Genomic DNA, 250,290 nt, shown 5'->3' on the forward strand with positions numbered 1-250,290 from the left:
TTGCGGACGTTGGCGTGCTTGCTTCTGTAGTTCAATATTTGGTCCATGTGTATTGTTTGCCTGTAGACGCGGGTTTGAAGCTCCCCATTGGCTATTCGCTCTACTGTGACATCTAGGAATGGCAGTTCATTGTTGTTTTCCTCCTCTTTAGTGAATCTTATGCCAGTAAGGGCATCATTGATTGTCTTGAAGATTTCCTCTAATTTGTTTCTTTTAGTGATGACAAAGGTGTCATCCACGTAGCAGACCTAAAGCTTGGGTCGGATGGTTGGCAGAGCTGTTTGTTCGAGTCTCTGCATTACTGTCTCTGATAAGAACCCTGATATTGGAGATCCCATGGGTATTCAGTTGGTTATATTATTGATTTTGCATTGCACCTTCTCCTGTGTGTAAAAGCAAATAGAAAGCTTCAATATTTATATTTTCTTTGTCCTTTCTATCAGAATAATTCACTTTTTTGGTAATGTTATGGGACGCCTTAATCTTGATATACTTTAGGGCCTCAGCATGTCATAACTTTACCCTGGGTATTGCGGTTGTGGAGCATTGTTTTCCAGCCTTCAGCCATAGGGAGGCCACAGCACTGGTCCTCGTGCATTCTGCACATTGCCAACCTGAAAATTCCCCATTTGTCCAAACTCACCTTGTGCATTAACCAATTCTCCATCCATGTCAACTCGATGACCCCTTCCATTATGTAAGATCTTGGGATAGTGATAATGTCACTTGGTTAGTAATCCAGAGACCCCAGGCCAGTACTTGGGACATGTGTTCAGATCCTATAATGTCAGTTTATGGAAACTAAATTCAGTTAAGCAATTTGAAATGTGATCTCAGTAATGATGACCATTACAACTATCATTGATTGTTGTTAAACCCATCTTGTTCAGGCGTTTCCTTCGGAAAGCACAGCTGCAGTCCTTCCCTGGCTTGACTCCATGCCTTCTTGACTCTTAATTGCCCTCTGAAATAGACTAGCAAGGGACTCACATCAAAGACAATTTGGATTGGGCAAGGAATGTTATTCTTGCCAGTGGTGCCCACACTCCATGACAAAATGAAAAAATCCATGGCACTTAATTTCATGTGTTTTAGGAATTCATGTGTAGGCATCTACTGACTCCACTTTATGTACTCCACTAGTTAACTGGTATGATCCTAGCTGATGTTACTACGAGTCTAGTAAGATCCCAGAATGAAGGCTAGCTTGATAGATCATACTTTTTTTTAAACTAAGTGGTATTTGTAAGCATGTTTAACAATAAAACAGAAATGTATTAACAAAATAAATGACAATAAATATGGATCCAAGCTATTTAACATATAACATTAATTTTTAAGACTTCAATCCCATAGCAAAAATAAAATCCCATCTTTTCCAAAACCATTCCCTTTACTGTACTCAAATGCCAGGGAAAGTTCCCTTTTCTATCATATCTATCAGTTTGACTTGACTATTTCTTTTAATTCATGTTCTTAACAGTTTGATGGCGACTTCCTGGATTATTCACATAACTGAGCGTAAACTTTCTTCACTTCAAATAACACCTTCAGGTTTCTAAGTTAAGACTTCTGGTCTGGGTTTGTGAAACTAAATCCACTAAACTCAGGTAACTCATTTCCTAACTCTTCTGAACAAACACTTCTCTCCAGGATAATCTGTTCAGACATATATCTGACTGCAGCCAAGTATTCAGCAAACTGCAACAAAATGTTTCAAGCTATGGGATTTCCTTAAGCAAGAATCAATTCTTGATTCTTCTAAACCAAAGCAAGCTAATGCCTTTCACCATTTGCCTCTTCAATTATAAATCTCTTATAACATAAATAGACTCATATTATCACTGCAAGAGGGCCCCAAACAGCTATGGTCTGGCACATATTGATTTGAAATCATAGTTTAGATTAGATTAGATTACTTACAGTGTGGAAACAGGCCCTTCGGCCCAACAAGTCCACACCGCCCCGCCGAAGCGTAACCCACCCATACCCCTACATCTACATCTACATCTACATCTACCCCTTACCTCACACTACGGACAATTTAGCATGGCCAATTCACCTGACCTGCACATCTTTGGAGTGTGGGAGGAAACCGGAGCACCCGGAGGAAACCCACGCAGACACGGGGAGAACGTGCAAACTCCACACAGTCAGTCGCCTGAGGCGGGAAGTTCTCGAAGTAAACATTTAGCCATCCATTAATTTGACATGTAGCCACCATAAATACTTCACAGATATATGAATAATCTTAAAATTGTTGAATAATATAACACAGAGGGAGGCTATGTGGTCCCTGATGCTTGAACTAATCATTTACAAAAAATGACTCAAATAGTCTCTCTCGCTTTTTCCCAAAAGCCATGCGAATTTTGCTTCTTCCAATTTATTCAGTTCCTTTTCAAACATCATGATTAAATCTGATTCCATCACCCCTTCAGCAGTATATTTTAGATTAGAACAAGCCTGAAAGATTTTTTTCTCTTTTTCCTTGCTGCTTATGATGATATGGTTTGTTTTATTTTACGTAATTTATTGAATAGAGATAATATGGCATTCAAATCTTCCATTATCCCCAAAATAGGGTAAAAGAAGAAATAACAATGGAGTTCATTATAGTTGCTCATAACTAATTTCTAAAGAGACAGAAAATGTAGCAAGAATTGAAAGATTGGACTAAAGGACAAGGCACAACCTTCTGAGAAGCATTTCCTCGTAATTGCATGTGATATATTTGGAACTATTGCACCAGATCTGTTCAGATTCCATGTATGATATCATTATTTAATCATTCTGACAGGCAGTTATCCTGTAAAATATAAAAGGGACATAAAGCAATCATCTCAACACATCTGGCTCAGTGGTTAACTATGACCATGTCATTATCCCTTTACTATTTGTAAAATGCATCCAGGCTATGACATTTAGAAAACCTACTCTTTGCCAGTTAATGCTGGGCTTAGTTATGTCTACATGTTTTCTGGTTGCATCATGCTGCACTCATGCAGTCACACAACCTCTCTCATAATATGGAAAAGCTGTGTGCTCATAGTGTGTGCCCAGAACTTGCAAATGAAGCAGAAATTACAATCAAAATAGTAACTGCACAGATAGTTCTTGAGACAAATATTGGCCCAAAGCCTATGGAAGAGATACATTATTCACATGACATTCAAATTTGTTGCTCTAACCTTGTTATCCAAAGAGTAGGAAGAAAGTGAAGCTCAGTATCACATTCACTGAATGAGGTAATAAGAAAGATATAACCTTCAGACAAGGCTAATTGAGATCTTCGAGGAGAAAGAAATGGAAGGAAATATTGATAAGGTGAGATGAAGTTGGTAGGAAGATGCATCCTAAGAAGCACAAACCACAGACCATTTGAGCAAAAAGGATTACTTCTGTGCTATAACTTGCATATAATTGAAAACTGAAGTGAACATTTTTTACAGACTAAAGTATAAACGTATCATTGATGTTTATTGCATTGAATTGACCACCGAGATGAATGTTCAGCACACTTTCCTTCTGCATTCTTTGATGCACTCTTTAAGTTGAGGTGTTAATGTGTTTTTAATTGGTTTAAGAGGCTACAGGGATGCTCTAAAAGATATCAGTGAAAGATATTCCATACAGGTGATGTCTCTAAACCTATGTGCAGTAAATTAGACTGCAGCTTTTGTTATAGCTGTGTGTGAAATATGTAGTTAATAACAATATAAACGGATTTGTTCAGAGTGTAACTTAGGCCAACAGATTCCCAGTAAATCTCAATTCTACGACACATTTCACAACAAGGACTTGTATTTATTTCACAACTACAGGACAGAAATCCTAAAGTGCTTTACAGCCAGTGAAGAGTCAGTCTTCAAATATGAGAGTGCAATGTAGGGAACATAGTGCAGTCTGGACACAGCAAGCTCCTACAAACAACAAGGTGTTAATGAACAATTAAACTGCATCTATGAAATTGATTATAGATGAGCATTCTTCCTGGGTCTAGGGATTAACTGCTGGCATTGCTGAAATAATACTTTGGGATATTTTGCATCCACCTGATAGAACAGACGGAGGCTGGGTTTAACATCCTGTCAAAAGATTGCACGTGTGACAATGCAGGACTCCCTGAGTACTGCAGGAATATCAGCCTATGTGCAGGTCCTGGAATGGAACTCGAGCCCCACAACCTTCTGATTTATTATAAGCTCACAGATGGATAACATTTAATATATAAAAGCACGTTCTGCCATGTCCATCATGAGTAGCGGGACAGCGAACTTTATAAAGTGAGGTCTGGTCAAAACTACAGGACAGAACGCGAAACGATTCCAGGAAAGTGAAATTGGCAACAATGTTCATATTATGGCATTGGAGACTTCACAATCATAAATTGAGATCATTATAATCAATTGTTTTGCATATATTATACGGTATGAGCACTATAATATTTTGCATATATAGGGAATGTACACTGTGATATTTTGCATATACTACAGGTGATGTATGCTTTAATATGTTGCATATACCATAGGGTGTGTGTATATGTGTGTATGTAGGTCAGTGTAATGAGTGTTTCCCTCTGTCCTACCAATTATAAATTGAACTACTTTCTCATTCCTATTTCAACTGAATGGAAGCTCCAGATGGATTGGGAGTGTTTGGAAAGATTATACATTTCGTCTGCGCCATTTCAAATGTATTTCCGCTCCTGATGAACTTGCAGTAAAGACGCCAGTGGTTTCGGGGTTCTCTTGGCACACAGTGGCTGTAAGGGGCTTGTGCAGGAGAAGGCCGCGCTGTCAGTACTAGCGCACCATTCATCATCTCACTGATATGTCTGAGCAAAATTAACATTGACTGGGCGACAGAGATGGACAGCATCGGGGAGCTTTACGGATGGTGGTGAAACGGTGGTGGTCAGAGCGATGGCTTGTGTTTGTGAACCTTTCCTGTACGGATTTGACGGCAAGTCGAGAAGACCAGTACAATGAAAGCCTCCCCATCGCATCAAGAAGTCTCTGCAAGGAGCAGATCCAGGTGTAATCACCATTCAAGCATCAGTGAGAATTCCGGCCATCTCCAGGAGTATTTGGTTTCCTCCAGAAGAAGGGAGTGATTTAACCACCCTGAGACCAGCAGAGCTTCTCTAGTGTGGACTCTAGAATTGTGGATTCTGGTTTGAGCAATAAACTGTTCGCCGACCCCAGAGCAGGTAGAGGCTATACCTGGATTCCCGGTGGATGACACAAAGAGAATCCAACAGGATGAGGGACTTGCTTCTTATTGGGAACTGGTCACTGGTTCGCTAGGAACCCTGAGCCTTGGGCAAGTTTAATTCAGGCGAGAGCACATTTCACTGTCAGTGCATTCCCGTGCACTCCTGGTCTGACCCGGAACACCCATCTGTTCGGTATGTTTACACTCTGGTAGAAACTCTGTCCATCTGAAAGGCGCTTGAAATGGATGTGAATTGGGAGCAGAACCACACTGGGATGGTAATCGGAAATTCCCCCACCCGAGTGAGAAAGTGATGCCATTTAAACAGACAGGGCGCCCGAGTTAACGCCCATTTGCACATTGTCAAAAACAAACCGAGACAAGCAGTTCCAGCAGCGATTAAATGCAATGATTCCAAAGCACTTTCAGCCCTTTCCAAAGATTGCATAACGTTTACAGAGCAGTTTGACAATATCTGCCACACGCAACTGAAACCCTCCCTTGGGCGCTGTGTAATCTGCTCACTTCCCCCTAGGCACATCCCCATTAACATTGAGTTGAGGTGCGGCCCGAATACACTGCAAATGCCCCCTCAAGCCTGGCCGCTTCCTAAAACGGTCGAAATCAAAGTCGCTGTGGGGCTTATATTTTCCTTTTTTTAAAAAAAAAGCTCTCCCGCGTGCACATGTTAACAATATCATTACTCAGTGTCTGGTTCCACTTAAAATTAACAGTAAGTGAAAGACCAAAAATTAGGCTGGGCTGAATTAATTACTAACAACATATGTCAAACTACAAAGAGCTTCTAACATGCATCTTCCCCCGGCTCCAAGCCTCCGCTCCTCGCTGACAGTCAGCTGGTTATAAACAAAACACGGTTTTGTATGTTTTTAAAATATATATATATACTTCAGGCAGTCACATAAATCGTGGATTAGCCAAATACAGAGGGTGGGTATTTTACTTGTGAAATAATGCCGGTTCTGTTGAGTTTGCCATTTCCATTGCTCGCCCTCAAACTCCAGTTTAAAAAAATTCTATGTTATCTCCAGGGTCAGCGTCATAAAGGAGCGCTCTGGTTTTATTGGGACTGCAATCGACAGATAACATTTACATCCCGTCGCAAACATTTCCATTATCATTGGAGGCTGCCCTCCTACAACCCTATTTCCCACCAACTCTCTTAACGGTGCGTTTCAAACACACAGGTATTCAGCAAGATGCAAGTCTCGCTCAGACATCTATGTGTTTATATCGCACTTGAACTTTGTTTAAGGGCGATAAACAAAATCCAGGAAGAGTTTGATGAGTTTTTGCAGAGATTTACAGTGACCTAATTGTCGCCGATGGCTTTGTCAATTAAACTGGCGACTGACGACAATGTATGTGCAAATTTAGAGGCCTGACCAAATGAAAACTTCATTGGTCTCTCGGATAATTTTCTCTGACTAACCCTGTTACATATTTTCTTGCCTTATATATTTATTTGGTGAGCACAATCTTTATTGTTTGAACCGAGTCAATTACTCTTTTTTTTTATTTACACTTAAAATAGCAGAATTGTCCACCAAATATCGATTTAGTGTAAAATGGGTGAAACTCACGCAGAAATTCGACAGCCGGGACTTGTCCTGTGTCCGAGGCCACTGAAACTGATTGAAATCCACCGAAGGACAATGATCGCGTGTGCTTTTGAAGTTTGATGACTTAATTAATTTGATGAGTTGCCAAATGAATTTCAAGACGGTAGCATTTAGAATCCCATTTGTATGTAATATGTTAGCGACTGAATGCCACGCAACCCGAAACAGGTCTAAAATAAAACAATTGATTTAATCTAGTTTTCACACAACGCTGTTAACTAGAAACAATAACAGAAATTATTCCTAAGGTTTACTGGACCCAAAACGTTAATTCTGCTTTCTCTCTACAGAAGCTACCGGACCTGCCGAGTTCCAGTAATAATTTCAGCTTTACTTTCAGGTTTCCAACGTCTTGAGTTCCCGGGTTAACTTTATAAGTAGTTAAAAGTTTATGGAGAGATGTTAAAAAAAGGAAGCGCTTGTTTGTACTTTTAGCTATCTGTCTTATCTACCTAAAACCCAGACATCAGACCAAGTGCACCTTCTTAAGTATACTGTTTAGTCACATTACTGACAGACACTGGAGAGATTCGGGTTGATCACTGGTAGAATTTTGTTTTTTAAAAAGTGGGGCTTTTGAGAAATCGAGGGAGAATTCGGGTCCAGTTATTTAAGTAAAATTGATAGAGCGACTTATAAATGTTGGCAATGGATGGAGGTTTGCACACTGAGCTGGAAGGAAGCAATCCCTCAACCTGAGCTACAAATCTTCTCAAAACTCGCTGATACTTTGGAAATATGAGGACTTCCATTCCGAAAAGGTTAAAATTCCCCGTTAGTAATATTACGAAGGGGCAACGCGTTTATAGTTTGGGCAGTTTTTAAGGACAATTTGCATTACCGTCCACCATCACCTTCGCCCCCCCCCCCACCCCACCTCAAACAAAAACGTGTGGAGTCAATAGCTATTCAGCAAGTTTAGTCCAACCAGAAACGAACGATGTTAGTCCAGAGAACATCAGAAATGTATTAAAAATCAGGAACATGAAATCTCACGGGAGTGTAATCCGGTTGAAGGTCGGCTCAGCCGCAGTAGCCAGCGGTGAGCTACTAACGGAAAGCTCCAACATAATGAATGTAGATTAACGATGACCAATTACTTAAAATATCAACAGTTTATTATTAACTCCCTTTACAGGATATTCTGACCTTATGTCATTTACTCTTTTGTGTGTGTGTACTCCTTTAAGGCGTGTGTTCCTCAAAGTTGACACATCTGCCTGCTACAGTAAGACACACTTACTTTAGGCTCTGATCTTGCTGACATTCTCCTACCTGAAGCAATCCGCTCTGTCAGCCTTTGACCACATCACTGAACCCGGGCGGATAATAAGAATGCAGCAAAAATTAGCCCCCAGTGCTATGTCCTGTACACACAAACCTTTCGTTCCTCTTCCAAGGAAGCGCGTTTATTTAGTTCGGTTAATGAGTTTGTACGGGGCGTTCGGTTCAATATTAACGGGGCTAGTGTATAAATTCAAAACGAAATGAAGAGCTGTGGGGTTCGTTCGTTCATCACTCCAGTTGGGTAGAAATGTTATAATTGGTAATAAATCCTGCATATGTGATTGTAAGAATAGCAACCTGACATGAACGTGAAATACAAGATACTTTAAAACCACCAATGAGACACACCAGCAAGGGGGGGGGGGGTGCTTTGCTAACCAACGCACTGTGAAATGTTGTTGAAATTAATACACATTTGGCCGTTTTTTGGATAAAGCAGACCTTTCAGGAGCTGCCGTCTTCTCAATATTTGGGCCAGTGCATCTGTGACACATCCTTGACTCCGGCACCCTTCTCCCAGGCCCGCAGTTGGCCTTTCTGTTGTTTTTGCTCAGTCTGTTTAACACAAGTCTGGGCAGAGTGTCCTTCCCAAACTTTATCCGACCAGAGCCCGAAAGGACCGCGGTTTACCTCCAATGTGAGACAAGTTGCTGCTGAAGGCCGTCATTTCACTGGAGAATATGAAGAGAGATACTTCTGAAAGCATTTTTAAAAAAAAATAACAATTGTTTCTTGAACCAGGTTCGGGGTGGTCGAAGTTGGGAAAGTTAATTTCTTTGTGAGGTCGATGGATTTCTAGCGCGGAATGGTTTCTGCGGAAATTTATAGTGTCCAACCTCCCCGCAACCAGTCAGAATCTTATACCCTTCCCAGAAACAGTGGTCTAAATTCTGCCTTAAAAAAAATAATCAGTTATTCCAGCGAGGCCAAAACGAAACAATTGTATCTCAATTTCATTAAGAACATCTTCTTTAATGATAATTTCAAAACATTTTTTTCTTTTACAGAGGTTCTGTCTATTAATGACAAATGCTCTACGTGATAACATTTTGCAAATCTCTGTTCAAAGCGGACCTCTTGTAATCTTTCCTACTATCGGCTCGTGAGAACTTAGATAAAAATGCATTTGATGTATTAGAAAATAGAAATAGATTCTGACATTCCGCCTGTTGACTGCAGGGCGCTTTCCCGTCGCTGAATTTGTATCTTTCCCACTAGTAAAAACAAGAGGCGAATCCGTGTGAATTAGGGAAGTGAATTCGCTGCTGTTTGTACAGTAAACGGTTTCCAACAAACGGCTGATGAGAATTCTCCGGTGAACGGGGACCGCAGTATCAGGGCCGCGCTAATTGATGGTACATAGTCTGGGTTCGACTTTAATTAAGTACAAACCGACCCCCCCCCCCACCCCGCCGCTTTGTGACTGTCAGTCACAATCACCTTTTTAAAAAATTAAATCTGCCGACTCAGCAGAAAAAAACCTCGTCAAATTAAACACAGAAAGTTAGCAGAAAACCCGTTTAGCATTCTAAATATATTCAGTATAGAATGCGATTGATGTCTACATGATCTGTGTTTGTGTTTGTGTGTGTTACAGGAAGTTTTATAAAAACATTCTTAGCGTTGTGAGAATATTCTTAGCAAACATGAAAGTTTTGAGGACAATTGGTTAAGTTGGGTTAACGGGTTGCCTGTTCTCCCTGAGGTAGCTTCTCTCGTTTGATCTTGCCGATGCTGGCGCCTTCCATAACATAACTTGTCTGCCTATTAAATGCCTTGACTTATCTTGAAGAATTGCTCTTGCTTTTAGATGAAGCATGGTTTTGGCTCAGAGGAGGGGGGTCGCTGGCGTTGCAGAGACCAGGGCAGATTGTCCTGATTGAAAGTATGCAGAAAATGTATCCTTGCACCACTCGTATTCAAGAAACTTGGGAGTTAAAGACCAGGCGAACTGGTTGTTTTTTTTTTGTTTGTTCAATTCTCCGAAAGCATGGTTTCAATAAGTAACTCGTAATGAGAATGAGATCTTGCTAAAGGCTGCCCCACTGCTTAATTGCGTTGAAATTGCTCCCTGCGACCGTGTTCCAAGGAGCAAGTCGCCCCTGAGCTATCAATAAACGTGCCCAGCAAGAGATCTCTTGAGTAACTCCTCGTCTCTTTCAGAATGATCGCTGCCTTTTACAACCCAGAAACCAATTGGCTCCACTTTCTGCTCGTCAGCTCCCTGAGCCCGTCATCTCATTGGAGGGCGGCGGCATGACAGCAAACTCCCTCAGAAGTTTAAAGCGGATCTAACTCGGCTCCAAGGGGTAGGCAAGTCAGACTTGAGGAGCTTGACTTTGGGAGCGTCTCTCTCTCTCTCTCTCTCTCTCTATCTCTGGCTCTCCATGTCAAACGGAAAAGCACTGAGGGCTTTACTGCACTGACTGACAAGTGGTTTCTCCCCAAGGTGTATGGCCCCTTCCTACCGGATGATGAGCACTATCCAAGGCATTTACAACCAGGGGACTAAAGAGCACAGGGACACCGAGGCGGCAGCCAAGGGGCGAGACTGCAGCGACGCTTCCCCCATGGACTCGAATGGATGTAACACTCAGATTTCCAGCCTCCCCTTCAGTGTGGAATCCCTGATCTCAAAGCGAAAGCCCTTCAGGAGCCAGGGCTCCACCTCAGAGCCCCCAGTGCCTGCCGTCACCTCCTCCACTTCAAAGGAGGAGAGCTCCTCCTCCTCCAGGACTTACTACCCTGGAGAAGACTTGCAGCATTTACCCGAGAATTCCTCTTCGCACGAACCCGAAAATCTTAGCGACAAGGAACAGTCCACTTGGGTTCAAAACAGTTCTTCTTACTCACCGCCTCCAAGTAAGTGCTCATTCCCCTCACTCACCTCATTCTTCTCACTCATTCGTTTCTCACTCATTCGTTTCTCACTCATTCAGTCATTTATTCCTCTCACTCATCTCTCATCCCTCTTACTCATTTACTCCTCCACTCATCTCTCATTCGCAATCACCTATTCGCTCACTCACACTCCTTCCCTCACACTCCTTCCCTCACACTCATTCACTCCCTCTAACATCTCACTCACTCAGCCATTCCTCTCACTTTCAATCTCTCCTCACCTACCCATCTCATTCCTTCATTCATTCCCCTAACTTGACTATTTCTTCATTCATTTCACTGACTAGCTCTACGCTCGCACTCACTCTTGCTCTTGCACTCACTCCCTCTTGCACTCACCCCCTCTTGTACTCACTCCCTCTTGTACTCACTCCCTCTTGCACTCACTCCCTCTTGCACTCACCCATTCACTCTCCATCATTCCTCTCACCTACTGACTTACTTATTCCCCTCATTCACTCCTATTAGTCATTTATTCCTGTCTCCCATTCACTCTCCCGTGACCCTCCCTCCCTATCTCACTGGGGGGATGGCAGAGCCGTCACACTGAACTGACAGAATCGGGATTTTGTGTCGATTTACTCTAGTTTGTATCCTGTGGAATTAATTTCTTTTTAAAGTTGCCACTCTAATCTTTGTAACCAGTTTAGAAAGTAAATGGCGGGGGTTGGTGGAATTATAGTTAGGTTCCTCGGAAGTTCTTACACCGCAGCTCCTGCAGTTTGATCATAAAAAGTAATAAAATGCACATTTTGGACACTTTGAAAACAACTCATTCTTGATGAGCGGGAGTCACGGGCAGGACCAGCAATTAATTTCCAATTCTCAACTGCCTTCAGACTGAATGGCTTGCTCGACCATTTCAGAAGGCCATTGGGACTCACATGTAGAGCAAGGGTGCAAATACCTTTCCCTGTAGGACGGTAGTGAATAAGGTGTGTCCAGTGCAAGTTCCACTATTATTACCAGCATTTTATTCCAGATTTGTGAATCGAATTTAAAATCAAAAGCTCCCCTCACAAACACACAAATACCAAGCAGCTGCAGTGAGGGTTTGAACTCCTTTCTCCTGAAGACTAATCTAGGCCTCTAGGTTACTCGGCCTGTAACATGACCACTACATCACTATCCCCATTGTGGGGGTTTGGGATTTAGGCTAGATCGTGGGTTATAAGGTGGACTGTGGGTTATATACTGGACTGTCGCTTAAAAACCAGATTTGTAGATTAGACTGTGAGTTATAGACTGAACATTGAATTATAGACAAGATTGTATTATGGACGAGATTGTGGGCTATAACCACTACAGTAAGTTATAGATTGGACTGTGATTTATAGGCTTGATTTTGGCTATAGACGAGGCTGCGGGTTATAAACTGGGCTATAGGTTATAACCTGGGCTGTAGATTATAGACTGGACGGTGGGTTGTAAACTAAACTACAGGTTGTAAAATAAACTGTCGGTTGTAAACTGGGCTGTGGATTATAGAGAGTACAGAGGGACACGGACTGGGCTGTGGGTTATAGAGAGTACAGAGGGACACGGACTGGATTATATTTGTGAGACACAGGATTTTGGTACATACAGAGACATACAGGTTTGTTCTTTCAGTTAGGATTTGATTAGTAACAAGCAGTAACTAATGGCAAGATTTGTGAATTTTAAACGGCTGTTGAGGTGTATCCTCCCGACCGACCTCAGTAACCCGGAACCCTCTCTCTTAGATTGCATTTGATGCTAATTGCAATTCTACAAAATGCGCGTTGCACTCTTCTGAATGAAGACCCATGCTATTTAATAAATGGAAATCCAAATCAAACTTAGGGTTGAAGGGAGCAAAAAATGTATTCACTGGAAATGAGCTGACACTCTGCTGACCCGGGAGTGTCAGTCCTGGTATCGGACCCAAAGCCTTCGTATGGCGGTGTGTAACTCTAGGCAAAAACTATGCAATCTGCCAAGGCCATTGACAGACACTGAATTCTCATTGATACGTTTGTAAGTTGAGATAAAAGTTGTACTCCGGCTGTTAGGACGCTGCTCAACTTCATTCAAATCAAATCGAATAACTCGCCCATATTTCCCAAGGCCCATTCTCTAAGTATTCGGGAATAGCCGCAAACTTCTGAAAGGTTAGAAAGTGGCCCTCATTTACAGGGGACATGTTGGGATGGAAAGGAATCTGTGATCTACTGACAGAGCGCTGCATGCCCCTGGAGTTTGCAGGGAAACTCATTCCTCGCCCTTTTCCCATTCGATACTGAGGCAATAGTCTTTTAGACGTCGTCCTTTCATATTGTCTGTGAAAGACAGGATTTAAATGAAAGTGCCCGGCATACGGGTCGCCTTCTTCATTGAATGCTCACACCATCAAACATGGCAGGGGTTAAGCTTGATATGCACCCATGCTGTACTGTAACAATGTTGCTGTCTGACTGTGCAGCAATATTCCAGTGTGACAGTGTAGCTATATTCCAGACAGTGTAGCTATATTCCAGTGTGACTGTGTAACAATATTCCAGTGTAACAATATTCCAGTGTGACTGTGCAGCAATATTCCAGTGTAACCATGTAACAATATTCCAGTGTAACAATATTTCAGTGTGACCGTGTAACAATATTTCAGTGTGACCTTGTAACAATATTCCAGTGTGACCATGTAGCAATATTCCAGTGTGACCGTGTAACAATATTCCAGTGTGACTGTGCAGCAATATTCTTATGTGACCATGTAACAATATTCCAGTGTGACTGTATAGCAATATTCCAGTGTGACTGTGTAACAATATTCCAGTGTGACAGTGTAACAATATTCCAGTGTGACTGTGCAGCAATATTCCAGTGTGACCGTGTAGCAATATTCCAGCGTGACCGTGTAACAATATTCCAGTGTAACAATATTCCAGTGTAACTGTGCAGCAATATTCCAGTGTGACCGTGTAGCAATATTCCAGTGTGACCGTGTAACAATATTCCAGTGTGACTGTGCAGCAATATTCCAGTGTGACCGTGTAACAATATTCCAGTGTGACTGTGCAGCAATATTCTTATGTGACTGTGCAGCAATATTCCAGTGTGACCATGTAGCAATATTCCAGTGTGACCGTGTAACAATATTCCAGTGTGACTGTGCAGCAATATTCTTATGTGACCATGTAACAATATTCCAGTGTGACTGTATAGCAATATTCCAGTGTGACGGTGTAACAATATTCCAGTGTGACCATGTAGCAATATTCCAGTGTGACCGTGTAACAATATTCCAGTGTGACTGTGCAGCAATATTCTTATGTGACCATGTAACAATATTCCAGTGTGACCGTGCAGCAATATTCCAGTGTGACTGTGTAACAATATTCCAGTGTGACTGTGTAGCAATATTCCAGTGTAACTGTGCAGCAATATTCCAGTGTGACCGTGTAGCAATATTCCAGTGTGACCGTGTAACAATATTCCAGTGTGACTGTGCAGCAATATTCCAGTGTGACCGTGTAACAATATTCCAGTGTGACTGTGCAGCAATATTCTTATGTGACTGTGCAGCAATATTCCAGTGTGACCATGTAGCAATATTCCAGTGTGACCGTGTAACAATATTCCAGTGTGACTGTGCAGCAATATTCTTATGTGACTGTGCAGCAATATTCCAGTGTGACCATGTAGCAATATTCCAGTGTGACGGTGTAACAATATTCCAGTGTGACTGTGTAACAATATTCCAGAGTGACCGTGCAGCAATATTCCAGTGTGACCGTGTAGCAATATTCTTATGTGACTGTGCAGCAATATTCCAGTGTGACCGTGTAACAATATTCCAGTGTGACGGTGTGCAGCAATATTCCAGTGTAACTGTGTAACAATATTCTTATGTGACTGTGCAACAATATTCCAGTGTGACCGTGTAACAATATTCCAGTGTGACCGTGTAGCAATATTCTTATGTGACTGTGTGCAGCAATATTCCAGTTCGGCTATTGCAACAATGTTGCTGTTTCACTGTGTAACAATGTTCCCGTTCTGTGAGCGAATGGTAGTTAAGAAATAAATTCCCCCACACAGAGGCCTGTTCTTGTCACGGGGGCACCTTTGGGAAATTTGTTTCTTGTAGAAACCCTTGCTGTCCCTTTTCCTTGGGGCTGGTGTAATCTCGAGTTACTCCCAGAGCCGCTGAAATGCATTTCTTTTCTCTCTGTGCCTTTGGTTGCAGGACACCCGAGCCCGCCCCCGTGCACCCTGAGGAAACACAAAAACAACAGGAAGCCTCGAACCCCCTTCACAACGTCGCAACTTCTGTCGCTGGAGCGCAAGTTCCGCCAGAAACAGTATCTGTCGATCGCCGAGCGGGCCGAGTTCTCCAGCTCTCTCAACCTGACCGAGACCCAGGTGAAGATTTGGTTTCAGAACCGGCGGGCGAAGGCGAAGAGGCTGCAGGAGGCCGAACTGGAGAAACTGAAATTGGCCGCCAAGCCATTGTTACCTTCCTTCGGCCTGCCGTTCCCCCTGGCATCCCATCTCACCTCTCCCAACCTGTATGGACCATCTAACGCTTTCCAACGCCCTGCTCTTCCCGTGCCGGGATTGTTCACCGCCCCGGTCACATATGGAATGTATTATTTGTCGTAAATTGTAGGAGAGACTAGCCCCTTTCTGTCTCCTAAGACATTGAAGTCAGAGAGGCTACTGGGCAGAACCAGAGTGGGGGGAGAAAAAGGTCATTCAGGGAACTCTGGAATCACTACAACCCTGCTCACATTGACTTCGTAATACCGAAACTGGGTGGTGAACCCACTTAGTCATTCCTTTACTCTGTTAAAAGTGCAATCAAGATTCATCAAAATATACAGAATAATTTATACAGAAATCTCAGATTCTGCCGCCTTTTAAAAGAAACAATCTGAATTCCATAAGAAGTCGGTGGTAAACCCGCCACATAATAAAGCTGCCATTTGATCTAAACTACCATGGCTTTAGTGATTAATGCAGTGGACACTTGAACCTAGCAGCTTGCATTTAGTCCTGATTCTCGCTGTGAATTGGAGAGAAAAAAAGGCGTCGGATTCCCCTACAGCAATCACATTGGAGGTTCGTCCTAGTCCCTGTAATTCACCCCCCTGCTGCGAATCTGTCACTGTACCATTTTGTAAGAGACGTGGGTGCAGGCCTCGACAGAGACAGAGAGAGACGTTTGCTCCCCAAAAGGGAGAGCGCGATGACTTGGCACTGTTGTTTTCAATATAAAAAATGTCAAACGCTAAAGCAACCCTTTTGGAGAAGGAAGGTTGCACTGTACCGCCAACTTTCTGTTCGAGTGAGGAGCTGATCGTCTGTTTTCGATCTTCCTAATGCTATGTATAGATTGGTGTAAATACAGAAATGTACGGACGGGTCTGGGATCGGCTTGAGTTTAGTTTTGCAGCCGCGACATTTCTGAATCAGCCCAGTCCAGCCTGAAGATTGTTTACCAATATTTAAATATATATTAAGTGCATTTAAAATACGTTTTTCTAAAAAAAACTGTTTACATTTTCTTAAATAGTGTACAGTTTATTCTATGTGCAGATGGGTCACGAGGATTTCACGTGTTTTTGTACATTGATGGTTAAATAAACTCTCTAATTGTTCCGTTTTCTAATTCTAAAGTTTTATTTCACGATTGATTGATGGATATTCGTTAAACGTGTTTTATCAGGGCGGGTTTTTTATTAATAACTAAAGAGACAGAGTTACAGACTGAGGAGACTTCATATGTTGAGGTTACAGGCGGTTGTTGTAAATTTCCAAAGTCGCTACATTCCAAGACTCCCCGAGGTGTTCGATACAAAAAAAATGAACATCAAACGAAAGCACTTTACCTCCAGAGGTGATTCCCACACCCAGAGCCAGCCTCCGCCGCCCCTTCCTGCTAGGTCACACTAGAAGTTTGCTCCGAATTTTTGGATGAGATTTGGCCCTTAATAAAGGAAAGTTTTTTTTTCAAGAAAACGTGGTTCTGTTGTGTAGTTTCCAGTCTCACTGCACAAATAATTAATTTTCTGCCATTTAAACGAAATGTAAACCATTCTCTTCGATTAGAAGCGCCAATTATAGTTGATTAATTTACAATGTAAGTCTTCATCAGTAATATTGCAATTATGAACGTTTTGAATTTGGCTGATTAAAATTATTATTCAAAAAAGCTTTATTTTTAAATGTGGCTTGTTTTCCAGCAGGCCACTGATTGATAGTTAACAAGACTGTTGGTACTAGATGGTTGATAATCCTGTGGTTTTATTTTCCAATATGATGTGTTTGTTGGAGGCGGCGAGTTTACTCGTCAAATGCCGTGTCTTTTGTTTGATGCACATCACTCATATATCAAACTCACTATTTCCACCATTCCCCCAGCCCAGAGATTGGGCGTTGGGGGAGGGAGCGGCTCTCTCTTCAGTGGACAGCAATTGACGCCGATTTTTTTCCCCAGAAACTAAGTGATCAAGTTATTGTGATTAATATTAACTTGAAGGAGGAGGTAACTGATTCTCCCTGTCCCGGGCAATACAGAAGACATGGTCAAATGATCGCCCGGCGCTGTGTCCTTTTATTGAGTGTTCGATGTTTGCATTATTTCAAGTTGAAAAGGACCTGAAAAAAAATTGAAACATTAAATACGACTTCACACCAGGCAACATCATGATAGTTCGTGTGTCCGGGATCCTTTCAGATTTAAAATTAGACGACTTTCTATCGATGTAATATGTTCAAAGTTCTTCTAGTTTGCTTTGGGCAGCATTTTAATCTGCTCTAACTCCCCACTATCTGGCCGGTGCTCCAGTTTTGCAAGCATGATGCAACAGTCCCATCTAGCGGCCGCGCGGTGTTTCCACTTGACTGTTTCAGTCACTCAGCATTTTCAAACTTGACTGTATCCAAGCCTTTGCGCATGTCTCTTTAATCTTTCGAATCCCATATATTTGAAAAACGTTGTCGCTATTTGCATTCAGAGCTGCTACGCTTAGCTTAACCACAGAAAAGACTTGCAATAATACTTACGTGCAGAGATTCTCAGGCACGCATTTCATTTTTTTTGCAAATTTTGTGTTATTTTGGCTCATACTTGATCCCTCCCTCCCACCCATCACCCCATGAGAAAAACTGGGCAATCCCAAAATGCGAATATCTGTCACAGATCATAACCACATTGGTCAATGCAATGGGGATTTGGTATCGCGGCATCATTGTAATTGCACTAAGTGGTGTATTGCAAATTTCTACCACCACACGATTAGTCGAAGCTGCATACAGAGTGACTTAAAAATAATCAGAGGGCGTTTCATCACGAATCAGTGTTATGACAAAATGAATGTAAACATTGGGCTAGAGCTAACAAAGAAACACTGATTGATACATGCATTGATTAGAACACTGTTTAATTCTATAATATTCTAACGTTAGCGGTATATTTTATAGGCATCATTGCTCCCAATTTGTTTTGAATGTTTATAATCCTGCGTTTAAAATATTTTTTACAAATTCCTTTACAACATACTGTTTAGCAAATTACCCTCTCTCAATCCCATATGAAGTGATTCTTTTCAAATATCCCACTTGATAATATTGACTGATGTAGATCGATTGGGAAAAGGGCCATTTTTCATGAGGTAAAACCATCTGTGTCTAAAAGCAATTGGACTTTGTATCCCTGATTCCAAACATGACTACTCTTCCCATCAATGTGTGTGCAATTTCCTGAGTGTCTTTGGTTGTCAGACAGGAGTGGGAGCCTTGGCTGACCTTTTTCAGTGTAGCTCAGAATTGCAATGCCTTTGCCAAGAAATGCTGGCCGAACATTAGCTGGATTGAAAATATCTAAAGCAAAATCTCATAAGAGGTATCTTTGGCCTAAGATTTAACAGTTTAAACTGCACAAGCTGGTGGGTAAAAATATCTTTTAAATATTTTCAAGCTATGAAGAAACATAATGTGTAGCTATTATGCGCTATGGATTGTGATGGCAAACTCTGTATATTATGGTGCCATAGATTCTGTGTAAAAATACAATGTTCTTTATTCATCTTTCTCTCCCCATTAAGAATTCATAATTGCAAATGGAAATCCTGGACTAGTGTTACCTTATCATTTAGATTAGCAGCATGCATCCTGGACACTGTATTTCCAGAGAAGGATGAAAACTATAATTCCAATGTTGCTTCTCTCACATTCTGTTCGAAGCCTTGGAAAACCACCAGACACAATGCTCAGGAAGTTTTAAATATGGAGATTACTTAGAAGTATAGTTGGAACCTCAGGCCATAGAAAAGGGCAGGTCAATGTGGGTGAAGCTCCTTTCCAGAATGTCTAACTTGGATAAATGTAATTATTTTGAGACAAATTATTTAATTCTATGTTTCAATGTTAGTGCCTCAATATTATTAAATTTATTTCTGACCTTTATACCCAAGGTGTTCATGACTGCATTCATAACAAGATTTATGTTAAAATAAAGAAATAACTTCACAAGTATACAGCTCAATTTGCAGCTTTTGAATTTATTGTTGCTCCTGTGACACCTTTCCCCTTCTATATTTCATATGGTTAATTCAATTATCATAAATAAAAACAAAGTGCTGGAGAAACCCACTAAGTCTGGTAGCGTCTGTAGCAAGAAAAACGGATTTAACATCTCAGGACCCATGAGACTTCTGAAGAATCATATTTGATTCAAAATGTTAACTCTATTCCTCTCTCCATAGATGCAGCCAAACCTACTCAGTCCCCCCAGCACATTCTGTTTTTATTAAAGGTACCCAGAATCTGCAGCAATTTGCTTTAATTTAATATGACCATAGGAAATAGGAGCAGAAGGAGGCCATTCAGCCCATCAATTCTGCTCCATCATTCAAAGAAATCTGATAAACTTCAACTCTACATTCCCGCCTTTTCATTTGAAATGATTATCTTCTTTATTTCAGTCTATAACTAAAAGTAGGACAAATTCTTTTTGTTACAAATTTGGGCCAGCTGCATATTTTATATATTGTGCAAAATATTTTTAACTATATCCATCTATGTATAACAATATCATTATTGCAGTTAGCCCGTCACTTTGTTACATCTCTTCCTCCTTGGATTTTACTCCGACAAGTACCCATTGGACTAAAAACTCAAAATTAGGACTTACCTAATAAGTAAAGAATATCCAAATAATAAACAGAAATAAATCAAACATATTTTGATTCATTTGGTAAAAACAAATGAGCAAAGCAGCAGAAACATGAGTTGTTGGCATATTCAATTTTTTTGTACCTTTTAGCTATCTGAAAATATAACCAGGAAATTAATATTTAGACTGCAAGATACCAATTAAAATAAAACTTGCACTGATACAGCATCGTTCAGGACCAACAAATAGCTCAAAGCACTTGAGAGCCAATGAATTAGAGTAAACTTTTTTAACAGGCACCTTATCAACCAGCACTCTTGATAAACTGGCAAAAATAATTACCTCAAATAACAACGTGTCCAAACATTTATGCTGTAAACAAAGTATAACAGATATGTTTCCCCCTCCCCTTATATTTCTACTACTTACTGTGGATTTTTACATTGATTTTAGGTGTGATGATGCTTTTACGTAGATTTTTTTTGAGAGATGCTGATGTCTCAAAGATTTGCTTCATCAAGGTTTACTGCGGTTATGTGTACCTCTTGATTATCTGGAACATTTGATCAATTGGCACACTCCTTGTCCCATAGGTATCAGTTAATAAAATTCTTGCTGTACTTTTATAGTGTAGTCACTTTTGTAATGTGGGAACTGCAGCAGCCGATTTGCACAAAGTAAGATTCCACAAACTGCGATGTGATAATGACGTTGATTGAGGGATAAATATTGGTTAGGAGACCAGAGATAGCTCCACTTCTTTTCTCACCAAAGTATTGTGGGCTTTTTTTTAATCCACATGAGGGGGCATACTTGGCCTTGGTTTAACATCTCATTTGGAATCACGTATGATATAATCTAATTTCAACATTTTTATTTGAAATATCCAAAAAATAATGGAAATGGCTTGGAAATGATTAGTTTCTAACAAAAATGGATGGAAATGAAAAGCACTTATTTTGGCAGTAATTAATAAATACATATGTTTTCTGAGAAGTGCAATCTCTTTAAAAGAAAACACCTGTGTCCCCAATGACTAATAATTGCAGACTGCCTCTTAGAGGCTGAGAGTCTTCAAATCCACGAGGAGAACTGTGACAAAATGTTCTTCCAAGTTCATATTTAGAAGTGAAATCTTTGACGGTACAACAGTACAACGTTGAACTCTCCAGCAACAAGTTAATTAGAAATACAGATCACTTCTTTTTCCTTGCGTTCTTAAAGCCGCGCACTGATCCATGGCCAAAACAAATTGTTGTTGGTACCCTAAAAAGAAAACAAAATAGAAAAATGAGCCATTGAGATCAAGAATGATCAGGATTTTTCTCTCAGTCTTTACTAAGTTACCACATCTCAACCAAGGTAGTTGTGGTTGTGTAAACTGGCTTCAGGGCTTACGTTTATGGAGGTGGAATAAAATAAAAGCCCAGCCCAGGTTCCCACTTCTATGTGTGACCTCAATCACACTTGCTGGAATGCAAATGTTTTGATGCCAGGCAAGGACATGGGTTCAGTTCTGACACCTCTCAAAGTAAATATCTTCTAATACTCACTAATTACATGTAAGGAACTGCCATTTGAACGAGGTACTGGAGGACTGATAGCACCTGTGCGACTGAATTTTAGCAGCTTTGAAAGGGATTGGAGGAAACATGCAGTAGGGTAGGTGAGAAACTGCACAGCGGCTGCAAAAATTCTATAACTTCTGGCATTTTATCCCCCCAACATGATTACAAACCAGAGTTAATATTTCAGGTTCAACCAACCTGAAATGTTAATTCTGTTTCTTGCTGCTGATGCTGCCTAAAGTTTGGAGTTTAGCCAGCAATTATTTTGTTTTTATTTCAAATTTCCAATTATTGTTTTTGTTCCAACCTGTATATTTTATATGATGAAGAGAATTTAAAAAAAAATCACACATTGGCTAACATTGAAATGACAATATAAGTTGACCGCAATTTACTCTATTTGTTTTAAATAGAGATAATATGTACTTAATGCTTACAATCCCACTATTTTAGAAAGTAAAAGTTAAGATGATAGAGGAATAGTAACTTGTAAGAGAAGGAAGGCCTTTGCTGCACTTTGGGAATACTGGATTTCTCTTCTGACATTGATGGACTGTCAGCTTCCATTGTTTCTGCAGGAGCATAATCCATTGATTCAGTAGATGTTCTGCAGGAAGTATCATTTGCTTCTTTTTGACAACTGGATGTTTCCATTTCTATGTCATGTGAACTCTGATTCTTTTGATTACTGTTGGCAGGGAAGAAAATAACATGTTTATTTTACTGAACTGTCATGTTGAAGAGCAGCATAACCAAAGTGGGTCTATGACTTCAAATTCATCTTTAGCACTTATTTTTTTAAATGGGAATAGAAACACAGCCTGTCTGAGACTAAGGCATTTAGTGTCACGTGGCTAAGCTGAACTGGGCTGCTTAGAATATATAGGAGCAGCAATACACTACCCTGCTCTTTAAACCCCTCCCATCATTTAGATCGTGGCTAATTGTCTATTACAATGCTAATTTCCTAAACTATCTCCATATTCCTATATGTCATTAGGATCTATAATCAGATTACATCTCATTCCTAGAATGCTCTGTGGCTGTTGCAAGGATTCAGTGCTAATCATATTCGCCATCAGACTAGGGGATTTAATTTCATGCTGTAATTGAGCCAAAAAACTGAAGGTCAAATAACTATACTTGCATGAGGACCCTTCTGGTGTAGTGGCTAGGGTTAGGCTTACAGACTGTAAGATATAGGAGCAGTCGCCTCACTCTACCTGTAGTCCCTAGTCTCGTCCATATAGCTTGCAGGAACCTCAGCAGCTGGACAATTGCAGCGGTTGAAGCTCCTCAATCACCACTCTCTGTGACCCCATACCTGCCTCACCTGAAGTTACACCTTTCTGATCCTGATCACAGAACAAATTTGATTTTGAATGAACTGGTCTGAAAGCTCTGACTGCATCCTGGAGCCAAGTGTTCAACTAATGTTGCCCTTCCCTGATGTGGCTCAACCTCTGCAACTCCTTCATTTGGATCTAAAATTCCTTTAGCTGCAACCGCTTACCGCAGATGCAATCACTAAGGTGATCCAGGGCAAACACATCAACCACCATAATGAGGGACAACTTCAGGTGATACTCAGCCTCACAACCAACAGCAATGAAGGATTACTCTCACAATTCTATGTATATAATGCATGTTTCTGTCTGTGACTCAGTTTCTCAAAATTGAGATGCTAATATATCATGCATGCATATCTTCTAAATAATTATTAGAACTGCTTTTGTGAGATAGAAAATTCAGCCTAGAATGGAATTTGGCTAAGGAGTGACATTGGGTTAATCCAAAGCAAAATTAGTTAGTGCATAGCAAAGCATGAGTTTATAAATAGAAGCAAGCATAGTGGTGTTTTAGACAAGTTGTGATTGACTAACTTGAATTGAGTTCTTTGATGAAGTTGTGGAGTGGGTTGATGAAGATGGTTGTGCTTATAAACTTTTAAAAGGCATTTGTCAAGTGCAAAAATTAAAGCCCATTAAAGGGACAGTAGCAACATTGTTAAGGGGCAGAAAGTAGAGAATAATGGTGATTGGTAGCCTTTCAGGATGAGGGAATTATTCAATGGTGTTACCAAAGGGCTGGTAATAGGACTACTAACGTTTTGATACAAGCACACTGGACTTGTATGTAAAACAATATTTTAAACTTTGTAGTTGTAATTAACAGATAGTATCAGAGTTCTGGAGAGAATATAGATTGATGAAATGGTAGATATGTGGCAAATTAAATTCAATGTTAAGATGAGATTTAAAATATTTTAGGAGAAAGCATGCAGAGGAGCAATAGTAACTGGATCATACAATTTTATTACATTACCAGGGAGATCTGAGGTTTACGCATACAAATCTTAGGCCATGGCAGTAAATAGGGAGTGGGGTCTTTTTTTAAAAAAAAGAAAGAATCCTGACTTTGCTACTTAATTGTTAATTGTACAATTAACCGTACAGAGTAAAAAAAAAGTGAAGTTATACTTTACTTAGACTGGTTAGGCCACAATTGGTGTATACTATTCAGTTCTGGGCACTGTACAAACTTTGGGATTTAAGCAAGGGCCTAATGCAGGATACAGGACTGATTCTATTAGAGGGCACCAAAACTGAGAGACTTCAGTTCTGTGGAGAAACTGGCATTGGCCTTCTTAGAACAGGGAAGTTTAAGGAAAAGTTTGAGGGAGATGTTCAAAATAGTGAATGATTTGATAGATCAAAGGAAGAGAAATTGTTTCCAGTGACAAGAAACTCACCAACAATGAGAATGCAAAAATAACCAGATGTGACAATTTTTTTTTTAAACAAAATGGGCACTTGCGATCAGGAATACACATACTGGAAAGTGAGTGGCTGTAGATTCAATATTAACATTCAAAACGAGAATTGTATAAATATCTGAATAGCAAAGTACCAGACTTGGGGGAAAGAGAATGTGATTAATTCAATAATGTTGCCAAAATGCCAGTGCAAGCAAGATGGATCAAATGGTCTCTTTCTGTGCTGTGTTATTCTATGATTTTATTGGATTTGCTTAAGCAGCATTAACTGAAACTTCTTTACCTCAAGTTTATCAAGAAATGTCCAGTAATAAAAAATGGCAAAGAAATATCAACTGATTGTTTAGCAGCTAGAATACATTCTAAGATAATAAGCCATTGAAGTTCAATTGTAAAGGAATATATTTGAGAACGATAGGTGTCTTACTGAGATGCTACACTTATTTAGTTTATTAATTTATCCCCACAAGTGTAGTGCAAACCCCACAAGGAAAAATGTCCTTACCATTTAGGTTTCTTTGGTTTGTCAAATCTAAAGTCAGATGGATAACCATGAACTTTGATCATATGCTTTTTCCGGTCACTGAAAGCCTTGAATTTTTCTGTACAACTCTCTACCAAACACAGATACTGGAAAATCAAAGAAAGCACTTCAATTACAAACATACTGATCTTTCGAGAGACACACTATCAGGAGGTAAGATGGCATGAATTTGGAGATAAATTTCATATTGCTCTGTGGACTGTGGCATATAAATCCCAACTTGGGGACAATGAGGGGTCATGACTTTGAATCTTCCCACACTATCATAGGAAATCTGCTCAGCATGCCCTTGAAAATTCTCAAAAGGTTCTCCAAGAAAGGAAATCAATCTAATAGACATCAATGACATTAGTGGACATTTCATTTGCATTCTTAAAGACAGAAGATAACAGCCAACTTGGCAACACTAATATATTAAACATTCTATAATCTAAATACATTCATGGTCATGAAGCACGCTGTCCATTTCTTTCCTGCTGCAATTGGGCACAGGGTCAGTGATTTAATCAATTAACACTTGTGCAGCATCTATCTTTTACCTGTATCAGTCACTCACTTTAACAAACCAAGTAGTTTTATTTCCTTATTTATTACATGTCTAATCACCATGAAAATACTGATTACATTAACTATAGATTTGGCACAAACGATCAGAAGGTCATATGTTTAATAGAGACTTGAGCATACAATCTAGATTGACACTTCAGTACATCACTGAAGGACTGCTGGATCCATATCGGCTGCGATACTATTTAAATAATTTAGGATGTGGGCATTGCAGGTTAAAGTAGTAGTTACTGCTCATCCCTAATTGCCCGGAGGACAGTTACAAGTCAAACACATTGCTGTGGGTCTGGAGTGAAACCTAGGCCAGACCAGGAAAGATGGCAGATTTTGTTCTCTAAGAAGAACATTAGTGAAGCAAATCAGTTTTTACAATAACCAACAATAGTCTCATAAGTTTCTATGAGGACAGCTTCTTTTATTCTGGAATTTTATTGAATTCAAATCACATCATCCACCATAGTGGAGTTTGAATTCATGTCCATAGAACATTAGCCTAGGGTTCTGGATTAGTAGTCCAGTGACATTACCACTGTATCATTGCTTCCCCTAAAGGGCAACAAGCTCACAATTGAAAATCACCAAAAAGACAATGCTAAAATACTGCAAAATAAAGGAGAATTCATCAGGCAATAGGTGACAGCCTCCATGGGAAACATTCGAATCAAGTTACAGGACAAAAAAAGAAAAAATCACAAGCTCATTAGTTAGAAAAAAACAAGTGTCATGTGAGAAAAGGTTTTCTGTGCCATAGATTGGACAGTCCTTAAATCATGGTAATTAAGCAAAGTGCTCTCTCTTGTCAGTAAAGACTAGGGTTTGCTGATGTTGTTGACTGACTAAAGTTGTTTTCACAATGTTTTTTCAAGTTAAAAATTATGTTTGCTTGCATCGCACAAAGTATGGATCAAAGGCTGGTGTTCCAAGTTTGAAAAATCAAGAGTTGTGACTTAATAGAGTTCTCTTTCAGTAAATGGAAGGTAGCTAGATAACTTGCTGCATGTCTTTATAGACCGAGACTTACAGTCCACGTTCAGCAGTTTTTTGTAATTTGGTCATAATTTGTGTTGTTGGCCTGGATACCAAGGTTTTAATAAATTATATTGAATTAGTTAAAACTACCACCACCACCGTAAGACCACTACTCTGCATAGTGGAGGTATGAAAAGCATTGAGTACTACCAAGCCTTATTCCTCCTCCTCTTGAAGAATTTCAGTTTTGCTAAGTATCAAGTGGGTTTGTGACTGCAGCTGACTGTTGAATATCCAGAGATTTCACAAATATAAATCTCCCCAAATCCTCTTCAGTGGATCAAGGTAGTAGTCAGGGCCAGGGGTTCTTTGATAGAATATGAACCAATAAGGATGTGAATAACACCGTGGGAATATTAATGTCCAACTTTCCTTCATTTAACCTCACATGGAAACTCACCTCTCATATTGTTAATGGAATTTCCTTATGGAATTGCTACAACCTTCGATTCTAGTAGCAATTACAAACGCAATCTCTGATGTTAGGGAAGAATAAAAAGACTCCTAAATAGCCCTCACTTTGAATGCGCGATTCTTACACAGTTCTTTTCCCATAATCTTATCTTGACTAATCTGTATTACGATATATCTTTTCAAAGTATTTGCTCTCATTTTTTCCCTCAACGGTCACAATATACCCTAAGCTGGCAGTATCTAAACTATACATCATCACTGTATTGCATCAATAGAAATTATTGAGATTCCCCTGCCTGGATCATCCTGTCTCTGTTCACAGATAAGTGCACGTGGATCTGCATGGCATTCAGCCAATTCAATACATTGTACGCAAATACTGACAGATCTAACAGACACCAGTGAACAACTCAGGATTTAGAGTTTCACGATCACTTACCATGTTCTGTTTAGCTGCCAGAATTTGGAAAAACGAGTCATGCCATTCCAGGATATGAATATCTAGCAGATGACTGGAAGGGAAAGAGCGCTTGCAGGAGGAACAGACGTTGCGATGGAATGTATTATAATGATGTTCGTAGTTTTCTAAGGCATCAAACAGTTGACTGCAACCAGCTATTTGGCAACAGAATTCAGAAACCCTAGATTTTTTAAACACACATACACAAATATACATAAGTTAATTCTTTATGAAAGGAATAAGGGAAAATTAACATAGCTTTGGTACAATACAGTTAATAAAGCAGGAATCCTCAAAAGCAAACAGCTTTGCTTACTTGGGTCTTTCCACTTCTCCCACACTTGTTATAGAATTTTGCAGATATAAATGTCTATGGACATCGCCATCCTAAAACAAAATTAAAGGTTAAATTATTTTATGTAAATCATTGGTTTGAGGAGTGCCAATTTTAGTAGTTAAAAGTTAGTCAGTTACTTACAAACTTTAATTCTTATTAGTGTAAAGGTTGCTTACCTTCCACTACCTTCTTGTAGCAGAAGGTAAGCAACAATAAGCTATTGGCTAATTTTATCAACACTGATCAAACACAGTAATGTGCTGGTACGCCAAGTCAGTGCAACTGTTGGATGAGACAGTGAACCCCAACTGGAGATAATGCAATCAGACGACACAAAGCTATCAACTGTGCTACCTTAATAGCTTCCATCGAAACTTATCACAACACCTGACTAGCCAAGGACACACTCTCCATGTTTTGACTGCCAGCAAATCATCCAATAAGGCATCCCATAGTAACGTTTTGCCTTTTACTTTATGCTCATATTGTCAGAATATAACTTTTCTTTACAACTAAAAACAATATCTAACAATGTAACTGAATGCTACAATCGGCTAAAGCTGTCCATGAGATTTAATTTATCTTTAGCAAGGCAAATTTCAACTCCATTTATTCTGAAGGTAATTTAGTTCCAAGGATAAGGAAACATATTTGTTGCAGCATGACAATCCTTTCAGTCACTATCTAAGTGCATCTAGGCATCGATGCAAATTGGCTGCATTATCCCATGATCCAAAAAATAATATCTAGCTTGGAGGTTATACAGTTCACATTGCTTTCTAGTAAATTTAACAAAAGTCAAAAATTTGACCCTTAATAGGTTGGCTAACTTGGTTAATGCTGTTATGGATTAGTGGTGCTGGAAGGTACCTTAATGCTGTTATGGACCAGGCCAGACCCTTCAAAACATTTCAAGATAGCCCAGACCCTAACTTTGCTAGTTGTTTTAAGCAGGTGTAAAGTAGATATTCTAGGAGAAATGCTGCTGATCAAACCACTTTGTTTTAAACAAAAGAGAATTTATTTACAAGATTACTGAATAAAACACAAACAACAGAAAACAGAATACTGAATAATGTAACCTCTCCAACAACCCAACAGATCATCCCAACTTAATGATGCTGTTCCAAATACTTGCAACAATCCCCATAAACATCCCTTGGCATAAAAGATAAAATCAGACATAGGGTCTTACAGGACAGAAGTCAGGGAGAGAGAGTACCAGCTTGGACCTGTTCCTTTGGGTCCAGCAGCATTCTTTCCTACACTATTGCGAAAAACCAAACCAAACCAGAGGAAAGCTAGGCTGGGAGAATTGACCACCCCATCCTTCACTGTACAAGTGTTCCTTTTTAAAACCTGAAAGCCTTCTGCCCGAGGCTGTATGTGTTAGCTATTATCAAATTGGCCCTAAAACCCTTTAACCCCAGACTTTTTGGAGTCTGTGTCGTTTATGACCAATCTGAAAAAAAAGGCCAAGGACAGCATAACCTTGTTAAAGAAGCAGCTTCATTACACCTCCCCCCTTAAAAAAAATGAACCATCAATATCCAAAGGTGGCTTCATTTTAAAACCCCTTAAACCTAAATTGTTAGCACTCAAAAACACACATATACATTACATTGACTATAAACGTGCAAACATCAACAACTATGTTACTGTCATCGATTGCTTCAGTTTCTCATTCAAATCTCGGCAATGCATCAGCAATTTCTCAGCCTGCCACATGCAAAATTTTCAAATTGAGTGGTTATAACAACAGCTCTATCTAAACAGTCTGGTATTTTTGTCCTTAAATTTATCCATAAATTTCAATGGGTTATGATCAGTGCATATGATTGTTTCAGAAACCGGTAACATAAACACTGAAATGTAATAATGCCAAAACCAAAGTCTCCTTCTCAAACAAACATTGAATATTTCTGCTGATGAATGCTCAACTTCTTGGAGAAATACCTTTTCGCTGTCATCTTGCAAGAGCACAGCACTGACACCCACATCATTTGCATCAATAGCCACCTTGAATGGCTTTGCGTAATTAGGTGTGCCCAATACTAGGGCAGTGGTTAATACAGCTTTCAGGCTGTCAAATGCCTTTTGACAGTTCGCTATCCACTGAATTGCCGTTCTTTAGCAATTCAGTGAGTTGGAGCAGCCACACTGCTAAAATTTGGTACAAATTTTCGAGAAAATCCACTCAATCCCAGAAATGTAGTACTGCTCTTTTTGTCAATGGTATGGGAAACTTTCCAATTACCTTTGTTTTTGATAACATGGCCCAGGAAGGTCTTGGGATTTGGCAAATTCACTTTTAGTCAGGTTTATCACCAAGTCTGCCTTCTGAAGTCAATCGAATAAGTTTGATAAATGTTGTAAATGTTCCTTCCGTGAGTGAAAAAAATCCTGGTCATCGATATATATGACACAGTTGGGTAATGCAGTGACCTTATTGGTTAGACTCCAAAATGTGGCTGGTGCCTTTTTCATGCCAAATGGCATGACTTTAAACTGATACAGTCCATTCAACACTGTGAAAACTAAAACTGCCTTCGCTCTTTCTGACAAAGGTAACTCCCAGTATCATCTGAGCAAGTCCAACTTAGAAATAGAAGCTGTTTGTCCCACCTTCTCAACACAGTCTTCCAAACATGGAATTGGATACGCAGCAGTCTTTGTAACTGCACTGACTTTGCAATAGTCCACACATAACCATTGGGTACCATCTGGTTTCAGAATCAATACTAAGGGTGAGCTCCAGTCACTGTAACTCACTCGATTATGTTGTCTTAGAGCATGCTTTTAATCTCCTTTGAACCTGTGTCAACTTTAAAGGGTTATGCCGAAAAGGGTATTGCTTAATTGTAACAGTATCTCCTAAATCTACATCATGTATATTTAGGTTACTAGTTCACGGCTTATTTTCACTTATCGCCCCACGTGATAGCGATAACTCTTTCAGGTCATTTTGATTTTCCTCTGGAAGGTAACTCAGTAATTTATCCCAATTTTTGACAACTTCCTCATTGTCCAATTCCGAATATTCTGAACTTGGTTCTTCCCTCTGTGTTGTAATCAACAACACACTCTCCTCTTGCTCTCCCTTCCCTGTCAAAATAGCTTTTGATCATATTCACATGACACACTTTGTGGGATTTCTTTCTGTCTGGAGTCCCTATCTAGTTCACCTCACTCAATTTCCTTTTGACCTGATAAGGTCCACTAAACCTTGCTTTTAAAGGTTCACTTATCACTGGAAGTAACACTAATACCTTATCCCCAAAAGCAAAATTTGTGAATTTTTTGATTTCTTGTCTGCTTCTTGTTTCATTGTATGCTGCGATACTTTTAAATGCTGTCTATAATTCTCTTGAATAATTTTGATGTGAAGTTGACCCTTGATCTAATGGTATCTCTGTTCGTAGTCCATAACTAGTAAAAAATTTGAGTAATTCCTCTACAATCCTTTTAGCTGTGATATTGCATAATGGAACAGCTTCTGGAAATTTAGTCCTCACATCCATTTTTGTTAACAAATACTGATTCCCACTTTGTTTGAGGTATGGGACCTACACATTCAATTAAGACTCTTGTGAAAGGTTCCTCAGATGAGGGAATAGGGATTAAAGTTGCAGGTTTTATTACTGCCTGTGGTTTTCCAATTACCTGTGATGACATGTCTGGCAAAATTCAACTACATCCTTGTGCAGCCCAGGCCAGTAAAAATGTTTTTGTATTTTAGCTTGAGTTTTTCTCACTCCTAAATGACCCTTTTGAGGTAGCTTGTGCACTACTCACCTCCTTTCTATAACCACTAGCTATACAATTTGATGAAATTCTGCTATTTCTCATCAAGGATACATTCAGATTCTTTTTCTGTGCATGCCTTTTGATACAATCACTTTAACTTTTCATCTTTCTGCTGTAATTCAATCAATTTACCTGAGCTAAAGATGCCTTCTTTGTCATCTATCTGCTCCTGGCTTGTCTCAATCATCTGATCAAACAGGGTCACTGGATGTAGGTTTGCTCACTGAGCTGGAAGGTTCATTTTCAGACGTTTCATCACTATACTAGGTAACATCATCAATGAGCTTCCGGATGAAGACCTGGTGGTTTGGCCAGTTTTCTATTTACGTGTCTAGGTTTCTTTGGGTTGGTGATGCCATGTCCTGTGGTGACATAATTTCCTGTTCTTTTCCTCAGGAGGTGATAAATGAGGTCCAACTCAATGTGTGTGTTGATAGAGTTCTGGTTGGAATGTCATGTTTCTAGAAATTTCTGTGCAAGTCTCTATTTGACTTGTCCTGGGATGGATGTGTTGTCCTCCCTCATCTGTATGTAAGAATACTAGTGAGAGTTGATCATGTTGTTTTGTGGTCAGTTGATGTTCCTGTATCCTGGTGGCTAGTTTTCTGCCTGTTTGTCCAATGTAGTGTTTGTTACAGTTCTTGCAAGGTATTTTGTAAATAACATTAGTTTTGCTTGTTATCTGTATAGGGTGCTTCAAGTTCATTAGCTGCTGTTTTGGTGTGTTGGTGGGTTTGTGGGCTACCATGATGCCAAGAGGTCTGAGTAGTCTGGCAGTCATTTCCAAGATGTCTTTGATGTAGGGAAGAATGGCTAGGGTTTCTGGACATGTTTTGTCTACTTGTTGGGGTTTGTTGCTGAGAAATCGGCAGACTGTGTTCATTGGGTACACTTTTTTTTAATACACTGTATAGGTGATTTTCCTCTGCACTCCAGTGTGTGGTGGCTCATTGAAATAATGTTCTAATGCAGTTTTGTTTATAGGTGTTGGCATGATTGCTTCTGCAGTTCAGGATTTAGTCAGTATGTGTTGTTTACCTGTAGACACTGGTTTGAAGTTCCCCATTGGCTGTTCACTCTATTGCGACATTGAGGAATGGCAGCTTGATGTTGTTTTCCTCCTCTTTAGTGAATTTTATGCCAGTAAGTGCATTAGTGATGGTCTTGAAGGTTTCCTTTAATTTGTTTCTTTTAGTGATGACAAAGGTGTCATCCACGTAGCAGAACCAAAGTTTGGACTGAATGGTTGTCAGAGCTGTTTATTCAAGTCTCTGCATTACCGCTTCTGCTATAAACCGTGATATCGGAGATCTCATGAGTCTGTAGGTTTTGTTGTTGAAGGTGAAGTGAGTGGTAAGGCATAGGTCCACTAGCTTGATGACATTGTCCTTGCTGATGAAGTTGGTGGTGTTTGGCGTATGTGTCTTTGGTTCTTATAATAGGGTAGACAGTGTTTCCTTGGTCAGGTTGATGTTGATGGATGTTACATCAAAGGAGACCATTATTTTGTCCTCTTCTATCTTGGTGTCTTTGATGGTCTTCAGGAATTCTTGGGTGGAGTGGATGAAGTGGAGCGTGTCTTCCAATAAGTGTTTTGGTCTTTGGTGTAACTCCTTGGCCAATCTGTAAGTTAGTGTTCCAGGTAGTGAGACTATGGGTCTGAGTGGGGTTCCTGGTTTGTGAATTTTGGGTAATCTGTAGAAGCGTGGTGTGTTGGATCAGTCTGGTTTCATATTTTGGAAGTCAGTCTTATTTATTTCTCCAGATCTCTGAAGTTTTTGAGTAGGGCTGTGATTCAGTTCTCTCGCTGTGGGGTTGGGTCTATTGCCACTTGTTGGTAAGTGTTGGTGTTTGCAAGTAGTGAGTTTGCTTTCTCAATGTAGTCTCTTCGATTTAAAATGACTGTCAAGCATCCTTTGTCTGCAAGTAGGATAATATTTTTATCTTTCTTTAGTCTTTCTAGCGCTTCCCTTTCTTGTGTATAGACTGTGTTGCCTTCCTTTTTCCTGCTTAATGTTGGTGCAACTGTCTGTCTGATGGTTTGCAGGGTTTCCTCTGAGAGTTGGTTGTCTTTCAGTGTTGTTTCTAAAGCTAAGATATCTTTCTTGTCCGCATCCTGGAAGTTGTAGCTTAATACTCTTACTAAGGCAGCTTTCTCAGTGTCTGTTAAGGGTCGGTCAGATAGGTTTTTAGAATCCAATCTTCTGTACTGTCTGTATTGTTATTTCGTGTGAGCTTGTCGAGTTTTTTCATTTTCTGTGTTTGTTGCTGTCTAATGCCTATGGCTTGTTGTATTGTGTCTGGCCATTGGTAGTCTATTGCATTAACCTAAACACACAAATAGAAAGCGGGCCATATCACCAGGGCTGCCTCCAGAGACTCACTGATGATGTTACCTCGTATGGTGACGAAGCGTCTGAAAATGAACCTTTTGGCTCAGCGAGCAAACCTACATCCAGAACCTCAACGTAAGCTACAAATCTTCTCAAAACTCGCAAACAGGGTCTCTGCTAATTCCCCTTCAACTTTCTTATCTGTATTCTTTAGTCTCTCATGTTTCAACTGGTGACTTTGATCTCGTTACCACACAGTCAAGAAAAATCCCAGGATATGTGCCCTGCAATAGTTCAGTTGCCTGAATTTCCACCGGCTTTTCAACCACAGTAGACACACTCCTACTGGTGAATCAGCTATATCATTAGCAAGGAAAAACTGTATTCCTGGAGCTGAGAGTTTATCCTGTACTCCTACCACGAATTCCCCACTCTTCACTGGACACTCTAACCTCCATTTACATAGTTGAGCACTTCTTGTCTCACTGTGAATTCCTGTTACTAGTATCTTTTCTGGCAATAGTCCTCCAGAAGTATATATCTCATCTTTCAGCATCACAGATGAGAGGATCCTGTTTCTCTTAATATTGTAACCTCTTTACCTGCTGCTCCTGGACTATGCGAATAAACTATGTACCTGAAAAGGTAAAGTTTAAGAAGATCTGACCCTTCCTCCTTAACCAACCTCCAACCAGCTGATGGGTTTCCAGTAAATTTAAATGCTGAGCTATTGCTGTAATTATCTCTCCTTTCTTCACATAAGGAGGCAGCTCCAGCTTGTCTGTTAATTCCAGCAGCTTGGCCTTAATCACCTTTTGCAAAACCCCCAAGGTCACTTTGTCCACCCTAGAAAACCCTTGGTGACAAAAAGAGCCATTGCTTTCCCAAGCACTGTTTAAATCAACCAAATTCAACACCCAGAACAAAAAATACTAATGTCTACCACTATCTGCCTTCGAGTCCAACAACCCGAATCCCAATTTGGAACTACAGTACAAATTGCGCAAACAGCCCGAAATCTGTTATGGACCAGGCCAGACTCCTCAAAATATTTCAAGAAGGTAGCCCAGATCCTAGGTTTGCTAGTCTTAAGCAGGTGTAAAGTGGATATTCCAGGAGAAATGCCACTGGTCAAACCACTTAGTTTTAAGCACAACAGAATTTATTTACAAGATTGCTAAATAAAACACAAACAACAGAAAAACAGAATACGGATAACGTAACCTCTCTGAAAACCCAACAAATCATCCCAACTTAATGATGCTGTTCAAAATATTTGCAACAAACCCAAAAAACATCCCTTGGCACAAAAGGTAAAATCAAACACGGGTTCTTACAGAAGAGAAGTCAGAGAGAACCAGTCTGGATCTGCTTACTTTGGTTCCCCACACTACTGCTAAAAACCAAACCAAATGAGAGAAAAGCTGAGCTGGGAGAACTGGCCAGTCCCCTTTCACTGTACAAGTTTTCCTTTTTAAAACCTGAAAGCCTTCTGCCTGAGACAGTATCTGTTAGCTATTATCAAATTGACCCTAAAACCCTTCAACCCCAGACTTTTCGGAGTCTGTGTCGTTTACGACCACTTTGGAAAAAAAAGGCAAGGTCAGTACAACCTTGTTAAAGGAGCAGCTTCATCACAATGCTGACTTGGATGCACAAATGTATTAGAAGGCATTGGCTCAGTATAAACTGAACATTATAGATCTATAGTTTTTTTTTTAAAACTACAAACCCCTTCATGTCCATAAATAGTTTTTATACTTAACAGAATGGTGGCTCAGTGGTTAGCACTGCCTCACAATACCAGGGACCTGGTATTGACCTGGTAGTGGTTGATTCCACTCTGGGGCAGATATTTGCAGATACATTCTATATTGCTGAAGAAAACGCAGAACCTGCAGGCAATCAATCCATGCAATATTTTGTAAATTTCATTTTGGAAATAGAACCAGTCTGACTCAAGACTGGGATGCAGACAGATCTAACCTCATATCTTTAATACAATGTCTGAGCTGAGATATCACCTTTTGATATAAAACTTTAAGCAATCCTGAGAATGTGACTTAAAAATAGTTCTGGGATTTACATATTAAAGAAGCAAAAGCAGCAAACCCATTCTAAAAGATGAAAGACTTAATAATCTAGGTTTGTTCAATATATCATTTCAGCTGCATGACACTGTACTCTTTTGCTATTAATTCTGTGTCTTATAGTCCTGCTTCACAACCACCTGATGAAGCAGTGCTTCGAAAGCTGGTGCTTCTAAATAATCCTGTTGGATTATAACCTGACATTATATGGTTTTTAACATTGTCCACTCCAGTCCAACAATGGCTCCTCCAAATCATGGCCACCGTCGGGCGACTGCCTTTGTGCAGTTTGCACATTCTCCTTGTGTCTGTGTGGCTTTCCTCCAGGTGGTCTAGTATCCTCCCACAGTCCAAAGACGTGCAGGGTAGTACGATTGACCATGCCCATATGTTCAAAGTGACCAGGGGTGTTTGGGTTAGGTGGATTAGGCATGGGAAACACAGGGATAGGGTAAGGCTTTCAGAGGGTCAGTGTGGACTTGTTGGGCCGAGTGACCTGTTTCCAGACTGTAGGAATTCTGTGATTCTTCTATTCCATGTAACTGGAGCGTTCGCCTGCATTCTAACTAGTGAACCTCTCCACAACTGCAAGCACTCAACTTTTTGGATCCTTCATCAAACCTGATCTCCAAGAGAAAGCTATCAGAAAGGAAATCCTCAAACGTTTTTGTTCTAATCATAGTGCTGCTTGTGGGATCTCGCTTGCGTTATTCAGCCATTTCAGTGGCTGCATAGCACTTGGGGATGCCCTGAAATTGTGAAAAGCGCTAGAGAGATGCAACGTCTCACTTATAAAGGAAACACCACACCAATTTCCGCACAGCAAGTTCACACAAACAGCAGTGAGGGGGGAATGACCTGACCGGTTTCACTGCTGTTGGACGGACACCAACATTCCCCACCCCCGGGACACAGGGTTTCGGTTTAATTCATGTGCCGCCACCTACTTCGAAGAATTCGTCCTCCTTCTGCAGGAAGATCCTCCTGGATCTGAAAGTAAAAGGTGACGGCCCCAGCTCTGACTCGCGAGCCGCCCCATCCCCTCCGCCCTCAGCGCACGCCACTGCTGGTTCCAGTACCACCAGGCCGGGCCTGACCGGGTCCGGCCTAGACGGAGACACCCCGGTTTCCTCCCACCAGCGGCAGCAGCCCAGGGCGCCTGCTCAGCCGGCCGGCAGCCTCATCGGTACGCATGCTCGTCAACCGCCATTGAGACTGCAGCCTCAAGCGGGGGCACAGCGACCGGCAGCCCAGTGCGCCTGCTCAGCCGGCCGGCCGGCAGCCTCATCGCTACGCATGCTCGTCAACCGCCATTGAGACTGCAGCCTCAAGCGGGGGCACAGCGACCGGCAACCTCATCGGTACGCATGCTCGTCAACCGCCATTGAGACTGCAGCCTCAAGCGGGGGCACAGCGACCGGCAACCTCATCGGTACGCATGCTCGTCAACCGCCATTGAGACTGCAGCCTCAAGCGGGGGCACAGCGACCGGCAACCTCATCGGTACGCATGCTCGTCAACCGCCATTGAGACTGCAGCCTCAAGCGGGGGCACAGCGACCGGCAACCTCATCGGTACGCATGCTCGTCAACCGCCATTGAGACTGCAGCCTCAAGCGGGGGCACAGCGACCGGCAACCTCATCGGTACGCATGCTCATCAAGCGCCAGCGGGCCGGCAGCCTCGTCACTGCGCATGCTCAGCAACTGCCAACGGGACTGCGGGTTCAGTGCGCGTGCCCACCGGCCGTCTCCGTCTGGGTCCAAGTGCCCGACGAAAGCAGCCGCCTCTCCAAGCATTCTCCCCACCCCCTGACTCTCTTCCCTCCTCTTTCTTTATGTGCAAAGGCCGGGTGGAACGGAGCGGCGGCGCCTCGGGTTTTCCAGGGGGAAGCGGCGGAGCGGTTGCACTTGTTTGGTGGCGGGGTGGGGGTGTCTCATTGCTTGGAGCGGAGCGGCTTGAAAGGTGAGGTCTCCCGGCCCGGGGCAGAGAGCGGGATGAACTGTTGTCGGGAGCGGCCTGGGCCTCTGTCCCCGTGGGCGGAGGAGGAGTATATTTGAAACAGAGCGCGATCCCTCCCAGGGTCGGCTGTTTGTTTTGGTAAACAGGCCAGCTCCCTGCTCTAAAATCAAGCTGACCTCACTTGAGCGAGCTAAGGGGCATTGCCAGGCTCTGCCTTGGGGTACAGTTGGAGCAGACAGCTCACCCCTCCACACAGTCAGGGTATTTATATCTGAAGGGATAATCTTCAGGGCCTGGTTTTTATTATCGTGCAGCAATTGCTTCCCAGTGCAGGTTATTGTATTATTACAGCAGGTGCGCACTCACCTCTTTCGGGTTTCCCCCGTTTTTCTGACAAAAAATTGTAACCTTGTTTTTAAAATCGCTTTCCGCTCTTTCAAGCCTTCAGTAATAAGCACGAAATCTTTGTAAGTAAAAGCAAAACGGTAGCTGGAAATAAAATAAAGTCTTTGAGAGTTCACGTGCTGAGTTTCTCCATCATTTGCTGTCATTTAGATTTTTCAGCATCCGTAAAAATTTGCTTTTATTTACCTCAAGTTTTCAAGATCTCTGCACTCTGACAATTCGACTATCTTGCACTTTGTCTGATTTTGACTGCTTTACTGTTCTTGCAGCTACTTTGCCATAGTCTCTGGAATTCTATCCCTAAATTCTGCACCTTTTAAGACACAGCTTAAGATCTGCTGTTCGGATCAAGATTTTCTTTTCCCAACCTGTGAATCATTAAGTTCCTCAATCCTGCCCTGTTATTTGACAAGGTTATGTCCAAGCAAATTTGGCTTCAACTCTACTTTCACGCCAATCCCTGATATACTTTAATGCCCTTGTCAGTCAAGAATCTCTCTAATGTAGCCTTAAAAATATTCAATGGTCCTGGCTTCTCTGCAGTCTGGGAAAGAGAATTCCACGTAGTCATGACCCTTTGAGAGAAAACATTTCTCCTCATGTTCATCTTAAATTGGAGAACCCTTATTTTTAAACTGTGCCCTGATCTAACCTGAATCACCCTCTTTTTTTTTTGTCACCATGTCAAAGAAATTTGTAAAATGTTTTTGTAAAATGTTCAGCAATGTTTTACAGATTGCAGATGATACCAAAGTTGGAGGTGTAGTGGACAGCGAAGGAGGTTACCTTAGAGTACAACAGGATTTTGATCAGATGGGCCAATGGGCCGAGGATTGGCAGATAATTTAGTTTAAAGTTAAGTGCTGCATTTTGGAAAGGCAAATCAGGTCGGGATTTATGCACTTACTGGTAAGCTCCTGGGGAGTGTTGCTGAACAACGAGACCTTGGAGTGTAGGTTCATAGTTCCTTGAAAGTGGAGTCCCAGGTAGATAGGATAGTCAAGAAGGCATTAGGTACGCCTTCATTTATTGTTCTGAGCGTTTGAGTATAGGAATTGGGAGGTCATATGGCGCCTGTACAGGACATTGGTTAGGGCACTTTTGGAATATTGTGTGCAGTTCTGGTCTCTCTTACCGGAAGGATGTTGTGAAACTTGAAAGGGTTCAGAAAAGATTTACAAGGATGTTGCCAGGGTTGGAGGATTTGAGCTATGGGGAGAGGCTGAATAGGCTGGAGCTGTTTTCGCTGGAATATTGGAGGCTGAGGAGTGACCTTAGAGAATCATAGGGTCAATAGACAAGGTATTTTCCCTGAGGTGAGGAGTACAGATTTAGAGGGTCCAGGTTTAAGGTGAGAGGGGCAAGATTTAAAAGGGACCTAAGAGGCAACCTTTTCATGCAGAGGGTGGTGCGTGTATGGAATCAGTTGCCAGAGGAAGTGGTGGAGGCTGGTACAGGTCATTCCTACTATAACACATGTTTCCTTAATGCAGATTCACTACAACATGAATGATGAATTGGGGACACTTTCTAAAATGCAAGCTTTCAAACCGTTGTATTGGTTATAATGCGATTCTAGCCCTATTAGTTTAAATTGTGCTGCCACTACACCATTTTCTAATAACATGGATTGCATGAGAGTGGAACTGCCATGTTGTAGTACTAGGATTGACTGTACAATTACAATATTTAAAAGGCATATGGATGTGTATATGAATAGGAATGGTTTAGAAGGAAATGGGCCAAGTGTTGGCAAATGACACTAGATTAATTTAGGATATCTGGTCAGCATGGATAAGTTGGATCGAAAGGTTTGTTTCTGTGCTGTACATCTTTATGACTCTGACTTGAATAAAAGCTATATGTAAGATTGCTCGCTGAGCTGGTAGATTTGTTCGCAGATGTTTTGTCACCATATTAAATAACATCATCAGTAAGCGTTGGTGTTCTGTCCTGTTTGTTGTTAGTGTGTCTTGGTCTGTTATGGTGGGTCATATCACTTCCGGTTCTATTTTTGAGAGGTTGGTAAATGGAGACCATGTCTGTATGTTTGTTAAAGGAGTTCTGGTTTGAATGCCAGGCCACTAGGAATTCCCGTGCCTGTCTTTGTTTAGGCTGTCCCAGGATGGATGTGCTGTCCCAGTCGAACTGGTGTCCCTCTTCGTCTGTGTGTATGGATACCAATGATGCCATTTAGTGGCTAGTTGGTCCTCATATATCCTGGTGGCTAGTTTCCTGCCAGTTTGTCCAATGTAATTTTTTTTAATTGAATGTCTCTATGGAGTACCAAAGGTACATAAACAAGCCCCCCCCCCCAATACCCATTTCCCGGTACACTGATGTATAGACCAGCAAAGGAACTGCAACGCAAACTGGAACACCTTTTCAAGACTCAATCCACCCCACCCAGGAATTCCTTAACATCATCAAAGAAACCAAGGGAGAGACTGGCAAGGTCATGGTTTCCATTGACATGACGGCACTATTCACAGCAAGGAACATCACCCTAGCCAAAGAAACACTGGCCTTACTGCTAGATGAACCAAGGACGCAAACATCTGATAGCACCAATTCCATCAGCAAAGACAGCGTCCTCAGACTAGTAGACCTGTGCCTCACCACTCATTTTGCCTTCAACAATAAGATCTACAAACAAATCAATGGGATGCCTATGGGATTTCCCCATGTCAGGATTCTTAGCAGAAGCAGTTATGCAGATGTTAGAACAAACAGTCCTTCCCATAGTCCAGCCCAAGCTTTGGTCCACTATGTGAATGACAACTTTGTCATCATAAAACATAACAAATTAGAAGAAACCCACAAACACAAACAACATCCTTCCGATATGAAGTTCATCAAAGAGGAAGAGAACAGCAGGCTCTCCCTAGATGTCACAGTAGAACGAAAAGCCAATGGAGAGCTGCAGAACAGTGTTTACAGGAAAGCCACACACACTGACCAGACTAGATTAGATTCCCTACAGTGTGGAAACAGGCCCTTCGGGCCAACAAGTCCACACCGACCCTCCGAAGAGTACCCACCCAGTCCCATTTCCTAGCACCTAGCACTACGGGCAATTTAGCATAGCCAATTCACCTGGCCTGCACATGTTTGGACTGTGGGAGGAAACCGGAGCACTCGAAGGAAACCCATGCAGACCCAGCCAGAACATGCAAACTCCACACAGACAGTCGTCCGAGGCTGGAATCGAATGTGGGACCCTGGTGCAGTGAGGCAGCAGTGCTAACCACTGACCCACCATGCCTATACTCAACTACAGGAGCAATCATCCCAACACCGACAAACTGAGCTGCATCAGGACATTATTTAAATAAGCCACAACACACTGCAGTGCTCAGGAACGACAAGAAGCTGAGGAAAAACAATGTATTTAGGAACAACGGGTACCTGATAAGCGCGGTCCACTGATTCCTGCACAACAGATTCAGATATTCTAGCCACCGTGCCGTGCGTCAAAGACATCCCGGAGTTGGCGACCAGACTACTACGGCCCCTAGGCATCAGTGTTAACCCACAAACCTACCACCACACCAAAACAGCTCCTGATGAATTTAAAGGACTCCATTCCAGCAACCAGCAGAACAAATGTCATATACAAAATACCCTGCAATGACTGTGACAAACGTTACATCTGACAAACCTAAAGGAAACTAACCACCAAAAGACAAGACCAACTATCAATGGTCGAAGAGGCACACCAGTTCAATCCTGGGAGAGGCTAAACAAAGACACGCCTGGCATTTAAATGTGCTCCATTAACAAACATATAGATTTGAACCCCATTTACCAAGCTCTTAAACAGAACCGGAAGTGATATCACCGACCACAACCGACAAAGGTATAAATAGCAAGCGGGACAGAGCACCAACGATTCATTGGAGGCTTACCAATATTACCTAGTCTGAGACCAGGTCTACCAGCTCAGTGAGCAAACTTGCAACCTGATCCACAATCTGTGCTACAAATCTTCTCAAAAATCGCAGCTGTACATAAGGTCAGGGATCTTGCCTTATTGTAGGCAGTGCAAGTTTAGCGGGGTTCTGCGACTCAAGTAAAATTGGATCTTTTCAGCAAATTGGTATCTAGTCTTGAACTTGTGTAAATGTTGAAACTTTTATCAGAAAAAGATGCAGTAGAGTCATAGAGATGTACAGCATGGAAACAGACCCTTCGGTCCAACTCGTCCATGTCGACCAGATATCCCAACCCAATCTAGTCCTACCTGCCAGCACCTGGCCCATATCCCTCCAACCCTCTGAGTGAAAACGTTGCCCCTTCGGTCTCTTTTATATCTTTCCATCTCACACTAAACCTATGCCCTCTAGTTCTGGACTCCCCCACCCCAGGGAAAAGACTTTGTCTATTTATCCTATTTGTGAATTCATAAATGGATTGTTGTTGAATTGGCTGTCACATGTACCTAGGTATAGTGAAAAACTTTCTTTACGAGCAGTACAGGCAGATCATAGTAAGCGAGGACATATCAATCATAGAGTTAAAGAAAACCTAGACAGAGGCATACAAGTTACATAGCACAAAGCATGTGCTAGGCAAGATCAACATTAACAAGATCAGCATTATTTGTACACATTCAGAATTTATGTTTAAAAGTGTAGAACAGTTATAAGAAATATTAGAGTTAAATCTGCTTAAGGGAGCTTGCAAGGTGTTACAGTGTTGGTGCCACCTTAAGATCAAGGTACCAAAATTGAGACTTTATACCGTGAAGGGCTCTGTTAATACCGCATAAATGATCATTGAAGTTGGGACATTACACAATCCCAGTAACAGAGAGATCAAGAAGGAAAGATGAAACTCGATACAAGAATTGAGTGTCAAAGAGCTTAGAGTGATGGAGAGAGAGAGAAATTAAGAATATAAAGAGAGGAATGGAAATAGAGGATATCAAGGCTGGAAGTTTTTAGACTAGGTATTGAAAGGGAGGGAGATCCCAAATGATTTTCCCAGTGTTTGAGGAAACATCACCCCACTCATTTTTCCCAGTTCTCACCAGTACAAGGTGAGATAAATTTATTACAGATTCTGAATTAGAATGATATATACACTGGCTCACTGTGCATAGCACTAAAGGATCCAGACAGTAGGAATTAATTCTACTCAACTTGTGCAGATTGTGTGTATTTTATTTTCAAGCCTGTTTCATTTGTATATGCTGCACTGCAGTTATTGGATTTTTAAATATGAATTTCTAGATTGGAAGATTTGAAAGTTTTCTTCAGTTGTGACTCAGTTAATGCTGCAGCTTATTTTAATTAACTGATTATAGCATTATAAAGAAGACATTTGTGGACAGAATGTACATTTTAAAATTTAACCATTAGTGATAATTTATGCACAAGTTGATGCTCCTCTATCTGCTAAAATATGGACTGTAGAAGCTGGTGTTCAAATAAGTGATTTGTATTGAAGAACTTTGTGGTTCCAGAATGAACAGTATCTTGCTGAGAGTTGGGAAAAGCTCACTGCTAACAATTTGCTAATGACTTTAGGCTGTTATTTGCATGTGGAGAGTTGCCAGCTATAATTCCTAAGTTTGTAATCAACTGTATACTTATTGAATATTATAGTCAGAATTGTTGATTCTTAATTTCAACTCAGCCTATTTTTTAAAAATCACAGCAGCAAAGTGCTTCCTGTCATACCTGCAAGTAGTTTTATTTCATAATCTTGTAGAAAGTTAGCCATAGAATGCATAAACAATTTGTTGCTCTTTCTATTTCATGCTTGTGTACAGTTTTATCTTGGGTAAATGACTGGAGAGAATTTTAAACCTGTTTAAGTAAAGTCGATTTAGATGTAAGTGAATAGCATGTCATAGATGTAAATCTATGGAATGGCTGTCCTAAGCTTTTACTTTATACTTGTGATTCCTATCCGAAATATTTTGTCTTTTTAGGATCTTTTGTTTCAATACTAGTGTTATTTAATGTATCTCAGCTGCCAGAAATCCAGAGCATTTTTGTTTTTTGAGTTGATAAATAACTCTTAAATAAAGGTTAGAGTTAGAATTAAATTAGAGTTAGAGCATTTCCGAACTGACTGACAGACTCCTGCGACCACTAGGACTCATAACAGCACACAAACCAACAACCACTCTCAGACAACAACTCACCAGAATGAAGGACCCAATACCCAGCATGAGCAAAACCAATGTAGTGTACAAAATCCCATGCAAGGACTGCACAAAACACTACATAGGACAAACAGGAAGACAGCTAACGATCCGTATCCATGAACACCAACTAGCCACGAAACGACACGACCAGCTATCCTTAGTAGCCACACACGCAGATGACAAGCAACATGAATTCAACTGGGACAACACTACTATTATAGGGCAAGCCAAACAGAGAACAGCCAGGGAATTCCTAGAGGCATGGCACTCATCCACAATCTCTATCAACAAACACATTGACCTGGACCCATTATACCGGCCACTACAGCGGACAGCTAGAACTGACAACCGGAAGCGGCAGAGACAGGCCACTATAAATGCCAGAGGAAACATCACAGAAGCGCTTCACAGGAGGCTCCCAAGCACTGAGGATGTCACCTAGACAGGGGACGAAACGTTTGCAGCACAAATTCCCAGCTCAGCGAACAGAACCACAACAACGAGCATCCAAGCTACAAATCTTCTCCCAAACTTTGAAGTTAAATTAAAAATCACACTACACCAGGTTATTGTCCAACAGGTTTATTTTGAAATACAAGTTTTTGGAGCACTGGTCCTTTGTCAGGTAGCTAGTAGAGTAGCATTATAGGACGTAGAATTTAAAGCAAAAGATCATAGTGTCATACACTGATGCAATATATTGAACAAAGCTAGATTATTGTGAAGTATTTCATCTTTTAGATTGGGCTGCAGGTTTTGATTCATTAAATGTAAATCCCAGAACTACTTTTAAGTCACGTTCCTGAGATAACTTAAGGTTTTGTAAAAGATGGTGACATCTCAGTTCAGACAATGCATAAAAGGTGTAAAGTTAGAGTCTGTACGTATTCCAATCTTGAGTCAGACTGGTTCTCTTCCCAAAGCAGGAATTTATATAATGTCACATGGATTATAAAAAATATTGACTGCCTACAGATTATGTGCTTTTTGAACAAAATGTATCTGCAAGTACAATTCTGCAAATTTCAAATGTCATTTTTAAGTATGCTGCACCCATTCTGAGATTCTCAAAGTGCAGATTTGGAACATAGTCATTTGTTTCCATATTTTGTCAGATTTGCCACTTCCCTAGTTTTGGTTTCTTTGTTTTAAATATGTTCCTTGAAGGAATTAAAATTAACCTTCCAAATATTGGGCTGAAAAATATTGTACTGAAATAAATTGTTGTTAGGGTGCAATATTGTATAATGAAATTATTTAACATTTTCAGTGGACTCTTTCAGCAGTTTCTTACAGTTTCTTGTTTTCATAGGAAAGAATCATGAGTGAATTTCGAATCCATCATGATGTAAATGAACTGATCAGTTTGCTTCGAGTTCGTGGTGGTGATGGAGCTGAAGTATACATTGATCTTCTTCAAAAAAATAGAACTCCATATGTCACAACTACTGTGTCCTCCCATAGTGCAAAGGTAGTAGTATGTCCAATGTGGGTCCACAGAGTGTTTGCTTCATTTTTCTAGGAACTTGAATTGCTGTATTTGGAATACTTTTATCGTTATGACCTGGAATGCTTTCCATGAACAGACAATTTTAGTGAAAGCAGTTTCAATGATCATTTTCAAATGAAAGTTGGATATGTACTTGAAAAAAGATTGCAGGTCTATGGGAATGGAGCAGAGTAGTGGGACTAATTGGATAACTTTATCAAAATGCTAGCACAGGGTTGATGCGTTGAATAGTTTCCACCTGTTTTGAGTGAGGTGACAAAGTTGAATTTTGGGTTTGAATGCTTATGTGCTACTAGTACTGTGCTGCAGTAAAGGATTGCTAAAGAAAGGATGCATTGGTGCATAGAAAGAGAAATTGGACATTGGACTTCTGTAGCCAAGGACAAGTCTACAGGGCCGATTGAATGAAAGGGAACAGAGTAAGGTTATGTGAACTGCTTAAAAAAATGCATTTTTAATATTTTTATTTGACAGGTAAAAATAGCTGAGTTTTCAAGAACCCCTGAGGAATTTCTTAGGAAGTATGATGAGCTAAAATCAATAAATATACGGAACGTGGATCCGTTGGTTTACCTGTTATCAAAGCTTACTGAAGATAAAGAGGTAATGAGGTTTTGAGTATACTTTTAGTGTTTCTGTGTCATTTTTATGTGATTTGCAATAAAATTCATGTATTTTATTACTTAGACCAACCTGCTTCCAAGTGTTCTATTGATTGATGTAGTTACTGGAAACATTTGATAAGTATGTCTGATGTGACTCTCAGCTTTGGAATCCAGACATAATATGTACCCTGTTGCATTCATAACTGCAATTGCGGACAGTGTGAATGGAGTGAGCTTTCCATCAGATACCTGCTACTTTCAAAACACGTTGACACTGCACCAGGCCATTCATTGTTCTCTGTGCTGCACAATCTGTTCATTCAAATAATGTTCCAAAAGATGCAAAATTAATTTAAGAAGTGGATTTCTTCTGTTAGCTTTCTCATGATACAAGGCTGCTGAAATTTCCTTTTATCTTAGGATGTGGGCATGACTGACATGGCCAGCATTTTTTGCTCTCACTCTCCTTTCTGAGTAACGTTCCTGATCGCTTGACAAAACATACACCAATCTATTTTGAGGGTGGACAGTACGATGAATTGTGGTAACATGTGATTGGATGTTTCCTTTCCTTCAAACTGACTTTTGATCTGAAGTTGTGTTGAGATGAAGAAGCATTACGTTTGGAACAAATCTCCTCGCAACATAAATTGCATAGTGGTAATGTTACGAATCCATAGGCTCAACATAATGCTCTGTTTCAAATCCTGCCATGAGGGCTAGTATGATTTAAATTCAGTTAATCATTCTAGAATATAAAGCTAGCCTCGTAATGGTGGCCACGAAAACTTTGATCAATCATAATAAAACTCACTTTATCCACTAATGTCCTTTGAGGGAAGAAAATTTGCTGTCCTTACTTTAGCTTAGACTACATGTAACTTCAGACAGACGGCAATGTGGTTGATTCTTAACTTGTCCCTGAATTGACCCAGCTCGATTTGCGAGAATTAGGCCTGGGCAAAAAATGCTAGCCTTGTCAGTGGTGCCCACATCCCAAGAAAAAGTAAATTTTAGCACCCTGTCAGAGAAAATTCAGTTCTTCTTGAATTCATTTAATTGTATGTGGATTTGCTAAAAAAAATCTATGGATTTGCATCTATTTTCTGCACTTGTGGTATTTAGATGGCTCTCTTTGAGGCACCCCGCTTACTTGTATGTCTCAAAGAAAGATATGGTGATTTGCCTTGGTTTGTCTTAATTGTGCTTCTTATCTGCCAACAGTCATGGGTGTTTTTATGCCACTTTACTATGTTTCCACTCTTTTCAGTAAAACAAACTTACAGCTATCCCAGAATTAAAGTAGATCAGGACATCTATAAATCAAAATTACTTTGAATTTTGATGCAAAAAATCCAATATTTTAATTTTCAACTTTTTATTACACTTGTCTCAACTTCATGTTCAAATAACACTATTACTTTTATTACTGTTTGCAAACTCATTCATTGCCATCACAGAATACTGGACTTTCTGCTCCTTGTTGTCTACGCTTCAAAATGTTTGTTTTGTCTGATTTCCCAAATAGGAATCCTTTAGACATTGTGCGATATAGTGATGCAGACAAACACGATGAAATTTAATCTAACCCAATACTCTATTAGAGTATTGTTACATTGTTAATTTGCTGAAGGTAAAATTTTATTTTGGGATGCCTAATTTTGGGTGTCTGTCTATAAATATTATTTTGCGCAGAAGAGATTGTAATCAGAAATTTATAAAACCAAAATATTGGAAAAAGGCAAAATGTATTGAATCTACTTTTATTTCTGGTTTTCAGAAAAAGCTGGAAAGAATCTGCAGGTCATTCAGCATTTCCCCAGAAGAGCTATCTGTGCCTTTGCAACTTTTAAATTTTTGATTCTGTAAAATATTGGTAATTTTTACGCGTATATTATATTTTATTATTTCCAACGTAATTTTCTATATGCTGAACCCTTTCAAGTTTCACAACCTCTTTCCGATAGGAAGGAGACCAGAATTGCACTCGATATTCCAAAAGTAGCCTAACCAATGTCCTGTACAGCTGCAACATGACCTCCCAGCTCCTGTACTCAATATTCTGACCAATAAAGGAAAGCATACCAAATGCCTTCTTCACTACCCTATCTATCTGTGACTCCACTTTCAAGGAGCTATGAACCTGCACTCCAAGGTCTTTTTGTTCAGCAACACTCCCTAGGACCTTAACATTAAGTGGATAAGTCCTGCTAAGATTTGCTTTCCCAAAACACAGCACCTCACATTTATCAAAGTTAAATTCCATCTGCCACTCCTCAGCCTATTGGCCCATCTGATCAAGATCCTCTTGTAATCCGAGGTAACCTTCTTTGCTATCCACTACACCTCCGATTTTAATGTCATCTGCAACTTTCTAACTATACCTCTTCTGCTCACATCCAAATCATTTATATAAATGATGAAAAGTAGTGGACCCAGCATCGATCCTTGTGGCACTCCACTGGTCACAGGCCTCCTGTCTGAAAAACAACCCTCTGTCGTGGCACGGTGGCTCAGTGGTTAGCACTGCTGCTTCACAGCAGCAGGAACCTGGGTTCAATTCCAGCCTCAAGCGACTGTGTAGAGTTTGCACATTCTTCCCGTGTCTGCGTGGGTTTCCTCCCTGTGCTCCGGTTTCCTCCCACAGTCCAAAGATGTGCAGGTTAGGTGAATTGGCTATGCTAAATTGCCCATAGAGTTAGGTGCATTAGTCAAGGGTAAATATGAGGAATGGGTCTGGGTGGGTTACTCTTCGGAGGGTTGGTGTGGACTAGTTGGGCCGAAGAGTCTGTTTCCACACTGTAGGGAATATAATATCTAATATCTCTGTCTTCTACCTTTGAGTCAGTTCTGTATCCAAATGCTCGTTCTCCTTGTATTCCATGAAATCTAACCTTGCTAACCAGTCTCCCATGGGAAATCTTGTCGAAAGCCTTACTGAAGTCCTTATAGATCACATCTACCGTTCTTTGTTACTTCTTCAAAAAACTCAATCAAGTTTGTGAGACATGATTTCCCATGCACAAAACCATGTCAACTCACTAATCAGTCCTTGCCTTTCCGAATACATGTACATCCTGTCCCTCAGGATTCCTTCCAATAACTTGCCCACCACCGAGGTCAGGCTCACCGGTCTCTTAATTCCCTGGCTTGTCCTTACCACCTTTCTTAAATATGACACCATGTTAACCAACCTCCAGTCTTCTGGAACCTCACCTGTGACTATATCAATAATACAAATATCTCCTGGGGATTTAGCAGTTTAATTTATCAGTCCTTCCTTGTTCTTTGCTTTGTCCCTGCCTGTCCTGATTGTTTGACTTACTTCTTTTCTCAACTGTACCAGTCTCAGATTGGTCTCTTTCCTCACTATTTCCTAAGACTTCATGCTGGGCCCTTTTTCCCCCTTGAGAACACTCTGCACCCTCTCTAACACATCCTTGATCCTGGCAGCAGGGAGGCAACACACTATTCTGATTTTGATGCTGCTGGCCACAGAAATGTCTGTCTGTCCCTTGGACTAGAGAGTCCCCTAACACAATCGATCTCTTGGAACCCGATGTACCCTTCATTGCATTAGAGCCAGTCTCAATACCAGAAGCTTGGCTGTTCGTGGTACATTCCCCTGAGAATCCATCACTTGCTACGTTTTCTGAAACAGCATAATTGTTTGAAATGGGGATAGCCACAGAAGACTCCTGTACTACCTGCCTACATCTCTTACATTGCTGGAGGTAACCCATCTATGTGACTATCTGCAACTTTTTTCTTTTCCTATAGCCGCCTTCTCTCACACCCCCTTGCTCTTGCAAATTTTTTATTGCCTCCAACTGTCGCTTCAACCAATCCATTCGATCTGATAGGATTCTCAACCAACGGCATTTAGTGAAGATATAATCCTCAGTAACATGTAAAATCTCCCTGAACTCCCACATTCAACAAGAAGAACGTATCACTCAACTAAGAGCCATTTTTTGCTTCTTCCAATCTGTAGACCCAGATTTATTTTCTGTTTTATTACAGACTCTGCAGTACTTGCAACAGAATGCTAAGGACAGAGCAGAACATTCGACCAATGTTTTAGCTAGCAATAGTGCAACATTCAACATCCCAACGACGACTGCCAAGCTGTCGATTCAGGAGCTTGAAGAACTTCGAAAACAGCTCGGTAGTGTCACTACCACTTCAAGTTCACAGCAGGTAAGTAAATTGAACAGCAGTTTTTTAATTTAAGAAATCTTATATATTCTTGTATGTTCTGGAGATATGAAGTCTTCTAAGTAAAAAAAAAAGAACATTCGGATGTGGTGAATCTGTCTTTATCAAGTTTGTAAGTTTTCCCAGTCCCAATTTGTATTCATTCAGTTTTATTTATTAAAAAGATGCAAACTCATTTTTACTGTGGATTAAAGTGTAATGTAGAACATTTTCATGTCGTAATATTCCAGATCATGTTTTTAAAAATTCATTTAGGGGTTGTGGGTAAATGTACTGCAGTTACATCAAAATGCTGTGAGGCAGGATATTGAGCCAGTGACCCTGAAGGAACAGCGATATATTTCCTAATCAGAATCACAAATGCCTTGACTGAGAACTTGCAGATGATGGTGCTCCCATGTATCTGCATGCCTTGTCCTTCTAGAAGGTAGTGGTTGTGGGTTTGCGAGGTGCAGTCTGTGGAATTGTGGTGAATTTCTGTAACGTATCTTTGTAAATGATACACACTGCTGCGTCAGTGGTGGAGGGAGTGGATGTGGTACTAATCAAGCAGTTAAAAACAATGACTGCAGATGCTGGAAACCAGATTCTGGACTAGTGGTGCTGGAAAAGCACAGCAGTTCAGGCAGCATCCGAGGAGCAGTAAAATCGACGTTTCGGGCAAAAGCCCTTCATCAGGAATACAGGCAGAGTGCCTGAAGGGTGGAGAGATAAATGAGAGGAGTGTGGGGGTGGAGAGAAAGTAGCATAGTGTACAATAGGTCAGTGGGGGAGGGGATGAAAGTGGTAGGTCAGGGACGAGGGTGGAGTGGATAGGTGGAAAAGAAGATAGGCAGGTAGGACAAGTCATGGGGACAGTGCTGAGCTGGAAGTTTGGAATGGGGTAAGGTGGGGGAAGGGGAAATGAGGAAACTGTTGAAGTCCACATTGATGCCCTGGGGTTGAAGTGTTCCGAGGCGGAAGATGAGGTATTCTTCCTCCAGGCGTCTGGTGGTGAGGGAGCGGCGGTGAAGGAGGCCCAGGACCTCCATGTCCTCAGCAGAGTGGGAGGGGGATTTGAAATGTTGGGTCACAGGGTGGTGTGGTTGATTGGTGCGGGTGTCCCAGAGATGTTCCCTAAAGCGCTCTGCTAGGAGGCGTCCAGTCTCCCCAGTGTAGAGGAGACTGCACCGGGAGCAATGGATACAATAAATGATATTGGTGGATGTGGAAGGCTCCTTTAGGGCCTTGGATAGAGGTGAGGGAGGTGGTGTGGGCGCAGGTTTCGCAATTCCTGCGGTGGCAGGGGAAGGTGCCAAAAATGGTGCTGATCATTGTGCAATCATCTGATGCCAGTCTTGGTATCAAAGGGAATCACCCTCCCCTCACCTGGAATTCAGCTCTTTCACCCTTGTTTAAATCAAGACTGTGATGGGATCAGGAGCTGTGTAGCCCGGGTGAGCCCCAAACTGACTATCAGGAGTTACAATATCAAATTTGCAGACTCCCACAATTATCTTAAGTATCATTGATGACACTTACTTTATCTGATTAAACTATACTGTACTTTTGAACCATGGAATAATTTTCATATTTTGAAATTTAAATTTTTAGCCCCTTGAAGTAGTCCGAAAGCTACTTCGTGACAAGCATAACAAGAGGAATCCAGGGCTGATTATTCCACATTTTCCCCCATGGGTGTATGAAAGGCCAGCTCTTCTGGGAGACTTTATAAACAGCTCCAGTCCAATCACTGAGACAGTAGTCTCTATAGGTATGTACTGTATACATTGACTGCACTGAATCTCGTTGGTTATTAAAACTTTGAAAGTAGAGTTGCTATTCTGTCACCAACTGTCTGTTTTGCTGTAAAAGTCGCATTTTGTCAAAGCTGAACTGAAACTACTTTGTATTCTTAATTAATTTATGCTAGCTCCACCAATTGTTAACATTTTACTTTAACAACACTCTAAATGCTATCTTTAAACATGACTCAAATGTGGAAGGGCTTGTACCATTAGATTCAAGATGCGTTAGTACAAAATTTCCACATCTCATAGAATCACTACAGTGTGTAAAGAGGCCATTTGGTCCCATTGAATCTGCACCAGCGTCCCACCTTGCTGCAACCCTCTACCCTACCCCCATAAGCCCAGATTTAACATGGATAAAGCACCTATCTCACACATCCCTTGACACTACAGGCAATCCACTTAACCTGCACACCTTTGGATTGTGGGAGGGATGTGAAGACTCCACTCAGACAGTCACTTGAGGTTGGAATCGAACCTGGGTCCCTGGCGCAGTGAGGGAACGATGCTAGCAACTGAGCCACCATGCCACCTGTGCAACATTGTGTTTCACTGAAGACCTGGACCATATCAGTTCATCAAAATACAAATCCTTTTGTTAGTTTACTGGAACAATATAAATGATGCAGCTGACTGTTCTTTGGATTAGGTGTTATTATCCATTAACAGTTCAATGTTTAGGAAGTCAATGTTTCCCTATTGTATTTGCTCTGTGGAAATGTCAGAGCTACCTGAGTGACTTGAGGATAATAACCCCAGTTTCTGAATCATGTTATGAAGCATTGTATATTTTGCATTGTGATTTATATCATCTGAAATCTTGAGGCACTGCTTTACCAGTCTTACCTATGATTTGGGTGCTGGAGACATTTTGTTTTTGTACATAGGGACTTTCTTTCCTTGCATTGTTTGTACAGATGTTAAACTATTTGTCATGGTATTAAAGTGACTATGGGTTATGTTACATTTGTGCTTTGTTCATTGATACAGCACTACCTAATTTCCCAGGAGTGCCAGCTTCAAATCAAAATATGCTGTACCCAAGCAAAGTTCTAATGTACTGGAACTAATTTCCTATTTATTCTTTCTCTTTGAAATCTCTGATAAAGCATGACATACTGCAAAAAGACAATTTAGGAATGTTATGCTCCATGCATATTGTAAGTGCATTGCTAAGTTTCATGAAATGTTGTTTTAGACGTACATTTCCCTTGTATACAAAATATATTTGGCTGTTTACTTTTGAGATCAAAAGATTTTCAGTGGTTTTAGAAGTATACAGATTAACAGTGATATGATTCAACTTGTAGAAAATTCTGATTCAGAAACTCTTAAGAATAAGCAATTTGTGACCAAGAAAAGTGAGCCGCAATGCATTTGATTAAATATAGAACCTCTCCCCTTTATTAGGAACGTTAGCTCTTCCTGCGCAAGAACAAATGATAGTTGAAGATTTGCTGTACGTTTTAATTGGAATAGATGGAAAATACATCACAGCACAACCATTGGTGGGAAGACAGAGTCGATCCTTTGCTGTTGATCCTACGTTGGACATGTCTGTTAAAGAACTTGTAAATAGGATTCTTCCAATAGCAGCCAGCTACTCCTCTGTCACAAGGTAAGCAAATGTAACAGTTATTTAGTTTTCTGATGCTTACATTGCTTCTCTATCCACAAAACAAATTACACAATCTTTACCGGATGCTACAAACTGTGGTGCTCTCTAAATTGATCGAGAACTGTGACAGGCTCTACCTTAACAAAAATGAGTATGTGAGAATATTTGAGTTTTGTCATAACTCTCTGCTTTGTGTCTGAAATCAGGTTCATTGAAGATAAGTCCTCCTTTGAGCATGGACAAGTAAACCATGCTTTGGCTGCAGCAATGCGGACACTTGTGAAGGAGTACATGATCCTTGTGACGCAACTGGAACACTTACAGCGACAAGGGCTGCTCTCATTACAAAAACTTTGGTTTTATGTCCAGCCAACTATTAGAACAATGGAGATCTTGGCTTCAATAGGTATGCCACTTTTTAAGATTAATTTTGTTTTTTTAAACATGAGTTTCAAAAATCTTGGAAGAAAGATAAAGGCAAATGGCAGTCATGCAAATCATTCTCAATTAAAAGAAATCACAAGCAAAATAGCAACTATAAATAGAAGATTAATTCTATGTGCTAAAATAGTTATAATTGGAAGAAATCCGCAAGTACTGTGAAAAACCTGGTTAGAAAGATGGAAGTCAAAGTAGCCAGCATGATTTTTTATTTCCTGCCAACAAGCAGCAATAAATAGTTTATACAATGAAAAGATATACAAATAAGTAATTAACAACAGGAATCAACAGGACATTATTTCTCTTGTCTGTTTTTGTATCAGCTACTTCTGTGGAGAAAGGAGAATGCATGGGAGGTTCAACACTAAGTGTCCTCCATGATCGAACATTTAACTACACAGGAGACAGTCAGGCACAAGAGCTATGTCTCTACCTGACTAAAGCAGCCAGTGTTCCATACTTCGAAATTTTAGAGAAGTGGATCTACAGGGGAATCATACAAGATCCTTACAGGTACAAGGTTAGCCACTGGAAATCATCATTCCCTTGAGTTTATTTTAAACTTTGGTCTTACTGAATAAATTAAACCCTTTCAATTTTCTTCGCTATCATTCTGCTCAGGCAAAATTCTCCTCATCTTGCCCCCTCCTGGGCTCTGCATTTCATGGAGTAATTCTATCGCAACTTTGTTACTCCAGCCTGTTGATGTTGTTACTGCTTTATGTGACTGGAATTAATGGATCTTAATGGGAAATAATCTTATGGTCCAGAAGTATTAAGCCCTTAACTATTTTGCAGCGAGGTAACAAGTTATGTTGTTGATATATTGCAGGGAATGTGGCTCATTAAAGAGGCCAATAGTGCTAATAGTGCTATGTGTGGAAAATTATACCCATCTGTTCAGGTTAAAATATTTTAGTTACTTTGTAAATAGTAACTTGCATCTTAGGATTGGCAAAGTTATATTCGTGTATAAATAAACAAGCGACTCTGTGTTGTACAGTGAATTCATGGTGGAAGAACATGAATTGCAAAAGGAGAAAATTCAGGAGGATTACAATGACAAGTACTGGGATCAGAGATATACCATCATCCAGCACAGAATCCCTTCGTTCCTGCAGAAGTTAGCTGACAAGATACTGAGTACAGGTCTTTACAATACTTGGTGCACTCTTTCCATGTTATATTTGTCTTGTTGTATTTTGTGGCCAACCTATCTGTTTAACTTAGAGTTAAATTTTTGTTTTTCTCTAGTGTTGAAGAAAACTGATTTGTTTTCATTAAAATACATTACAGCTATGACTATTTAACTATTGTAAGCATTATTTTAATTCTGTATCCACATTTAGGCTTTAAATGTCTTGTTAAAGTACTGTGCAGTCAGGCTTTGTTTGTCTATTGCAAATTGTTTGAGTACTGTTTATACATAACACTATTTCACACAACCTGCACAGATGAGTTCTATCAAAAGAGACTTCCATAAGAGGATTAATTGGGAACTGAAAGTTCAAAAATTATGCAGCAAGGGCGTCCATGTATCTAACAGCTGAGAAAGGTTTCCTCAAAGGCGGCTGTAGCTTTAGTATAATTACTCTTCAATAATGTTACTTCTTTCCTGCTAAGGATTATGGACAGGTCTAGCATGATGACTAGGAAGACAAAATAGCTGCATGTTTTGGCTCCAGGGTCACAGAAAATGAAATCCTTTTGAAAAAAGAAACCTAAGAAGCTGACTATATCTTAGGGCTTAGTTCCACTTAATAAATTTCTATTCAAGAAAGGAGACACAATTTGCTTTATGCCCCTGTATTGTAAAATAAAACTGATAGAATCTCCAAGGAAATTAGATTTTCAAATGTTCTTCTGATGTACTATGCACTCTTTATGAATTTCTACTATAGTTGGGAAAAGAAAGTCTCCTCCTTCCCTTGCGATAAGAAGATCCACAGATTGTTTATTGTATCCGTTATTAATTCAACCCATGTAACTTGCAGGTAATTGTCAGAATTTTCCACAAAGCTTTCCAATTTTTTTGGCACAGTTTCTCAAAATAGTCAAGCTAACCAAAGTGATTGAAGAATTTTGAGTGCATATTATGCTCTCCATAAATTGACTTATGCAGTATTTAGAACTAGATTAAGAAGCATTGGCTTAGAGTTACACAGTATTAGCCATGCTTCAAGATGGAAAGCTATTCAAATGAAATTGGGCTGTTTCTGTTTAGAAGAACAAAAGTGCTCATGGACACTTTTTTAAAATGCTTTCAGAAATAATTTATTTCTAATTTGCTGTCTTTATAAAACAAACTGACTACTACACACCAATGTAACCAGTAAATTTCCTGCTTTTTTAAAAAGTAATTTTCAGTTATTTAACATCAGATTGCTCACAGCTGGTGGTCTTGATGTTCTTCTTGAAATGCTTTTGTTGTGATAGACATTTTCAGTTTTGGCAATCAAACAAGTCCAGAATTTACATATATTGAGGATTTTTTTAAAAAGTTTTTTTCAAAAATTGTGCTAAAAAGCCATCTATTTGCACTAATTCATGGCAGGTTTGAGCAGAAACCCAAGAAGAAGGGACACTTCTCAAAATGAGCACAGTCTGCACCAAACTACCAATTGCACAACGAGTGAAAACTTTATTTAAACAATTTTTCTTCCAAAGGTTCTGTTACTCAAATTATTTTCTTTTAAATTATCTGCCACACTTAATTTTTGGCATATTTGTGAAATTTCAGGTTGGGTACAAGAAGAAACAGTTAACCATTTAAAAAAAAAACTTGCATTTAAATTTTAAAATATGCACAAAGAAAGTCTTTTCACAGAAAGAAAAGTCAGTGGGAATCAGATATTTTCCCTAAGGCACATTGAGAGACACTGTTTACACCCTAGCCTGTAACTTGCATTAGAATTAGCAGACCGAAAAATCACTGGGTAGGGCTGTGCAATTTCCTGGTACTCTGCAGAAGTTTGAAAATGGAAAATCTTCCTTTCTCTCTGCCCCCACCCCCCCCCCCCCCACCTCCTTCCTATTTGAAAGAAAGTATAAACCAGAAATTTTAGTTGTTTGTTTTCTTTTTTGTTTGATCATATTTTAATTAATTATATTTTTCTCAAATAGTCCATTCAAAAATGTGTTCTTTCTCCATCTTTGATTTGATGGCCTAAGGACAAAAGAATGTCCTATGCAGGAGTGAGGGTTTATCTTGGCCAGTCAGTCTTTGGTAAAAATTGTTTCTTCCTCTGTAGGAAAATATCTTAATGTCGTTCGAGAATGCGGTCGTGATGTGACCTGTCCTGATGCCAAGGAAGTGATCTATACTCTGAAGGAAAGAGCATATGTGGAACAAATTGAAAAATCTTATAACTATGCCAGCAAGGTTCTTTTAGACTTTTTAATGAAGGAAAAAGAACTCCTGGCACGCCTCAGGTACAAGGCCTCAAATAATTTATTGAAAAATGAATTTTCTTTTAATGTTGGTTGCCTACAGTATTTGAGTCATTGTAAAATGGCTGTTAATCTCCCAGTTTCGTTTAACTGCACTACTTGTACAAGGCATGTGCAATCTAGTGGATTATACAGCCTGTTCCCATGGGGAAGCTCTGAAATACTAAACTATTTAGTGTGTTGTGTTATTCCCATGGATGGAATTAATTGTGCATTTCATAGTTCCCTGGTGAGGATCTACTTGTATCATTAATATCTATTAATTACATATGTAGAAGGGATGTTTATTTGGAAGTGATATGTCGTCACTGTCTAATGGGAAATAAAATATTTTACTTGACCAGTTACTTCACATAACAAGTTGTGGTTCATTAGAATCAAGGATGCAGGGTTGAAGGTCGAATGACTGTTGTACAGGATTAAAGCTACTGTCACATTTTTTATTACTCATAATAGTTAACCAAATTTGGATTTTTAAATAAATGAATATTTGCTAAAATGAATAAAGTTGCAAATGAAACTCCACCCAAACAGTATAACTTGGGAATCTATTCTGTTTTTCGTTGAGGCAAATGGATGAATGTATTCTCCACTTATTTGATGGGATGACTTATGTTTTCCTTTTCACTGAGAAAGATTTACCAAATCCTTGTGACTTGTATGCAATGTATAGTGGTGGCTCTTGGTAGCATGACATTTATTGAGGTTTCTTTATCAGCATCATGCAGATTTGTATTAAAAATACAGTAAATACCAATGAACTTTGAAACTCTGACTATTAATATGGGTTTTTACAGGAAAAACTCCACAAAATTACTGCTTTTATGTTTGTGATGCAGGTCAATTTTGTAAACTAGCTATATCAGTAGAATCCCTTCATGACTGACTAATTGATGCAACATTCCCTATATTCTTTTGTTCTCTATAGCTGGCAGTTTTATTTGTGTTTCACCAATTTGCAAATGCTCAACTGTATGTAGCAAATGCAAGTTGAAATATTACATTTCTTGATTCTAAAGTATATAAATAATGCACCGGTGTTATTCCTTAAGTTTTAGCATTGGAAAGCTTCCTCCTTTCTATAAAAATCTCATTGTTCTGCTCGGCCAAGTGCAAAAATAGACTTATTGTCAAAAGGTGGTTTGAGTATTGAGTGGATGCTTTTTGTTCATGCATCTGCCAATATGGTGACTGATTAAAGGCACTAACCATCCATTTAAAGCGACACGGCAGGACAGAATCAAGGTCTGAGTGGCCTATTCCTACTCCTAATTTTCATTGATACCCTCTAAGAAGATAAATGTGGTTTGAGAATTTTATACTTGTCCAAAGAAAAGTCTCCATAAGTGAGGCTGTTGCAAGCAGAACAGATTACTGCAGGATTCGTTTTGAGTCCTGTAAAGGGCTGTTATCCCTATGCTCAATATTATAGTTGATTTGCTTTAAAAGGAAAAACCCTTAGGAGGTCAGGCATAATTCGTTTACTGATAGGTAATGAAACAAGTAGATACTGTTAAACTGTGCTACATAGAAGTATTGCAAGTTATAGATTTGTTTCTTGTATTCATTTGAATTTGGGAGAAGAAAATTAATTGATTCTTTATTTTTTCAGTTCCTCTGTGGCTCTTAGTTAACTGAATTTAGCAGTATGATGATTGATTGATATTGGTATCCATTCTGTCTCTGTCCTAATCATGTGTAATCTGTTTGGAAGCCCCTTTAATTGGGGTTTGTTGTTTAGTAGGGAATGAATGATATTGCTCAAGAAGTTTTGAGGCAAATTAATTCTAACACACGAAGTCAGAAGCTGTATTTCATTACGTGTTCTGTGCTAACATAATAGGACTGAGTAAATTGCTTCCAAATGTATTTTGTCGTCCTTAGTCAGGTTTTATGCTTGTTAATTGTCATTATGCTGTACTGCACTATAAAAACAGCATGCATTCATCAATATGTTTCTTCAATAAAATGCTTGCTGTGTTGTTTATTATTTCTCCAGGTCAATAAAACATTATTTCCTGATGGACCAAGGGGATTTCTTTGTCCACTTCATGGATCTTACAGAAGAAGAGCTAAAAAAGTCTGTAGACGACATTATTCCTACCAGACTAGAAGCCCTGCTGGAGCTAGCACTGAGAATGAGCACTGCCAACACTGACCCATTTAAAGATGATTTGAAGGTGTGTTGAAGCATAATTAATGGAATCTTAAAAATAACTCCTGTTAATGTAATGGCTACTACGGAAAAATGTTCAATTGTAACAAATTCAGATTCAGCCTCTTAACAGTGTACTTGGGAATTAATAGGCTAATCTTTTAACAATTTTAGCCTCACGAACAGTGCAGAATAATTTTTGTCGAAAACATTATTGTTATTCACTGTAGACGTTCAGGAATATTGAAACAATTTTGAGTATCTGAGTAAATTCTATATTAGGACAATAACAGAATTCTATTCAATATTAGAAAGCTGAGTGTATTTAGTAATATTAACCCACTTCAACACCATCCGCCCTCAAAAAAAAGCCATGCTTGTCTCTATCTCCTGAGACACCAAGAGAAACTAAAGTGATGAAACCTTCACAATTGTCTTAAGTTATTCTTTCACAGGTTGTGGCCATTGCTGGCTCAGCCAATGTTTATTTATTGCTCATTCCTAATTACTCTCAGAAGGTCATAATGAGCTGCAGGATGTTTTGGGCATAAACCCTTCATCAGGAAAGGTATTATGCAGAAAGGCATAGTCTAACATGATAGGCTGATATGTGACAGATGCAATTTTTAAAAAAAATTACCACTTCAGAGAATGGAAAGTTATCTGAGTTTGTTAAATTTTAAGTGGCAATAGAATTCTTGCTTTTGCACTTAGATACAAAATAAAGAGGATATGATTTTGTGCAAGATACTACACCATAATAGTACTGTTATGTACAGCTTTGATACTTTATTTTAGGCAGGGCATTTAAAAAGAGCAGTGTAAATTATTTGTAATTTTGTGAAGGATGAGAACTTAAGAGTTCTGAATTGAAACTTGAGAAGCTGGATATTTTGCACTAGAGCTGAGAAGATTTAAGGGTGACCTAATAGAGCTTTTTGATATGATGAGGGGTTGTGATGCACTAAGTAGCAAAATAGATTGTTGTCTTCAAACGGTAGAAACCATCTTTACAGACAATTATTTACCACATATCATTGCAGAAACAGAGTCAATAAATTATTTTAAGAAAATGAGGTCATCCTGAAAATTCACCCTTATCCAAACTCTGTCGTCTTTTAGTTAGTCAAGTCTTTATCCATGTTCAAATACTATCCCTAGTACTATGGGCTATTAAGTAGCCTTATGAGTAATAGCTTTATTGCACACATTTCAGAAATCCAATTATACTAAATCTACTACTTCCCCTTTATCCATCCTGCTTGTTACCTCTTCAAAATTAAGTCCAATAAATCTGTCAGGCATGAGGCCATGCTGATTCTGTTTGCATGTATTATGCATTTTAAAATGCTTTGCAATTACATGTTTAATTCATACTTTCCTTTCACAGGTTTATGAATAGGAAGGGTTTGGAGGGATATGGGCCGGGTGTTGGCAGGTGGGACTAGATTGAGTTGGGATGTCTGGTCAGCGTGGACGGGTTGGACCGAGGGGTCTGTTTCCATGCTGTACATCTCTATGACTCTATCTCTATGGACTACACTAAGTCTTTCAACAAAGTTCCTCGTGGTAGACTGGTTAGGAAGGTTAGATCTCATGGAATACAGGAAGAATTAGCCATTTGGATACAGAACTGGCTCAAAGGTAGAAGTCAGAGGGTGGTGGTGGAGGGTTGCTTTTCAGACTGGAGGCCTTTGACTAATGGTGTGCCACAAGGATCGGTGCTGGGCTCACTGCTTTTTGTCATTTATATAAATAATTTGGATGTGAACATAGGAGGTATAGTTAGTAAGTTTGCAGATGATACCAAAATTGGAGGTGTAGTGGACAGGGAAGAAAGTTATCTAAAAGTACAATGGGATCTTGATCAGATGTGTCAATGGGCAAAGGACTGGCAGATAGAGTTTAATATAGATAAATGTGAGATGCTGCATTTTGGATAAGTAAATCAGAGCAAGACTTATATACTTAAGGTCCTACAGAGTGTTGCTAAGCATGGAGACCTTGGAGTGCAGGTTCACAGTTCCTTGAAAGTGGAGTTGCAGGTAGATAGGATAGTGTAGAAGGCGTTTGGTATGCTTTCCTTTATCGGTCAGAGCACTGAGTATAGGAGTTGGGAGGTCATGTTGCGAATGTACAGAACATTGGTTCGGCCACTTTTGGAATATTGCGCACAATTCTGATCTCCTTCCTATCGGAAGGATGTTGTGAAACTTAAAAGTGGCCAGAAAAGATTTAAAAGGATGTTGCCAGGGTTGGAGGATTTGAATAGGTCTGGAGGTGTTTTCCCTGCAACGTCAGAGGCTGAGGGGTGACCTTATAGAGGTTTATAAAATCATGTCCTAGAGGTTTGGAAAACTGCTCATATAACACCTCTTTTTAAAGTGAAGGAGATGAAAAATGGGTAACAATAACCCAGTTATCTTAACATGTGTTTTGGGGAAATGTTGGTCTGTTATCAAAAATGTAATAACTGTGTTTAAAAATACATAATATGATCAAGCAGAGTCGGCGTGGCTTCATGAAGAGGAAATTGTGCCTCACAAATTTACTAGAATTCTTTGAGGAGATAACGAGCAATCAGACAAAGAGGTGGCAGTGGATGTAATATACTTGGATTTGTAGAAAGCTTTTGATAAGGTATCACGTGTTAGACTACTCAGTAAAGTAAAAGCTGGTAGTGTTGGAGTGAATAAATTAGCAAGGATAGAAATTTGGCTCATAGATGAGAGTTTTGAGTGGGGAACATTTCCAGGATGGCAACCTGTTACTAGTGGAATGCCACAGGGATTAGTGCTGGGGCAAGTTTGTGGATGTCACAAGATTAGGTGGAAGGTGTGTGACATGGATAACACAAAGAGTCTGCATAGGGATAGAGACAGAATAATCAAGTAAGCAAAAACTTGTCAGTGAGATGTAATGTGAGAAAAGGTGAGGGTATGAACTTCGACAGGAAGAACAGAAGAGCTCAGTATTACTTAAATGGAGAAAAACTGCAGAAAGCAACAGCTCAGAAGGATTTGGCAGTCCTTTTACATGAATCACAAATGTTAGCAGTCAAATTCAGTAGGTAGGAAAGCCAAATAGAATGTTGGTATTTATTTCAAAGGAAATGGATTTCAAAAGTAGGGAGGTTTTAGTGAGTTTTGAGAAGATTTATAACTCTGGTTGAAGTTCTGGATGTAGGTTTGCTTGCTGAGCTGGAAGGTTCATTTTCAGACGTTTCATCACCATACTAGGCAACATCATCATTGAGCCTCCGGATGAGGCACTGTGGCATGGCCCGCTTTCTATTTGTGTTTGGGTTTCCTTGGGATAGAGACATCATTTTCTGTGGTGATGTCATTTCCTGTTCTTTTTCTCAGTGGGGGGGGGAGATGGTAAATGGGATCTGAGTCAATGTTTTTGTTGATAGAGCTCCGATTGGAATTCCAAGCTTCTAGGAATTCTCATGCATGTCTCTCTTTGGCTTGGCCTAGGATGGATGTGTTGTCCCAGTCGAAGTGGTGTCCTTCCTCATCTGTATGTAAGGATACGCACAAGAATTCCTCAAAGCATGGCATTCCAACTAGAACTCTAACAACAAATACATTGACTTCGATCCCATTTACCACCCCCTGAGAAAAAGAACAGGAAATGATGTCACCATAGGAAATTACATTACCAATCGAAAGAAACTAGACACATAAATAGAAAGCAGGCCATGCCACCAGTGCTTCATCCAGAGGCTCACTGATTATGTTACCTAGTATGGTGATAAACATCTGAAAATGAACGTCCCAGCTCAGCAAGCAAACCTACATCCAGTAGGGGGGTTTTGCTAAAACTGTACAAGGCACTAGTCAACTTACAGCTGGAATACTGTGACCAGTTTTGGGCACATCTTATAAGGAAAGAAATATTGGCATTGGAGGCAGTGTGAAGGTTCACTATGCTGATACTCTATGGAGGGACTGTCTTGTGGGGAGACGTTGAATAGGATGGGCCTGTACTCATTAGAATTTAGAAGATGAGAGACAATCTTATTGAAATATACAAGGTACTTAACGAACTTGACAGTGTAGATGCAGAGAAGTTGTTTCCCCTTGTTTGAGAGTCTGTGACCAGAGACCATCATCTCAGAATGAGGGGTTATTCATTTAAGACAGACATGAGGAATTTCTTCTCTGAGGATAGTGAATCTGTGATTTTTTTTTATATTGCAGAGGGCTGTCAATGCTGTGTTGTTAAGTGAGAGAATCAGTGGTTAAGGGGAGAAAGCAGGAAAATGGAATTGATGGTTATCAGATCTGTCATAATCTCATTGAATGGCAAAACAGACTCAATGGGCTGAATGGCCTATTTCTGCACCTAAACTTTATGGTAGTATGTTCTATGGTCTTAACTATCAAAACTATTACTTCAACTAAATTCCTGTACAGCTACAATAATGAACATTTTAAATTACTGTCACTGTCAGTTGTCTGAGTTTTTGATCCAGTAAATGAAACTGAGTAATATTTCATTCCTCTGCAGATTAATCTAATGCCACATGACCTCATCACTCAACTGCTGCGCGTTCTGGCTATTGAAACCAAACAGGAAAAAGCTATCATCAATGCAGATCCAACAGAGATTGCCCTTAGTGGCCTGGAAGCTTTCTCCTTTGATTATGTTGTGAAATGGCCACTTTCATTGATTATAAATAGGTAATTGATCTTGTTTAGCTGCACTGCAGTGAGCAAATCTATCAAGTGTTCCTCGGTTAATTTATTTGTTTGGTTGGGACTTGAACAATACCTGATCAAGGCAATGTAGCTTTCTGGTGATGTTGGAAACTTAAGTGCTTCTTTAGACTGTAATTTAGTTTCTGGAAATTCACTGCAGCTTTACAAAGGACGTGCTGCTCACCAGTTGAATAGATCGTGTTAATATTAGTTTGACTTGGGTGTAACTTCAAGACTTGTTACAGATTTATGTACAAAATTTAGACTGACAACATAGCGAGAAGGTTGTTGGAGATACCATCTTTTAACAGATGCACTATATTTCTACTCCAATGGAAATAGAATATCCCTTTCATTTATATAACCATGCCAATTGGGATCGACGTCAAGCACATTGACAATCTGCAACTTTATAGCATGGCATATGCTCCCTGTATCATCAGCAGCAAGCCAGGAACTTAACTCTAGTTCAAGAGGCCAAGCCAGGAATGGCATCAAGCATATCTAAAAATGAGGTATCAACCCTCAGCCAATTTGATTTATTTCCTGTGATATCAAGAAACACTTGGAGATACTGGATACTGCAAAGACTATGGGCCCTGACTCCATTCAGCAGCAGTACTAGAGACTAGTGCTCCAGAACATGCTGTGTTTGTAGTCAAGCTATTCCAGTACAAATTCAATAGTGGGATCTATGAAGCCATGTAGTGAATTTGCCAGGTATGTCGTGTACAGAGAAAGCAGAACCAATCCAACCCGGGCACTTAGCACATCACCAGAATACTTTCAGTCATCAATAAAGTGATGAAAACTGTTCTGTCAATCAGCACTAGGTCAGCAACAACCTGCTCACTGACTCCTAGTTTATGTTCCGGCAGGGCCATTCAGCCGCTGACCTCATTGCATCTTTAGTCCAAAAATACAAAAGAACTGTTTTCCAGAGGTGAGGTGAGAATTACTGTCCAGGACACCAAGGCTTATTTGACTGAATGTGGCATTTCAAGGAATCCTGACAAAACTAGAATCAATGACAGTTGAGGGGAAACTCTGTACTGGTTGGAATAAACTGACACAAAGAAATCTGGTTGTGTTGGTTGGGGTTCCATAGTCTCAGCTCCAGAACATCTCTACAAGGTTCCTCAGTCCTCGGCCCAATCTCCTTCAGCTGCTTTGTTAATGACATATCCTCCATTGTAAGGTCAGAAATAGGAATATTCAGCATCATTCGCGACTCTTCAGATACTGAGGTGGTCCATACCAAAATGCAGCAAGACCTAGACATTATCTAGGAGTAATAGAAATGAACATCTCCACTAAGAGAGAGTGTAGCCATGGTTCCTTGACATTTAATGATATCACCACCACTGCATGCCCCATTATAAACATCCTGTGGGTTACCATTCACCAGAAACTGAAGTGGACTGGTCATATAAGTACTGTGGCCCTTAGAGCAGGTCGGAGGCAAGGAATCACACACTAAGTAACTCCCTACCTGACCCCCAAAAGCCTATCCACTATCGAAATGCACAAGTCAGAAGTGTGCAGGAATATCCCCATTTGCCTGGATGGCTGCAGTTCCCATAACTTTCAAGAAGCGTGAAAGCATCCAGGTCAAAGCAGCCCACTGGATTGGCACCACATCAACAAATATTCACTCCCTCCATCCCCTACTGTCAGTAACAGCAGTGTGTGCTATGTACAAGTTTCAGTCCAGAAATTCAGTAAATCTTTTTAGCACTTACTGGCTAGAAGGACAGATGCAGTGAAATATGAAAGTAGCACCAGCTGCAATTTCCAGTCCACATCACTCACCATCCAGATTTCGAAACATACCACCTTTCTTCCAGTGTCGCTGGGTCAAACTCCAGGAACTCCCTCCCTAACGACATTGTGAGTGTACCTATACCAAACTTACTGCAACAGTTCATCACCATCTTCTCAAGGGCATCCAAGAATGGGCTGTAAATACTGGCTCAGCCAATGACGCCCAGATTCATAAATGAATTTTTATTTTAAATTCAAAAGCGATACTGTCTAATGTTCTCCTTTAGCTGACACTACACAAAATTAAATTAATTGTTTAACTCTTCATTTATTGTTAGAAGGATGTAGCTGTGCATATAATGGCTGTGCATTTTCCTACATTACAACTGATTACAGATACAACTGATTAAAAATATTAATCTGAAGTTGATCAAAATAGTTAAGGCAGTTACCTGAATATTACTGGAATTACTTTAACATTGCATTAAATATTAAGTTTACATGAATAGCTTAAAAAGTTAATCAACAGAGTTTTAAGTCAAAGATCCAAACCTTGGGGCTACTTGAAGTAGTATTGTTTGATTCAGTCCTGTCAATTCTTAAATAAACTATTAAATATTAAGATAAAATAGTGAAGAATTCTAATATTTAAGAATGGTATGGGGTTAAGGACTGTACTATCTGTCCTCCTCCAGGATGTTTTGTGTTGCCTGATTATGCAGAATTTTTACATTTGTGGAATTTGATTTTAGATTTCATAATCAATCCACATATTTACATTCCAAAACATGTATTGTTTGCCCTCTTCCATGTAGAGACAATGTATTCCATCCAACAATTAGTCTTGATTACAGTAAATCTCATACTGGAAGTGTAAATTGGATTTCTAATATAATCGTAGTCAAATAATTGAGCATATATTTCCAATCTGATTTGAGCAGGCTAAAATGACCAAGCAAATTTTATAATTTTTAAGTAATTCTCAACAGCAGGATATTAAACATTTATTATATAGGATATAAAAAAGTCAATAATATATGCAATTAATATATTCACTTTAGGAATTGGTTGTTTCTGTGGAATCTTGGAACAAGAAATCCTTGATTTAAATAGCACGCAGGACTAAAAGTCAAGCCTAAATTATTGGCAGCTCTTTAGTTGAGCAATGTTTGGAAGTCTGAATGTACTAAAGAATATAGCAGGATCCACTTGTTCTAATTTTCTGAAATTTCATAGAATCCCTAGAGTGTGGAAGCAGGCCATTCAGCCCATTAAATCCACACCGATCCTCTGAACAGCATCCCCTCAAGACCCATCCCATCCCTGTAACTCCCATGGCTAATCCATTTAGCTTGCACATCTCTGAATGCTGTGGGCAGTTTAGCATAGCCAATCCACCCAACCTGTGCATCTTTGGACTGTAGGAGGAAACTGGAAAACCTGGGGAAAACCCACACAGACATGGGGAGAAGGTGCAAACTCCACACAAACAGTAACCTGAGCGTGGAATCAGGCCTGGGTCCCTGGCGCTGTGAGGCAGCAGTGCTAACCTCTGAGCCACCATGCCACCCATACTAAGCCACAATGCAGCCACTCATAGTACTACCAATCAATTGTGATAAAAGTTATGTTATTTTGATAATTAAATTGTAGATTCTTTCTCAAAAATTAGATTTATATAATATAAGTTTCAGCACTAATGGGAGGTAAACAAACTAGAAAATTAGCTAACAACACTGAAGTGTCTGCAACTAAAATATTGTGAAACCTGCACCCTCAAAACCATGGCCACTATAATAAATTGAGATGCACAACCTCCTCCACATCTGGATACATCAATTATGTGATTGGAAAAGTAGGTGAAGCATATCTGAGCTACCATTTTCCATTTTTAATATATTTTTAATCTATTTTGATGTAAGTCAACTCAGATCTAAAAAGGATACTTCAAAACTTGCTGAATTTTTCATATTGATCACGAAATCTCATTGAAGCTAGTCTGTAACTTCTCATTCCAGTGGTTTTTAGTTTCATTTTATCAGCATATTAATCCTTTTTAGTATAAAACCATGATATCAGTGGAAAAGATTTGCTAACTGTTAACAGGAATTTGTTTTGTTTGACCGCAGCCCATTATGCCGTGACATTTCAGCTTTCTAACTGATTTCCAGGCAGGATCTGTCACCCTGCTGACTGAGAATCATATGCCAGCAATCATCTGTCTGGCAGGAAATTCGGTTAGCAGATACTCGTTGGAATTCAGGGTCATTACAGATACCTGGGAAGTTTGGCAGTAAATGTCTATCTGAAATTTGAATCCCTTATTAAATATGCTTATGTTCAGTGCATTTCACAGATTTATTTTGTAGGATTTTTAATTTTATTTTAATTTTATTAAAAATGGCTTTAATTTAAAATTAAATAAGAGGAAGATCTGCGCTATGCGCAAGGCTCACTAATCCTTTTTACTGGAACAACTAAGGGAGATTTTTTTTTGTTTTCTTGGAGCAAAAACTTCAAATTTAATCGCAAAGCTGCAATAAGGAAATTAGTTTTTTTTAAAAAGTATGACTCTACATCTAGGGGGCAGCATGGTGGCTCAGTAGTTAGCACTGCTTCCTTACAGTGCCAAGGACCCAGGTTCGATTCTAGCCTCTGGTAACTGTCTGTGTGGAGTTTGCACATTCTTCCTGTGTCTGCATGGGTTTCCTCTGGGTGCTCTGGTTTCCTCCCACAGTCCAACAATGTGCAGGTTAGGTGAATTGGCCATGCTAAATTGTCCAAAGTGTTAGGTGCGTTAGTCAAAGGGAAATGGGTCTGGGTGGGTTACTCTTCGGAGAGTCGGTGTGGACTTGTTTGGCCGAAGGGCCTGTTTCCACACTGGGGAATCTAATCTAATCATAAAGCACTTAATATTTGACTACCTTTGATCAAAAAGTTTGACTTAAACTGGAGTCACTGGGAATTGTGGACTCTGAAATCCTACATAACACAAAGGGAGCTGTTATGATTGTAACTCCTCTCAGTCCAAAGATGATATCACAGGAGTTCTTTAAGGTGGTAGTCTAAGCTCAACCACCTTGAGCTGCTTCAAAAATGACCTTTTGTCCATCATTAGATCCAAACTAGAGATGTTTGCTGATGTTTGCACAATATTCAAGACTTTACTATCTCCTCAAGAACTGTGTCCTGGTGCAGCAAGATATGGACCTCATTGCAAACTTGGTCTGATAAGTGGCAAGTGCCAGACAATGATCATCACAGACAATGACAACTGCTGGTCAAATATAGAAAGCTTAATACTATGTGCAAAATAAATACTTTGAATGAATCTGAAATCACTAAGTACAATTGTCTTGATCTGATCACTCAAGCGACCAAGTGCTGTGCTCCAAACTGGGCTCAGTGTTGTTTCCCTGCCTCCATCACTTTATTTTACATGTTGCACATAATTGACTTTGTTGGGTAGAGAACACAGGAATTAAATGTGTTACATTGCATGCAATGAGTAAGTGACTGTCTCTTATTGTTTGATTCCAGTTCAGTCAATGTCTAAGTACTGCCCTTCTTACCTTCAGTTGTTTTCTCAAACACATGCAGCTTGTAGTTACATTTTGTGTTTTCTACTTTTGATTTCTTGTCATTCTTGCCCCCCTCCTATCTCTGATCACAGTGTACTTCAGCACAAGGCCTCTATATACAATGGAGTTGAAGTTAAAATGCCCTGTAACGGCATGAATGAGTTTTCCTGATGTGTGTTAGAGCACTTATTTGATATAGGAAGCTGAACTATATTTAAAGTACGAGAAGGCATACTTCATCTTGAAATATCAAGTACATACAACTGTAAACGTTAACTTTATGATAGTGAATAATAGCTTAATCTTATCTTCAACAGCAAGTCTGATGCTTTCACAACAAATGCTGGAGAGAGCTTTTGTCTTTATACCATGGATGATTTTTCCAATCTTGCATAACATTACTTTGCATATTCAAAGGTAAGGTTGCCATCTCATTAGAGAGAGACAGCTGGTGATGATTTTAACCTATGGGTCACCGTGTCTCAGGCAAGGGGAGTGGTTGAGAAGGTGACACCTTCATGGTAATCTCAGCCAGTACAGGAATTCAACCCATCACTCTGCATCACAAACCAGCTAATCAGCCAACTGAACTATCTAATTCCTAGTATGTGTTAAAAATTCTAGAGAGCATTAGAAATAATAACTTTCTTTTAGTAGAGTACCAAAGTTTAAAATTCTATGCATATGCTTTGAAAACGCAATGCCATAGATGCATTCTAAACATCTGCATAAAGGAGGCTTTATGTAGTTGTTCCAATGACATTGCTAACAAAGATCTTATTTCTATTTTTAGAGTTGCATTTTTGTAAGCTCACTATTCATTTCTTTATCGTCATTAGGAAAGCTTTGACTAGATATCAAATGCTCTTCAGACACATGTTTTACTGCAAACATGTGGAACGGCAGCTGTGCAATGTGTGGATCAGTAATAAAGTTGCAAAACAGTATTCATTACACTCTGCTAAATGGTAAGTATGATGTTTTGGAACAAGATGTACCATGATTCTCAAGATTTACTGCATTGCCATGTTACTACTGGTATAGTTTATTTCCAACAATTCTGAGCCTCCATCTCTGGACATGCTGGATCATAATCCAATTTTGAAATGTTCAGATTCTTCACATTTTGCTGCAGAGCCATTTTATTTTCCTAGTGGAACTTATCGTTGGAAGACATACATTGCTTGAAGGAAAACAGCATCATTTCGTTGTAATTCACAGGCCAAATGGACTTGCAATTTGTGTAAAATGTACAAAATTACATGGGCTCACATTATCAATGATCTTAGTATTAATGCTTGCATTGTGACAAAATTCCTTTAAAATACATCCTTGTTTTATATGGGAGATATAAAACATGTGGTTTAGCCAGTCAAAAGCGCATGAGGTAAGAACGTGGAGAATAACATACGGATCCACTTATTAATATGCTACTTGTTCATTTTTGGCATTTTGTTTAAATATATGAATTAATAGTTATTTATATTGAATCGAGTAAATATACTTTAGCTGATTGAAACCAAGCCTAAAATTGCACTTTTACACGAGAATTCCATTGAGCAGATTTTTTTCTTGTAAATTGAGAAACCTTGTGGCATTTATCCACCCAAAATGTTTAATGAGCTCCATCATAGCCATCTGTGCAGAATACAAGGTGTGGCTCAAACTTTATATACATAAGACACACTAACTGGAAATTTCTGTGGGTTCACATAATCTGTTCCCATAATTTTAGCAGTGGATTGGGTGAAACCACAAGAAAATATCTGATAGAATTCTTTGGAGACATATAATTGGATGAATGTTCAATTTGATCTGTCATGGTGTCGTTTTTTTTGTTTTGAGATGTTGCCTACTTGTTTTTAATACTAACCATATTTGTTCAATTTTTCTTAAATTGAAGTTAGTCAGAATTTAGAAATGTGTATTCATTATGTGAATTACTCCCAGTTAGTCAAACACTGTCGCAAATATTTCAAACCTAATATACAAAATATCAATTCCTCAAAAAGATTTTAACCCTTTAAAAATTCTGGTCTAACACATTGTTTTTGTGAAGGCATGGATTCTGAATTGATATCAACAGAAACTTGTCTGGTCATACTCTTGTTCTCTCTCTCGTCAAATAGCATATGAGACGACCATTCCCATAACCAAGTCCCTTCATAAATGGGTAGGTCATTAGTCAGAGTCAACTCTCTTGACAGGAGAAGTGCCTAGTCACACATTGTGGGTAGTGGGGAGGTTATCACCTCATGTTCCATTAGTCATCAATTTGGAGCGTTGGCCTCTTGATGATGTAATGCAGCTACTTCTTCCTCCTCAGACGTGAGTTTCCTGCTAGATGTCAACCTGGTATACAGAGACCAGAGCTTCTCATCTTTTCTCACTGGTACTCTCTGCATAGCCTTCTGACCTGAGTGAAAATGGTACCACTGAGCCAAGGTTCATGTCTCTGATATATTTTAAATTCGGGTATTTTTTCTTTTACAAGCAAGATTGAATCTGAACTTTTATGAGGAAGAGAACAGGGAAATGTAGCAATTTTAACTTGAGGGAAAACTTGCATGTAAATTGATTAAAAAAAGTGATGGAAAAAATCAATTTTATTCTCACCTTTTTGTTCTGAATATGGAGATTTTATTTATTGTGTTTCGATCGTTCAGGTTTTAGATGTTCACCATAAGTTTTTTGCTTTATCCATTAGGTTTGCTGCAGCTTTCACTTTGAGACAGCGAATGCTGAATTTTGTGCAGAATATTCAGTATTACATGATGTTTGAGGTTATGGAGCCGAATTGGCACATTATGGAAAGTAATCTAAAATCCGTAAGTAATTAAAATCTTCAAAATAGCTGGAGACAAATTTACAGAAGTCTAGTGGTACCTCACTTTCACCTAATACTTTGTTCAAACCATTTTAATGTATAAAATATTGCCAAATTCCCAGACATTTGGTACTGTACTGTATGCTGTGTAGCCTTTAACTTGGTCAATGTGGAAAAGATTAGCTCAGCATTTCTTTTCAGTTATAATCATGAGGTAAATTACATTAAGCAAATGTAAATTACCTGCTGTTAAAAGCATTTAGTTTTAATGAATACTCTGAATATGTTTTGTTTTTCCCTACTTACTAACCTCACGTAAACCTTTTGGCAATATTGGAAAAATTACTGAGGAATCGTAACCTAAATGTGGAAGACATTACTGTAGAGACAGCTAATTAAATCAAAATGTACGCTAACCATACTCTTGTCATGCAGTCTCACGGTACTTATTAAAATGTTCAAGAACAATATTTCATAGTTATTTATGCCCCAGTTAATATTGGCTATAGTGTATATTCTATTAATATTTATAAGTGGAAGTATTTGAAATAGAAATGCATCTTGAATGTTTTCACTTTGAAATTATTGCTTTTGATTGTTGTTTGTTAGAACTCAGTCATTGGCTTATTATGGATACCAGTAAGAATGAAAAGGTTTGTTCTAGATACTTCACATGTACAGTTGGGGGTCATTCAATCTCTGTCAATCTACGTTTCCAGTTTTAAAATATTAGTGTTGCTCACACTTGAGGTAAAATCACATCTGCCCAGATTGTGGCTTAGAACCATAGATGTCTAAATTTATATAACATAGATGTCTAAATTTATATTTGGTGACTTGAGTGCAATTTTTCCTTTGCTCACACAGAGTATGACTTTAATTGGCAGTTGTGTTTGTTTGTACTGTGCCTTGAGAGTGTAATTAATGCCTGAAATTGAAGTAAAGAAATTGGCCTTTGGTGCCCGGAAATATGGGACATTTCCTGTTCTGTTGTTAACCACACTGAAAAAAGATTTTAAAATTTAATTTGTCATAGTCATAGAGATGTACAGGATGGAAACGGATCTTTTGGTCCAACTCATCCATGCCGACCTGGTATCCTAAGCTAATCTAGTCCCATTTGCCAGCACTTGACCCATATCCCCCTCAATTCTTCCTATTCAAGTCCAGTGTTGGACTGGGGTGTACAAACCTAAAAATCATACAACACAAGGCTATAGTCCAACAGATTTATTTGGAAGCACTAGCTTTCGGAGCACTGCCCCTTCATCAGGTGGTTGTGGAGAATAAGATCAGTGGATACAGATAAATTCTGTGTCTTAGGATCTTATTAACCACAACTACCTGATGAAGGAACAACGCTCCGAATGCTAGTGCTTCCAAATAAACATGTTGGACTATGGCCTGTTGTTGTGATTTTTAACTTCCTATTCATATACCCATCCAGATGTCTTTTATATCCACCACTTCCTCTGGCAGCTCGTTCCATACGCACACCACCCTCTGTGTGAAAAAATTGTCCCTTAGGTCCCTTTTTCCCCTTGTCCTAGAAGTATAGAACAAAATCATTGGTTAAAGCACAGCAGGAGGTCATGCAATCTTTTTGAGTTCATGCTATCTCTTTGCAAGAACAAATTGGCTACTCTTACTGTACCACCCTCTCCTCACAGTGCTGACATTTATTTTTCCCTCCTAAGTAAAGAGGTGAATTGACCATGCTAAATTGCCCATAGTGTTATGACCATTAGTAAGAGGGAAATGAGTCTGTGTGGGTTACTCTTCGGAGGGTCAGTGTAGAATTGTTGGGCGAAAGGCCTATTTCCACACTGTAGGGTAACCTAATCTAATCTAGTTCATAAGACATAGGAGCAGAATTAGGCCATTTGATCATGGCTAATATACTCCTATCCCCCATTTTCCTGCGTTCTCCCAATAACCCTTCAACCATTAATAATTAAAAATCTGTCTAAATCCTCCTTTAAATGTCCTCACTGTCCATCATCCACTGCACTTTGGGGTAGTGAAAAGTTTCTCCTCAATGTTATTTTAAATTTGCAACCCATTATCCTAAGACTATGACCTCTCGTCTGAGAATGCCCCACAAGAGGAAGCATCCGCTCCATGTCTGTTTTATCCATACCGGGAAGTTGATTTGCAGACATTTCATACCCTGTCTAGGTGAACCTAGACAGGGGACATAACATCTGCAAATTGACTTCCCAGCTCAGCGAATATACCTGCATCCATGACAGCTGGTACCCGAGCTACAAATCGTTTCACAAACCTTATCCATACCCTTTATCATCTCGATTTGATCTCCCTCGTTCTTCTAAATTCCAGAGAGTATAGGCCTAAACTCTTCAATCTCTGTTCTGAGAGACAACCCCCTCATGTCTGGGATCAATCTAGTGAAGCTCCTCTGGAGTGCCTCCAATGCCACTACATCTTTCTCCTCAAAAAGGGACCAAAACTGCACACAGTTTTCCAGGTGCAGTCTCACCAATGCCTTGTATAGTTATACCAATGTTTCCTTACCTTTAAATTCTAAAAATGGTTTTCCTCTTGTTTTCTTTGGTTCTTTTACCAATCACCTTAAATTGCTTTCCACTGGTCTCACCCTTCTGCCTGTGGGAAAAGGTTATCTCAATCTACTTTATCAAGACCCCTCATTATTTTGAACACTACTATCACATCTCTTCTGAAAGGAAAACAAACCCAACCTTTCCAATCTGTCCATGTAACCGCAGTTCTTCATCCCTGAAACCATTTTCATAAATCTTTTCTGCATAATCTCTCAAATCTTTACATTTTTCTGAAAGTGTGGTGCCTTTTCATTCTATTTATAAATCCCACCATCCTGTAATCCTTTTAAACTATTGTCTCAACCTCACCCTGCCATTTTCAACATTGTATGTACATAAGCCCCCAAGGTCTGTTGGTTGCCCCGAACGTAAAACAAGCTGTTAAGCATATGCATCGGGAGAGTCATGAGCAACTAAAAAGGTGTTCAAATTATAGTACAAATGCCTTTTTGTGTGCAAGTTCCTGGAATTCCAGTCAGCTTCCCGTTGTATCTCAGATGTCTGACTAGCTTAGATCGGTTCAGGATCCAGTGTATCCAGTGGCATTATGCTTTTCTGAAAATGGATTTTGAAACTGTTTAGGTCACTAAAATGAGTGTAGTTGGTCTGAAAATGTTGTTTTCTGCTAGTTAAACGTACTCTACATAGATGCAGCTGCTCATAGATGTATCAGGAAAGAAGAAAACATTGCATTGTCTTTGAATTGAACATATGATTGCTAAGTAGGAAACTAGCTCCCATGCAGTAGTCCAGTATCAGAAATGAATTTAATTCTCTTTCAAGCATTTTAGCTTTTATTTTTTATGAGAGATGAGTTCTGGTTGGGCAAATGGCCTGATGTTGGAAGTTTTGCTCAAAATCTTGGTACATTTGTGGGTGAAATTGAAAAGTTGCCATCCTTGAAGCCCAGAGTGGAATTGCTATTCCCAGGCTTCCTCAATTATGTTTCAGTTCTTTGCATTCTGTGCTATCAGTTCATTAGAATATGTGAATGCCTGAAATTTTTTTAATATTGTCTATTTCTGTCTCAAACTTAATTTCTAATACTAATCCTGATTTTTTTTTTTAAAATTTGCTGCTCCCTCTTGCCTGATTCCATCCGAAGGTGAATGATGTAAAGATCAGGGTACTCTAAAGCAAAATCATGCTTGTTATGGTAACCTGAAAATGATATTCTGTCATCTGAATTATGACCCATGAATTTATATCTTTTTATTAGGACCAGGATGTTTACTTAATTGCTAACTAATTGGTTCTAGATATGAAGATAATTTATCATTAAATTAATTTCCAATAATGTCAAGAAATGGTTGAAGACACTGAATATTGCAAAGGCTATGTGCCCTGAAACATTCCAGTAAGAGTACTGAAGACTTGTGTTCCAGATCTAGCTGCACCACTGGCCAACTGTTCCAGTAAAGCCAACAACCTGACGTCTATTTATCAATATGGATAATTGCCCAGGGATGTCCTGTCCATGAAAAGCAGGAAAATCTAACCTAGCCAGTATTAGATTGCTCTTAATCATCAGCAAAGTGGACATTTTGTAGACAGCACTATCAAGTGGCATTTATTTGACAATAACCTGTTTAGTTTTTTTTCCACCAAACATGGACAAAAATTCTCGACTTGAGGGGAAGTGAGGGTAATCGCCCTCGACAATAAGGCAGCATTTGACTCAAAATGATATCAAGGAACTTTATCAAAACAAGAGACAATGGAACTCAATGGACAGCCTTGATAATGGTTGGAGTCATACCTAGCACAAAGGATGTGGTTGTGGTTTGTTGAAATCCAGTTGTCTCAGCCATATCTAAAGCGAACCTCTCCACAGAAGCATCTCAGAATGGTGTACTCAATCCAACTATTGTCAACTTGCTTCTTCAATTACCTTGTTCTCCCCAACACTGGTCGGTATGTCCACTCAGACGCTGAAGCAGTCCATATCCATGTAGGCATAACATGGACCACATCAAGTCTGACAAGTGACAAGTCACATCCAGGCTACATAAATTTCGAAGAGTCTGGTGCTGGAAAAGCACAGCCAGTCAGGCAGCATCCAAGGAGCAGGGGAGTGGACGTTTCGAGTAGGTGTTCATCAGGAATGAGGGGGGTGGCCCTTTGTAGAGGGAGGAGGAGAACTTCAAGGTAGGCATCCTTGAAAGAGGCTTTGCAGTAAGGTTATAATCCCTTGTAGAGGGATTATACATGGATACATAACTGCCAGGCAATGACCATCTCCAACAAGAGAGAATTTTAACAATCAGTCCTTGAGACTCAATGGCATTGCCATCACTGAATTCCTCACTATCAACATAGTGAGGGCTACCATGGATGAGAGCGTGACTGGGCCAGCCTTTTAAATACTGTGGCTACAAGACCACATCAAAGGCCAGGAATCCTGCAGCAACTCACCTACTGACGACTCAAAGTCTGTGCCATCTAGAAGGCATAAGTCATGACAGTGACGGAATATTATCTACTTGTCTGGATGAGAGCAGTTGCAACAACATTCAAGAAGCTTGACACCACCTAGGACAAAGCAGCCTGTTTAATTGACACCCTATATAACATCTTAAACATCATTCCCTCCACCACTGAAGGACAGTGACAGGAGTATGTACCATCTCTAAGATGCACTGCAACACTTTACCAAAACTCTTTAAACAGCACTTTCCAAATTTGCAGCATCACCCACCTGGAAGGACATGACTAGTAAATGCATGGGAACAACCCAACCTGCACACTCCCCTCCGAGCTCGAGACCATGATGACTTGGACATTCTTTCACTGTCTCTGGGCCAAAATCCTGGAACTTCCTTCCCAATAGCACTATGGCTGTCTCTGCACGTCATAGACTGCAATGGTTCAAAAAGAAAGCTCACTGTGGTCTTCTCAAAGGCAATAAAGAATGGGTAATTATTGGCCCAGCCAGTGATGCCCGAATCTCATGAATGAATTTTTAAATTGACCAGTTACTGGACAACATCAGTTTGGGATATTGATGTTGTGCATTATAGTTTTGCACGCTAAATGGTAATTTGCACTACTTTGAGACAGCTTTATATTAGGAGGTAGAAAGGGGTGCCATTCTGGCTGATCATGACAACCACTGCGTGGCAGCACAGTGGCTCAGTGGTTAGCACTGTTGTCTCACAGTGCCAGGGACCCGGGTTCGATTCCAGCCTCTGGCAACTGTCAGTGGGGAGTTTGCACATTCTCCCTGTGTCTGCGTGAGTTTGCTCTGGCTTCCTCCCATAGTCCAAAGATGAGCAGGTGAGGTCGATTGGTCATGCTATAAAATGCCCATAATGTTCATGGATGTTAGGTTAGGTGCGTTAGTCAGGGTTAAACTTAGGGTAGGGAAATGGGTCTGGGTGGGTTACTCTTCAGAGACTCGTGGACTTGTGGGGCAGAAGGGCCTGTTTCCACACTGTCAGGATTCTATGACAGTAACCCAAAGAAAGTTTATGCATTTACCTATTAAATACTTTCTAGGAACTTATGAAGTTACCTATTCAGTATTTTAACTCTTAAGTGAAGCAACATTTTTTTGCAAATTTACATTATGGATAACATTCATCAGTCCCCTGCCATCTTAATCGTAAAGGTTAATGTGTGAATTATCCTGTGATGAATCAGTACTTTTCATAATTTGTGTTTCATCAGGCATCCAATATTGATGAGGTTTTGAGCTATCATACCAGTTTTCTGGACAATTGTATGAAGGATTGTATGTTAACTAATACAGTGCTGCTGAAGATTTTTTCAAAACTTATGTCCGTGTGTGTCATGTTTACCAACTGTATGCAGGTAAGCCCATTCAATTCCATTGTACATATTAAGATTTTTGTGTTCTTCTGTTTTGTAGTCACATCCTCATTCTTCCTAGTGAAATCAGCTAACTGCCTACCAGTGATGCTTTGCTCTAACTGAAACCAAGAATCATTTGGGGGGGGTTGATTTCCAATAAGAAACTTAGAAATTTGAGTTTCTCTGTTTGCTGTGGGGTTTTTACAGCACAGTGAGCATAGTTTGGCTTGATAGGTTCCCTATTAGAGTGATGCTGATAAATCTTGCCATACCCTCGTAGCTTAAAATTCTTAGGCAGCTGAATAGATTCTAGTTTTATTTTATTTTCCATTTTGGAGAGAAAAAAAATTAAGCTACTGGGGTAATGCTGTACAATTGGTGATACCATCTTTTGAATGAAGCATTAAACTGAGGACCTAGTCATTGCACTACTTCCAAAAAGCATTAGGGAGTTCTGGCCAGCTTCCTGCTGGAAGGTTTAACTAGCAAAACAGACTATCTGCTGGTCATCTCTGTGCTATTCGCTGTGCATCAATTGGTTGCCACATTCCTACATTGCAATAGTCGCTTGCCATTCAAAATTACTTTAGTTAGGATGCCTTGACACACAGAGGCTACTTATATGCAGGATTTTCTATTTATTTTATGGTCTTGTCAAGATAGATATTAGCACAGTCCTGACTGACTGGATCATAGTTTCTGTTCTGCGAGTTTCCTTGAAGTACATGACTTAATAAGTATTTCAAGTTATCCAATGAATGATTATCATGATGGATTTAAACAATTGTCTGCTAAATTTGGAAATAAGTATTGATAACACAAAAACTCTGGAAATTAAAACAAAGGTATCTATCACTTCCACTGAAATATAATGGATTGGGTGAATGGAAGGAGTCATTTCCTGAGTGTGGGGCATTTCAAGACTGGGGGCATGTTATTAAGGTGAGAGGAGAAAGATTTAAAAAAGACAGGGGAGTTTTTTTTATACAGAGTGTGTCCCATGTGTGGAATCAACTTTCGGAGGAAGTGTTGGATGTGAGTACAATTACATTAAAAAGACATTTGGATAAGTACACCAATAAGAAATGTTTGGAGGGATGTGGGCCAAGCGCAGGCAGATGGGGCGAGTTTAGTTTGGGATTGTGGTCGGCATGAACTGGTTGGACCAAGGTGTCCGTTTCCATGCTGTATGACCCTATGACTCCACAACTGATCCTTTCCATATCCATGGATCCAGTTCAGGGCATCACCAAGTCAGTCAATTAAATGTTTGGTATCTCCATTCTAACAACAATATATTAGATCAGATATAAAATATGCATATGTCTCGATCATTGGTTAAAAGTGCAGAATGAGAGATCAAAATCAAACTTCAGCTGTCTTTCATAAATGAGAACATGTTACAGAGGTCCATTTTAGTTCCGTTCCTAGCTAAATTACAAATTATGGCAAGCCCAGGGCCTGTAAACCAGGATTTGTTAATTGTATTTAACTTCCATTCTAAACAAGGCCATACCGTGTATGGTGTTGAGTGTGTAATTATATATTTGGCAGGCTGATTTGTTACTTTAAGAGTTAATCACTAAGTCCCATTTAAGTAACTTGAGAAATTCAAGAATTGTCCATTGAAGCTTCAAAAGGTGTGAAGATTCAAAGGCAGTATTGAACAAGAGACCGGATGGAAACCACAGGGAATTACAGCAGAATTGACTTTGCTTTATGGAACAATTATACATCAGTATTAGCACTGCCGTCATTTTGTTTGTTTAATTGTGATTTTTAAACTGACTGAAAGAACCATTGTACTTGTGAAGATGTCATGAAATGGTGTGAAAACAGCTCTATCACGAGCTGAACTCACTGTGAATGGCATGAGAGATTTGGTTTTTCTGTCTTGACGTTGGGAGCTACAAACAAAGGTTGCTCAGAAAGCTCGTCTGTTCTATTGAAAACTTTTGAAGGCAATTTTCAAATACCAGCAGAACCAGTAAAGAGAAAGGATCTTTACTTTCTCCCCAGAGCTGTCGACAGACTGAGTTTATTCACCAAGCAGCCTCCAACTATTCAATAACCAAAGCCGTCACTGCAAGGAATGTCATTTAGACTATTCATCTCACCAAGCTTGCTGCACCATTCTGTATCCTAGCTGATCATCTACCTCATTTCCATTTTCCTGCACCATTATCCCCTCACTCGATGATGTCACTAATATCTAGAATTATACCGACCTCCATGTTAAACTGACTGAATGACAGAGCTTCCATGGCTGTCAGAAATAGAGAATTCTAATGATTCACTAACCTCTGAAAGAAATTTTTCTGAATCTGTGTTAAATGTCTTGGCCCTTTATTCTAAGACTCTGTCCCCTGACTTGAGACACCAAGTTGGGTGAACACAATCTTTGTGTCTGCTCTGTCTAGCCCTTTAATTTGTAAACTTCAATAAGGTCACCTCTCATTCTTCCTCAATTCTAAGGAAAGTGGGCCTACATTCTCTAATCATAGTAACAATTATTCTTTTAAAGTCCTATCAAGTCATCTAATTAATTATTCTCTATGGGAATTTGAACAAAAGGCTGCTATATCTTTGGAAATAAGTGTTGAATTAAACAAAAAAAAATCAACAAATTCTTAAAACATGCTTCAAACTGATCTTTTCTGAATCCATGCATCCAGTTTAGGGTACCTCATAAATTGGTTTGATGAAGCTCCACTGCATTCTGCCGACGCAAGGATATTCTCCCTTGGTAAGGAGACAAAGACACAATAGTCTCACTAATCTATATAATTGACACTGACACCTTAACTCGTGTACTCAAACCCCTTTCATAAATGCCACATACAGTTTGCCTTTCTAATTATTTGTTGCACCTGCATGTTAGTTTTCAGTGATATATGAACAACAACATTCCGATCCTTTTGGACACTAACTCTTCAGTCTCTCACTACTTAAGGAATACCCTCCACCTCTGTTCCTCCTACCAGTCAACTTATCCAGATAATATGTTCTTGCACACATCTCCAAAACCCCTTGAAACTTCCTTATATACTACTCACAACACATTCCAATCAGTTGCGACATCCATCAACTTGGAAATATTATTTATGATCCTGTTACCCAAATCATTGATGTACACAATGAGAAACTAGGGCCTAAGTACTGATTCTTGCAGTACCCACTAGGCTCTGGCCTGAGAGTGACTACATCCTGGCTTCAGATTTTCAATTGAACAAACATTCAAGCAAATAACAAATGTTCAACCATCTTGCCTTTGTAAGTAACAATTGTCCTTACTTTCAATCTTTGCAATTCTATTTTGTTTGTTCGATATATCGTATGAGTTACATGACACTATGATCTTGTGCTTTAAATTCTGTGACTTATGATCTTATCCCATTAGCTACCTGATGAAGGAGCAATGCTCCAAAAACTAGTACTTCCAAATAAACTTGTTGGACTATAACCTGATATTATGAGTTTTAACTTTGTCCACCCCAGTTCAACTCCTCCTTATCTGTATTTTATAGAATCATAGAATCCCTACAGTGTGAAAACAGGCCATTTGGCCCGAGCAATCCACCTAGACCCATTCCCCACCACTCTGCCCTGTTTTAGCTTATAACTTTATCATTTTTTACTTGCAGCAATTGTGGGGTAATAAGATAACCTTTTATCTTGTTTAAAGCATAAAGCTGTACTGCTGGTTATTTCTAAATTGGAACATTCCAGCTGCAAAGGAATAGAATTGAGGTATAAAAACTCATAGTTCATGCACCACTTTACTGATCTGCATATTGTGATCGTGACAATGGGAATAGATTTACTGTGTTCTCCTACTTCATTACCTATGTTTAATTTAGGATTGTCCGAACTACCGGAATTTTACATTTCCTCACTTTATTCTCAGAGGTTTACTCAAAGCATAAGGATTGATAGTGAGATGTCACGCCTGACATTGGAACATGGAACAATGAAGGGTCCACCAACTCCAGTGGAACGAACTGAAGAGATGGAAAAGAAGAGGCTCACCAAAAAGGCAAATATTTGGTCTAATGCTGTTTTTTTTTTACTCCTGACAGTCCACTGACCATAGCATGTTGACAACTTCTATTTTGAATTAAAAATACAGTAATCTTGTAAAATTCAGCTTTTTGTAGATTATTGCAGTGGTTTGAAAACAACACAGCTCCTTTGTCCTTGGAAACTGCTATTTAAATCTATCCCATCTGGACTGAAATGGTTCTTCGTCAAATTAATTTGGCAACCACAACCCTGTCTGTTTGTAACAATGAACCACCAGCAATTTTGTAGGAGTTGGCAAAATCAGAGGCTGAATGTTGGGGAAAATAGAAATATTCACACTGGTGCAGTAGATGTGTTGATGTAAGTCTGGGATTGGGGTACATGGGGTAAAGGCATGAGGGAGTGCTTGCTGCAATGGGAACAAAAATTAGATATGCTTTTATTAACTAGTATTGAATTTTAATGCATGACATTATGTAATTTCTAATTTCTCTAACTTGTTTGTCGTCAGTTGCTTCATAACTCACTTATAAACCAAACAATGCTTTATTGTACATTAAGTGCTTGTTGTCCAGCCATATTATTGAAGTTAGGCTATTTTCACAGTTTGTAGCAGAGCATGTAGATGCACTGCATTCGACATCTGGATTTGAGGGTGCAATCAACACATTTGACAACAATTTCTCTTCCAATCTGCTTGACCTGCTGGACAGATTAAGCATTTCAAGTACAAATGACTGCGAGCATAGTATGATCAACATAATATACAGGTAGGTCCCTAGATTGGTTTAGTTTCCAAATACAGTATTTGAAAATTATATATTACTGTTGATGCTGAATTCATTTATTGTTTGATTATTTTGCATAAAAAAGTCAGTCTTAACAAGTGTTAAGAATCACGTTGTCTCTTAAGCTATCTTTAGTTTTTAATTTCTGAAGAGTCATCCAAGTTTTTATTTTGTAAACTTAATAGTTTCTTCCTAATAGCTTAAAATTTATACAATCCTGGAAAGTGATAGCACAGAAACTGGTCATTTTCCCTGATATTTTTTCCATATCAAGTATACTGTGTAATCCCAATCCTCTGTTCAATCCATTATTTTCTTGTGAGTTTTAAAGAGAAAGTGTAATTCTATTTAAAACAAACAATGATTTTATCAGTGAATTTATATTCTAATACCTCTTTGGGAAGTAATATTTTCTGAATAGCTCCTTTAATTACTCAAACCTTTGTCTTCCGCTTGTGTATCTCAGACCTATGTCAGAACCTCATGAGCTGTGTAGGCTGCAAGAAACATTTCTAATATTCTTTGTCTGCAAATCTGTCTTTTCCAGTTAATCTTGTTCTAATGATGCCCACTGAATATACCCAAGATTAGTCTGCAAAAAGCTTCCTATTGGAGAGGACTAATGTTAATGTTCCAGGGAAGACCAGTTAGATATAACTCAACTTCTTCTATTGTCAGAATCATATTAGTCAATTGTAACTATAATTCATCTGCAACATGAGCAAGAAGAGAGATTTTGAAAATACAAGGCTTTTTAGTATCTAAAGAGAGACACACCTGATATTTCCTTGGAGCATTCTTAATTGGCTTTATAACAGTGTGAGAAGATCAGCAATATCCCTGGTCACACCGGAGTTACTTCAGCCAATCTGGAGAGCCCTGAAGGAAATTCCAGTAGCTTATTCTGCTCGTAGGTACTGGCTTAATATCTGCAAGTGAAGCCCGGGTTAGTAAATTGGGAAAATCATGTTGACTCTTCAAAGTAAATAGGAATGTATTCTGGAGACTTGAAGGATAAATCGAAGATGTGCGTTACTAATTTAATACTTTTGAGATATGCCATTAAAATTACCAGGCTTTGCTTCCTATTTACCTCAAGGGTGTGATTGTTTTTTAATCGGGTAAAAGAAATGCATGAGAGGTACTGTAGGTATCTCCTTATTTATAATTTAGGTGGTGCATCAAAGTGCTGACATAAAAGAGGCTGTTGTAACAAGGCCAGCAGTTTACTTTCCACACTTATAATGTCCTGCCATCTAGTGGCAGAATTAAAAATGAATAAGCTTAACATTTAGTGATGAGCAATTTGGGACTATGAACCTGTGAAATTCAGGCCACAGTTCAGGCACTAGCATGTCATTGCAGAGTTAGTGCCACTTTGATCTAATTCCTTCATAATAATGTTACAATGCCGATCATAATGACCTGAGTGGATTTTGTGCAGGATTGAGAAGAATTTCTCGTAATCGTGCTTGCAATTCAGAGCTTTCTTTTTATTCCCTTTATTATCTAAATAGATAAAATTATCTGAAATCACTCTTGTGTTTGTCCATTGCAGGTTAGATTTTAATGGATTCTACACCGAACGTCTTGAACACATGGCTGCAGAAAGGAGCAAACCGCAGGGTCCACAAGGATTTGTTGCAAGAGCAGCTTTAGCTGCTCAGTAAATTACTGGAAATGGCTTATAGATTCACCTTCATAATGATCAATAGCTGCAAGACACAATCAATATTTTGGTGTGTAATAACTGAGGCTGCTAGAAATTCATACTTGGCCATGTAAGTGATCATATATGGAATTAGATTATTTTGAAGCTTTTGTGAATAAGATTCCATTTGTTAATACTACGTTAGTTTGCAACTAGCTGTCAGAAAGAAAAGTAAAATGGAGTTATTTCTATATTCAGTATTTCTGAGCTTGAAAGGACTGGTATGAATTCCAATTCCTGAGGAAATTTATAACAAATAAGTTAGCCTTCTCTTTCTCCTCAGCCCCTCCACATGACTATGTTGGTATTCTCATGAGTACTGTGTAGCGGGGGAAAAAGGAAGCAAAAGAGGGACAAAAAATCAGCCAAGCAGAAGTCAAACTGTCCCTGCAGTGCAATAGAGGCTGTGGCTGTTATCCCATCTGTTGGCTGGTATTTGCTGAAGAGATTAATGAGAGAGGATTGAAATGGAAAGAGGGGAATCAGAGAGTAATGTTTTGAAATTTTTAAGTGTTCCATTGAGTGCAGGAATGTGTAAATGGGGTGGTATGTTTTCTTTTCAAAAGCTGAGAATTTCAGATTTTTTTTAAAGTCATAGTGCCTTCAATCATTTCACTTTACACCCTGCACTTCAATTTGTTTATTTTTAGTATATCTAAGTCTGTAATAAATTTTTCAATATGAAACACACCTAAATTGTAGAATTGTGCTTTATCTTAAATTCTTTGAGTGAAATGCATAGACTCCAAGGAACTTAATTGAAATGTTTGGACAGTCAGATAAAGGAAGCTTTTTCTCATTTATATAAACTGGATTCAAGCCCAGGTATAAACTTTGATTGGAGGTTTGTGTGTCCCAGTTCAATTTATGCAAATCCTGTGAAATTCTACTTATTTTCATGCTGTTACAGTTGTTAACTCATGCATTTTGTTCATTTGTTCAAACTCTGCATTTAAAAAGAGGTCTACAGTGGAATCCAAAGGAAAGGCAGCAGCTGCTAGCCACCTCATTGTTTGCCATTACATTGACTTTTTCTCTCCCATCTAATGAAAGGGAGCAATCGTATTCCAAGAACTTGCCTCCGATGAAGTCTTGTCCTGTTTTTGAGAATATTTGTTTTATTTATTTATGGGATGGCAGCAGCACCAGCTTGGCCAGTATTAATTGTCCATCCCTAATTGGCCAAAGGGTAGTTAGGAATCGACCACATTGCTGTGGATCTGAAGTCACATGTAGACAAGACCAGGTAAGAATGGCTGATTTCCTTCCCTAAAGGGCATTAATGAACCAGACAGACTTTTTGGGGCATTTGATAATGGTTTCAGGGTCGTCATTAATGAGTTTTGAGAAGATTTGTAGCTCAGTTTGAGGTTCTGGATGTACGTTTGCTTGCTGAGATGGAAGGTTCATTTCCAGATGTTTCATCACGTCTGGTAACATCTTCAGTGGGCCTCGGGCTAGTTAATGTTCACGTATCCTGATGGCTAGTTTTCTGCCTGTTTGTCCAATGTAGTGTTTATTACAGACAGCAAGCAAAACTAATGTCATTTACAAAATACCATGCACAGACTGTAACAAAAACTACCTTGGACAAACAGGCAGAAAACTAGTCACCAAGATACATGAACACCAACTAGCCACAAAACGACATGACCCTCTCTCACTAGTATCCTTATATACAGATAAGGAAGGACACCACTTCGACTGGGACAACACATCCATCCTAGGACAAACCAAAGACACGCACAAGAATTCCTAGAAGTATGGTATTTCCAACCAGAACTCTATCAACAAACACTTCGAGTTAGACCCCATCTACCACCCCTTGAGAAAAAGCACAGGAAGTGACTTCACCACCAACCCAAAGAAACCCAAACATATAAATAGAAAGCAGGAATTATCAGCAGTGCTTCGCCTGAAGCCCACTGAAGATGTTACCTAGTAGGGTATGAAACATCTGGAAATGAACCTTCCAGCTCAGCGAGCAAACCTACATCCAGATTTTTTTATTGAATTAAAATTCTGCCATCTGTCATTTGATCCCAGGTCCCTAGAACATTTCCTGGGTTTCTGGATTAATAATCTTGTGATAATACCATTAGGCCATAACCTCCCCTAGGTTTTAGCATCATTGAATGTAACCTGTCCTGATTCCTCACTAAATGTTTTGTGATTTGCTTTCAATTTATTTTTAAGACATTAGACGTAGAACAACAATCATGAATGAAAAGTCATTTGAATGACAGCAGAAATGCCTTGTTTAAAAGTCATATCCATAAGCCTCCTCAGCATTGCCCTAAAAAGCAAACTGACATTTATTTCACTAGGATTAAAATTTGAATAGTGCTTCTTCACTGAGTGAAATTTTATTCTATTGATTTATGTAGCCATACACTGGTCATCCTTCTGTAGCTCTTTGATTTTTAAGGTTTCTAATCCTTGTTTTCACATTCCTCCATGGTCTCGCCCTCTCTAAGTTCCTACAGCCCTGCAGCTATTCAAGATCTTTGTCTAGCTTGTCTACTCTAGTGTACATCTAATTGACATCACTGCACCATTGACAGCTATGCCTTCAGCTGCTAGACACTGAGTGAGGTTCCCTCCTTAAACCTCTCCACCTGCCTTCATTTTGTATATTCCTTAAAACCTGCCAAGCTTTTGATCATCGTTGATATCTCCTAATCTGACTAAGTGCCAAACTTTGTTTGAAAGTGTCACCATGGAGTGGTATGCCGTGATAGTGTGCCTACCCCTGACCTACGAGGCCCAGTTTCAAGTTCCACCTGCTCCAGAGATGTGTAATAACATCTCTTAGAAAATTAATCACATTAACTTGTTTTACTACATTATACAATCTAATTAGGGTGATGAATTCTCATATGCTGACAAGTCTCCAGATTGTTATCAAAGTGCACAACCTTTTACTCTAGAAGAGAAAAGTGAAGCTGTTTTTGGGCATATTCCCTTCACTCATGAGCATTTATCAGCACAGAAAATTGAATAATAATCAGGAAAGGTGCCTGATCTGTGATTTATTTCACGTTTCACCCTGCAAACCCTTTCCAGTTTGGTCATTCTTGACTAATTGAAGACCTTACCTGGTTCCCAAGAACTAAAACTGGGGTGGTGCTTGGTCTGCCTGGCTTTATACCACCCCATACAACATTTTGATGGGCTCTCCATAAAATACACATTTAGAGCTGCAACTCCAATTGTCTGTTGTGTCCACTTGATGGCACTATCTCCCATTGAGTTGATCCAAAAGATTTCCTTTTATGGTAATCAGTCAAACAAAGACAAACTCCAATTTAAAGCAGATTCACCCTCAAAAGAATGTAGCAATGACTGAGCGTACAAATGTATACAATTACAATGTAAGCTATCGATTACTTATCTGAATGACAGTAACGCTTAAGCAAATAAAAGTATAAATTACTAATGTAATTAATTTAATTGAATGTCCAGTTTGGATCAAGCATAAAATTGATTTAATGAGGAATGACCTAATTTTTCCAAAGTAAATCTTTTGGTTGTTTTCTGTCTCGAATCTCTGAACCCTCTTTGAACCTAAGTCAAAAATACTTATTGCTGCTCAGATTGAAGGTCCCGATTACGGATATCAGCATCTTTTTACAATGTAGCTACTTCTGCCTGGAGATCTGTCATTTATTTATTGCGCTCATCTGTAACAGCATCCATCATTCAGTTAAGCTTGTCTTTCTACTGTCCTCCACTTTGTCCAAGAGACTAATATTTAATATTATCTTTGTCCCCTCCTGAGGGCATTGACGCTGTGCTGGATCCAATTCTCTGAACAATGCCCACCATAACTCTCACATCGTGATATTTCTATGCCATTATCTTTGATTGTCAGCAACTTGTTGACTATAGAAGTAAGAATGGAGAAGATGGAACATGCAGGCGTTTGTGTATATGGTCAAAATCCATATTCACTCACCCTGGCTGACATCAACTAATTTCCGCAGACTGTGGAGCAGATTTTCACTACAGGGATTCCAGTTCTTGAACCTGCGCACATGCAGCATCATACTTCCAACCTGGCCTGGAAGCAAATTCGACACCCAACTACATGTGCGACCTGCTTGTGACCACCATGTTGGAAGCTATTTCTTGCCCTGCCAATTTGGGGAGATAGCTCCTGAGATGACCAGGAGGTCAGGAGAGACAGCAGCATTGTACAACAAGGTAATGACCACTGCTCGCTCAGGTTGGTGCTGTTTGGCTACGCAGATTCTTAAAATAAATTTATTCAGGCCCCACAGTGACTCTGACAGCCATGCAGTGGCATGTGCACAACAATTAAAGTTTGAAAGTTTCCTTCTGTTCCAAGCAGGCCTCTTTGAAAGCAGCTTTTAAGGCACTGTTAATTGGATGTGAACGCCTTCCCTACTCCCTCTGCACAACTAGCCTGTTGAAAATTTGCAACTGTCCCACAGGCATCAGGAGGTAAAAACTGCAATTTTTTTTTTCCAAAATCCAACTGTTACAGGCCCTTTGAAAATTCCAGCCTGTAAGCCAAATCCAGATCTTTCATGCTCAGTGTGATTCAGCTAATCACACTTAGCCTATTGACCTCTGAGTAAAGTATGCCCTACTGTCTTTTTAAAAAGAGAACAAGAAAATCAAGCAGTTAAACTTATTGTGCTTTGAAATACATTTTCTGTTCTTCGAAACTGAATTTCTCCTATTCAAGTGTTCCTAACTTTTAAGTAACGTAAGGCTACACACAACAGTTTTCAAAGCCAGCTACCCCTCCAATGTCGCTTACTGGGTATTTTTAGAGATTATGAAAGACAGGAATTGCATCCATCTTCTGCACCAGTTGTTTGAACTGGACTTGGCCATTGCTGAACTGATGGTAGTTGCACATCTACGTTAGAAATTATCAATATACCATGACTCAAAACTACTCTTTGTGAGAAGTGTGAAATATGTTTTGTGTGGTATTTATCACTTCAAGTAATATGGATCTGCTGACTCTATTTTTTGAGTGAAACTCTCAATTTATGTAACCCTATGCATTTTCAACAATGATTAACCTTTGAAATTATTAATGACTTCTCCCATGGTGCTCAGACTCCTGCATGTATCACTGCTTCCTTCCTGCCCTCACTATAGCTACACTGCCTACTCTACTCATGATACTGGCCTTCTGTTAAATGTATGTAAATATGGGAAGATGTCAGAGTAGGTCTTCTCTATTTGTAAAGCTGACCTGTTTGCACCTTGTTATGAATTCAACAAAGTCTTCATGAAGAAGTTCATCCTGTTTGTTCACCCCAACAATCCAACTTCTGCAGTGGACAGCATTGCAGTGTACTCAAAAAATGGAGGGAGAAGAGCAGTTTGTGTCCCACTATTGGACTGCCTGCTGAATACCTGATCATTACGGCTGCAAACCATGTCGTTGTCTTCTTCCAAAAAATACAGTGAAATCTGCTGTCCAAAAGTTGTGCATCTATTTAAATAATGGTTTCAGCAAACCACTTGCCAGAAAGGTGTTTTTGGGGATATCACCTGCAGAGGCTTCACATGTGTGTGCTTTGTTTGAGCTATCAAAGCCAGTGACTGAAAAACTGATTATTGAAATCAAACACAGCATGTCAAACTGACTGCAGATATCTGGAAATCTCTCTGGAGTGCCATGTTAACCCTCGTAGAAACAACCCAAATGCCTGTCAGTAAATTCTGTTTACAAGGGACAATTTGCATGTTATTTCTCAGTCTACAAATATCATCACATATGCACTGGAGACAGTGGCTGAGTAAGCGATCTCACCACTTGTGTAGGCACAAACTAATCAACAGCCACGTGCTAATGACGCCAGCAGTGGAAACAAAGCATACATTCTATCTGTTGGTATACGAGTTTATGCATAGCTGTTCCTGATGCCTAGCCAACCAGCATCAGGGCTTAGTGTAAATGGAAACAGGAAAGAAACATGCAGAAATAAAGTTCTGTAAAGTGTTAATGTGAGCTTCCTTAAACTAATATAGGGAACAAACCAGTCTCAGCACATGACTGGTTATTCTGTTATAAGAATGGAGAAGTAACAGTAAAGTGCTGCCATTCACGTCTTCATTCATGAATTCACGAACATTACTTACATCATTTTTCCCATTGTGTCCCCTGAGTTTGGTCATCCGTGGTTTTCAGAGGAAATCATATTTCTCAAAAATGTCAGAAAATGAAAAAGTGCCTCAATGGATGTAAAACAATTAAGATATAGAAGGTGTACAATGGTGTGCCTTGTCTGCCATGTTGTTTGCTTTAGGGGTTTGAATGTAAGTATTTGTTGTTGTTACAATCATCACATTATGCTGGTGAGCCTTCTAATGAAGATGTGTGATCATTTTTAATTTGATTAAACAATTTTTTTCAAGATGATATTTAATGAATTTTTTAAAATTACATTTATTGTCATTCATATTCTACTGTCTATTGTTAGTATCACATTTTTGGATGGTTGAAACCTATCCAAATGGCTCCTCTTACAAAATATATTCACCATTTGCAAATTCCTTTGTGAGATTTCCAAGAAAGTGACCCCACAAATGGCAGGACTTTCCATACATACTATACATCACTGGGGCCTGACTTTAAACTGAACAATGGGTGCTTTCATTGCTCGTGCAAAACCCAACACCACAATTATGGTAACATTAACTGACCTAATCCGATTTAATAGATTGCTTGCAATTTCACTAATCAGGTTATGCCAACTTTCAGTCTTATCAAGCATAACCAATTGGACAACATATTCTAGAGAGGGAGGGAGTAAGAAAACCTTTGTATCTTGTTTGCATTGTGTTATAATCAGATCCTTCTGTAAAACAATTTAAGCAGCTTCCATTTATGACACAAATACGGAGAAGGAGACTGAACATGGTAGACTCTGACATTACTTTATGTCAAAGTTTCTCCAAGATATTTGGTTATTCCTACCAAAAATATAATTTCACCTTTGCACACTGCATTTTTTATTCATTACGTGGTTTAATCTTTCCAGGACAAGAATTGCCTTTTGCTTAAGGGCATCTTGATGTTATGTATCACCCTCCTAGTTTTCGAGAAGCAAATGTTTGCCCATTTTTTGATATTGGCTTTTTATCCTGGACTATGCTAGCGATCACCTAAAGAATTGACACTTTCATTCCAGACCCATATCACCATTCCCCTACCAGCTCTCTAAGACTAAATTAAAATCTCTTACCTTGTCATTTTGACTGCTAACATGTTGGAAACCAAGAGGATGAGCTGCCCTGGCCTGTGTCAACTTGATCAACAGAATATCTTTTATCAAGAACATTGAAGCTGTTTGAATTTACTGTCTCCTGGACAGTTGTTTTAATATAGTCTGGCTGCTTCACGTGAGTAGAATGTGTCCAGTAATGTGGAGTACATAGTCACTAGTGCCTTAACATAACAAATCTACATTTAGAGGAGAAAACATATCTCCAGTTACCACATAACCATTACAACGATAGTCAAAACAGTGGCTTTAAATATGGATCGATATTAATTGGCATGGTCAAGGGAAATGTACATGTATCAACTTCTTTATCTCTTTAATTACTCTCATTTAAAAAATACTTTACACACAATCCCTTGAACCTAAAGTAACTTTTTTTGTTTTTTGCAAGTGTCCAATTATTTTTGATGATTGGGTTCTACAAGACATTAGATTATTTACATTCCCTACAGCGTGGAAACAGGCCCTTCGGTCCAACCAGTCCACACCGACCCTCTGAAGAGTAACCCACCCAGACCCATTTCCCTCAACTAATGCACCTAACACTACGGGCAATTTAGCATGGCCAATTCACCTCACCTGCAAATCTTTGGACTGTGGGAGGAAACCGGAGCACCCAGAGGAGACCCACGCAGACACTGGGAGAATGTCACTCAAGGCTGGAATTGAACCTGGGACCCTGGTGCTGTGAGGCAACAGTGCTAACCAATGAGCCACCACGCTGCCCACATGATAATGACTTGACAGTTGTCTCGGTTTGATCTATTTGGAACTGTAATAGACCAGACCAAATCCCTTCAAAACGTATTAAGAGGATAATCTCAACTCCAACTTTTCTTATTTTAGAGGTGTAAGGTGTTGCATTCCAGATGCAATTGGTCCAACTATTCAACTTGAAGCAAACATTTTGACTCTACAGATAAAACAAAATAATTGGTTTAAGTGTAACTCTATTGAAATAGTTCTGTGGGAGTTTGACCCCAGCCATTCTGGCTGTATCTGTTGTACCAACCTTTTTAAAAAAAACCCAACACCTACAAGCTGTTTACTGGCTTTGAGTAGACTGTTCTATACCTCTGTCTCAACCTTTCTTCATAAGATAAATCCCAGACGAAATACACCTCTTCAAACCATAGTATTGTCACACCCCTCCCCTTTTTAAAAAAAATCAATATACAAATATGGCTTCTTTTTAAAAAGCCTTTACCCTTGAGCTATAATTACACTACAGCTTACACTTCCATTGCCTGTAAGCATACAAATACAAACATTCACTCCAGTGCATTTTAGTCCTTTCTTTCCTCCAACACATAAAAAATATACTTCTTAAAGCCATAATATTGTCACATAACACAGTAAAGTTTGTGTCCAATCATACTGAGACTGGATAATCGCTGATTACCTAAAACCCAAGCACTCTCTAATATAAAGCACATACAAAGTGCTCTGCTTAAGTGCAGGTCCTTGACCCATTTCTCTACATTTCTGTTCTATTCTCGAATGAATCCTGCCAATTTGATGTTTTACGTTCCTTCACTTTAAAGTGATTTTTTTGTTAGAAAATAGTCTATTTTTTTTTCTTAAAAGGCACGGGGCTACAGTTCCATCAACTTTCTCAAAACCCTTGCTCCTCCCATCATTTGTGAATAAAAGCCTAGTTGCCAATCTCAATCCTCCCTCTATTCTGATGCATGTATTAAAGGGCAGCACGGTGGCACAGTGGTTAGCACTGCTGCCTCACAGCGCCAGAGACCTGGGTTCAATTCCCGCCTCAGGCGACTGACTGTGTGGAGTTTGCACGTTCTCCCCGTGTCTGCGTGGGTTTCCTCCCACAGTCCAAAGATGTGCAGGGCAGGTGAATTGGCCATGCTAAATTGTCCGTAGTGTTAGGTCAGGGGTAGATGTAGGCGAATGGGTGGGTGCGCTTCGGCGGGGCTGTGTGGACTTGTTGGGCCGAAGGGCCTGTTTCCACACTGTAAGTAATCTAATCTAATCTAAACACTTTACAGCAGGAATCAGTGAATTGCAAACAGTATGATCCCATGACTGATTTTCTTCCCTTTTCCAAGACAATTGAGTCCTGTTATAAGGTATCTATTGTTAATCAAACTAACATCAAATAACTTGATATAATCTATGAATCAAGCATAAGGACCGTGTGATCTGAAAGTCTCAGTTCTGGACTTAACACTTGGGCTTTTGGGAAACCTTAAACATTTCTCCCAATTGTGGTATGAATTAAATTGTGAAAGACTACAGAAACTGTGGCAGAGAGGAACTTGTGAGTCCTACAGCATGTATCACAAAAAACTATCAAGTTTAATGGGTCATAGAGAAAGCAAATTGAATGTCAGCCTTTATTTCAAAGGGAATGGAGTATAAAATTCGAGGAATCTTTTTGTAACTGCACAACACAATTAAACAACATCTAGAATACTGTGAACAGTTTTGGTCCTTTCAATAAGGAAAGCTATTGAGGCAGACCAGAGAAGGTTCACTAGTTTGATCCTGGGCAAGGAGTGATTTTCTCATTAGAAGAGGTTGAATAGTACTTATTGAAGCTTAGAAGAATAAGGGGAGACTGTAGTGATTGTAATGAGGTCAGCCAGATGGACCTCATAGAATGAGTTCCCTGAATGGACAGATTAATAGCTCCAATCAGGGACCCCCGGCTGACAGATTATAGACACAAATGATTGTCTCACACCTGCACACCGGTGTTGGGAAAATATAAGCACTACTGCTATTAGATGGTAGTGTAGGGGTAAAAGAAAGAGTTTAAAAATTAAACAAGTGTTCGAGGTTCTGTTCGCTGACAGTTGCTGCAGGTATGCAGATTCAAGCAAACGAATCCTTCTCGATCTAACTTGAGTAACTGAACTCATAGGATGGTTTCCAGGAGCGTGCACACCAGGAGAAGTCCATCTACGTCTGGTTTGGAACAGTAAATTGCTTTGCAACATCCAAATCAGAACCAATCAAAATAAGCATCTGGTTAAATGATCACCCGGTTCTCAGTGGAGGTTGATACCGGCATGGCCATTTCAGTGATCACAGAACCAGTCTTTAACAAAAATCGCTTTGGACTCCAAATCTTAGTTGGCACAAGATCTCAGCTAGACTGAGAACCTATAGCAAGAAATCTTTACAGATTAAGGGTCCAACTTCGGTTCTGATTTCTTAAAGACAAGCAGTTGGTTCAGTTACCACTGATTGTAGTAAAAGGCTCAGGCTGAAGCTTGCTGGAGCAAAATTGTTTAAGAAAGATTCACCTCGATTGGCTCAACATTTCTGATTAGAAAATGGCTGCCTGAGTGAAGTCTTAATTAAATACCCAAAAGTTTCTCAGGAACGTCTAGGGACTATCAAAGGAGAGACAAGGCCACCTTGCATGTTGACCAGGAATCAAAGCCTGCCCTTTTGGCAGAAATCAGGAGTTGGAAAGCAAAGGAATCATCAAACCATTCTAGTTTGCAGAATGGACAACACCGATCGTGATAATTGTGAAGCCCGATGGGTCGGTTCACTTTTGTGGGGATTTTAAACAAACAGTAAACCACATCTCACAGCTGAATAAATACCCACTCCCTCGCATAGAGGATTTATATGCAGAGCTGATAGGAGGGCTGTCTTACACAAAACTGAACATGAGCAATGCATATTCACAATTGTGGTTGGATGAGAATTCCAAGAGATATAGTACAATTAATACCCATAAGTGTTTGTACCAACTGACGCCACTTATTTTTATCATTGGCTTGTGCGAATTTTCAGCAGATGCATAACGTTTTACAAGGTCTACTCCAAGTTGTCATTTGTCTAGCTGATGTGTTCACAACAGGGAAGACCAAGCACTTAGAGAACTTGGACATAAGAAGTTAGATGTTTCTCCGAGGTGGGCATACACCTTAGAAGGGAAAAACATGTGTTCCAGGCACCCCAAGTGACGTACTTGGGCGAGAGAGTCAACAAGATTGGATTACACCCGTTAGAAGATAAAGTGAAGGCAATCAAAAGTGCCCTGGCTCCCACGTTAGTACCAGAGCTTAGATCTTTCCTTGGGCTGGTCAAGTATTACAAAAAGTTCATACATAACCTAGCCTCTCTCTCAGCATTTTTGCATTAACTCTTAGAAAAGGATCAGCCTTGGAAATGATGATGTAGCCAAGCCATAGCTTTCAGGGAAGTGGAGCAATCAAAGTAAGATCTGGTATTGACATACAATGCCTTCCCGTATAACATTGGGGTAATATTAGCTCAATGGAGAGGTACGCCTAATAGCATATGCATCCAGGACTTTGACTAATGCAGAGCATGAATACACCCAGATAAAGAAGGAAGATTTGGCAGTCATATTTGGAGTCAGGAAGTTCCACCATATCTCTAATAATGGACCGCAAATCCCTGCTAGGTCTCTTTAAACAGGACAAGGCAATGCCGCCCATAACTTCAGGCCAAATTCAGCAGTGGGCTCTAATACTAAGTATGGATTATGACAAGGAGAAAGTGAGGACTGCAGATGTTGGAGAGTCAGAGTTGAAAAGTGTTGCCCTGGAAAAGCAAAGCAGGACAGACAGCATCCGCGGAGCAGGAGAGTCAACATTTTGGGCATAAGCCCTTCATCAGGAATATATGATTACAAGTTGGAACACCATCCGGAAGGCCAAGTAGCAGATTGAGCAGTTTCCCCGGCAGATACACCACCGGTGGTGCCACCACAGGAAGAGTTCATAATGGTTTTAAACTTGCTGGACATATTTCCAGTCACAGCTGACTATATCAGAATTTGGATACAGAAAGATCTGGTCCTGTAATAACTAAAAGAGCTGGCGGTGAATGGGGAAACCATAGGACATTCACAGCCAGAATTGAAACTTTTCTGGACCCGGGGAGACCAGAATACAGTAGAGAACTGCATGTTATTTTGGAGAACAAGACTGATTGGCCTTAGCAAAGATCGCTGGCAGATACTGGCTGAACTCTAATAAGGTCATCCAGAGGTTTCCAAACTGAACATGTTGATGAGAAGTTATGTTTGGTGCTAGTATTGGATGCAGACATAGCTGCATTAGTGGGCTGTGCCCAGAGTGCCAACAATGACAAGAAGCTTCCCCACATTTGGGGCAATGAGTTGGTAAATTCTGGACTCTGGACACATCGACTATGGGCTCAATGTTCTTAGTAATTGTGAATGCCCACTCAAAGTGGTTGGATGTGCACAGAGTCCATTCGTCAAACACAGGAATGACGATAGAAAAATTGGATGCATCTTTTGCAAAACATGAACTCAAGAAGTGTTGGTCACAGTTACCAGGCCATCATTTACCAGCAGGGATTTTGAGTATTTCCTGAAGTCAAGTGGTGTTCGTCAAAAAAGGACAGCTCCATACCATCCATCATCCAATAGACAGAGAGTGCAGTCCAAACTTTGAAGGCAAGCTTAAGGAAATAGCCAGATCTTCACTAGATACCAACTATGTCGTTCCTATTTGATTATAGGACTAGTCCTCTTGTGACTACAGGGATAACTCCAACAGAGTTGCTAATGGGGAGAAGACTCCACAATCTGACCTTCCTAAAATGCTAGACACAAGACTCTGCTAAGTGAGAGAGAGTTTACTTCGGAGAATGAAGTTTGGTGTAGGAACCAGGGGAAAGGCCTTGCATGGATAAGAGGTATGATCGACGCAAGATCAGGTCCAATGACATATAAAGTTCAAGTAGGTATGGTGGTCCTAAACAACCATGTGGATGACATGAAAGTTGCAAACTCACAAACAATGCAGGAGCAAAGTGTGCCCAGCTCCGCAACAGGCTTTCCAACTCCTTCTGGCATTCTTGGGTTCTCCCTTTCCAAAAAGCATTGAAGACACCTTGGAATATAAGATGGACATGATGAATGCCGCCTTTGCTGCCTGAAGAAGAGAACGAATTTCTTCCAAACTGCTCCAGGCACAAGAGTTGAGCTCCTGTGCGTTACATGCCACCCATGTCAGGGGCAGAGTTGGTGGAACCTGGTGCTAAAATGCCTCAGGAGAAGCTACAGAATAAAAAAAACAGCCTATGTCCTCAGACTCAGTGGGGGAGGGATATAGTGATTATAATGAGGTCAGCCAGGTGGACCTCAGAGAATATAAGATTGGGGCTATTAACCCAGTCCAATCAAGGACCCTTGGCTGACAGAAAAGAACAGGAGTTCTCTAACTATTTTGATTTAGTCCCTACCCTCCCCTCCACTGTTTTGCTCACACAGCATTGCCCTGTGGTTTGAAGGGCAGTGCTTGTCACTGGCCACTCGGGTGTTTTTCCTATCTTCCTGGTGGTGGAAACTGAATAAAGATTCGTGCACTTCGTGTCTTTCACTGTGTCTCACACCTGCACACACACACCATGGGTGCTGGGGAAAAAATAAGCACTACCGCAGTTAGGCGGTAGTGTGGGGGTTAAAAAAAAAATAAAAAATAATAATAAATAAATAATAATAAAAAAAAAATAACCCAGGAAAGAGCCCGGGTGTCCTTGGAGAAGGAGCACGCGGTGTCCACCAACACCCTGCAGTTGTGACTGGCCACTTGAGTGTTTCCTTCCCTTCTGGAGACTGGATCATTCTGTGACTGTGCAAGGACTGTTCCTGTTGCTGCTTGGGGCCTGCCTCCCTGCTGCTGCCTGGGGCTTGCCTTGGGGCCCCTCCCCAGGACTTCCACCACCACCACCACTGCTGCTGTGGCCTGCGAAGAGGCCTGCCTCCACTGCTGCTGCTGCCCGAGGCCTGCCTCTGCCTTTGCTGCCTGGGACTCGCCTTGGGGCCCCTCCCCAGGACCTCCACCACCACCACTGCTGCTGCTGTTGTCTGAGGCCTGCCTTCCACCACCGCTGCCTGGGACTCGATTTTGGGGGCTGCCTGGGACTCGCCTTGGGGCCCCTCCCCAGGACCTCCACCACCACCACTGCTGCTGCTGTTGCCTGAGGCCCACCTCCACCACTGCTGCCTTGGGCTCGGTTCTGGGGCTGCCTGGGACTTTCCTTGGGGACCCTCCCCAACAGGCCTGCCCCCCACTGCTGTGGCTGGAGGAACTGCCTGGGACTTGCCGGAGGCCTGCCTTCCACCACTGCTGTTGCCTGAGGCCTGCCTCTACATCTGCTGCCTGGGACTTGATTTTGGGGCTGCCTGGGACTTGCCTTGGGGACCCTCCCCAACAGGTCTGCCCCACACCGCTGCGACCGAGGGCCTACCTGGGACTCGCCTGAGGCCTGCCTCCACCGCTGTTGTCACCTGAGGCAGGTCTCCACCGTCGCTGCCTGGGACCCTCCCTGCGACCTCCACCACTGCCGCTGCCAGAGGACCGACTTCACCACCGGCAGCAGAGGATGGCGAGCCCGAAGGTCGCGGGGCCCAGCCGTACCTACGCCGGGGTAGCCGCTGCCTTAGGCTCGGCTGGCCCAGCCCCGGCTGCAAACCACACCCCCTTCAGGCACCTAACAAAACGCCTGGGGGTCAAGGCCTATCCCCACCCGAACATGAGCATCGAGGCCTGCAGCAAGGCCATGGCTAGTGTGGTCGGCCCACTGGCCATAGTCGCTGCAGCCCGGATGTACGGGAAGGCCGTGTTTTTCCTAAAGACCGAGCAGGCGGTCCACCTGGCCGTGGAGAGGGGGCTCGCTGTGGGCGGGACACATTTGCCCGTGGACCCTCTGGAGGTCACGGCCCAGAGGGTCGTGATCTCCAACGTCCCGCCCTTTATTGCCAGCGAGCTCCTTCTCCCCCACCTCACCACCTTGGGGGAGATCCGGTCAGGGATCCAGCCGCTCCTGCTCGGTCTCAAGGACCCCGCCCTCCGGCACATCTACTCCTTCCGACGCCAGGTGTTCATTTGCCTGGCCCGGGAGGAGGTCACGGAGGGCTCGTTTACCCTCCTCCACGAGGGCGCGGCCTACCGCGCCTTCTGGACGGCGGACGGCGTGCGGTGCCACCTGTGCCGCGAGGTGGGGCACATCAGGAGAAACTGCCCCACCCAAAAGGCCGCCCAGCCCTCACCAACGGCTGCCGGTGGTGCCGCCGTGCCCACCCCCCCTCCCCCAAAGTCAACACCACAGGCCCCGGCACCGGAGCCTGAGCCGGAGGCTTCCGATCCTCCAGCCTCCGGCAGGGAGGGGGGTGAGCGTCCAGCCGGCCGGAAGGCGCTCAGGAAGGCGCGACGCGTCAGGCCCGCCCACGGGGAGACCACCCTATCCCCATCCCCGACACCCAGCCCACGACCTGCCCCGCCCCGGCACGACGATGCCCCTGCGGCCGTGCCAGCGTCGCCCCGGCGCGGGAACCCTGACCCCCAAACCCCCGGACCCGTACCCGACCCTGACCCCACGGACCCCACGTCTACCCCCCGCCCCGATGGAGAAACCCCTGGGGCTGCGACGCCTGCCCCAGGCCCTGCAACACCTGGCCCCGGGGAGCCCGAGCCCGAGCCCGAGCCCCGCCCTGGCACTAACCTGGGGGGGACCACCGTTGCCCGACCTCCCGCAGCCACCGTGTCTCCGGGCCCCGGAGAGGAAACTGGGCCCCTGCCCCGCCCGCCATCACCTGATAAACCAGGGGCGGGGCAGGAAGTGACATGGCTGACCCTCCCCACCCTGGCCACGCCCCCTGCCTTCCCCCAGCCAATCGTATTCCGGGAAAGGCTGGGGGGAGGGGCCTCAGGCCCCATGACCACCAAGGCGGGCGGGGAGGGAAAGGCCCATAAATCCCCCCCTGTCTCTCTGGGGAAGAGGGGCTGGCCCTTGGAGGGGAGAGACAGTCCTGCAGCGCGCCGGCGGCGCTGCCCCTCTCCAAGGGACGGGCCCACGGGACCCACCAACGATCCCGCACCGCGGCCTGACCTGCCCAACAACGACGACGAGGGCCGCGGTGCGGGCGTCGACAAAGGACCCTTTACTGGGTCGCCGAGCGGCGGAGGGGAGGTAGGTATTATCCCCGCTCCTCCCTCCCAGACTGTTTTTCCGGGAGCCTTGGCCCTGGGGGACGATCTTTTCCTGGGGGATGACCATTTCCCCGAGGAGCCAGGCGTCCCGGTGTCGGGAGGAGAGCGGGGCCCCGAGCCTCCGCCGCCCGACAACCCGAACTCGGGGCGTTCCGGGACGGGGTGCGCCGAGGAAGGTACCGCCGGTGACCCTGGGGGTGGGGTCGCCGGGGGTTCGAGGCCGGTTGGCGGCGCCGGACCAGCCCCCATCCTCTCGGTGGGGGAGGGGTCGGCGACCGAGGGCGACCTCCTGGAGGAGGGTTCGGGATCGGTGGCGGACACCGGGGACGACGCGGACTCCGTCTGCAGTGACGTTTTTGAGTCCCAGGTGCCCCCCGCCGATCTCCCCCTCATCCCCCTCGAGGAACTCCGGGAATTTGTCGAGGAAACTCGAGGTCGCCGGGATAGAGCCCAACTGGCGCTCGACCGCTGGAGCTCTTTTGAAAAAGTTTATTGGTCGGCCCACGCTGCTCGCCAGGCGCCTGGGCTCGACGTCAACGAGCGAAAGCGTGTCAGGAACTTCCTGGGGGCACTCCTGGTGAGGGCGAGGGACTCCTGTGCCCCTCCCTCGTCCTCCCAGTAATTGTACTTGTTTTTTAACTGTACTGGTGGTGGTAGCACAATGCTTCCGACATGGAGACTACTATAGCCAGCCTCAACATCAACGGCAGCAGGGAGTCACAGCGCAGATTCCAGACCCTCTCGGTCCTTCGGGACGGGAGGTATGCGGTGTGCTTCCTGCAAGAAACCCACACTACCCCGGGAGACGAAGCCACCTGGCTCCTGGAGTGGCGAGGGGGGGTCTACATGAGTCACCTCACCCGCAGATCTGGCGGGGTGGCTATCCTGTTGGCCCCGCATTTTCAGCCCGAGATCTTGGGGGTCAGGGAGCCGGTGCCAGGCCGTTTGCTTCACCTGACGGTTCGGCTGGGGGGCGCGATGCTTCACTTGGTGAACGTATACGCTCCCCTGGCCGGGCCGAGGCAAGCGAGCTTCTTCGAAGAACTGTCCACTCATCTGGCTTCCATCGACGAGAACCAGTGCGTCGTCCTCGGGGGAGATTTTAACTGCGTCCTCGAGGGCAGGGACCACGGCGGTACCCGCACTGGCTGCGCGTCGGGGAAGAGGTTGGGGGACTTGGTCAAGTCCTTCGACCTGGTGGACGTCTGGCGGACTCTCCATCCCGACTCCATCGCCTTCACCTTCGTGAGGCCTGGGGTCGGAGCGTCCAGAATCGACCGCCTGTACGTTTCGCGGGCGTACGCCTCCTGTTTTCCGAAGGCCTCCACGCGGCAGGTGTCGTGCACGGACCATCACCTGGTGTGGGCGGAACTCCTTCCGTTCGGCGCCAGGCTCGGCTCCGCGTACTGGCACTTTAACAACCTGCTGCTGGAGGACGAGCGGTTCCGGGACTCGTTTCGTCGTTTCTGGGCCGGCTGGAGAAGGAAGCGGGGAAGCTTCCCCTCCCTGAGGCTATGGTGGGACGTGGGCAAGGCTCACGTCCGCGTCTTCTGTCAGGAGTACGCGAGGGGGTCGACCAAGAGGCGGAAATCCAGGATCGTGGAGTTGGAGAGGGAGATGCTCGACCTGGAGTCACGCCTCGGTCAGCCCGACGCGGACCCGGCCCTGCGCGGGGTGTACGAAGAGAAGAAGGCCGCGCTCCGGGACCTGCAGCTCGTCGGGGCTCGGGGCGCGTACGTGAGGTCGCGGATCCAGCTCCTGCAGGACCTGGACCGCGGCTCCCCCTTCTTCTACTCGCTGGAAAAAAGGCGCGGCACCCGTCAGCAGCTCCTTGTGCTGCTGGCCGACGACGGGTCCCTCGTCTCGAATCCGGAGGGCGTCAGGGCCCACGTCCGAGACTATTACACGGCTCTGTTCTCTCCGGATCCGTCCAGCGAGGACGCTCGCAGAGTTCTGTGGGAGGACCTGCCGCAGCTCGGCCCGGAGGACGCCGGAAGGCTCGACGCTCCCGTCACTTTAGAGGAGCTGACCGGCGCCCTCGACCGGCTCTCGAGGGGCAAAACCCCGGGGCTGGACGGGCTGACTGTGGAGTTCTTCAGGGCGTTCTGGGACGTCCTGGGGAACGACTACGCACAGGTCCTGGGGGAGTGTCTAAATGCCGGACAGCTGCCCCTTTCTTGGCGCAGGGCGGTCATCGTCCTGCTGCCGAAGAAGGGGGACCTTCGTTCTTTGAAGAACTGGCGTCCGGTCTCCCTCCTCAGCACGGATTACAAGATTTTCGCCAGGGTGTTGTCTTCTCGCCTGGCTTCCGTGCTGGCCCACATGATTCACCCGGACCAGTCCTACACGGTCCCGGGCCGGAGGATACACGACAACGTCCACCTGGTCCGGGACCTGATCCATTTCTGTCGACGGGCTGGTCTGCCGAGCGCCTTCCTGTCTCTCGACCAGGAGAAGGCGTTCGACAGGGTCGATCACGAGTACCTGCTCGGGACTCTGCGGGCGTTCGGGTTCGGGACGCGGTTCGTCGCCCGGATCCGACTTTTGTACGCCGCCGCAGAGTGTCTGGTTAAAGTTAACGGGTCCCTGACGGCGCCCCTTCGCTTCGGGAGAGGAGTGCGTCAAGGCTGCCCCCTGTCCGGCCAGCTGTATTCCCTGTGCGTGGAGCCTTTCCTGCGCCTCTTGCGGAGGAGGTTGTCGGGGCTGGTTCTGCGCGGCGCGGGCACGGGGGTGGTCCTCTCGGCCTACGCCGACGACGTGCTCCTCACTTTCACCGACCCGGCTAGGATGCGCGAGTGCCAGGCCGTGTACTCTGCGGCGTCTTCCGCCAGGATCAACTGGGCCAAGTGTTCCGGACTACTGGTCGGCCCGTGGCGGGTGGACTCTCTGCCGGAGGAGTTACGGGGGTTCAGCTGGAGTACCACCCATCTCCTCTACCTGGGGGTCTACCTCAGCCCGGCTGAGGAATCCTGGCCGGCCAACTGGCAGGAGCTGGAGGCCAAAGTCTCGGCTCGCCTAGGCCGCTGGACAGGACTGCTCCGAGTGCTATCTTACAGGAGTCGAGTGCTGGTCATAAACCAGCTGGTGGCCGCCATGCTGTGGTACCGGCTGGTCACTTTGGTCCCTCCTCCTGGCTTTGTCGCTGACATCCAGAGAACGTTGGTCGACTTCTTCTGGGACAAAAAGATGCACTGGGTCGCCGCGCAGGTTCTGAGTCTCCCTATCGAGGAGGGCGGTCAGTCGCTGGTGTGCGTCCGCACCCAGGTCCCGACGTTCCGCCTTCAGACCTTGCGGCGATACCTTTACGTCGAGCCTCCTCCTAGGTGGTGCGCCCTGGCGACGTATTTTTTCCGCCAGGTGCGTAACCTCAACTACGACACGCAGCTCCTGTTCGTCGACCGTGACGGTTTGGAGGTCGCCCTCAAGGTGCTGCCTGTCTTTTACCAGGACCTGATCACTGTCTGGAACATGGTCGAATCGCGTCGCGCCTACCCTCCGGCTGGAGTAGCGGCTGTCGTCAGGGAGCCGTTGCTCAGGAATCCGCACCTCCGTACTCGCGGGTTCGAGTGGCTGTCGGAGGGGAGGGCCGTGACGGCGAGGGCGACCAGGGTCGGGGACGTGCTGGGTGCCGGGGGCCTGGGCTGGACGCTGCCGCAGGACATAGCGAGCAGGGCAGCGGTAGACGTCCGGTACGTGGCCACCGCCATCCGACCCCTTAAAACGGCGGTGCTCGGACCCGACGTAGTGCACCGGTTGGAGGACGCTCAGGTGTGCGGTGGGATCCCGTCCGCGCTCACCCCGGCCCAGACGGAATTTCACATTGGCCCCAAGGTCCCGTACTTCCCGCGGGAGCCTGTGCCCCACAACCTGAGCCGCCTCCGGAATTTTTGTTTTGTTCCTTTCAAAGATGTAAAAAGGAAGGCCCTGTATCGACTGCTGCTGCACACCGTCCACCTCTTCTCCCTCATCCACCGTCCGGACACGCCTTGGCGTGCCCATTTGCCACCGGGCGGTGGAGATCCCCAGTGGAGGGCTCTCTACGCGGGAGTCCTCCCCCTTTCTCTCGGGGATCTGGGGTGGAGGGTGCTGCACGCAGCAGTCCCCTGCAACCGCAGATTGCGGTGGTTCACGGACTCCCAGCCCAACTGCTTGTTCTGTGGCGCTGTGGAGTCCGTGGACCATGTCTATATTGGGTGTGGGCGTTTGCACTCCCTTTTTGATTTCCTCAAAAACCTTCTCCTCTGTTTCTGGCTGCACTTCAGTCCCACGCTCCTGATCTTCGGGCACCCGGTACGGAGGAGGGAGGGCAGGTCCGAGGACCTCCTCGTGGGTCTGCTCCTGGGCCTGGCCAAACTGGCCATCAACAGGTCCAGGCAGCGGGCCGTGGAGGGGGTCGTTAGGGCCGACTGCCTGCCCCTCTTCCGGGGTTACGTTAGAGCCCGGGTGTCCTTGGAGAAGGAGCACGCGGTGTCCACCAACACCCTGGAGTTGTGACTGGCCACTTGAGTGTTTCCTTCCCTTCTGGAGAGATTGGACCATTAAAAAAGAAAAAAATATATAAACAGGGGATTCACATTAAAACACAATATTGTATACATACATTGCAAACAGTTAATAAAATGAAATTAGAGTTCATTCCAGTCAAAAAAAAAAGAACAGGAGTTCTCTAACTATTTTGATTTAGTCCCTACCCTCCCCTCCACTGTTTTGCTCACACAGCATTGCCCTGTGGTTTGAAGGGCAGTGCTTGTCACTGGCCACTCGGGTGTCTTTCCTATCTTCCTGGTGGTGGAAATTGAATAAAGATTCGTACACTTTGTGTCTTTCACTGTGTCTCACACCTGCACACACACACCATGGGTGCTGGGGAAAAAAATAAGCACTACCGCACTTAGGCGGTAGTGTGGGGGTTAAATTGAAAAAAAGAAAAAAAAAAGAACAGGAGTTCTCTAACTATTTTGATTTAGTCCCTACCCTCCCCTCCACTGTTTTGCTCACACAGCATTGCCCTTGTCACTGACCACTCGGGTGTTTTGCCTATCTTGGGAAGTTGGATCTGTGTGTGTACGTGCAAGGACTCTCCTCCTCCTTGAAGGGGACTCTCCCTGTTGCTGCCCGAGGCCTGCCTCCACCTTCGCTGCCTGGGACTCGCCCTGGGGCCCCTCCCCAGGACCTCCACCACTGCTGCTGTTGTTGTTGCCTGAGGCCTGCCTCTACATCTGCTGCCTGGGACTCAATTTTGGGGCTGCCTGGGACTTGCCTTGGGGACCCTCCCCAACAGGTCTGCCCCACACCGCTGCGACCGAGGGCCTACCTGGGACTCGCCTGAGGCCTGCCTCCACCGCTGTTGTCACCTGAGGCAGGTCTCCACCGTCGCTGCTTAGGGCTCTCCCAGCGATGTCCACCACTGCTGCTGCCAGAGGACCGACTCCACCACCGGCAGCAGAGGATGGCGAGCCCGAAGGTCGCGGGGCCCAGCCGCACCTACGCCGGGGTAGCCGCTGCCTTAGGCTCGGCTGGCCCAGCCCCGGCTGCAAACCACACCCCCTTCAGGCACCTCACAAAACGCCTGGGGGTCAAGGCCTATCCCCACCCGAACATGACCATCGAGGCCTGCAGCAAGGCCATGGCTAGTGTGGTCGGCCCACTGGCCATAGTTGCTGCGGCCCGGATGTACGGAAAGGCCGTATTTTTCCTGAGGACCGAGCAGGCGGTCCACCTGGCCGTGGAGAGGGGGCTCACTGTGGGCGGGACACATTTGCCTGTCGACCCTCTGGAGGTTACGGCCCAGAGGGTCGTGATCTCCAACGTCCCGCCCTTTATTGCCAGCGAGCTCCTTCTCCCCCACCTCACCACCTTGGGGGAGATCCGGTCAGGGATCCAGCCGCTCCTGCTCGGTCTGAAGGACCCCGCCCTCCGGCACATCTACTCCTTCCGTCGCCAGGTGTTTATTTGCCTGGCCCGGGAGGAGGTCACAGAGGGCTCCTTTACCCTCCTCCACGAGGGCGCGGCCTACTGCGCCTTCTGGACGGCGGACGGAGTGCGGTGCCACCTGTGCCGCGAGGTGGGGCACATTAGAAAAAACTGCCCCACCCAGAAGGCCGCCCAGCCCTCACCCACGGCTGCCGGTGGTGCCGCCGTGCCCACTCCCCCTCCCCCACAGTCAACACCGCAGGCCCCGGCACCGGAGCCTGAGCCGGAGGCTACCGATACTCCAGCCTCCGGCAGGGAGGGGGGTGAGCGTCCAGCCGGCCGGAAGGCGCTCAGGAAGGCGCGACGCGTCAGGCCCGCCCACGGGGAGACCACCCTATCCCCATCCCCGACACTCAGCCCACAACCTGCCCCGCCCCGGCACGACAATGCCCTTGCGGCCGTGCCAGCGTCGCCCCGGCGCGGGAACCCTGACCCCCGAACCCGTAACCGACCCTGACCCCACATCTACCCCCCCACCCTGATAGAGAAACCCCTGGGGCTGCGACGCCCGCCCCGGGCACTGCAACACCTGGCCCCGGGGACCCCGAGCCCGAGCCCAAGCCCCGCCCCGCCACACCCTGGCACTAACCTCGGGGGGACCACCGCTGCCCAATCTCCCGCAGCGACCGTGTCTCCGGGCCCCGGAGAGGGAACTGGGCCCCTGCCCCGCCTGCCGTCACCTGATAAACCAGGGGCGGGGCAGGAAGTGACACGGCTGACCCTCCCCACCCTGGCCACGCCCCCTGCCTTCCCCCAGCCAATCGTATTCCGGGAAAGGCTGGGGGGAGGGGCTTCAGGCCCCATGACCAACAAGGCGGGCGGGGAGGATAAGGCCCATAAATCCCCCCCTGTCTCTCTGGGGAAGAGGGGCTGGCCCTTGGAGGGGAGAGACAGTCCTGCAGCGCGCCGGCGGCGCTGCCCCTCTCCAGGGGACGGGCCCAAGGTACCCCCTAACGATCCCGCACCGCGGCCTGACCTGCCCAATAACGACGACGAGGGCCGCGGTGCGGGCGTCGACAAAGGACCCTTTACTGGGTCGCCGAGCGGCGGAGGGGAGGTAGGTGTTATCCCCGCTCCTCCCTCCCAGACTGTTTTTCCGGGAGCCTTGGCCCTGGGGGATGACCTTTTCCTGGGGGATGACCTTTTCCCCGAGGAGCCAGGCGTCCCGGTGTTGGGAGGGGAGCGGGGCCCCGAGCCTCCGCCGCCCGACGACCCGAACTCGGGGCGTTCCGGGACGGGGTACGCCGAGGAAGGTACCGCCGGTGACCCTGGGGGTGGGGTCGCCGGGGGTTCGAGGCCGGTTGGCGGCGCCGGGCCAGCCCCCATCCTCTCGGTGGGGGAGGGGTCGGCGACCGAGGGCGACCTCCCAGAGGAGGGTTCGGGATCGTTGGCGGACACCGGGGACGACGCGGACTCCGTCTGCAGTGACGTTTTTGAGTCCCAGGTGCCCCCCGCCGATCTCCCCCTCATCCCCCTCGAGGAACTCCGGGAATTTGTCGAGGAAACTCGAGGTCGCCGGGATAGAGCCCAACTGGCGCTCGACCGCTGGAGCTCTTTTGAAAAAGTTTATTGGTCGGCCCACGCTGCTCGCCAGGCGCCTGGGCTCGACGTCAACGAGCGAAAGCGAGTCAGGAACTTCCTGGGGGCACTCCTGGTGAGGGCGAGGGACTCCTGTGCCCCTCCCTCGTCCTCCCAGTAATAGTATTTGTTTTTAAACTGTACTGGTGGTGGTAGCACAACGCTTCCGACATGGAGACGACTATAGCCAGCCTCAACATCAACGGCAGCAGGGAGTCACAGCGCAGATTCCAGACCCTCTCGGTCCTTCGGGACGGGAGGTATGCGGTGTGCTTCCTGCAAGAAACTACCCCGGGAGACGAAGCCACCTGGCTCCTGGAGTGGCGAGGGGGGGTCTACATGAGTCACCTCACCTGCAGATCTGGCGGGGTGGCTATCCTGTTGGCCCCGCATTTTCAGCCCGAGATCTTGGGGGTCAGGGAGCCGGTGCCAGGCTGTTTGCTTCACCTGACGGTTCGGCTGGGGGGCGCGATGCTTCACTTGGTGAACGTATACGCTCCCCTGGCCGGGCCGAGTCAAGCGAGCTTCTTCCAAGAACTGTCCGCTCATCTCGCTTCCATCGACGAGAACCAGTGCGTCGTCCTCGGGGGAGATTTTAACTGCGTCCTCGAGGGCAGGGACCACGGCGGTGCCCGCACTGGCTGTGCGTCGGGGAAGAGGTTGGGGGACTTGGTCAAGTCCTTCGACCTGGTGGACGTCTGGCGAAATCTCCATCCCGACTCCATCGCCTTCACCTTCGTGAGGCCTGGGGTCGGAGCGTCCAGAATCGACCGCCTGTACGTTTCGCGGGCGTACGCCTCCTGTTTTCCGAAGGCCTCCACGCGGCAGGTGTCGTGCACGGACCATCACCTGGTGTGGGCGGAACTCCTTCCGTTCGGCGCCAGGCTTGGCTCCGCGTACTGGCACTTTAACAACCTGCTGCTGGAGGACGAGCGGTTCCGGGACTCGTTTCGTCGTTTCTGGGCCGGCTGGAGAAGGAAGCGGGGAAGCTTCCCCTCCCTGAGGCTATGGTGGGACGTGGGCAAGGCTCACGTCCGCGTCTTCTGTCAGGAGTACGCGAGGGGGTCGACCAAGAGGCGGAAATCCAGGATCGTGGAGTTGGAGAGGGAGATGCTCGACCTGGAGTCACGCCTCGGTCAGCCCGACGCGGACCCGGCCCTGCGCGGGGTGTACGAAGAGAAGAAGGCCGCGCTCCGGGACCTGCAGCTCGTCGGGGCTCGGGGCGCGTACGTGAGGTCGCGGATCCAGCTCCTCCAGGACCTGGACCGCGGCTCCCCCTTCTTCTACTCGCTGGAAAAAAGGCGCGGCACCCGTCAGCAGCTCCTTGTGCTGCTGGCCGACGACGGGTCCCTCGTCTCGGATCCGGAGGGCGTCAGGGCCCACGTCCGAAACTATTACACGGCTCTGTTCTCTCCGGATCCGTCCAGCGAGGACGCTCGCAGAGTTCTGTGGGAGGACCTGCCGCAGCTCAGCCCGGAGGACGCCGGAAGGCTCGACGCTCCCGTCACTTTAGAGGAGCTGACCGGCGCCCTCGACCGGCTCTCGAGGGGCAAAACCCCGGGGCTGGACGGGCTGACTGTGGAGTTCTTCAGGACGTTCTGGGACGTCCTGGGGAACGACTACGCACAGGTCCTGGGGGAGTGTCTAAATGCTGGACAGCTGCCCCTTTCTTGGCGCAGGGCGGTCATCGTCCTGCTGCCAAAGAAGGGGGACCTTCGTTCTTTGAAGAACTGGCGTCCGGTCTCCCTCCTCAGCACGGACTACAAAATCTTCGCCAGGGTGTTGTTTTCTCGCCTGGCTTCCGTGCTGGCCCACATGATTCACCCAGACCAGTCCTACACGGTCCCGGCCCGGAGGATACACGACAACGTCCACCTGGTCCGGGACCTGATCCATTTCTGTCGACGGGCTGGTCTGCCGAGCGCCTTCCTGTCTCTCGACCAGGAGAAGGCGTTCGACAGGGTCGATCACGAGTACCTGCTCGGGACTCTGCGGGCGTTCGGATTCGGGACGCGGTTCGTCGCCCGGATCCGACTTTTGTACGCCGCCGCAGAGTGTCTGGTTAAAGTTAACGGGTCCCTGACGGCGCCCCTTCGCTTCGGGAGAGGAGTGCGTCAAGGCTGCCCCCTGTCTGGCCAGCTGTATTCCCTGTGCGTGGAGCCTTTCCTGCGCCTCTTGCGGAGGAGGTTGTCGGGGCTGGTTCAGCGCGGGCACGGGGGTGGTCCTCTCGGCCTACGCCAACGACGTGCTCCTCACTTTCACCGACCCGGCTGACCTGGGGAGGATGCGCGAGTGCCAGGCCGTGAACTCGGCGGCGTCTTCCGCCAGGATCAACTGGGCCAAGTGTTCCGGGCTACTGGTCGGCCCGTGGCGGGTGGACTCTCTGCCGGAGGAGTTACGGGGGTTCAGCTGGAGCACCACCCATCTCCTCTACCTGGGGGTCTACCTCAGCCCGGCTGAGGAATCCTGGCCGGCCAACTGGCAGGAGCTGGAGGCCAAAGTCTCGGCTCGCCTAGGCCGCTGGACAGGACTGCTCCGAGTGCTATCTTACAGGAGTCGAGTGCTGGTCATAAACCAGCTGGTGGCCGCCATGCTGTGGTACCGGCTGGTCACTTTGGTCCCTCCTCCTGGCTTTGTCGCTGACATCCAGAGAACGTTGGTCGACTTCTTCTGGGACAAAAAGATGCACTGGGTCGCCGCGCAGGTTCTGAGTCTCCCTATCGAGGAGGGCGGTCAGTCGCTGGTGTGCGTCCGCACCCAGGTCGCGACGTTCCGCCTTCAGACCTTGCGGCGATACCTTTACGTCGAGCCTCCTCCTAGGTGGAGCGCCCTGGCGACGCATTTTTTCCGCCAGGTGCGTAACCTCAACTACGACACGCAGCTCTTGGTCGTCGACCGCGACGGTTTGGAGATCGCCCTCAAGGTGCTGCCTGTCTTTTACCAGGACCTGATCACTGTCTGGAACATGGTCGAATCGCGTCGCGCCTACCCTCCGGCTGGAGTAGCGGCTGTCGTCAGGGAGCCGTTGCTCAGGAATCCGCACCTCCGTACTCGCAGGTTCGAGTGGCTGTCGGAGGGGAGGGCCGTGGCGGCGAGGGCGACCAGGGTCGGGGATGTGCTGGGTGCCGGGGGCATGGGCTGGACGCTGCCGCAGGACATAGCGAGCAGGGCAGCGGTAGATGTCCGGTACGTGGCCACCGCCATCCGACGCCTTAAAACGGCGGTGCTCGGACCCGACGTAGTGCACCGGTTGGAGGACGCTCAGGTGTGCGGTGGGATCCCGTCCGCGCTCACCCCGGCCTGGACGAAATTTCACATTGGCCCCAAGGTCCCGTACTTCCCGCGGGAGCCTGTGCCCCACAACCTGAGCCGCCTCCGGAATTTTAATTTTGTGTCTTTTAAGGATATAAAAAGGAAGGCCCTGTATCGATTGCTGCTGCACACCGTCCACCTCTTCTCCCTCATCCACCGTCCGGACACGCCTTGGCGTGCCCATTTGCCACCGGGCGGTGGGGATCCCCAGTGGAGGGCTCTCTACGCGGGAGTCCTCCCTCTTTTTCTCTCGGGGATCTGGGGTGGAGGGTGCTGCACGCAGCAGTCCCCTGCAACCGCAGGTTGCGGTGGTTCACGGACTCCCAGCCCAACTGCTTGTTCTGTGGCGCCCGTGGACCATGTATATATTGGGTGTGGGCGTTTGCACTCCCTTTTTGATTTCCTCAAAAACCTTCTCCTCTGTTTCTGGCTGCACTTCAGTCCCACGCTCCTGATCTTCAGGCACCCGGTACGGAGGAGGGAGGGCAGGTCCGAGGACCTCCTCGTGGGTCTGCTCCTGGGCCTGGCCAAACTGGCCATCAACAGGTCCAGGCAGCGGGCCGTGGAGGGGTTCGTTAGGGCCGACTGCCTGCCCCTCTTCCGGGGTTACGTTAGAGCCCGGGTGTCCTTGGAGAAGGAGCACGCGGTGTCCACCAACACCCTGGAGTCGTTCAGGGAGAGGTGGGCGCCGCAGGGAGTGGAGTGCATCATTTCTCCCTCCAACTCTATTTTGATTTAGTCCCTACCCTCCCCTTCACTGTTTTGCTCACACAGCATTGCCCTGTGGTTTGAAGGGCAGTGCTTGTCACTGGCCACTCAGGTGTTTTTCATATCTTCCTGGTGGTGGAAATTGAATAAAGATTCGTGCACCTTGTGTCTTTCACTGTGTCTCACACCTGCACACACACACCATGGGTGCTGGGGAAAAATAAGCACTACCGCAGTTAGGCGGTAGTGTGGGGGTTGGAAAAAATATATATATATAAACTGGAGATTACTACTGCACTTAGGCGGTAGTAAAAGAAGACAAAAAAAAGAGAAGAAAAAAATAAACAGGGGATAGTACGCGGTGTCCACCAACACCCTAAAAAGAAAAAATAGACTGCTGCTGCACACCGTCCACCTCTTCTCTCTCTCTCATCCACCGTCCGGACACGCCTTGGCGTGCCCATTTGCCACCGGGCGGTGGGGATCCCCAGTGGAGGGCTCTCTACGCGGGAGTCCTCCCCCTTTCTCTCAGGGATCTGGGGTGGAGGGTGCTGCACGCAGTGGTCCCCTGCAACTGCAGATTGCGGTGGTTCACAGACTCCCAGCCCAACTGCTTGTTCTGTGGCGCCGTGGAGTCCGTGGACCATGTATATATTGGGTGTGGGCGTTTGCACCCCCTTTTTTGATTTTCTTAAAAACCTCCTCCTCTGCTTTTGGTTGCGCTTCAGTCCCACGCTCCTGATCTTCGGGTAGCCGGTACGCAGGAGGGAGGGCAGGTCTGAAGACGTCCTCGCGCGTCTGCTCCTGGGCCTGGCCAAACTGGCTATCAACAGGTCCAGGCAGCGGGCCGTGGAGGGGGTCATTAGGGCTGACTGCCTACCCCTCTTCCGCGGTTACGTTAGGGCCTGGGTGTCCTTGGAGAAGGAGCACGCGGTGTCCACCAACACCCTGGAGTTGTTCAGGGAGTGGAGTGCATTATTTCCCCCTCCAACTCTATTTTGATTTAGTCCCTGCCCTCCCCCATTTGATCACACAGCATTGTCTTTTGTGAAGGGCACTGCTTGTCACTGGCCACTCGGGTGTTTCTTTTCTTCCTGGTGGTGGAAATTGAATAAAGATTCGTACACCTTGTGTCTCTCACTGTGTCTCACACCTGCACGCATACTGGGTGCTGGGGTAAAAATAAGCACTACCGCAGTTAGGTAGTAGGGTGGGGGTTAATTTTATATTAACAAAAAAGAGTGTCAGAGGTTCTGTTCACACTGAGAGCTGGCTCTGAGGGAGCTAGATCACTGTCCGGGTCTCTCCACCTATAAATAAAGGCTGATGGGATTCCAGTCTCTGTGGAATTATTTCAGAGACCTTAGTGAAACAAAGACGGTACAGAGGGGGTTTGACAGGGTGGGTGGGTGGGGAGAGATTGTTTATCACTGTGGGAGAATCTCAAACCATAAGGCATAACCTCATTTCATACAGAGGTAAGGAGGAATTGTTTTCTATCACAGGATGGTGAATCTGTGGAAATCTTTACTGCAAAGGGCTGTTGAGGCTGTGTTATTAAGTAAAATTAGGCTGAGATAGACAGATTTCTAAACACAAAGGGAATCAAGAGCTAAAGGTATAAGGCAAGAATGTGAAGTTAATGATTATAAAATGAGTCAAAGAGTTATAGAGATGTTTAGCACAGAAACAGACCCTTCATTCCAATTTATCCATGTCGACTGGATATCCTAAATTAATCTGAGACCAAGACCAACCACACAGACACACTCCATTTGTAGCAAGGCCTACATATCATAAAGGGCTGCTAGGCAAAGTTGAACCGAATCATGGGTAACAGTTCATCCCAGCCCGATGAGCTCAATGCATTCTAAACTCACTTTGATCTGAAGGTCAGTAAAAAGATGTCACCTATACCACAGACATGGATATACCTGAACCAGTGGTCACTGCCACAGACATTAGATCAACCTTCTTGAGAGTGAACCCATGGAAAACGTCAAGCCTGGATGGATCCCCTGGCTGTGTATTCAGATCATATGCGAACCAGCTGGCGGGAATATTTGCAGACACCTACAATCTCTCCTTACTTCAATCGGAAGTTCTCACCTGCTTCAAGAAGACCAGCATCATTCAGGTACCAAAGGGAAATCAGGCACCATGCCTTAATGATTATTGCCTGGTAGCTCTGACCTCTGTACTTGTGAAATGTTTTGAGCGGTTAGTCATGACTCACATCAGCTCCAGTCACCAGATTGCCTTGATCCTTTGCAATTCGTCTACCAGTGTGACAGATCCACAGCAAAGTCAATTTTTATGGCCCTATACTCATCCCTGGAACATCTGGATAACAAAGATACCTACATCAGGCTCCGACTATGGTTCTGTCTTCAACACTATAATTCCAAACAAACTCATCTCCAATTTCTGAGACCTAAATCTCTGCTCTCTCCTTTATAACTGGATTATTGTTTTCTAATCCATAGACTGCAATCAGTAACATTAGGTGACAACAGCTCCTCCACCATAATCCTCAACACTGGTGTTCCACAAAGCAGTGTACTCAGCCCCCTACATACTCCTTATACACTCACGAATGTGTGGCCAAATTCCACCCCAACTCCATTTACTAATTTGCTGATGACACTACTGTTATAAGTCGGATCTCAAATAACGATGAGGCACAATACAGGAAAGAGATTGAGTGTTTAGCATCATGGTGTAAAGACAGCAATCTGTTCATCAATGTAAGCAAAACAATGGAGCTGGTCATTGACTTCAGGAAGTGGAGTGGAGGTCATGCCCTTGTCTGCATCAATGGTGCTGAGGTGGAGATGGTAGAAAGCATCAAGTTCCTGAAAGTGATGATCACTAACAATCTGTCCTGGTCCACCCATGTCAAAGCAACAGTCAAGAAAGCACAACAACGTCTCTATTTTCTCAGGAGGCTAAGGAAACTTGGCATGTCCACAAAGACAGTTACCAATTATTTATTATAATGCACTATAGGAAACATTCTAACTAGATGCATCACAGTTTGGTTTGGCAAGTGCTATTCCCAAGACTGCAAAGAAACTACAGAGAGTTGTGAACACAACCCAGTCCATCACACAAACCAGCCTTCCATCCATTGACTCCATCTATACTTCCCATTGCCTCGGGAGGGCAACCAACATAACTAAAGACCTTTCTCACCCCGGTTATACTTTCTTCCACCCTCTTCTGTTTTCTGAAGATATCAAAGTTTGAATACATGTATGAATATGTTCAAGAACAGCTTCTTCCCTGCTGTTATCAGATTTCTGATTGAATCTCTTAAATGTTAATCTTGATCCCTCTCTCTGCACTTTCTCTGTGGTTGTAATACTGTATTCTGCACTCTGTTCTGCTTCCCTGATTCACGTTGTTTGGGTATGATATGCCCATAAAGCACACAAAACAACACTTTTCACTGTATTCAGTACACATGACAACAGTAAATCAATCAATCACAGCAGGTATCTGGTGACTGCAATTTGTCAAATTTGCTTTTTAACAAGGTCCCTGTAAACTTCATGACTGCCACCCTCCACAATCTTTCATTGATGCATGTCTGCAGGAGCAAACATGAGCCTCGCCATACATCAAGCTGCTCTTGGACCAACTCATGAACCACTTCAGCCCTTTAAAGCTTGACATTGGAGTTTAAGGACATGTATGACTACGACACTTCTGCTGGTTGCTTTGTGTGCAGCGACACATGCATTTGATTCATCTACACAGGATGCAGCTTATGGCTCTTAGTTTGACTTGTTAGCACTCACGTACTTTGTACTTATTTAGAAGTCAGTAACATTTTTATGGTTAATAGCAATCACTTAGCACACATTCACGGACTTAAGCGCTGACCTACGGGCTTCCAGAATCTGTGACTTGCATTGCATTTTCGGAAAAGCCAGGCAATTTGTCACATTGGGGACCACTGAACTGTCATGGGGGTGGAATGTCGCTGTGTGGATCCATGTGACATTAACATCACATCTGCAGTTCAATAGAAAACACACTGCCTGTGCTTCAAGCAAATAGCAATGTGTCAAAGTCAAAGGGGAGCAATCCTTAGTGGAGATAGGAAGCATTGCTGTCAGCTGGGAAATACTACCACAGTCAGCCAAGGGGCTCATGTGATTCCAGTCCAGAGGGCTGGTCTTACCAGTTCAGAAATCTTTGTCCTTGTTGTCAGGGGATTAGAATTCAGTCAGTCTAATAAATCACATTAAACCAATCCCAGGATTACGCACAGGTTAGACAGAGTGCTGCTCGGGCCGGGGTAGAGGGGTGGATTTTTCCTGCAATGAGTTGCAACGATGGATTAAATATGATGGAAGAGCATCTGATGGTGATGCATGAATGGATGCAGTGTCCCTGGTGAGTGAGTAGGAAGTACAGAGGGAAGGAAGCGTTAGTAACTGGGAAGGGTGACGTGGGTGGAGCCCTTACATTGATACAATGCATACGATGCTGAGATTTGTAGTCCATGAGCCTTGATGAGCTGTGTCTGCAATGGCACACTTACTAAGTGAAATGTGGCCTTGTGAGAATGAGGTGGTGGAGAGAAGATGGCAGCACTTACCCTTGCAAACCATTGAAGATTGTTGACCTTCTCCTTGCACCGCTGGGTTGTCCCTTTCGACCTAGAACACAACACTGACCCGAGCTGCAAGTCAAGTTGTTGATGTCTTGCTTGGATCGTGTGGCCTTCTTTAACAATCAGCTCGGAAAAGACACCTTCCTCTCCACCAAGACACCCAGGTCCCTGCAAACTTACCTTTCCTCTGAGTCATATCCTTGAGAACCACAATGGGAGGGGTGGTTCATGGCTTACAGTGACTGAAGTGTGTTTAACTGAGCATTAAGTATAGTGTCAGCAATGAGTAAATTTTAGAGTTGGATTTTAGATTTTATTGTCACATACTCAAGTACAGAACACAGTGAAAAGTGTATAATGTCCCCACGCATTATGCCATATGAGGTACTAAGGTACCTAGGAATCAAAAAAGCTAGGGTACCAAAGTAGTCAGAGAAAAGAGAGTTGAAATGTTAAGCATTACTTCATAGCATAGTAGAAAAATAGAAATAGGTAATAGTTTACATTAAAGTCTTTCATAGTTCAAACTAGGAAAATAAGGGAATATGTTAAAAGTTTAGCATTCCACACTGTAGGGAATCTAATCTAATCAAAGTACAAAAGCTCCTACTATTTGAGACCCTGATAAAGTCACTCAAGAACCCAGGTATACAATTAATGAGGCAAGAGGTGAAAGACTGTGTGACAAATGTTGCTGTGAGCCATGGCATGAATCTCACTCGGTAAAACACTTTGATTGAAATTGGGAAAATTGTATCCATAGTCGTTTCATCATTCCTTTCAATACGTTCCTGAACTGAAATTACAAAGCACTTGAATAAAGTAATTAAGCCTACAAGTCTTAGGGTGAGTATTTCTATGTCAATGCTATGATTCACAGTTATGATTTGACTTCTCATGATTACTGTTGAATTAAAAGCCTTCCTTTCAGGAGCTTTCAGGGTGGGGCTACAATTACAGATAATGGCATTTAAGCTTCCTCTGTCAGGTCAAAACGCATTTCCAAAGCATGGGACATGTGGCCAGACCCAATGCAATTACTGCGTTGATAATTCTTTTCCGGGAAGTTGTTGGAACACAATTACTGAAGTGGCCATGTCCTATAGATAATGTATTTCCTGATACCTAAGCTTAAAGACAAAGGAAATCCTTTCAGAAGTAGCCATTAAAGGGGCCAAGATTGGGTTTTGTACAAATAAAACCAACTTTTTTTAACTAAATAGTGTACAATCTTCCTTCCTGAAAGTATTGACTCACATAGAGTACTGTTCCACAGGTGGTGCCCCTCACTCAAAATCTTGGCCAGGTCTCAGTCCTTTACTTGTGAGCCTTGAATCTAAGGGTAAGAAAATTATAACATTTGCAGGAGTTGTTAGAAGGAATGACATACGAAGATTCGAGGGAGAAGATTTGTGGCATGGTGACTCAGTGGTTAGCACTGCTGCCTCACGGGACCAGGGTACAATTCAAGCCTCGGCTGACTGTGTGGAGTTTGCACATTCTCCCCATGTCTACATGGGTTTCCTCTGGCTCCTCCAGTTTCCTCCCACAGTCCAAACATGCAGGTTAGGTGGATTGGCAATGCTAAATTGCCTGTAGTGTCCAGAGATGTGTAGGTTTAGGTGGATTAGCTGTGGAGAATGTGGGGTGGGTCTGGGTGAGATGCTCTTTGGAGGGGCAGTGTGAACTTGATGGGCTGAATGACCCCGTAGGGATTCTATGGAAATGCAGAGAAAGAATCATTTTTTTGTTTAATTTGATCAACAAATAGGAGAAAGTGAGGACTGCAGGTGCTGGAGATCAGAGTTGAAAAGTGTGGTGCTGGAAAAGATGGGAGAGCTCATGCTCGAAACATTGTCTCTCCTGCTCCTCGGATGCTGCCTGACTGGTTGTGCTTTTCCAGCATCACATTTATCAGGGAATAGGTTAGAATCATAAACTAGTTACAGCATTGAAGGAGATTTTTCAACTCGTGTCTAAGCCAGCTCTCCACAAGATTAACTCAGTTATATACTCAATTGCCTTTTCCCCACAGCCTTGTAATTTTTTACTCATGAAATAAATCTAATTCCCTAATGAAAGCTTTGCTTCAAGCTGCCTCTACCTCACTGTCAGACAGCACATTCCAGATTCTAATCACATGTTGCATTAAATGAAATTGTTCCTCACGTTACCTTTGGTTCTTTACCTTAAATCGCTGTTGACTTTTCTTCCAATAGAGTGGACTTGACCCCTGTAGGGATTCTATGGAAATACAGAGAAAGAATCATTTTTTTGTTTAATTCGATCAGCTGGAGATCAGAGCTGAAAAGTGTACAGTTTTAACGTGAACTCTACCCAGATCCCTCACGAAGTTGAACACTTTCATCAAAGTTCTGTCTCAACATTCTGTGAGGAGAACAGCCATCCTTCTCCAATCTATCTGCCTGACTGAAACCCCTCATCCCCGAAACTATTTGTGAAGCTTTTCTACACGCTCTCTTCACATCTGTCTTAAAGTGCCTAGAATTTGAGACAATGCTCCAGTTGAGGCTGAACCAGGTTCACCTTTGATAGAATTTTCCCTTCCCTGGTGTATGGCAAGTATGGTGACCTTCTAAGGTCTAGGACTATGTGCTGAGGGACACAGTAAAGCTTGGGGCAGCTGCCGCCTAGGCACAGTAGGGAAAAGCTACAGTCTGAGATCTTTCTGCCAAAGTTAAGTGGGAGTCTGTTTAGTTATTGGAGCCCCTGGTTCCTCAAATATGTAAATATGACCTTGTAAAAGTAAGAAATTCATTTGGTTTGTTTGTCGGATAGAGTCAAACTCCAATGTTTCTTTGTTTCTTCTTATGCAACTGTACAGAACTGAACTGCTTTTGTAATTATGTATGTATATAAAGAGTTTTTTTATAGGTTAAGTATATTTTTGAAATTTAAAAAAGTATGGTAATAAAATGCAGAGAGAATGGAAAAAAAGAAAGACTCTCAACATTGAGAAAGATGTTGCCCTTTTTCCCTTGAAGCTTTGAATGGTAATTTTACCGCGGAGTGAAGATCAGCTTATTCCCATACATTAGCACCCCATTAAAACCCCAAATTGTCTCATTTATATCCTACTTCCAATTCTGTATCCAAAATAATGAGTGGAATAGATAGAGCCAATAGCCAGAGACTTTTCCCCATGGCATGATTGACTGGTACGAGGAGTCATTGTTTGAAGATATTGGGAGGAAAGTATAAAAGAGACGTCAGAGGTAGGTTCTTTACGCAGAGAGTTGTGAATGCATGGAATGCGTTGTCAGCTGTGGTGGTGGAAGCAGAGTCATTGGGGACATTTAAGTGACTGCTGGACATGCACATGGATAGCAGTGAGTTGAGGGGTGCGTAGGTTAAGTTACTATATTTTACATTAGGATTAACCTCGGCACAATATCGTGGTCCAAAGGGCCTGTTCTGTGCTGCACTTTTCTATGTTCTATGTTCTCCTCTCCTCCTGAGCAACTACTGTAAATGGCACAACTACTGTAAAACATGCAAAATTGAATGGGCGCCTGACAGCTACAGCTCACCAAATGTCTGTCTCTGACCATGCTGCCATTGCTTCTTCTGCACAGCATCCCTGCAGGCTCCACGGCCATCATCCCGCGTGGCCCTACATCCATGCAATTCCACATCAGCAAACTGCCAGCCTCTGACCAATTCAGGCCTTCAACACTTCACTTTGGAGTTGAGGCACACCTATGATTTGCAGGCTTCTGCCAGATTGCTTTATGGACAGAACATAGCCACAGATCGCATGCAAGGGATGCTTTTACACTGATATGCACATGTGCTTCTTTTCAGCTATGATTGTAATGAACATCAGAGCAAGCTCAGGGGGCTGAATTGCCTACTCCTGCTCCTAGTTCTTTTTATGGGAGAAAGTTTGCTTCCGTTCTGCTCACTGACTTTTGCACTTACTTGGAGGCTGCGAGACTCTACAGTTTAGTTCGCTTTTGAGTGCAGAGGAACAGGTATGCAACTTGTCAGACTGCAGATGGACATGTCTCTGTATGCAACTGTGCTACATCAACATCAGTGCTGTAGAATGTGCCAGCAGCTTACATGACAATGTCCTGAATGTGCTTCAAACAAATGGCAAAGCATCAAAATCAAAGTGGGATTGCAGGGACTACAATCAGTCAAGGGTCATCTGATTACAGGGGATTGACCGTCATCAGTTCTGTAGGTCTAGTGCAAGCCATCCAGAAGTTACAGGTAGGTCAGTCAGGATGCTGTTGAGTCATTAGTTGGGGGGAGTTGCAGTAGTTTTTCCTATTACATGAGACAAAAGGAGGCATTGAGTCATAAACCTGCACTGTTGATTGCCCTGCACAGATGATTTATAAAATTTTAAAAAATATGTTCAGTAAGAATTCAGACAAAATCAGTTGTCCTAGTTGGGATACTTTTAATGGGCTTATATTTCTATAATGGGAGGATGCCCTTCTATGATATATAATTGAAAAATCTAAAAGATTAGATTCCCTACAGTGTGGAAACAGGTCATTTGGCCCAACAAGTCCACACCAACCCTTCAAAGAGTAACCCACACAGACCCATTTCCCTCTGGCTAATGCACCTACCACTTTGGCAATTTAGAATGGCCAATCCACCTGATCTGGATTGTGGGAGGAAACCCTTTGCAGACACAGGGAAAATGTGCAATCTCCACACAGACCGTTGCCCAGGGCTGGAAACAAACCCAGGTCCCTGGCACTGTGAGGCTGCAGGGCTAATCACTGAGCCACCGTACCGCTGGACTTGACAGCTTTACAGATCAAAGAACAATGGACAAGCTGCCCAGTTAAAATCATTATCTTATAAGTTTGTATTTGTAGTTTTTCTCTACTAAAGCTGAATTCATAATTAAGTAGAAATTACTGGTAGAATTTTGACTGTGCAGAAAAAGGCCATTCAGCCCACTGTCAATGCCAGCTCCCTATGGAGCAATCCCACTTATCCCATCCCCACCCCCAATAGCCTTACAAGTGTACTTCCTTCTAGCATTATCCAATTTCATCTGTAAACATTAGATTGTCCACACTTCCAAAACTATGTGGGCAGCATTTTGGAGTGGAATGGAAAGTCGATATGTACAACTGCCACCATCCAGCAAAAATCAGAATACTGCACACACTGGAAAGCATCCAGTAGGTCATTCAACAACTGTGGTGGGACTAACTGGAGAGTTAGCATTCTCTAGACATTTGTTTCTATCCCCACAGCTGCTGTGTGACCTGCAGAGTGTTTTCAGTTTTTGTGTCAAGATTCGATTCTCCTGAGTTTGCCACTTTCTACTCTTTTTTTTTAGTGATTTGACGTTTTTTTTTGCTATGTCAGCAAAACACACTGCTCTCCTCCAGGCCTCTACCCATTATCCACTAGGAGGTGCGAGAGAGTCGCACCAGACAAATTCTCTTTGCATCTGAGGGAAGCTGCTGTCCTCGCTGTAATATGGGGCGTGATGTGTGTTACAAGGGTCCCCTGGCTTTCTTATTCTCAGCATCAGGAACGTTTTGTAACAACTTTTGTTAAACGCTCTCACCAAGGGCTAAGTGCTGTTTACAAGTTGAAAAGCATTGAGGGGCGGAGTCCTTTGAAAATAAAACTCAATTGATGTGTAGCCTCTGTCCTGATTATGAGATCTGGCAGCCAAGACATGACTCTAATCGTCCTGCACTCCGGGCCCTTCCTGAGTGTTTGGTCAGGCTTACACACAAAATATTTCTTAACTATTTTCAAACTGGGGCTGGTCTGGGAGTACTGGGTGTGGATCTGGATCCCATTCTGTCTGTTTTATTTCTGACTTACCCTAACCTCAAAACTTCTTTCTTTAAAGAACCGTTCCCTCCCCTGGTGTCCACGCTCCACCTCCAAGCACCTCTTTCCTCATAGTCAGAGCCACCCTTTCACACACCTTTTAGGACTACCGCCTCACTAAAGAAAACGGTCAAGAAACAAATCTTAGTTTTTAAAAAAGCGGTGAAACTACCTAAGTTTCACTCTAACCTCCACCCACTTCTGACTAATTGGGGTCCTGTCGATTGATTGGATTAATGTTGAACATTCCGACAGCCAGGCGGGGCTTGTGTCAGTGAGTCAGTCTTAGTGTAACAGTGAGTGATCTACATTCAGGGATAGTTAACGGTGTGCCCAGAAGGAGACAGAGGTCTGTCTTACAGCAGAATGCACTGGGTTCTTGTTACTCACGTCTCATTGATCGTGTGCTCGACATATGGTGAGTTTAAATTATTGCATTATTTGTTGATGTGCCATATTCAACAGAAGTAGAGTTTCGTTTAAAAAAAAATCTCCGTTTAGTTATTGTATTGAAACCTACTTTTGACTCCATCCCTCTAGCCCGTTTGCTGATCCTATTATTAAAGCCAACTGTTAAAACTTTAAACAGTGAATACGTTCTTCGCAAACTATTTTGGAAACCATCTCCTAATTAAATCTGCAATTGGCATATCTGCGTTTTCGTCAATGAAATATGTTTAATATTACCAGATTTATTAGGGGAGATAAACGTACTTGATTTTTAGGACTTTACACTAGAGTTGTATTTTATATGGTGTAATGCGAAGTATATATCCGCAATCATCTGCACAAATCTTAAATGTTAAAAGAAACACTGATGGTTGACAGATTTGCCATTAAATTATAATTTGTTATTTATGCATTTCAATGAAACTTTTACTGCAGTGTTATTAATTAGTTACAGATACACAATGTGTGGGTTGTCCCTAACCCGCTGAATTGCTGTTTTCTTTCTGCAGCTGCTTGTTCTCCCGGGTCTGACCCACTTTCTGGAGTGGTGAAGTATGAAATAGTGAAACCTCGTTTAGTGGACAGCATCCTGACGAAAAGGGACCTGTCCCCATCAGAGGTGAGGATATAAAACAACACACTTAAGGGCATGATTACAGTAAATGTGTGGAACTTCTGTAAATGACTGGGGGAGTCGGGTTAGAGCAGTCAGAAACAGGACAATGTAAGTGAGACAGATGTAAAGCTATAAGGAAGTATGGGGAAGCTAGTTAAGGTATTGAGCAGCCAAGGTATTCTGGCCAGGAAGGCCTCAACTTTGGTGTGTGATGTTGACTTACTCAATATCTGTGGTCCCAAGAAACCTGCGCTTAGAACAGAGCAGCGAGTTGGTCAGAGTCTCCCTGCTCGATGGTAAACTAGACATGGCAACTTTCTGGGTATAAACAATGACTGCAGATGCTGAAAACCAAATATTGGATTAGTGGTGCTGGAAGAGCACAGCAGTTCAGGCAGCATCCAACGAGCAGCGAAATCGACGTTTCGGGCAAAAGCCCTGATGAAGGCTCGTTGGATGCTGCCTGAACTCCCATGGCAACTTTCTGGGCCATTCAAACTTGTACCATTCAATTCTGAGGGCCATCTAAAAGCAGTTAGAATAGTGTGTTTAAACAGAAGGTTTCCTACATGGAACTCAACAAAGAATTCCAAGTGGTAAGCAGCTGACCTTTGATTCCTTGATGGGAGATTGAGAACTAGATTTTGTAGTCATGTGTACTCAAGTACAGGAGTACAGTGAAAAGTGTACAAAGTTGCCATCTTAAAATACAAAACCAAAATTTTGTTAAAAAATGAGAAGAAATAGAATAAATCAAACAAAAAGAAAAATGTCCAGTTCTGAAAATCCTTATCCAAAATAGAAGGAGAAAGTCCAGGTTTTAAAATCTGCTCTCCCTCGGCCTAGCCTGGAGTTCTGGTCTGCCTCCTCGAGCATGCTCCACCAAATGCCAGGAGCAGCTAACTCATTTGTTACCACTGCTGCACATGCTCAGGAGGCTGGGCCCACTCTCACCTTGTCAAAGACGCCAAAAAAGACTTATTTTAAAGAGGGGAAAAAAAGAAAAAGAGCAAAAGTAAAAGAAAAAAGAAAGCAGATAGGAGCGGGCAGGCGCCGGGCCAAGACCCAAATACACCACTGCTGCTCCAATCAAAGATAACGGTAGGGAAATTAGAATGTTGAGGTTTAGGTGGCAATCTTTCAAATAGTTTTTGATATTGAAGTTTTGCCAGATGCTTGGAAAGTGACCTGAAGCATGGTCCTATAAACAAAGGGGTCCAATGTGTAACTGTGAACTAGTTAGACTAACGTCCACAGTGGATCAGCTTCTGGAAGCAAGGCCAAGTGTATAGCTACCTGGAAAACCTGGTTAACTTAGGACAGCCAATGCAGATTTACAAAATTGGAGAAAGTGAGGACTGCAGATGGTGGAGAGTCAGCATTGAAAATGTGATGCTGGAAAAGCACGGCAGGTCAGACAGCATCCGAGGAGCAGGAGGGTCAATGTTTCGGGCATAATCAATTCATCAGAATGGACTTGCGACACAGATTGATAAAAGGCATGGTGGTATTGTGGTAATGTCACTGGACTGGTAATCCAGAAACTCAGGCTAATGTTTTGGGAATGTGTATTTGATTCTTCCCATCATGAGGGAGAGTGAAATTTTAATTCTAACAAAATGCTGACCTAAAAGTGACTGTGTACCAACTGTTGGTGGTTCACGAAGGTTCACTAAGGTCCCTTTTAGATAAGGAAATCTACTGTTCTTCCATGGTCTGGCCTACATTGACTCCAAACCCACAGCGATGTGGTTGACTTTAACTGTCCTTTGGGCAATTAGGGATGGGCAATAAATACTGGCCTAGCCAGTGACACCTACATGCCATTAACAAATATAAAATAAAAAACTGACACATTTTATGAAAAAAAGTAATTCAATACAGTACTGTTTGAGGCTTGCTAATTAAACAAAAGCAGGGTTATTAAAAGCACATTGGACCATTTATTACTGTATTAATAAAAGAGATACGTGAACTAATGATTTGGAGACTTATGTTTGAATCTCACCATCGTAACTTGGGAATTAAATTCAGTTAATTTTTTTTTGTTAAAAATCTGGAATAGAAAGCCATTGTGACCATATAAAATGTTTCAGATTTACTAACAGTGAAGGAAACCTCCGATCTTTATCCAGTCTGTCCTATGTGTGATTCCAGACCCTCAGCACAGTGGTTGACTTGTTACCACCCTCTGCAACCACCTCAGAAGCTATATTGTTGTATTAAACCACAACGACGAAGTCACTGCAGAAGTACCTTCTTCACAAGGATTACTCATCACTTTTTCCCATGGGCTATCAGAAGGGGGTTAAAAACATTGTAGCTTTGCCAGCAATGTCCACAACTTGACTGGCTTTAAAAATAAATAGAATGCTGCTAGAAGGGACAAAACAACAGAATAGTGACTAATGGAAATACTTTTTCTGAATGGCTGTAAGTAATGGTGCCTTGCATCGGTGAATGCTGGAACCTTCAGTATCAATATATAAAACCTATCTGGATAAGGGTATCAAGAAGACAAGAAACTGCAAATGGCACTAAAACCAGTAGAGTGCATTTCCTGTAAAGGGGGCTGTGAATCCTCAGAATGCAGACAAATTAAGAGACTAAGCCGATAAGTGTGAGAAAAAATCTAAATCTGAGAAAAATGGATTAGATCTCATTACCTCTCTGCCCCAGTGTGTTTGATGAAGGATTGTAGGTGCTAGGATGGTGCCATTTGAGGACTGTGCCCCCACCCTCATCTTGCCATCTCCACTATGATTTAGCCCATTATGGGAAAGACTATGGAAAGCCCACTTAAGGATCTGAATATAAATCCAGAGCACATGGGAGACTGGCCATGTAAGGAACATGAAAATTAAACTAGTGGGGGAGGGGGAAGCTTGCAGAGCTGGAAACCTTTGGGATGAGGTAGATATATGTTTCTTGTTTAAAAGTACTTGATGCTTAATTGAATGACACAGCATTAGAAAGCAGCTGGGTGGAGGGGCCCCATTGGGATACAGTCCTTCTTTCCTTCATCACACACCCATGGTCTTTGATCCAGCAACAAGCTATCTTAGTCTCTTCCTGATTAGTGCCTCCTGTTGATACTGCCATTTCATTGAGCTGCCAGTCTGCCCTAAGGGGCCCTGACTCCAGGGAAAGATCCCACTACAGTCCTCTGAAGTCCTTGGTGTTATGTAATGAGGAAGGACAGACCCACCCAAAGAGAAGCAACACCAAGCTCTCCCCAGACCAAGCTGGAGTTCCAAGCTTCCATCACCTTCTCAAGAATCCAGCCAAGTGTGTTATTTTTTTCAATAGAAATAGAAAGCTGTAACACAAGGACTAAATGTTCTCAAACTTGGAGTGGTGGAGAGGTTTAAGGGCTATATACACACTTTTTAAAAGTAGGAAGACAATTCAGTTGTTTTGTTTTCTAGAACAAGCAAATCAAATGTTCAGTTTTATAAATTAGGACAGGGAGGCAGGAAAGCAGAAACCAATACAGATGGGCAGTTGGCTTCAGGCTCCTCATAATTGGAGAAAAATGGGATTGGTTTTGTTGGAATACTGAAGGTTAGGAAGAACTTGATGAAGTAACCAGGAATTGCTTGTTTCCAAGATTGGCGATTTACACCTGTAAGGCAATTTGTACACAGCAAGACCACATAGGCATCAATGTGCTGAATGAATCTATTCTGGTGTTGGTTGAGTAATAAATATTGGCCAAGACACTGGGAGAAATAGAAAAAGCAAGTAATGAAATTGCCCAGGAGCTCAAGGACCATCTGGAGTAATTCAGAGATGGAGCCTGCAATCCACAGAAAGCAAATAATTGCATATTGTATAGCACCTTTCACAATCCAAAGACATTCAAAAATACTGTACAGCTAATTAAGTTCTTTTGAAGTGTTAACACTTGCATTATGGGCAGAACAATATATGTACTCAAGGCTGAGTTACCCAGGTCTTTTTGATCTAAAAGGGTATTGGGGATTATGGAGAGGCAGACCTTTAAAGTAGAGCTAAAGGCGCAATCAGATCAGCCATGATCTTACTGGATGGTGGAGCAGGCTGAAGTAGCGGAATGGCCTACTCCTGTTTGTTATGGTCTTATGAAACATGACAGCCAATCTGCACAGAGAAAAATCTGATACATGACCAGCAGGATTAGGCCATTCCTCCTACTACAGTAGAATTTGTGGTACATAGTGTACCACAATTTGGTTTAGTGTACCATTTGTGGTACACTAAACAAAAGGACCAAAGAACTGTGGATGCTGGAAATCAGAAACAAATAGAATTAATCCTTCAAGACCAGTGAGTGAAGAACAGTTAACTTTGCTTTCTCTCCACAGATGCTGCCAGGAGTTGAACAGAAGTAGCACATCATGAAGTTGCTGCTTCAGAGATTGTGATTGTTACCTGATTGTGCAACATTGCACAGCAAGAAATTATCTTGATTTTGAGAATAATGATGTTTCATTTCTTCCTCCGTTTATTCAGATTATCCATCCTGAAAAAGTGACTTATTCTGTAAATCTGGAAGGAAAAGAAGTCTATGTTCATCTTGAGAAGAATGGGTAAGATTGACATCTCCTTTTAACAATGTCCCATTATATGCTGCTTTCTTTTAATCTATTTTCAGAGAGTAGGACTATTTTGAGATACTTGCATTGCTGTGTAAAAGTCTGTGCCATTGCTTTGTAAGCCTTGGATACTTGTTTGTATTTGAGTGGGGCTGGTGCGAGGTCACACTGGTTAATTCATCATTGTGACTTTTTAGGCAAAATTGAGATGAGTGCACAGTGGTGTACATCCACAAGGTGGTTGTACTCAACTGCTTCATTTTGAGCAATCTAGATACAGGTTGATTCTAGCGTTACAAATAGTTGATATTTTGTTTTCACTGAAAGCAAAATGCTAGAAATCACAGCGGGTCAGGGAGCATTCATGGGGAGAGAGCAACCTAACGTTTCGAGTCTAGATGGCTCTTAATAATTTTTTTATTTGTATTTTCTGTTAACTCTTGTCAACCAGCACAAATGAGTTACGCAGCCATTTAGTCACTAAAATGACGTGGCTCTGAACAAGTTTGGAATGAAAATCAATTTAAAAATAAACTGGTCCCATTCTCATTCTAATAGTTTGAAGTATGTTCTGCTGTTGGAAACAAATATTGGTCAGGTGTAAACCACTGTTCTAACTCAAGGATATGTTGCATGAATGGAATAAACTTTATCTGGGTTATGTACAGATTAAAATAAAGTCCATTCTAAAGCATCAGGTGAACAGGTCCCTGTACAACAAGCTTATCAATGCACCTTTGGGGGAAAAGGTGCAAAAGGAAAGGACAATGCTGATCATTCTAACTTGTGTGCCATGGTAGTAATTTTGTGACCTTCTCCAATATGAACATTTCTTGAAGTTTGTCAAAATATACACACTTTATAAGTGAGTGAAGGATGCAACATGTTGGCTAACACTTTGTCTGCATTGTCTTTCAGAGATAGCAGTATTGAAAAGGAAGGAAGTTTAAAATAAAACAGGAAGTGTGGTCACAAACTTAATCTGGATGACAGAATGAAGTAGAGGTCTGAGACTAGTGTACTGAAGCATTGACACAGTCACTTTAAACATGTAGAGGGAGGAACTTAAGATAACGATAATAACTGTTTATATCTCGCGGGAAAGAGTAAAATTCAGAGGAGCTGAAAATTATGCAGAACCGTGACAGTAGAAGTTTGGGAAAATAGTACTGAGACAGAAGTGTAAAGAGACCTAACCGGTATCAACAAACAGAGTGGAGTGATTTGAATGGGCCATTAAGCATAGTGGATGGGGTGACACTGGAGGCTCACTGGGAGCATGGGAAGAAAAGATGCCTGCCAGCACACCCTGCCCCTCTACACACCTTCTGTTCTGAGACTCAGCCGTGGAGGGTCTGGAACTTTCTCCTGAATGCTGGGAAGATGAAACCTTTGGTTAGCATAAGTAGTATGGAAATTCCATCCCATTGCTTCACACTTCCCCTCCCTTTATAGTCTCTAATTTAACCAGACTGTGTTCATAACCTCAGTATCATATGTAATTCTGAGTTGAGGTTCCAATCCTGTAGCTGTCCATTACTAAGACCACCAAATTCCACCTTGGCCATATTTCTCACCTCTATCCATCCCATCAACCCATTTGCAAAAATTTGTTAATTTCACAACCATTCAGAGCAGCTCCTAAACCCTTGCTCATGTAAAATTGTCCATCTCAACACCACCTCAGTTATTACCCTAGTCCTAATTCCTGATTGGCATGAACTTCTGATCCATCAACTTCCAAATTTATAATACATTCAATGGCACTATTATTTGCTGATCCCATTTCCACATCCAGTGTCACTGTCTGAACATCACAGTCTCTCTGAGTCTGGCCTCTCTCAAATCTCGCACTCCTTCACCTCACCCCTGGTGAAGTGGTGCCAGGATGTGATCCATGATCTGGGCCATACCTTCAGCTGCTGAGGTTCCACATTCTGGAAATCCCCACATCTCTCCAACTCTCTTTCATCCTTTTTAAGACATCACCAAAAACCCACTTCTTCACCCAAGCTTTTGTTCACATCTCTTCTAGCCCAGTTCATTTTTTATGCCTCTGTGAAGCCACTTTGATCACTTTATTCCTTATGTTAAAGGTATTCTGTAAATCCAAGGGAAATACATATCTAGTTGTCAATAAATATGTAAATGGAAGAGTGTTGGCCAAACATAGTAAACATTCTTAAAAGTCATATCTCAAAGTGTAAATATGATCTGTCCTGTGGACAGTTACTGATGTTAGTGATTGCTTAAGGCTACACTGCAAATTCTATGGCCTTCCTAATGAATTAGTAACCATTGCTTCTGCTAAACTGTTGGTGTTGAGTTACTATTTATTATAGTTCTTTGACCAGATCAGAGGCCAGCAGCTTTTATATTTAGAGGACAGTCCTAAGCACATTTCTATTCATATTCTGATGAACAATGAATGAAACCTTCAAAATTAGAATCAAAGACCTTTCATGTTTTTGGTATTGTCCACTTGTCTGTTAGGTTGATGGGCTTTCTTCATTTGAATGTAACTAAATGAAGGGGCCAGCACTCATGTTGCAGGATACCACAAAACTTGAAGCTGTTGAGGGAGTCAAAGGATTTCATGAAGAGCTGATGATTAGGCAAAGCCAAGCAGGAAGGAGGTGGAATTTTACAGAATGACTACTACTCTAAATCAATCTAATGAGGCTGATTTCAAAATCGTGAGGATGCTTGAATGTAGAGAGCTCCCGCAACACTCACTCTTATTGAAATTCCTTAAACTCCAACTTATTTATTTTGTGCTTCAACAGGGGTCTTCTGGTCGATCATTATTCTGAAACACATTACTTGGAAAATGGAACTGAAGTGGTAGCCACGCCACAATCTCTGGTATTCCTCTGTCAGTTATTAAATTGCAGTGAACATTTGACATTAAAGTATGTAATATTTTATAATGCTGTTAATATTTTAATTTGCAGGATCATTGTAATTATCATGGTGTTATTGAAGGCATCAATGATTCCTCTGTCAGTATCAGCACCTGTACTGGACTCAGGTATAGAGTAATGCTCTTACTACATAAAACTGCCTTTTTCATTGGTAGTTAACCTACTGCTATTTCCTCTAAGAACCCAAGTTACACCAGAATATTTGTTCAGCACATCAATGACTTTCCTTATTGCTTTAAAAAATGTAAATGTAAAGCTGAGGTTTGGGCCCACTTGAGTTTGTGAGTTAAATGGTGTTCTCCCTTTCCAGGCAAAAAAGTCCAAACACTCAGAAGCTCCACCTTGTAAGCAGACCAAGTCCAATGAGATGCACCTCCAACAGTTGAAGCTGAATTTAATTAATAACTTAGTTTCCCAATGATATGGTCACAATTAAATTATAATCAGTGTAGCTCTACTGATACTTGCACATGGATAGGGAAGCCTTGAGTTAAAGAATAAAGTGGCTTGCCTTTTTTAAAACTTTGGAAAATACTGTAGTTTTGACAGCCTCTGAGTTACAGTAGTGACATGACTGGTGACTAGAAGGGAGTAATGGATCAGTCTGTACAAGGTACAGTACATTGGCACAAGGAAATGATTGCCAACTTATGGAGCTTTGCCAACTTGGTTTCACAGTGAACAATAGAAATTGTCTTAAAAGAAGCATTCACAAAGCTGCAGATTGAACAATAAAACTGCTCAAGAAAGACTGAAATAATAATTCATTCGTACCCACCAAAAATAAGAACTATAATTCATTTGGATTAAGCTATGCTGAGGAGGATTTGCAAATGATCTTACATTAGCTAGCACAAGAGTTATTACTGTTCATTATAACTAGATGAGGGGAACCAGAAAATGGTTTTAAATAATTAATGTCTGTACAAAATGTTTTTGATTTTTAAGTATAATACACCAAATATAATTTTCATCAGAAAACTGTTCTCAAAACTAATGCAAATTTTAACATTTCAAGCTCAAACAGCAACAAAAGTCTTATTGAAGAAGCATTTTATTGTGTCTCTATTATGAAGAGAAATGGTATATTTCAAAGAATCATGTTAAAGGAGGACATTCAGCTCATCGTTACAGGTCATCGTAAATTGTTGCATTAAGAATAATTCTCCTCGTCTCCCTTTGATTCTTTTGCCAGTCACCTTGAATCCTCTGGTTAACAACAGAGACCCAACTGAACTATGCAGTCATCTAATAATAAATTTCATGGTAATTGTAGGACATGCTCAAACTGAGCTAGAACAATCTTTTGAGGCAATTCAAAGTTGTTTTCCTTGCTCCTTGCAGGGTGCAGTTTCAGAATTGACATTCCCAATATGCGTTTTAGGTTGGCAAAACGAAGTACCTCAAATCCAGGAAAAAATTCTAATTACGAAAAGGAGAGTGTTTTGAATAAAAGGTGTTCCTTCTGGACCTTCCCTCCTCTGTCTAACTTTTGTAACATTTGAATAATCTTTAATAAACTGAAGTAAGCATTCATGGAGTTGGGATCAATATGCTTATTAATGTTGCTTTCCAGGGGTGCGCTCATGGCTGGGAGTAATGTCTACCTCATTGAACCTTTGGAAGGAACTCAAACTGGGCAACATGCTTTGTACAGACAGGAGCATCTGAGAGTGAAACGGGGATCATGCAGTACACGCAACTTGACACTTTATGACCATGGACCTAAAATGGCAGCACTTTACCAACCTCTTGGCAGGGTATATCATTCCTGTGAACTATATGCATGTTTGTGATAATTTTATGATGAGCAAAACATTTGGATATATGAGAAAATGTTGATTTTTTTTTTCATGTTATAAACTGCTTTCAGCTTGCCTAATTTTCCCCTTTTTTTTGTTTAGAGATCTGCAAAGGCTTCACAAAGCACCCGATATGTGGAACTTTACTTAGTTGTTGACAATGCTGAGGTAAATCTTAATCAAGATACTTTTTCACAAGTTGCCTTGAGTTTTATTAACTCGCAAAATCTTTCAGCATCGATTTCAAAGGATAGCTATGTTTCCAAATGATCGTTCTGACATTATTTTTTGAAGTTTTACACATTGTATTATATTTCTCCTGGACCCATGTGATTCACATTCTTCAAAACTCCCCAGGAGCTTGAAAGTTAGTGTAGTTATAAAATCTTTCAAGCTTTTTTGAAAACTATTAATAATCTTGTGATTTTACAAATCTCTGAAAAACGTCATTTGAGTCATAGGATTGATTGTTTCCTACAGTCCTGTATTTGTGTGAAAAATCCTTGTCACTAAATTATTGAGATATTTTCTGATCAACTTATTCAGCAATGTTGTCATACACCCCTGGAGCAGGTAAGACTTGAATCCAGGCCTCCTGCTTCAGAGGCAAGGGCATTACTACTGCAGCACAAGAACCCTACTAGATTGTTAGAGTATAATTGTAATAAATTAAACTACATTACAGTGTGGAAACAGGCCCTTCGGCCCAACAAGTCCACACCAACGAGCAACCCACCCAGACTCCTACACCTAACACAACAGGCAATTTAGCATGGCCAATTCACCTAACCTGCACATTTTTGAATTGTGGGAGGAAACCCACGCAGACATGGGGAGAATGTGCAAACTCCACACAGACAGTTGCCCGAGGCAGGAATTGAACCCAGGTCTCTGGTGCTGTGAGGCAGCAGTGCTAACCACTGTGCCACCATGCCGCCACCTGTTCCTTTAAGATGGGTTCACTTTGTCCTGTTTCCACATCAGTGTGGACCTTGGTGTTGGCAGATATCATCCAAGTTTGAAGCCACAGACACATCCATCATGTCAGTAAATGTTTGAATTAAGTAGTGAGAGGAAACAATAATCAAGTTGAGACTGTACAGTTCTCGCGAAATAAATGTAGTGATTTTTGTATCAAGGGAACGTGATGAGATTTTTTTCCTTTTAAGCAGGTTTCTGGAAAACATTTTGGTTGATGGTCTGTTGAGGTCACTTTTTATTTTATTTCAGTATAAAAAATTCAGAGACCTCCTCACAATTCGACAGCGTATGATGGAAGTAGTGAATCATGTAGACAAGGTAATAATCATTTTATCTTACGGGGAGTGGCAAGTTACATTCGCATCAATTTTTCCTGCTGTTGCACAGATCTTTCTGGTCCTTGTCCTACTTCAGCCTCTAGAACGAGAGGTCAATACATCCACATGCTGATTGGCATACGTGGACTCTCCAAGTGACTGCACAGCTTGAAGAAAATGTTGGTGGAAAGATAAATAAAAGATGCACTTGATCTGTCTATCTGACTGTATCTATGTGTTTCTCTGACTGTGTTTTTTAAAAAAATAAGGAAATCATTATTATAAGTGGGACTCTTCACTGGAACTAACAAAACCATTTTAAATGTGACAAGAATTTGGATTAATATCAAAAGGTCAAATATGCTAACAAATTTCACAAAGACAAACTATTCTTATAAATAGCAAAAGAAAAACTAGACAAAGGTAATGTGGAGCATTTGATTTGACAAGGATTGAAAATGATTGAAAATTATTTTCTTTTAGCTGCAAGAGTTTATATGAATTAGATATCCTTTTCAACCCAGTAAAATGATTGCCACTCCAAATAATCTTAGAATATTTTTAACAAATATTTAATTCTTTGTATTGCAGTTTGTTATTCTTTTTTTTTCTTCACTTTTTTTCCCATTAGTTGTACAGATCATTGAATATCCGTGTAGCACTGGTCGGAATGGAAGTGTGGACCTATTCAGACAAAATTGCTGTCAGCTCAAATCCTGATATCACACTTGACAACTTTCTCAAATGGCGTAGGAAGGAGCTCCTGTTAAAGAAGAGGCATGATAACGCACAGTTTGTCACGTATGTAGTTTTAAAAATAAACCCCAAAATCAGTCAATTGTGCATAAGAGCAATTTTGCTATCTGCTTTGGTCTAAAGATTAGATTAGTTTTTACAGAAGGGGCTATACTGAGATCCTTTCAGAAATTTATTGCATTTTTGATTATTTCCATGTGATTTATTAAAAGCCCACATTATAACTCTTTAAGTAATAGATGCTTTTTCATGTCATACCTAAATAATATTTTACGGGACTTGGGAAGTGTCTTCTGTCCAACTTTTGTTGATTGCTTCACCAATGAATCCAACCCTCCTCCTGCCCCTGTCATGATGCCAGGAGCCCATTCACTGATGAAAATTTCAAATAAAATGGTATACCTCATGATCTTCAAAGCCTACCACAGTCTAGAAGTTGACGTCAATGGAATAGGAAACACTTATTTGGATAGATGCAACTTCTCAACCATCAAGAATTTTGATGCATTCCAGGATAAGGCTGTTCTTTTCATTGGCACCCCTGTCATCAGGTTCATTTTTATACACTCCTTCCATTATGTTTGATCTATGGGATTCAAGACAATAACTTAAATTAATTTCAACAGCACCTTCTTCACTGTTGAGAAGGAAAAGAACATCAATGTCATGGGAATACTATCATTTCCATCTCCTCACCAAGACACACAGCACCCTGATTTGGGCATATTTCTCCAACCCTTTTTCATTGCCAACTCATATTCTATAATTCCCTTACTAAAATCATTGTAGGAACAGCATTACCACAAGCATTGCAACAGGAGAAAGGACAACAAGGGATGGGTAATGAGTACTTTTTTATCCACCTCCCAAAGATGAATCATAAAACAGTTATGGCCCTATATTGATTTAGCATGAACAATCTCTGGTTTCTGATTGTGTAAGTAGTGAGGGGCTCTGCAGCTTTAGTTATGTCGGTGCTGATTTAGCAGTTTGGCATGCAGCACAGAGGTAGGCCCTTTGGCCCAACCTCACCATGCCGACAAGATTTCCTAAACTAAAATATGCTTGCTTTTGGCCCCTATCCCTCCAAATCTTTTCTCTCCATGTTTCCAGGAATGTGTCTGAAGTTTCTTTTTATGATCAAAATGACTGTCATTATCATAATGCCATTAATATTTGCAAGGGAAATTTCAAACCTACCATTAAATATCTATCCTTTCAGTGGAAAAGGTTTTGAAGGAACAACTGTTGGATTGGCAACAAAATCTGCAATGTGCACCTATCTGTCTGGTGGAGTAAATGAGGTAAGTTACCTTCATGGCACTTTCTACAATTACAAAAAATGAAAGGTCCCCCATTTTCAAATATCATAACTTAAAAGCATAATTTATAGAATTACAAAATATTTGAATTTAATAAAAATCCTTTATTAGTGTTATTGGTGCAAGCAACCAACAGGAAGAACATTCAAATCTCTTAAAATTGCAGATGCCAGTTTTTCACTTCCATGTGGATCTTCTTATTTTCATTATTTTCCATTTAATTGTCCAACTGAAGAAATTAAACTCCAAGTGAATTTATATGACTGCCTGAGCAATGGAATTATGATTAAGGGTTAGTTAGCTCACTTGGCTAGATTGTTGGTTTGTGATCTAGAGTAACATCAACAATGTGAGTTCACTTCCCATACTGGCTGAGGTCACCACGAAGGATTCTTCTCTCCACCTCCCTCCTAGTCTAAGGCGTGTGGTGACCCTTAGATTAACCCACCACTATCTCTCGCTCTCGCTCATGAGTGTGCAGCCTTATGATGCAGTAGAACTAGGGCAACTTGTTTAGAAATCTTTTGTGTTCATCTTTACAGTGATAAAACGTCACAAGTTAGCTGATGGAATTACAGTATCAGTTTTGTGGGGGTCATAAATATATGATAGTCATAAATAAATTTGAAGAGCTTTTTGCAGTGAATGGTTGAAATGTAGAATTTGCTACTACTTGGAGAGGTTACAATGATTATCAAAGAAACATTTAAGAGCAAGTTTGGTAAGAAGGAGAGCAGAATAGAAGCCTCTGTTGATGATGGTAGAAGCAAGTTTGTACACAATACAAATACAAATAAACCTGTTGGGCCCAATTGCCTGTCTCTGCCCTATTCTTCCTTTTGGAGTTAAACAGTTTCAACGATGTCATCATTTTCAGTCATTGCTTTGTGTCCATGTATTTTCATAACAGAAGTTATTCAATGCCATAATGCTTCTAAGCTTAATCAAGAATCGTGGCTTGGACTTGTAGTTGTGATGGCAAGAGTTGTAACAATTCTATTCATTATATGCAGGACCACAGTTCAAACCCATTAGGCTTGGCATCCACAATTGCACATGAGATGGGTCACAATTTCGGTATGTCTCACGATGAAGACCACACATCATATTGTCGTTGCTCTGGCTCAAGGGAAAGCAATGGTGGCTGTATCATGGCAGAGAAAACCGGGTATGACCAGAACTGTCTGCAACAAGCCCAAACAAGAACATTTGCTCCTGGCGTAATGTTATTTGATTAAATATTTAAAAGAAACTAAGTTTGATTTCAAGTTTTTAATTTTTCTGTGTGGTGAAAATGTTGGTAGAGTTTTGTGCTCTTCAAGAGGATAATCCTTAAGTCCGTAAGCTGTAAGATGAAGTTGGCCATTTGGCCCTTCAAATCTGCTCCACCATTCAATGCCCTATCCATGTTAATCTTACTGCCTCCAACACCATCTACTCTTATTAATGTGTGGTGCCTTATTGAATGCTTTTTTGAAATCTAAGTATATTACAGCCACTGGTTTGCCTTTATGTATCCTGTGCTACCTCCTTTAAAGAGCTGTAATAAATTTAAGTAATTGTTTCTATCACTATCATCAACCATGGGAGTGTTCCATTGTAATGATGATGTTTGACATATTTTCAAATTCTACGTAAACTATTTTTATTAGTTAAATTTAAATGGATTTTGTTTCTGAACTGCAATCTTAACAAGGAGAGAGCCCCAATTATATTGGCATAACAGCACATTAATTAACAGCAACAGTATACTTTGGAGCAGGAGTCTGTGTTGTAGGCTGTGAGCGTAGCATTACAGGAAACATTTTTCCATTCATTGGCACCAATGTTTTAGAAACATAGAAGTTTGAAGGGTAAGAATTGGCCATTTGTCCTTTTCAGCCTGCTGTGCCATTCAGTAATGTTCTGATTGACCCTTAACTCAAATTTCCCATCTGCAGAGGCCTTGATCTTCTTGTCTATCAAAAATCTACCTGACCCAGCCATGATTAAATTCAATGGCCTATCTTCCACTGCTTTCTGGGGAAGATAATTCAACAGACTAGAAACTCTCTGGTAGAAAACATTTCTTCCCATTTCAGTCTTCAAAGCAAAACCTCTTATTCTCAAACTTTTGTTCTGATCCCTTCAACAAGAACAGAGAAACATAATCTCAGAATCCATCCTGTCAAGTTGCGACATGATCTGACATCTTTCAATAAGATCACCACCTCTCCTTCTAAACTGAAATGGGTAAAACTGCTCTCTTCCTAGAGCTAAGTCTTTCATCCCAGGCATGGATCATGGCAACCTTTTCTGAACCATTTCGAATGCAATTATATCCTTGGAAGCAAAAATCTCAACTCTGTTTTCACATTCCCAGTCTGAAAGCTCCAAATTTGTGACAATCCAAATTTTATCTAATGCCATTTTACATGTTTGCATGTAATGTGAATCTAGACTTGATCTCATTTGACTGTTCTCATCTCTATTTGTTTACAGGCCAGTGTTGCCTGAAAGCTTCAGCAGTTGCAGCCATCAGGAGCTGCAGCACTTCTTGGCGACTAGGATGACAGACTGCCTTTTGAATAGTCCCAGAGCAGATGAATTGTATGGAAATCCAGCATGCGGGAACCAGTTCCTTGAGCATGGAGAGGAATGTGACTGTGGTACTGTTGAGGTAATGCACAAATTCAGTACTGGTCTGGAAGATTTATGTATTATAGTAAAATGACATTTAAACTATCCACTTTCTGTTTTGTACAACGGTAGGTTAATGTTTCTGTGAAGCAGGCTCCTGCAACCTAAAAGATACTATGGCCCATCATTGGCAAGCCAACATAACACAATGGCATGTGAGGGGCAGTTTTGTTCATAGTGCCTACCAGAAGTTTGGCACTCTGAGGGAACTCAAATTGGACAATGAGTCAAACTATGTTGCCAGTTTCAGAGCAGCATTGCTGTAGAACTAGGAGCAGGATATGAAACCATGCTCTCAATGAAGTGTCTCATATTACATAGATAAGAAGTACAATTTTAAAGTGTGGTGAATGGTATTATGCTTTTATCAGAAGGGGAGAGCAGGTTTCTGCAACCAATCTGTAGTATGCTTAAGGACAGGAAGGACCATGTCAAGAATATACATGAAGCAAGAAATTAAAAATTCACCGTGACCATCTGGAGTGCTGTGAGCAGTTCTGGTCGCCCTGTTGTAGGAAGGGTATTATCAAGCTGGAGAGGATTCAGAAGATTTAACAGGATGTTCTCCGGTACAGAAGATTTGGTTTATAAAGAGAGATTGGGACTCTTTTTCACTAGAGCATAGAAAGTTAAGAGGTGACCATTGAGGTTTATAAAATCACAAAGCGTATAGCTAGGGTTAGTGGTAGGTGTCTTTTTCCAAGGATGGGGCACTTCAAGACAAGGAGGCACATTTTTAAGGTGAGAGGAGAGAGATTTTAAAAAGACACAAGGGGCAATTTATTTTACACAGCATGTAGCATGAGTAAGTCTCTGAGGAAGTAGTGGATGCACACACGGTTACAGCATTTTAAAATCCACTTTGATAAGTATGTGAATAGGAAAGGTTTGGTGTGATATGGACCAAGTGCAGGCAGGTGGGACTAGTTTAGTTTGGGATTATGTCCAGCATGGACTGGTTGGACCAAAGGGTCTGTTTCCCTGCAGTATGACTATGACTCTAGATAATGTCAAGTTACTGCTTCATTTAATCAGGGAAGAGCTTTTGGTGTTCTTAATTAAGCTAAACTGAACAACTCCTAGAATAGAATATTAGCCCAACTACAGAGATCTGAAACTGCAGTTTCCTACAAGTTCTTGCCAGTTACTTGGCAGTATGTAAGAATTGATAGAAAAACTGTGTAAAGAAGTATTTATTGCTGCTGTCAGGTTCCTGTTCAGTTTGAAATAATGGCATGTATAAACACATTTCCAATCCAAGTGCAAAATATACAGTCCCCTTAATGAACTTGCGGTTATCCTGAGCTAATTTTCTCTCACTGCCACCCACTTCCCCTGCTTAATGATTCATCATTTCCAGATTATTATTCTTGTCCGAATGTCCCATATGTCAACTACTGTACTATAGATTGAGAAATCTATTGAATATTGAGGGAATAAAGGGCTCATTTTCAGAGTGCATGCAGCTGATCGGAAAACTGCTCTCAAGGAGTGATACTGAGGAAATCACTGGCTCTTATTCCCTACTTTCCATCCACTAATATTAAGGAACAAAGAAACCTGAGTTGAGTATTGGTAGACTTTCAATAGGTTGTTTGCTCCTGGTTGTTGAGATTATGCAGTGGGAATATCCATCCAGAAGATTAGCCTTTATAAATCATATAATTGTGTGTTTCAATGATACTTTGTATTTCTTTACTTTTTCTGTGAAAATAGATAGATAAATGTTTTAAGTACTGTGGAAGTGAATGCCAGCTGTGTGAAGCTGCCTCATTAGGAAATTAGCAGCCTGGTGTGTGTTTTGACATGGAAATTATGGTCAAACTGTTGCAATATCAAAGTGAGATCAGGAAATCCATGTCTCCAAAATGAGTTTGACTTCTTTGTTACAAGGGCTTTGTTGGAAAGATAATCAGGCGCAGTAAAAGTAAGCTGTTGATTCATGACCAGCCTGTTTCCTGCTTTTTGTAAAATTGAAGGAATTAGTCCCTTGACAGAATAGCATGTGGCTCACAGAAATTTCAGGTGGTATATTTTGATGCCTATGTCTTTGAGTAATTGAGCTCCATATCGATGCCATTATGGTGATCATTTTACAATCCATTTGGAAATACTGCTGAATTATTTATTTACTTTTAAATTTTGCTCCACCTGTTGTTTTCCAATGATTTCTGATTTGAAATGTCACATAGTAATAGTGTTCATTGTTTGATAGTACAGTAATAGTTTAAGGACTTGTTGAAGTTTGTTAAAATTAATAATTGAAATTAATACTGATTGGTGTTCGACCTTGTAGGAATGCACCAATCCTTGTTGTAATGCTACAACCTGCAAATTCAAGGAGGGAGCGGAGTGTGCTGCTGGAGCTTGCTGCCAGAATTGCAAGGTACAAATGCCAGTGGCCACTATTTATCTTTTTTAAATCACAGTCCATACATTTGATGTAATCCAGACTGGCTCTGCCACATTGAGGGAGTTGGGGAATCCTTGATCCTGATGAGCGATTAACTCATGATTCCTTTTGCTTGGTCAGGTGGCTGTTAAAGATTGCATGGCACAATTGTGTATCCTGTGTAGTTTAGATTTGAATCTTCAACCAATATCACTAAGAGTTTGCAATGGTATTCAGGGCACAAATGTTAACAACTATTTTATAATGCTCATGTTTTTATTTCACGAAACTGAAAAATCGGGCAGTAAGGAAAGCAAATGCATTAAAGTTATTCTTTGATGTCTGTAGAAGTGGCAACCTGGTGCAGTTTTGTTGTTATTAATGAAGATGCACTTTTGGTACAAGATAAACCACTTTACTCTGTTATCTGGTCCATGTTTATGTGAATCATTTGCAAGTCAGAGCTTTCAGGTTTTGTGATCTGTATTCTGTGCTGACCACACCTCATTTATCATCTTCAATTATTTTACTCTGTCATTTTGGGAATTGTTACTTCAGGTCATATGTTTTTTTTAATTCAGGTTAAATCAGCAGGACAATTATGTAGGGCCGCACAAAATGACTGCGATCTACCTGACTACTGCAATGGTGAGAGTGCTGAATGTTCAGAAGATGCCTTCAAAATGAATGGTTCTCCCTGCAGCAATGGAAAAGGTTACTGCTACAATGGACAGTGCCCTACTCATCAGCAGCATTGCATTACTCTATGGGGAACAGGTACTTTCTACAAAGAAGTCACTCACTTAATCACCAAAATGTGAACTGTCTCATGTCTAGCATCTTCCACTCCAATTGAAATTAACTAGTCTCTATTCCTATTATCATTTTCATGTTTTAGCTTTTGAAATAGATACATATTAAATCATTTTTCAGACAGCTTCAGTTTGTGGAATACCCTTCTCTGGATCTCAATAGCAGAGTCTTCAACTTGGCTGTTATAAACTTGAGGTGCATCAAGTCATGTGGTTGCACATGTTCTTATTTTAAATCATCAAATTACAGATTCCAATAAGGAAATGATCAAGCCTTTAGTATTTTTAAAAAGTGTTTTTCATCATTTAATATGGTTTTCTTATTTTATAATAACTTCTTCAGCTAAACACACAGAATTAAATTCTGTGTGAGAAACCAATGCTTAATGAAGTTGGTACAATACAGTTCAACCCACTGCTTTTTAACATAATGGTATAATTTATAATTCACTTGAGAATGCAATCTGCTTGTTTAAGGACAAGTTGAGGACTAAAATTAATTTACGAAGTTGTTTTTCCATTGTGAAGCTCCACAACCATGCTTTTCCTCTTGCCAGGTTTGCCATTTTGCACCATATTATTCAATATATCCCATTTGATATTAACATTTGAAATTGAAATGTTATATAATTGAATCATCGTGTTAATTATAGTGAGAAGTGGGAAGCTGACTACCTTCTGAAAACTGCAAAGACCAATTCAAAAAGAAAGATGAATGCTTACAATTAATAAAACTGAAGGGCCTTGAATGTTGCTGAATAGAATTAAAAGGGATTACAAGGCATATACAGCAAAGGAACAAGCCATGTGACACACACCATTCAGTGTTTATTCTGGATTCAAACATCTCCCATCTTCCCTCACTTAATTAATCCGTTGTAATAATCGATTCTCCCTCATTCCTCTCTGACGTTTCTTTAATTACATTATTCTGTTTGCTTCAACCACTCCCCATGTAGCAGATTCCATATTCTTGCCACTTTCAGGTGATGTGGTTTCTTGTGAAATCCTGCTGGATTTCCTGGTGACTATCTTTATCTATATTGATAAATTTTGTTTATGCTCTTCCCACAAAAGGAACCATTAACCATTCTACCCCCCCTTACCCCCCCCCCCCACGCCCCATCAAAACCTTTCATCATTTGACGGAGAATGTTCAGGGCACTCTCCTGACCACCTTTTTTAGACCATATCAGTCCTTTCCTGATGAGTGCCCACAGATCACTGGGACTATTCTTTTTTCCTCATCTACATATCTGGGTGTCTCTGGTGTGACTGAATACAGTAAAACCTGTTAAGAGAATTCAAATGATGTCGTAGGAAAGTTGAAGTGATGAATTTGGTATATTGCTAAGTCACACTCTGCAGAAATATAGAATATCCTTCAATTTGCTCCAGCTTTGTAGCTTCACTGGAAGTGCTGAGGAAGCCCCATGCTTTCCCTACACTTTCCCTACAGCATTGGAATCCATTGGCTGTAGCCCTCACATATAATTAATCTGCAACTGGACAAAGTATGGCATTGACATAAAATGGTGAGAAACTGATGTATCCCAATGTAAGCAGGATACGTCCACCTCAGCAGCAGCCTCGATTGAGAAAACCATACAACCTGATGTCGATACTCTTAAAATGGAGATAATTCCCAAATTATATAATAGGATGTTACCTTTATGCCTATCATTTTAATGTTCACGTATTTTCTGTTTTACATACACATCAGTAGGTACTATCTGTTACATTTATTTTCAGAGAGGCATTGATTAAAATCAGGAGAAAGTAATAGGTTCTCCGATATTCTCTGTACAGGTGCTACAGTGGCACATGATGACTGCTTTCAACAGAATATGAGAGGAGACAAATACGTTCATTGCAAAGCATTTAGAAATGGTTATGATGCTTGCAGGAGCAAGTAAGTAAAAACAACTTTGTTTTTGGATAGGTATGTTCTAGCTGCCTCCCCTCTGACATTTTAAATTGGTCACAGCAGATAGCCCTTTGACCAAGCTCTTGGTTATCTGTCCTAAATGCTTTAAGGGATTCTGTTAAATTTTAACTGATAACACTACTCTGAAGTTCCTCAGGGCATTTTATTACACTAGTCAACAATACTGAGGGGCCTCAAACTGATTTAGACCTGAATTTTCTTAAAGACAATAGCTTTTCCATCCTTGCAGGAATGGCCTTGGTGGCGTACCTCAAACCCCCCTACTCCCTCCACAACCCTAGAACATAGCACCTGTTATGGTGGTGTGAGAGAATGGGCGTCATTTCCAACAATAGGGTCTGGTGTCTATTTGTGGGATGTCCAAAACATAATTTGTGCACTAATGATTTACTAGAAAATGTCTAAAGCTGCTAACTTCCTTTGGAGAGGTTGGTCACCCCTTTTGAGAAACAAAATACCATTTTGGAAGTAGTCCACACATTTGGGATAGGTAAGGTGCCCTTTGGAATTATTTTAAAAATAGGTACAAATGTCTTTAAAAATCACATACTCATGGTGAACATAAAGTTCATTGGGTCTGTCAGAAAAAGAATGTCAACATATTTTAAACTTGTTTTATTTTGTGTTTTTGACAAAACCTTTTGATAAATATCAATGCTTGCTGTTTCACTCTGTTAACATAAGTTTGAGAATTATCATTTACAGAATTAATACTCCATGACTGATTTTACAACCTTTCATTCTCATCGTGGGGCATATTTCATTTCATAGTCCCATTGATGGCTTCAAGTAGAACTTTGTTTAATCACAGCCGGAGTTCTGAGACCTGAATATGATGTATACTGGGCATTGTAGGTATCAGGGAAAAGGTAGCCTATAGGTGCCATGAGTTGACATTAAGTTGACTTTGAGGCTATAAAAGCCATGAGGGTGGGCAGAGGGGTCACCCTCTGTTATGTCAAATTCTGAGAACACTAGTGTTCCTTTACTGTTTTCTTAGAAAATTTCTGTTATCTTCCCTTTATCAGTCCCCAAGGCTTGATTGCATTGTGACTACTAACAGCTTTTAGGCCAGCAGACTTTATAAGATACCTCAAATTCTTGTTGAACTTTAATTATTTCAAGCTTCTTTTGAGATTCAACTTTAAGCTTTGTCAAGGCATTCTCCCCATCTAATAGCTCTATAGTTCACTCTGCTTTCTCTTTGCTGAAAGAAGCCTTAAGTATGACTATAATGAGACTCAATCTCAGCCGTTGGTTTGATTTTTCTGTTTATTAAATGTTCAGAAATTGTTAATCATGGGGATGATCCATGTTGGATCAAAATGGATCATTTTCTCTGGGATAGCATTTTATCTTTGTTAAAAAAAATCTCCCAATAAGAATGCCTCTTGGTCGTCAGTAGCGGCTACTTCTTGGACAGTTGCAGTGTGGTTGGTCTCATTTAAAGCTTCCTGGCTGTGGATTGAAATCTCCTATTGTTGCTATGCCATTTTGAGGTAGCATGCCAATTTTCTGAAAATGTGGCATTCAGCTGTGCTTGGAGTCAGACAAGAAGCAATGGCAAGAGCAGAGACCTCTCCTCTTGTGGTATTTGTCTTCCTTAGGGCATTAGTGCACTAGTTAACTGAGGCAGAGTCAGTGCACTGATGCAGGGAAACTCTGTCCCATCTGACGAAGAGTTTAGCCTATCTGGTGACCTGCACTGCCTGGGCTAAGGTCATCTTTAAGACTCTGTTTTTCCAAAAACAAAAATCTACAAGGGCTTCACCTTATAGCCTATACCCTATTATGATGCAGGTTTGTATGAATTCTTCTTTCAAGTTTCATTTAAACATCAGGTATACATCATTTATAAAACAAAAAAAAATGGTTTCCACTGACTCCTGGTTGAGCCAATTAATCTTTGCCTGGTCTGCAATGGTCTATATTTCTTCATAAACTGAAATAGGAGTCAAATATTTGTAATTAAAACATTGTTGTGGTTCCTTCTGATGACAGTAGCATCAGTACTACCTTTGATCGAATACAACAATACATTGACCTGTTTTTTATCTGCCACTTTATCGATGCGTTAAGAATTACAATATCTGCTAAACCACTGATGCCAGTTTATCCAATGTATGGTCTGCTTAGGACCCAGATGGTAAAGGCAAGGCTTTTTCTTTTATAGATTCTGTATGCTGCTTTAATATTAATATACTTGGGGAAGCAATGATATTGTACAGTAATCCAGAGAGCCAGTCGAATGCTCTAAGGACGTGGGTTCAAATCTCATCAGGACAGAGGATGGGATTTGAATTCAATTAAATAAATCTGGATTTTTATTTTAAAAATGACTTTGAAACCATTGTCAATTGTCATAAAAATCCATTGGTTCACATGTGCTTTTTAGGGAAGGAAAATTTGCTATCCTTACCTGTATGGCCAAAATCTGGAATTAAAAGCCTCAAGGTGATCATGAAACCACCTTCATAAAAATGCATCTGGTTCGTTAATGCCCTTTGGGGAAGGAAATCTGATGGCCTTACCCAGCCTGGCTACATGTGACTCCAGATGCACCGAGTAATGTGGCTAACTTTTAACTGTCCCCTGAAAAGGCCAAACAACTCAGAGGGGCAACAAAATGTGGACTTTGTGAGCAATGTTCATATCCTATGAAAGAATAAAGAGTTCCTTAGCACTGTGCAGGTTTTCTTCCTCATGCCATCATCTCTCTCAGTAAAGACTACTTACCTACAGGAATGTTTTTACTCACTGTGGCAGACTGATTTTTCTTCCTCTCCGCTTGGTGTATTCTTTGTTGTGGACTTGCTTTTTCAGCTTTGGTGTGAGCATTCCCTCTGTAGTATGCCTAGGAAAGCCTTGAAGACCATCACCAGCTGCTTCCTGTCATCATTTGAGTTTCTCCAGATATCACTCCCATTTCTGGGCTTGGATTGCTAGGCCAGCCTCATCCTCCTTCAGTAGCACTGTGCTGCTTCTGGCTTTCAGTGTAGTCCCTCATTGTTGCTTGCCTCTGTTTCTGTCGAGAGTGTGGTGCTGGAAAAGCACAGCAGGTTAGGCAGCATCCGAGGGTCAGGAAGATCGATGCTTCAGGCAAAAGCCCTTCGTCTGTTTCTGTAGGTCACGTCACCACTGATCATGTAGTAAGGTGAGGTCTACGCATTTGTAAGTGAACATTAATATGTTTTGTTAAATATGATCTATGAATTCGGGATGTTAAAATAAAGGACACCTTCAGGAATCTTACAGACTTGCCTCCGGTTCGTTATCCCAGTGTATTTCAAATATTGTGACAAAGTGAGAAGTGTGCGTGAAATTTCTGGGAAGCAGCGACGCTTTATCTGAGCATCAAGATTGCATTCATGCTTTGGATTTCCTCTGGACCCTCGGGGCCTGTTATTGAAGGCAATATCTGTTGACCTCAAGCACCCCTTTGACTGTACATGTTCAAGTCCCCAGAGCGGCATGTGCATAGCCTCGCGCTACTGCACATATGGAGATTCAGCACCATTTGTGTATGAACATTGACATTAATTCAGCTGAATAAAAGTGGGTGTGCTGTTTCTTTCTGTGTCAGTGAAGCGTGCCTTGATGCTGAAAAGGTTGGGAAGCACTTCAATATAATCTGATGTTGGTACATCCTTACACACACATTCTGTAGCTAATCTTAAATTAAGGGTATAATTAACCCTCTACTTCACACTACTGAGACAGTCTTGCATCTATTGTAACCCAAAAAATTGAAGTATTTCAGTTACAGTCAGCAGATTGTACTACGAATCTGTTTAGGAATGTTTAGTTTCCAATGAAACATTGAGAAAATCATGATAAAACCCTGTAAATTTTAAGAAATTACACAAATTCTTGGAAACCACGTGGCTTCTAGGTATTGATTACTTGAACAGTTGGAGCTTGGTCTGGAGAATATCATCCTTTTCAATTCTCCATAATGGATTTATTGTTTTGTTTTTGCAGGGATGTTAAATGTGGTAAAATACACTGCGTTGGAGGAAACAAATTTCCAATCACTCAAGCAATGTATGAAGTAAAACTACCCCAGAACAAATTGTGCAGGATTGCAACATTAAATGAAAAGAGTGATTCAAAGACTGATCCTGGGCTGGTCCCTTTAGGAACAAAATGTGGAAATGGGATGGTAAGAAATAATAGCGGGAACTACCGTCGAAAATCATTGAGAGCATTTTGTTTGGTAGAGATAGTATAGGACCAACTCGGTAAGAACAATGACTGCAGATGGTGGAAACCAGATTCTGGATTAGTGGTGCTGGAAGAGCACAGTAGTTCAGGCAGCATCCAAGTAGCTTCGAAATCGACGTTTCGGGCAAAAGCCCTTCATCCTGAAACGTCGATTTCGAAGCTACTTGGATGCTGCCTGAACTGCTGTGCTCTTCCAGCACCACTAATCCAGAATATAGTATAGGACCAGTCTGCTGGTGAAAACTGACAGCAGGGCACAATTCTTGCACCTGTACAGACAGGGTCTATTGGAATTGGATTCCAACATTCGTATGAATTAGACTGGCAAGCTAAGGATAGTCAGTGCATTCCAACTTACTATCTTTCTGATAGTGTTTTTTTTAAACCAAGATCATCGCTGTCTGGTTATGGGACGATTTGAAGAAGAACAGAGTGCCTTAATCAGAATTCCTTTTTCATTCCAGCACTAGTGGAAGTAGTTTAACTAATTGACTGACGGTTTATGAATTAGTTGCGGCACCTTGCTGCCTACAAATTGGTTGCTGTTTTTTGCCTTCACCACAAGTGTAATTACAATTCAAGAGCAGTCCTTTTGGAGAGTCCTGAGGAGATCATAAATTTTACATATGTGCAGGTTCTTTATTTGTGATCCCTCTTGCAGAAAGCATGTTTGAATAATCTAAACAGCCCATTACCAAAATTTAGATGCACCCTATGATACATTTTATTTAACTTGTATTTTTCCAGGTTTGCTACCATGGTATTTGCCAGAGCGTTGTACTTTATGGATCAAGAAACTGTTCTGGAAAATGTAATAATCATGGGGTATGGCTCATGCAAATTCTTTTTCTTTTCTTGATGCAAACTATTCAATGGCATTAATTGCATGTTGGAGATTTAATGGAGATCTTAAAATTATGAAGGGTTTTGATATTTTAAGTAAGGGGAAGCCTGTTTCCAAGGCAGGGCTATTGGCAAACAGAAGGCACCAGTGCCAGCACTTCAAGATAATTGTCAAAATATCCAAAAGGGAGACAGCAGACTATGGCAAAGGGCTGGGGACTGGGAATGGCTGCTCTTGCAGAGAGCTAGTACAGACATGACTGGGCTGAATTGCCTCCTGTTGGTAATCATTCTGTGACTCAAGTTTTATTTTACATGAATTTTTGAAGTAGAACTCAATGAGTGGAAGCAAATTTAATAGTAATATTCAATCATACATTTGAAGGAGACGATCTGTAGAACATTTTAGGGAAAGGGCATTGAGAAGCTATATTTAACACTATGTAAATTTATTCCATTTTCTGGCGAGATTGTTGCTAATGTTCTGAATTATGTTTTCAGGTTTGTAATCACAAGAGAGAATGTCACTGTGATCCAGGTTGGGCACCACCGTATTGTCTTACACAAAATAGTAGCTTATCTACAGGTAAGAATCCAAGCAACCGCACAGAAATGAGGTGATTTTTCGTGTACATAAACCTTAATGTAGGTCTTCTAGAAAGAATTTCCCATATCTACAAATGAGTATCCTTTCGGGATTTTTATTTTCTGCATTTACCATCCCTTTCTGAAGTAAACAATAATTTTTGATTTTAAAAAGTAAATCATAAAATGAGATTATTTGATTTCATTGGATTAGCAAACTCAGGATTTGTATATAAATATTTTTGGTTACTTCAGAGTGCCAGAATGGATATGATGGGCTGAATTGTCCTCTTCTGTGATTCTATGATAATCATTTCGCAACACAGTACATTTCAGGCTGGAAAATTTCATTTTTCAAAAATGTTCATTTTCATCCAACTGAAAAAACTTTATTTATTTAACCCTAAAAGATTTAGAAACTACATTTAGTTCCAAATATGGGTTTCTTGGAATTTTGATGATTCACCATAATTATGTTCTGCTACTGACACAGATTTCTGCATAGCTAGCATTAATGCTATATTATAACAAGCCTGATAGGAACAGCCTCATTTCCGCTTGATGCTTTGTTCAGTACCCATAGCTGAGACTCATGACTTTGGTTCTGTGACAACTTCTGTACATGAAGGCGTGACTGATTCTTTGGATGGGATCCAAGCTTCCTTGAACTAGTGGGCTATGAAGATAGTATGCTATTCTCCCTCTTGCCATGCCATATCCTCCCTGCTGTGTTCCCTTCCATATTTGTGAATGTGCTTGTCCCCCTCTCATTTTGAGTGCGATCAGAAGCACATTGTGAGAGTAAACTGGTGTTGTCGCAACCAATATGTGAAGAATTGGGCAAATAAATTCCTTTTTGTAGCTTGAGATGAATTCCAGTGATTTCAAGTATTTCCAGGTTTTGTGAGAAAGCTATTTTAAAGCTTTAGCTCTGCCTTCTATTTGTACAGCCCAAAGAGCAGAGTTGTGTAGTTGCAGAAATGAGTTAATTTACACTATTCTTTTCAATAGGAAATGCTGCCACAATCATCATTCTCTCTGTGCTCCTCCCCTTCATCATTTTACTTATCCTAATAAGTGGTGCACTTCTATATTATAAAAAATGTTTGATGAACCATACAAGCAAAATGTAAGTATAGAATGAGAACCTATGTTTTACCTAATTCAGTCACTGTTACTAATATTGCACTTTAAAAAATGTGACAATATTGGTATGAATCAAAAGTTTTGTTTCAATAAAAAACAGAATGCTGGAGAAAGTCAGGAGGTCTGGCATTTCAGACTTAACACTAACTCTGTTTCTCTTTCTACAGATGTTGCTAGTCCAGTTGAATTTCTCCAGTATCTGCAGTGTTTTGCTTTTATTTGTAAATATTACAAGTGCACATCTCTATATAGCTCTCAGTTTTAAGCTCAATAGTTAGCTGAATGTGGAAATTTATACTACTTTTCAGGCAATTCAGAGAAATAGTGTATCAGCAGTAGTATATTTCCACTGTCATGAATACTTTATTAAGTGCAAACAAGTTAACTGAATCACTACAGTGATTCAGAAATGAGGCAATATTTAAATATTTACTCATCAGGATTGAGTTTGAATCATCTACAAAGTAATCCTAACACAACTCTTTTAAAATGCTACACTGAGGAAAAAGTAGCTAATTTTGATACTTGCATGTTATATGTGAATCACCACTTTATTCACCAAGTTCACTACTGTTTCAGCAAACGCAAAAATTATTGTGTTTCTAATCCTGTAGTCAATCATTAAAGCAGAGTTGCATATTCTTGTATTTTGTCAGCAAGGACCAAAAGTTTTGCCTAGATCACTGTTGTCCTAAATCACTGTCCTAAATCCTTGCTGAGCTTGTTTGCTAGAAACCAGACTATGAAGGTGGGCTGCTGCATAAACTGCTGCAGTCCATGGGATGCAAGAACTGCTCATTATTGTTAGTTTTCCTCCTAATTTGCTGGTCTATTGTGGCTATATCCCAGTTAGTTCAGCTGACCACAATCATAACTTTCCTCTCTGTGCAGTGTTATGAATATTTTCAAGTATTTTTAATCCGCCAGTTCAAACACATGATGACACCTACCTGGAGTAGGTTGGACATGCATGTGAAATATCTGGCCCAGAGGTAGATACTGTAACACTGTGCCACAGAGCCTTTATTCATGTTTAATGATGCTTAAGCATGGTGTTTTCACCTACATAATTCACTCTTGTGATAGTTGACCATTACATAGCAACCAAAGATTAAATAAGCTTTCACACGCTGCTTTTCATCTTTTTGTATATTTATTAATAAAATGATAAAGGGTCAAAATTACAAATGTGAATGAGTATTGAAAATGCTTGCCCAACAGTGTTTTCTATACTTCATCCTTTATCTACAAATTCTAAATACAGTCATATCTCATATAATCCCTACAGATTTGATGGCCCACCGAGTCTGTACTGACCCTCTAAAACAGCATCCTACCCAGCCCCACATTTACTGTGGCTAACTGACCCAGCTTGAACATTCCTGTGACACAACAGGACAATATAGCACAGCCAATTCACCAACCTGTACATCTTTGTGACTGTAGGAGGAAACTCTCTCAGGTGTGGGGAGAAAGTTCAAACTGCACACACTCATCCAACGCTGGAAATGAATCCAGATTCCTGGCACTGAGGCAGCAGTGTTAACCACTGAGTTACTGTGCCACCCTAATTACCAATCACTTCTCAATTAACCACCTGTTCAATATATTAAACAATATTGAATAGCAATATTATTCAAGTTGCAAAGATGTAATGTGGAGTTATTGAATCTGTAGTATGTGATGTTAGAATGAAAGTAATTGAAATGGCTACTATTATTGCTTAAGACATTAAGTTCTATACATTGTATAGATAACACCTTTGCTAGAAATGAGCAGCCATTGGAATTGCATACCACATCTTGCTGTTTGGCCCTATGAGAGTTGCAATGAAACTGTGAATATCTTTATACTTTATATCTTTATAAAGATAAACAGTATCTTTATAGAGAAAGTCAAAATTAAAATTGGTGACTAATTTGGGTTCAAAGATTGTTCATTAATGTTCATCTCTTTCATATGCAAACAAAATCTAGCTCATGTGGTTTGTCAAATCCAACATTTGAACGAAAAGACCGAACCAAATCGAAAGCCACGTATCCTAGCAACAGAAGTCCACGTGTAAAACATTCATTGCTTGTTGCCTCAAGCAATGATCAGCGACCGCAGATTACGGTGATACCCAAACGCCCACCACCTCAGGTAAATCTGTCACCATGATAAATTCAACTGTTTCCTGTTAATTCTAGTAACACTTGTTTGTTTTATGTATCTAACTGTAGCCTGCTTCCATGACACTATCATAACATGTATTTAATACAATTGGACAGTCTGCAACATTTTCAGCTGTCTTTCCAAAACATTCAATACTGCTAAATCTAATAAACTGCACGCTCTGTCTCTGTTCTTCGTGCCTTCATTGTCTAGTCGTGTTTTATCAATTCAACCTTAGAATGCTTTTGTGAACTTCCTTCTCTTGTTCTTCAAGTTTCAAATTTGCTACTCTCATTTTCCCTCTATTGTAGAAATCAGTCTAATGTACTCAACAACTCGAACAACAACTTATAAACAGTAACTTTTAACATGGAACTAGCAAAGGCAATTTAAAGGAATGTTATCAGACAAAACTCTATTGAACCACAAGGGTGAGGAAGAAGTTGAGTTTTTAGATGTGTTTAAGGAGGGCAAGAGAGGTGGTGAGGCCTGGGAGGAATTTCCAAAGTTTGAGACCTAAATTATTTGGGCAAATATTGCAACTGAGACCTGAAAAAATTGCAAATGCAAAGGAGTCCAGAATTGGAGAACAGCAGAATCTAGGAAGGATTGGAGGATGTTGGGGATAAGGAAACATAAATAAATAGCGAGTTCAATACAAGGATGATAAGTTTAAATTCAGGTGTTGCTAAACTAGCAACTGATGTAAGTTGGTAAGCATATTTGAATTAATTAGATATTGTACAAGTGAGGATGTAGATAGCCGAACCCTTGATAAGCTGAGCTTTATGAAGAGTGAAAAGTGAGAATTCAGCCATGAGGGTTTGCACATGTCAGGAAATGACCAGAAAAGCATGCATGAAGTTTTCAGTGGTTGGATGAAGGGTGAGTGGTGAGGGGGAGGTGACTGGAGTTTTGTGATAATACAGAAATGATATGAGGCAGATTTGGTTTTGGATAGGAAGCAAGTTGAAAGCTCAGCAAACTACTTTTGTTCAGTCTTCCTCTTAAACTTTACAAGCTTTAAGCAAACTAAGCATAATCTGATTTCCCTCTTCAAATTTGCAGTCTTGAACTTTAAAGGCCATAAATAGTGTTGTAATTGCAATTTTATAATAAGAAATACAGAGTCTATGGAAAGTTCAAATGTGATGGACTCCTATTTATTGATTTTCTTTATTTTTTAAAAAAAACTCAAGATACCTGCTGCATTGTAATGTTGTTTCCTCCTAAAATCAAAAGTGAGGACTCAAAACATTCAGTTTCTTAGTCTATTTACCTTAAAGGAAGTACTTGTGTACAAAATGAAGCTTTCTGGTTGCAAGTCTAGACTTCGAAGTGCCTTGAGTTTCTATCATGCTTACTTTTATATCATTAACACATTTGATAATAAATGATATCAGTAGAAACAATTAACAAATAATGAGAGTAAGATATTATAATGCAATAAAAACCCTTGTGAAAATCTTGATCAGGGAAAAATGTAGTTGCTTTGTAATTGTCGCCCACTGATCATAGGGTTACGTAAAGTCTGTTCACTGGCACTCTAGAACTGGTGAACAAATATTTGAACCTCAAAATTAAGCTTTTTTACTGCTCATTCTTATGAAAAGTAGCAGCACAATGATTGATAGTTAATAATCTGCATACTTAATGAGATAAAAAAAATGTCCAGTAATATGATCAGTTAATTACTAGGAAAAAAATAGAATCACTATGTGATGACATGTCAAATAAAACTGTAATGAGTAAAGGTTTTGATAGTACTGAAGATGATATATTCAAAGTTTAATTTGTTCTTGTTTTGTTTTATTTCTTTTAGCCCCCAAAACCAGCTCCTCTTAAGAGTTTTCCGACAACTGTTACAGCAAAACCTATGCAGGTATAATAATAATCTTTCTTGGAAATCTGATACAAAAACTGGCTATTTCTGGGTAATACTTTTATTGCTCAATAAACCTGTGCTTATTGCATCATCATAATTTTTATCACAACTAAACAAGAATATTTTCAGGTCAGGCAATATCTGTGAACAAAAAGACCCGATGAATCTGACCAATGGTTTTTCATCAGAGCTTCTCTTTCTAAGGTTTCAGCATCTCACTATGCTAAAATCAAAAAGCCAAAATCCATTTTTTTAGAAATTGCACAATATTATTTGAACAAAAAATAAACCTTTCCTTTGAAGAATTTCAAAACAGTAGTTTAATATTTTTGGCAATTAGTTATAAACTGCTTGTGTCTCATGCTCAGTTTATTATCTCCTTGTCAGATTATTGCTTTACAGCCAATTGGGTAACTATTATCATGCGCTTAAGTGAATATTTTCTTCCATACTTTTAGTCTTTATGTCTCGAATCCTGGATTCAACAGTGGCCTAGATAGTTTCGAAAAAACTATGATTATATAATCTTTCTTATTGATTCAAAGGGAGGGTGAGCATGAATTCTGTGGGTAAAGCACTTGAATCACATTGGCTGTAGGTGAACTCCCCAATCCAGCCAAGTTGTAAAAAATCCTTGTTGCCACAATCATAGTTTTGTGCAAGGTTATCTGTCTGTCTTTGTGATATCTTTTTGTCAAATAATAGCTTTTGACAAAATAAGAACAAAAAGTTTTTCTTTCTAGCAAAAAGTTGAAAAACTACATGCACCACCTCCAGTCCCACCGTCCAAACAATATTCACCTAAACGTGCACCGGTGAGTTTTAAGAATATAATTCACTTATTTTGTCATAATTTTCCATTTTTTAGAAATGTATAATTGGGGGAAAATAACTATAACACTCAACAGGAAATAGTTAATACATTGTACTTATGAAACATTTCACACCACATGAATGAGGTGTCACAGATTCAGTAAGCAGACAACTTTTTCAGGCTAATGATGCAATTGCATCATTCTTTATATTTAAACACAATGTACTTGCATGGTAGGAAATAACTGCATAATTTTATGAACAAAATTTTGGCCTGTGATTTGTAAAAATAGCAGTGAACAGCACTGTGTATTATGTCAATGCAAATGTTGCAGCAACTTCAGACAAGGGTAGATGTGTGGCTTCATGCAATATTTCTGTTGCAATTGTGCCACTCCAACTAAAATGGCACTTGTGTGTGTAGCTCATCAATGAAATAAATGGGACAGGATAGGATTTGTGGTGTTTGAATGATAGATATGAATGAAACCTGCCACGTAAAATTGAGTCCATTTCAAAATACACTTTTAATGATTTACTTATTTCTAACAATCAATCTCTCTGGCCTAAAAAATTAACTTTTACATGTGAAGTCTCATTCCTTCAAGTTCTAATTGTTGTTGAAAATGTTCATTTTCTCTATCTCAAGCTAATTTTTTTTTGTCTTTCAGGTTTTCCATTGATTTTACCAATACTAACTGATACTTCATTTAGTCCTTTCATTAGAAATTCTAACGTTACTATCATATTTATTCAGATCGACAGCCCATTTTCTGTCCTTGCTGTTGTACATTCATGTTTTAAAATTAATGTCTTGATCCTCCTTTGAATTCTAAAATTTTCCCGATCCACAGACTTACAATTTTCTTTGACAACATTATAAGCCATCTCCTTTGATCTAACACCATCTTTAAACTTTATTAGTCATGGCGCACTGAATTTTTCCTTTGGGTATTTTTACTTTAAAGACATGTATGCTTTTTAAAAGCCAGCAATAATTCTTTTATATGCTAGCCATTGCCTATTTAGCATGCTTTTAGTGTATTATTCCAATCAACCACAGCCAACCTCATGCTCATACCTTCATAATTGTCCTTGTTTAGATTTGAGATCCTAGTTACAGTTTTAACTACTACTTTTCCAATGGTCACTATTGCCCACAGTTTGTTAAAACTGAATACTTATGTACCCCTTTCTCATCACATAATACTAGATCTAAGATGGACTGTTCCCCAGTTGGTTCAACATATTGCTCCAGAAAACTACCATAAACAGATTCCAGGAATTCTTCTGCCACAGCATTAGTATTCATTAGATTTATGCATTAATATGTAAATTGATGTCTCCCATACTGACTGCATTCCCCTTGCTACATACACCTCTATAACTTGCTAATTTTTATTGTATTCCATCCCCCTCTGCCATCACCATTACTCTAGCATGGTCTGTAAACTATTCCGAGTAGTGTTTGCTGCCTCTTGATATTTCTTCGCTCCATCTGATTCTATCCTATTCTTATGGCAGATCTTCTTTTATGAAAATACTGATCCTGCCTTTTATCAGCACTACGCTATCTTCCCTTCCTATTTGCATATCTCTCCTAAACATTGAATATGTTTTAATATTTAGTTCCCAGTCTTCGTCACACTGCAGTCATATCTCCATGTTGGCAATTAAATCATATCCTTGCACTTGCCCTAGTGCTATCAATTCACCTATCTTGTTATGAATGCTGCTTTTCTAACACCTCTGTAGTTGACTCAGGTTGATTATAGGATTTGTTTCTGTTGCTTTTGACTTTCATTCACCGCTTACTCCTTGCCATAATCATCTTCGTTTTTATTCAATTCTGAATTTCCTCTCTGGTTACCAACTCCTAAAAGCCTAGACTTAGCCCTCTCCCACGGCATTAGCATATTTCCCCACAAGGATATTTAAACATAGTCCTGCTAAAGTGTAACTCTTGCACAGGTTTAACTGCCCCCTACCTGCTCCCAGTGCCCCCTTCCTCCTGCATTATTTTCCCTACTGAGTGTTAATTCATTCAATGTTCTGATTTCTGTACTCACCAAACCTGTGATATTAGGAACAAACCTAAGATGATTGCTTTTGGAGGCCCCTGCTTTTTAGTCTTTTCCTCGTTTCCCAAATACTTTGGTAGCAAAAACAGGGTGGCAGATTATTTAAACTGTGATTGGGATTCAGTCTTTCCCCTTGCATCAGTTGGCCAGGAATAATTCTGGTAGACTTTGTTTGCACTCCCTTCATAGTCAGAACGTTCTTTCTCAGATAAGAACAACACTGTACATACCACTCCAGGTATGGTCTTACCACTGCCCTGTACAGTTGTGGAAAGATATTCTTGCTCCAGTACTCCATACTCACATCAATGAAGGCTAACTTACTATTTGACTTCTTCACCAGCAGCACCTTCGTCACCTTCATCATGAAGGGCTTATGCCCAAAACATTGATTCTCCTGCTCCTCAGATCCTGCTTGACCTTCTGTGCTTCTCCAGTGCCACATTTTTCAACTTTGATCTTTAGTAAAATTGTGTTGCACCCCTCCCTTCCCAATTCATCTACAGTTCAAATAATACAGCCTGCAATTTTTTCTATCAAAGTGAATAACCCTCGCTTATCCACATTATATTCATTTACCATGTATTTGCCCAGTTATGCAACATGACCAAATCACACTGAAGTTTTTTTTTGCATTCTACCCACAGCATACCCTCCCACCCTTGTATCATCTGCAAACTTGGAGATAATTACACACAATTTTCTCATTGCAATATATAGTGAATAGCTGCAATACAAACACTGATCCCCACACTACTCCAATAGTCACTGCCTGCCACTTAGAAAAAGAGCTGTTTACTCCTTTTTTTTTTGTTTCCTGTTTGCCAAACAGTTCTCAATCCACCTCAGTACATAACCACCAATCCCATGCACATTAACTTTTATTCCATTTTAATAGACATTGGGGGTATAACACAACTTTAAAAATATCTGGCTGCCTCTTTACTTTGGTGAAACACTGCTATTGTGGTGCATAGAGGATAAGAATTGATGTATGGCTATCATTAACTTAAAACAGTGAGTCAGAATGAAAACTCAAATCCATGTTCCTAATGACTTAGTTATGATATTATTCAATTATAAAACAATTATCATTATTTTCAGAATGTGTTTGCTCTAAATTTGAATATATTCAAGAAACACTTCAAAAGAAAATAAACTCTGTGCAGGCATTCACATGTGCCTTTTTGTGTGACTGTCCATGCATTATATACATTGTTGAATTAGACATCAATAGCCTGTTTTTAACATTTTAGCCAAGTTAGACACATTACATTCTTAAAATTATAACATGAAATGAAATTTAATTTCAAAACGCTCCTATTTCAAACTTAATACCAAATTGATTTGTGACTTTTTTGGATAAATTGTTCAGTTAACTATCTATATTCATATTATGATTGAATTTGCTCTGCAATTTGAGAGGAAAAGACAGAGAATCAGAGGTAACAATATTACAGCTGAATAAAGGCAACTACAGTGGCATGAGGGAGGAGCTGGGTAGAATTGACTGGGAGAGGAGTCTAGCAGGAAAGACAGTGGAACAGCAATGGCAGGAGTTTCTGGGAGTAATTCAGGAGACACAGCAGAGACTCATCCCAAGGGAAAAGAAGCATGGTACTGGGAGGTTTGAGGAAACCATGGCTGACGAGGGAAGTCAGAGATAACATAAAAGCAAAAGAGAAAGCATATAATGTTGTGAAAGTTAGTGAGAAACCAGTGAATTGGCAAGCTTACGAAGACTGATAGAGGACAACAAAAAATAAAGAAATAAGGAGGAAGAAGATTAAATCTGAGGGTAAGCTAACCAGTAATATAAAGGAAGACTGTAAGAGTGTCTTTAGATATATAAAGAGCAAAGGTTAGGCAAATGTGGACATTGGGCTGCTGGAGAGATAGTAGTAGAGAACAACTGCATTGGGCTGCTGGAGAGATAGTAGTAGTGAAACCCTGCTATTGTGGTGCATAGAAATGGCTGAGGAACTGAATAATTACTTTGTGTCTTCTACTGCAAAGACTGACACGAGTAATATCCCAAAAATTCAAGATTGAGGGAGCAGAGCTGAGTATGGTGGCTGTCACCAAGGAGAAGGTGCTAGAAAAACGGAATGGCCTGAAGGTGGATAAATCACCTGGACCAGATGGACTACACCCCAGAGTTTTAAGCTGAAGAGATAGTGGAGGCATTAGTGGTGATCTTTCAGGATCGCTAGAATCAGGGAGGGTTCCAGAGGACTAGAAAATCGCTAAAGTGACACCTCTGTTTAAAAAGGGAGTAAGGCAAAAAAATGGAAAATTACAGACTGATTTAGCCTGACCTTGTTCATGGATAAGATCCTGGAATTCATTGTGACGGATGAGATTTCTGAATACTTGGAAGTGTATGGTAAAATAGGGCAAAGTCAGCATGGTTTCATCAAGGGGAGATCATGCCTGTCAAATCTGCTAGAATTCTTTGAGGAAGTAACGAGCAGGTTTGCCAAGGAGAGCCAATGGTCCTATGTCTTATTTGATCTAAATGGATGCAATTAGCAAATAAGGAGGAAATTGCTGGTTTCTACAGGATGACAAAAATGAGCTTTTTCTTCTAGGTTGTGAAACCTACTATTCAGCCTCCATTACCACCTGTCAAACCATGCTTTCCAGCTGCATCCTCCAAACACATCCAGGTAAATCTTCAATTTTTTTTTAAAAAACTGTTGCTCCCACTGCTATAAACCAGGAGTGTTTTGCAAATCCAGGCCAGGGGATGAATTAGGCTCACCTGTATATGAACAAGGAAAAAGTGAGGACTGCAGATGCTGAAGATCAGAGCTGAAAAACGTGTTGCTGGAAAAGCGCAGCAGGTCAGGCAGCATCAAAGGAACAGGAGAATTGATGTTTCGGGCATAAGCCCTTCAGGAATGAGGAGGGTGTGCCAAGCAGGCTAAGATAAAAGGTAGGGAGGAGGGACTTGGGGGAGGGGCGTTGGGAATGCGATAGGTGGAAGGAGCTTAAGGTGAGGGTGATAGGCCAGAGAGGGGGGTGGGCGCGGAGAGGTCGGGAAGAAGATTGCAGGTCAAGAAGGCTGTGCTGAGTCCGAGGGTTGGGACTGAGATAAGGTGGGGGGAGGGGAAATGAGAAAGCTGGAGAAATCTGCATTCATCCCTTGTGGTTGGAGAGTTCCTAGGCGGAAGATGAGGCTCTCTTCCTCCAGGCGCTGTGTTGCCATGGTCTGGCGATGGAGGAGGTAAAGGGCCTGCATGTCCTTGGCGGAGTGGGAGGGGGAGTTAAAGTGTTCAGCCATGGGGCGGTTGGGTTGGTTTGTGCGGGTGTCCCAGAGGTGTTCTCTGAAACGTTCCGCAAGTAGGCGGTCTATTTCCCTAATGTATAGGAGGCCACATCGGGTGCAGCGGATGCAGTAAATTATGTGTGTGGAGGTTCAGGTGAATTATGGAAGGATCCCTTGGGGCCTTGGAGGGAAGTGAGGGGGGGGGGGGAGGTGTGAGCGCAAGTTTTTTGCATTTCTTGCAGTTGCAGGGGAAGAGCCGGGAGTGGAGGTTGGGTTGGTGGGGGGTGTGGACCTGACAAGGGAGTCGCGGAGGGAGTGGTCTTTCTGGAACGCTGATAGGGGAGGGGAGGGAAATATATCCTTGGTGGGGTCTGTTTGGAGGTGGTGGAAATAATGGAGGATGATACGTTGTATCTGGAGGTTGGTGGGTTGGTAGGTGAGGACCAGTGGGGTTCTGTCCTGGTGGCGATTGGAGGGACGGGGTTCAAGGGCGGAGGAGCAGGAAGTGGAGGAGATGCGGTGGAGAGCATCGTCAACCACGTCTGAGGGGAAATTGTGGTCTTTGAAGAAGGAGGCCATCTGGGTTGTTCGGTATTGGAATTGGTCCTCCTGGGAGCAGATGCGGCGGAGGCGAAGGAATTGGGAATATGGTATGGCGTTTTTACAGGGGGCAGGGTGGGGGGAGGTATAATCTAGGTAGCTGTGCGAGTCAGTCGGTTTATAGTAAACGTCCGTGTTGAGTCGTGTATCTGAACAATCCTAACTATTAGGTTTACCTGGTTCAAGTCCAATCTCGTGTGGAATAACATCTCTGAACAGATTGATCAGAAAATATCTAAGTCCTGTTCTAATCCTGTGCTAAATGGGGGAATTCACTTTAGCTCTACTTTTATTTTGGTTATAAGTAGACAACATAGTCTGACTTTTTTTTTCATCCAGTTGGCACGATGGCTATTTAGTTCCATATTCCTAGTTTAAATACTGCTCCACTTGATAGCTCATGTCTAAGTTAACTTCCTTAAAGAACAAAATCATATCATTCAAATATAAACAGTTCAGTTATAGATAATGATTGGGAAGTGTTGTTACTGATTTTGAATTATCAATGTTTTAAATCCAAAGAATTTTAAACTCATAAGTAAGATGAGTTGCTCAAATCAATGAGAATTGGTTTGTAACCTTCAAGGCACATCACTCTTCCCACACTGATGAAAATTGTGATGTCTTTATACAATGTCCATTTAAAAGAACAGTGATCAAGGAAAGTCAAAAATTAAATAGAATCTTTGATAAATACATGCTTTTTATTTACTTGTTTACAACATTGAAATTGCCCCTAAAAGTTTTAATTATCAAAAAACAGGACATGCCAATCACTCCAGCATTTCAATTTGAAAGCAATTTGTTATGCTCCCAGCGAGCTGTACACTCTAAATAAATGCTCAGTGTGGACCAGTTCAATATTGGGTTCTCCAGAGTCAACACAACTGACAGCATTGTGAATGGGTCAGAGAGAGAGAATTTGGGCTATTCTGCAATTTAAATAAGTTAGTAAAAAATCTTGGCTTGTAGAGATAATGCACCGGGTCAAATTGTCATTTTGAAACATCTCGATAACAATATTGCTCTATATTGTAATGTAGGAGTTTTTGGGTGCAGTGGTAGCATTCTTGCTTCTTAGCCAAAGCTCCAGGTTCAAATTCCACTTCAGAAAGAATATAAAGATTCAGATTCAGATTCCTTACAGTGTGAAAACAGGCCCTTCGGCCCAACCAGTCCACACGAAGAGTAACCCAGAACCATTTCCCTCCAACTAATGCACCTAACACTATGGCCAATTCACCTGGGCTGCACATCTTTGGACTGTGGGAGGAAACCGGAGCATCCATAGGAAACCCACGCAGACACTAGGAGAATGTGCAAACTCCACACAGTCACCCGAGGCCAGAATCGAACCTGGGACTCTGGTCCTGTGAGGCAGCAGTGCTAGCCACCGTGCCGCCCTATAATTATGTCTGGTTGTCTGTCTTTCAATTGGATTCCCTACAGTGTGGAAACAGGCCCTTCAGCTCAACAAGTCCACACCGACCCTCCAAAGAGTAACCCACCCAGACCCATTTCCCTCTGACTAATGCACCTAACACTGGGCAATATTGTTATCAAGATGTTTTAAAATGACAATTTGACCCGGTGCATTATCTCTACAAGCCAAGATTTTTTACTAACTTATTTAAATTGTAGAATAGCCCAAATTCTCTCTCTCTGACCGATTAACAATGCTGTCAGTTGTGTTGACTCTGGAGAACCCAATATTGAACTGGCCCACACTGCGCACTTATTTGGAGTGTACAGCTCGCTGGGAGCATAACAAATTGCTTTCAAATTGAAATGTTGGAGTAATTGGCATGTCCTGTTTTTTGATAATTAAAACTTTTAGGGGCAATTTCAATGTTGTAAACAAGTAAATAAAAAGCATGTACTTATCAAAGATTCTATTTAATTTTTGTTAAGTCTGCTCCCCATTCAAGAGACTAGGCAGTAGCACTCCGCGCATGAGCCCCTGCCCAGCCCCCATTTCCGTCCAATACCGCCTCCCCCCACCCTGTTTATACCTCCTACCCACCATCCAACCTCCTGTTTTCCCCCCCCCCCCATGCGACCCTGACCCCATCAGCCCCCCCCCCCCCCCCCCCTCCGGAGTGAACACCAAAATAAGACCACTGCTGCCTTTGTGGGGTAAGTCTCCAAATTGCGTGCGCGCACACACAGACATTAGAACATAGAACATTACAGCACAGTACAAGCCCTTCGGCCCTTGATCTGTGGAACCAATCTGAACCCCATCTAACCTACACAATTCTATTCTCATCCATATGCCTATCCAGCAGAGACAACTTTTTACTGCAACGTTTTGACAAGTTCAAACTCAGCCCAATACAGGACAATGGTAGAGAGATTATCTGGGGAAGGGGGGTTTAGGGTTCACTCCTATGTAGAACTCCAGGGAAAGTGTGAGGAGAGGGAGAGAGGGCAGGAGGTCAGTCATTTGGAGATGGGAACCCAGGGACTATCAATCTCGGCAGCATTTCAGTAAGCCGGGTTCACTTTTAATCACTGTAGACAAAGGACCCGATCAGGGTTGAAATAGCTTTTTGATGTAATGTTTCTATCGGGACCTCGTGCTCTCCTTCAGATGATTCAACATTTGGTTAACTGATATTCGAATAATCAAGGTTCTTCTGTAGTAGGTGGTAAAAGTGGAAGAGGTTCCAGATTAGAATGTAATGGAAAGGAATTGGAACCCCTATCAATACTGTTGTACAACATGCATCTAAAAATATGTTGTTACAGCATCTCTGACTCCTTGAGTGCCAATTGGCTTAGTTGGCCAGAGAATTGATATGGATCAAATTTGTACTAATGGTTTGATCCCTGTTGATCTGGGGTGGATTTGGGAACTGCCTCTTCTACATATGCGATGCTGAGAGTTGGACCTCCCTTCAGGGACAGAACAGAAGATGATTGTAACAGAAGTCAAATCTGGAGTGTTATTGTGACTAAACAATATAATGTTCTTCTTGCTAGGTTGGTTACAAGCCAAAAGTTGCTTTAAGGCCACCAAATCAGCCCAGATGAAGAGGAAATATGTCACAACATCATTGTATTTCAGACGCACAACTATGGAGCTGGTAGACTCATCTTTTTCTGTCATGTCAGGAAGAGGATAAAGCGTTATCTTTGTTTCCTTGTCATACAAGTTTGTTTACTTTGGAAAAGAAAATTTAAAACAGTACAAGACGGCTAGGTTCAAAAAGCAAAAAACTGAACATCTCCAATAATGGTGCTTTCACGGTACTGTTGCCTTGATATTATTAAAGATACTTTTTTTAATTTTAATTATGTAAATTAAAATAATTCTCCTGCAAACTATGATGAGATACAATTTGTGAAGTAATCCTTCTATTTAGAAAGAAGCGATTTTTTTGAAGAGGAGATCCAGTAAAATATTACATTTGCCTGTTTGATTTGGTCTCTCACAATGGATGTGAATCAGCAGGATCGTTTTCTAGCCCCCTTCGAGTATTTGTGAAGAAACAACTTTGCACTTCATTGTCCAGTTGAAGTACTTAGTCTGATTTGATCAAAATAAGGATTTTTGCAAATTTTCTGTTTCAATTTTTTTGGAGGTTTGCCTAAATTAGTTGGTTCAAATGGAGAACAAAGTCTAGTATAGACTTAATTAGACAAGTTGCCTATACTATACCATATTAAGATTTGACGAAATTGGTCTCTAATATAAAAGCTATACATCATGGATAACCTTTCCTTAAAAAGGTGAGGACAGAATCAACAGGACACTCTGGTGAAAGGTCACTTACCCTAAATGTTAACTTTGTTACACTCTGCCCAAAGGCTGCCAAATCCAATGAATTTATCCAGCATTTTGACGTCATTACAAATCTCTTCTGTTCAGCAACAAATTTTCATTTAGAACAATTGGGAATCAGCCTAAGTTGAGCTTCATGTTGGAACTCTTTTGTCTGCATGTCATGTGACCTTGCCCATGACTGAACAATCCTCCCAGTGCTGGTTGATTTATCCTTTGTATACCATGTTCTCCTCTCAATAATATTGTACCATTTCATTCATTGCAAGTTTACAATTAAGAACAAAGTACTTATTTTATTTATAAAGATGAATTAGCATTCATTGCACAGTCCTCTTTGGTACATTTGCAGGGATTTAATTGCTGAAATTAGAAAGATAGCTGTAAGCCTACAGGTGACCCAGATAACCAATCTTAAATAAGCAAATCCCAATCAGTATAGATTTGGGTAGAAACAAACAAAAACAGAAAATGCTGGGGAAACTCAGCTGATCTGGTGAAGGGTCACTTGGCTCAACGTTAACTCTGTCTTCTGTCCACAGATGTTGTCAGATCAGCTGATGTTCTCCAGCAATTTCTGTATTTGTTTGTTTCCGATCTCCAGCATTCACAATTCTTTGTTTCAGATTTGTTAGATTTTAGAACTCATCATTAAATGTATATTATTTCCCCTCAAATTTGTGCCTTAACCCAGATTACTAGAAGCATGACACATGCTTGAAGAATATTAAAATAAATTTTGATGGAGACATATGTATTTACAATTTTACTTATTCTCAATCAATGCTTTTGTCAATTTTAATTCAAGGAAACTTTTTTAAAAATTATCTGATTTTGTTTGTGTGCATTTTATTTTGGAATGTGTGAGAGAAATCAATCATTAGTGTCAAAGTTCTGATTTATAGGTTGGCATTCCTGATTAACAGATTTCAAAAGAACTTGTAAACCAACAAAAAGACAATTCAGAGGGAAAATAAATCTTAGAATCAGGTGTATAACTCATTAACTGTATTTTCACCTGAATGACTCTTGTTACATTTTTTAAAAACATGAAGGTTAGCAGGAGAAAAAATTGCAAATTTCTGAATTGGACTAGCTTTTAGCTAGCTAATGAAGTACTTGGAAAACATGATTGGAACAATGGGATTTTTTTAAAAATACATTTCCGTGGTATTTGTGCTTTTGAGCATATCAAAGATAGTAGTTGAGACTACTAAATAAACAACTCTATTCAGAATTGCTAAAGTGCATTTTCTTTAAAAATGAATATGCTGAGATGAACAGGTTTTGATTGCCCATTTGTGGAACATATATTTTGCACTGATTTTGCTTTAAAATCTTCTACACTATCATTTTAATCAGAGCAAAAAACTGTTTTGATTTAATGTTGTCAAAGGTTATTTAAATTTTCTCAACTTTTAAAATCAAAAATTGGTGAATTATGATATCAATTGTTATCTAGTTTTAATATTTGACTTTTCAGTTCCATTTTGTCAAATCCCACAAAAATGTTCATAAATAAATTATTTGCACTTTTTCAGCTGGACTGAACAAGTAATTGTCAGTGTGCAATGGGTTATTTATTTGCTAAGGAAAATAAATACTGTACTTGTAATGATGCACTGCAACTGGCTTTGAGAAATTGATTATTTTGTTGTGTCCCTGCCTCACAAGTAGACCCGAAGTACAATTGAACCCATTTAACTAAGTCCTAGGCAAAACCACACTAATTTATGCCATCATTTTTATGCCTTTTATTCATATCTTGATAAAAGTCAGAATTATGCAAGTTCCCCTTTCAGGATACCCACTGATCCAAAAGCAAGAGGTGGTGCTTATGATTTTAAATTGAAAACTATTTCAGTTGACTGATAACACAGGATAGGCTTCACACCAGGTTTGTGGACATCCAGATTTTTCTTGTGTACCCAAAACGAGCACCTTTTTCAGAGTCTTTCCTAATCTCACAAAAAGTTTAAAACTTAGCTTTTTAAATCCTCTACTTCCCTCTTGCAAAGTTTAATGGAGTGGTGAGCCTGTCACAACTAAGCTACATTTTTCAAAATGCCATCCAGGTCCTATACACATCAAACAACCTCAATTAGTATATATTACTGAGACTTCTGCCTGAGTCAGGTTTCATCGATTAGCAAAGCAGCAATATTCAAATTATTTGCTGCTCCACTTCCATTACAGAGTAGCGTTGCTTGATTTTAAGTCTTCCTTTTGACTAATATTAGGCTAAATAAAACTGTCACGACTCTGTCCTAATTTCAGAAGATTACCCTCTGTGGCACTAGCAGCATTTTCCATTTTGCTGTAATACTACTACAGCCCAATATAAATTCTACTGGCATTCCACAAATTAATTTCACACCCAACCCAACAGACAGCCGAAGGGATTTTCACCTTACTCATCTATGTTGGGTTTGAACCGCCAATATCTATCTAGCTATGGTGCCCAGATACCTATGGAAGAAATCTTTCATGTTTTTTTTAGATTAGATTAGATTAGATTAGATTACTTACAGTGTGGAAACAGGCCCTTCGGCCCAACAAGTCCACACCGCCCCGCCGAAGCGCAACCCACCCATACCCCTACATCTACCCCTTACCTAACGCTACGGACAATCTAGCATGGCCAATTCACCTGCCCTGCACATCTTTGGACTGTGGGAGGAAACCGGTGCACCCGGAGGAAACCCACGCAGACACAGGGAGAATGTGCAAACTCCACACAGTCAGTCGCCTGATGCGGGAAATGAACCCGGGTCTCTGGCGCTGTGAGGCAGCTAACCACTGTGCCACCCTAAACTTATTTGGCAATGTGTTAAATTTATTTGGCAAACAATATTGTTTCTCTTTGAATTCAAGTGCAATAATGAACAAATGTTCTCTTGGTCTACTATGACATGTGATCTCTACCACAAGATGTATGCAATACAGATAGCTATCTTAGCAGCACTTTAAAAAAGCACTTATGACTAGACAACTGTTTCATAAAGACAGAATGTAGTGCCAAAAGTGAAGCTGTGAATGTGTTGAAGAACTGTGAGCAAAATTGGCAGAGACTTATGTTCAGAGATATGAAAGCCACTACAAGCAACTGAAAGGGCAAAAAAAAGACCATAGTTGACAGCAAATCACAAGATAGTGATAGCTTTGTTTAACAAGCTACACACACACACACACACACACACACACACACACACACACACACACACACACACACACACACACACACACACAGGTGGGATTGAACTAGGGTTCCTGGTAGTGTGATGCAGCAATGCTGACCATTGAACCACCTTGTCACCCGGATATGTTTCGACTATATCTTGACTATATTTGAGATTTGCAGAAGAGCTGAATTGGTCAATTTGCAGCTAGGGCATATTTATGACAAAACAGAGCATGTTTTGTATTTAGATGATAAAGGCTCCAGCCCCAAAGGGCATGTTACAAATTTTGCAGAGGTCATCTTGTGACAGGAGAAAGCAGCATGACTAACATGGGAAAAGCAGTTTTCATTTTAAGAAGCTGAATCCTTTTATACACGTGTGTTTGTGTGGCCCAAATGAAGCATAATAATGAAGTACAGATGGCTACTGGAGAGATACCAGCTGAAGATTCTGATGAATTATTCTACACCATGTAGCAGGTTGGTTCAGTCAGGTCAACAGATGATATGTAGTTCCAGACTATTGAAGTAAGGGTTGCAGTAAGAGAATATAAAGTGCCAGATAGATATTGTGTGTCATGCAATATTATGATCTTCATAGGTCTGTCCAAAGTGGCTCAACATACTGATCCAAAAACAAAAACCTTGAAAGTGAGGGTAAGGCTAAACGATGGCGTACTCATGCTGAGAGAATGTATTCCTCTGACAGTCCAATGCAGTCCAAATCATAAATGGCAAGCAAAAGCCACTCATGTCAGCCAGGGCAAGTCTGAGCATTATCAGACTTGGTTCCTAATGAAGGGCTTTTGCCTGAGACATCAATTTTCCTGCTCCTCTGATGCTGCCTGACCAGCTGTGCTTTTCCAGTACACACTCTTGGCTCTGAGCATTATCAGTCCAATCTCTAATGTGCAAAGAGATTTGCAATGTGTCGTGGCACAGTCTTGACCGTGGAACAGATCCCACAAGAGTCAACCAATTGTGTTCACAGGGTTAAGTTGTCTTCCAGGAGAATATGATCTCAAAACATATGAGGGTAAGACCAATTTTGTATCTACTGAGGAAAGTTCCAGCCACCCTCAAGGCCAGCTTTAAAGTCAAGTCAGAAGTACTGGAAAAGAAGGAAGTCATCAAGAAAATGATAACTCCTACAGAATGGATTAACAGCATGACAACAGTGGAAAGCTGAGAGTATATGTCGACCTAAATAATCTAAGTAAAGCTTTGAAGCTATCTTACTACTCCATGCCAACTAACAAAGGAATTGAGCCACAACTTGCAAAGGCAAAAATCTTGACTACCCTAGGAATCAAGAATGACAATTGATTAATGAACCTGGATGAAAGCAACAGCTTTCCATTGTGAATGCCTTTGGGAGATAAGAATTGTGAATAGTTTGGCATAGCTACTACTTGAAAGGAATATCAATGCAGACATCATAATCTAGTTACTGTTCAATACCAGAGTAGAAGCTATATAAAATAATCTGCTAGTTTATGCATGCAGAAACACAATCTGATGAAACTCCTAGACTGAGCTTCAATAGATGAACCTAAAGCTGAACTAGAAAACAATTCAATTAAAGATGTCTGAAGTCAAGTGTGTATGTGATGCAGTGACAACTAAATAGTTCTTGTCTGAATCCCAAAATGACGAGAGCTGTAAAAGTAGTGCAGCAATTTATTAGCCCACAATTTGGCAAAATTATTGCCCAATTCATTGCTGGTGAACCACAGTGCCAACTCATGGGCAGCACTCACTAAAATTAAATAACTGGTGACAGCAATACCAGTGCTGAAATACTATGATATAAATTATGAAGTGACCTGCAATGTAAAACCAGTGAAATAGGAATAACCCACATGTAGCAAGGACGAGCAGTTACAATTCTATCCACATCATTAACAATAAACTGGACATATTCTCTTTTGATCTGAACATTCAAAACAGTGGCTGTTCTAGTGTGTGAATATTGTCACCAATACTTCAAGTAAAATCAAAGCATTTTCCTTAAGCTATTTGCTCCATTGCATCTTTAAAGAATATTACTCCAGTTACAGAGATACTACAGGATGTGGTATATAAACCAGATAAGCAGATGTACACTACACATGTGCTGGAGAGAGCAGCACTTCCAATGAAGAAGAGGATGCTACAGAGTAGGAATGTTCCAGATGTGTAAGACAGAGGAGCAAAAGCAAACAGTTCAGCATATCAATTCTGCTCTGCCATTTAATGAGATCATAGCTGGTCTAATAATCCTCAACTCCACTTTACTACCTTTTCCCCATAACCCTTGACTCCCTTACTGATTTAAAAATACACCTTAGTCTTGAATAATAGCCCACCTTTGACAGTCTTCTACAGTAAAGGATTCAACAGATTCACTACCCCCTGAGAGGAAATTCCTTTCTCAGATTAGGCCCTCTGCTCCCAGATTCTCCAACGAGAGAAAAAAAACCTCAGCAAAAATTTCCTTCCAATCTTTTTTTCAGTAAGGTCGCCTCTCGTTCTCCTAACCTCCATATCCTGTGAACCTTTGGTCCAATGTGAAGCAGCAGCTTATTGTGTTCTGAAAGTCACCAGCCCAACAAGCATACTGAACTTAATAGACAAGCACTTTAATTAAATCAAATAAGACACCCAACAAGATACAAATCTCCAAGTGTTACAAGGCGTAGTGATGAAATGTGGGACCAAAAAGCATTATGGACCTACCTTTTGCTGTAAGACCGTACTAGACATACAGTGATGAATTGACAGACCAAGAGAGTACAACACATTATACAAAAGAAATTGAGTCATTATCAAAATAATGTCTCTGAGACCGAAGGTGTGTTTCAGTGGGCAACAGGCATCTAATCTTTGAAAGCACCAGCATCAAGGCTGCAGAAAAACATGCTTTTAAAAAAATAGTGCATATGTCCCCAAACATGCACCTCTCAATAACCAGGTGAGTGCAGGGACTCTGGCAATAAATAAATCCAACTTGAATGCTATTAAGATTATTTTTGACAGAATTTGCCTAAATACGGATATTCCCAATTATCTGAAGGGAATGTAGTTTAAGAAGAAAAATTAAGCGTGATGCCTGTGAGCAGAATCATTCAAGTGTCGTGGCATCAAGATAGTCATTTTTAAGGTTAGAATATGCCCTTAATGGTTTATAAGTGACAGCCGGTGGCAAATATGGGTGAACTGGCACATTTTCACATAAAATCCAAGTTTAAATGATTAGCCGTGAACTGACTTCAGTCAAGATTTGGAGGAGCCGGTGTTGGACTGGGGTGGACAAAGTTAAAACTCACACAACACCAGGTTATAGTCCAAGAGGTTTATTTGGAAGCACTAGCTTTCGGAGCGCTGCTCCTTCATCAGGTGGTTGTGGTGGACATAATTGTAAGGCACAGAATTTGTAGCAAAAAATTGGTGTGGTGTGGTGTGACATTTGACCTGTCAATGCTGCAATAACTCAGCAGGTCTGGCAGCATGGACTCGAGCATTAACTGTTTCTCTCTCTCTCTGTAGACATGCTGCCAGTCTTGGCAGAACATTTTGATTTTGTTTCAGATTTCCAGCTCCCGCAGTTCTTTGTTTTATCTGAGTGTCTGTTTTTTTTTGGACTGGGCTTATCCCGCGCCGTATACCCCCTTGTCCCTCTTCCTGCACCGTACCCGGGAACCTGCCTCCCCCCCGCCCCCACGGTGTAACCAAGGCAACGGGCCGTAAACACACGCCCTCCCGCCACCGCTAACGGCAGAAAAGAGCGCGAGAACTCCGCGGTGCCAAGAGCCCGGACGGGGTGCTCACCATGACCCGGGAGCTCAGCAAGGAGGCCTTGCAGGAAGTGTACGCCTGGATTGACGGAATCCCGCTGTCCAGGCCGAAACGGAACATCGCCCGGGATTTCAGCGACGGAGGTAGAGGGGGAGCGGAATGGGGGAGGGGCGGCCGCGCAGACTGAGCTGAGCTTTCTTCCCCCTCGCGCCCACTGCCACGGACCTCGAGCCGTTAACGGTCACCCATGGAACGCACGAGGCGCTGGGGGCTCGAGCGCGCCTTCGGGGCGGGGTCCGGCGTCCGGGTGGGCGGGGGCCATGGCTGAAGGGGCGGGGTTTAGGTACTGGGCGGGCGGGGTCATGGTCGAAGAGGCGGAGTTCAGGGCTCATGGGGGGCGCGGTCGTGGAGGAGGGGGGGGCGCGGTCGTGGAGGAGGGGGGGCGGGGTTCAGAGCCTGCGTAGATGGGTGGAGGGTATGGGTGGGCGGGGTCTAAGGCCTGGTTGGGTAGGTCATGACTAAGAAGTCCCAGGGTCCATGAGGGTGGGGCTGTGGACAATGGGATGGGGTCGAGGGCCCATGTGAGAGGAGTAATGATCTGGGTCAGGAGAGCTATGGCTGCAGTTTTTGGGATCACCCTCCCACACAGGTGAGCCATGGCTGGGGTCATAGGTACCAGTGCTCTCCTCCGCTGCACTACACGCAAGGGTAAGAGATGCTTGGATTTCCCTGGACTGATATGCTTTTGGGGGGGAGATTAGTGCTTACAGAGACATTGAGTATTTGCAACCCTCAGTTGGTTCACCTCCCCCCCCCCCCCCCCCCCCAGCAATTGTCACAAAACTGACCATTCTAGTGCAGTACTGAGGGAGTGCCGCTCTGTTATAGGTACTGCCTTGCAGCTCTAAAAGGTGCCATGTAATTACGCATTTTAATGACAGGGAATGTCTCCCAGCTTTGCCAGCCAATGTTTAACCAACATCACTAAAAGTTAGATTATCGGGTGCTTATCATATTGCTTATTGTGGGAGTTTGCCTTATGCAAATCACCATTGAGTTTCCTACATTATAACAATGGCCACACTTCAAATATTGTGGTTATAAAGCATAGTTGTGGACTTCTTATCCAAGGAAAGATATATTGACATTTGAGACAGGCCGGAGAAGGCTCACTAAGCTGTTTACAAGGAGAGGTTGGGCCTGCACTCTTTGGTGTTTAGAGGTGATCTTATTGAAATATATAACATTCTTAGGGGCCTTGACAGGGTAGATGTTTTCATTGTGGGAGAGTCTCAGACCACAGGGCATAATCTCAGAGTAAGGAGTCATCCACGTAAAACAGATTTGGGAAAAAACTTCTTTCGAGGCTAGTGAATCCATGGAATTCTTTGCAACAGAGAGCTGTTGAGGCTAAGTCATTAAGTATATTCAAGGCTATGAGAGACATATTTCCAGTCAGCCAGTTTTATGGGGATAAGATAGGAAAATGGAGTTGAGGATAATCAAATCAGCCATGATATCATTGAATGATGGAGCAAACACAGTAGACCTACTAGTCTTCTTCTGCCCCTATGTTTTATGGTCTTATAAATAAAATAATTTCTTCTGTAGCGCAATAGTTTGGTTCCTGTATGACCCCACACTATACAACAATCATGCAGTACAGAGTAATCCCCATCATTTACAAAAGTATTTTTTGCTAACCATTTTAATCTTATGGAACTTGGAACAAGGTAGAGGTAAGTCAAAATGTTTGTATGAACTCACAAAAATTTGAAAAATATTTTTACTTCAGCAGCAATTGTACCTATGTGTCCAACGCTTATTTCATAAAGCACTTAGGAGCTGCTTTGGTTGTTATGATTCCTTATGTCTATGATTGAATTTCAAATTCAGGATGAGAGAGAGTCCTTTGGTTGTCCAGTTTCCTTTACTCCAGTAAAGTTGAACTGACATTTCAATTCCTGCCCTTGTGCGTTCTTCAAAAGAAAACACAAACTATGCCTGCAGTTTTGGGTGCAATCTGCAGCAGCTAGCTTGTTATCGAACAGTAGTCACAAGAGGTCAAAGTCCAGTCAAGTTTTACATGGCCCTTCATCCCTTATAAGGTTGTTATTTGAAGTTCCCCTCACATTTCTAGGTGTGAAGTGGGTCTCTCTTTCCAGCCAGCCATATAATCAAATCAACAGCCATTCTTCACTGTATCAGCTCTTTTTAAAAAAAAATATTTTGGAATTACAAGTTAAGAAGGCCCATAGCAGGTTGACAATCTGACTTATGCTCATGACAGAGGACACAGTGGTATTGACCCGTAAGCTTCAAAACGGTAGACAAACCCCAGGTGGACAGAGGAAGCGCTTCAGGGATGCTCTCAAGGCCTCACTGGTGAATTGTTGCATTCCCATAGACACCTGGGAATCACTGGCCCAAGACTGTCAAAGTGGAGGAGAAGCATCCAGGAAGGCATCAAGCACCTCGAGACTGGCCGTTGAGGAAAAGAATTGAAGCCAGGCAGAAACAGCAAAAGGAGTGTGCTGCTACACCAATGCCCCAACCATCCCTTCCCGTGACCACCAACTGCCCCAGAGGAATGAAACTGCACAAACCACCGGGCATCAACCGAGGCACTGGAAATGACAATTTGTCTTGTCCCATCAGCAGAGATAGCAGCCCATTATTATACAGTTGAAAGGGAGTTGCTCTAAGAGACAAGGAAACATTCTGCTGATTACCTTATATTGTACCCTACTCCTTCCCCTCAATAGGTGAGTACTCCTCCACATTGAGCACCAGTTGGAAGAAGCACTGAGGGTGGAAAGGGCATAGCATGTAGTGTGTGGGGGGCATTTCAATGTCAACAATGAATTGTCAACAATTAGTATCACTACTCATCAAGCTGGTCAAGCCCTACAGCACATAGCCACAGAATGGTCTGGAGAAAGTGGTGAGGGAAACAACAAGAGGGCAAAAATCCTCTCCAACATGCCTACTGCAGATGTATCCGCCCATGGCAGAATCATAGGGGTAAATACTACACATTCCTTGTGGAAACGGAGTCCTGTCTACATGTTAAAGAAACACTCAATCATGTTTGTGGCATGAATAACACAATGTTTATGGGTTCTAACAATATTCCAGTAATTGCACTGAAGGTTTGTTCTACAGAGCTTGCTGTATCTGTAGCTAAACTGTTCCAGTGCAGTCACAACACTAGCATCTACCAGCAATGTGGAAAATTGTCTAGGTATGTTATATATAAGAAAATCAGGACAAATTCAATTTGGCAAATTACCACACCATCAATCTACTTTCAATCATCAATAAAGTGATGTAGAGGGTCACCCATAGTGTATTGAGCATTACTTGCTTCACAACAAAGGAAGGTGGTTGTTGCAGGTTAGTCATTTCAGCTCCAGCATCTCTCTCCAGGACAGTTCCTCAGGGTAATGTCCTTGGTCCAGCCATCTTCAGTGCTTCATTCATGACCTACCTTCCATCATAAGGTCAGAGGTGAACATGTTCAGTGATGATTGCACAGTGTTCACCACTATTTGCAACTCCTCAGATATTGACACCATCAATGTTCAGGTGCAATAAGACCTGGATGATATCCAACCTCAGGGTGACAAGTGACAAGAAACAGTTGCACCACAGAAATGCCAGACAAAGACTGTCTACAACAAGAGAGAATTAACCATCGCCCTCAATATTCAATGAGATTGCCATTGCTGAATTCCCCATTATCAACATACTGGGGAATGCCATTCACCAGAACTTCAACTGGATGAGCCATATAAATTCTGTGGGCACAAGATCAGGTCAGATACTAGGAATCCTGCATCAAGTATTCACCTCCTGACTCCCCAGAATCTGTCCACCATCTACAAGGCACAAGTCATGAATGTGATTGGTGCTCCCTGTGTCTGAGTGAGTGTAACTCCAACAACACTCAAGAAGATTAACACCATCTGGGACTAGGTTTCCATTGTCATTGGCATCACAGCCACAAACATTTATTTCCTCTCCCACATGTGCACCATTGATTGCAGCACTGTGTACCATCTACAAGATGTACTACAAAAATTCACTAAAGCTCCTTACACAGCACTTTACGAACCTATGACCGGTGTCGAAAAGTGTGGCACTGCAAAAGCACAGCAGGTCAGGCAGCATCCAAAGAGCAGGAGAATCGACGTTCCAGGCATAAGCCCTTCATCAAGGATGTGGAGGGGGAAGGGAGCTGAGAGATAAATAGTGGGATGGGGGTTACATCTAGAAGGATAAGGACAACAGGTACAAGGGAACACCACCACCTGCAAGTTCCTCTCCAGCTTCCTCACTATCTTGGAAAATATATCAGTGTTCCTCCACTTTTGCTGAGTCAAAATTTGGAATCTCCCTGCCTAACAGTCCTCCCCATGCTGACACCAAATAGATAGCAGAAGTTCAAGAATGCAGCTCACCTCCAATTTCTCAAGGGCATTTGATCAGTATTAAAGGTAGCTCCTCCAGTAATAACCACATCCCCTAATTGAAACCGATGAAAGATAACAGTTGTTTTTCAATACATAGTTGGAAAATTAACCCTATTAACTTTATTCAATGAAATAAATTGTTATATATATATATTGAAATTGTAGAAAATGAACATGTAATGATTTGATAACTTTACCTAACTAATTTTGATAGAAAGTTGTGGATTGTTTTAATAGCCTTAATGGTAAGTTGCTAACCAAAAAAATTTCAAAACGGCTTTTATTCATTTCTTTTCAGTATTGGTTGCTGAAGTGGTGAAGCATTTTTTGCCAAAAATGGTAGAAATACATAACTATATTCCAGCAAACTCTACCCAGCAAAAACTGAGCAACTGGCAGATATTAGACAGGCAAGTGCTTTGATATTTAATATTTTATGGTCTGCTATGAATAGTTTTGCTTCAGTGAAGCACCCTCAGGAATTGTCTCGAGTAAAATGACTGAAATTTGTCCTCGTATCATTTGAAGTTGGTGTTGCTCAACTCTATTTGGACTGACACCCCCTTGGTTCTCTTTATGTTGTCTCATAAAGTTCTTCGAATTACCTCAAATTTCAGAAGAAACCAACAGGAAATAACTTTTTCCGCCCTTGTCTCACTTAAGTTTGCTTTATGCAGTTTAAAGTTCTGGGGCATGATGCCTGTCACTATTCTGATAAAAACTCTAAAATGTTTGGGTGGTCAGCAATCTTTATTTGAAATGCTAACCCATGGGTCCTTCTCCTGGGATGATTTTCATTGGTCACCGTTGACTGTTGTGCTTGCAGCAGTCTGGGCACAGGGTCATAGGAAAAGTCCCTTCAGCTCTTTGTGTATATGTCATGTATTATATCTATTCTAATCCCATTTTCCAGCACTTGGCCTGTTGCCTTGTCTGCTATGACATTTCGAGTGCTCATTGAAATACTTCTTTTGAGGCTTCCCACCCATACTATTCTTTTAGGCAATAAGCTGAGATACCCACCACCCTCTGAGTAGAAACAATTTCCTCAAATCTGCACCGAACCTTCGGCCTATGTCCCCATGTTATTGACTCCTCTACTATGGGAAGGAAAACATTTCTCCTAACCTATACGCCTCATAGTTTTGCAGTCCTCAACCAGGTCTCCCTCAGCCTTCTCTACTCTATGGAGAATAACCATAGCTTTTCTAGTTTCCTTTCAGAACCGTATCGCTCTAGCCCAGGCAACATCTGGTCAATCTAAAAGCTGAAAGAAATGCGGATGCTGTAAATCAGAAACAAAAACAGAAATTGCTAGGAAAGCTCAGCAGGTTTAGCAGCATCTGTGAAGAGGAATTGGAGTTAACGTTTCAGGTGGTGAATCTCCTCTGCACTCTCTCTCATGGAACTACATTCTTCCAAGGCATAAGCGTGGGCATGAACTCTCGAATTTTCTCCTTATTCTTCTCTCTCTCGCTTTCCCTTCTTTAGAACATTCCTTAAATCCTACTTATTTGACTAAACTTTTGGTCACACAGAACAAAGGAAATTTACAGCCCAGGAACAGGCCCTTCAGCCCTCCATGCCTGAGCCGAACCAAATCTACTGTCTAAACCTGTTGTCCAATTCCTAAGCACCTGTATCCCTCTGCTCCCCACCTACTCATGCATCTGTTCAGATGTATCTTAAATGCATCTACCATGCCTGCCTCTACTACCTCTGCTGGCAACGTGTTCCAGCCACCCTCCGCCCTCTGTTCACCTATTCGGTGAATGGATTTTAGAACAGCAATGTTGTCAGAAAAAAAAGGCCTGCCCAATCCTGGCTATACAGCAGCAAGTTTGAAAGGGTGAAAGGTGATTGGGGGTGTGTGTGAATGTAGATTTGAGGTCTCAGTCAAATCCACCACAGTTGAATGGCAGAGCATATAGTTTCCTTGAAATCATTGGGGTGTGCCATATGATTAGATCATGCCTCACTCAGGACAGAACTGTGTTATACTCTTTCCTGGTGCCAGACCTGAAGCCAATGGACAATATAAACATTGTGCTGGCAGTAACAATGAAGGCAACACTCCTTAGCTGCACAGTCCTTCCTGGCAATAGCTGCGAGTTGACAGGAAATAACCAAGTTTGAAGTCTACTATTGCAAAGCTAAATTTGTAATAGCTCCATTGTGACATACTGATGATGCTGACTTCAATTCATATGTCTACTTTTTAAAAAAAAATTAAACATTAGGTTTAGTGTTATCCTGAAGCACCCAAGTTCTGACTCGGAAAACAGCCGCCCTGATTGTATAATTAAAATGGCGGTTAAGAGTGAGGAGTTCCCTGGATACTCCCAAAACATGCCTCACATTCAAGTCAAGTGTCACATTCAAGTGAAGTGATACTTATTGGATGCAAGCATGTAAGAAGTCCTACTCTTCTGAATGATCTTTCAATTTTTGAGGTACTTTTTGGGCAATTAGAAATTTAAATGAAGAGGAGTAACTGGAGCTAAAACATTAACTCTGCTTTCTCTTCACAGATGCTGCCAGACCTCCTGAGTTACCCCAGCAATTTGTTTTGTTTCAGATTTCTAGCATCCACAGTTCTTTTCTTTATATTACAATGTTTGAGGACTCAATTTATATAATTACAAAATGTTCATTTGATTAACTGCTTCATCTTCCATTTGATCTTTCCACCTTATTCCCAAACTGTTCTTTCCTTAATCACATTGTCACAAGAATCTCTTTTTTTGTCCCCTGATCCCATCTCCACTGGATTAGCTCTTTCATATGATTGTCTTTCTCACAGACCAGCTTCTCAAAAGAACTACAACTTGGCTTTTACAACAAGTATCCTATGGTCTCCATTCATTAGACTCTTTGTAATCACTAGACTCCCCTACCCTACACCTTTTGGTCCTTGGCTTCCCAATTATTTAATTGTACTCCTGGCCATTATATATTTGCAACTGGAATGATGATCTTCTGGTGAACTTCAACTTTGACCACTGCTACTTCCTACTGCCACTATGAGGTTCCAAATGTTCTTTTCATGTTGTATATGATTCCACTGAGGCAATACATATTCTTGCTTGCTCCAGACAATCAGGTAATCATGTATGACTCCGAAATATATCTACTTTCCACATATATGTTGATTTGCTTTCCTTCCCCTTTAGGGGTTTAGCTAGCACTAAAGGTCTGCACTTCAGACTTCTGAATTTTCTCCCCAGTTAGAAAATAGTCCATGCCGCTATTCTTCCTACCAAAATGCATGACCTCACACTTTCCCACATTGTACTCTATCTGCCACTTCTTTGCCCACTGTCCTAATCTGTCCAAATCCTTCTGCAGCCTCCCCACCTCGTCAATGCTACCTGTCCCTCTATCTACCTTTGTGTTGACAAGAGAGTTGCCGCATTGCTCTTGTCCTTGTCCCTGTTTCCCAAATCCTATGTCTAGTTCCTTGGAAATGAATGTGATTTCAAATTCCTTTTCTAACCCTGTTGCCTGTTCTGGGTTCAGAGGCCTTCCTTTAGTTGGTTACCAAGCACAAATGATCCCTAATTTTTACTGTAACTTGCCTTTGAAATTAACGTAATTCATGGTTTTCCCTGATCTCGTATTCTCCCTGCAATACCCGGTGGCCTTAATATCATCTCTTCCTCTCTCCTGCTCAGCTTCACTATTGCTGTCCTTCAATTATTTCTGATCTGTCTGCCTCTTTTCCTCTAAACTTGATACATCCACACAACATGGCTTCATGAACTTCACTTTTTCCACCCACCAACCTGTTGTGTCTTCACGTTTGTACTCTCCAGCCCTCATTTACTCCTCTCTTTCTGTGATAGACTCTGTCCTGTCAAGTATGGCACACATGTCTTCCTTCTGTTCCTTGTTTTCTTCAATATTAAGGCAGCATCCAAGGAGCAGGAGTTCCTGAAGAAGGGCTTATGCCTGAAACGTCGATACTCTCTGCTCCTCGGATGCTGCCTGACCTGCTGCGCTTTTCCAGCAACACATTTTTCAACTCTGATCTCCAGCATCTGCAGTCTTCACTTTCTCCTTCTTCAATATTAACTCTAACTGGCTCCAGTTATTCTACTGCTTCTCATATTTAGCTAGCAGGCAGACTGATTCCATTTTCTTGTCATATGTGTGGACTCTTCATCTGCTGTTCTGCCTCACCGACAAACTCATCCAGCATCTGTACTAGCCAGACCCATCCCAGAAATTCCACTACCATCAAACAAACCAAATTGGAAAGCAAGCTTTGCATTTCAAGAACTTAAACCCTTGTTTATATCATCGCTTCTTCTGGCTACTGCTTTTATTTACATCAATTTAACGTAACTTTGTTCAGATACACTTCCGCTCATTCATATTTACCATTTATCAATTTCTGAATGCATAAAAAGACTAAACACAGACTTACACAAATTTTTTTTTAATCTCCTTTGTGTTTTCACTAGTCTTCCAGACTATTGTACTTCCACTGAAACTTTTACTAACTTTTCCTGACGCCTGTCCTAGTGTGTTTTGCCACTGATTCTATTATTTATCTGGCATTGTTTTTGGATTTGTATGCTTAGTCTCAAGAACAAATAATGATTATAATCCCCTTACCTACCTTGTCCCTTTACTGGGTACTCCAGCAGATAGTTTGCACCCCTAGAGTAACTCTGGGCTTTCAATCCTTTTTCTTCATCATGTTGTTTTCTGACATTTCACTATGTTCCCACTGACCATTTTCTGGATTAGTGGTGCTGGAAGAGCACAGCAGTTCAGGCAGCATCCAAGTAGCTTCGAAATCGACGTTTCGGGCAAAAGCCCTTCATCAGGAATAAGCTACTTGGATGCTGCCTGAACTGCTGTGCTCTTCCAGCACCACTAATCCAGAATCTGGTTTCCAGCATCTGCAGTCATTGTTTTTACCTTGTTGATTTTAACCCTACTGCGAATCCTCTTGCAAGGATGCCTGCCTTGAAGAAGTTTTCCTCCTCTCTCTACAAGAATCTCAGGGAGTCCCTCTCCCACTGCAACTCCCAGGTCCACGCTTCAGGCTCACTGCCTTTATTCCTGATGAAGGGCTTTTGCCTGAAACGTCGATTTCGAAGCTACTTGGATGCTGCCTGAACTGCTGTGCTCTTCCAACACCACTAATCCAGAATCTGGTTTCCAGCATCTGCAGTCATTGTTTTTATCCCACTGACCATTGCCTTGCAGGACATCCCACTATTCCTATAGCCATACTTTGCCCCAGCCCCTGCCCTATAATGAATCTCACCCCTGACGCAGACAATGGCTCTTGATCTATCACCAGCTGTGTGATGGTTTGAATCCAGCAGGTAGCTCATGGTTCTACCCTATTCTTACCATTGCTTTTTATCTCTGGCCCCTGCTTTATGGTGATTCTGACCTCTATTGCATAATAGCTCAGATACATGTCCTTGTCATTCTGGCTTTCCTGTCATGCCACAATTCTGATCTATCTGGCTGCTCTTCTCTTTCCCTTTGTTGTCTTGACACATGAGGCAGTGATTTATTGATACCCACTTAAATGACCAGTCCGGTTACTGCAACGTAGATTTTTCCTAATGACAGATGGTAAAAATAAAGATTTTCAATCCATGATCTGTCTCCTCACTACCACGGTCCCAATGTAGCACATCTGCTCCTTGTCATCATGTACAAAGGGTGAGTGCTTGTCCAGGTACCCAAACAAGCCTTGAGAATTCGATGTCTTGTTCAACTCGAGCAATCTTTATTAGATACAAGCAAGCAAGGAGAAGTCTTGTATGATCAAGGGATTCTACCAGTGCAATGTTTGAGCAGTCAATTTGTACAATTGGATCTTTCCACCTTATTCCCCAATCTCATCTTCTCTTGATCATATTGACATTGACTTTCTTTCTCTCTCCCTGATCTTGTCTCTCTTTGATTAGCTCTTTCATATGAATTTTTCTCTCTCACTCCCTGATCCTGTCCATATTTGATTAAATCTTTCATGTGACTCTTTCTCACAGACCAGCTTCTCTCAACATTTTTCTACTCGACTTTTACACCAAGTACCTCATGATGCTTATTTGTTAATCTCTCCAAACATGGACAATAGTTATTTTCCTATTTACTACACTGTTAATGTGCTTAAAATGTTTCACCTTCTATCTATAGGTGAGGAATTTACCTTTTGTTTTTAATTTTTTTCATTGTAAAAGAGTTGCTCATGGAATCCACTTTGTTCTCTGCATACTATCCAAAGTCATATTTTCCACAATGTCGTCTTTTACAAATTATTTTCCATGTAGAATATTCTGCATTAACTATTGAATAGGAGAGAGTTTTATATTAAAATACAATTAAAACTTGCAAATAAAGCTAATTATTTATATATGAAATTTTTAGTAACTGGAAATCAAGTAGAAATTTATGACAGATAATATTTATCATTTACTTCCTAAAACAGTCATAGAATCCCTACAGTGTGGAAACAGGCCATTCAGCCCAACAAGTCCACACTGACCCTCCAAAGAGTAACCCACCCAGACCCAATCCCTACTCTATTGCTCTACATTTCCCCTAATGCACCTAACCTACACATCCGTGAACACTATGGCAATTTAGCACAGCCAATTCACCTAACCGGCACATCTTTGGACTGTGGTAGGAAACCAGAGCACCCGAAGGAAACCCACGTAGACATGAGGGGGAATGTGCAAACTCCACACACAGTCACCCGAGGCTGGAATCGAACCTGGGTCCCTGGCGCTGTGATGCAGTAGTGCTAACCACTGAGCTATCATGCTGCCTAAAATCTGCTACACTTCCTTCAGAAAATATTCATTTTTGTAAGACCTGTATAGAGTCTTACGTTGATGAAAAGTATGATATTTTGAAGTATATTTCAATTAAATTTCTTTCACAATTTTTTTACGCAGGAAAGTATTTTCCAAATTACATTTTCATATTTCCGAAGACATATTAACAAAGTTGGTTAAGAGCTCTCCTGGAATTATTGAAACAGTTTTATACATGTTAAGACAGAAGATTGAGGAAGAACTCAATTGCACACAAGTAAGAAACAGACACCTTTTTCATATGCAGGTACATTTTATTACTGTATAATGTTCAGATGCCTTTATTTTTGATGGAGTTCTGTACCTAACTAATCACCAACAATGTACTGTGAGGTGATAAACCGAATCTTCATTTAAGTGTACCATTAAACTAGTGACAGCAAGCATGCAAGCTTTGCTTTGTCCTTAGCTCATGGTACTGGCCTGCTCAGAAAGCCTTTTCTGAGAATTGCATCAAAGACTGCCAAACGTCATTTTACAAACCGGCCTCTCCGATGGTTACTAATTGAATACTTTGTTCAGTAGCCAGCTTAGTAATACATTTCATGCATACAATGCCCCACATTGTGATCTCAGTTTACTGTCACTGCAACACAGAGCAGAAGCCTCTGTCTGTTTGTCTTCAAAGGACTTGTGAAGCTACCCAGTTACAATGTGTCTGTTCTGGCTGATGGTGCACTATTGTCAATGATCATTTATGCAGTTCTTCTACACACAATTGTGCCTGGAAAGGCAGTCATGACATCAAATTTCAAACAGCATGAGGAAGTTCATAACTGCAGTTATTTTTGTGTTGTCACCCAAATCGTACAAATACGCAGTACTCCTCATGAAGAGTTCAAGCTCAAAACATCGAATCTCCTGTTCCTCGGACGCTGCCTGATCGGTTGTGCTTTTCTAGCACATATTTTTGACCCCACTTTCTCCTAGTAGTCCACAGTATTAGAAGTACATGACAGAAGGATTTCAAGTAAATATGGGTCTTTAATGTAAACTTGAGCTTGCTTCACAGGAGGCTCCCAAGCACTGAGGATATCACCTAGACAGGGGACGAAACATCTGCAACACCAATTCCCAGCTCGGCGAACAGAACCACAACAACGAGCACCCGAGCTACAAATCTTCTCACAAACTTTGATTGCCTCTCCAGTGAGTGAATTAAGGCTCTGGATTAGAGGTGCTGGAAAAGCACAGCAGTTCAGGCAGCATCCGAGGAGCAGTAAAATCAACATTTCGGGTAAAAGCCCTTCATCAGGAATACAGTGCTTGAAGGGTGGAGAGATAAATGCTGTCTAGATATCTGCCGACCCAGAAACGTAGGTAAAATTAACACCAATAATTAGAAAGAAATGTTTGTATTTATTAGAGCCTTTTACAATATCTCAGGCAACACCTTTTTTGACTGTCCAAAAGGTAATGCCAATAACAGTCCTGCACACCTTCAGTATTTCACTGAATACTAACCTAGAGCTTACATGCTGAAGCCTCTGAAGTGGAACTTAAATCTACAACTTTCTGACACAGAGGTGATGTGTTATCACTGAGCCACATAAGCAACTCAAATCCTTAATTTCAGTTACAGTTCAAACAAATAATTTCAAGCAGTTCACTTAATTGCTACTCAAATGGTAAGTGTTTACCTATTGTGCTAAACTTATACAGTGGTTTTTACATTACAGTGTATTTATTTTACTTTGATGCTATTGGTGATAGACTCCCGACAGCAACATTGTCAATTTAAATGAAACATTGCTACTGACATTAGAGGTGCCAAGATTCTCTTTAAATGATTTTCCTTGCTCACTTGCAATTATACCTTTGGCTGCCTAGGTCCTCAACTTTGGAATTCTTTCTATTCTAAACCTTCTCTTTTATGATGTTCTTTTAAATCATATTTATTTTGGTTACCTATCTTCTTGTCTCCTTATATGACTCAGTGTCAAATTTTGTTTGTTAATAGTGTCCAAAAGCAGCTTGGGATGTTCCGTTACATGAGAGGTGCCATATAAATTTAAGTTGATATTCTTGTTGAAGAGGTAGCCATCCATCACTCGAGGTAGTAGCAGCGGACCAGCAATATAGGTGTGTTTAATATAGCAGCAATTATTCTGAGCATGAGCAATCTGAGTGCTCAACCTGCTTAGCCCAGCAGCAATACAATTTCCCAGTTGCTGAAAGCCATGCTGAGGAACGTCTAGTGTCAATAAATTAAATTACATTTTTGTGACTCTTCAACAATTGTGCTCACACATACAACTGGTTATCTGACTCTGCCTGGGCTCTGGCAGATACCCACACTACAGCTGGACTTCACAGTCTCAGTGTAGACCCTTTCTGGTGGTTTTGTAACAGAAACCTGGAGAAAATGAGGACTGCAGATGCTGTAGATCAGAGTCAAAAACTGCCAGTCAGGCAGCATCTGAGGAGCAGGAGATTCGAGAATTCACACATAAGCTGTCATCCTGATGCTTGAAACATTGACTCTCCTGCTCCTTGGATGCTGCTTGACTGGCTATGCTTTTCCAGCACCACACTTTTTGACTTGTAACATAAATCTGATATTCACTGAGAATCCTTTTGTCAGTGTTTGTTGCCTTCATCTTTATTCTGCCGGTATAAATCCACAGGATAGAATTTGCAACCAGCAAACTACATAAGAGCCTAAATTGCTTTGAATACATTTCAATATTTTTGCTTAAAATCATGCAAATTGGGTAATTTCTGTATGAAAAATAAAATGCATTTAAATATGTATTCATCTTAAACATTTGAGCATGCAGTTGATAATTGGAATTTATGTTCTCAAATGTTAGAATCATTGAAGTCCTACAGGCGATTAGGCCCATTGGGTCCACACCAGTCCTCCAAGAGCATCCCACTGACTCATCCCATCCCTGTAACATGGAAATCCATTGATCCTACACTTCGCTGGACTGTGAGGAAACTGGAGCACCCAGAGGAAACCCACTCATACGCGGGGAGAATGTGTAAACTCTACAGTCACCTGAGGGTGGAATTGAACCCAACCTTCTAATCTAGCATTTCCTATGGCTGACTCAGCTAACTTACACATCCCTGGGCACTATGGGCAATTTAGCATGGCCAATGCACCTAACCTGCGCATGTTTCGACTGTGCAAGGAAACCGGAGTAAACCCACGCAGACACAGGGAGAATGTGCAAACTCCACACAGACAGTCACCCAAGGCTGGGATTGAACCTGGGTCCCTGGTTCTGTGAGGCAGCAATGCTAACCACTGTGCCACCCCATCCTGAAATTGCCCAGAGGGCAGTTAAGAGTCAACTACATTTCTGTGTGTCTGGAGTCAAATATAGTCCAAACCAGATACGGATCATTAATGTCCCTAAAGGACTTTAGTGAACCAGATGAATTTCTCTGACAGCTGATGGGATTTGAACCCAGGTCCCAGAACATTACTCGGGTGCCTGGACAAACAATATAGTGAAAATACTTCTACACCATCGCTTTTTAAGGCAATTTTTTTTGTGCTAATCATAAAAATCACCCTCATCCAGGAACTGGTCATAACAGTACACACCTGAAAGATAGTCTTGTCTTTTCTCCTCCACACATTGATTGATGTGCCATGTAGCCTGAGTATTTTCTGCTTCATTGCCAATAAAGCTTCAGAGTCTTATTACTCCAAGATATGGTAAAATCCTGAATTCCTATCAATTACCAACATATCTGTTGATCCCTACATTATGTTTGCAAATTGCTGCTGACAACACCTGAAATCAGCAGCAGTTGTACACTGTGAGCACAGCTATAACAAATGGGATACACAATGCCAAAGAACGTAGTTAACATTCATACCTTCAGTTACAGAGGCACCTCTGTGTCTACGTAAATATTGATATTGGACCTAATGAAAAGGATATTCTATAAACTTCATAAAGCAATTTTGCAACCACTTTCTGAAAAAGTCTGGCACAGCCACTTAACAAGGTATCAGCCAAAATATATGAGTAATAAATTGTGAAAAATTGCGTTTGCACTGTTATGAAGTTTATATATTTGTTGCAAAAACTGTATTCAATAAAATAAGGGTGATTTTGATGGAAATATATATGGGCGATTGCATTGAACATTAAAGGAGTTATTCTCTAATATTAAATATTGTTAGTTATCCCATGTAAATAAAGATAAATCGCCGTAGTCTTATCAGACTGTAGGGCAGCTCTTTCATTACAGAGAGTCAACTGGTGATAGTTTAACCTGAGGACCACCATTTTCCTGATGAGAATGAGATAATCATCTTTGCATTATTCAGTATGGAGTATAAATGTAAATCAAAATGCCATTAATTTCAGTGTAAGCTCTCTTGACTATCTACCATAACTTCAGTAGAATATCCACACTAACACTGAAGAGATGGCATAATATTTATGACAGATGATCCCATCCAAATTCTTCCCTATAATGGGAATGGCAACCTGAAGCAAATATTTGCGGAGTCATTAAAAATAGTCGAATACACATTTGTTTAACAAATTCGTAAGTAGATTCCTTTATTTTGGCAGGAGGTGGAAAATTACAGTACTTATGCAGACAAAAACATTTCAGGTAAGCTGCTTTCTTGCACTTAATAATTATTTGGTTACAGAGCCAGTAGAAAGAGAGTACACTGACTCATATTATTTAAGATATGTTGGCAATAAGCATAAATGAAGCATTTTATGATTCAATTTTTTTTAAAAACTATATTTGTTTTTTGTTTAAAAAAATTGTGAGCCAACAATATTGTGTTGGAAAGGAACTTCTTGGTCCACCGAATAATCAATTAAGTTGTTGATTTCTTGTTCTTGGGATGTGGATGAGATGCTGATAAGAATTCATTTATTACTCCCCTATGAAATTGCGTTGGTTGTCTCCTTGAACAGTTGGAGTTCTTGTGAGCTTGAGTAAGGTAGAGAACTTCATGATGTTTGTACCAACAGCAAAGGAATGGTAGTTAATATTCAAGTCAAGAAGACTTTACTGCCATTATCCTTTTTGAGAGTAGAGTTGGAATTGGATGGGCTTGCTGTCAAAGCTAATTTGGTAATTTGCTTTTTTAAATAAAATGAATGCCATCAGAAAATGCATTGATGCCCCTGTTTTAGAAGAGATTAGCTGAACCTTAATGAAAGTTAAAATATTTCCTTGAGAGCACCAACTAGGAATAAAAGTTCAGTGAAAGTTATGGCAGAGTATCCATTAATATCTACATATTATACTCCATCATGTCATCAAGAGTAAATCTTCAGCAATGTCAAAAGCACTGGAGTTTGATCTTTAAAACATGTTAGTGGTTCTAACATTTGAATCATGATTGTTTAATATGGCCCATCATTCTCCAATTGAGATGTTTACAGTACTGCATTGTCTTATTTTCTAATACTGCATAACTTGATGTAACGGAAATGTGGCAAGTTCATCAGCTGTGAAAGTTGCAAAATGTTCCTTTCTGCCTTTGACTCCATCCTTGGCTATATAAAACCTTTCCAGAACATAATGTTCGATTCTAATTCCTCTGTCATTGCACTGACGAATGAAACACAAATGAACAGGATTTCCTTTAATATTAATTAATAGATCTAAATCTTCCAGAAGTAAGAAAGTAATTAAGTTAAAACCAGAGTGATATATGACTGACTCATTTGAACTTATCCTGCTGTGATGGTTCAACAATAAATGTATTTTTAAAAATGTAGGTGCAATGTTCTCTGCACAACTAAAACTACATTGGAGGTAACCAGAAATAGTTGCTGTAAGGACATAAAATGATGCTGCTTTATCTTCCTATATGTGAGTGTAATAACTTGTTACAACTCAAGCAAAATATAATACACGTTCTGCACAAAGTTATCCTATTTTGTTTTCTAGATTACGTACCACCCAACATGCATTTATTTACAAAGGAATGCCAATCCCAACCTGAAATGTGGAACAACAGTCAGAAGCAGAGGTAATTTAGAATACTTATTTCAGTTCATAATGGTAAAATATTGCCTGCCATCTATTTGTAGTACCTGTACATATTTTATTTGAATCTAGCACAGACCATGTACATCTAATGTCTGAAGTTTTCGTCCAGTTCTAAGTTAAGAATAAATTGATCTGATTTGCAACTTATCATTATTAAGTTGTCAATCCTATGAATAATGATTGTGGAATAGAGGAATATTGTAAAAGCTCAGTGGGGTCCTCATGTGAGGCAATATTTTTGGGGGCATATATGGAATTGTATCTGACCTAGTAGTACAAAATGATCCATTTCTAATGATTTGCATTTTTACCTGTGAACCATTAAAATACTCACAAAATAACAACACAGCATGCCAAAGATGTATTTACGTAGTGTCTCTCTGAGCCAAATGTCAAATACCTGGAGGCAGGCAATGCTCTGACCCAGTACCTGTCTGATCCCTGCAGCATTCTTCAAGTATAGTGATGCGTAAATAAACAAAAGCAGCAGCCTATTTATCTGCCCCAAGGCAATCAATGGAAATTGGCATGATGCAACTCAAAGTGGTGCTACATTAGCAAACATATCCCTAACGGGTTATCTAAATTGTCAAAATTATGTAAGCACTACAACCTTCCAAATACATCTATTAAATTTAGTTTATAGAAGGCACTACCTTTGAAATTATGATGTAATTCTATTTTCAAACAATTTCATGCTGGAATCATTAGGTATTTTTGGTTACTGCTGAACCTGTTGATGTTTGGAGGAATAACTGCTCTCTGGTAGCACTTTAAATAATAGGATGGTGTTCTCCCAGTTTTCCCGCTAATATTCATTCCTCAACCAATAGCATGGAAGCACATTAACTGGTCATTTTTCTCATTCCAGTATATAGATTGACTCCTGGAATACAACAGTAATTACATTTCAAATGTAATTTGTAGGATCTAAAAGATGTCCCAAAAGACAATGTATGCTATGTATTTAGAATATATAATATTATATAATATAAATGTAGATAGTATAAAGGTATGTTCTTTCTTATACATTTTGGATAAACTCAAGTAAGTCACAGAGGCATCTGTGCTTATACAGTGGTTGTCTTTTATGTTTTTAACAATAAGACCATGTGAGATATTAATATTTAATTGCTGAAACTGAGGAAGGAAATGACTTGGCCTTCTTGCCAGCTGGTTCTGATACTATTGCTGCCAACAATACTTGATCTTCCTCTTTTTTCACAGTGAAACTTGTTGTTCTCTTCTGCTGTGGGTGTAGCTTGCTGGCATTTGCAACAGGCAGTATAAATGATGAGACACGTACACTGTGCAAAGTGCTAGATTACTCAGGCCCATCTGCAACATTGGGTCATCTACTTTCTTACGCATAAAACATAGACAATGTCACCATGCTCCAAGAGATACCTTAATTGTGCAATTGCATTTTATGAGGTGATTTTGTGCTGATCAATGTCCCTTTGTGAAACATCTAATGAAAAGAGGATAGTGATTGTTTTGATGTTGTGAACTTCACCTACCTGTTTTACCTCTGTGTTCTTGCAACCTATAATGTTCAAAGTAGCTTTTTCATAGAGACTGAGTGAATTTTCAGGGCTTTTTTTCATATTCTAGAGGGAATCTTAGGGTGTGGAACATATGGAACAGACTAGTATTCGGAACATAGTTCATTCTGTACAATGAATAGAAGTGCATCACACATGTTGAACACAATTTCATCCATCCTAATTCATCCATGCCGAAAATCCCCCATTCTAGTATCTTCAATGGTTCTAGATATTTTGCCTAGTATATATGAAACTCTGTTCTTTGGAATGAGTATTCAAAAAATTCAGCTTTACTATTTTGAACTAGTTCATTGTCCTCAGACAAACATTTGAAAGTTAATTTAAAATAATATTTCATTTGTGCTCTGATAATGTCTTACACTTTCTGAAGGATTGAAAAGTCCAACTTTTTCTTCGTAATTGAGTCCTATAACATAGAAATTGAACAATAGGAATTTGTTTATAAATGAGGGGACAAGAGGCACTAACAGAATACAAACAGATATTTTACTTCTCACTAGCAAGATTCTCATCTCTCCATCCAAACCCTGGGTGGAAAATCAGATATTTTATTCTTGGCACCAAGAATCTAATTTGCTTGAACTCAGCATATTTTCTTACCAGACTCGTGACTGCCTCTCGTTGAGAGGCTGGGAAATTCATCTCATTATTTTTGCTTAACACATGGACGAGCCATATTTTGCTATAAAAAAAACTTTAAATTTCAGGTCAGATGAACACATGTAAGCCTCTTCTAGTAACACCAGTACTTCAATATTTAGTGTGTGTGATATAGTATAAAATACTGTTAGAAGGAAGTAGAGAAATATTTAGCATATATTTTATCTGTGGCCTGTAGATTCCTGTTTTTAATGACTTTGTGGTTTTTACTTTTTCAGACATCCAGATGGAATTTACGATAACAAGTTTTGTTTTTGCACTATAGTACAAACAAGCTTTATGTAGTTTATAGTGAAAGATTTTAAGAATCCAATTGCAGTCTCACAGCGCAAAAGCTGGGTAGTAGGTTGACTGTTTTGAGGTTGATGTTCATAATATGTGAAACTAATTTGCATTGGGCAAGTATTCCATGTCAAAAACACCTTTATGAGCAGAAGTCAAGGTAGCAACAATATCACATGGTGATGGCAGACAACAAATAAATTAGCAGTTCAATCATTTTGCAATGACCATAATGTCCTGAACTCTACTTTTGCTACATGATGTTCACTCAGCAATACAATGGTACATTCATAGTCTTATCCACTCTGATTTACTTTTTATGTTATGTATTTTAACGGATCTGCAGTATATCACATTCATACATGAAAAATATCAATCTGTGTGAAGGATGTAGGTGGCATGGTCCACAGGACCAGTGGCTTGAAGAGATAAAGAGTAAGTGAAGGATAAAATAATGTAAGTTTAATAACAAAAGTATAATAGGGACTATCAGGGCCTACAACTAATATAAAGTAACTGAACAGAATAAACTGGAATTGGCCTCAGTGTTCTTGTGCTAAGAAAGTGAAGATTGGCCAAGTTCCCATCTACAGCCCAACTGAAATTACACATTGCTGTAATAGTTCAACTCACAATATGAATAATAATCTCTTGGTTAATGTACCACAGGGAGAAGTTGGAAGTAGGTAAAGGGAAGAAATCAGGAGAAAATAACTAATTACATTTAAGAGCAGAATATATTCATTCAGTCACTTTTAAGTGCCATTAAATGGGACAATTCAGTGAAATAATCAGCCCACTCATTTGTGCACAATGGTCCAATATGCAATTTATTTTGAGCAAAGTTTTGTTAAATGCAGTAATTACTACAGTTACTTGCTATAATTTATCACAGCCTATTACAACTTGTTTTAGAAATAGAGGTCATAGATATACACACACTGTTCATTCCTGAAGAAGGGCTCATGCCCGAAACGTCGATTCTCCTGCTCCTTGAATGCTGCCTGACCTGCTGCGCTTTTCCCGCAACACATTTTCAGTTCATAGATACACACACAATTACGTAGAGAGATGAATAAGTGGCTGAAGTAAAATTTTACATTCAGTCAATCTGCAACCAGAATGATTAAAACTAATTAACATTTTAAGAAATATCAAAAAATGTTTGATTGGAGAAGACAAGTCAACTGGAAAATAAACTGACAATAAAGAATTGAGATTTTGCTTAAAATCTAGTAATAACTAAAAATCTAGTAATAAGTTCTAATATTAATCATCAACATCATTCAATATTACTGTCAAACATATGGCATCACCAAATATATTATTTGTATTTGTGTTGTAGAATGAGTACTTGAAACTTATTTTAAAAGTATATGTTGTCTTTGAGAGATGCTTGAAAACAATCTAGTCCAGAGCATCTTTATGCTGAAAAGTATTGTCTGTCCCACAGAAACACAAGAAGATGGTTGTTGTACAAGATTGACCTGCCTAACATCCACATCCAATTTTCCATTAATGTTGGCTGTATTGTATCAAAAAGCTCTTGTTCTGAACAGCAAACACACTAGGGTCTGTGAACAGAATGCAGTGTTTTTATTTCAGTACAAATTCACTGGACTTTCCTTCAATTTGCATTGACTTTCATACTAGCTTCAGGCTGGTGAACATTCTTTATTATGGTTTAGCTTTGTAATGCATGGTGTTTTGTACAGATTCTCCATTAATGGATTATAATCGTGCATACAATGTGCTTCCTTTCGAATGACCCATCATTATTTTATCTATCTTAGGACATTTTATGACCAGTTTTCCCATCTGAATCCTGAAATTCGTCTCTTATTAGAGGAGAAAGATCAAGCTCTGTTAGCTCTTCGTGAAACTGTGGAGGTAGGTAGAGTAATAAAAATAGTTTAATTTTGGCTTAAACTATATAATGTTCAATTGGTATTGTTAGGAACAGTTACAATGGAATCTGCCCTCTAAATTATGGAACTCTGTTGGAATTCTCAAAGGAAATCCTAAGCTGAGAATTGCTGGAGGGACAACGCAACAGTAAGCAAAGCCAAATGTTTTGTAATGCAAAGAAAGAGCTCAGACATATAATTAAGTTAAGATAGCTATGTTAAATAAAGCACAAGGAAAAATGTAGAAAGAATTAGTTGGCTGCCTGTCTCTTATATAAATAGATTTAGAACAAAAGAAAGAATTGTAACACTCAACATTCAAAGCTGCAGCACAGCTTTAAGAAGACAATCTCTGTAAACCAGCCAAACACTTGTAGGCCTGAATATAGGCTTGCTTGCTGAGATAGTTTCAGACGTTTCGACACCATACGAGGTAACATCATCAGTGAGCCTCTGGATGAAGTACTGGTGGTATGACCTGCTTTTTATTTATGTGTTTAGGCTTCCTTGGGTTGGTGGTGCCATTTCCTGTGGTGACATCATTTCCTGTTCTTTTTCTTGGGGGGTGGTAAATGGGATCCAAGTCAATGTGTTTGATGATAGAGTTCCGGTTGAAATGCCATGCTTCTTGGAATTCTCGTGCATGTCTCAATTGGCTTGTCCTAGAATGGATGTGTTATCCCCGTTGAGGTGGTGTCCTTCCTCATCTGTATGTAAAGATACTAGTGAGAGTGGATCATGTCTTTTTGTGGCTAGCCGATGTTCATATATCCTGGTGGCTAGTTTTCTACCTGCTTGTCCAATATAGTTTTTGTTACTGTTCTTGCAAGGTATTTTGTAAATGACATAGTCTCACTACCTGGAACACCAACTTACAGATTGGCCAAGGAGCTACACTAAAGACTAAAACACTTGGTAGAAGACTCACGCCATTCCATTCACTCCACCCAAGAATTCCTGAAGACCATCAAGGATAGAAGAGGATGAAATAATAGTCTCCTTTGACTTAACATCCCTGTTCACATCCATCAACATTAACCTGGCCAAGGAAACACTGTTTACACTATTAGAAGAACCAAAGACACATCCACCAAACCCCACCAACTTCATCAGCAAGGATGATGTCATCAAGCTAGTGGACCTATGCCTTACCACCCACTTCATCTTCAACAACAAAAGCTACAGACAAACCAACTGAACACCCAAGGGTTTACCGATATCAGGGTTCTTAGCAGAGGCAGTAATGCAGAGACTTGAACAAACAGCTCTGCCAAATATCCAACCCAAACTTTGGGTTCACTACGTGGATGACACCTTTGTCATCACTAAACAAAACAAGTTAGAGGAAACCTTCAAGATCATCAATAATCCCCATACTGGCATAAAATTCACTAAAGAGGAGGAAAACAACAACCAACTGCCATTCCCAGATGCCGCAGTAGAAAGAACAGCCAATGGGAACTTCAAACCAGCTTCTACAGGAGAATAACGCATAGAGACCAAATACTGAACTACGGAAGCAATCATCCACAAACGAAGCTGCTTAAGAACATTATTTCAATGAGCCACCACACACTGTAGCACAGAGAAACTACGCAGAGCATAGGAAAATCACCTATACAGTGTATTCAAAAAGAACGGATACCTAATGAACACAGTCTGCCAATTTATCAACAACAAATCCAAACAAGTGACAAAACATGTCCAGAAACCCTAGCCACTCTCCCCTACATCAAAGACATCTTGGAAATGACTGCAAGACTACTCATACCTGTTGGCATTATCGTAGCTAATGAACTTGAAGGACCCTATACAGACAACAAGCAAAACTAGTGTCATTTACAAAATACCTTGCAAGGACTGTAACAAACACTACATTGGACAAACAGGTAGGAAACTAGCCACCAGGATACATGAACATCAGCTAGCCACAAAAAGACATGACCCACTCTCACTAAGATCTTTACATACAGATGAGGAAGGACACCATTTCGACTGGTACAACACATCCATCCTAGAACAAGCCAAACAGAGACATATGCGAAAATTCCTAGAAGCATGGCATTCCAACCAGAACTCTATCAACAAACACATTGATTTGGATTCCATTTACCACCCCCTGAGAAAAAGAACAGGAAATGATATCACCACAGGAAATGGTGTCACCAACCCAAGGTAACCTAAGCACATAAATAGAAAGCAAGCCACCAGTGCTTCATCTGGAGGCTCACTGATGATGTTACCTACTATGGTGTCAAAATGTCTGAAACTGAACCTTTCAGCTCAGCAAGTAAGCCTACATCCAGAACCTCAACCTGAGCTACAAATCTCCTCAAACCTCGCTAACTTGTAGGCCTGTTTTATAAAGGCAAATAGCACTACAAGGGGGCGTCGAACTATACATAAAGTGAAATTCTGCATCAGAATCATTATTGTACAATGCAATGGTCTGTTGAAGCTTAACTGTCCAGTATCATGGCCTAAAAAAAAACCCATTTCTTCACTATAAAATGCAAATTACTCTGTACTGATCATGTGAACATCAAATTCTTGTAAACACTGAAACAGTGGGTGACAGCCAGGAATGGAAAAATCAAGTGCAGGCAGCAATGGACTATATTTATTACTTAATTCTCATGTGGATTATTGCAACTTGTCCAACCAGCTAGAAATGGTCTATCTCATTCAAATATAGAATCAATCTGGTTGAATGAATTTTTTAAAAACAGCATTGCTGCTATCTGACTACTAATGTTACAATGATAATTTTTTGTTGTTGGTTTCCTGTGTTGAGCCCTACAGAGGAAAGGCTGGACTAGAACTACTCACTATGTTGGTCTTTAGGTTTGACAAGGCAGTGATAAGGGAGGCGTGGAGAAGGACAGGCTGCCCTAGTTCACAAAGAGTCATATCCCTTTTACCTAACTTGACTTCTGCATATAAAACATAACATGGTGACAGTGAGTAGGAGGATAAACCATAAGCGTAACGTGCTGAAGAAAGAGGCTGACACTTCCTGTCCGGAAATAAAGCTGTGCTTCATTCAACAGTCATCATCTTGTGGAAAAGATTACTGGCAAATCACTTTTCAGTTATATTGATCTGACTCACTTTAAAAGAGATTGTCAGATCACCTGCACTTTACAAATTAATGCAAGATTCATCAGACTATTTGCTTATCCCACACAAAAAATGCTTTGCCAATTATTTTTTTCATTATTGCACTGCTTCTTCTACCTTTTTTTAGGATGACAAGAGAATTTCTCATGCATGAACAAGATCACATACCCAAAAATTGCATTATTAAATACCACAATATGTTTGCTTAACACTTTTTTCTGAATTCTAAACATTTCACATAATAGAAATAACAGCTGAACCAAGTTGCAAAAGGAAGACTTTCAGGTTAAATATTCAGGGGTCAGTATCTTATAGTACAACTTCTTTCTGGGGGAAAAACTTAGGCATTGACTCTTTTATTATATTGATGTAATCTGTTTATTTCAAATTGTCAAATATTTACACACATCATGTGGATACTTTGAACGGCAGACAGCACTGATCTTCCCTCAGCACTGCCAAGGACTGTGAACCCAGATTATGATCCACAGTTTTTGCCATGTTGAGCCAACTTGGGAAATCTTTGAAAAGGCAGGAAGATTCCCACTCTCATTTTTATTTCCAGAAATTTGTGTAAATAATGGTGCATGTAGCTCAACCCCATCCTTTCCAGATTCAATACAGGAGTAGGCAATTGAAAACTCCCATCCACCTTTGAAATGTTATGGAGTCATGTTACTTCAGATGTCAACATGTTTCATGCCACCCCAGAAGAGTTGTGAATCATGGGACAACCCCATTTACAAGTGGGGAACCAAAAAGGAAGTCGCCTGATTCTAGATTTCTTTGACTGACAGACTACTTGCTTTGAAATAGAGAGTAAAGTCTATTCTTTGTGTTTTAATAGGCTGCACTGAAGCAGTGATGGTTCAGTTTGACAGCTGAGACCATTATGAATACTGTTTGGCTGAGTTTAAAAATCTGAGGGATTTGTCACAGTTTATGTGAACAGTTGACTATTTTATGAGCTTATTAAAGGATTATCTATCTTTAATGTGGTCACTGAATTTTTTTTCAACCAAATAATCACTTAAGGGTATTTACATTTTTTCACTGGGTCTGGACTGTTTCTTAGTGTGAAGTGTATTTAAATGACAGCTCCATTAGATCATTAGAAGTTTGTTTCCCATGTCCATTTTTATGTTCCAAATTCCGCATTCCATTCCACAACTTCTAATTTCCTTGTATTGTACGCAACCATCTACCCCTTCTTTAAAAAAATTAAATGACCACTGCCTTCTGAGGAAGAGAGTTCCAAGATTGCACAGCCATTTCAGAAAAAAAAAAATCATCTGTCCTAAAAGGGTGTCCCATTATTTTAAAACAGTGTCCCACAGTTCACTTGTATCATCACCAAGACCACCTACTTCCACCTCAGTGACATTGCTTCACACTGTCAGCACACCTCCTGTCAAAACATTCATTTAAATCTCTAGATCAAATGATCCTAATGCAGTCCCTGTAGGCCTCCCAAACTCAAACACCCCATAATTCAGATCACCCAACATACTGCTGGCCAAAGTCTGACCCATATCAACTCTTGTTCAGCTGTCACCTCAATGTCGCACCCGGTTCCTAGTCACAGGATCACCAAGAATGTGTTCTGCTGCACCTTGGACCTAGAAAGATAAAGCCATTAATTCTGAAATCCCACTTACTCTCTGTTCTGTCAGCAAGATGCCTATTAACTTGGGCTTCTTCCCTGATAAAGTCTCAGATCTCCAAATACAGGACCCAGAGGGTTTGAATTGGGGCTTGTGGCCTACACAAGGCATGGGAGGGTATAGGGGGCTGATGAGGAGACAGGTTGGCCATGTGGGATAAGGGTTTAAGTACCTGGCATTCATCATTACAACTGGGCCAATGTTTTAGTAAACAGCACAGGCACAGCTGGCCTGGCTATCATCCAACCTCCGTTTTCACCTCTGGCTTGTTACTGGAGGACTTACCCCACTTTCCAGAATGGAAATATGGCTTCTGGGCTTTTTAATAAAGAGACTGATCTGCCGAGTTGGAAAGTTTTTCACCTTCTCCATGACTGTCTGGTGGTCAAATCTTAAAGTAGGACATAAACCCACAGTCTGTATCCAAAGGTGAAACTTTAAACCAAGTTCCTGTCTCCATATTGATTAATTTAGTTGCATGTTTCAAATCCCATTGTAGTCCTTAAAGTCAAATAGTGAACTACTAAATAGTGTGACCACTGTCACTTGCTTATGAGATTGTACTGTGTACAAAATAGTTACATACATCGAGTCATAGAGTCATACCGCACGGAAACAGACCCTTCAGTCCAGGCGGTCCACGCCGACCATGTTCCCAAACTAAACTAGTCCCACCTGCCTACTTTTGGCCTATACCCTTCCAAACCTTTCTTATTCATGAACTTATCCAAATGTATTTTAAGTGTTGTAACTGTACCTGCATCCACCACTTTCTCTGGCAGTTCATTCCACACACAAACCATTCTCTGTGTAAAAATATTGCCTTTTTAAATCTTTTTCCTTTCACCTTACATACAAACACGTCAATTAAGAGCACGGCTGATCTGATTGTAATCTCAAATCTGCATTTCCATCTACCCCAATAATCTTTTGGCTAACAAGATTCTATCCATCTCTGTCTTATGAATATCCACATAGTCTACTGTTGCCACTGTTTCAGGAAGAGAGTTCCAAAGATTCTGAGCCCTCAGAGAGAAAATCTCCCGTCATCTCTGTTTTAAACGGGTAACCACTGATTTTTAAAATGATCCCTCATTCTAGATTCTCCGATAAGAGGAAACATCTTCTCTACATCTTCCCTCTGAAGATTCCTGCTTCCCTACATCACAACTGTCACCACCTCACTTCAAAGAAGCTCACAATGCAGCAACATGACAGCAAGATGGTAGGTCACGGAAAAAATAGGTTAATACTGGACAGTCAGCATGGCTTTGTCAAGGGCAGTTCATGTCTGACAAATTTAATTGAGTTTACTAGGCAATGGATGAAGGTAGTGCTGGAGATGTTGTATATTTGGGCTTTGAAAAAGCAGTTGATAAGGTGCCACATTGGCAAGTTGGTTCACAAATGGAAAATGTTTGGGATTGATGGGTCTTTGACAGCATGGATTAGAAATTTGCTAAAGGTTAGGAAACAGAGGGTAAGTATAGATGGGAACAAGTTGAAATTGGTGTTCCCCAAAGATCGGTGTTGGGACCCTTTTTCCAATTTAGGTACATGATTTGGCGATGAATGTTGAGGGCAAAATCTCAAAATTTGCAGATGATACTAAGCTAGGAAGAATAGTGAATTGAGAGGATGATGCTGAGCAATTCCAAAGAGACTTTGACAAGTTGACTAAATGGCCAGATACCTGGCAGATGAATATCAATGCAGAGAAATGTGAGGTAATGCTTGTCAGACGAAACATGGTGCAACCTTCGGGGTGTACAGGAGCAGAGGGACCTGAGGCTTTACATGCATTATTCTTTGAAGGTGATCAGGTAAGTTGAAACAATAGTTAAGAAGGTTTATAGGATCCTTGAGTTTAGAAAATAGAAGTAAAGAGTATAAAAGCACGAAAATGATGTTCCACCTCTATAAATTATTGGTTAGACAACTTTTGGAGAATTGTGTTCAGTTCTGGGCACCTTATTTAAGGAAGGATGTTGAAGCCCTGGAGAGAGTTCAAAGGAGATTTACTAGAATTGTGTTTGGAACAAAGGATTTTAGGTACAGGGACAGATTAGAGAAATTGGGCTTACTCTCTTTGGAGCAGAGAAAATTAAAAGGTGACTTTATTGAGGTTTTCAAAACGATGAACAATTTTAACAGAGTGGAAAAGGATATTCTGTTTCATTAGTTGGTATTTCAGTAAGTTGGGGAGGCGGGGGGGGGGGGGTGGGGGGGGTCACAATTTCAAGCTTGTCACCAAGAAAGCTCAGAGTGAGATGAGGAGAAACATCTCTACTCAGAGAGTTGTTAGGATTTGGAATGCATGACCTGGGAGAGTGGTGGAGGCGGGTTTCATAGAAGGTTTCAAGAGACAGCTGGGTATATATTTGAAAGTGTTGAATTTGGAAGGCTATAGCTGTAGGACTGGCTAGGTAGTTCTGTGGAGAGCTGGATGGGTCGAATGGACTCTTTCAATACTGTAAAATTTGATGATTTTGTTCTATGAAAAGACCTTATGACCTAACATTAAACACGAAGTAACATTAAGTAGGGACTTTTTATTGTCTCTTTGTAAATTATCCTTTTTGCAAGCAAATATTTCCTAGCATCGTGTTTGTAGTTTAGACAGTAAAGCAAAACCTTAAGTTCTTAGCACTTTATCAGTGAAGACCTCTGGTATTTGTCTACACACAACTTACATTCCTTTTGTTTGACTCTTTCACTGACACATCAGGATATTTGAAGAGTCAGTGTTTCAGGCAGCCTTAACCTATTATCTTATTTATTCTATTTAATGGATGAAATTGGCAAAGTACTTTAAGCAAATCCAACCTGCAGTTAACAGACAAAGGCAATATTCAATGAAAACGTCACAACAAAGTGAATACAGAACCATGCAAAGAGCTGTGCCATCAATCAGAGGTGGTTCAGGGAAGATTAATCTTTCCGCTCACTAGTCTGATGTTACACAGGAACGGCCATTTGTAAGGCAGTTATGTATAGAAGCAAAATGAGAATCTCTGTTTTGTTGTGAGTATCATCATAGCTGAAGTCTTAAGTTAGTAACTGGGATTGCTCAATGACTGCGGTAATGTAATTATTATCACAAAAGGAATTGATTACAAAAATAGGGAGGTTATGTTTCAATTATACAGAGCACTGGAGACCCAAAATTTGGAGCACTGTGCACAATATTGATTCTCTTATTTAAGAAAGCATATCAGAGGCAGTTCAGAGAAGGTTTACTAAACTAATACCTGAAATGGTCAGTTTTATGAAGAAAGGTTGAACAGGCTAAGCTCATATCCACTGGAGGTTTTGAATAATAACAACTTGATTACAGCATATAAAATCCCGAGGGGTCTTGTGGAGAGGATAGTTCCCCTTATGGGAAATCTAGAACTAAAGGTCACTGATTGAATGTCAGGGGTCACCCATTTCAAACAGACAATTACTTTTCTCACAGAGGGTAGTGAGTCTTTGGAACACTCGTCCTGAAAAGGTGACGGAAACAGATTACCTAAATATTTTTAAGGTACAGTTAGATAGATTCTTGTTGTTAAGGATTCAAAAGTCATTGTGCTAGGCAGGAACTGAAATTTGAGATTACAACCAAATCAGCTGTGATCTGATTGAATGGCAGAGCAGGCTTGAGGGGCTGAATGGTCTACGCCTGCTCATGATTTGTATGTTTGTGTATTGCTTGAGAATGAGCTGAAGCTTTCTCTAATATGTCAGTGACATGGGTGGACACTGTTGAACTCTTCAGCTGAGCTGCATAAGCATACTACTCCCTTATCTTATATCTCTATACAGTATAGGTCTTGCACCTCTCACTCTGACCCAAGCCCAACTCTGCATCTTCTGCAAAGTAAGTTGTATCGTTACTTCTGACAGTAAAATATGCCGTAGATTTTGCTTGGTGTTATACTGTATTCGTGCTGCAGACCAGGCACCAATGTACTCATTGCTGACATAATGTTAATGAGATGTAACTTGAACAATACAACAAAACTCTGGTGCTGACTTCATAAATGTGTTTAAACTTCCAGTGTTCAAAAGCTAACCACACAAAGCAGTAAATGGGTTCAAGGTAATCATTTTTATTTGACTGTGGGTGTTGGAGTCTTCCTCCTTAACAATCCTCGATAGGTCTGTGTTCCATAACAAACATTGAAGTGAAAAGCTGAGACAGCTGTAGACCTTATGAACTGGGAGTAGAAGTAGGCCGTTCGGACCTTTGAGCTTGCTATACCATCCAATAAGATCATAGCTAATTTGTTTGTGTTCCGAATTCTACGTTCCCATTTATCCACAACAACCTTTGATTCCACTGCTAAACAAGAAACTATATGCCTCCACTTTAAAAATATTCAATGGCCCCAATTACACTGCCTGCTGAGGCAGAGATTCAAAGCCACGCAATTGTCTAAGAGGTAAAAAATTCCCTTTGTCTCTGTTTTAAAAGAGTGACTCCTTATTTCATAATGATGTGGCCAAGTTTGGAACTAGGAGACCAAAGTAATCATCCTTTCCACATCCACCTTGTCAGCACTATTCTAGATCGTATATACTCCAACCAAATCACCTCTTGTTCTCCTGAGCTCTAGTGAAAACATGCCCAGTCTCTCCTCATAAGCCAATCAACTCTTTTCAGATATTAATCTAGAAGACATTCTCTGAACCACTTCCAAAGCATTTATAACATTTTTTTAAACGAGGCAGCCCAAACTGCATACAGTATTTAGAGATAAGACTTCACCAATGCCTTGTGCAACTGAAGAATAACATCCTTACTTCTGTGTTCAATCCCTCTGATAACGAAGGGCACCTTTCCATTATAAAAACAAAAAGCACTGGACAAACTCAACAGTCTGGCCCCATCTGTGCAAAGATGAATTAAGTTAATGTGTTCAAGTCCACTATGAGTCTGGATTCTGCATTCCATCATCCTTCATAATCACTTGCTGTAACCTGCTGTAACTTTTTGTAACTCGTGCACTGGAACATCTAGGTCTTTTGCACCTCAGAATTCTGCAGTTATTCACCATTTAAATTATGCTTTCTCTTTATTCTTCCTGCCAAAGTGAACCACTTCATATTTTTCCTCATTATGATCCATCTGGCAGGTTTTGCTCCATTCACTTAACAAGTAGGTTATGTTCTCTTCACAACATACTTTCCTGCCTATCTTTGTGTTAACTACAAATGTAGCCAGACATGCTGAAATGCTGTTCTTCATTTTGTCAGATACTGCAGATGAAAGTACAGCGACTTGAACATCTGGTTCAGTTGAAAGATCTCCGAATTGAAGATTTGACAAGACATTTGAATAAGCATAAATCACAGAAGACAATGAAGTGACAGCAAGTAAAGGGAAAAAAAAGGAATAATTAAAATCTCAACAGAAGAATTTGTTTTCAAACACCTGCTGAAATGGGATGAAAGTGATACTTGGTGTTTTCACTCTCTTAAAAACCAATTGGCAACACATGTTTCGCAGGATTAGAACAGTCTTAGGTTACATTGTCTTTTAGAATGATGGCAGAACTGTGCTGTAACACCACTCATCTGATTTACCTTATTGCGATTTTAGGAACTCATACAGAATTAGAATATAGTTTATTTTTAGATCTTAGTATTTAATAGTATTTAAAATGGTTTGTCGTGCAAGGTTATCTTCTCGATAAAGATTCTGCTCCTCATAGTTCTTAGTGCTGCCAGATAGGTAATATGTAAAAGTGTTATTTAACATAACAAAATACATACTGTGAATAAATCATATAGTAACTTTTATTTCAAATTCCATGATTTTAAGACTGACAGTGATGGAACATTACAAACTAATTTTATCATGCATTCAGAATGCGGTCTAGGTGATGTTTCATGTAATTTTCGGAATTCTATCTTTTGCTGGTTGATATAAGCTAAGATAAGGTAGACAAAAGGAAAGCCTACAGATTTGAAATTTATTCCCTGTTATTGAGATGTAACCATGCTGTCTTACAGAAAATGGAGATCTTGTAGGTATTCCTATCTGCCTGAGAAATGTCAAAGTTAATGCTGATGGAATTACGAAGTTAGTGACGATGACATGAGCCACATCTCAAACAGAAGGTGCACAGCACTAGTCATGAAGACCTGTTCACACAAATGGTTGTGATTCTTATAGGGACATTTGCAGTTGCTGCATTATTGAATACGTTTAAGGCAGGAATATTCAGATTTTTGGGAATCAAAGGGGACCAGGCAGGAAAATGAATTTAAAACCCAATGAGGAACAGTGGAGAATAGCAAGCTCAACCACATGGATAAAGCAACACAGCAACAGCACGGAGACATCAGCGGAGAAATGAGAAAGGTTGAGACTAGCAGCAGGGATAAACCAGTGCAGAGGCATCAAGAACACAGTAGGGTAGAATTGGGTAAGAGTGAGAGCAGCCACAGGAATAAAAGCAAAGTAGAGGCAGCAAAAACACAGTGGGGAAGAAACAGTAAAGATTGATATCAGCAGCAGGAATAAAGGCAGTAAAGCAGCAGCATGAAAACAGGAAGGGACAGCAGCAGGAAACAGTGAGAAGAGCAGTGGGGGGGGACACAGAGGGAGTGAGAACATGGTGAGGGAACAATATGAAACAGTGAGACAGCAGGAGATAAAGGCAGAGCTGAAACAGCAAGAACCTTCCAGAAGAAAATGTAGCCACCACCCTCTCCTTCCCACTGTGTCACACCTAGGGCAGTATTGGCAATACCACAGCTTCAGAGTTCCTGGGTTAGGGTAATGGTGTAATGTTCAGGTTTCTCTCTGCTGGGGTGATGAGGATCCTGATATTCCAGGTCACATTTCATTTGAGGGGGTGGGATGATGACAGTTCTTTTAACATGGTCCAAACAGCAGTCATGTTACTGGCCCCTCTGTAAGTGTCGGAGACACGGGTAATGTATAACAGATGCCTTCAATCTAATTACAGGAAAGGCCTCCAAAATCAGTGCCCTCTCTCAGGCTGACATCCCCAACATCGAGGTACTGGTTACAATCAATCATCTGCATTGGACAAACCACAGAATCCCCATGCCTGTCACAAGACTCCCAAATCAAACTCATTCCTCTCAACTTTATTACAGCAAGCAGGTACCAGGAGGGCAGAGGAAACATTTCAAGAGCATCATTAAAACCTCTATGAAAAGTGGAACATCCCCACCTTCTCAGGTAAATAAGGTAGTGAAGAAGGCATTTGGTATGCTTTCCTTTATTGGTCAGAGTATTGAGTACAGCAGTTGGGAGGTCATGTTGCGGCTGTACAGGACATTGGTTAGGCCACTGTTCAAAATTGCGTGCAATTCTTGTCTCCTTCCTATCGGAAAGATGTTGTGAAACTTGAAAGGGTTCACAAAAGACTTACAAGGATGTTGCCAGGGTTAGAGGATTTAAGCTATAGGCGGAGATTGAATAGGCTAGGGCTGTTTTCCCTGAAGCTTTGGAGGCTGAGGGGTGACCTTATAGAGGTTTATAAAATCATGACGGGCATGGATAGGGTAAATAGGCAAAGTCTTTTCCCTGGGGTGGGGGAGCCCAGAACTAGAGGGCATAGGTTTAAAATGAGAGGGGAAACATATAAAAGAGACCCAAGGGGTAATGTTTTCACACAGAGGGTGGTATGTGTATGGAATGAGCTGTCAGAGGAAGTGGTGGAAGCTAATCCAATTGCAACATTTAAAAGGCATCTGGATGGATATGTGATTAGAAAGGGTTTGGAGGAATATGGGACTAGATTGGGTTTGGATATCTGGTCAGCATGGACAAGTTGGACTGAAGGGTCTGTTTCCGTGCTGTACATCTCTATGACTGTATGACTCCATGATGGAGAATCTCTTGCTCTGGACCTCTCAGAGTAGAGAAGGAGCATTCATGAAGGAGCCAACCATTTTGCGCATCTCCGACAGACCCAGCTGAAGGTCAAGTGCAAACAACAGGCAGAGTGTGTGAAAACCCAAGCATTCCACTCATCTACCTCTTCAGACACAACCTGGCCTTCCTAATGGTAGAGCGTTTGGATCCAACACTGGACCCACAGTCACCAAGTGGAAGAAAGTAACCTTTGGTTATGAGGGGGCTGTGTAAGAAGGAGGAGGACCTGAAACAGAAGTTCAGCCAGGATCAGATTGACTGGGAGACGAGGCCCAACAGGCTGAATGGACTAGTCCTGCTCCTATCTCTTGTGTTCTTTTCTGATTTCTCTTTGCTGTAACAGGAGAAGCCCAGTGATGAAGCAAAGTGTTAATCAAAAAGTTAAGCTTGTAGGATAAAGCCTATAAACACACACATCTGGCAGACTGAGAATATGTGTGCATTCCTGTGATCTTTCTACCAGGTATAGCACATTGAAGAGCATGTCCTCTCATTTTTCTTTCTTTCTCATGCTAGCTGAGGTCTATGTGCAGCAGTGACCTCTGGAAGTGGTCGATTGCCATGTGTAGAACACCAAATTGACTGTGTGCATATACAGCCACACAGCTTACAGGAGTTACTGCTCCCAGTGGAAAAAGGTCCAGGGACACACATGTATCCCTGATGTCTCACCCTAATCTCCTGTCCAGTGGAATACTACCGTGCTATACCTAGTCTTGTATTCATTCATGGAATGAAAGTCTCACTGTACTCTGATTGCCCTTGAGAGGGTGAACGTGAGAACCACTGCACTCTATGTTGTAGTGAAGGTACTTTGACAATACTGTTAAGGATTTTGAACCAGAAATGAGGAGAAATATGTTTCCAAATTGGAATGGTGTGTGACTTGGAAGGAAATTCGGAAGTGGTGGTGTCCCCAGGCATATGTGGCCTTTGTTTTCTAAGGTAGTGGAAATTGTTGGCTTGGTGGGTGCCTTATTATCAGAGATGCCTTGGTGAGTTGCTGCACTGTATCTTTTAAATGGTACACACAGCAGCCACATTGCACTGCTGGTAGATATTGTATCAGTCAAGTGGGTTGCTTTGTCCTGCATGGTGTTGAGTTTGTTTTAAATGCCTTCGAGTTTTATGCGAGCAAGTAGAGAGTATTCTATTACAATCCTGATTTGTGCCTTCTAGGTGGTGGAAATCTTAGAGTAGTGAGGAAGTGAGTCACTTGCTGCAGAATTCCCAGCTTCTGGCCTGTTTGTGTAGCTGTTGTATTTATGCAGCTGGTCCAGTTAAATTTCTGGTCGATGGATTATGATCATGGAGGATTCTAGGATTCAACGGTGGTAATATCACAAAGAGTTGAGTCCACCCTGTCTTAAAGAAGATGGCCATTGCCTGGCAATTGTTACTTATCACTATCTAAAACTTGATTGTTATTTAGGTCTTATTGCGTTTGGACACAGACTGCATCAGTATACAAGAAACTAAATAATACTGAACACAGTGTAATCTTCAACAAACATAGTCACTCCTGAACAATAGTCTTTCATAACTGTACCTCTCCTGTGTAACACATTTCATAACATACCGTTTATCCGTACGGATTGATTGGATCCTATGCCTCATCCAAAAATTTGGTTAAACTTAACCTAATCTGTAACTAGCACTTTACAGGAAGTGGTGTCAGCAAAAGAAAGGCACAATACAGTAAAGTAAACTATGCTTCCATTATTCAGCACTCTACTGACACACAGTCAGTATCCTGAAGGAAATTTTTGTCTGATGAATTGGTTAGTTTTCAAGGTCTCCAGCTGTCCATAGGAATGTGAGAAACCAGTAGCTCAAGCTTTCAAGTCTTATGGAAAACTGGAATGTTAGAACATTGTTAATGACCAGGCTGTTAGTGTGATTGCTATGAGCGACTCTAATTAGATCTGGAACTAAAACATGCACCATGCTTCTCTCTGTATGAAGAGATGTTGAGCATTTTGTGTGAACTGTTTCCACGCGTCAGAAATTAATAAAGCTGGAATTTCATGTGATAAGCAGCAGCTCCACTGAATCCTGAAATAAATAGTTCATTGTTAGTGCCTTTTTTAAGCCAGTCTCCAGTGTGAAAGTACTGATGCGGCTTACTTCACTTATTATTAATCAGGGCACTCCTTCACTTGGCAGCCCATCATGTAGTTGTTGGCAGTTACTTGGATAGATTTAAACAGGACTTGCAAGTTCATTTCTAATAGGTATGACCTGACTGTGCACTATATACTTCGTCACTTTGGCTCCATAACCGATTCTGCCAATTCAAGCCGCTTTTGCTCAGGAAAATTGAAAATGAGTGTGCTGCAAGTGGTTGACGTTCCTTCACGCGAGCTAAGATAGGCTCCCAAAATTTGCTTAACCTGTAAATAAATAAAGGGGACTGAATTTGATGCAATTGTAAGGAATTCATATCCAATTTTCCTGAATATTTGCAGTGGAAAGCAGTTGAAGATATACTATTGAGATCTTCATCATTGCTCTGCTCTGGAGTCTACAAAGTTGAGATTCCATGCTCCAGGTTTATGACTTTACACTGAAGCGCTTCTACTGTACTGCTGAGCCCAGAGTGACTCGTTAATGAACATTACCATATGACGTGAGTTTGTCTCCAACAAGGTGTTTTTCCCTGAGGTAACCAAATTTACCATTCTTATCTCCTATGACATAAGAAATCTGATGTGGACATCATGTTTTTAAAAATCCAACAGAAAATGGATTACACTTTATTTTTCATTTGTTTATGAGATGTAGGCATCACTGGCCAGGCCAGCACTTAATATCCATTCCAACTTGCCCTTGAGAAAGTAATGGTGAGCTGCCTGCTTGAACCGCTGTAGTCCATTATTATACATAGAAATTACATTCCTCAGGCACATAAAGTGGACATCTCTCCTCTCCAACATGTCTGGGGCAATTGATAAGACCTGCACAGGCCAGCTCTGGATTGCCAGCATGAGACTGGGTGAACATCTGGACTTCAAGGATGACACTGGCACTTGAATCCTGGTGTGTCCTGCCAGTGATCAGCACTCCCGCTTACACCTCCCGGTGGGACAACTCTGATGAGTGGAGTGGCATAGGCATCAATAATGTGCTTCATAGGCAATGAGTTTGGGAAGAGAGCATGAGAACACTTGCTAGGTCTTGCGGAGAAAAACCTAGCACAAAACCCACAAAAATTGACACCTAGCTGATTTCTGCTAACACTCAACCCAAAGAGACATCAGTCCATGATTGTTTAAATAGAAGTACAATTCCTGTCCCCTGTTCTATCAAAGGAGAAAGAAAATGCACATAATTCCAGAGATATAGAATCAATAGTCAGTTGTAGTTTAACAAGTACTGCACAAGTGTTGCTTTCTGGCAAAAAGTAAGGGAGGAAAGAAAAACAATGAAGTATATCTTTGAAGTGTATTCACCGGTGGAAATAAATAATCACTTACCAATTGAGATTGGTCAGTGACAACATCCCATAGGTAGATTCTTTGGTGAACAGATGCTGAATTCCACAAAAGCACAAGGTGCCAAGTTATTGTCTTTATTTCCTTTAGCATCACGGACTGAGTTCTCCTTAGCATAGACACTATTGTTGGTAATATTAGCTCACTGCAATGGGGGTGGCATTGATCTGAATGCTAAGCTCATTTATAATGAATAGGTTAGTTAAGCCGAAAAACAGCCAGAGAGAGAATGTGATAAATGTCTGTCCAATATTATCACTATCTGTAATTTCTATATCATTATCTTCTTAACTTGTAGTCATATTTAAATGGTGATTAGGGTTATAACATTTGAAATTGCTGCCTAGATAGTTTATAGTGAACAAGAGGTTCTATCTCTTCAAGATGAAGGAAAGCTTTTTTTTCTGCTTAAGGTAGTGATTTGTTGTGTTCGGTATGTGATGTCGTAAACTGAGGTCTTAAACAGCAGCCTCAAACACGCAGTTTTGACCATAAATGTTTTATTGTGCATTGTAACTCCTATAATTGGGAGGAAAAGCAATTTTTCAAACCAATGGAAAAATTAAGTCGGAGCAGATGAAAACTATTGACATTTACATAGGAGGGTGGACGATACTCAGTTTGGCTCTGAAACATTTCATCAGATTACTAACCATTTTTTTTGTAAAAGACAAATTCAAAGGACTTCAAAATAATTTTCTCCTTCTCTTTCACTGACAACGTTATAGATTTAATTTTATTTAATTCACTCTGTATTTTATAATGGATATCCTTGAAGTAGAATCAGTACAGTGAAGATCCGTTAGAGTGACCCCTGGGAAGAGAGGGTTGCCCTTTGATGAGAGATTGAGTAATTTGGGCCTCTATTCTCTGGAGTTGACATGAATGAGCAGTGATTTCATTGAAATGTACAAGATTTGAAAGGGGCTTTGCAGGGTTAAACACCGAGACGTTGTTTTCTGTGGGAATCTCAAGCACTGAGACACAGTCATGGGATAAAGGGACACTCATTTAAGATGATAGGTTCCCTATCATTGAATCGACTTAAGGCTGAAATGAGCAGATTTTTGCTCTCTTGGGAATCAGGAATGTGGGAAGCCAGCTGGAAAATTGAGTTGAAGGCATGATTCATAGATTCATAGAGTCTAATGGCATGGAAACAGACCCTTCAGTCCAACTAGTCCATGCTGACCATGTTCCCAAACTAAACTAGTCCCACCTGCCTGTGCTTGGCCCATATTCCTCCAAAGCTTTTCTATTCATGAACTTATCCAAATGCCTTTTAAATGTTGTAATTGCCTACCACTTCCTCTGGCAGTTCATTCCAAACAGGAACCATGCTCCGTGTAAAAAAGTTGTCCCTTATGTCCTTTTTAAATCTTTGTCCTCTCACCTTAAAAATCTGCACTCTAGTTTGACCTCCTCCACTCTCAACAAAAGACCCTTGTCATTCACTTTATTGATGCGCCTCATGATTTTGTAAACCAGACTAAGATCCCCCCTCAGTTGAAAAGTGTGCTGCTGGAAAAACACAGTAGGCCAGGCAGCATCCGAGGAGCAGGAGAATCGACGTTTTGGGCATAAGCCCTTCTCCTGAAGAAGGACTTATGCCCGAAACGTCAATTCTCCAGCTCCTCGGATGCTGCCTGACCTGCTGTGTTTTGCCAGCACCGCACTTTTTAACTCTTGTCTCCAGCATCTGCAGTCCTCACTTTCTCCTAAGATTCCCCCCTCAACCTTCTACTCTCAAGTAAAAGAAGACCCAGACTTTCCAGTGTATTTTTATATCTCAAATCCTCCATTCCTGACAATGTTCTAGTATATCTTTTCTGAATCCTCTCCAGTTTAATAATATTCTTCCTATAACAGGGTGACCAGAACTGCACACAGTACTTCAGAAGAGCCCTCACCAATGTCCTGTACAACCTCAAAATGGCGTCCTAACTTCTGTACTCAAACATCTGAGCAATGAAGGCAACTTATTGACCAACGCACTGATATCAATCGACATCCTTCATTTTTGCCTGTTGTTCTCCCTTCTTTCTTTTGTGAAGTTATGGAGAAAGGAAGTAAATGAGGACACATTTTCTGAGGAGTGGAAATCTCGTGTGGATTGCCATTGTGGCCTTGTTTTTTCTGAAAGAAGGGAGCTCCGCATTTTTGAGAAGAGGTTCCAATCAGGGCTCAATCAGAAAGGTGAAGTTCTAACTACATTCTGACAGTTCTTTTATGGCTCAGCACTGTCAGAGGAAGACAAACCATGACCCCTCTCCACAGCAGTCAGCTTATGTACTCTTTAAAGGTCCTGACAGTCACTTTGACAGCTGCTGTCAGACTGTATGTCTATGAAGGTAAGTGTGATGTTAGGCTGCTGTGCGGGAGGAGTGTCAGATGAGTAGGAGGGACAAGGTGCCAAGTAAGTAGATTACTTACAGTATGGAAACAGGCCCTTTGGCCCAACAAGTCCACACCGACCCGCCAAAGCGCACCCACCCAGACCCATTCTCCTACATTTACCCCTTCACCTAACACTACGGGCAATTTAGCATGGCCAATTCACCTGACCTGCACATTTTTGGACTGTGGGAGGAAACCGGAGCACCCGGACGAAACCCACGCATACATGGGGGAGAATGTGCAAACTCCACACAGGGGCACAGTGGTTAGCACTGCTGCCTCTCAGCGCCAGAGACGCGGGTTCAATTCCCACTTGGGACGACTGACTGTGTGGAGTTTGCACATTCTCCCCATTCCTGCATGGGTTTCCTCCGGGTGCTCCGGTTTCCTCCCACAGTCCAAAAATGTGCAGGTTAGGTGAATTGGCCATGCTAAATTGCCCGTAGTGTTAGGTAAAAGGGTAAATGTAGGGGAATGGGTCTGGGTGGGTTGCGCTTTGGGGGTCAGTGTGGACTCGTTGGGCCGAAGCGTCTGTTTCCACACTGTAAGTAATCTAAGGAGAGTGTCAGTGGATAGGGTGCAAAGGTACCAGTTATGTAGGATGACAGCTGGGAAGGGTATCAGCTTGGGAGGGAGTTTGGTGCCAGGGGTAGAATGTTGGATGGGGAAGGGGGAATAATGCCAGATAGATAGGGTGTCAGAGCGTCATGTTTGTAGAGTGTAGCTAGTGAGGGTGTCACCTGGGGAGCGGTTAGGATGCTAGGGACCAGATGCCAGATGAGAAGGAGTCAGGGTGCCAGGGAAGTAGCTTACCAGCAGAATAGGGTGCCCAATGGATAGGTGGCAAACTGAAAGATAGCAAGATAAGTGCTGCAGCAATTAGGACTTAGCAATTAGTTAGGTTGGAGAAATTGGGTATGATAGGGAAAACTGGGAGGATGGATGTTGGGCCTGGGGTGTCAGGCCCAGCAGGTGGGACGAATCAGGACAGATCCAGCAGAGATGGGCCTCAGGGGGTGTCAGGTCTGGTCCACAGCAGAATGGGGGTGTCGATGTTGGACCGGTATGCAGAGTGGGGGAGTGTCTGGGAGGGTGTTGTGCCCCACAGGTGTCAGTGTTGGATCCATTGGAAAGGCGTAAGTATGTTGTGTCAGAGTCGAGGGGTGTAAGGGACTGTGAGTTAAATATGGAGTCAGTTGAATATTGCAAAACAGGCTCAAGAGGTCATCTATTCCTGGTCTTATTTCTTATGTAGTAATATGGATTTAGAAAGAAAGATATGCACTTGCATACTCCTTTACCCAACACCAGAGCATGGAAAAATGCTTTAAATTCATAAAATGCTTTTTGAAGTGTGTTCAGTTTAGAGCTGTGAGTTTAATTATATTTCCATCTTCAGTGTCACTTCACCTATATAAATATAATGGAGATGGAATCTAGTTTTGAATAAGGCTCCAGTTAGGAACATTTGGAATTTATTGTCCTGCAGTCCTGTATACTTCAGTACAAAGAGCTGGTAGAAGCACAGGTAAAATTCAGCATAGATGCACAAGAATTGAATTGTATGATTTATTGTCACTTGCATTTTACAGTGAATATTCAGCAAGATACAATAAAAAGCTTCAACTTCACCACAATCTGGCGCCATTTTGAATAGTTTAAGAATAAAAAGATATAACTGAATGAATGTCTATCGTCGATACTTGCGCTTCCCCATCTTGCCATCTTCTGCATGGGACCCATCACTGTAGCAGTTGCCACTCTATAGTTGTCATCTCTTCACTGCTGGGCCCACCTTACCACTGCCGATGCTGGGTTCTGTCCTGTACCAGCAGTTATCTCACAACCAGGAGCCCCCAGCCCCACTGCCCCTGCTGCCTTTCCGATAACCAGGAGTCCCCCTGCCCTGGGCCTACTGCAACCAGGAACCCCTGGCCTCTGGCACCATCTGGCCGGGAGTCTCACTCGAGCTGATCTCCTCAGAGGTATCACCTTGTCGCACTGTCATCTTGAAAGGTCCGCTGCCATCTCTGACCACCAGGCCGCCATTCCATGTACGCCCACTCTCGCTGCTATGCTGATGCTGCTAATTAACCTGCCATAAGAGCTTTAAAGAAAAGAAAAACCAATGAAAAATCTAAAGAAAATAAAACAGAAGGAGCAGAAGTAAAAGCCCCAGGCTCAAGAGCCCACAGGTAGTCCCCCTACTTTGCCACCATCTTAATATAATTGATAGTATTGGAGATAGGGAATTTCAAGACTAGGGAACACATTTTAATGTCAGAGAAGAGAAATTTAAATATGACATGAGCAATTTTTTTTTACCTAGAAGGTGGTTCATGTATGGAATGAACTTCCTGAGGAAGTGGTGGATGTGGTTACAGTTAAATCATTTAAAAGACATTTGGATAAGTACGTGAATAGGAAAGGTTTGGAGGGATATGGACCAGGAGCAGTAGGTAGGACCAGTTTAGGTTGGGATTATGTTCAGCGTGGACTGAATGGTCTGTTTCTGCGCTGTATGATTCTATGAGGGGTTTTGGTTACTAAGAGACTTGAATTATTGTGATTTTTTTCACAAGACCTATAGGGATCTATCAGAGCTTTTAAATTTTGAGGGGGTTATTCAAGGATAATTTCAAGGTAGATTGTTGCAACTGATTATTGAAACAGTAAGGAGAGTGGAAATATTTAACATAATTAAAAACATTTCAAGGGAAGGTTGGAAAATTATTCTTAATAGAAAGAATAGCATTTGCTGTTACAAACCATTGGTAAAAGAGAGTCTGTAAGTTCTTTAAAAACAAGAATGAGATAATTGCTCAATAGAAGATAAAATTGCCATAGTCCTACTATGCCATACAGCTGCTGTCTCATTAGAGAAAGATGACTGGTAGTTGTTTAACTTGAGGTCAAGTTTGAGAAGGTGGGACCTTTGTGGTAACCTCAGCTGATGCAGGAATTGAACCCACACTGCTGGTATTACACTGCATACAAATCAGCTGGCAGCCAATGACCAACCCCTAAACATTAATAAAGATTAATGTTAAAAGGTAAGAGAACCATGCAGAGGAGTGGAATTAGACTAGCAATGATACTGGAAACTTTTCAGCCCTGTTAACATTGCAAAATGATCCAAGGCATTTAATTATTAAGGCCTGACCTACCATTGAGACAAATTAGAAGGGATTAAGTCAGGTAGTTCAACCCTTGCTCACAGCTGAGTTTTGAGAAGGGTTTTGAAAGACTAGTGGGAGGTAGAGAAACATTTGAGAAACTTTAGGGAGGGAATTCCAGAGCTTAACGTCAAGATGGTCTTGAAAGAATAACCACCAATGATAGAGCAGCGTGAAAATCAGCAAAGTGCAAGAGATCAGAGGCTGATTTTGGTTGAAAAAGATACAAGCATGGATTGTTGGCATGTCTGTGCACTCACATTTGTTCTAGACCCTTGTAAATCCCCTTATGATGACAGCCTGAAGTGAAAGAACCAAAATGGTGTTTCACCGCTGAAATTGGATTTTGGAAAACATTTTGCAGCTTTTATGAAAAATTTTTGAAAAATACACCATGATAAGGAGGTTTCAAAGAACCCACATACCACTGTATAGAGTCCTTCATAGGTAAATTTGAAGTTATATCCTATTACAGTAAATAGTGTTTCTAACTCTAAACATCACCTCATAGGATGTGGTTATGGGATGACTGTATAGTTGCTTTTAAGAATATGACGTTATTAATATACAAAAGTGTTCAAATCATTCAGAATTTGTGGAAGTAATAAGATGAATCCACATTTTTTTCTCAGCCCTTCTGCCATTCTTAATAATTGACTAACAGTAAGCTTAACTCATTTAAATGTTACATTATAAAACAATCACCACAGATCACTTAACTGGACAACTTGCACAGCTTCTAGCTTATTTGTTTCATAAGTAAGATTGCAGATGAGAAAAAGCAGCAATTTAATCTTATTTACTTTGGCTGTTCTCTTAACTGTCGTCTGACTCGTCCATACCATCGTTCTCTAATCCAATTCCTGGTCAAATATCCAAATGCCACTGCCCTAACTTTGTTCCTTACTGCTGCCACTTGCTCTCCGACAGCAATCAGCTATCCTTTAAAAACTGTTGGTAGCAGATTTCCATTCTGCAGTTGACTTTCCTAGCATCAGTTCTGTGATGAATTACCCAATTAATAATGCAGTATTGTTGCTGAATTAGTAATCCAGAGACCCAAGTAATGCTCCAGAAACCTGGGATAGATTCTCACCAGGCCACACAGTGGAATTTGAATTTTAAATTATCTGGAATTCAAAGTCTAATGATGACCATGGAACTATTGTTGATTGTCATAAAAACTGACCAGTTTTATTAAAGCCCTCAAGGAGAGAATGTCTACTATCCTACTTAATAAGAGTAAGCCCTGTTTTAGGAAGGATATTACTAAACTAGAGAGGGTTCAGAAAAGATTTGCTAGGATGTTGCTGGGAATGGAGGGTTTGAATTATAAGGCGAGGCTGGATCAGCTGGGACCTTTTTCACTGGAGGTTGGGAGCTTTTAAATTTAACTGTTCCACTGTCTGTCCTGCTAGGGTCCTCCCCCAGTCAATTCTACCCAACTCCTCCCTCATGCCTCTGTAGTTGCATTTATTCAGCTGTAATACCATTACCTCTGATTCTCCCTCTCAAATTGCAGAGTAAATTCAATCATATTATGATCAATGCCTCCTTAGAGTTCCTTCACCTTCAGTTTCATTATCAAGTCTGCTTCATTGCACATTACTAAACCCAGTATTGTCTGTTTCCTAGTGGGCTCCACTACAAGTTGCTCCAAACAGCCATATCGTAGACATTCCATAAATTCATTTTCATGAATAGGGAAGATTTGGAAGGGTATGGGTCCAAAGGTAGGCAGGTGGGACTAGTTTAGTTTGGGATTATGCTCAGCGTGGACCGAAGGGTCTGTTCCTGTGCTGTATGGTTCTATAACTCTAAGTAATGGCTGAGCAGGTAGCCTGGCTCAACACCTTGGGATATAGGCAAAAGTGAGGACTGCAGCTGCTGAAGGTGTCGAGAATGGGATATAGCCAATCATTTGCTGGGGGGGTGCTTTCGGGTCCATAGTTGTATGTTGACCTGCTGAATGTGCGACAGTGTGTTAAACCTTTAATCAGTTATACACCAGCAGGGCCATGGATTAACTGGCGGTCTCTGAGCCTTACTGTTTTCCAATCTGTACTGATATGATCTGGAATGAAACATGTGTCCCAATGGGAGGAAAGCACGTACCTCATGTGGTGCAACTAGAAACTGTACTGACAGGGATATCACAGCAGCTCAGTTCTGCACAATGGTGGGTTTCAATGTGTGCAAATTACCTGGATGTTCAGGAGAAAGCAGAGAGATGCAGGAACCCTGGAAAAATAAAGGCACGTTTAATATGGTCATCATGATTAACTTATAAGAATCATAGAATCCCTACAGTGCGGAAACGGGCCATTTGGCCCATTGAGTCTACACTGAAGAGCATCCCACCCAGACCCATCACCTTACCTTTAATCCTGCATATCTCATGACTAACCCACATAGCCTACACGTCCCTGGACAATATGGGCAATTTAGTATGGCTATTCCACCTAACCTGCACATCTTTGGACTATAGGAGGAAACACACACAGACGCGGAGGGAATGTGCAAGCTCTACACTGACAGTCGTCCAAGACTGGAATCAAACCCAGGTCCCTGGTGCTGTGAGGCAGCATTGCTAACCATTGAACTACTATATCACCCTTGTCTGACATTTGACAATGAGGAAGAGGAAAGTGTGAATGGTGAATCATCAGAAATTGCTGGATAATTGATATTGCTCCATCATTAGCCTCATACAAATTGGTGTTAATCCTTAACCATCCTACAACTTTCAAGAACTTGCTGCATTTGAACTAATGAAATAAATCTGCCAGAGGATGTTTAGGCTAGTTCTTGACACTATAAGGGCCTACTACTGAGAGATTTATGCAGCTGCAGGCCAGTAAAGACATACTGGGCCTATACCCAAGAGGTCAATGAATTGAAACCATCCTCTATTGGGAGCTCTTGTGGTGCAGTGGTAGTGTCCCTATTTCTGAGCTAGTAAGCCTGTGTTCAAGACCCACCTGGCTCAGAGGTGTGTCATAACTGGTTGATTACAAATTCTTTATGTTTCTACAATGACACTCAACCTCTTTGACCCAGACAGGGAACAATTGCCATCTAATTTCTGCAGGTATTAATTGCACTTAGAGATTTCTAGACTTGAAAATATTCACAAAAACTTACTTCATCTTCTATCTTACGCTTTGTTCTTATTGTTTCTCCTGATATGATTCTAAATAACCTATTTTGTTCTTCACTGTTTCTTTCTCACCCCTTAAATATTATTGCTTATGGATTTAGATAGTTAGTCCCTTCACTCACCAAGATTCCAAGTGATCCTGCAACTTGATGCAAAAATAAATCAGAGCTGAAGTCTAAGGGGAAATGACATAACAGGATGTGGCATGAAATGTCCCACTCCAGTAATTTCTAGACCGAAGTTTGAAAGAGCTGTCAGCATTTAAAGAGTTAAGTTATTCCTCACATTAAAAAAGGAAGCAAGAGCCATGCTTATAAACTCTGAGTGTTAGGAGATTGGATTTAAAACATTCTTTTCACACACGTTGGGTCAGGTTCTCTGAAAGACCTTCCTTTATAATTTCAGCCACTGATTACAGTCATTCATTTGTCATAGAGCTTCAAAAGAGAAAGATTCTCAGCTTCCCGTTGCTAGGCTCTTACCACAGAAATTGTGATTCAGGACCCTGATTGTGACTCATTACAGAATCACTGTTGGTCAATACTCTCCCTTTTTGCTGCCGGCTAGGAGATGAACTGACAGAGAGAAACCAAACCAAGGCATTTTCTTTGTCCAAGTAAAACTGCCACCTGGCAACCACCCTCTGAGTATTTCTCTAGCTTTCACAACCAACAACAGGCAGTACCCTGACATTTACAAAACTTCCATCTCTACCTCCCACATTTGTTTTCAGCCCTTGAAGCTGTTTCTAAGTGAACAAGGCAGATCAACAGAGGCATAAAACCACTGAAGGTGATGAAGTGTGCAGGGTGGTACCTAACTAAGTCACTGAATCCATGCTGTGATTTCAGCTCTGGGGAGCGGGTCACACACAGGCTTCAGCATGTCAGTGCATTGAAGGGATTGATGTAGTCAGCCACCTATAGCCAAATGGGCAATTAAAATAACAAAGCATGTGTCAGAACATTTATCTGTTACCACAGGAATGAAAATTCAAATTGCAACTTTGAAAACACAGGGCACAGAGAAGCAAATGATCTGTAAAGGGCAAAATGCTGCTATAACCGACTGAATGTGGCTGTTCAAATGTCAGTGGTGACCTCTGCAGCAATGCTAATCGAAGGCAATCTATGTGACGGTGTGGGATGACAATATGCTACAGGCCTGGAAGCAAAGAAACCCTCCAGAGCTAATGGAGAACAAATGTAGTAACTGCTACGTCTCTCATTTTGAGAGCTATTGTTGGGCAAGGCTACAATAATATGGTACACATCATGACCTAGTAAGTTGTGACAGCTGGAGCCACCAAGTTACTGATCTTGCAAACGGTATGAAATTTAATGATGACCAAGAGCCATGCAAAAGTTACAGATCGAAACAGATATTGCACAGATTCACAAGCATAGTAAATGTCATGTATTGGGTTACAAGCCTCTTAGGCATCTTTACAAATTGCCATAATGACTGGTGAGAATAATAAGGTATGGGTGTTGTTGCATTAGAAATGGGGTTAAGAGGAGGGACCTTTGATGTTTAATCAAAATTGAACATCTCCCAGAGAGAAAACAGAAGAATCTCAAGTGTTGAAAAGAATAGGCATTTGTTAATTGGGATACTCAAGAAACACAATTATGGCTGAAAAATAGTAAAGGAATTTTGATCATTTCAGCCCATAACCAAATCAGATAATGTCTTGGATGACTAACTCACAATGCACTTGCTTTAGAGACATGGAAGGTAATGACTGCTTTGCTCAGTGTTTAAAAATGTAAGAGATCGAGGTAACATAGACAACAGCAAATTGCTTTATGCTTGGCCAAGCAAGAAGCAGTTAGAAAATGTACGTTGATGATACTACAGATACAACTGATATTGAAATCTCTCAATGTCTTGACTTGATGTCATAGTCTAGGGCCTCGTGTTGATTGAGTTTTACCAGAAAATGGTTTCTTATCCTCTTCAATTGTGCTTGAATCAAACTGCAGACTGGCACCATTGGATGGAGTACTCAATGGGCCGAAGGATCGTACCTGTGCTCTGTGACTCTATGACTCTTTAGGCAAATGCCTTCTGACAATGTCTAGTCAGGGAAATGGTCTAGAAAGAAGATAAGCTCAATAGAAGTGGAAGAAAAATAAGATGAGTTCCGTCGCTGCATGTGATCACTTCAGTAGGTTTCCTTCCAGGATCCCCCAAGATGATAAAGATGGAAGGCCAGTGTCTTACATTCCTAGGTTTCTGTCAACATAAACAGGCTCCCAGGAAGGGTACAACAGTGATGGTGATAGACTTTTCCTGTGATTTCACCTCCTTCTGTTTGAAGATATTTTTCAGTTTTGTGGTGTGTTTTCTGACTAAGCTGAAAAAAAATCACAATTTATACTTATATTCCTCCATACAGAGGTGGGAGAGGATCAAAGGAGAAGAGGTTGTTTAGAAACAATATGATAAACCCATTTCTCAACACCTTTCAATTCTGAAGAAGATTCATACCAGACTCAAAAGGTTAAGTATGTTTCTCCCTCCACAGATGCTTCCAGACCTGCTTCAGAATTCTGTGTTTGTTTCAGATTTCTAGCATTCGCAGTATTTTCCTTTATTGGAGTGCTTTACCACATGTTAGACTTCAGCTGATAAATTAACCTTGAAATTCAATGCAATAAAAGAGATTCGTAGATGGACTGCAGCACATCACACAGGTCTATTGACCATCAGTTGGCTTATTAGGCATAGAAACCAAACTTCAAACATCGGTAAGGACCACAGATCACATCAAGTAGTACAGCACAAAACCATAACTTCTTGTTTTCTGATATACACAATGAACTTTGCATTAACTGACTTAGAAGAATGCATTGGGATCATGCCACATCAAACAGTCCATGAGAGCAGACAGATGAGCAAGCAGTTTGTAATGGAGAACAATATCAGATAACATCAGACATCCAGCAGTAACCACAAGCCCATATATCCTGACATTAGAAAGAGTATAATACTTGTTCTTTTGTATCATCCAGAACATACAGAGAGTAAAAGCTGCAAGTTTGAAATAAAACAGAAGGTGCTGAAATATACAAAGATGAAAATCATAGATTAGCATTTTGAGAAATGACTGTTCAATTGTACAGGATACATACAAGAATATTTCCAAAGTGTTAACATTTCTCTTTCAGATACTGTTGAATCTAATCCACATATTCAGCAAAGTAATACTCTTGAAACAATGTTTTACTTGAAGTCATATTGGCACAAACATGCTTTAGTTTTAATAAAATTAATGATTAAAAATCCCAAATGATTAAAAACTCAAATCTTTCTTGATAAAGATTTTCCAGCAGTAATGACAAGAATGCAGTTTTATTAGTGAATTCATTTCTGGCCCTTTTTTGAAGAAAGTAGCATCTTTGTTAAAAGTAGAAGAATGGGAATTTTAATGTGACAGCATCATTTCAAACCACACAAAGATAAATGATGATAGCATGTTTCTCAACCTCATTATTTTCAAATTATAAAACTTTGCATCTGAATTTTGAGAAATCCTTCCTGTCCATTCCAAGAACGAAACCTGCGCAATGTCTCCGGTTACATCCTTACCATTTCTTTCAGTGTATTTTGAAAATATAAAAGCAGGCATACTAATGATCATAATCTTAATACTTATAAGAAATTGCAGAGAAATACAGAAAAAAAGACAAAGATAACATCATCTCTGTTTAGCTGACAATGTGGGCTTCCTGATTATTAACAAATAGCTTGTCTTGAAACCTAGGGACAGGAGTAGGCCATTCTGCCCCTCCACCCAGATACACCATTGTATTAAATCTTTGCTAATCTGCATCCAAATGCACTTGCATTTATTACCACCATTTCCCTTGATGGCTTTTTCATTGCAAGTTTCTGTTAATTTTTGTGTGACAAGGTTCTCACTGATTGCACTTCTAAATAATCTAACACTATTGTTGGGATTAAGTTGGTTTGGGTTTTTTCCCCAGTCAAAAGGAATTTCTCTCTCTCTCTCTCTCTCTCTCCCCCCCTCTGTCTACCGTCTCAAATTATTTTAACCACAATCTTCATTACTCAAGGGTAATCAAGTGAAAATTTTATCTCAAAGAGTTCCAATTCTGAAATTTAAGTTTTTTTCAGGAATTTCTTTCAGTTCAGTCCCATTAAAATAAAGGAAAACATGTATCAAACAGAAACAATTTGCTGAACACTGTAACCATAGCTTAAAGAATAGCCAAACATGTACCTGGAGGATTAGGGTTAGGTATGTGAAAATAAAGTGTAGGAGATTGTTATGTTCAAGGACAAGTCACCATAGTCGAACCAGACCGTAGTTTACAGAGAGAGAGAGAGAGACAACTGGTGGTGATTTAACCTGAAGGCCACTATACCACAGGCAATGGGAGAGGTTGAGAAGTAGAGTCCTTCATGGTAATCTCAGCTGGTGTGGGGATTGAATACTGTTGGCATCAGACAAAACACCCAACCAGCCAACTGAGTTTAACCAATTTCCAAGGGGATTGGAGGGGGAAATGGTCCAGCATTTGATCTTATTTTTACTCTCATCCTGATTCTCCCTGGTGCCTGGAATACTAAGTTTTCCAGATGAGTCCTGTCACAATTAATATAAAGATACTTAAGAGAATTTCTTTCAATGTTCTCTTGCCTTTCAGCTTCCACACAGCTTGAATGGAAGCTGGCTAGAGGCCAATAATGTGCAGGTTAGGGTGGATTGGCCATGCTAAATTGTCCCATAGTGTTCGGGGATGTGCAGGCTAAAGGGATTAACCATGAGAAATATGGGTTTGCAGGGTTACACGGTTATGAAGATTGTGGGATGCTCTTTGAAGGGCTGGTTCAGATTCAATGGGCCGAACAGCCTCTATCTGCTCTGTAGGAATTCTCTGGCTCAATGTTCCAAACTATGGAAGGGTGTAGAGAGACAGTGAAGATGTTGAGAAATCACAGAGGACAAAAGGAGGCAATTTGCCCTACGCCCATCTGCTAGCTCTTTGGACAACCTAGACAATTAGTGCCACATTCCTTGCCCTTTCTGTATATTGTTACAAATTTCTCCTTTTCAAGAGTATCTTTGATTCCAATTGCTATTGGATGGTGCATGCTTGCTTGACATTTCCTCTGATTTTCGTGGCAATTACCATTGATCTGTCCTCTGGTTACCACCAGTCCTGCCCTAACTCATACTTATCTACTCTTCACCATCATGAATGTCTTGATTAAATCAGTTCTTCACACTCACTGATGTGATAATATGTGCCTTTAAGGGGTATTTATTCTGTCCTGGGGTGTTGTAAACCTGGTACCTAAATGTCTCATCCATGGAACACCGAATAAATAGCTTTGGGTTTTTAAAAGTTAGACAAAAGAAGCATGAGTTGGGTCGGGTCAGGCTCACACAAACCCAAGGGATTTAGTTTTGCTTTCAATTATTGAAATTGGGGTTTAGGAATTGAAGCTGCTAGATGCAGCTTTCTCTCCATTGCTAGGTTCATTTCTTCAGCATTTCTTTCTCCTGGACTGGAGGAGATAGCAAGTGAGCCAATCTGTTTTGCTAAACTTGCTTTTGCCAAGGATGTGTTTATGGGATGCTGCTATGTTGGATCAGTTGATGAGTAATAATTAAAATATATTTTTTGTTAAGTATTTCAATCGAGTTAAAGTTATGCCAATACTTTTAAATGTGTTGTAAGAATAAAGTGAGTTTTGTTTAAAGCTTAGTAGAGTGACCAATCAAATCACATGAAATCCAGCCACTCGATCTTGCCTTTAAATAAGATAAACGTTAGGTGATATCCTTGATATGTTTTGAAGGGGGTTTGGTTTGGTCCACAACACTAAATAGTGGACATCATGTCTGGCTCCTATAATCTCTCAAATACATTGGAATCCCTCATCATTCTCTGAGTGAAAATAGAAGTTAAGGTTTCCCAAATGGAAGATCTCTCCCAAATCTTTATAAATGACAATGAATACCAGGTGCATGCGCTACTATTAATGTCAAAACTACTTAGGGCTTATGGGGCAGAATCATCTGCTCTCATTGAAGCGTAGCTCAGAGGCAGGAAGGGCATTTAATTGGGTAAGTTGGCACTGTACCTGAGCCCACTGACTTCCCATCACTGGAAGAATTTAGCTCAGGGTGGGAGGTCAATGTTCAATCTTCCTGCCTGCTCACTGCTGATGGAGGTCCTTACATAGCCATATACAGACAACAGAAAGGCCTGATCCCACCACCACTGGGATTAGTCCAGCTGCAAGTGAGCCTCTTACCAGGTGGTCTGCACAACAGGTCAAACTGTATGGGAAGCTTGTCACCTCAGGTCCTCAATCAAAATTACTCAAAGGGACTGGACATTGGAAGTAGGGTGGGGGGAGTGGACTATGCCCGATGATAGCCAACTCCCTGCCCTTCAAGCCAACACTTGCCAATCCACAGTCACCAGCCCATTAGCCTCCCCCTGTCTTCAAGAGCATGTCCTGCCAAATGGCACTGCTGAGCTCAAGAGCTGCTGCCATCCTCTGATTGGTTGGAGGCTCTCAGTAGGCAGGGTTCCTGACCCCTGCTCTTGCTTCCAAGGCAAAAGCCCCTGTGCTGGACTCTCCAGTGCCTGATTGACATATGGGCTTTTCCAAAAAGTGACACCTTGGGTCTCTCACTGACAAGTGAGAACCCTGACTCCAGAAGATGACTCCAGCCATTTTTTTTTCAACATGAAGGCCAAACTCCAAAATGCTGCAAGCCTCCGGCATTAAACATGTTGTGGCTCAGTGATTAACACTCTCTCTTGAATCAGAAGTTTGTGGGCTCAGGTCCTAAAAGCAGAGGCTTGAAATTGATGTTGCAGTGCAGTATGTCATCAGATGAGACATTAAACTGAGACCCTACCTGCTCTCTCCTATAAATGACCCCATGGATCCACATTAAAGAAGAGCAGATAAAGCTATCCTCAGCATCCTGGCCTCAAATACAATATATATTCACTGACTCCATTACTGCTCAGTCAGCAGCATCCTCATCCTCTGAATTCCAAGATTGTTGGTGCAAAACCCCAGGCCAGAAATTTGTGCATAAAAATCAAAACAGCCTTTCTAGAACTGTGCTAAGTTGGGACCATCGATACGGTTTTTAAAATGTACCTGCTTAAACTAATAAAATTATATTGGTTCACCATTTAAATGTTAACAGGTGTGTTGACTAAGAATGAAATGCCAATACATTTTTGTCAGCTATGTGGGTTAAATTGGCAAATTTATGGGAAAAACTGTAGCAACGTCTTACACAGTAGCCCTAAACATTACTATATCCTTCCACAAAAAAAGACACTTTTCTGCAGCTTTTATTTGAAATCTGATTTCAACATATTAATGGCAAGACCAACACTTATCAATTAACTGCTTAAGTTTTTACTATTTTACACTCCTAGTGCAAGGGAGCACTGCATGTCGGAACCACTGTCCTTCAGATAAGACATAAAACTGAGGATCATTCTGCCCCTCCAAAGTGAACTTAAAGGATTGGCCTTCAAAGGGGAGCTCTCCTGAAATACACTGATCAATAAATACCTCTCAATCAACATCACTAAAACACATTATCGCTTCATTGTAGAATACGTGGTTGGCATGGACGAGTTGGACCGAAGGGGCTGTTTCCATGTTGTATGTCTCTTTGACTCTATCATCACAAATATTGTATTCGGTTCATGGGAGTTTCCTGTGCACAAATTGGCTGCCTGTTCCACACATCACGGCTGTGGCCATTCTGAAAAAAATGTCTGTCACTGGCTTCAAAGTACTTCAGGATGCCGTGAGGTTGTGGAAGGCACTATGTGAATGTATTCACTATGTGAATCTGAATGTGTAGCTGCATTAGTACCATCAGCAGCTGAAAGCAATCATCCTATTAAACTCATGACATGGTTGCATTATAATCTGCCACAGAAAAGTTAGAGGTGAGAGAAATTAGAGGTAAAAGCAGAACATATTTACAAGATGTGAATTGATGAAGTGATACAGACTTACAGACGGGAATTGGCTGGTATAGGGATCATTAACAGTAAATGTGATAGTAAGTGGTTACTCACCACTGGGGTGTCAAACATGTGCTGACAGTGTTCACCACACAGATAGGCTTTGCAAAGCCGTGACTGAGCAAAAATAAAATCAAGCTCAGGCACAGAATGGGAGTATAACCCGCAATCCCAGCGCTGTCCAAAAAATTCCCAGGAGGACCATATCTAGTATATACATCCCCGGTGAAACATCCAGTTGGTTGTAATAAAACCATCTGGTTCACTTGTGTCACTGAGGGAGAGAAAACTGCTGTCTCTAACCTGTCAGCTGTGTGACTCCAGGCCCATACATTGTGGTTGGCCTTTAGCTATCCTCTGGAATAGACCAGCATGTCACTCAGTTGGAACCAACCTCAATGAGAAAGTGAATTCAGAACAAAACAAAATATATTCATTGACATCAGAATCAGACATTGCAAAGTCACTCAAAGACCTCATCGTGAACATCTGGAGACTGGTGGAAATATTGGGAGGCTGTTCCATGGATTAGTCACTGCTTTAGTCATTCTCACTTAATCCAATGCTCCAAACTCCTCCTTCCTCAGTTGGATATGTCCTGCTCATTTGGAATGAGTTACCATCAAGAACAACTGTGCTTCCTGGCTTGCCATGGTCATGTGACTTCTACCAGCAGGCTCTCATTGTGCCAGCTGTCCCATGACCAGTTCTAATAGGCAGAGACTGCCAGTCACTGAGTACCCATTGAACATATAACACTGCCGATTACCAGAGCAGAGTCCCAGTGGAGTGCAGCACAGTGGTCACATTTGGGTGGGAGTGGGCACCTGACAATTCATGGGCATCAGCTGCGTTCTCTCTAATCTTCACACCAGTTTTGCGGGCTTTCAAGATCCATATGTGCAGTGACTTGTAGAACCAGAAATCAATGTGTGCCAATGCTAAGGTGGAACCTCAGAGCAGTTGTGCAAGCACAACTTAGGGAAAACATTGGGCGTCAGGTTAAACCCAGGCAAGGAATCTTCCTATTGATTACCATTAGGAAGGCTCCCTGAGTTGCTGACTCAGTGATCCCTCAGGTTGAACCATGTATAACAAGAGTGTGGCATTTTCTCTGATAGCTGCTGTTGACACCTTGTTGGTGTGGCCCTATGTGTGGTACTTCAATGCCACTAATCTCCCTTTGTCTTGGTCCCATGAGGTGATTACTATTAATTGAGACAACACCACAGACCATCTGAGGAAGGGACATTGTTCTTAGATAGCAATGAGGTTCACTGCATGACTTGTGACAATTTATATCAATGACTTACACGAAGTGCGTGAAGACAGGATGGTTAAAAATTATAGATGGCCCAGAGATAGGTGGGAAAGTATTTTATGAAGAAGACATTAAGAACTTGCAGACTGATATGAATATTTTGCGAGAATTGTCCAAAAAAAAGGCAAATAGATTATAATGTGGGAAAAGTGAAATTGTTCACTTTGGCAGGAAGAATAGAAAAGCAGCATATAACAGAAAAAGACCGAGGAATTCCAAGGTACAGAGAATGTAGATGGTGCATGGGTCACAACAAGTTATTATACAGGTGCAGCAATTAATTAAGAAGGCTCATGGAATGCTCTCCTGTATAATGAGAGGAATTGAACCTAACAGTAAGAATGTTATCCTTCAGTTATCACAGAGAACCCCTACAGTGTGGGGGAGATTCTGGATTAGTGGTGCTGGAAGAGCACAGCAGTTCAGGCAGCATCCAAGGAGCTTCGAAATCAACGTTTTGGGCAAAAGCCCTTCATCAGGAATAAAGGCAGTGAGCCTGAAGCGTGGAGAGATAAGCTAGAGGAGGGTGGGGGTGGGGAGAAAGGAGCATAGAGTACAATGGGTGAGTGGGGAGAGGATGAAGGTGATAGGTCAGGGAGGAGAGGGTGGAATGGATAGGTGGAAAAGGAGATAGGCAGGTAGGACAAGTCCGGACAAGTCATAGGGACAGTGCTGAGCTGGAAGTTTAGAACTAGGGTGAGGTGGGGGAGGGGGAAATGAGGAAACTGTTGAAGTCCACATTGATGCCCTGGGGTTGAAGTGTTACGAGGCGGAAGATGAGGCGTTCTCCCTCCAGGTGTCGGGTAGTGAGGGAGCGGTGGTGAAGGAGGCCCAGGACCTCCATGTCCTCGGCAGAGTGGGAGGGGGAGTTGAAATGTTGGGCCACAGGGTGGTGTGGTTGATTGGTGAGGGTGTCCCAGAGATGTTCCCTAAAGCGCTCTGCTAGGAGGCGTCCAGTCTCCCCAGTGTAGAGGAGACCGCACCGGGAGCAATGGATACAATAAATGATATTGGTGGATGTGCAGGTAAAACTTTGATGGATGTGGAAGGCTCCTTTAGGGCCTTGGATAGAGGTGAGGGAGATGGTGTGGGCGCAGGTTTTGCAATTCCTGCTGTGGCAGGGAAAGGTGCCAGGATGGGAAGGTGGGTGGGTGGGTTGTAGGGGGGTGTGGACCTGACCAGGTATTCACAGAGGGAATGGTCTTTGCGGAAGGTGGAAAGGGATGGGGAGGGAAATATATCCCTGGTGGGGTCTGTTTGGAGGTGGCGGAAATATCGATGGATGATTTGGTCTATGCGAAGGTTGGTAGGGTGGAAGGTGAGCACCAGGGACGTTCTATCCTTGAGGGGTGGGGTCTGAGGGCGGAGGTGCAGGATATGGACGAGATGCGTTGGAGGGCATCTTTAACCACGTGGGAAGGGAAATTGCGGTCTCTAAAGAAGGAGGCCATCTGGTGTGTTCTGTGGTGGAACTGGTCCTCCTGGGAGCAGATCCGGCGGAGGCGGCAGAATTGAGAATACGGGATGGCATTTTTGCAAGAGGTAGGGTGGGAAGAGGTGTAATCTAGGTAGCTATGGGAGTCGGTGGGTTTGTAAAAAATGTCAGTGTCAAGTCAGTCATCATTAATGGAGATGGAGAGGTCCAGGAAGGGGAGGGAGGTGTCAGAGATGGTCCAGGTAAATTTCAGGTCAGGGTGGAATGTGTTGATGAAGTTGATGAATTGCTCAACCTCCTTGCAGGAGCACGAGGTGGCGCCAATGCAGTCATCAATGTAACGGAGGAAGAGGTGGGGAGTGGTGCTGGTGTAATTACGGAAGATCAACTGCTCTACGTAACCAACAAAGAGACAGGCATAGCTGGGGTCCATACGTGTGCCCATGGCTACCCCTTTAGTCTGGAGGAAGTGGGAGGATTCAAAGGAGAAATTGTTAAAGGTGAGGACCAGTTCGGCCAAACAAATGAGAGTGTCGGTGGAAGGGTACTGTTGGGGAGGTCTGGAGAGGAAAAAACGGAGGGCTTGGAGGCCCTGGTCATGGTGGATGGAGGTGTAGAGGGATTGGATATCCATGGTGAAGATGAGGCGTTGGGGGCCAGGGAAACGGAAGTCTTGGAGGAGGTGGAGGGCATGGGTGGTGTCTTGAACGTATGTGGGGAGTTCCTGGACCAAGGGGAATAGGACAGTGTCGAGATAGGTAGAGATGAGTTCAGTGGGGCAGGAGCATGCTGAGACAATGGGTCAGGCAGGGTGGTCAGGCTTGTGGATCTTGGGAAGGAGGTAGAACCGGGCAGTGCGGGGTTCCCGGACTATGAGGTTGGAAGCTGTGGGTGGGAGGTCTCCTGAGGTGACGAGGTTCTGTATGGTCTGGGAGATGATGGTTTGGTGATGGGGGTTAGGGTCATGGTTGAGAGGGCAGTAGGAAGAGGTGTCCTCGAGTTGACATTTGGCTTCAGCAGTGTAGAGGTCAGTGCGTCAGACTACCACTGCGCCCCCTTTATCCGCTGGCTTGATGGTGAGGTTGGGATTGGAGCAGAGGGATTGGATGGCTGCGTGTTGTGAGGGTGAGAGGTTGGAGTGGGGGAGGGAGGTAGACAGGTTGAGGCGGTTAATGTCCCGGAGGCAGTTGGAAATGAAGAGGTCGAGGGCAGGTAATAGGCCAGCGCGGGGTGTCCAGGTGGATGCAGTGTGTTGGAGGTGGGCGAAGGGGTCCTCGGAAGGTGGGCGGGAGTCCTGATTGTGAAAGTAAGCTCGGAGGTGGAGGCAACGGAAGAATTGTTCGACGTCACGGCGTGTATTAAATTCATTGATGCGTGGACGGAGGGGGATGAAGGTGAGTCCTTTGCTGAGGACTGATCGTTCATCCTCAGTGAGGGGGAGGTCTGGAGGGATGGTGAAAACTCGGCAGGGCTGGGAGCTGGGATCTGGTGTGTGTAGAGCTGGGAGTGGGGGCGGAACCTGTAACTGGAGTGGGTATGATGGTGGGGGGAATGGGGGTGGAGTCATGAGCAGGGGTAGTGTTCCCCTCGGGGTTCTGGGGGGTGGGGATAGTGACAGTGGGGTCTGTGGAGGGCATGTTAGCAGAATGCAGGTGAGTGGCACTGGTGGGGGCAGAAGTGGTGGTGACCACGGCAGTAGGGGTGGCGGAAGTCACTGAGTATGTGGCATCAGCGATGATGTGAAGGGTGGAAGTGATGTCACGTGCGATGCATGAGGAATTATGAGGGGTGGAAGTGGTTGTGGGAGTGGCCATGATGGGGGCGGAAGTGACATCATCAATCAGCGTGGGGGTGGCAGCCAATTGAGTCCACACCAACCCTTACGGCATCCCACCCCACCCTTGTAACTCTGCATTTCCCATGGTTAATCCACCTAGCCTGCACACTTCAGACACTTTGGGCAATTTAACATGGTGAATCCACCTAATTTGCACATCTTTGTACTGTGGGAGGAAAGCCACATAGACATGGGGAGAACATAGAAACTCCACAACAACAGTCACCTGAGGGTGGAATCGAACCTGGGCCCATAAGACCATAGGAGCAGAAATTAGGCCATTCAGCCCACTGAGTCTGCTCCGCTATTCAATCATGGCTGAGAAGTTTCTCATCCCCATTCTTCCGCTTTCTCCCTGTAACCCTTGATCCCCTTTATAATCAAGAACCAATCTATCTCAGTCTTAAATATACGCAATGACCTGGCCTCCACAGCCTTCTGTGGCAATGAATTCCATAGATTCACCACTATCTGGCTGAAGAAGACAATAGGCAATAGACAATAGATGCAGGAGTAGGCCATTCTGCCCTTCGAGCCTACACCACCATTCAATATGATCATGGCTGATCATCCTTCATCAGTATCCTGTTCCTGCCTTATCTCCATAACCCTTGATTCCACTATCCTTGAGAGCTCTATCCAACTCTTTCTTAAATGAATTCAGAGACTGGGCCTCCACTGCCCTCTGGGGCAGAGCATTCCACATAGCCACCACTCTCTGGGTGAAGAAGTTTCTCCTCATCTCTGTCCTAAATGGTCTACCGCGTATTTTTAAGCTGTGTCCTTTGATTCGGCACTCACCCATCAGCGGAAACATGTTTCCTGCCTCCAGAGTGTCCAATCCTTTAATAATCTTATGTGTCTTAATCAGATCCCCTCTCAGTCTTCTAAACTCAAGGGCATACAATCCCAGTCGTTCCAGTCTTTCAGAGTAAGGTAGTCCCGCCATTCCAGGAATTGACCTCGTGAACCTACACTGCACTCCCTTAATAGCCAGAATGTCTTTCCTCAAATTTGGAGACCAAAACTGCACACAATACTCCAGGTGTGGTCTCACCAGGGCCCTATACAGCTGCAGAAGAACCTCTTTGCTTCTATACTCAATCCCTCTTGTTATGAAGGCCATCATGCTATTAGCCTTCTTCACTACCTGCTGTACCTGCATGCTTACCTTCATTGACTGGTGTACAAGAACACCCAGATCTCTTTGTACTACCCCTTTACCTAAATTGATTCCATTTAGATAGTAATCTGCCTTTGTGTTCTTGCCACCAAAGTGGATAACCATACATTTATCCACATTAAACTGCATCTGCCATGCATCTGTCCACTCACCTAACCTGTCCAGCTCACCCTGTAATCTCCTAACATCCTCCTCACATTTCACCCTGCCACCCAGCTTAGTATCAACAGCAAATTTGCTAATGTTATTACTAATACCATCTTCTATATCATTAATATATATTGTAAAAAGCTGCGGTCCCAGCACTAATCCCTGCGGTACCCCACTGGTCACTGCCTGCCATTCCGAAATGGAGCCGTTTATCACTACTCTTTGTTTCCTGTCAGCCAACCAACTTTCAATCCAAGTTAGTACTTTGCCCCCAATACCATGTGCCCTAATTTTGCTCACTAACCTCCTATGTGGGACTTTATCAAAAGCTTTCTGAAAGTCCAGGTACACTACATCTACTGGATCTCCCTCGTCCATCTTCAGAGTTACATCCTCAAAAAATTCCAGAAGATTAGTCAAGCATGATTTCCTCTTTATAAATCCATGCTGACTCTGACCTATCCTGTTACTACTATCCACATGTGTCGTAATTTCATCTTTTATAATAGACTCCAGCATCTTTCCCACCACTGAACATGAGCCACCCTCCAATCCGCAGGAACTGATCCCGAATCTATCGAACTCTGGAAAATAATCACCAACACATCCACGAATTCTCAAGCCACCTCCTTCAGTACTCTGGGATGTAGACCATCAGGCCCCGGGGACTTATCAACCTTCAGACCTAATAGTCTCTCCAACACCAATTCCTGGCAAATATAAATTCCCTTCAGTTCAGGTCCTTCAGCCACTGTTACCTCAGGGAGATTGCTTATGTCTTCCCCAGTGAACACAGATCTGAAGTACCAATTCAATTCTTCTGCCATTTCTTTGTTCCCCGTAATATATTCCCCTGTTTCTGTCTTCAAGGGCCCAATTTTAGTCTTAACCATTTTTTTGCCTTTCACATACCTAAAAAAGCTTTTACTATCCTCCTTTATATTTTTGGCCAGTTTACCTTCGTACCTCATTTTTTCTCTGCGTGGTTCCTTCTTAGTAATCCTCTGTTCTTTGAAAGCTTCCCAATCCTCCATTTTCCCACTTATCTTTGCTATGTTATACTTTTTCTCTTTTAACTTTATATGTTTCTTAACTTCCCTCATCAGCCACGGCCATCCATGCCTCCGCCTAGGATCTTTCTTCCTTTTTGGAATGAACTGATCCTGCATCTCTGCATTATACACAGAAATATCCGCCATTGTTCCTCCACTGTCATCCCTGCTAAGGTATTGCACCATTGAACTTTGGCCAGCTCCTCCCTCATAGCTCCATAGTTCCCTTTATTCAACAGAGATATTGTCACTTCCGATTGTACCCTCTCCCTCTCAAATTGCAGATTGAAGCTTATTGTATTATGGTCACTACTTCCCAATGGCTCCTTCACTTTGAGGTCCCTGATCAATTCTGGTTCGTTGCACAATACCAGATCCAGAATTGCCTTCTCCCTGGTAGGCTCCAGCACCAGCTGTTCTAAGGCATTCCACAAAGTCTCTTTCTTGAGGTCCAATACCGTCCTGATTCTCCCACTCTACCTGCATGTTGAAATCCCCCTTAACAACTGTAGTAACATCTTTGCCAATTTCAGCTCCTGATTCAACTTACATCCGACATCCAGACTACTGTTTGGGGGCCTGTAGATAACTCCCAAGAGGGTCTTTTTACCCTTAGAATTTCTCAGCTCTATCCATACTGACTCTACATCCCCTGACTCTAGGTCCCCCCGCACAAGGGAATGAATATCATCCCTTATCAACATGGCCACCCCACCCCCTCTGCCCATCAGTCTGTCCTTACGATAGCACGTGTAGCCTTGAATATTCATTTCCCAGGCCCTGTCCACTTGAAGCCACGTCTCAGTTATCCCCACAATATCGTATCTGCCAATTTCCAAAAGAGCCTCAAGCCCATCCATCTTATTTCTAATGCTTCATGCATTCATATATATAGTATTTTTAATTTGTTACTGCCCTCACCCTTCCCATCAACTCCTATTTCACTCAACCTTACAGTGTGATTCCTTTTTGAGTTTTCTGCTTCATTGATACAGTTGTCTTTCTTGACTTCCCTTGTTCTAACTTTCCCTTCAATTTCCTTCTTAAACATCCAGTTTGTTCCCCCCCCCCCCACGCCCCCCCGCTCCCCCCCCCCCCCCGCTACTTAGTTTAAACGTAGCTGTGTTGCAGTAGCAAACCTGCCTGCCAGAATGCTGGTCCCTAACCTATTAAGATGCAAACTGTCTCTCTTGTATAATTTATGTACCACAAAACATACCCCAGTTTCTGATTATCTGCGTTCTAAAAGGTCTTCCCTTTACTCTGAGGCTATGCCCTCAGGTCCTAGTGTCTCCTACCAATGGGAGCATCTGCATTGGTGCTGCGAGGCTGCAGTGCTAAGCATTGAGCCACAGTGCCATCCACATCTCAAATACTGTGTACAGTTTGGTTTCCTTATGTAAGGGTGTTCAGAGAAAGTTGATTAGATTAATATGTAGAATGAATGAGATGTCTAACGAGGATACGCTGGACTGGCTGGGCTTTTCTTCATTGAAATCTAGGTGAGCGATGGGATTGAAGAGATTGAGATCCTGAAAAGTCTTGACAAAATGGATGTGGAAATGTTCCTTTTGTGGGTGAGTCTTTGGGGGAATGTTTAAAAATTAATGGTCGCCCTTTTAGGACAGAGGTAGGAGAACAATTTTCCCTCAGTGGATTTTGTGACTTTGGAACTTACTGCCTCAGGAGACAATGGAGGCTGCATCATTAAATTCTTTTAAGGTAGAGTTAGATAGATTTTTGTTAAGCAATGGAATCAACGGTTACCTGAAGTGGGAGGGAATTCAAAGCCAGGATCTACGAAGGTCTTATTGAAGGATGGAGCAGACTCGAGTGACTGAATGGTCTTCTTTTGCTCCTAATTCATGTGTTTGTATGATAGCAATAAGTACAACAACATTTGATTAGGTATAATTACTCACACTTTAGGGAGTTGGTTCAGATACATCTACTCCCTCTGAAAGCTCAAGCCAAACTCCTCACCTCCACCCAGAGATTGTGTGTGTGTGGCTTCGGGAGAATGAGTGAAACCTATATAACATGAACATTAAAACCTTCCAAAGAGTTATCTTACACAACAAAGGATATAGAATGCTAACTTCTTTGGGATTTCATTGCCCATTGACACTAGTCACCAAACCATCCTGGTCAATAATAACATATTGACTGTGGTTTGAAGAAAATGTCTATTGACTTCACATCCTCAGACAGCACCTTCCAAACCCACAACCACTTCCATCTAGAAGGACAAGAGCAGCGGATAGATGGGAAATGAGCACCTTCAAGTTCCCCTCCAAGCCACTTACCATCCTAATTTGGCAATCTATCGCTTTTCCTTCAGTGTCTCTGAGTCACAATCCTGGAATTTCCTCCTTAATTCCATTGTGGGGTCAACCCACACCAGGTGAATTTCAGTGGTTCAAGGAGGCAGCTCACCCCCACCTTCTCAAGGGCAACTACGGACGAGCAATAAATACTGGCCAACCAGCGACATCCCACGAATGCATATGTTTTAAAAAAAACTCACTAATCTACCGGTATCAAAACAGGTAGGAGTGACAACTGCAGAGTCCATGAGGAGACCAAATGCCAGCCTCATGATGATGCCACCTTCATCATGTTATATGATAATTCAAGCATGCTATATTGCTCAGATATAAGATCTCAAAACTGAGCATGTATAAGACACCATGGGACATCGATAGTAGCAGAATTATGTTCCCCCACAACCTAGCTGCAGAACTTCAAAGACTGCATACCTATCTCTCTACTAATATCATCAAACCATGAAAGAAAGCCTGATTTGATTACGAATGTAGGGGCGGCATCAGGTGTATCAAAATGCCAAGCTGGTGAAGTGATTGCATTTAGAACTCAAAGTGCATCAAACTATTTACAGAGTTAAGCATTCCCACAACTGACAACATCCCAAGATTGACCAGAGATCTAATTGGTCCAGACAAATAGTCAGCCTTCAATAGTAGTTCAGAAGCCATTCTGGGGTATCTAACATCTCTCATTTGTATTTAAAATTTCTTTTAGAAGAGAAATATATATTTTGCAAAGCTTTATCAAACTTTGTTCTTGGTTTTTTTTTTGGTAAACTGGCTTTTCATTGTGGTCAGACATGGAGGACAAAATTACATTGCTAAATCCTTATCAAAGTCAGTGCTTGTAAAGGATAGTTTACAAAATTCTAATTCCAATCCACATGTCCCAGTTGTGTCTCATCTTCCAACTTAGTCGTTACCAACTGAAATTGGAGAACAGGTCACAATGGAATGACCTGCACGTATTTAAGTAAATACATTACACAAACTCTGTCAGACTGTCCCAATTAAATTACTTCCCAAGGCAATGGAATGCCATAAAAACATTGTAAGAAATCAATACAAGTAGGTTCTTACAAGAAGTTCCAACTAATCCAATTTCCCAAGTTATGAGAAAATTAAGGCAGCCTGTGTGATTAATGGTGTGTTGACCATTCAGTTGGATCTGTAATTGTCTGCACGCAACATTCAATACATGTTGCTTCTTGTTCAGTGACAAATGTTTTTTTTGTCACAGAGCAAATTTGTAAAATCACGCACATTGCTCTTGGGTTTGTCTCATGAGTTAAGCTCAACACTTTTTTTTAAACTGCAATTTGCTGGAGTTTCAAACTGATTGGAATCTTGTCACTAAAGGGTTCCTTGTGTCGTTCATTACTGTCTTAACTTCCTGCTGTGGCTTTCACACGTAATTGATGCATAAAGCAGTAATATCTTAGAACTAAAATGACTTCAATGGGGAACTTCTGTTTCTGTACGTCAAAGAGCAGAGGGTCAAGAATCATGGGGATGGAGTAATAAGTTACTGGATTAGTAATCCAGAAGCCCAGGCCAATGTTCTGGGGCTGTGGTTTTAAATCACACTCAGGCAGGTGATGAAATTTGAATTCAATAAATTTCCAGCCAAACAGAACCATCATTGATTGTCATCAAATTCCATTTGGTTCATGAGCATCCTTTAGGGAAATCTGTCCTGACCTGGTTTACCCCACAATGACACCAGACCCACAACAAACGTGGTCCACACTTAACTAGCTTCTGGGCGATAAATATAAACACATTAAAAACAAAATTACCCAGAGATTTGTGATTCACAGAGTTTCTCTTCCTCTTCACAGGGTTTCTCTTCCTCTCCAGGGGTTTGTTAAATTATTTGCACACCTCTTTTCATGCCATATTTTCACAAACACTTTGCTCTTCTGCTTAATTGTAGGGAAGTAGTGGGAGGACTTGCAGGTTGAAAAAAACAACCTATTGAACAGTGCCATGATCAACTCACAATCCAAAACTGGCAGCAATAGAAACAGAAGATGCTGGAGAAACTCAGCAGGTCTGGCAGCATCTGTGGAGAGATGAATTAAGCTTTTATGTAGTGATTTGATTCTTGTGTTCCTGGCCCAAAAATAGGGGCTGATAACATATAGAATTAAAGGGTCATACAACCCTTTGGTCCAACCAGTCCATGCCAACCATAATCCCAAACTAATCTAGTCCCACCTGCCTGCTCCTGGCCCATATCCCTCCCAACCTTTCCTATTCATGTACTTATCCAAATGTCTTTTCAACATTGTAACTGTACCTACATCTACCACTTCCTTTGAAAGTTCGTTCCACACATGAACCACCCTCTGTGTAAAATATTTGACCCTCATGTCTTTTTGATATTTCTCTCCTCTCACCTTAAAAACATTCCCCCTAATCTTGAAATTTCCCATTCTATGGAAAGGACAATTACCATCAACCCTATCTATACCTCTGATTGTTTTATAAATATCTATATGGTCGCCTCTCAACCTCCTACACTCCAGTGAAGAACGTCCCAGCCTATCCAGCCTTTCTTTGTAACTTAAACCTTCAATACCCAACAAAATCCTGGCAAATCTCTTATGAACCCACTCCAGCTTAATCAATTCTAACTGTGCAACCAGAAGTGGACATAGTACTCCAAAACAGGCCTTATGAATGTCCTGTACAACCTAAACATGACTTCCCAATTCCTACACTCAATGAACTGAGCAATGAAGACAAGTGTACCAAACGCCTTTTTAATCTCCCTGTCTATATGTGATGCAAACTTCAAAGAATTATGTACCTGAACTATCTGCACCACTAATAACAGAACCCAAATTGAATTCACTAATAATTCCCAGCAAAGACCACAGACGTTTAAGCACCACTCCCCCCAGCGTTCCGCTCCCTGTTTCCACCTTCCTCCCATCTCCCCCTCCCCCCAGCGCTCCAATTTCCAGTTGCCTCTCCTAAACTTCAATGGAAAATATCGTCCCTCCAGTATTCCCACATGACCAATGGTAAAGTTCACCCCTGAGGCTGGAGAGGGCCAATGTCATTAATAACTGAGATAAAAACTAAATGTCCATTATTTTAGCCAGCAATCAGTTCAGTAATCAAAATTCGTCAGGGTGGGAGGAAGCTGGCCTTTTATCATTATCTCACATCTCAAGACCAGCAACTGGTTAAATTTTGTGCGCAAGGCTTAAAGCAGTTCAGATACAGCTGCTGTTAGGATGCAGTGACTCAGAACTTGACTCAGGGTACTTCAGACCAAAGCGGCTTAACCCTTCCTGCTTTTTTTTTCTTTGTTTCACCAGTTAATAAGTGCTTGTAAAACAGGAAATGCAAACAACTGGAACCCATCACTGGTTTATTTTTACATATCGGAAGCTTGCCAGAAATGTCAATGAGCGCATCGAGTGGGGCCACAGATTGTGGGAAAGGTGGTCAGGGTCATACAAGAGGGTAGTCAGACTATAAATTCACGCTGGGGGAGCAGACGGGCAGCCAGACTGTTGCTTCACAGTGATAACTGCAAAGAGAAAGAAGCAGTTTGTTGGACAGTTTTACACAGAATTATAGACACATGGAAAGCTGCAATCTGATCATGCCATTAGTCATGTGAGTAAGGCTGACATGGAATGTGAAGGCCATCTGAATCCCATGGTTGATTCTAAACATCGATATTAATCTCTCCTCCTTCCCACCAGAGACAGGCAGAACAGGGTCAGGGCTGGGTTAAAATGAGAAAACCCCAAATCCATTGAATATGCTCCGATTGTCATTATTTAGGCAGCCCAATATTGAGGTATCAATGGGTCTGGAGCGGAGATGGCTAGTTATAGACTCATAGAATCATACAGCAACTAATCCATGTCGACCATAATCCCAAACTAAACTAGTCCTAACCTATTGGTTAGGAACTGTTGGTCAGATGACGTGGAAGCCCTTATAGAAAAACTGTAATGTCTATCTTTTTAACTTTAATTCACATTTTGATAACTTGTACTATGTATATCTGTAAAATAATGAAACATTTTTCTTTATTTTTCTATTTTTTGCACATACTTAGGTACCTTGTAGCTAAGATGACACCGGAGTTGGCTACATTGTACACTTTTCATTGTACTCCTGCTCTTTTGACAATAAACCTGGTTCTAAATTCACTGTGGGCAGGCCGAATAATGGGAAATATATTAAAATCATGCTTCAAACAGCTGGTGTCCAGGGTCATTGAGGGTGGGGTTTGAAGACTGGGGGAGTCATCCTTCCTAACACCCACCCAAATCAAAGAAGCTTTGGAATTCTGCTTTTTCCCAGTCGTCAGCCTTGACACATTATCACCCACCTCCCCACACAAGCTAATCTGTCCAGTTAGATAGCTGCAGGGTAGCTTCAAGATACAACCAGACCCCTGCTTTATCAGTGGAAAGCCTCTGTCTCTGCTCTAGCCCTTCGTGTGTGATTCATAACCTCACCATCACCCTCAACCTCTCATAAATCTTCAGGTCAAAGCTTTCAATCCTTGCCGTCTGTGACCTCAGATCATAAGCATGGCTCTTCATTTTTAACTGCATAAAAAAACCATGAAATTAACTTGCTGTCAGTGTCTGGCTGACGTCAACTCTCTGGTATCCATGTGAATGATAGAAAACCATTGCAGACTTGTTGGCAGTGAATTACAGCAAGGATTCACTGTAAGATGAAAACTGATGCTGTGCAGAGTATCAACATGAGAGTCCATTTCAAGTCTGCAACACGATCAAAGCATTCAAAGAAACAGCAATTTGAAGCTAGAGCAATTTGTAAAGATCCTTGAATCACAGGATTTTGAAGTGGTTTCTCAATGATCTCAGTAAATTAATTATTTCACAGTTTAAAGTTTTACTTTTTTTGCTATGGTACAACAATCTTTCATCAACACTATCATGCACCCTTGAGAATTCTTCTGTTCAAGGGCAGTTAGGGATGGGCAATAAGTGCTGGGCAGAGCAATAAATGCAGTACAGGGCAGGGTAATAAATACTTTAAAGGGCAGGGCAATAATTACTGGGCAGGTCAGGGTGATAAATGCTGGGCAGAGCAATAAATGCAGTACAGGGCGGGGCATTAAATACTGGGCAGGTCAGGGTGATAAATGCTGGGCAGAGCAATAAATGCAGTACAGGGCGGGGCAATAAATACTGGGCAGGTCAGGGTGATAAATGCTGGGCAGGGCAATAAATGCTGGCCTTTCCAGTGATGTGCAGACCCTATGGAAGAATAATTAAAGGGGATGTTTTCTAAATGTGAAATTATGGGCAAGGTGCTGAAAGGCTATTTTGTTTCCAACTAGTTTCTTCATGATATTCTGAAGAAGGACCAATGATCAGAGTGGGCACGACATCTTACAGGTCTATCTGTGAGCAGCAGTGTCTACAATGGACCAACAGTCTGGAATAGAACAGGTTAAATGGGGCAATTAACCTTCTTCTCATTTTGAGGCACTTGATCAGAAACATCGTGTTTGACCAAGAACTAAAAGCTTGTTGTGTTTTCATGGGGACAAGAAAGAAGCTCAGCACAGGAAGTGCACTGCCATTTTATGGATGTTTATAGCATAGGAGGAGGCCATTCAGCCCATTGTGTCTAATCCCACTTTCCAGCTCTTGACCCATATCCCTGAAGGCTACAGCAATGCTTGGAAATATCTTAATATTACTGAAATGTTAAAAGAGCTTCTGACTGAACCATCCTTTCAGGTACTGAGTTCCAGACTCCTACCACCCTCTGGGTGAAAAAGATTCCATTCAATCTTTGTTGGTAACACTTCAACCCACACTGACTCGGATAATAAAAATTCAGTGGTGCAAAGTAGTAAAGTGCGTTGTCAAGAGAGCCTATGTCAAAGGGTCAATAACAAGGGAGTGGTACCTTAAATAAAAGGCAGGGGCTTGAGTGGGAATTTGAGGAAAGCCTTTTAGAGCCCGAAGGTGATGGGGTCTGGAATGTACTGTCTGAGAGGGTGGAGATTAGAGCGGTGCTGGAAAAGCACAGCAGGTCAGGCAGCATCCGAGGAGCAGGAAAATCGAGCCCTTCATCAGGAATGAATAACCTTGAGTCTGATCCCCAGCATCTGCAGTCCTCACTTTCACCTGTCTGAGAGGATAGTTGAAGCTTGTAACCTCAAAACCTTTAAAAAGTACTTGGATAAGCATTTGAAATGTTCTAACATTCAAGACAATGGGCCTAGTGCTGAAAAGTGGGACTGGTGGTTGGGTATTTTTGGTTGTACAGACTCTCTGGACCGAATGGCCTCTTCGAAATGAACGATTCTATGATTCTCTTAAACACAACACAATCCACTGCTCTTCACAATAGCTCATGGTAATATTAACTGTGGATATTGCCCCACCCAGTGGGCAGATCATGAATACTTCAAACTGGATGTTCATTAAAGAGACTTAATTTAAAATAGAAAACCAGAATATGCTGGAGAACGCAGCAGGTCTGGCATCATTTGTGGAAAGAGAGACAAAGTTAACATTCTGAGTCGAATGTGACTAGTTTGGAACTGAAGGGCGCTGGGAAAATTATGGTTTTTATTCAACCTCTTCAAAGATGTTATCACATACCTCTGGAGCAAGTGAAACGTGAATCCAGGTCTCCTGCCTCAGGAATAGGAGCATTACCATGTGGGGAGAAAGTGGAACAGCTGGTAAGGGTGCCCATAACAAAATGCAAAAGAAATGCTAATGATAGTAAGAAAGAGATATAGATGAACATTAAGGTTATAGTGAGGATACATAGATGAATAGTAAATGTAAACGGTAGTAGGAGGATATATAGATGAATAGTAAATGTAAACGGTAGTAGGAGGATATATAGATGAACAGTAAGTATCGATAATCATAGGGACGATATATAAATGATCAGTAAGTGTTAATGATCATAGGGAGGATACACAGATGAACAGTAAGTGTTAATGATTGTAGGGAGGATATATAGATGAACAGTGTCAATGATCAGAGGGAGGATATATAGATGATCACTAAGTGTGAATGATCGTTGGAAGGATATGCAGATGAACAGTAAGGGTTAATGGTCGAAAGGAGGGTATACAGATGAACAGTAAGGGTTAATGATAGGTGGTAAGAACAGAAAGCAGATCAGCTATTGTAAAGCTATGCAAACAATAAAACGGATGGGTGGGGCTGGGGGGAAGTTGTGGTAATCAAATGGAAAATAATGTTCATTCTCTGAAATTGTTGAACTGAATGTTGAGTACTAAATGCTGTGAAGTGCCTGTGTGGAAAATGAGGTGTTGTTCCTCCAGCTTGTGTAGATTTGTGGACTTGTGGGACACTGCAGCAAACCAAGGAATGGAAATATTAGTACGGGAGCAAGATGGCCAGTTGGAATCATTGCATTCATCCAATGTTTTTCACAACCACTGAATGTCACTAAACCTTTTATGGCAATGGAGCATTTTCAAAGTGTAGTGTTTGTTGTAATGAGATAAACACAGCAACCAACTTGCACACAGCAAGTTCCCACAATGGGTAATGTGATAATCAGTGGGTTTTTTGATATCGATTGAAGGATAGCTGTTGGTCAGGTTGGCAGGGACAACTTGCCTGCTCTCCTTCAAAATAAAGCCTTTGGAATATTTCACATCTAACCAAACAGATGGTCACTATCTCTCCTCTTTCATCTCTCCTAATACTTCTTCTCATTGTTAACCTTTGTCAGTTACACTCTTGTGACAGGCCTTGAGAATATGGGTGACACGGTGGCACAGTGGTTAGACTGTGTGGAGTTTGCATGTTCTCCTCGTGTCTGCGTGGGTTTCCTCCGGGTGCTCCGGCTTCCTCCCACAGTCCAAAGATGTGCAGGTCAGGCGAACTGGCCATGCTAAATTGCCCATAGTGTTAGGTAAGGGGTAAATGTAGGGGTATGGGTGGGTTGCGCTTCGGAGGGTCGGTGTGGACTTGTTGGGCCGAAGGGCCTGTTTCCACACTGTAATGTAATGTAATATTACACTCTAATAAAGATCTGATAGGAATGCAAATTGTTGCGGTTGAAGTCCATCTCTAAGTTCTCTATCTCACAAAGTGATGGCTGCTGAGTGGAGTATGTGCCCTGTCCCACTGCAATGGCGGTTTGTACTGGTTTCATGGAGACCTGGTAGTTTCAAACCGTAATGAGCTCCAGCAAGTTTTCTCATTAATTTTCAGGGCTGCCACCAGAGGGCTCTCCAAGCTCCTGTATGTCAGTCCTGCATTTAAATCAAACCTCCCTTCTCCCAGCCCAAACGAGACAATGTTCGGGTAAAACTGGAGGACCTGTTGATGCAGGGAGGAATAACTGCAGCTGTCTTTATTATTTGCTTTTTTGTTTGCATGGCCTTTGATTCTCACTGAGCAATAACATCCAGACTCCTGCGATACCTTTCCAGCATACCCTGCCCCACTGGCAGAATAGAGGTGGCAATACTTTGTCAAGAAGCTGTGTCTGTGAGAGGCTGGACCAATGAAGTTCCATGGCATCAGGTAAAACATGGGAGAGGATATTTCCTGCTGATTGTCACTTGCTGCCCTCCCCCAAGCAATGAACGAGGGTCTCGTCCACATTGAACATAATTTCAAATAAGCTTTGGTGACGGCAGGCACACAGAATGTACTTTGGGTAGGGAACTGTATTAGAATGTTGAAATTATCTAAGGGGTTCTTTAGGATATGATCAAACTGATTACAAAAAGACACATACACTTCAATATGAAGTAATTTATTGGGATAAAACATTTAACACATATGAATCAATAATTGTTCAGATATTACTGACACATATCTACATTATTAAGTTAAACAACTCAGATGAACAAATGACTCTCACTGCCTTTCTATCTGCTGGGGGCTTTGGCAATGGTGGCAAACAGTGTTATATCTCCGACTCCAGCACAACCCCAGCTCAATGGTGTCAAGTCCAATAAGCAGGCCAAAGTCTCCAATATTAATACTATTCCAAATCTAATGTTGTAACATTCAAAGTTATGGGCCAAGTGCTGGAAGGTAGGATTAGTGAGGGTTGGTCGGTGCAGACTTGATTGGGTGAATCCCCGTTTTGTCAGACCTTCAGCACTTTTCCAGTCTTCACAAATAGATGGGAAACAAAACCCAGGTAGCCTCATTATAGAATGCATAAGCAGATGGTTCTTACCAACACTCAAGATCAAGCATTTAACTTCCCCCACCCTCCAGTCAAAACAGACTGCTTTTATATTCAGCCTGTTTTTCATGTATTTTTTCACTTTATTTCAATTGTTCATTATCATGTCCAATTAATCCTTAATGATTAACCCTTAATGGTCTGGTTTGAAGATACCTTTGAGCCCAACACCACAGGGGCTTCACTGTCCCTTACCAAGAAAGGCTTGGCAGCACTGAGCTGGTCAAATCCTGGAGACTGGAACTGTGACAGGTGCTATGAGCTCATCCTCACCAGTCCTCATGGAGTCAGACACCAATGAACAGGCCCTTTGGCCCATCGAGACTAAACTGACCGATCCTTGCTAATCCTACTTTGTAGCATTTGGCCAATAGCCTTGAATGTTACAACATTTCGATGCTCATCCACATACTTTATAAAGATTCCTGCCTCAACTACTCTCCCAGGCAGTGCATTCCAGATGCCCACCACCCTCTGGGTGAATAGGGCTTTCCTGAAATCCTGTTGCTTGACAATGTTAACCTGAGTGATCACTGTGCAGTCCATGTGGATGCAATGCCCTAATTTCCCAACGAGGACAGTCTCCATCACGTTGTGGATCACTGCCAATGTACTCAAAGGAGTAGGTTCAGAATAAATTTAGCAATTTTCAAAAACTGGGCACCCACAAACCACAGAATTGTCTCCCACCATAATCTGCAGCATGGCACATTCCTCACTCTGTTACTGTCTTACAGCCAAGCCAGGTAATCAACCTCAGCCCAGAGCAGAACCAGGCATGCCTCAGAAATGAGGTGCCATCCTGGTGAAGTTACAGCTTGGGCCTCCACACCTGCCAATCAGAAGAATCAGAATGTTCTGACAAGTGATCCCCGCCATGATCACATCAGTCCTGTCCCATTTAATCATGAACGGCGGTGAACCTTTAAAGAAATTGACTCAAAGAGAAGTTGCCACATCTTTGTTGGAGGAGCCCAGCACCATAGGCAGGGCTGAAACATTTGCAATGTTCAACCAGATGCGCTGAATGCTTGATCCATCTCAAACTGTTCCTGAAGTAACCACTGGTACAGATGCCAGTCTCCAGCTAATTTGTTTCACTCCACGTGATCTGGAGTAATGACTGAGTGAACTGGACACCATGGAAACTACAGACTGTAGTACCTGAGCTCCAATACCAGCATCTTCCACCCCCCCCCCCCCCCCCCACTCCGACCCCCTCTTCCCCACCAGCCAAGGTGTTCAGTACAACAGTGACAATTATATCTACCTAAAAATGTAGAAGGAGATTGCACAGATCGCTTCTGTCCACATAAAATCAAAAGAAACCCAATTCCTAGCTGATCATCTCCTCAATCATCAACCAAGACATCAACTTTTTCAAGCAGAGGGTGTTACGTGTATGGAATGAGCTGCCAGAGGAAGTGGTGGAGGCTGGTACAATACAGCATTTAAAAGGCATCTGGATGGATACATGAATAGAGCTGAAAATGTGTTGCTGGAAAAGCGCAGCATGTCAGGCAGCATCCAAGGAACAGGAGAATCGACGTTTCGGGCATCAGCCCTTCTTCAGGAATGTTCCTGAAGAAGGGCTGATGCCCGAAATGTCGATTCTCCTGTTCCTTGGATGCTGCCTGACATGCTGCGCTTTTCCAGCAACACATTTTCAGCTCTGATCTCCAGCATCTGCAGTCCTCACTTTCTCCTTGGATATATGAATAGGAAGGGTTTGGAAGGATATGGGCCAAATGCTGGCAAATGGGACTCAATGAATGTAGGATATCTCATCGGCATGGATGGGTTGGACCAAAGGGCTTGTTTCCGTGCTGTACACCTCTATCACTCTAAGTCCCTCACCCTCAATAACCTGGGGCTTACTTTTTGACCTGAGAACTAACTGGAACAATCACATAAATAGTTGGCTATGATAGTAGGTCTGAAGCTGGGAATTCTGTGGCAAGTAACTCATCTTCAAACTCTCCAAAAGCATAAATTAGAAATGTAATGGCATATTCTCCATCTGCCTGAATGAGTGCAGCTCCAAAAACATTCTAGGATCTCGAACAAAACATTACACTTGATTGACACCCCATCCACCACTTTCAATATTTGCTCACTTCACCAATGATGTGCAGTGGCAGCGATGTACACCAAGGTGGCGCAGTGACTCACCAAGGCCCGTTCATTAGTCTCTTCCAAATCACCTCTACCCTTGGGAAGGACAAGGTCAACAGATTAGATTAGATTAGAGGCTACACCACCATCTGCCGGATTCCCTACACGTCGAACACCATCTTGGCCTGGAATTATATCACTGTTCCTTCAGTGCCACTGGGTCAAATCTCTGGAACTCCTTCCCAGTCTGCAGTGGTTCAAGAAGGCTGTTCACCTTTTGAGGTGGGTAATAAAAGCTGACCATACCAGCTTTGCTCAAATCCTATGAGTGAAAAAAACATTTTAATCATTGTAACCAAGAAGCTATTATGCTGAAAACAGGAGCAGGAGTAAATCATTCATCCCCACCGAGCCAGATCCACAGTCAACATGACCATTGCTGATGCTCTGTGTCAATGCCAAACCTCCATTCTCTTCCTGTACCCTTTAACCTCTAGAAATCTATCTATTTCAATCTTAAC

General features: G+C 41.6%; 5 protein-coding genes and 1 long non-coding RNA gene across 16 annotated transcripts; 4 read left to right on the forward strand and 2 right to left on the reverse strand.

The window, feature by feature from the left end:
* The first annotated feature begins 10,254 nt into the window (after nucleotides 1-10,254).
* Nucleotides 10,255-16,680, forward strand: msx3 (muscle segment homeobox 3). Its single transcript, XM_072583246.1, has 2 exons — nucleotides 10,255-11,009; nucleotides 15,256-16,680. The coding sequence occupies exons 1-2, from the start codon at nucleotides 10,601-10,603 to the stop codon at nucleotides 15,669-15,671; spliced, it is 825 nt and encodes a 274-aa protein (XP_072439347.1). The 5' UTR covers nucleotides 10,255-10,600; the 3' UTR covers nucleotides 15,672-16,680.
* A 4,264-nt stretch (nucleotides 16,681-20,944) lies between these two features.
* znf511 (zinc finger protein 511) lies at nucleotides 20,945-37,410 on the reverse strand. Its single transcript, XM_072582886.1, has 7 exons — nucleotides 37,356-37,410; nucleotides 37,060-37,274; nucleotides 27,862-27,932; nucleotides 27,525-27,726; nucleotides 25,037-25,161; nucleotides 22,243-22,443; nucleotides 20,945-21,453 (listed from the first exon to the last, which is right to left on the reverse strand). The coding sequence occupies exons 1-7, from the start codon at nucleotides 37,408-37,410 to the stop codon at nucleotides 21,384-21,386; spliced, it is 939 nt and encodes a 312-aa protein (XP_072438987.1). The 3' UTR covers nucleotides 20,945-21,383.
* A 10-nt stretch (nucleotides 37,411-37,420) lies between these two features.
* On the forward strand, nucleotides 37,421-92,623 carry tubgcp2 (tubulin gamma complex component 2). 3 transcript variants are annotated; one of them, XM_072583242.1, is made up of 18 exons: nucleotides 37,421-37,757; nucleotides 45,948-46,106; nucleotides 46,620-46,748; nucleotides 50,774-50,950; nucleotides 52,562-52,721; nucleotides 54,169-54,376; nucleotides 54,583-54,782; nucleotides 55,141-55,330; nucleotides 55,821-55,966; nucleotides 58,069-58,249; nucleotides 60,267-60,447; nucleotides 64,938-65,110; nucleotides 71,313-71,441; nucleotides 73,181-73,301; nucleotides 79,552-79,695; nucleotides 83,603-83,731; nucleotides 84,325-84,488; nucleotides 86,065-92,623. In XM_072583242.1, the coding sequence occupies exons 2-18, from the start codon at nucleotides 45,957-45,959 to the stop codon at nucleotides 86,174-86,176; spliced, it is 2,694 nt and encodes an 897-aa protein (XP_072439343.1). In that variant the 5' UTR covers nucleotides 37,421-37,757; nucleotides 45,948-45,956; the 3' UTR covers nucleotides 86,177-92,623. The 3 variants fall into 3 exon arrangements, with proteins under 3 accessions (XP_072439343.1, XP_072439344.1, XP_072439342.1); XM_072583243.1 differs by lacking the exon at nucleotides 37,421-37,757 and adding an exon at nucleotides 37,823-38,076 and having other exon boundaries at nucleotides 54,238-54,376; XM_072583241.1 differs by lacking the exon at nucleotides 37,421-37,757 and adding an exon at nucleotides 37,824-38,076.
* On the reverse strand, nucleotides 54,234-174,615 carry LOC140484662 (uncharacterized). 5 transcript variants are annotated; one of them, XR_011962308.1, is made up of 5 exons: nucleotides 174,462-174,615; nucleotides 137,187-137,514; nucleotides 120,850-120,905; nucleotides 119,919-119,997; nucleotides 54,270-54,366 (listed from the first exon to the last, which is right to left on the reverse strand). It is a non-coding gene; the product is annotated as an uncharacterized lncRNA (long non-coding RNA). The 5 variants fall into 5 exon arrangements; XR_011962310.1 differs by having other exon boundaries at nucleotides 120,836-120,905; XR_011962307.1 differs by lacking the exon at nucleotides 119,919-119,997 and having other exon boundaries at nucleotides 54,234-54,366.
* On the forward strand, nucleotides 124,549-169,062 carry adam8a (ADAM metallopeptidase domain 8a). Of its 2 annotated transcripts, XM_072583244.1 has the most exons (24): nucleotides 124,549-124,923; nucleotides 125,465-125,574; nucleotides 130,066-130,142; nucleotides 132,935-133,013; nucleotides 133,103-133,179; nucleotides 134,649-134,832; nucleotides 134,977-135,042; nucleotides 136,105-136,173; nucleotides 136,804-136,973; nucleotides 138,151-138,232; nucleotides 139,264-139,418; nucleotides 140,732-140,909; nucleotides 143,226-143,315; nucleotides 143,903-144,098; nucleotides 145,943-146,045; nucleotides 150,063-150,243; nucleotides 151,053-151,130; nucleotides 151,650-151,734; nucleotides 152,745-152,862; nucleotides 154,856-155,021; nucleotides 156,856-156,915; nucleotides 157,662-157,733; nucleotides 162,404-162,481; nucleotides 166,669-169,062. In XM_072583244.1, the coding sequence occupies exons 1-24, from the start codon at nucleotides 124,872-124,874 to the stop codon at nucleotides 166,717-166,719; spliced, it is 2,577 nt and encodes an 858-aa protein (XP_072439345.1). In that variant the 5' UTR covers nucleotides 124,549-124,871; the 3' UTR covers nucleotides 166,720-169,062. The 2 variants fall into 2 exon arrangements, with proteins under 2 accessions (XP_072439345.1, XP_072439346.1); XM_072583245.1 differs by lacking the exons at nucleotides 124,549-124,923; nucleotides 125,465-125,574; nucleotides 130,066-130,142; nucleotides 133,103-133,179 and having other exon boundaries at nucleotides 132,934-133,013.
* spef1 (sperm flagellar 1) lies at nucleotides 174,195-206,719 on the forward strand. Of its 4 annotated transcripts, none has more exons than XR_011962305.1 (8): nucleotides 174,195-174,571; nucleotides 179,202-179,313; nucleotides 185,836-186,001; nucleotides 190,299-190,341; nucleotides 191,644-191,725; nucleotides 196,049-196,145; nucleotides 202,048-202,171; nucleotides 206,191-206,317. XR_011962305.1 is itself a non-coding variant. In XM_072583251.1 (8 exons), the coding sequence occupies exons 3-8, from the start codon at nucleotides 179,240-179,242 to the stop codon at nucleotides 206,302-206,304; spliced, it is 576 nt and encodes a 191-aa protein (XP_072439352.1). In that variant the 5' UTR covers nucleotides 174,471-174,571; nucleotides 176,836-177,193; nucleotides 179,202-179,239; the 3' UTR covers nucleotides 206,305-206,719. The 4 variants fall into 4 exon arrangements, 3 of the variants coding, with proteins under 3 accessions (XP_072439349.1, XP_072439351.1, XP_072439352.1); XM_072583251.1 differs by lacking the exon at nucleotides 202,048-202,171 and adding an exon at nucleotides 176,836-177,193 and having other exon boundaries at nucleotides 174,471-174,571; nucleotides 206,191-206,719; XM_072583248.1 differs by lacking the exon at nucleotides 202,048-202,171 and having other exon boundaries at nucleotides 174,199-174,571; nucleotides 206,191-206,719.
* The last annotated feature ends 43,571 nt before the right edge of the window (nucleotides 206,720-250,290 follow it).

This window comes from Chiloscyllium punctatum, chromosome 13, assembly GCF_047496795.1.
Source record: "Chiloscyllium punctatum isolate Juve2018m chromosome 13, sChiPun1.3, whole genome shotgun sequence".
NCBI lineage: Eukaryota > Metazoa > Chordata > Chondrichthyes > Orectolobiformes > Hemiscylliidae > Chiloscyllium > Chiloscyllium punctatum.

Excerpts from the sequence above, each read along its gene's own strand:
- msx3 (XM_072583246.1), top strand. The coding sequence starts at position 10,601 with ATGGCCCCTTCCTACCGGATGATGAGCACTATCCAAGGCATTTACAAC. Across the intron at positions 11,010-15,255 it reads TTCTTACTCACCGCCTCCAA|GACACCCGAGCCCGCCCCCG; the intron begins GTAAGTGCTCAT and ends CTTTGGTTGCAG.
- znf511 (XM_072582886.1), bottom strand. The coding sequence starts at position 37,410 with ATGCGTAGCGATGAGGCTGCCGGCCGGCCGGCTGAGCAGGCGCACTGG. Across the intron at positions 37,275-37,355 it reads GCAGGCGCACTGGGCTGCCG|CAGGCGCCCTGGGCTGCTGC; the intron begins GTCGCTGTGCCC and ends CGGCCGGCTGAG. Across the intron at positions 21,454-22,242 it reads AGGCCTTCCTTCTCTTACAA|GGTACCAACAACAATTTGTT; the intron begins GTTACTATTCCT and ends TTTTCTTTTTAG.
- tubgcp2 (XM_072583242.1), top strand. The coding sequence starts at position 45,957 with ATGAGTGAATTTCGAATCCATCATGATGTAAATGAACTGATCAGTTTG. Across the intron at positions 79,696-83,602 it reads TGTTTACCAACTGTATGCAG|AGGTTTACTCAAAGCATAAG; the intron begins GTAAGCCCATTC and ends CTTTATTCTCAG. Across the intron at positions 83,732-84,324 it reads AGAAGAGGCTCACCAAAAAG|TTTGTAGCAGAGCATGTAGA; the intron begins GCAAATATTTGG and ends CTATTTTCACAG.
- adam8a (XM_072583244.1), top strand. The coding sequence starts at position 124,872 with ATGCACTGGGTTCTTGTTACTCACGTCTCATTGATCGTGTGCTCGACA. Across the intron at positions 140,910-143,225 it reads GTGACTGTGGTACTGTTGAG|GAATGCACCAATCCTTGTTG; the intron begins GTAATGCACAAA and ends TCGACCTTGTAG. Across the intron at positions 155,022-156,855 it reads CCAAACGCCCACCACCTCAG|CCCCCAAAACCAGCTCCTCT; the intron begins GTAAATCTGTCA and ends TATTTCTTTTAG.
- spef1 (XM_072583248.1), top strand. The coding sequence starts at position 174,463 with ATGACCCGGGAGCTCAGCAAGGAGGCCTTGCAGGAAGTGTACGCCTGG. Across the intron at positions 191,726-196,048 it reads AACAACAGTCAGAAGCAGAG|GACATTTTATGACCAGTTTT; the intron begins GTAATTTAGAAT and ends TATCTATCTTAG. Across the intron at positions 196,146-206,190 it reads CTCTTCGTGAAACTGTGGAG|ATACTGCAGATGAAAGTACA; the intron begins GTAGGTAGAGTA and ends TCATTTTGTCAG.